This window comes from Melozone crissalis, unplaced genomic scaffold, assembly GCF_028551555.1.
Source record: "Melozone crissalis strain CALT ecotype California unplaced genomic scaffold, PUWL_Pcris_2 ptg000066l_1, whole genome shotgun sequence".
Lineage (NCBI taxonomy): Eukaryota > Metazoa > Chordata > Aves > Passeriformes > Passerellidae > Melozone > Melozone crissalis.
In genome coordinates this window covers 4,128,519-4,355,126 of record NW_026535844.1, presented here as the reverse complement: position 1 = coordinate 4,355,126, position 226,608 = coordinate 4,128,519, and the positions used below count along the sequence as shown (strand labels likewise).

The following is a 226,608-nucleotide window of genomic DNA, read 5'->3' as shown; positions in this document are numbered from 1 at the left end:
TCCCCCTCCCTGCTCACCTGTGGGATCTGGGGGATCGATGCTGCCAGGGCCAGGGGAGCTGCAGACTCAGTGGGCAGGCGGGAAAAACGTGGTTCTGCTGTGACTCCTCCTCTTCCTCCTCCTGTTCCTGTTCCTTCTTTTCCCCATCCTCCTCCTCCTCTCCCTCCTCTTCATATTTCTCCCCCTTCCAGATCCACTCCAGATCCCATCTCTCCCCCATGGCTGCAGCACCACCAGCATTTGGGAGGAGGGAACCCCCCCATGAACCCCCCAGGGATGGGCAGGGGGCTTGGGGACCCACTCAGTGCGGATCCATTCCCCCCAGAGCCCCAGGGAATCACTCCAGGAATCGAATGATGGGGACACAAAGGGATCCCCATGGAACCACTCTTTTTCTGTTCCATCCCCACCTTTCCCTTCCCATACCCGTCATTCCTCCAACACAAAGATCCCTCCCAACTCAGTTTGGGGGTGCCATCCCTCTCGTGCTCTGAATCCTTTTTTCCCTTGCTCTTCCACCTCCTCTCCATTGTGCCTCCAGCCTCACCCCTCACCCCTGTTCTTGGTTTTGGGGGATGCAGGCCCCTCCTGCTCAGTCTGGAAGGTCACATCTCCCCTTTCCCTCAATTCTGGCAGCTCCTGGCTGCTTTTTCCTGGGAGGAATCCCTCAGTTTTGGGACTTTTGGGGTTTAGCTTAGAAGTGTGACAGCTCTCTCTGGCTCTCCCCTCCCTGTTGTGGCCTCTCAACTGCCCCTTACACCCTGGGGGTGCTGGGATTTCCCTCCTGGGGACAAGGACGTTCATCCCCTTCCAGGGGATGTCTGGATGGGGCTCCAGGTCAGGGGGTCCTTGAGCAGCTGCCCCAGAACCTCCCCCAGGGTCTCCCAGCACAGCCAGAGCCACTCAGCCTGGGGTCCTCGAAGGCCTCAGCAAGCCCCAAGTCCCTCCCAGAAACCCTCAACTCTTCCCTCTATGGCCCAGCCATGGCCATGTCCCCACTTTTCACTGCCCATGTCCCACCATGTCCTCACCCATGGCTTTCTCCCCACCATGTTTCCATCCCTGTCATTATCCCTCACATCTCCATCCTTGCCCGTGTCCCCCCATGTCCCCACAGATGACCCCATCCCTAAATGAGCCTTGATTGGTCTTATCCTAGGCAAGCTGTGACAGCTCCAGAGCTCAGCTCCTAGGGGGACTGAGTGCCAGAGGCCAGCTTGCTCTCAGACCAAGGCCACGGGCCAGCCCCTAGCAAGCAGGAAATATTCAGCTCTTAGTGATTAGGCAGCTCTTGTGATTTCAGCATTGCTTGCTAGGTAGCTTTCTCCCTTGGCTTAAGGCTCCAGCAGATGGTAGAGAGAGGAGGAGAAGACGCCAGCTGTTCCACAAGTATGGCCTTATTGCAGGGGTTCCGTGAAGGGTCTCAGCTCTTCTTCTTCCGAGTTAGTAGGGGTACAGTATGCTACTTTTTTACCCTTGGCCAATGGCAAAGGTGTTAGAGTGACCATAAGTGACCAATAGTAGGGTTAACACGATATTGCCTTACATGGCTATAGGGCGGATGTCCCTGGAGTCAGAAAGCTTCTTTGCTGCCGTGTTAGCATTCAGATTCTCCAAGAGGCCCTGGCTAAAGTTGGTTGTTTCACTACAACTCCACTTTCTGTTTTTACAAAAAATGCAGTCACGATAGTTCTTTTGAAACAGTGAACAAGACACAAGAACATAGCTAACACAATAAGAATTACAAGGAGAATCAACAACAATCCCTTAACTAAAGATGCAGCCCATCCTGTTAGTCCCCATTGCCCGAAAATTTCATTGACCCAATCTGGGATTCTTTCTACTTTCAAGTCCTTCACGAGATCTTTCAGTTTCTGGATGTTCGCATGGATGGACTCCGAACGTGAAGAGAGGTTGAAGCAGCACATTCCTTCGAAGTCCTCACATCCACGTCCGTGGGCAAGCAGCAGGAAGTCGATTGCTGCTCGGTTTTGGAGTGAAGCTTGTCTTGTGGTTCCTTCTTCCTTTAAGAGATCACTTAAGGCTGCTGATGTGGCGTTAGCTTGTTTACTGAGCCAGCACCCAAGGTGATTGATTTCACCGAGGGCTTTAGCTGCAGCTACCCAGGGTAAAAACAGAGAGACAGCAATCTTTTTTGGTCTGTTTCAATCATATAATCTCGGATCACAATTTTCATCGAATTCAGTGTAGGACCTTTTTTGACGTTTTGATTCACTTTCTTTTTTCCAATTATGTAACAGGGTGATCTTTGGGGTGGAAAGTTTTCCAAGGGTACAGGGACCTCCCTGGAGTCGGGAGATCCCTGCCCATACTCTGTCACCACAGATGAGAAACATTCCCTTGGGTAATACTTTGGGATGGAGGGAGGACACAGAAATCACCCGAGCGGTCTAATTGCACCAATCATGAGGGTTATAGGCTTTGTTAAGTGGTGATACATCTTTTCGATATGTGTTTTTGTGTTGGTCAATTTCTGGCCAATCGTTTTTTGGACGCCTAAAGTAAAATTTGACACAATATGTGGCCTTGGAGGATCCCAATAGATCCAATTCTTGGGGTTCCTCTTGAGCATCTGGCAGAATTTTTGCCCACTCATCCCAAGTTTCAGCCCCATTGGGTCTCTTACCTGTGGTACGGAGAACCTCTGAGTTCTGGACAGGCCAATCGTCTGCTACAAAGGGAATTCCTACTAGACATGTAGAAAGTGGATTATCAATGCTTCCCATGGACAAGCACATGTTGTCTTGTTTTAGTGTTTTTGCTAAGGTTACCCAAACATTATGGCTAGGCAGTGGGCTAATCCAGCCGAAGGCACACGGTACGGTGTAGAGCATCCAAGCAGCGGTGAGGACAGCACCGACGGAGATATTTTTCATCTTTGGGCAGGATTAGGGCTTCTGATAGGGAATATAAGCACAATTTGTTATCTTTATGATGAGAGGGATTTCTGCCTTGTTCTTTTCTGTGTTCCCCTCCTCCCCCCCTTTTGCTTTTAATTTCTAAGCTACACTATGGGAGGAGGAGTGGGTAGAAGGTTAAAGGGTTTTAAGGTTAGGAAGAGGGAATAATAAGGTTTTTTACAATACAAAACACAGTGTAATAACACATAATTCAGAGAACACTTTTGTGTTAAGGCTATCTGTGCCCTGGTACAGCAGACTGTTGTTTAACTTTCTGTTTTGTCTGCTGCCTTGTATTGGGGCAGTCTGTTTTTATGTTTGTGGGTGTTCGGCGACACCTTCGTCTCCAGGCTGAGCTGGTTTGGTTTTGAGGTGGTCTTGTGTTTGCCTCGGGAGAGTTCTTGTCCTCGTCTGCAGTTGCGTTCGCTGTGCCTAAGTATGGTTTTACGTATTTTCCTGGGTACCACCTTGGACCTGATGGTAGTAGCACGCACGCATATCCTCTACCCCATGTAATCAACTGATGAGGCCCAGAAATTTGGTGTGTTTCAGGGTCCTTCACAAGCACGGGTGGTTTCTCTGTGAGCTTTGCTTGTGCGGTATTCACAAAGTGGCGAAGTATTGGTGGGTCAGGCTCTGCTGCTGTGCAGTTTAGGAAGTTGATGACATAGAGAGCCTTGCACAGTCTCTCCACTGGAGATGTGATTTTCGTGTCCCTGTTCTGTTGCTTGAGGACGCTTTTGAGGGTTTGATGTGTCCTTTCCACGATGGATTGTCCTGTGGGGTTTACAGGTATGCCCATCTGGTGTGCTATGCCCCATTCATTGAAGAACTCCTTCAACTTGTGGGAGTTATAGGCTGGCCCATTATCTGTTTTAATCTCCTTTGGTACACCCAGGGTGGCAAAAGCGAGGAGAAAGTGTTTTATTGTGTGCATGGTCTTTTCTCCTGCATGTGATGATGCAAATACCGCTCCTGAGAATGTGTCGACTGAAACATGTACGTACTTTGACCTTCCAAAAGGTGAAAAGTGAGTTACATCTGTCTGCCACAGCTGACAGCTATTCAGACCTCGGGGATTGACTCCCGTACCCATAGATGGTATCTGGTAATTTTGACAGTTCGGACAGGTAGCTACAATAGCTTTTGCCTGATCCTTTGAGAGCTTAAACATTCTTATAAGGGCAGGTATAATTTGATGAAAAAACGCGTGTGACAGCTTTGCCTGAGCAAAGATGTTAGGAACATTAGCAGTTTCTGCTGCCATGGCTAATGCATCTGCTTTCCTGTTGCCCTCTGCAACAAAACCTGGGAGGCCCGTGTGAGACCTCACATGCATTATGTGATAAGGTTGTTTTCTGTGAGATATCAATTGTATTAATTTAGAGAGCAGTTGGTATAACTTTGGGTTAGAGACCTCTTTGAGAAAAGCATGTTCTGCTCTCATAGCTATTCCAGCAACATAAGCTGAATCTGTGACCAGATTGAAAGGCTCGTTTTTAAATTTTTCAAAGGCTCTGACAACAGCTGCTAATACTGCAATCTGTGGCGATCCTTCTACTGTTTTGTACATCTGATTGCCATTCGTGTATTTGGGGGTCTCTCCAAGTAATCACTGACTTGTGGGATGACCCTGAGCCGTCTGTAAATAGAGTTAGAGCCTTGAGAGGTTTTCTACTTTGGATTCGTTTTGGAATCAAATGGAAAGTTTCATTCTGGTTGAAAAGCCTGTGTTGTAGGATGTCTGATGAAGTTTGACCTGTGTAACTGTCCAGAGCAAACTGTAGACTCGCATTGGTCTTGATCAAATCCTCAAAGTCTTTAAGTGTTATTGGCAAATATATGCATTCAAAATCGCAACCTGAAAGGGAACAAAGGCAAGTCCTAGCCTTTTTTATTAGATGTGCTATAATCTCCTGGTAGGTGGTAAGTGTCTTTGTAGGCTGGCTACTTGTAAAAACCCATTCCAGTATCAACAAAGGATCTCGCAGCTTAGGGTCCCATTGGAAGATCAGCCCATGGAATCGAGGAGCTTTTCCCAGGATGATGAACTGGAAAGGCAGACTGGGGTCATAGCGATGGGCTTTGCGTGAAGACAGGGCTTCCTGGACTTGACGATGGCACCTCTGGCTTCCTCTGTGAGAGTGCAGGGAGAGTCCAGTTCCTTGGGTCCACAAAGAAGATTGAACAAGGGAGCAAGGTCCTTATTGAAGTGAAGGGGAGAACGACCATCCTGGTAATGCATCGAACTCCAACTTTATTGATCAATCAATCACCTTAAATAACAGTGCTAACGAACGCCATGAATATTCTGTAATCCAATGTCATGATAGGCTAACAGAGAAACTTCTAACCACTCCCTTTGTTTTAGAATACCTACAATTGTTTATTCAAAACAGAAACCAAAACAGAAACCAGAAACTAAAACAGAAACCAGTGTTCCCAAAACTTCTGCATCTGTTCTCAGGATGGCAGGCCTTCCCAGAGACGATGTTCTACTTGTTATGAGAAGACAGCATGAGAACTCCATTGTTTATAGAATGATGCTTGAGAGAGTCTAATTGTTTATACAAATCAGAAGACTGAGAACTGTTAGAAACTGCTTTTACTTTTCCCTCTTACTTTTCTCTCAATTATATGTCTCATGGCCTTTTTCTTTAAGCCATTCTTGAACTAAACTCTCCACATTTCCCCCGCTTTTTTCTTTGAGAGAAAAGAAGTTAGTTTGCCATGTCTCCTCTATCATTCTACCAACCATCCTTTGAATACAGCTGCAGAAGCAAGGTAAGATAAGTAAAAACAATAAGAGTACACCTAATATCCCTATAGTATATATTACAAGGTTTCTTAACCAGGGACCCAATCCAAGCCCTTTAAGCCATTCATCAATTCCCAATCCTTCTTCTTCCTTAAGGCTGTTAAGCCCTAGTCGTAGCTCTTTTAACTTAGCATGAATAGAAGCAGAATGATCAGATAAGTCCATGCAACACATCCCTTCAAATTCCTCACACCCATGGCCTTGTGCTAGCAGTAAAAAATCTATAGCAGCTCTATTTTGTAAAACAGCGTGGTTAACACTTTGTACATCTGCAGTTAACATATCTAATATTTGTGAAGTCTTATTTAATTCACCCTTAGCCCAACACCCCATTTGTTTTGCTAAAGTCAACGCTTTGCTTGCAGCACCCCATGGTAGGAAAGCTGACATCATCACTTGTTTAAATTTACTCCAGAAGAATGGGTCCCCTATTTGACTACAGTCTAAGCTATGTAAGCTGCGCCTTTCCCTGCCAGTCTTGTGACTCAGTTGCATCAGCACAGATATATTAGGGTGGAATAATGATAACTTGCCCAAATAACAAGGTCCACCCTGCGGCTGGGCTGGTATTCCATTCCAGGCTCTATCTCCACAGATTAGAAATATTCCTGTGGGTAATTTCTTAGGTGTCATAATAGTAGAGCCTTTACATTGCTTATAGAGCTGTTTGGATACTATTTCTGGTTTTAAAGATGAATCTAGAGTGGCCCATGTCTGTTTATGCTGATTCACCTTTTGAAGATTAGAATAGTCAAAACTGAACCACCCACCGTTAGAAGTGCTAGTCATGCTAGCATTTGCACTTCCGAAAAGATCTAATTCCTCAGGTGGAGACTGCAAAGGAGTACTGAGTGATTGAATTAGCAGACATTGGCGGTAGCCATCACTCTGACTGGCAGTATACCCTTTTTGTGCTGGTAACTGGATATTCACCATGCTGCGCATGCATAAGGCACGATTATTAATAAAACTGCAAAATTCTTGAGGAGACCACACTGGAAGCCCTACCAAACATGTTCGAAATGGGTTAGTGACTCCTCCTAGGCTAAGACAAAGCGATGACTGATTAATCTGTCTAGCAAGTGTTATCCATACATTATTTCTAGGTTGATTAAAATGTGCTACCCTTAACTCTTCAGCTACTACTATACTAAACAAGGTAATAAAAATGAACCTCATTTTTCTGTTTTGATGTTAACCTTCTTTTTCTTTTCAGTTTTTAACCTTACTGTTCCTGACCCCTGAAGACCACACTTTTGTAATTTTCTGATACAATTATCTAATGCTTGATTGGGATCTCCTCTTATAGGACCTACAACAGAATGTGATGTTAAAGGTACCAGTTTCCTGCACCTTACTGAGGCTATATATGATGCACTTTGGGCCTTGACTTTTTTCAAAATACACTGTACCTCCCACCGATAATAAGCCAAGATTTTCTGCTCATGAGATTCATAAAGGTCTAAAGCTGAGGCAGTATTTAGCCCTGTCTCATTCCGTAGTGCCCGCTCCCAATTATGTTCCCAGATATGCCTATAATTACAGGTGTGGCACCATAAATGAAAAAGTAGCAACTGATCACAACTCCCACAAAACAGTGCAACCCAAGCAGCACAATTTAGGCTGTGACATTCAAGACAGTTCTCTTTTGCCGGTCCTCTTATATGGAAAGATGATAATGATTCAATAATGTCAATCAGTTCCCTCATCGTCCGGCAACGGCGAGTTACGGCCTTATCAGGCATTGCACGACAGGTGGTAATTGGACTAAGAAAAGAAAGCTGTTAACTGTTTTCATTCATGCAACCTGGAGAGAAGGTGAAAAAGTCTGAAAATGATTCTTTCTGTCCTTGAATTTATCACATCCACCTTTTTTCATGAGCTTCCCAGAAATGTTCAAAGTCAGTTTTCAGTTTGTAATCCTTTAGTCATTTGGCTCAAACGGCATCAACTGGGTGATTCTCAGTCCTTTGTTAATTTGGAGTGGTGAAAAGTAGTATGCATTTAAAGCGCTTAAAATATTTAACTTAACAGACTTATTTGCAACTCATGTAAAATCACTTAAATCTAATTCAAACTTAACAGAATCTAACTTAACTTACTTAATAATACTTAACAAAATTTAATTTTCTTTAAATCTCACACAACTCAAACCTATATATAATTTAAATTTAGAAGACCTCGAACCCAACCGAAAACAAGCTTAACAAATTTAACCTTAACATTTAATGGCACTTAATTGATAACTTAACTTAAACTACTTAATAACAGATAAAACTTACTATAGAAATAATATATGGCATTCACTATAACTCACCCACGGGCCCGATTCCAAAACACTCAACTAAAACAACTTTTCTCACGTTTTTTGCTGCAGCATTTATACCAAAAAACACACTCACAACATCTCACTCATACAATCAATCCAACACATCTCAACATTTTTAAGTTTTTCAAAACACAGCTTTAAAGTCTAATGTTCCACCGGCCCAGCCATCTGGGCTTCTGATGTTCAAAGTCTCTGGTAATACAGGTGTTTCCAAGACAGCATAACCAATGCCGAGCCATATCGGCCGAAACCCGACTCCTGCGTTCATTTACGCTGATCTGCTTTACAGTCTGTGCTGGGGAGAACAAAAGATCTCTCTAACTCAGGTGAAAAACATCCTGACAGCAATAGTCTTTGGTGTCGCTTGTTTAGTTTCACTAGTCTTTTAATTGCAATAGGAATCTTTTCTTTTGTTGACAAGAGTCACGGTTATTACGGCTGTTAGATCTCAAACTGTAGCTTTTGCCGGCTACGGGGCGGAGGGAGAAGCGCTCCCGCTCGAAAAGCACTCTGAAGTCGGAATCCGCTAAGGAGTGTGCAGGACGAAAACTATCAATGCACAGCATGATTGCTCCTCCATCACCTGCTCTCTGATGTCCGGTTACTGTTCCCAAGCAGCAACTGGCCGCCCGTGGACATCTGGCCCCCAGTTCACACATGAGGGCGATGCGGCTCCGGTCGCTCCCCCCGCGGCGCTCTTTGTTCACTTCCGGCGCGGCGCGGCTTGGTTTCTGCGGCGGCGGCTCCGTTCTCGGGGCGGCGCGGCCGCTCCCGCGCGGCGGCTCCTGCGGCGGCGGCTTTTGATCTTCCCACCGCTGCCTCCGGTGCGCCCGTGCCAAGTTCGGAGTAGCACAGCACCGCAATTCCACCATAAATCACCGAATTTACACATTTCCGTTAATCCGTAAACCATATGGAAAATCCCTTTACCGTAACTATAAGTCCAAAGTCCTGTTGAATCCTTCTGCTAATTCATCTCTGCTTTGCGCTGCGGGTCACTCCCTTCGCGGCGGTTCAGCTTCGCCCGCGGTGGCTCCCTGTTGCGGGGGATTAGAGGCAGGAAAAGGTACCGATGATGCAGCGATGACTTCTGTAGGTGCTTGGCATTCCCGGAGCAAGCGGCCCGTGCCTTCGCAGCATTTCGTGCGGCCCTCTTTATTTGATGTTGCAAACGCAGCTGACGCGTGAAGAGGTGCAAGAGCGGCTAACACTTGACTCTGAGAGGACTTTGCCTGTTCTTGCAAACCTATTCCTATCTGTTTAAATGCATCTACCACAAAAGCTTCAAATGTCTCATCTTTGCCTTGCTTAATTCCCATATACACTGGTATCTCTCCTGGCTCCTTTATCATGTCTATTGCGAGTCTGACTAACCGCATTGCCTCCCGGCACTTTTCCGGACCTATTAAAACTTGTGCATCAGTACGAAGAAAAGGTCCCAGACCCATAAGCTCATTTATAGTGATACCATGCAAAGGATCACCCGGCTGTCTCTGAACTACCACACACTCACTAACAAGTATCCGCCAATGATCATTAAACAGCAATTGTTGATGGTGGGTAAAGATTAATTTAACTATGCCAAGACAATCATTAACGAGGAGGATACTGGTGTTAAAAATATAATCAAGCATTTGCTTAGCTGGTCCGCTTCCAAGTCCAAACTGACTAACAGCAGCTTGCAATTGAGATAACAATTCCCAGTCAAGAGCACTAATTGTGGCTTGAATTCCTCCACCAGCCTGAGGGTTAAAGACAACCGGACAAGCCAGTTCTCGAGCCGAACTTATCAGCTCTTGATCTCCCTTGTCAATTGCATCTTTGGCCAGGGCAGCCCACACATCTCTTCTATCCCTGGCAATCGTCACCGCCAAATCGTTTTCCGACCTAGGGACCGACTGATTGCTTTTTGGGAACGGAGTATACGTTTGTGGCCCCGGCTGCTGTGAGATAGCAGATACGGGAGAGTCAGAGGCGCTCTGTGTAGCCTGCGGCAAAGCAGACAACAAGGCACCCCGCGGAGCTTGGCTGGTTAGGGGGGGCTGCGAAGCGGGTAATAAAGCAGTCTACGTAGCCTGGTTTGTAGGCTGGCTCGTAGCCGGGCTTGTAGCCTGGCCCGCTAAAGGAGGCGGCGAGGCTGGTAATAAAACCGTCCTCGATGCAGGGCCAAGAGGAGTGCCCGAATCCTTATCAAACTCCCTGTCTCGATCATAGTCCTTATTACGGTCATGAGCTGCAGAAGCCTGGTGCGCAGCCCTTTTCTCAGCTTGAAACTGTAAGAGCTCGGTGTTAACAACCCGCCATAATTTACCCAACTTCCTGGCAGTTTTATCATCATCTAAACTAGCCTGCCACAATAAATCACCAAATTTACGCCACTCAGACAATACGTGAACTACATGAGGATTAACAAAGATTCCCCTCTCTACACCATAAACTAAAAGACCCGGTACTTCTTTCTGTAAATCTATTCCCTTAATTTGCCGTTTTTGCAAAAGGGTAATAAAAAGTTCATATGCGGCTTGCCTTTCCATACCTATGTGCGCACGTTGCAGCTCTTCAAATCAAGGTTGCGGCCGCATGTCTCGGACGAGCCTATCTGTATAGTCGCTCGCAGCGCGGCGCGGGCCGGCGGGTTACCCTCCGCTTTGTCTACCGCGCTTCTCCGCCGTTCCGGCTGCAGTTTCGATCTTACGGAACCCGAACCTGGCTTCACTTCGCGTGGCGTTCGCTTCCCCGTGGTGTTCGCTATCACGGTCGGAGGTCACCATATATTGAAGTGAAGGGGAGAACGACCATCCTGGTAATGCATCGAACTCCAACTTTATTGATCAATCAATCACCTTAAATAACAGTGCTAACGAACGCCATGAATATTCTGTAATCCAATGTCATGATAGGCTAACAGAGAAACTTCTAACCACTCCCTTTGTTTTAGAATACCTACAATTGTTTATTCAAAACAGAAACCAAAACAGAAACCAGAAACTAAAACAGAAACCAGTGTTCCCAAAACTTCTGCATCTGTTCTCAGGATGGCAGGCCTTCCCAGAGACGATGTTCTACTTGTTATGAGAAGACAGCATGAGAACTCCATTGTTTATAGAATGATGCTTGAGAGAGTCTAATTGTTTATACAAATCAGAAGACTGAGAACTGTTAGAAACTGCTTTTACTTTTCCCTCTTACTTTTCTCTCAATTATATGTCTCATGGCCTTTTTCTTTAAGCCATTCTTGAACTAAACTCTCCACAGGTCCTCTGATGTAATTCCTAGCAGTGGACGTACCCAGTTGATGGATCCGCACAGGCTGTGTAAGCCCCTAAGGGTTTTTGGGTCGTCGTTGATGGCGATCTGCTGAGGCACGATGGTTCTTTCCCGGATCTGGACTCCAAGGTAAGTCCATGGCCCATTGTACTGGATTTTGTCCTCATGAATTTCCATTCTTGCCTTTTCAATGGCTTCAATAGTCTTTTTAACCATTTTGTCCAAGCAAGCTTTGTCTGAAGCACACACCAGAATGTCATCCATGTAGTGATAGATGATGGCATCTGCAAATGATTTCCGAATGGGAGACAGGATGTGAGACACATACCACTGGCAGATAGTAGGTGAGTTTTTTAATCCCTGAGGAAGAAAACACCAATGATATCCTTTGAGCGGAGCTTCCTTGTTAATAGAGGGAACGGAGAAAGCAAACCGTGGAGCATCCTCAGGGTGCAGTGGGATGCTGAAGAAACAGTCCTTAATGTCTATGATAGCAAGTGTCCACTCTCTAGGCAACATCGATGGGGAGGGCAGGCCAGGCTGAAGAGGGCCCATGTCCTCGATGACCTCGTTGATTCTGCGAAGGTCGTGGAGAAGCCTCCACTTGTTTGTCCCAGGCTTTGGTAGAACAAAGACTGGAGAGTTCCAAGGGCTGTCGGACTCCACTATGTGGCCTTTTTTGAGTTGTTTTTCCACTAGGGCGTTTAGGGCACACAGCTTGGCTTTCTTTAGGGGCCACTGCTCAGTCCAGATTGGCTTGTGGCTTTTCCAGGTGAGACGGGGTATTTCTGGCAGCACGCTCAACTCAGTGGCCCCAGTCAGAAATCCTGAATGGGAATACGTAGGGAAGCACCCCACTGGGATAAAACGTCTCTGCCCCAAAGGGTGATGGGGGCCCTTACCACAAATGGACGGATGGTTGCCAGCTTGCCTTCTGGCCCTTCTACCAGGATGTTGTTCTTGCTCCTCATGGATACTGTAGTTCCACCAATCCCGGAAATCATGCCTGCAACAGGTTGTAGATCCCAGTGTGCTGGCCAATCTGAACGGGCGATGATGGTCACATCTGCACCGGTGTCCAGCATCCCTGGCAGGTGGGTCTTCTCTCCTTTGTGGGAGAGGCCACACTCAATGGTAGGCTTGGATGGTCCCATGACTTGAGCCCACATAGCTGTAGGGTTGAGAGGAATCTGTTCCCTGTGATTCTTTGGGAGTAAGAATGCCTGAGCTATTGGAGTTCCCTTAAAAAGAAAAAATGGTAAGTCTATGCAGTATACCTGCATGAGGATCTCTTGTCCCAGCTGCACTGTCAGCATTTCCGGAACAACAAAAATTTCCTTCAGAGTATTAAGAGAATCACCTGTAATTAAAATGTCTGAAGGACTCCCTTTAGTTCTGGGAACACGGTGAACATTCTTATCATTAAAGTCAATGGACACAGCAGTTACCAGTTGCCGGCGGGTACCTCTGTGGGCTGTCCCGTGGGTTGGGGCTTCTCCTTTGGATCTGGAGCAGCCTGGGTTTGTGCGTGATTGGGTCTTGGTGGCCTTTGATTTGTATTCTGTGCCCGAAGGTCAAACAGGTGGCTCAAGGAGTTTAAAGGACGTGGCTGATAGCGTTGCTGATTTTGGGGTCTTTGATAATAATTCCGATGGTATCGGAGGGGTGAACTCTCCGGGCAGCCCTTTATATAATGTCCTAGCTCTCCACAGTGATAGCATTTAGCTTGTTCTTTAGAGATTATGACTGCATATGCACCCGAAACTCCTTCAGCAATACCCTTAGCAACTGCTTGGGCCACTGTATTTTCAGTGGACATGTGACGTGTACAGCATTCTAGCATTTGCTCTATAGTAGGGTCTGAATCCACGGGTAAAGACCTCAAAATGGCCTTACATTTCTCATTTGAGTTGCTGAAAGCAAGCTTACATAAGAGTTCCTTTCTTGCCTCTGTACTCTATATTTGTTTCTCCAAAGCATCTCTAAGTCTGTCCATAAATTTTATAAAGCTTTCTTCAATGCCTTGTTTTATAGTAGAAAAATGCATTGTTGGCATTGACTCATCCTGCATAAGAAGCAAGGAGATTTTGCTGCAATTGCTACATTATGCAGCGCTTCTTTATTCAAAGTTTCCATTTGTTCTGCTGGCTTTTGAAAGTCTCCTTTGCCGGCCAGCTGTTCTACTGCGAAGTTGGTCTTAGTAGCATCAGCAGTATATGAATCTGATAACGTTTTTAAGTGTTTCTTCCAATGCCTATCCCATAACAAATATTCTGCCGGTGACAGAAGGCATTGTGAAATATTTTTTACATCGTGAGGAAGCAAGACATGTGCAGAGAACATGGCTTCTAGGAAATTTCTAAAGATATGTGAACTACGTCCATGTTCCTTAGCTATATTTCTCAGGTTGCACTAGTTCCTTATTAGAAATTGGTTTCCATGTCTTGATATTAGATTCCCCACCATTCCTTCCTTGCTTATATTCGACTGGAAAGGCTGTGATTTTCTGTGCTAGTTCCCAGTTCCCAGACTTCGTAGCTTCTATCTTAATAAGAGCCCATGGGTCTATATTAATCATATCAAAATCAGATTCATCAGAGGAGCTCTCATTGTCTGAGGAACGCTGTGAGGAATTTACTACCCGTGAATTCCTTTTATTTCGCTTAGAAGCATTTTTCATGGTTTTCAATGACTGACCAGAAGTTGGCACTATTGGCTGAGGGGTTGCAGCACAGCAGGGACCGGATTGGGTTGAGGGGGTGACACCACAGGTGGTCTCTGATCCGTTCGGGTGGCAGGAGGGTTGGGTCAGGGCTTGGAGGGATGCGTGGGGGCAGGGGGGGTGGGCGGGCTGGGGATGCACGCCTGGGGGGTTTGGGGGTGCGCAAACAGTGCCGCTGGTTTGGGATACTACAGGTATAGAGTGAGCTGGTGTTACTGCGCATGTGTGCGGCTCGGCGCAGGGGGACAGGGTGTGGCCATGGCTCGGGAAAGTGGCGGGAGGGGCCGGGAGGGCCGGGGCGGTCTCGGGAGGGGCGGGAGCGGGGGCGGTGATGCCGGGGAGAGCGGTGGCGGGGGCGGTGACGCCGGGGAGGGCGGTCGCGGGGCGGGGGGGAGCAGCGCGGGATTGGGGGCGGCAGCGGCGATAACGGGACCGGGGAATGCGGCAGGCACGGCGGGGGAGTGGGGGACAGGGCGGGGACAGCAGCGGGAGCAGGGGAAACCGCGACAGAGCAAGCGGGGGCGGGGAACGGCGGCGCGGGGGTAGGGGGGACCGGGATCGCGGCGACGGGAAGGGGCAACGGCAGCACGGGCGCGGGGGGAGGGAGGAGGGGGCAGAGCGGCGCAGGGGAAGGGGTTGTCGCAGCGGAGGGTATGGTGGCAGGGACAGGGAATGGGGCCCCCGAGGCCGGAGGCGGGAAGGAAGCGGGGCCGGGGGGGTGGGGGGCTGCAGGAAACGGGGAGTTGGGCAGTGAGGGTCCTGCGAGGAGGGGGAATGTGGGGGGAGGGGGGGTGCTTGGGTCTGCCTCCGAGGTGGTTTCTGCAGGAAGCACTGCAAAGCCCAGCGGCTCTCTGGCCTGCAAGGCATATTCCTCTGTTATCTTATCAGCGCAATTAGCATATGAAGAGGAAAGATCTGTTAGTTTGGAACTTTTTTCAGAGTTCGATTTTTCAATCGTTTTTGTTATTATATGAAATAAAGGTAAGAAGTTAGTAACAGAAAAGTCCTGTTTTGTTTGAGACATATAAATGGTGATTCCAACTGTATCCTGAAATAAACAGGGCCAGGAGACTTCTTCTCCTTTTTAATGCCTTTATTAAAAGTGATCAGCTCAGGGTTGGGCGGCTCGGCAGGGCTGCAGCCTCCCGTCGTCTCTCCCAGGGTGACTCAGAGAAGGAGAATAAGCACAGCTCTGCCCACTAGGAGCAGAGCTGAGGAAATCACATCCCTGTGGGAGCCTTTAGGGCGTGGTGATTTCTTCCGTTGTTACCCCTCCTGGTCCAGTCGGCTTGGTCTCACCGCCGGGGACGACTCCCATGGTCAGGGCGAGAGGTACTCCGAAGGTGTTCCGCATCTCTGCAGGCTCAGCACTCGGCTCCTCACGTCCAGATATCACTCCAGTCTCTCAACTCTTAGGTGGCTCGTTGTTTTTGGGGTTCCTGCACGTTTGGAGTAGGGGTCCCACAGCATGCTGGTCCTTGGAGTCACTTTGCATAGCCCCCCTCACCCTCTCAGGTCTCTTCACTATTCTGGGAAAAAGTACACCTTAGCCTCGGGCAAGGCTCTGCTAATACAAAAGGAGCGATTAGCCACAGGGACCCGTGATTACAATAACAAAACACGCAGAACTTTGGCAGCGACAGTGATCTGGCTGCCTTTTTGTAACTTTTTCTCACAAAAAAAATTAACAGAATTTTTGTTCATAACATATCCCAGAAAGAATTTTCAGTAATTGTGGTCTTATCTGTTTCAGGAAAATGCAGTGCAATCCAAGATACAAATTTTTTAAGAGTCTTTTTTGACAGACTACCTTTAGAAAAAGTGAAGTTGTTAACAGATAAGGTTTCTACAATGGTTAAATATAACTCTCTCTCAAGTGAGGTTAGTCTTAGGGTGCTTAAACAAGTACCGATGATTTTAAAGCCCTTTCCACAGAAAAACGAAAACAAAAGAAAAAGTTTTTTTAGAGCACCCAAAGGTATGCGCGCAATCTTAAGCAATACTTACGTCCTTTGGGGTCAGGGGTCTGTGGAAGGGTGTCTGCTTCTCAATTCTCCTTGGACTTTATCTCGTCCAGATGTGTTGTTGAGGGTCGAACTGAGCCTTCCGCAGAGAGGATTTTCTAAAACGAAAAGTCCTTTCGCAGAAGGAGAGGCTTCCTGAACAGGCAATAACAGGAGGCCCTGAAAGGCTCCGATGCTCCGGTGACGCTTCGCTCCTGGGGGCCAGGGTCCGACAACACGTTGGGCGGCCACTTAAATGAGCCTTTCTTGGTCTTATCTAATGCAAGCTATTACAGCTCCAGAGCTCAGCTCCCAGGGGGACTGAGTGCCAGAGGCCAGCTCGCTCAGACCAAGGCCGTGGGTCAGCCCCTAGCAAGCAGGGAATATTCAGCTCTTAGTGATTAGGCAGCTCTTATGATTTCAAGCTCTTTGCTTGCTAGGCAGCTTTTTCCCTTGGCCTAAGGCTCCAGCAGACGGTAGAGAGAGGAGAAGCAGAAGATGCTGGCTGTTCCACATGTATGGCTTTATTACAGGGGTTCCGTGAAGGGTCTCAGCTCTTCTTCCGAGTTAGTAGGGGTACAGTATGCTACTTTTATACCCTTGGCCCAGATCCAATCCTGACCAATGGCCAGAGGTTAGAGTGACCATAAGTGACCAACAGCAGGGTTAACACAATATTGCCTTACATGGTATAGGGATAGGTTATAGGGCGGTGGTCCCTGGAGACAGGAAACTTCTTTGCTGCTGTGTCAGCATTCTATTTTCCAAGGGGCCCTGGCTAAACTTGAGGGGTTTACTACACTCATAGTCTAATGTATTTCTTTCCTAGTCCAAGCTACTTTCTCTGTGTCACCAAGCCTGAGCTTTCAGCATCACAAACCTCCTGTTTCTTGCCTGGCACTTTCTGGGATGGGGCATCAGGAATGCAATTACTTGAGTGTCAGTGGCACTGCAGAGATGCACTTGATGTAAGAATCCTCTGAAATAACACAGGCAGACCACACTGACTCTGGAAAATGGCCTGTAAAGCTGGTGTCCACATTTGGAGAAGCAAAATGGGCTATTTCTGATGGAGGTTCCTACTGACAGAGTCAGCCAATGAAACTGGCTCTCAAGGCGAGATCATTTGGATGTTGCAGTGGCTGTGGCAGCCCCAGGGTTTGGGTTTTTTGGTTGGCACAGCAAAATGAGCTCTGAGCAGCATCTGTGGCAGGGAGGAAAGTGCCCCTGGAGCTGGGGCTGAGGCCCCGGGGTGGATGTGAGCCCGTGTGGGTGTGAAGGGAGCTGGCAGAGCGCTGAGTTTACTTTCCCTGCAGGCTTGCACTCTGATGCGGCAGAACGGGACCCCGCAGCTGCAGGAGCCCTGGCGCCTGTCGGCTCTGCTGCGGGACTGCCTCGAGTGCAGCCTGGAGCCGGACGAGGAGCGGCGCTGGGCTGCCCAGGAGCTGCTGCAGCTGAGGGCCAGGGGCTGCAGGGGAAGCAGCAGCGCCAGGGAGGGGTTTTCTTGTGGGGCCCCCTCTGACAGTCTCCAGTCTGGCTGCGTTCCACACGCAGAGCAAGCAGAATCCTCGCCTGCTGTGGCTTGGCAGGCTCCTTTGGAGCTCATCTGGGCCTGGTGCCCCACAGCGAGCAGGGACATCTTCAAGCAGCTCAGGGGGCCCAGAGCCCTGCCTGACCTGAGCTTGGATGTTTCCAGGGAGGAGGCACCTCCCATATCTCTGGGTACCTTTTGTCAGTGTTTCCCCACACTCCTGGTTAAAAAATTCTTCCTTAGATCTAATCTGAGCCTGCTTCCCTCTCCTGAGTTTCAAACCATTTCCCTTTGTCCTGTTGCAACAGAGCCTGTGAGGAACTTGACTCTGGAAAGTAACAGTTCATTTCTTTCCTTTGTATCCTTTGGACAGCACCCATTTTTATCATCAGCCAAGCCTCTCTCCAGCCTGACCCCTCTGATCACTGGAGCAAAGGAACTGAGGGAGCAGCGGAGGAGATGAAACCCTTGAGGACAGCTTTCAGTTCTAGTAGTTAGGACAACTAGTTAGTTATGGTAGTTAGCACTACTAGTTGGTTAGGGTAGTTAGGATTGCCTGTTTGTTATGGTTCTTAGGACAGCCTGTTTGTTATGGCAGTTGTTTGAATAAAAACTCTCTTAACCCTCAACTGCCTTGCCGTGTCCCGTCCTTCTCCCGCTGTGCCTCAGCTGCCCGGAGCAATGTGAGGGGATAGCGGGCCCAGCCTGGCCCAGAGCTGAGCCCCAGCAGAGCCCTGGCAGAGCCCAGAGCAGCCTCAGCACCTGCAGAGTCAGCCTGGAAGGAGGCGCTTGGAGCCTTCTCGGCTGCACCCGGCTCTTGGTTACAAACTGGGTGTGCTGGAAAATGCCACCGGCTCTGCACGAGGGCAGAAGGGGCCCGGGGAAGGCCCAAGTGCTCCATGCAAGGGAAAAACCTGCTCTGGGTTTGTTATAAATAACTAGGTAGTGTTGGCTTTTGCTATTAGGTATTGACTTCTGTAAAATATCCTTAATCACAACCATTTTGATATAGTACAGTTTGTAATCAGTTCTAACTGCTTTTGATGTACTATAATTTGTGAGCTTTTTGTGGCCAATGCCATGGCCCTGTGTAGCTCGTATCCTCAGCACATCATTTATAGATGATATTTTAGTCTGTGGACAGTGTGAAAAACATACATTATAGTTTTGACTTTTGAAAAATATTAAAGTGAATGCCATGTGTTGTGCATTAGAATGTTAACGTTTGCAGAAGTAGCTGTAGTTGTGAAATAATAACTAATTCTTATATTTTTGTAAATAAATGACAATAATAACTCAATAGTAATGATAGAATAACAATAATAACAAAAATATAATAACAATAATAATAATAATAACACAGATATTTGTGAAATATCTAATGTTCATTTAAAGTACTTCTGGAAATAGCTAAAACCGTCTGCATGGTCAGATAACATTTAAGGAAGGGATGTGATGAGGAGCCCTGCCACTGACCCTTCCACTGTCAATAACTGTCACCTGCTGAAACCACAGAACAGGGGCCCTTGTGAGGGAGTGACACACAACCCTCAAAACAGCAATCCACGATTCCTGCACGTGCTCTAAAACGGCGAGTTGGGGGTTAAACCAACCTGAAGAATTCCTGGAGCATGTAAACGAGTTCAAAGAAATGTTTGAATGTGTATAACCATTATGAATATATATTTGAATAATACACTGGAGAAACTAGACAAGAAGAGTTGCTGTGGTTAACCAGTGTGCCTCTGGCCATCGCCAAGCACCCAGCGCTGTTACTGATTTATCCCTTATTTTTCCTTATTAAACTTTCAAAAATTCTAAAGAGTGAGGCTCCTTTCTCACAAAACCCAAGGCGCTCACCCCTTGTTCTTCCGCCAAAGCCAGGATTTGTCAATCCTAACCTTTGTCTGGACGGAGGAGAAGTAGACTGCGACGGAAAAGGAAGATGCACTGGTGTGGAGTGTTGCCTTCTGAAGCAAGGCAGGCGACCTGGTTCAGACGAACAGCACGGTGGCCCACTCACCAGGGCCACTCGGGCCAATGACACACGCAGACATCAATGTGATGGACGGTCAAAAGGCGTTTATTATCTCATCTCTTGGGTTTTTATAGTCTAAGGGGTCTCTACGTCAGCATGGGTCTGTCTTTACCATCTATGGTTAGTAAGAGGTGGACTGTTACTGGGTAGGGGATGGAAAGTTACTGGAATTTAGTTAAGGGAGGCTACCTTCCTATGTTAGTTTCTTATCTACGGGAAGCAGATGGTCTTATCTAAGGGGATCAGAGGGTCCTGACTTTGCGTGACATGGCGAGATCTTCCGCAGCGCTTTTCCCTGTCTACCACAGTGGAGGCCCATGGCAGTCTCAATCTCCCACCCGTGGGGGACTGGTCTCCAATAAGAAGAATAGATTTCAAGGTTATGGTGAGAAGCTTGCTTCTCCCATTGATCTCTGCAGGCACATGCTGATTTATGGAAAGTTATGTTACCCCATTGGCCTGTTGGCCTAATTACCCCAGTTCACCTCCTATTACCCATCCCTGGTTAGTCCCTAGAATGTTCTCCCTCTCTGTCCCTCCATTGGCCCTAATTTACTGCATTCCTCTGCCCCTGTTTCCCTATTAGCAGACCCGACCCTTAACCCCTCCTTTGCACCATTTCCCCCATATCCATTGGACCCTGACCCTCAGCTCCACCCTCACTACCCCATATAAAAACCCCCTGTGCCCTCAGCTTGCACCCTGTCTCTGTCCCTGGGCCCAGTTCAGCTCTGTGCCCTGTTCCTGTACCAATAAGCCCAGTTTGCTGCCGATCATACCCAGACCCATCCTGCCGACTTTGTCAGCTTTATAAAGCAGCCGTGAGCTTCGGGCTCCGGAGTGCCGGACGCTCCAAGGGCCTCGGCAGCGCCAGGACACTCCAGACTGGGACAGCCAGGCAGGGCAGGAGGAATCACTGCCCCTTTCCCCTCTCTGCTGCTCCATCTCCCAGCCCAGCATCGCTGCAGGACAGCCTCACTGCCAACGCCATCCTGCCAGGGATGGACTGGGGGGATCTCCTTCCCCTTCCCTCTGCCATGGAGGCAAATCCCATCTGCTTCTTGTCTGCCCTCCTTCCTCTCCTCATCCTGTCCTACATCCATCCATGTTTCTTTCCCATCTCCTTCCTCCCTTGTTCCTTCTTGTTCCTTCCTCTCCTCCTGCCTTTTCCTTTTCCCTTCTCCCTGTCTCTTCCTCTCCTTGTCCTTCCTCCCCCAGGCACTGAGCTTCGGACAGAGACCAGGAAGAACAAATCCCTGCCACAGAACCTCGTGGAAGAGGCCATTTGGAACGGCTCCATGGTACAGGAATCCAACGGGGAGGAAGAGCCCCAGAGACCCCTCACGAAGAGGCGCTGCAAACCCAGCCTGGGGAGCTGAGAGGAGGTAAAAGCCTCCTTGTGCTGGGAAGGGCTTGGGGAATGTGAGAAGAGCTTCAGGCAGAGCTCAGCCTATTCCTGGTGCCTCCAAAAACAGCGGTGCCAGATGCAGAGATCCCTGGGGACACAGAGATCACCCATCAGATCCACGGGGATGCAGAGATCTCCCTGCAGATCCATGGGGATACAGAGATGCCCCCGCAGATCCCTGGGGATGCAGAGATCCCCCTGCAGCCCCCGGAGCAGCCACGCTGCAGCACGGCGATGCCTGAGAGGTGGCTGTGACCCCGCGGCCAGAGGGCCCCGCTGGAGCAGCCTGTCCTGGCAGGACTGACCCCGGGGCACAGTGACCCACGCTGCAGCACTTGGAGGGGGCTGTACCCCGTGGGATGGACTCAGCTAGGAGAAGTTCCTGGAGAAGTCTCCGGTGGGAGAGAGCCCAGGGTGCAGCAGGGGAACGACTCCTGTCCCTGAGCAGAGGGAGAAGCCCCGGGGCATGAACTGAGCACGGCCCCATTCCCTGTCTGCGGCACTGCTGGGGCAGGAGGTGCAGCTGGAAGGAGGGAGGCGTGGGGGAATGCTGGATTTAAGGCTCTTCACTTACTTCTCATTATCCTGCTCTGAATTTTTGGAGTTTTCTGTCAGAAATCTCTCCCCTCCCCCACTCATCCACAGGACTTTGGGGCGGTTTTCTCTTTTTGAGGGAAATCAAAGCGATGCACTGATGCTCCTAACTAGGGGTAAGAGAAGTGAGGCTCCAGGGCTTCCCGCTGAGCCGGAGCCACCGGAGCCGCAGTGCCAGGAAAGCCGTGGCGGGAGGTGCGGAGAAGTTTGTTTGTGTTTTCAGCTCAATCCCCTCGGGCCCGGGCCCGTTCCAGGGCTGTTCCTCAGCTCCGGCTCTGCCCTCACGCAGCCCGGGGGGCCCGGAGAGCGCGGGGCGGGGCTGTGCCGTGTGCAGAGCCCGCCCCTGGCTACGATTGGGCGATGGTGCCGTCAGTCGTGGTTGTGGCGCGCTGATTGGTGGGAGCGGGGCGGAGCAGGGTCTCGGTGGCGGGCTGAGGGGGCCGTGGCTGGGCAGTGGCGCCATTGTTGGAGCGTGTGTGCGGTACCGTGAGCGGCGGCAGCGGCCGGAGCGCGGTGAGGCGGCGGCGGAGCTCGGAGGCGGCCGCAGCGCAGGTGGGAGCCGCGCTGGGTTGTGCGGGGGCTCGCGGCTGGCTGCGGGCCTCGCGGGCGGCAGGGGGCTCGGGCGGGTTCGTTGTGCCGTGTCCGGCGCGTGTTGCCGCTGGCGTGAGGGCGCTGCGGGAGCGGCTGCCCGCGGTCTCCTTGCGGCCGCTGCCTCGGCAGGAGCCGCTGGCGGAGCAGCGCTGGCTCGGCCCGGTTGCTGTGGCTGGGACAGAGGGGGCTGCCCCGTGCCCGGGGCTGTGCGGGGAAATTCCCGTGGCCGGAGGTTTGCGCAGAGGAGACAGAGGAGTCCTGTAAAAGTGACTTTATTGCTGAGCAGAGGGAGAGGCCGTGGGGCATTTGCCGTGCGCTGTCTGCCATTGTTGTATTTCGCAGCCTCCTTTTTATCCTCATTTTCCCGGCCTTATCTCCCTCTCCCTTTGTGCACTGGCTGAAGTGCTTGGAAGGTTCAGACCTGCCGATCCGCCAACTGGATGTCCTCGTTAATGTGCATCCCCACTTTTGTATAACAGCCGATATTCACGGCTCTGTTAAATCCTTGTTCTTCTGGAAGTTCAGGAATTTAGCGGGACTTTCTGTGAGCAGCAATCCATGTTAATTAGTAACATTTATTGAAGCTGGAGGTTTCGCCCGTTGCTTCCTTATCTGCAAGTCCCTGGCCCCTCGCTCAGCTGCTGAATGAGCTGCACTCTCAAGGTGTGGAGCATGGTAAAAAGATGAGAGTTGCTGCAGCACATCAGAGGAGAAACAGCATTCGTTTAACCCGTGATCTGCCACGGAGCCACAAAACCGTGTCCCATTCCCATCCTTTCCGCGTTTGAATCCGTACATGAGCTACTTTCTTCATTCCTTTGTTATCTGTTTCACCACTTTTCCTTTTTCATCTTTTTGCCAACAGCAGTTTGTGTCAATTCATTTTCCACAAACTCCTCCTTTTTCTGCTAACAGATGATCTGATCCCATCCCATGGTTAAGTGTTGTGTTCCTCATTTCAGTGGATTGCTCAGCAGGAAGGTCAGGAGCTGGAGCTGTCTGGTTGGTTATTATTCTGAGCACAGCTTGTAATCTAATGATGCCATTGAAATGAGAAATGGGTTCTGTGGCTCCTGATATGAATTGGTTCGGGTTCCCAGGGGCTGGTCCATGGTGTTATAGGATTTGTTCTGCTGGCCATTCATCTTTTCCCTATCTTTGGGCGCTCTCTCCAGCCAGGGCTGCATCAATTGACTGCTTTTCTCTAATTAAATCATCAAATCCTTCGATTCCCAACTGATTTCCCTGAATTTTTGGTAGCAAAAAACCTCCAGTGCCCAAAGTGGGGAGCTCAGAGAGGGGTGAGCGCCGCCATTGGCGGGAGCCTCAAGAGCCTGGAGAGGGGCAGGGGGGACTCCTTGGAGCCGCTGGAGCCCAGAGCAAAAACCCCCCAGTGCTCTAATGGAACCTACATAACACAGACAGTGACAGCACATGTTGGAGTGGGCAGCGGGATGATTCCCCCCCCATTTATTTATAGTGAAGTTTTCCCAACTTTCTCCATGTGCTGTTTCCGTTTGCAGCTTCACCCGTTTCTGTTGCAGGGTCAGATATCCTCCCCCTGGGTTCTGCCTTGAGCTGTGCAAATTCCATCAGTGCAAGCAGGCAGAGCTTGGGGTGATGGGCAGAGGGAATCAGCCCAATTCCTGCCCCAGGCAAGAGACCCAGGTGCATTGTCCACACTGCCCAGCAGTGTTCATTTGCATTTCTAAAGCTGCTCTGCAGGCTGCCTGGAATGAAGCTTCTCTTCCTGCTCCTGGGCAATGTTGATGTTTTGTTGCTGGTCGTTATCTCTGTTGGGGTTTTTTGTGCTGTTCCCAGTCTGTTCAGGTGCTAAACTCATCTTCATTGAGCAGTGTAACACCCCTTAAAAAAACCCTTTAAAATTCATTTCCCCAAGGCAAAGAAAACCAAGCCTGAGTAGAGAAATAAGGTTTAAAAGAACCAAACACGGTACATTTACAGCAGTGCAATGGCAGGCAGCCCAGAGTGTGGGTGTCAGGGAGCCCAGGGTGGAATTGTGCCGTGGTGTTCCCCAGCAGCTGTGGCAGTGCAGGCCCAGCCAGCGCTGAAGCTGCAGCAGTGGCAGCAAGGCTTGGCCCCAGTGGCTGGAGATGGCAGAGGAGGGTGGCCGGCATTGCAGAGGATTCCAGGTGAGGATCTGTGGGCAGGCGCAGGGGCTTGGCCCGCTGTGGAGCCCTGGCTGCTGCTGCGTTGCCTTCAGGGCAGGCTCAGGGGCAGCCTCCCATCGTCCTGCTGGGGACGGGAAGTGCAAATCTGCGGGGCTTCAGAGCCCTTGAGGCCAGGCTGAGGGGTCCCCCGTGTTGAGCTGTGCTGGCGGCTGTTTCTGGCCTCAGGGACACTTGGCATGGGCCCCTTGGCCACCAGTGGTGCTGCTTTGCACTCCTTAGGCAGGAGCCGATGTCCTGGCTGGGTGTTGGCAGCAGCAAAGTGCCAGGGCAGGCTCAGTGCCAGCCCAGCTTCCTGTGGGACAATGTGCCTTGATATCTGCTCCAGTGGTTGCTGAAGCAGTGAGAATTGCTTTTGCCCCCCTGTTTGGTGCCATGGTGTCAGCAGAAGATGTTGAAGCCTTCCTGCTCAGGGCATTTCAGTGCCAGGCTCTCACAAGCACCTACAGCTGGGCGGGTTGAGCTGAGCATGGGGCGGTGACCTGCGCTGTGTCTTATTCCCCTTCCTTCCCTCGCCTGGAACAGGGTGTTGCTTTTAGACACCACTTGTCCTGGTTGCTTCAGAGTGCTTTGGAGAGACTCCATATCTAATTTTCCCTATTTCCCTGGGCCTGCCCTCACTTCTGGATTCACTTGAGCATAGGCCTCGCCAGACATTTGACACAAAGGTACAACAGTACTGGCCTCTGTATCACCTTTTATAATATTAATTTGCATTCCAAGTTTAGCGATCAAATCCCTTCCCAGTAAATCATGATAACATTTCAGACCAAGTCAAAATTCATGCATTTCAAATCCCTCTCCCAGATGTACCAATAGTGGTTGAATAAAACCACGTATCTTTCCCACTTAACTCCTCACTAATAAAACATATTTTTAGCATTTTCCCCCCCATATGTTGAAGATTCATAGTGCATTGAGAGGCCCATGTGTCCATCAGGGAATGCCTCCTCTCAATGCAGATCCACCCTGAATGTTCTCAAGGGCTGCAGTGTGGAGGGTCCCTGGTGTGATGGGAGCTGTGACAGCCCTGGCAATCCATGTCCATCAAGGGGTGGACTTGCTGGTCCTGAGGGTGCTGCTGTCTGTGCTTGCAGTGTCCTTGTGCCGTGCAGCTGGAGCCCTGGTTCCTTGCCAGGGGCTGTTTGGGTGGGCTCTCCCCTGGTGAGGAGGGCAATGCCTCTGCCGGGTGCTTGTGGCCGAGCCCGTGCCCTGGGTGCTGGGGCCCCCTTGGGCCCTGGGGTTGATCCCTCAGGGGCTGTAGGAACTGTGCCCTGGCCTTTGTCTTCAGCTTGGCCTTTTGCTGCTCCCTTCTTGCATTCACCTGCTGTGCCTTTGTGCCCAAGTGCTGCAGGGCCTTCTTGTGCCACCCTGCAGCCCCCTCAGTGCCTGTGGGTGCTTGTCTTGCTTTAGAAGATGGGTGTCCACTTGGGAAGGCAGAAAAAGCCTCTCTTGGAATGGAGAATGCAAACCCCCTCCCTCTTAATTTTTAGACTAGTGAAATCAAGGGGCTCTCAGGCAAAGATATGGGAATAGGAATACCAGTTTTTTACTAGTGTGTATAATAAAGCAAACAAACACCAACAGCTGCGGCACTGACAGCAAACAGAGCCCGGACCCAGTCCCGGCCTTTGGGCTGTGGCGCTTTCCCCTTGGGTGCAGTTCCGGGCACGGCCGGCAGGGGCGCTGGTGGCTCCCTTGGGGCGGGGCAGCGCATCCCTCCCATGGGAACCTCTCTGAACGGAAATAGAGCAATCCCTTCATCTAACTCTTTCACTTTTTTACCTTCTATAGCCTTTCTCCCGTGTTTTGGGAAAGAATTTGAAGAGGGCTGCCTTTAACTGAGCTCCTAGTGTTTCAATAAGGTGCTTCCTGTGGAGAGAGTTTCCCTGAACAGCTGGAGCTGTGGTTACCAAGGGGACATAACTCAGAGCAGGACGGGGTCAGGGGAGGATATCCCGCTGAGGCTCGGTGGGAGTGTGGGCAGGGTCTGCTGCCGGAATCACCAGAGGGGGATCTTCCCGTGGAGCCCGAGGCGGAGCATGGGTAGCCCCCACATGGCTGATGGCGGCTGATCCGGCAGCTCCTGGCAGAGCAAAGGCAGGTGGGAGAGCCCGGCAGCAGCGGCGGTGCCCAGCGCAGGTGGCACGGGCAGGGCAGCCGGGGATGGGATGGCTGGGACCCCCCCTGGGTGTGGTGGGCGCGGAGACCTCGGAGCAGGCGGCAGGACAGAGCAACCCCCATCTTCTCCAGCATGGCCGGCAGAGCGGCCGCGGGCCAGGCAGTGGGAGCAGGGCACACAAATTGAGCGACAGCGCCGGGGCAGGTGGAGCTGCCCTGGGCAGTGAGGCCGCACCTGGGATGGAAACCGGGGCAGGCGGAGCTGAGGCAGGCAGCGAGCCGGGACCCGGGACAGGCGCCTGGGCCGCAAACGGAGGGGGCAAGACCTGCAGAGGATCCCACTCTCTTTCTGATTTTTCCTCCTGTTCCCCTCCCTTTTATTTCCCCTTTTTCTTTTCCTGTTTTGTTTCAGGTGTTTCTGATACTTCAAAGGTTTGTATTCTCCTAAAATCTCCTGTCTAACATATGGCATATTGTCTTTCTTCTAGAATAAAGAAGTTTGTAACAAATAAATCCAGAACCTAACAGATCTCAACTTCTGCTTGGATACTTTGAAATGGCCGATGAGCTAACTCACTATCTCCTAATGTTGTTTTTCTCATCACCTTTTAATTTATCCTTTGGCAAATTAAGCCTCTTTTACTTACTTGCTTGGCTGCTCCAAAAATCGCAGTGCACCCATAGTCCCTTAAAAAATGATCACACAAAGCTTGAGTACCCCAGTGGTCTTTCTGATGCATGTCTTCTAATGTTTTTCTAATAAGCACATTTTATTAAGTAATTGTCTTCCGTCAAGAAGTTTCCATTTCCCTGATTTATCTTGTTCACATCCTGTCTTGTTTAATTCTTTTTTCTTGGCTTCCCTAAACCTTGGAATTTCCAGTTTTTCCTCATTTGGAGTTAATGTTAACGTAACTCTTTCAGCTCCATTTTCTGCTGCATCCTTAGCTTTGTGATCTGCCAAATTATTTCCTCTTCTTTCTGGGGTCTTTCCCTTTTGGAGTTCCCTAATATGTACTATAGCTATCTCTTTTAGGTAATTGTAGTGCCTCTAAAATAAGTTCCTCATGTACTAATCCTTTTCTTCTTGAATTAAGTAATCTTTTTCCTTTCCAAATTTTTTAAAGGTATGTACTACTCTAAAGGCATACCTTGAATCAGTATATATAGTTCCTTTATTTTGTGTCAAATATTCTAGTGCTCTTTTTAAAGTATATAATTCACAAGTTTGAGCTTACTAGTTTAAGGTTAGTTTCCCTTTTTACATAGTTTGCACATTTTTCCCATCAACTTCTACATACCCTGTATTTTCTCCTTTTGCAAGGAGTTGTATCTCTGTTAGCTAACATAACTCCCAAAGGACTATTTTTTTCTTTTTTTTCCCCTGTATCCAACTTACTGGTTTTCTGTCTCATTTTTTCAAGATCTTATCTATTCATCTTCTGCCTCTGTTTTTCCCTTTCACTAAGAACATAAATACCACTTTTCTTTCAACTACACCCACAAAAATAACTCCCTCGAAGGAGATATAGTGAAGCTTAAAATGGACAATCCACATTACCTTTACTTTCATTCATATACATTCACTCACTTTTATTTCTCACTCACTTCCACACATTCTTTCCCACCCTCAGGACACAGAGTGGATCCCTGTTGACAGAGAATCGCGGGTCCCTGTGGCCCCCCCTCACCTTGGGGTGGCCTCTGGGTCTCAGTATCTCCGGGCCTCCTGGGAGGGCCCTGACTCTGCTGCCTCTGGTGCCGTTCACCTGTGAGGCTGATTTGTGTGTCCCTCACACTCTTTAGCCATGGCCCCCTCACACGCCCTGGGGACAGTGGCCCGTTTTCAGGTCACCTGTACCTTATGCCACAGCCCTCACACACCCAGGAGAACAATGGCTTATTTGTGGGTCACACACTCCTCTTTCCACAGCCCCCCTTCCCACCCGCCCGGGAAGCTGAGGCTGATTTTGTGTGTGACTCACTCTCACACACAGGAAGACAACAATAAGGTACCTTTTGTTATAAATGATGAAATCGAGAGCCAAACTTATAAGAAAATTTAGCAAAGTTTTAATAATTTGTCTGTGCAGCTGAAGTTCGGTCATCAAAACCACCACAGCCAAGGGTCAGCGACGAGCCCGGGTTTGGTGCTGGGTGAACACAGATCTGACCTCCGAATGTCAGTCTCCCCCTGTTCACAAATGCTGCCTGACGCAGCGAGTTCTTTTACAGTTTATTCTGCTCAAGGCAGAGATGACCGAATGTTCTTTGTGTCTCTTCCCATGCAGAACCGTGTCTTTACCTGTGCAGAGTTGGACAAATACTCAGTCCAGGTATCTCATGTCGTCAGTAGACTCTGGGGAAGTCAGCATTCACATGCATCAGGGTGGTGCTGTGGATCATCTTGGTAGCTGTATAATCATCGAGGCAATAATCAATCTTGGCTGGACCTGGTGACCCAGGGAAGCCAGTGATTATCGCTCTGGAAGCTTCTATTCTTTCATTAAAAACCCTGATGTTTATCTCAGCCAAGTCCAGGAATTAGATGTATATGAATAAGACACTGCTCCCTTCCAGGATGGTCAAGAGACATAGTGTGGATTTTACAATATTTTATACATTAATAGCATGAATTATCTCTACCATATACTACACTTTCACATCACCTATTACAAGTTTAGGTGTTTCTTGCCAGTCCCCGTGCTCTTGGATATCCCTCAACGCAGCTGTGCTGCCCAATCCCAGATGCTCTTGAGCATATCCTCAATCTGGCAGAATTTTGCCCAACCGTGGATGCTCTTGGAATGTTAATTCCTCAACCCAGCGGGTTTTAATTCTGGATGTTCTTGGGCACTCTTATCCCTCAATCCCGCAGAATTTCTAGGGTTCCCTTTTGTACCATTTCCTAGTGAATTGGGCTCGAAAACTCCTCTGCTCCCTTCCTCCGTGGGGTCCAGCCCCACTCTGGGACCCAGTCCCAGTTACCCCGGGGGATTCTCTCACTCCTCTTATCACTCGCTGTGTCTCTTTACTGGCTGCTTCCCTTGAGGAAAGTTGGAAACGCAGCGTGGGAGACTCCAGCACTCACTTGGCAGGTCTGGGACAACCAGCCCTTGTCTCATTCACAGCCCAAAGCAGAGAATGAGGGGAGAAGGGAGCCCGGGAGCCCAAAAAGCCCCTGGATCATTAAATGGGGAGAGGGAAGCAGGGGGAGCTTTTGGCATTGCTGGGACTGCCAGCAGCCTGGGCAGGGCGGGCACCGAGGAGAAGGGGGACCCGCAATCCAAGCGTGACCCCAGCAGTTAGGACAGGGGGGAACCCCCTAAACACCAGAGGGGAGGGACCAGGGACGGGGAACTCCTGGGAGGCTTTTTCAGGGCTGAATCTGGGTGTTTGGGAGGTATTTCTGGAGCCCAGGTGGCCAGTGACTTGTAGAGATGGACTTGGGCAGAGGGACCTTCAAACTCAATGTGTTTTGGGGAAGATGAAACAGGAAAGCCTTATAAATACAATTGTCTGGCAAAAGATTTTGTGAACATAAAAAGTGTAAGGAAGATTAAAATGAAAGCAAGCTCTGAGATCCCTCAGTTAGTGAACAACTGGAAAACAATGGTGTGGCCCAACTGAAGGTAATCCCCATTTTGATGAAACAATTGCCTCTGCTTGCAGACAGATCCAAGGGTCAGAGCAGACCCTACTGGCTCAGCAGAAGGGGTCCAAAGAGGAGTTTTTAGGGTTGAAAATGTAACACAGTATGGTGATGTAGTAATTTTTACAGGCTGTATGTAAATGCTGTAGGATTTGTATCTTGTACTAGAGCGGTTAGTGAGAAATAGAATATTCAACACATAAGAAGATTTATTGTATTGTAATGGGACCCTTACTCTCTTATGCTCTTCCCCTCTTACTCTCTTACCCTCTCATCCTCTCTATCCCTCTCTTCTCTCGAGCCTGCTCCGAGCTGTGCCTGGCAGCTCCAAGCAGGGCCCTGCACCCAGGCCCTTTGCATAAACCGCAAGTTCCACGACCTGGCTGCAGAGCTCTCTCGTCTCCGTCCGTCCCAACCCTCCTACCCCCTGACGCTCCTACAAACACTCTCATCCCTTGTTTTCCCCAAACCAGGATTTCCCATTGCCAACCCCAGGGAGGCTGCGAGGAAGAGGAAGATGCCCTGGGACACTGTGGCAGGTGAGGAGGAAGTCAGTGCCCCTTTCCCCTCTGTGCTGCTCCATCTCCCAGCCCAGCACGGCCCCGGCTGCAGCTCAGGCCTGGGGGGATCTCCTTGCCCTTGCCTGTGGCAGGGAGGCAAATCCCATCTTGTCCTTGTCGTTCCTCTCCCAGAGCAGGAGATGAGCATGGAGAACAGGGAGGACAAATGCCCGCGGCAGAACCTGGTGGCAGAGGCCGTTTTGAGCGGCTCCACGGCGCAGGAAGCCAACGGGGAGGAAAGGCCCCGGAGATGCCGCACGAGGAGGGGCTGCAAACGCAGCCGGCGGGGATCTGAGGGGGAAAGAGCCAGCCTGGGCCGGGAAGGCGGCCAGAGACGGAGCCAGAGCTCGGAGCTGGTGCTCCGTGAGCAGCTTCATGATGGGGAGAAGCCCCACAGGTGCATGGAGTGTGGGAAGAGCTTCAGGTTGAGCTCCGACCTGATTGTGCACCAGAGGATCCACACTGGAGAAAGGCCGTACAAGTGCTCCGAGTGTGGGATGTGCTTCAGACAGAACGGCAACCTGATCACGCACCAGAGGACCCACACTGGGGAGAGGCCCTACGAGTGTTCCAAGTGTGGGAAGGGGTTTCAGAACAGCTCCAATCTCCTCCGGCACTATCGGATTCACAGAGAGGAGAGGCCCTTCCAATGCCCCGACTGCGGGAAGGGATTCAGGCACAACTGCCACCTCATTACCCACCTTCGCATCCACACTGGGGAGAGGCCCTACGAGTGTGATAACTGCAGGAAGAGGTTTCCGACCAGCTCCCATCTCCTCCGGCACTATCGGATTCACACAGAGGAGAGGCCCTTCTGCTGTTCCGACTGTGGGAAGGGATTCAAGCAAAACTACAACCTCATCAGGCACCGGCGCATCCACACTGGGGAGAGGCCCTACGAGTGTCCCCAGTGTGGGAAGAGCTTCTCCAGGAGCTCTCACTTGACCCAACACCAACAGAGGCACCACTAAGGGAAGCCCTGCAAGTGCCCCGAGTGCAGGCAGAGCTTCGTGCGCTGCTCCAGCTCCATCCCCCACTGGAGGAGGCACTTTGGGCACAGCCCTGGTCACTCACATTCCCTGTGATCCATGTTGGGAACACACCTGGCTGCTTCTACTTTTAATTTCACCTTAATTTTTTTCTATTCTCCATCTCTTTGCACTGCAGAAGCCAAGAGGAATAGATCTGTCACCTCAAAACCACTCAAATCCCAGTGAAAACAGCTCAATCTTACCCAAAAAAGAGCTCAAACCCACCTCAAAAAGCTCAATCCCACGCCAAACTCACTCGATTCCGCAGCCATCAGGCTGAGATGAGTTTGGGAGGTGATTTAGAGTCGTGGGGTCTCAATTAGAGTGGTGGGATGGAGATTGTGTGGGGCTGGGTGTGTGGGATGTATTTGACAGCAAATAAAACTCTGAGACTTACTGATTTCTCTCCCGTTCATGTTCAGTCTGTTGCAGTTCTGTTTGCAGAGTGCCGCCTTCTCAGCTCATTGTCTTTGTGTCCCCTTTTCTCTCCTGCCTCTCTTTGCCTGCTCTGTTTCTCTCTCAGTGTCTCCCTGGACCCAGGCAGCACCAGAGACCCTCCCTATATTTAATTGCCCCAGTGACCACCAAAGACCCTCCCCTGATTTATTGCCCCAGTGACCACCAAAGACCCTCCCCTGATTAAATTGACCCCTCCCCTGATTTAATTGACCCCTGCCACCAAAGACCCTCCCCTGATTTAGTTGACCATTCCCTGATTTAATTGGCCCCTCCCCTGAATTGACCCCTCCCCTGATTTAATTTACCCTTTCCCTGTTTTAATTCCCCTTCCCCCGATTTAATTGACCCCTGCCCTAATTTAATTGACCCCTGCCCTGATTTAGATGACCCCTCTGTCCCCACAGACCCTCCCCTGATTATTTATTGTTTTATTTCCCAATTACTATTTCAATTCCCAGTCCCAGGAGCTTAAGTCCTGAAGGCTGGCAGGGAAATGTCTCTGTAGGATTTTGCTCCATTTCCCTTCAAGGGCGGGAACATCTTTTCCTGGATGGGAGCTGGAACTCCAGACTTTTGGAATGTGTGCAGGGCAACACGGACTGGGATCAAACATGGACTAGGATCAAATAGGGATTGGGATCAAATATGGACTAGGATCAAGCAGGGACTGGGATCAAATATGGACTGGGGTCAAATATGTACTGGGATCAATTATTGATTGGAATCCCACAGTGTGAGATAAACTGGACTGAGGTTATATAGACTGGGATCAAATATGGGCTGGGATCAAATATGAATTGGGATAAAAAATGGACTGGGATCAAATATGGACTAAAATAAACTATGGACTGGGATAAACTGGATAGGGATCAAATCAGTACAGGGATCAACTTTGGACTGGGATCAAATATGGCCTGGATCAAATATGACAGATTTTATGGACTGGGATCAAATATGGACTAGAATAAGCTATGGACAGGGATGAAATATGGACTGGGATCAAATATGGATTGGGATCAAATGGACTGGGTTCCTACAGACTGGGATAAACTGGACTGAGATTATATAGATATGGTGGTTTGAGAGGAAGTTAATTTTCTGGGATATGAAGTGGTCAGGCCAGTAGGTGCTCACATTTGAATACTGGCACCTGGTTTGGCCACTGGGGACATTGGATACCCCTCTGAGAACTCAGGGGTTAAAAAGCAGAGCACTCTGGGGGAAGCTCTCTTGGCTTCCAGCGAGGGAAGCAGGTCGGGCCTCCCGTGCCCAGCTCCTGGCTGGTTTGGGGCTGGGTGAGGTAGGCCTGGCCCGAGGATGGAAGGGTGGAAGAGCCCCGAGAGGCATCGGGCAGCCACACCTCCCCCCCAGGACACAGACAGAGACAGAGCACCTGTGCCACCGTGAAATTTGATATCCTGTGCTGGCAGCACAGCCCGGCTGGCGCAGAAGGGCGAGGGGGATGCAGCGAGAAGGGGTCCGGCCGCTTTGGATGGGCAGAGCCCAAGCTTTTAACCCTTTTTTGGACAAGGAAAACTTTGCAGAACATTAACCTTTCCTAGAAGAGAGATAAGAGATGAAATGGAGGAAGGAAATGTGCAAGTGTGAAGGTCTGGGCAAGTGAAAGATGTCGGGAGAGTAGAGAAGAATCTTAGGTGAGAAGAGATGATGGAGTGACCTTAGCTGGACTTTTCTTGTGTAGCCATGGACAGAACCATGTTTCCTGTGACACAGAGACTGCATCCAGGGGGAGGCAGTGGCTCAGAGCCAAGAGGGTTCAGTGTTGGTACCCCTGGGCCCCAGGGGGTGAAATTTGGGGGGCACAGGTGTCCCAAAGGTGAGACTGTGCCCTTTTTGGAACGGGACAAAGCATGCTTAAAAGGACAACCCTAGAAGCAGCTCTGGTCCATGTGCAGTGGTGAGAGCACTGGACATGGAAGGAAGAGGTCACAATGGCAGATGTTCTCCAGACAGTGCCACGAGTGACGTGGAAACACACAAGGTTTCAGCGGTGTTTCCTGAGGAAGCCTATGGCACAAGAAGGATTCCTCTCCCCTTGATGAACTGAGAATTCATTACCTAAAGGGTGGTGATGGACTGAGAGTTGGTGATTTGGGGCATAGATGTATTGGAAATTTGGTGGGAGGGGGAGGAAATGTTTTTGGAAAGTTTTCATTTTCCCTGTGTGTTTCTTGTTACTTAGAGTTGTAGTTTAGTTAATAAAGGTTTCATTTCTTTATTTCTAAGTGGGGGCCTGCTTTGCTTATTCCTGGTCACATCTCACAGCAGACACCAGGGAGCATATGGGGACATCATGGGGACACTGGCATTGTGCCAGCATCAAACCTTGACACCTACGCTACCAGTTGGCCTTTTTCCACCTCTCCAGCCATCCCCACAGAGCATTGGCTACCATCCATGAATCAGTGTAGAGGTAGAGCTTTGGCCATTTCTCTCCCTTAGCATTGTCCAGGCCCAGCTGAACGGCTTTGAGTTCTGTAAGTTGACTTGATCCACCTTCTCCTTCAGCAGCCTCTGCCACCTGTCGTGTGGGGATCCATACGGCTGCTTTCCACTTCTGGTCCATCCCTGCAATGCAACAGGAACCATCAGTGAAAAGAGCGTAGCGCGTTTCCTCTGGGGGCAGTTGGTTATAGGGAGGAGCCTCTCCAGCCCCTGTCACTGGTTCTTGTTGCTCTTCATCAGTAAGACCAAAGTTCTCACCTTCCAGCCAGTTTGTAATTATCTCCAAAATCCCAGGGCGATTCAGGTTTCCAATACGGGCGCACTGTGTGATAAGAGCAATCCGTTTGCTCCATGTAGTGTCAGTGGTGTGGTGGGGGGTGGGAACCTTTCCTTTGAACATCCACCCCAGCACTGGTAGTCGGGGTGCCAGGAGGAGTTGTGCTTCCGTGCCAATCACCTCTGAGGCAGCTTGGACTCCTTCATAAGCAGCCAAGATTTCCTTCTCTGTGGGAGTGTAGTTGGCTTCTCACCCTCTGTAGCTTCGACTCCAAAATCCCAGTGGTCGGCCTTGAGTCTCCCCAGGCACCTTCTGCCAGAGGCTCCAGGACAAGCCATGGTTCCCGGCTGCAGAGTAGAGCACGTTCTTCACCTCTGGTCCTGTCCTGACTGGGCCAAGGGCAACTGCATGAGCAATCTCCTGCTTGATCTGGGCAAAGGCTTGTTGCTGCTCAGGGCCCCACTGGAACTCCTTCTTCTTGCAGGTGACCAGGTAAAGAGGGCTCATGATCTGACTGTACTCAGGAATGTGCATTCTCCAAAAGCCTATGGCACCTAGGAAAGCTTGTGTTTCTTTCTTATTGGTGGGTGGAGACATTGCTGTGATCTTGTTGATTACGTCTGTAGGAATCTGATGCCGTCCATCAATAAGGCCTCCGATCAGCCTTATCATGAAGCAGAGCCTTGGTGCTCAGGATCTCAGTCCCTGAGGAGGGACCGGGTGCCCGAAGCCAGCTCAGGCCAATGCCGCAGGGCTACCTTTCTAGCAAGCCTGGTGATATTCAGCTCTATAGTGATTAGCAGCTCTTAGGACCTCAGCTCTTTGCTTGCTAGGTAGTGGAGCCCCGGGCTTGAGGCAGCAGCAGACGGAGAGAGGAGAAGGAGAAGGCAAAAGCTGTTCCACAGAGAAGGCTTTATCTGGGGGTCTGCGAAGGGTCTCAGCTCTTCTTCTTCTGAGCTAGTAGGGTACAGCATACTACTTTTATAGGCTTGGCAAGTATCCAGACTTGACCAACGGCAAGGGATTAGGGGGACCATAAAATGACCGATAGGTAAAGGCTACCATGGCATTGCCTCACATGGTTATAGAGACAGTTTATAGGGCAGATGTCCATGGAGTCAGGAAACTTCCTTGCTGCTGTGCCAGCATTCCTTTTGTTAGATTCTCCATGGTGCTTTTGCTAAATGTATGGGGTTTACTACAGTCCATCTTGCCACTTCACTGCCAGGAACTGAATCTCACAAGCTGGTCCCTTTACCTTGACTTTTTAATGGCAAAACCAGCTCCCAGGAGGATTTGGATGATTTCCTTCCCTTTGTCAAACACTTCCGCAGCTGTGTTTCCCCACACAATGATGTCATCAATATACTGCAAATGTTCTGGAGCCTCTCCCATTTCCAGTGCAGCCTGGATCAGTCCATGGCAGATGGTGGGACTGTGCTTCCACCCCTGGGGCAGTCGGTTCCAGGTGTACTGCACACCCCTCCTTGTGAAAGCAAACTGAGGCCTGCATTCTGCTGCCAGAGGAATGGAGAAAAATGCATTGGCAATGTCTATAGTGGCAAAGCACTTTGCTGCCTTGGACTCAATCTCGTACTGGAGCTCTAATTTGTCTGGCACGGCAGCGCTCTGTGGTAGAGTCACTTCATTCAATGCACGGTAGTCCACAGTCAATCTCCATTCTCCTTCAGATTTTCGCACAGGCCAAATGGGGCTGTTGAAGGGTGAGTGGGTCTTGCTGACCACCCCTTGGCTCTCCAGCTCTCGGATCATCTTAACGATGGGGATCACAGCATCTCGAGTGGTTCTATACTGTCGTCGATGTACTATGGAAGTGGCAGTTGGCACTCGTTGCTCTTCTTTCGTCAGGCATCCTACTGCAGATGGATTCTCAGACAACCCAGCAAGGTGTTCAATTGCTGGATGCCCTCTGTCTCTACAGCAGCTATTCCAAATGCCCATCTGAGTCCTTTTGAGTCTTTGAAGTACCCACTTCGAAGGTAGTCTGTGCCCAAAATGCATGGGGCCTCTGGGCCAGTCACAATAGGATGCTTCTTCCACTCATTTCCCGTTAGGCTCACATCAGCTTCCACCAAAGTGAAATCCTGGGATCCCCCTGTCACACCAGCAATAGAAACAGACTCTGTCCCCACATGCCTTGATGCGATTAATGTGCATTGTGCACCAGTATCGACCAAAGCTTTGTACTCTTGTGGTTCCGATGTGCCAGGCCAACGAATCCACACAGACCAAAAAACACGATTTTCCCTGGCCTCTACCCGGCTAGAGGCAGGGCCCCTCTAAGCCTGGTTATCCTTCTTTCCCTGGGCGTATGTTTTGGATGTTCCTTCAAGGGGATCAGACATGTCATCATCATCATACCTGGCCGGTCGGCTACGGGCAACTGGAGCTGCTTTCCTTCTGGTGGCTTCCTTCAGTTCTCTCACCCGTTGTGCCAGAACAGCGGTAGGTTTCCTATCCCACCTTCTCATGTTTTCCCCACAATCACGCAGGTAGAACCAAAGCTCAGCTCGTGGGGTGTACCTTCTCTCACCATCTGGGAAACGTCTGCCTTGTATACCAGAACCTCGGATCTGTACTGCTGAGATTTGGAGAAGGAGAAGGTCTTCTTTAATCTCCTCTGTAAGCTTCTTATGATTCTCCTCTATCTTATCCTCTAAGTTCTGCAGAAGTGTTTCTACCACTGCGATTCTGGCATGTGTCGGGCCATGTACAGCATCTGTATATGCTCGGAGCTTCCTTGCCATGTCAAGCACAGTCTCACCCCTCTCATCCCTCTTCATGATGGCTAAGGCAGAAGCATATTCATGTGGCCCAAGTTGTACGAGTTTTCGCCACATCACAGATGTGCATGGTACTAAGTCTGGGTTCCTAGTTGTTACATCATCTGAGAAGATAATCTCTGCCACTGCCATTTCTCTCAGGCATTGGATCCCTTGTTCTATGGTTTTCCACTGGGTTTGCTGCATATAGAGATCATCTGCGCACAGGTATCTTTCTGCTACACTCCTTAGGACCCAGAGGCTGTGAGAGTTAGCCCCCCTCATCATTCCTTGGTCTATGACAGGATCCTGTGACAGGGATCCCAAATGCCTGGCTTCAGTGCCGTCCAGAATTGTAACCTCGCCTGCAGCATCCCAGAGACAGACTAGCCAACTAATTATGGATTCATCAGACCTTCAACTGTAGTCCTTCCGTAGGCCACGAAGGTCCTTCAGGGAAAAGGACTCAATATTTGCATCTGATTTTGCACCTGCTGCTTTGACTCTTGATTTTATGTCAGGAGGCATTGAGGTTCCTTCTCCTTCATCATCATCATCATCCTCATCATCATCATCCACTTGTTGATTGGTCTTGTCCGTGCATTTCCCACTTCTAGTGCTGGTAGCAACAGCCATTGGTTGAGGCTTATTTTTTGGTTTAGCTGCTGGCTTAGGCTCACTATCTGGTTTATCTGCTGGCTTCGAGCCTGGAGTGTTGGCTGCAGCCTGAGTCACCGGGATAGTTGCTGATTTATCTCCCTGGCCCCCTGCCTCTGTCTGCTGCCCGACAGTATCTAGCAGTGAGCGATGAGCACAAGCCAGGGCCCAGCTCACTGCAATGACCTTCCTCTCCTAAGGCTCATCCTGGTACTTCTCTTTCAGATATTTCCCCACCTCAGCTGGGTTGTGAATTTGCTCATGGGGAAAATCCCAGACTATAGGGTCAGAGAATTCCTTCAGGATTTGGCCCATATCCTCCCATTTCCCACACCACTTAGGATTTTCCACACCTGGGTCAACTCCTGAGTCAGGGGTCTCATCAGCCCATCTAGAAATCTCAGCCCTCATCCTAGAGAAGCAGCAGGCTGTATAGAGGAAGGTTACCAGACTCAATACCAGAAAGATGGTTTCTTTAACGTTCAGGGGAAACTCAACATCCTTCAATAGTGATGCAACAGATTCATAGGAGAAGAAGGAAAGCAGAGGCTGAAAAGCCTCATCCCCTGCTGCTCCTCCTCTAACAAACTGGATGCATAACCATAGCCACGAACCATTCATACCTGCAGCAGACCCCAGCATGTTTATAAACTTTTCACACATCATTACCACCAAGCCCAGCAGGATAGCTATTCTGGTCACTGCCCCTCTGCTATAAAAACTACATATTAGGGACAATACTAGAGCTATTTCTGGGTAAGAAAATAAACCTAGGGACCATAGAGGTATTAAAATCTCAAAAAACCTTAGGGACCAGAAATGCATGCAAGCCTTCAGCCCAACAGACATTATGAATTCAAAAAGCATGGCTATTAACTGCTTTATACAAACACAGAGTAATGGCAACCAAAATGCACTCAAAACAGGGTTTTTCCACTCTCTCTCGAGCCCCACGTGTTGGGTGCCAAATTTTGTCCTGGTTTAGGGTAAATTTGGTAGAGAATCTCCAAAGGGGGCCCCTCCAGAAAGCAAACCCACACGGCCCCTCCCCCCAACCGGTTTGGGAAGGATTCTTCAGAGAGAAGTGAAAAGAACCTGTTTATTTAACAGGCACAGCACCCCCAGCACACAGAATGAACAATACCAGATGACACCGCTCTGAAAAAGGTGACAAATTCAGAAAGTCTCTCTCGGGGGTGGTTGCTCTGTTCTCAGTCCCTCCGGCACTGGGGCAGCTGCTGCAGCCACAAGGTGCAAACTCTCGGTGTTCCCAGGTCCCAGTCCGGAGCAGGTTCGAGATGGTCAAAAAAGAGGAGAGGACAAACAGTCCAGGAAGGAATTTGGACTGTTTAGCTAAACTAGTTAATGAGCAGGAGCAAAAGCAAGCAGAAGCGAGAGCAGAGAGAGAGCAAAGCAAAAAGCAAAAGCAGCAAAATCAAGACCCGCAGTCTCTCTGTGTCCCGCCAGGCTGATAAGAATACACAAACAAAACTTTCACTCTTCAGAGCCAGTCTTAAAGGCACAGAACATGATATCCAGCATTAACAGAACACATGAATGGGGACACAAGCATCATAACGTCACCCTAGGACACCTTCGAAATCTGGTCCAGGAGAGTTGGACCAGGGTCATCTGGAGACTTCTACCAGTCCCTGTAACACTCCTGTCTTCTGCATCAAGATAAAATACAGGAAATGGAAGATGTTACAAGGCCTCTGAAAGGTCAATGCCATGATGGAAAGCATGGGAACATTGCAGGCGGGCATGCCGTCGCCCACCATGCTTCCCACAAATTGGCCAGTCCTCATCGTGGATCTGAAGGATTGTTTTTTGCAATTTTTTTTCATCCTGATGATAGACCAAAATTTGCCTTCTTGGTGCCAGCAATTAACAATGCTGAGCCCACACAGTGATATCAGTGGAAAGTTTTGCGCCAAGGAATGCGAAATTCTCAGGCCATATGCCAATGGTATGTGGCCTGTGTCTTGTCTGGAGTTCACAAGGAGTTTTCTAATGCACGTCTGTATCATTATATGGGCGACATTTTAGTGGCTGCATCCAGGACGAGCTGCTGAGGATTAAGCCTCAGTTGCTCAATGCTTTGTATTCTCATGGGCTGCAGGTGGCTCCAGAAAAGGTTCAACAACAACCTCCTTGGAAGTATTTGGGGGTCAAAATTCTGGAATAGACAATCCGACACCAGGAGGTGCAATTTGTACATTTGGTGAAGACACTGAATGATGCCCAGAAATTGGTAGGTGTCATCACTTGGTTATGTCCGTACTTGGGACTGACCAACACACAACTGTCTCCTCTGTATGATCTGTGGAAAGGAGACAATGGTCCTGCTTATGCATCACAGAAGATGTGGCAGTTCCTGCAGTTGTGGGGTGTGTCACACAGGTTTGGTATCCCTCATGCTCCGACTGGTCAGGCTATTGTAGAAGATGCTTGTGGTACTCTGAAGCGGGTTCTTCAGAAACAAAAACGGGGAATGTAGGGTAAAACCCCACACAGTCAGTTGGCAAAAGCTTTGTACACCATCAATCATCTTACTGTGCCACAGAACTCATAAAATCCTGTCATTTTGAATCATCACCTTTCGTTGCAGGCTCTGGACGAGACACGTCAGCCTCAAGCGAAGGTTCAGATGCGGAATTTAGTCACCAAACAGTGGGAAGGTCTCTATGACCTTATCACTTTGGGGCGTGGGTATGCTTGTGTATCCACAGATACTGGGGTACCCTGGGTACCTTTGAAGTGTGTTCGTCCTGACCTGCGACTGCAGAGACAGAATCCAGCACATGAGCAAAATGGAAACCGTGACCAAACTGAAAGTCATCAAGTGGATGAATCGTTGAGTGATGACTCAGATACAGATGGTGTGAGTGATCACTCCGATGATTCCTCCATGAGTGGACACTGAACATTGTTCATTTTTCCTTTTAACATTGTTCATATTTCTTTCTTTTTTTTTTTGTTTAAACGGAAAAAGGGTGAGATGTCGCCCTGTTCTTTGAAGGTTCTTCTAAGCCTTCTGATGTTTACATTTTTGTAATGGAGTTTTTTACACACTTTCCATGTAAATAATGATTGTTTTGCAGTCCTTTCTGGAGGAGGAGAAAATTGATGGACTGTTGGTTTGACCAGTGTGTTTGGAGAGGGGGCAATTTCATCCTCCAATCCATGGATGCTTTTGGAATTTTTTAAATATCGAAGTCCGGAAAAAAATGTGCCTTTTTTGCCTTGGACATCTCAGGGTGTGAGTGTCGTTCATTTCGTGTCGTATTGCGACACCCTACCTCTCTAAGCAGCTGGATGCAGCAGCTAAGGGGTGGCCGGGATGCCCCAGAGCTGTTGTGGCAGTGGCAGTGAACATCCAGGAAGCACACAAGTTCACCCTGGGCCAGAAGATGACTGTGCTGGTGTCCCACACAGTGTCTGCAGTGCTGGAAGTAAAGGAGGGACATTGGCTCTCCCCACAGAGATTCCTGAAATACCAATCCATAATGGGGGAACAGGATGACGTAGAAATTGCAGTAACTAACATTGGGAACCCAGCTTCTTTGCTCAGTGCTTGTATGGGAGAAATATTGTGTGACAGTGGTCACAAGGGTTGCAGGATGAAGAGAGAGGCGAGAATGTTGACCTCATGTTCAGAAGGCTTGATTTATTATTTTATGATATATATTACATTATGACTATACTAAAAAGAATAGAAAGAGAGTTCTCAGAAGGCTAGCTAAGCTAAGAATACAAAAGGAATGAATAACAAAGGAGCTGTGTCCCAGCAGAAAGCAAGAACAGCTCTGCTGGGAGTGGTCAGTAAATCCAAACATCCACCAGAGACCAATCACGGATCCACCTGTTGCATTCCACAGCAGCAGATAACCATTGTTTACATTTGTTGCTGAAACTTCTCAGCTTCAGCAGGAAAAATCGTAACGAAAGGATTTTAATGAAAAGATGTCTGTGACATGTCAGCTTTTTAATTTAGTTTATTAAAAAGAAAAAGTGTTTGTAATTTTCTCTGCTGTGCAGAGAAAATTATTGTGGTTATCTGTTGCCAATCAAAACTTCACTCAAGTGCTGGTGTGGAATGAACAGGGAATTTCTTCACCTGTAGAACATACAATTCTATCAAATCACCAAAACGATTTTGCAATATAAGAAAATGCAAAAACAATGCAAAGAAAGTTCAAGCCCAAACAGCTGAGTTTCAGGAAAAAGTCCATGGACTGAAGATGTTCCTCTTTGCCATCTGTGAAAGTCCCTGTTGGTCCTGAAACAGGCTTGCTGCAGAAAAGTCCATCAATAGTTATCAAAAGCCATTGACAGTCATCAAACAATTTGAAAGAATTTGAGACAACTTCTGGAATGTCCTGCCACAGCCCTTTATTGAATAATTTTGGGCTGAAGCTAATTTTTGGTCCTTCAATGCTTCAGTGCTGCTGCCAGCTATTTCAACTTTTTTTTTTTTTTTTTTTTTTTTTTTTTTTTTTTTTTTTTTTTGGTGATTAAAAAGAGCAGCAGCAGCAGAGCAGCCAAAGAAAGTCCCTGGGGGGCCCTGGCCCATGTGGAGGGATCAGGAACCCCAGACCTGGCCCACAGAAAGGCGGGCCAGGACCGACAGGGAGAAGCAAAACCAAACCCATCAGGAGGCCGGGAGGTGGCCCTGGCCCAGGGACCCGAGCCCAACAGCCCAGGCCCAACATGGCAGGCGGGCTCTGCCTTCCCACAGCCTGGCCCCACACTGCCAATGGAATGGTGACCAAACGCTTCTTTTCCCCAAAATCACCAAGGCATGCCAGCAGCAGAGAAATAGCAGAAGCCCCAAGAACCCTCATCTCGTGTCTAGGAATGTTTTTAATCCACAGCAAACAAGCCATGATCGCTTCCCGCTGTGCCCTCTGCAATGGAAATGCAACAGGTGTGTCTCCCATCTGCCTCACGGCACCACCCCCTCTGGGCGGGGGACCAAAGGCAGAACTCTCGGCACCCACCTGCCCCTCGCCGCTGGGGCGCAAGAGGGGCAGCAGAGAGATTCGCACCCCCCAAGGGAAAGCAACTGACCAAACACCGCCCAACCCGCCAAGAATACTGATTTTGAACGCAGGCAGACGGGCTGCACCCACAGCCAGCTGTCGGGCCATGCCTCCTCCACAGAAAGGGAGGCCGGTGCCCTCTTCCCCTGTCCCAGCTTCCCCTGCAGGGGCAGCCCCGGGACAGCCCGAAAAACTCAGAGGGGAAGCCACACTGGGTGCAGGAGCAGCTGCGGGCTGCTCCAAGGGTCCTGTGGGTTCAGCACTGTCTTCAGCATCATCCTGAACAGGCACTGGCTCGGTTTGAGGCGACGGGGCCGGAGAGGGGGCTGGTGGACGCAGCAGGACAGCCGGGGGGGTGGTGCCCAGTCACTGTTGTCGCCAAGGGCGTCTCCTACCAACAGCGACGCAGCCGCAGGGAGCGGTGTTTCTGAGCTCTCAGGCGCAGGCGTGGAAGCCGATGAAGCCACGGGCAGGACCATCCCGGGAGGCGGCCGCGGGGCGGGTCCAGGAGGAGGCCCTGCAGGCCTGGCAGGCGGGACTCGGAGACCGGTGCTGCCCCCATCTCTGAGCGGGGCAGGGCCCAGGAGGCCGGCCAGGGCGGGGCCTGCAGGGCTGTAAGGGGCGGTGCAGCCCACTCCCATCCCCCCGGAGAGAGAGAAGGGGGGAAGGGATGGCTGCATCTGACCATGCTCCGAAGACGCAGTAAAAAAACTTTGGCTCCTGGCGAAACTTCCCCCCCACTGCCGGGATGCAGGGGGGCTGGGAAGCAACAGATCATCCCCCTCCAAAGGATCTTCTCCCGCTGGAGTCAGAGGAAATGGGACGAGCCCGTTGCAGTTGGCAATCCAGGGAAAAACAGCTGCTCTCCGGTTCAAAACTGGAAAGAACATCCTAAATGCTGGATAAATCTGGGGGTATCCAAACCCACGGTCCAAAACGAATTGGAAAATGGAGTCCATGCACTCCCATACGAAAGCATCAAGGGCACAGAGTACATTCGTAAAGAACCCAAAAATCTTTGCCCATCGAAAAAACTCACAGAAATCTGTCTCCAACAGGCAAAGTCCATCCTCTTCATCCCATTTTTGCCAGAGGGCAATAAGATTCTCCTCTGAAGGGGAGAACCGAACCTCCTCCTCTATGGGGGAAGCCCTCCACATCAGCAGCCACAAACTACGAAGGGCCGCATTTTCAGGAAGGGAAAAGCCAACAGTACCTTTTGAAAGAGTCCAGCGTGCTCTGGCCAGCTCCATTGCGCTACTGTGCTTTCTGAACATCTTCCTGGAGGCTTTTCAGAAGGTTCTCTTTGTGGTCAGCCTTGCTGTGAACTCCAAATCAGGATCTTCAGTTCTTCAGCTCTTGGCTAGAATCCACTTCTGTGGTCACTTGTGAAGCAACCATCAATGCCACACATTCAGGGTTTACCCAGTGCAGCAATTGTTTCTCTCCAAGTAATTTGCTCTTCAGACGAGGGATCACCAATTGATGGTTTTGTCCTCCTCACTCGGGGTTCACCAATTGTCACAGTGGTCACAAGGGTCTTCAGGGTGTAAAGAGAGACGAGAATGTTGACCTCATGTTCAGAAGGCTTGATTTATTATTTTATGATATATATTACATTATTACTCTACTACAAAGTATAGAAGGAAAAGTTCTCAGAAGGCTAGCTAAGCTAAGAATAGAAAATAATGAATAACAAAGGCCTGTGTCCCGGCAGAAAGCAAGAGCAGCTCTGCCAGGAATGGTCAGTAAATCCAAACATCGACAGGAGACCAATCACGGATGCACCTGTTGCATTCCACAGCGGCAGATAACCATTGTTTACACTTTGTTGCTGAGGCCACAGCTTCTCAGAAGGGAGAAAAATCCTAAAGAAAGGATTTTTATGAAAAGATGTCTGTGACACCCCACCTATCTCTCTAACCCTCAGATGCCTTGCCTGCCTTTTTGCCGTGGATCTTGTCCTCTGAGAGTTCTGTCATTGTCCTGGTGTGAGGGTTGCTGTCCTGTCCCACCGGGTGGGTTCTGCTCTGGTCTCGCTGTCAGGGTTGATGTGTTGTGCTGCTGTTGGGGGAAAAGGCTGTGCTGTTGTTAGGGGGGCTGCTTAGGCTGAGCTTGGGGCTGGGCTGAGGGCTGGTGCACCTGTACCCTAACTTGCCTCCTAAGCTGTTCCCTGTAGCCCTGATCTCCAGTGCACTGTGCAGCCCTCAAGCCTTCTCCCTTGACCCCTCAAGCCCTCCCTCAACCCCTCAGGCTCTGTCTGTCACCCTCAAGCGCCCCCGTGCCCCTCAAGGCCCCTCTCGGCTGCCCCTCAGCTCCTGTGTGTAACCCTTAATCCTCTCTTTGCCCCTCAGCCCCCAGCTTCTCAGTGTCACCCTCCAGCTGCCCCTGCCACCCTCAGCATCTCTGCGTGTCACCCACTGTCCCCTCTCCCTGCTCCTCCCTCAGCTCCCAGCCTCTGCCACCCTCCAGCCCCCATAGTACCCCTCAAGCTGCCCCTCAGCCTCTGTCATGCCCTGAAAGGACCCTAAAAAACCCTCTCAATTCCCTAAAAAAGGCATAGTTTTCAAAGTGTCCTAAACACCCCACAAAACCAAAAAATAGCCTCAGAATACACTAAAAACACCCTACTTTTAAAAAGCCCCTAAAACACCTCTAAAAATCCCCAAAGAACCTTTTGGGACTACTTAGAGATTTTTTAAAGTCCTCTGAGAATACCTCTAAAATCTTGAAAATGCCCTGTAAGACCCTAAAAAAGCCTATAAAATTCCCCCAAAAACCCTAGAAATAACCTAGTCGTAAAAAAAGTTCTCCATATACCCTCAATACTCTTCAAAAAGCCCTAAAACCTTTTAAGTAGTCCTTAAAAAGCCCCCAAAATATCTGAAAACACCCCTAGCAATTCCAATTAGTGGTAAGACAGCCCTTAAAACACCCTAAAATGTTTTTTTAAAAGCCCTGAAAAAGTCCTAAAGGTTCCTAAACATTCCCAGAGAATTCCTAAAAAACTCCTGCAAAAAAACCCCCTAAAATATCCTTCAAAATCCCTGAAAAAAAAAACCTAATAAAACCCCTAAAAGTCTGTTCAACTCCTACCTGTAACTCTGTGGCGTCCAAACCTCATCTCTACCTTCCAATCGGGGTAACTGCCTGCAGCTGCTGGGAGGGCTCTGGGGCTGTCCTACCATGAGGGTGGCACCTGTGCCCTAACCCTGCCTGGCACCCCGTGTCCTTTGCACCCCAACCCTCAGGGTCAGCTCTCCACCTGTCCAGCCCCCCCATCTTTGCCCCTCAGCAATGTCTGTGTGTCCCAGAGCTGTGTCCAGGATCCCACATGCTGCTGCAGGGAGTCACCGGTGGGCAGTGGGGGAAGTGAGGGACGGGGCAGGGGCGACCTGGATTTCAGAACCCCAGCAGATGGCCGGGCACTCAGCACCACAGGCACCCGAACACCAACGCCACCATTGTTCCTTTCACACAAAACTCATCAGGCCAAGTTCCTGATGGAAGATTGTAGGAGCCACTTGGCACTGTCAAACCAACCCTGCCAGCTTTAATCTGGGAGGCATCCTGCAGAATGTGGAATTTCAGCAGCCAGCTGGCCACTCCAGGACACAGGCCCCTGAACAGCAACGCCGGCCATCTTCCCTGGAAACAAAACTCACCTGGCCAGGTCCCTGATGGCAGATTGAAGGAGACACTTGGCACTGCTAAACCACCCTTCCTCCTTCAGGGGCCTTCACCTCCCTTCTCTGTCCAAGGCCCGGCTCCCCTCACCCGGCCGCATGGCTTCCCCTCCCGCACCCAGCCCGCAGCCGGGCAGGGCAGCTCTGAACCTTTCACCCACCGGAACCAAGAGAGCTTTCCCTGGGAGTTCTCCGCTTTTAACCGCCTGTGTTCTCAGAGGTGAATCCATGTCCTCAGGGGCCATACCAGGTGCCAATATTCAAATCTGAGCACAGATTGGTTTGACCACAGCAGCCCAAAAAACGCACTTCCTTTTCAAACCAGGACAGCGGGACCAAGGGTTCCGAACAGAAAATCCTGAACAAGCTCAGTAACCCAAAAAATGGGGTTAAATGTGAAATGAGCGGGTCTCATTGGCTGGTCCAGCACAGCCCGCGCGTCTCCATCCCCGCCCCCACCTGCCCAACGCCCCAAGGTTCCCCCTCCCCAAAAAACCCCCAGCCCGGGGCTGCAGCGTCCCGGAAAGGCCTCAGCCAATGGCAGCGAAGGCAGGAGGTTGCTTAGCCAATGAGTGCTCGGGGCGTTGGATTGCCTCATCAGTTGCCGGGCAGAGCCCGTGGCCGGTCGCTGCCCAGAAGCGACGGCAGCCAATGAGAGCGCGCGGCGCTGCCGAGCCCGCCCTGCTCCGGACTGGCGCTCCCAGCGCAGCGCGGCTGCTTTGGGGCTGCTGCTCCCTGCCCGGCCCCGGCCATGGGGCGAGGGGCGGCAGCTGGGGCCCTGCTGGTGGCATTGGTGGTGCTGGGAGACCCCCGGCTGCGGGCGCGGAGCCCTCGGGTGAGCGGGGGGCGGGAGGCGCTGGGACACGGGGGGTGAAGGGGGGAAAAGGGGGCGAAGGGGGGAGCCCAGAATGGAGGGGGAGGAGGAGGGGACCCCCCCAAAGGGAGAGCGGGAGGGGCTGAGGGGGGGGTGGAGGAGAGGGAGAAGAGGGAGAGGGTGGGGGAGGGGGGAAAAGGGGAGGGAGGACCCCAAACAGAGCTCGAGGGGGCTGAGGATTGGGGGATTTGTGGGAAAATGGGGAAATGGGACCCCAAAAGTGATTTGGGGAGCGGCCGGAGGTGGAAGGAGAGAGGATATGAAAGGGGAAATGGGGGAAGGGCGGCAAAGAGGAAGCGGCAGCGTGGGCAGGAGGGTCCCATGGCAGCCGTGGGGCACAGGGGGTGCGGAGTGGGGATCTGGGGTGGGCCCAGAGCTCTGGGGGTGCTGCTCGGGGGGCGCCCCCTGAACTGTGTCCTGCATACACAGGGGTGTTTCAGCTCATGTTTAAGTGCGCGTGTTACTTCATTAACGGCACCGAGAGGGTAAGGTTCGTGGAGAGGTACATCTACAACCGGGAGCAGTTTGTGATGTTCAACAGCGATGTGGGGCTGCACGTGGGGTTCACCCGCTATGGGGAGAGGTTTGCTAGGATTATGAACAGCGACCCGGCTAGACTGGAGTACGCACGGACTGCGCTGGACTGGTACTGCCGGTACAACTACGACTATTACACCCCGATCACTGTGGAGCGCTGAGGTGAGCGCGGGGCAGAGCGTGTCCCCTCGGGCCCTTCCCTGCCAATGACCCTGGAGCCCCTCAAAACCTCTCTGGGAGTCTCCCCAGAGCCCTCAGCCCTCCTTGTGCCCATCCCCGGGACCTCCTGTCCCTTTCCAGTCCCTCCCAGTCCACTCCAGTTCATTCCCAATCCCTCCCAGTTTATTCCCAGTCCCACCCAGCCCCTCCAAATCAATTCCCAATCTATTCCGAGTTCCTTCACAGTTCACTCTCAGACATCCTCCCTCTCTCCCAGTGCACCCCCATCCCCTCGCACCTCTCTCAGTGCCATCCAACTCCCTCCCAGTCCCTCCCACTCCTTCCCAACACATTCCCAATCCATCCGAGCCCATCCCCAGTCCCTCTCACCACATTTGCCAATCCGAGTCCAATCCAGTCCATTCCAGTCCATTCCCAGTCCCTCTCCAGCCCAGCCCAGCCCTCCCCTCTCTCTCCCAGTGCCTCGCAGCTGATCCCAGTGTGTCCCCGCTCTCTCTTTCTCTGTCTCTCCCAGTGCCCCCCAGCGTGTCCATCTCGCTGGTGCCCCCTCGAGCTCCCAACCCCGCCCCGGCCGCCTGCTCTGCTCCGTGATGGATTTCTACCCTGCTGCCATCCAGGTGAGGTGGTTCCAGGGCCAGCAGGAGCTCTCGGAGCACGTGGTGGCCACCGACGTGGTCCCCAACAGGGACTGGACCTACCAGCTGCTGGTGCTGCTGGAAACGCCCCCCCAGCGCAGGCTCAGCTACAGCTGCCAGGTGGAGCACGTCAGCCTGGAGCAGCCCCTGAGGCGGCACTGGGGTACGGGGGAGCCCCTGGGGGCGCTGGCAGAGCCGCTGGGCTGTGCTGGGAGCCACTGGGAGGGAGCTGGAGAGAGCCGGGCTGGAAGTGGGAGAGGGGCTGGGCAAGGGCTGGGAAGGGGTTTGGGGGATGCTGGGGAGGGTGGGATGGGCTTGGGGGGGTCCTGGTGGGCACTGGGAGGGAGTTTGGGGGTGCTGGGTGTGACTGGGAGGGATCGCAGTGAGCCCCGAGGGGCTGGAAGGAGATCGGTGATGGCAAAGCAGAGCTCGCCCTGAGCTCGGTTGTGCTGGGCACAGCCTGGGAGGGCTCTGGCTGAGTCCTGCTGGGGCTGCCAAGGGACTGCGAGAGGCTTTGGGGGTCCTGGGGCGCTGAGGGGTGACTGGGAGGGGGCTGTGGGACGCTGAGAGGGACGGGAGGGGCTTTGGTGGCTCCTGGCCAGGCCAAAAAGGGATGGGGGGAGATTTGAGGGGGTCCTGGCTGGGCCAGGGGCCACAGGGGCAGCGCTGGGAGGGGCTCGGGGTGTCGGTGAGAGGTTTTGGGGGTGCTGAGCCCTGCGGACCCCCCAGAGATGCCGCCAGACGCCGCCCGCAGCAAGATGCTGACGGGCATCGGGGGCTTCGTCTTGGGCTTCGTCTTCCTGGAGCTGGGGCTCAGCTTCTCCCTGCGCAAGAAGGTCAGGGCGGGTGCCGGGGGTGGCGTCCCCCCCGTGGCGGAGCGTGTGCGCTCCCGCCGGGGCCCCCAGCCCAGTGTCACCCCCTTTTCTGTGCCCACAGAGCTCCTGAGCCGGCGGCGGCCACAGCTCCTCCCCGTGGGCTCGGGCCCGGCCGGGACCCCCCACTCCGTCCCCGCTCCGCTGATTCTGGGGGGGTCCCGTGTCCCCCCCAGCCCCGCTGGCGCTCTGCCCCCGCCCAGTGCCTGCTCCCAGTGCTCCCAATAAAGCTTCCCAGTTGGCCCCGGGGCCGTTTATTGGGGGGCGATGGGGAGGGGTTTGGGGGGGGGGGGCAATGGGGAGGGATCTGGAAAGAGGGAGGAGGACAAAGGGTGGGGGCTGGGCCCAGGGGGAGCGGGAAGAGGAGGAGGAGGAGGAGGAGGAGGAGGAGGAGGAGGAGGAGGAGGAGGAGGAGGAAGAGGAAGAGGAAGAGGAAGAGGAAGGATCAGGAGAAAGGCCGGAGAGAGGAGGAGAAGGAGGCAGGATAAGAAATGAGGAGGAGGTGGGGGAAGGAGAAACTGGAAAGAAGAAGAAGAGGAGGAAGAAGAGCAGCAGCACCAGAAACTTGCCATTTTTCCACGCCCCCAGAGCTGCAGCCCCCCCGGCCCCGTCAGCATCGCCCCCTCCCCACATCCTGCACTGAGCAGGGAGGGAGAGCTCAACCCTTGTTAAGAATATCTAATTAATTTAAAATAACTAATACTTTTTAATTTTAATAAAATGTTATTTTAATAAATGAAAACACCATACAACTTAAATTTATATAATTTAAAAAATAATTTTATATTGGTGTAAGAGTCGGTTCCGAATTTTCCCTCGTCTGCCTCAGGATCGTCATTTGGGGACCACTAAGAAAAGACCACCCCTGTCTTAAATCTCTAGCTCCAAAGGAGAAAGTCACATGCCAACAATGCCCTAGATCTGTTGCCTTCTGGAGCAAGGCAGGCGACCTGGTTCTAAGGATCAGCACGGCGGCCCAACTCTCCTGGGCCACTCGGGCCAATGACACACGCAGACATCAATGTGATGGACGGTCAAAAGGCATTTATTATCTCATCTCTTGGGTTTTTATAGTCTAAGGGGTCTCTACGTCAACGTGGGTCTGTCTTTACCATCTATGGTTAGTAGCGGGTGGACAGTTACTGGGTAGGGGATGGAAAATTACCGGTATTTTTGTTAAGGGAGGCTACCTTCCTATGTTAGTTTCTTATCTATGGGAAGCAGATGGTCTTATCTAAGGGGAACAGAGGGTCCTGCCTTTCCGTGACATCGCGAGATCTTCCGCAGCGCCTGTCCCTATCTACCACATCTCCCCCCCCTTTTTCACAAATGAATGAGGTAGTCATATACATAGGTACTGAAGTGAGGTATAAGGTTGTAGTTCGACAAGGGAAAGGGATCTTGGGAAACCTGAGTAAGTTTTTGCCAGACAAGTTCGGAAATCTTGTGACTGGCAGTGTTCCCTGGTTGAATTCCCTGGCTGAATTCACAGCAATTGTCGTCGGCCTAGGTACAGGATGTTGGTCCGTTCCAGGCGGCTCTGAACGAACGAGACCAGCTTGTTCAGCAGGCATGGTCCGAAGGTGACTGTTAGAAACAGCATCGCCAATGGACCTATCAGGACAGAAATCAGAGTGGTTAGCCAAGGTGATTGATTGAACCAGGACTCGTACCAGCCCTGTTGGGCTTCCCTGTCTTTCTGTCTCTGAGCCAGTCGGTTCCGGAGTTCTGCCATGGAGTCTCTCACTACTCCCGTGTGGTCTGCATAGAAACAGCACTCCTCTTTCAAGGCGGCACACAGGCCCCGTTGCTGCATGAACAGGAGGTCCAGGCCTCGCCTGTTCTGCAAGACCACTTCTGAGAGTGAGGAGACTGACTTCTCTAGAAAAGAGATGGATTTCTCAATCCTTTGCAGGTCCTCGTCAATCGTTGCTTGCAGCTGTGACAGTCCTTGGTGCTGGGTCGCTAGGGCTGAGACACCCGTGGCCGTTCTGGCTGCTCCCAGGCCGAGCAGCATTGCGATGGTTATACCTGTCAATATTTCTCTTTTGTGGATCCGGCTGGGTCCCTCAAGAAGATGGTACATTTCTTCGTCTGAGTGGTACAGGACCCTAGGAACAATCAGAACTTGGACACAGAAGTCGTTAGAGTCATTGAATTTGGGAAGGAACACACAAGGACTCACTCCGGATCGCTGGCAAACCCACATCCCAGATGCGGCTGGGACTGCCCACTTATTGTTTCTCCTGTTAGGCTTAACCATTTTGGTGCAGATGTTACCTCCCTGCTTAGCTAGGGTTGCATTGCCAAAGCATCTGCCTCTGCCTGTGACTTGACTCAGGGTGATTCCTTTGCGAGGGGTATCCCATCTGCACTGGTGAGGGGCGTCGGCTGTGGAGTAACTGAAGGGAGTGTTTAAAGCGACTCCTTCGTAAAAGGGGGGTTTGACATCGTAACAAAGCCAGCAGGACTCGGTTAGGTTAGGGTTAGATTCGTTCAGGGATACAAAGGTAGCTTCTAACATACGAAGGATTGGGTCTGAGTCTGACTCGGTTAAGCGGCTCATCTGAAAGGTTTCCGCTTGACCGTTCGGGACATTGCTGACCCCTGTGGGTAAGGTTTTGGGGTAGGTTACGTTTCTCCCTTTCGGCACACTTTTAATCGCTTTGTTGGGTCCGACCGCTCGGGGTGCTGACGGTTGGAGCCTGATAATTTGCACGTTCACCCTCTCTTCTGACCCTTGGAGGACTACTGTCCACATTTTGCCTGTGGCCCAGCTAGGGTGATCTGGCTGCAAGACCGTCATGTTGTACTCAGTGCATGCCCGAAATCTAGGGACTTTATGTTGGTTTCGATGGAAGTTTCCGTGAAAGAAGAGGGGTATTTTGCAACCGATGGGTGCCCAGGTGAATTGCAAGAATTTGTCTGGCTCTTGTGGATCCCACCCAGGCCCCGATGGTCTGGCATCTGTAACTATGGTTTCGCAGCCCCAGTGCCCACAATATCCCCACCCTGGGTGATTGCAGTAGCTTTTCCCAGGGTTTGAAGCTGGGCACCAGTAGGATAGGTACGAGTGTGGGACGCGTGGGGAATAAGGGTTTACCCTTGGCTGTCCTGGAAACAGGTCGGTGATGCGGAGCACGAAGCATGGGGTGTTCGGTGTGGTGATTTCCCTGAGTGCTTTGCCCCTACTGAGGTGTCACATGACCCACCTGAAGGGCTGATGGGGGTAGTGGTCTGGGCTGGCTTGCCCTCCAACGACAAGCCTCAACAGCAAAATCACACAGAAACACCCTTGGCGCTTGGGTCTCCCCCGTGCGGGTCTCTCGGGTGCTGTCTGGCGGCTTGGTGGTCTGTCACTTTCGTCCGGAACCGGGAAGTACGCGTCACGAGGGCGTCCCACGAGCAGGTCCTGTAAACAAATACTCGCAATTCTCCTCAGTCTCATTCTGCTCGCTATGAAGGTCCGGTTTAATCGACTTAAGTGGACACCACCTGATTTTGCCGTCCTTTTTGACAGCTGCGTACCCTCGCCCCGTGAGCATCAGCCTCCAGCCCCGTTCCCACTCGCCTAGCTCGTTTCTGATTACCACCTGTGGGCCCTCTTCTAGCGTTCAAGTGGCCCAGTGTTTTTGGACGGGACTGTTTGTTTCATCTCCCCTAGGGAATTGATTCAGTGCCAGCAAAGCGGTTGCCAGCATACGTGCCTGATCTCCTGGGGGAATGGCATTGGCAAAGCCTTCTGCTTTTGCCAACACTTCTATCTTGGTTTTCAGGGTCTGGTTTGCTCTCTCTACTATGGCCTGTCCGGTACTGTTATGTGGGATGCCATGCACTAGCATGATACCCCATTTCGAGGCGAATTCCTATACTTGTTTGGATTTGAAGTTGGAGCCGTTGTCCGTTTTGATCTGCTTGGGGATACCTAGCCAGGCCATGGCTGTCAGCCAGTGCTGAATTGTGATTTTGGAGTTGGTTTTGGGGTGCTGTGTAGCTATGATCGCTCCGCTATAAGTGTCTACTGTCACTGCTAGCCATGCTCGGGGCCTCAGCAGTTCGCACCTGGTGAAGTCCAACTGCCAGATTTCTGAGGGCTTGAGACCTCTCGGGTTGACTCCGTACGTCCAAAGGGGTGACTTCTGGCAATGAGGGCAAGTGGCTACCACATGTTTTGCGTCCGCCGTCGAGATTCCGCATCTCTTCGCCAGTGCTTTGACTCCGATGTGGAGCGACTCGTGCAGTTGACGAGCTCTTTGCAAGGTCCAGACGCCTTTTGCTGTGGCATCCGCTTTGTCGTTGCCGATCTGGAAGTAACCTTTGACTGGGTCATGGCTGTTGATGTGGATGACTGACACGGTGCCCTGTCGTGAGGAGAGTGCTTCTTCCAGCATTAGGGCTGCTGCTGATGTTGACATTCCTGGTCCTGCCATGGCTAGGCAGAGCCTTGCCACGAATATAGAGTCCACTATGATGTTGAGGTGTTCGTCTTGGAAGAGTCTGCACGCCAGAACCACTGCTGTTGCCTCCAGCTGTTGCACTGACAGTGTGGGGTCACACGCTTTGACGCAATGCCATTGCTCTCCTGCCTGCCACACTGCTGCTGCGGTTGAAGTCGTGGAGGAAGCGTCTGTGAAGACCGTTGGTCCTGGCTGCGGTCTGTCCTTGACCTTCGGTGGCATGTCCATGTTGACTATGGTCAGCAGCTTAGTCCAGGTTGGCTTGGAGGAGTAGGTGATTTCTCCTCCGAAGCCGGAGAGAGCAAGGGCCAGGTACTCTGATATTGTGGCTGACCCCTTGGTCGGCTGCTTGCGAAACGGAAGGTGGATGCTTGTCGGCTCCGTCCCTAGGTGTCTCAGGGCGGGTCTCCTGCCTTTCATGATGAGGCTGGCGATGCACTCGATTCCTGGGGAAAATGCACGAGCGGGTCTTCCGAGGACCACCCATTGGATTGGTCGGGCCTTTTCTGCAAGTCCTTGGGCCAGTGCTCCCACTCCCCCCCTTGGTGTAAAGTGGACGTACAGGTCCAGTGGCATGGCTGGGTTCCACCTGGCAAGCGTGCCAGTGGCCATCTGGTTTTCGATGAAGTCGAGGGAGCTCGTTGCTTGCGGTGTCAGCTCTTTGGGATCCCAGGGGTTCTTTCCTTTCAGGAGGTCGTACAGAGGGTCCATGACCTCGGGAGGAATCAGGACGATGTTGCGAAGCCACTGCAGCGATCCCACCAGGCGTTGCACGTCATGGAGCGTCTCGATGTCTCGGTTGATCTTCATCTCGGGGGGTGTCACGTCGGAGCTTGTGATGCCCACTCCCAGGAAGGTCACGCAGGGTCCTCTCTTGATCTTTGCGCTCACGATCTCAAAGCCGTTGGCCTGAAGGGTTTCCGTGATTGTGGTCACCAGGTGATCTACTTGGCTTGTCGATGGTGCTGCGACCAGGATGTCGTCCATGTACTGGATGATGGTCGCGGTGGGGTAGGAGTGTCGGACTGGCATCAGTGCTTTGTCCACGGTGATTTGGCATATGGTCGGGCTGTCGACCAGGCCTTGTGGAAGCACTCTCCATTGGAAGCGAAGGTTGGGCCGCTTGCCGTTCCGAAATGCCACGGAAAAGGCGAATCGCTCTCTGTCCTCAGGGTGCAGGGGTATTGAAAGAAACAGTCCTTGATGTCCAGTACTGCACACGGCTGCCCTGCGGGGATGGCTGAATTCGCGGGAAGCAGTGTCTGGACTGGACCCATGGGTCTGATAGTCTTGTTCACTTCTCTCAGATCGTGGACGAGACGATAGCCTTGTCCGGACCTTTTGGGGACCACGAATACAGGGGTGTTCCATGGGCTGGTGGAGGGTTCTATGTGACCCTTTTGCAGTTCTCGATCGACCAGTTCCAGCAAGGCTGCCATTCGAGGCTCTGTCAGGGGCCACTGCTCAACCCATACAGGCTCTGATGATTTCCAAGTCAATTTGATTGCCAGCGGAGGGTGTACGGCAGTGGCCCTCATGATAAATTTGCGATCCGAAATCCTAGCAAGGAGAGAAGATCCCTTCCTAACAGGGGTGGAGAATTTTGCAAAATGTAGGGGTAGATTGCTACTGTCTGTTCTGGTCCCTGTTTTGTGTGAAGTGTTATACCCACCAGCTGGGTGCTTTTCCATGCCCGGGACTGCCCCCCCACTCCGTTCACTGGGGGGACTTCTTTGAACTGCCAATGTCCGGGCCAATGTGCCTGGGGAATAATCGTGCAGTCTGATCCCGTGTCCGCCCAAAACTGAAACCCTATGACGTGTGGATCCTGGCTGCCCTAAAGGCGGCATGTCCCCCACACCGTCAAGGGCTCCTTCCCTATTTGCATGACCAAGGCCACCCAGGGATCCCGCTCTGGGGCATCCCCTGCTGTTCCTGTGGCTCCGGCATGACTTGTGGCGGTGGGGGGAGCGAAGGTATTGAGGGTGCTGCACAACTCTGCCATTGAATTGCTGGGGGGGATGCAAAGTTGACTGCTCCCTGTGGGGGCATAGGGTATGAGGGTCCCCTGCCCCACTGGGGGTTGCTGTAGCTGGGCCGCTGCATATTCCAGGTGGGAGGGGGCTGGATGCAGCCCAGCTGCCCCCTCCCTCTCCCGTTTCCCTGGGGCCTGGATCTGCATTCCTTAGCTAAATGCCCCTTCCTTCCACACACCCAGCACGGCCCCCTACCTCCGCCTTGGCGTGGTGGAGCAGCTGCTGATAGGCGCCTTGGCTGGGGGCAGTTTACTGCCAAGTGGCCTGCCTGGCCACACTTAAGGCTTGCCATCACACTGGTTATTGCATTGTGAACTACTGCTTGGATGGGAGCTAGGTGTTCCTCCTTTGCAACGTGTCTAATCATGGCAGCTATATTAGACCCCTGTGGCAGTGACCTTAAAATGTCCTTGGTGGCTGAGTTGCATTGCTGGCGTAGGCAGTCTGCCAGCACGGGACCCTTCGCCTCTGAGGGTAACGTAGAGGAATCTATTGCGGCCTGGAGCTTGTCCACAAATTCAGTGAAACTCTCACTCTCACCCTGTTTTATGGACGACCATGGAGAGGGTTTGGCTACCACTTTAGAAGCGTCACGGATGGCTTCTCGGGCAGCACGGGTTGTTGTCATTACCTCATGGGCCCGCAAGCCCTCAGCCTGTAGCTGGGGGGTGATCATAGTGAGGTCTGTGTCCATTAGCCTCTGTATGCTGGAGCCGTGCAGTGGATGGTCTGCCCTTGTTACCAAGGCTAGCTGTTTCATGCAATTATCCTCCCATTCTTGTTTAAAAACGATCATCCCTGCACCATCGAATATCATTCTACACGTCTGCTTAATATCAAAGGGAAGCATATCGTCCCCACCAAAAAGGCCGTCGATTAGTGTGCAAACCATGGCAGAATTAATTCCCTTATCCGCAATCGCTTTAACAATTGCCTGCACATCTTTCGGATTGACTGGTGAATAAGTCCTTTGGTTTCCGCCTGCCCCCCCACACGGACCGGGAACACTAGAGTGGCAGACGGAGTCCAGTCCGCGCAAGCCATTTTTATTTTCCGCCAGTTTGTGAGTGGGGTTCGGTTTTTCTCTGGTAACCCCTTCACCCATGCGGGAGCGCTGTGGCTAGTGACCTTACGCGCCGCTTCTCTCTCTCTGTTAAAGCCGGAATCCAAATCGGAATCCTCCGATACTATCTCGGGCTCGGAGCTCGAGTCCGAGTCCAAGCCGGAAGTCGAATAAAGAGACGCTTCCGGGCTGCTCTGCCTTTTCCCTGGACTCCGACCCCGCCCCTTCCTGCGGGGGTCAGGCCGTTCCCTCCCCCTGGGGTCCCCCCGCCTCCTGCTGGGGGAGGTCCTTGCCCTATAAGGACTTAATTTGAACTGAGCACTCTGATTTGTCTTACGCGTCTCCGCGGGGACCGCCCCTTCTCCCCACTCGCCCACGCATGCGTTGTTAAGCGGGCTGACCGCGCTTCCGCCCCCCGCCTCCTCCTTTCCGCCCTGACCATGCGGTTCGGCGCCATTTTCAAACGCATATGGTGGGGGGGCGTTTTTATCGGTCCCTACGGGGTCCGCCGATTCGGCTGCGTTCCGCGCCTCCTCCGCGAGCCCCCGCCAGAACGCCCGCGGGTGTTCCTCCCCCTCCGATGGTGAATCCGCTCGCTGAGGGGGATCCGGCGTTCGCGCCTCCGCGCGCCCGCCCGGGTCAGGTATCTCCACGGTTTGTGTCGCCGCGCCCACCCTCAACTGCGGCACGGCTAATAAACAGGTTCGCACGGCTATCCAGGTTTCCTGCTCTTGTCGAGCCTTTTGCAGAGCCTGGACAAGCCTGCCCCACGATTTTAGGGCTTTCCCTGAGCCCGAGGACATGGTGTCCTCCGCCAGGGCTTTTGTACAATTATCCCACACGTCCGAATGTAGGACGTCCACGGGGCTTTCAATAGCCCCAAGCTTAATCAGTCTCAGTAATGCGAGAGTTAAATCCCTAAGTTTACATTCTATACCCCATTGTGCATGCATTTCTGTTACGACCTTCGCAATGGCTTCCATGGTCCACGCTGGTCCGGAGGCGTCCCTCCCACTGTGGTCAGGCCTGCTGCCACAGCCGCTGTCCTCTTTCAGGAGAATCCCCGTTCCCCGGGCGCAGATCGGCTCCCGGGTTTTGGGCACCAAATGTTGCCTTCTGGAGCAAGGCAGGCGACCTGGTTCTAAGGATCAGCACGGCGGCCCAACTCTCCTGGGCCACTCGGGCCAATGACACACGCAGACATCAATGTGATGGACGGTCAAAAGGCGTTTATTATCTCATCTCTTGGGTTTTTATAGTCTAAGGGGTCTCTACGTCAACATGGGTCTGTCTTTACCATCTATGGTTAGTAGCGGGTGGACAGTTACTGGGTAGGGGATGGAAAATTACCGGTATTTTTGTTAAGGGAGGCTACCTTCCTATGTTAGTTTCTTATCTAGGGGAAGCAGATGGTCTTATCTAAGGGGAACAGAGGGTCCTGCCTTTCCGTGACATCGCGAGATCTTCTGCAGCGCCTGTCCCTATCTACCACAAGATCTGAGAGCGTTGCTAAGCCGTTGTTCTCACAGGTGTTGTTTGCTGTGTGCTACACTGAGCCCAATAAGAAGAACGGGGCACCGTGCCCTTTTTGCAACAACAGCCTTGGGAGCTGTCCCACCTCTCGGCCTGGCTGGACTTCTCCTGAGTTTCAGGTGGTCCCCCCACAGAAGACCCTCACCTGTTTTACAACCACCGTGACAGACAGACTGAGATGTAAGGAGCCTCTCCATCAAGGACTGAGACCTGGAACCCCCATGTGAAAAGGCCCCTCTGCTCCTTCCAAGGACTGGGACTGAAACCCCCAGCCCGGGGCAGGTGTGTGGGGGAGGCAAGCTCACCAAAGCGAGATGTTTGCCTGCAGGTTGTGACCGCTGGACCAAGAAGACAATGGCTCTCGTTTACTGCTGAGAGCATGGACTACCTGTTACATCTATTCCTTATTGTATCTGTTTCCCCATCCTCGCAATTTCCAATGGAGTTTTCATAATAAAAACCTCTGAGTTAGCGAGAGACTTTGAGATCTCCCCGACGTAACAGGTGGATCCTCGACTGGACTGGACCAAAGGACTTTGTCTCTACGTTTGGCAGCCCTATTCCCTCTCTTCCTCTGTCTTTTTCTCTCCCTTAATCCCTCTATCGCATTTTGCTGTGCTCATTCAATAAAGGTGCATTTGTTTCCATTATCATTGCAAACCCCCTTGTACCGTGTCGGTTCTTTTTGCACCCTGACATCAAATCCATGAACCATCACAAAACCCGTCCATGAGGACGGATCGTGACACCCCCCGAGGACCCCTCCCCAAATCCCCCCCCAGCACCCCCAGACCCTGCTAAAACCCCCTCAAGATCCCCCCAGACCCTCCCCAAATCCCCCCCCAAACATCCTCAAGACCCCTCCCCAAATTCCCCTCACGACCCCTCCAGGACCCCTCACCTGTCCCTGTGCCTCCTCAACAGCTCCCGGAGCCCCCGTCCTCTCCCAGCGCCTCCCGCAGGACCCGCCCGAGCCCGGGGCGGCTCCCGGGGGTCCCTGAGGGGGTCCCGGGGGTGGTGGGGGGGGGAGAGGGCGCCCACTCCATGCCCGGCTTGTGGTCAGGGGGCGCTGCTTTGGACTCGGCTCCGATTGGTTCAGGAGGCGCGGGGAGGGCGGGAGTTGCTGAGGGGAGACGCCCAGTGAGTGGTTGGTTTGATAGAGGACGCGGTGATTGACAGGAGAGGGGCGAGGGAGGCGGGCTTTGCCGAGGGGAGGTGATTGGTTGGTTCAGCTCGAGAGAGGCGGGAGTAGCTGAGGGGAGACCTGCGGTGATTGGTTGATTTGGCGCACGAGAGGCGGGAGGTGGGGAGGCATGCGGTGATTGGGTGGATCCGCGCATGGGAATACCGGTGTTCCTGAGGGAATACCCGCGGTGATTGGTTGGTTTGGGGTGGGGTACGCCATGATTCGTTAGTTTGGGAGATGAAGAGTAGTGATAGGATGGTTTGGGGTGGGGCGCGCGGCTATTGGCTGGGAAAAGTCTGGGATTTTTTAAAGGACTTTCCCGGTTTTTTGGGGAAAAACTCTCAGATTTTTCACGAAAAATTCCCTTTTTTTTACAGGAGAAACATTTCCGGGGTTTTTGACCCCACATGACCCCAAATAACCTAAATAACCCCAAAACACTTGAAATAAACCCCAAAGAACACCCAAAAAACCGCAAAAAAATCCAAATAACACCCAAAAAACCCAAAAAAACCTAAATTAAACTCAAAGTCCCCCAAATGATTTCCAGTACACCTAAAAAAACCCCATGTACACCAACATAACTCCCAAGAACCCCAAATAATTCCAAATAAGCCCAAATAAACCCAAACAAACCAAAATACTTCCAAATAAACTCAAATAATTCCAAATAACACCAAATAAACAGAAATAAATCAAGTAAAACCCAAGAGAAACCCCAATTAGTCCATAAATAGCCCCAAATAAACCCCAAACAAACCCTAAATTAACCCATAGAAACCCCAAGAAACCCCAGTTCCTCTGGTCGCCACCCATAAACAGATCCTGACCAATCAGAACGCGTGGCACTGATGACGATCCACTTGCTGGGCACAAACTCAGAGCACTTGCTCCGCGCAGCGATTTTCAGCCAATCAGCGCCCGGCCCGACTCTGACTCATCACTTGCCAGGCACAGACTAAGGCCTCTCACTGTGGTAAATACTCAGAGACCGTGCGGGGTAATTTCCAGCCAATAAGAGCGTGTCTCGCTGATGACTCATCAGTTGCCAGGAGCGGAATTTGGGGAGGGGGGGAAGGTGATCCTGGGGATGGGCTGGGGACCCCACATTAATCCAAAACGGGGTCGGGAGCCCAAAATGGAGCAGGAAGGGCCTGGAGCCCCCAAAACCAAACACGAGGGAGGGGATTAGGGGAACGATTGGAAAGGGGAGGGAGAGCGGGGAAAAGACGGGTGTGGGACCCCAAAATTGAGGTGGGAGGGGGATGGGTCCCCCAAACAGGATGAAGCCAATTTTGTTCCTGGACTATGTAAAGTAGTTTATGGATACGCGAAAAGCCTATTAATATGCAACAGGCTGATGTAATGGGAGAAAAGGACCGTAAAGAAAAGGTTGTTATGGCCACAAAGACCCCCCAGTTATTTTCAGGGACACCCCTTAATTAATCTGGTTTAACTACATCAGCCTGTTGCATATTCATAGACCCTCATGCATATCCATAAACTAATCTACATATTTCAGGAACTATTTTACATGGCCCGTCCTTCGGGGTGTCTCCCCATTTCAGGAGCCTCCAGTGAAATGGAAAACGAAAACCCCCTCCCTTTGATGATGATGATGATTACATTAATTAATTTTGAAATTAAGGGGTTCTCAGGCAAAGATATGGGAGTAGAAATAACAGTTCTTTATTAGGAAAAATTAAAAATACAAATGCAGTAGAACAAAGAAAAAAAAACAGTGACACAGTCAGAATCCTCTGGGAATCCAGTGAAAAAGGCTGATCCTCCGGGAATCCAGTGGGCAAATATTTATCCTCAGGGAATCCAGTGGGAAAAGCTGAAATTTTTGGAATCTGGTCAGAAAAAGGCTAATCCTCTAAGAATCCAGTGGAGAAAGGGCTGATCCTCTGGGAATCCACTGGGAAAAGCTTTGTCCTCTAGGAATCCAGTGGAGAATGAGGCTGATCCTTTGGAATCCAGTAGGAATAGGGCTGATCCCTTGGGAATCCATTTCTTAACCCCCAAAGACAGGGCACAGGAAGGGCCATGGAGTTTTTATAGGGTATGCCAAGGGTGGAGTTGGGGTTGGGGTCAGGGGAGGAGTTCTTAGCAACACAAGAAGGGTGAGATCAAATTCCTGCCTCTTAGCAACAGCAGCACTCCACACAGAACGTGTCCCCAAATCCTACATTCCCTCTACAACAACTGAGAAATTATGCAACGTCAGATATATTCAATGAATTTCCTTCATTTAACCCAGTTTTGGGTGTTCTTAAAGGATGAAGGTGAAGCAGAGGCCAAACGAAAAGACGAAGCAGCCAGGTGTGTTCCCAACATGGATCACAGGGAATGTGAGTGACCAGGGCTGTGCCCAAAGTGCCTCCTCCAGTGGGGGATGGAGCTGGAGCAGCGCACGAAGCTCTGCCCGCACTTGGGGCACTCGCAGGGCTTCCCTTAGTGGTGCCTCCGTTGGTGTTTGGTCAAGTTAGAGCTGCTGGAGAAGCTCTTCCCACACTGAGGACACTCGTAGGGCCTCTCCCCAGTGTGGATGCGCCGGTGGGTGACGAGGGTGGAGTTGCACTTGAATCCCTTCCCACAGTCGGGGCAGCAGAGGGGCCTCTCCTCTCTGTGAATCCGATAGTGCCGGAGGAGAATGGAGCTGGTCTGAAACCTCTTCCTGCATTTATCACACTCGTAGGGCCTCTCCCCTGTGTGGATGCGCCAGTGGGTAATGAGGTGGCAGTTGTGCTTGAATCCCTTCCCACAGTCGGGGCATTGGAAGGGCCTCTCCTCTCTGTGACTCAGATAGTGCCGGAGGAGATCAGAGCGGGTCAGAAACCCCTTCCCACACTTGGAACACTCATGGGGCCTCTCCCCAGTGTGGGTCCTCTGGTGTGTGATCAGGCCGGAGCTCCGGCTGAAGCACATCCCACACTCGGAACATTTGTTCGGCCTTTCTCCAGTGTGGATCCTCTGGTGCCTGATAAGGTGGGAGCTCAGGTTGAAGCTCTTCCCACACTCCCCACACTCGTAGGGCTTCTCCCCAGTGTGGATCTTCTGGTGCACAATCACGTGGCAGTTCCACCTGAAGCTCTTCCCACACTCCTCGCACATGTGGGGCTTCTCCCCATCATGGAGCTGCTCATGGAGCGCCAGCTCCAAGCTCTGGCTCCATCTCTGGCCGCCTTCCCGGCCCAGGCTGGCTCTTTCCCCCTCAGATCCCTGCTGGCTGCGTTTGCAGCCCCTCCTCGTGCGGCATCTCCGGGGCTTTTCCTCCCCGTTGGCTTCCTGTGCCGTGGAACTGCTCAAAACGGCCTCTTCCACCAGGTTCTGCCGCGGGCATTTGTCCTCCCTGCTCTCCATGCTCAGCTCCTGCTCTGGGGGAGGAAGGACAAGGACAGGATGGGATTTGCCTCCGTGCCACAGGCAAGGGCTAGGAGATCCCCCCAGGGCTGAGCTGCAGCCGGGGCCGTGCTGGGCTGGGAGATGGAGCAGCACAGAGGGGAAAGGGGCACTCATCGCCAGCTCGGGGCTGTGCACAAATCACAAACAGGACTGGACTGCTGGGAATGTGTCCTGAGCTGTGTGATTTTCCAACCATCTGTCTCATTACTTGGTTATGACAATGGGAAGATGCCAGTAGCTCACTTTACAGGTAGCAGACAAAGGACTTCATGTTAAAACTTACTTTAAAAGGTTTTTGGCCAATCACACAAAGCAAAAGCATATTGAGTGTAGTTCCATCCAAGCACTATAAGCACATTGATGGTTAAAACAACGCTTGCTTATTTCAAGTACAATACCTGCTTGTAAGCCTTAAAAAACAATACACAGAGCTCCATTACTAAGCTTGAAACTTCCTAATATCTTGCTAGATATACTTTTCCGCAGGTTAGGGAGTTATTCTAGATAAGTGTTAATGCACAGACCATTGTTCTATTTCTCCTTACTTTCTACTTCTTATATAATTTTTCTGCTGATCAATCTACTGGCTGCTGCAAAGCTCAAATCAGTTCTAATGTCTCTGAGGCTTGTCTTTTGCAGCTTTCCCAAAACCATCTGATTTTAAGCATTCCAGAGACACTGACTTCCTCCTCACCTGCCTCATTGTCCTGGGGCATCTTCCTCTTCCTCGCAGCCTCCCAGGAGCTGGCAATGGGAAATCCTGGTTTGGGGAAAACAAGGGATGAGTGCGTTGAGTTTGAAGGTGCCTCTGCCCAAGTCCATCTCTACAAGTCACTGGCACTCTGGGCTCCAGAAAAACCTCCCAAACACCAAGATTCAGCCCTGAAAAAGCCTCCCACGGGCTCCCCATCCCTGGTCCCTCCCCTTAGTGTTCGGGTGTTCCCCCTGTCCCAGCTGCTGGGGGTCACACTTGGATTGGGGGTCCCCCTTCTCCTCGGTGCCCGGCCTGCCCAGGCTGCTGGCAGTCTCAGCAATCCCAAAAGCTCCCCTCGCTTCCCTCTCCCCATTTCGGGATCCAGGGGCTTTTTGGGGTCCCGGGCTCCCTTCTCCCCTCATTCTCTGCTCTGGGCTGCAGCGGCTGCAAGGAGTCCCCCCTGCCCCTCTCCAGGCTCTTTAGGCTCCCGCCAATGGCGGTGCTCACCCCTCTCTGAGCTCCCCACTTTGGGCACTGGAGGTTTTTGCTACCAAAAATTCAGGGAAATCAGTTGGGAATCGAAGGATTTGATGATTTAATTAGAGAAAAGCAGTCAATTGATGCAGCCCTGGCTGGAGAGAGCGCCCAAAGATAGGGAAAAGATGAATGGCCAGCAGAACAAATCCTATAACACCATGGACCAGCCCCTGGGAACCCGAACCAATTCATATCAGGAGCCACAGAACCCATTTCTCATTTCAATGGCATCATTAGATTACAAGCTGTGCTCAGAATAATAACCAACCAGACAGCTCCAGCTCCTGACCTTCCTGCTGAGCAATCCACTGAAATGAGGAACACAACACTTAACCATGGGATGGGATCAGATCATCTGTTAGCAGAAAAAGGAGGAGTTTGTGGAAAATGAATTGACACAAACTGCTGTTGGCAAAAAGATGAAAAAGGAAAAGTGGTGAAACAGATAACAAAGGAATGAAGAAAGTAGCTCATGTACGGATTCAAACGCGGAAAGGATGGGAATGGGACACGGTTTTGTGGCTCCATGGCAGATCATGGGTTAAATGAATGCTCTTTCTCCTCTCATGTGCTGCAGCAACTCTCATCTTTACCGTGCTCCACACCTTGAGAGTGCAGCTCATTCAGCAGCGGAGCGAGGGGCCAGGGACTTGCAGAAAAGGAAGCAACGGGCGAAACCTCCAGCTTCAATAAATGTTACTAATTAACATGGACTGCTGCTCACAGAAAGTCCCGCTAAATTCCTGAACTTCCAGAAGAACAAGGATTTAACAGAGCCGTGAATATCGGCTGTTATACAAAAGTGGGGATGCACATTAACGAGGACATCCAGTTGGCGGATCGGCAGGTCTGAACCTTCCAAGCACTTCAGCCAGTGCACAAAGGGAGAGGGAGATGAGGCCGGGAAAATGAGGATAAAAAGGAGGCTGCGAACTACAACAATGGCAGAGAGCGCACGTCAAATGCCCCATGGCCTCTCCCTCTGCTCAGCAATAAAGTCACTTTTACAGGACTCCTCTGTCTCCTCTGCGCACAGAAACCTCCGTCCGCGGCAATTTCCCCGCACAGCCCCGGGCACGGGGCAGCCCCCTCTGTCCCAGCCACAGCAACCGGGCCGAGCCAGCGCTGCTCCGCCAGCGGCTCCTGCCGAGGCAGTGGCCGCAAGGAGACCGCGGGCAGCCGCTCCCGCAGCGACCTCACGCCAGTGGCAACACGCGCCGGACACGGCAAAACGAACCCGCCCGAGCCCCCTGCTGCCCCCGAGGCCCGCAGTCAGCCCCGAGGCCCCGCACAACCCAGCGCGGCTCCCACCCGCGCTGCGGCCGCCTCCGAGCTCCGCCGCCGCCTCACCGCGCTCCGGCCGCTGCCGCCGCTCACGGGACCGCACACACGCTCCGACAATGGCGCCGCTGCCCAGCCACGGCCGCCCTCGGCCCGCAGCCGGGGCCCTGCTCCGCCCCGCTCCCACCAATCAGCGCACCACAACCATGACTGACGGCACCATCGCCCAATCCCAGCTAGGGGCGGGCTCTGCACACGGCACAGCCCCGCCCCGCGCTCTCCGGGCCCCCCGGGCTGCGTGAGGGCAGAGCCGGAGCTGAGGAACAGCCCTGGAATGGGCCCGGGCCCGAGGGGAATTGAGCTGAAAACACAAACAAACTTCTCCGCACCTCCCGCCACGGCTTTCCCGGCACTCCGGTGGCTCCGGCTCAGCGGGAAGCCCTGGAGCCTCACTTCTCCTACCCCTAATTAGGAGCATCAGTGCATCGCTTTGATTTCCCTCAAAAAGAGAAAACCGCCCCAAAGCCCTGTGGATGAGTGGGGGAGGGGAGAGATTTCTGACAGAAAACTCCTAAAACTCAGAGCAGGATAATGAGAAGTAAGTGAAGAGCCTTAAATCCAGCATTCCCCCACGCCTCCCTAATTCCAGCTGCACCTCCTGCCCCGGCAGTGCTGCAGACAGGGAATGGGGCCGGGCTCAGTTCATGCCCCGGGGCTTCTCCCTCTGCTCAGGGACAGGAGTCGTTCCCCTGCTGCACCCTGGGCTCTCTCCCACCGGAGACTTCTCCAGGAACTTCTCCGAGCTGAGTCCATCCCACGGGGCACAGCCCCCTCCAAGTGCTGCAGCGTGGGTCACTGTGCCCCGGGGTCAGTCCTGCCAGGACAGGCTGCTCCAGCGGGGCCCTCTGGCCACAGGGTCACAGCCTCCTCTCAGGCCTCGCTGTGCTCCAGCGTAGCTGCTCCGGGGGCTGCAGGGGGATCTATGCATCCAAATGGATCTGCAGGGGGATCTCTGCAACCCCATGCATCTGCAGGGAGATCTTTGCATCCCCGTGGATCTCCAGGGGGATCTCTGCATCCCCGTGGATCTGCAGGGGGATCTCCGCAGCCCCATCGATCTGCAGGGGGATCTGTGCATCCCCATGGATCTCCAGGGGGATCTCTGCATCCCCGTGGATCTGATGGGTGATCTCTGTGTCCCTATGGATCTCTGCATCTGGCACCGCCGTTTTTGGAGGCACCAGGAATAGGCTGAGCTCTGCCTGAAGCTCTTCTCACATTCCCCAAACCCTTCCCAGCACAGGGATGCTTTTACCTCCTCTCAGCTCCCCAGGCTGGGTTTGCAGCCTCTCCTCGTGAGGGATCTCTGGGGCTTTTCCTCCCCGTTGGATTCGTGAGCCGTGGAGCTGTTCCAAATGGCCTCTTCCACGAGTTTCTGTGGCAGGGATTTGTTCTCCCTGGTCTCTGTCCGCAACTCAGGACCTGGGGGAGGAAGGACAAGGAGAGGAAGAGACAGGGAGAAAGGAAAAGGAAAAGGCAGGAGGAGAGGAAGGAACAAGAAGGAACAAGGGAGGAAGGAGATGGGAAAGGAACATGGATGGATGTAGGACAGAATGAGGAGAAGAAGGAGGGTGGTCAAGGAGAAGATGGGATTTGCCTCCATGCCAGAGGGAAGGGGAAGGAGATCCCCCAGTCCATCCCTGGCAGGATGGCGTTGGCAGTGAGGCTGTCCTGCAGCGATGCTGGGCTGGGAGATGGAGCAGCAGAGAGGGGAAAGGGGCAGTGATTCCTCCTGCCCTGCCTGGCTGTCCCAGTCTGGAGCGTCCTGGCGCTGCCGAGGCCCTTGGAGCGTCCGGCACTCCGGAGCCCAAAGCTCATGGCTGCTTTATAAAGCTGACAAAGTCGGCAGGATGGGTCTGGGTATGATCTCAGCAAACTGGGTTTATTGGTACAGGAACAGGGCACAGAGCTGAACTGGGCCCAGGGACAGAGACAGGGTGCAAGCTGAGGGCACAGGGGGTTTTTATATGGGGTAGTGAGGGTGGAGCTGAGGGTCAGGGTCCAATGGATATGGGGGATAATGGGGCAAAGGAGGGGTTAAGGGTCGGGTCAGCTAATAGGGAAACAGGGGCAGAGGAATGCAGTAAATTAGAGCCAATGGAGGGACAGAGAGGGAGAACATTCTAGGGACTAACCAGGGATGGGTAACAGGGGGTGAACTGGGGTAATTAGGCCAACGGGCCAATGGGGTAACAACTTTCCATAAATCAGCATGTGCCTGCAAAGGTCTATGGGAGAAGCAAGCTTCTCACCATAACCTTGAAATCTATTCTTCTTATTGGAGACCAGTCCCCGACGGGTGGGAGACTGAGACTCCCATGGGCCTCCACACCAGTGCATCTTCCTTTTCCTCGCAGCCTCCTTCTCCTCCATCCAGACAAAGGTTAGGATTGACAAATCCTGGCTTTGGGGGAAGAACAAGGGGTGAGCACCTTGGGTTTTGTGAGAAAAGAGCCTCACTCTTTAGAATTTTTGAAAGTTTAATAAGGAATAATAAGGGACAAATCAGTAACAGCACTGGGTGCTTGGCGATGGCCAGAGGCACACTGGTTAACCATAGCAATTCTTCTTGTCTAGTTTTCCCATTGTATTGTTCAAATTCATATTCATAATGATTATACATATTCAAAAATTTCTTTGAAGTCGTTTACATGTTCCAGGAATTCGTCAGGTTGGTTTGACCCCCAACTTGCCTTTTTAGAGCACGTGCAGGAATCGTGGATTGCTGTTTTGAGGGTTGTGTGTCACTCCCTCACAAGGGCCCCTGTTCTGTGGTTTCAGCAGGTGACAGTTACTGACAGTGGAAGGGTCAGTGGCAGGGATCCTCATCACATCCCTTCCTTAAATGTTATCTGACCATGCAGATGGTTTTAGCTATTTCCACAAGTACTTTAAATGAACATTAGCTATTTCACAAATATTTCTGAAGTATTATTGTCAGTTATTTACAAAAATAAAAGCATTGATTATTATTTCACAACTACAGCTACTTCTGCAAAAGTTAACATTCTAATGTACAACACATGGCATCCACTGTAATATTTTTCGAAAGCCAAAACTATAATGTATGTTTTTCATACTCTCCACAAACTAAAATATCATCCATAAATGATGTTCTGAGGATATGAGCTACACAGGGGCCAGGGCATTGGCCACAAAAAGCTGGCAAATTATACTATAGCAAAAGCAGTTAAAAGTGATTACAAACTGCACTCTATCAAAATCAGTGTGATTAAGAATAGATTGCAGAAGTCAATACATAATAGCAAAAGCCAACACTACCTAGTTATTTATAACAAACCCAGGGCAGGTTTTTCCCTTGCATGGAGCACTTGGGCCTTCCCCGGGCCCCTTCTGCCCTCGTGCAGAGCCGGTGGCATTTTCCAGCACACCCAGTTTGTAACCAAGAGCCGGGTGCAGCCGAGAAGGCTCCAAGCGCCTCCTTCCAGGCTGACTCTGCAGGTGCCGAGGCTGCTCTGGGCTCTGCCAGGGCTCTGCTGGGGCTCAGCTCTGGGCCAGGCTGGGCCCGCTCTCCCCTCACATTGCTCCGGGCAGCTGAGGCACAGCGGGAGAAGGAAGGGACACGGCAAGGCAGTTGTGGGTTAAGAGAGTTTTTATTCAAAAAACTGCCATAACAAACAGGCTGTCATAACTACCATAAACTAACTACCAGTGCTAACTACCCTAACCAACTACCAGTGCAAACTACCATAACTAACTAGTTGTCCTAACTACTAGAACTGAAAGCTGTCCTCAAGGGTTTCATCTCCTCCGCTGCTCCCTCAGTTCCTTTGCTCCAGTGATCAGAGGGGTCAGGCTGGAGAGAGGCTTGGCTGATGATAAAAATGGGTGCTGTCCAAAGGATACAAAGGAAAGAAATGAACTGTTACTTTCCAGAGTCAAGTTCCTCACAGGCTCTGTTGCAACAGGACAAAGGGAAATGGTTTGAAACTCAGGAGAGGGAAGCAGGCTCAGATTAGATCTAAGGAAGAATTTTTTAACCAGCAGAGTGGGGAAACACTGACAGAAGGTGCCCAGAGATGTGGGAGGTGCCTCCTCCCTGGAAACATCCAAGCTCGGGACAGGCAGGGCTCTGGGCCCCCTGAGCTGCTTGAAGATGTCCCTGCTCGCTGTGGGGCACCAGGCCCAGATGAGCTCCAAAGGAGCCTGCCAAGCCACAGCAGGCGAGGATTCTGCTTGCTCTGCGTGTGGAACGCAGCCAGACTGGAGACTGTCAGAGGGGGCCCCACAAGAAAACCCCTCCCTGGCGCTGCTGCTTCCCCTGCAGCCCCTGGCCCTCAGCTGCAGCAGCTCCTGGGCAGCCCAGCGCTGCTCTTCGTCCGGCTCCAGGCTGCACTCAAGGCAGTCCCGCAGCCGAGCCGACAGGCGCCAGGGCTCCTGCAGCTGCGGGGTCCCGTTCTGTCGGATCAGAGCGCAAGCCTGCAGGGAAAGCAAACTCAGCGCTCTGCCAGCTCCCTTCACACCCACACGGGCTCACATCCACCCCGGGGCCTCAACCCCAGCTCCAGGGGCACTTTCCTCCCTGCCACAGATGCTGCTCAGAGCTCATTTTGCTATGCCATCCAAAAACCCCAAACCCTGGGGCTGCCACAGCCACTGCAACATCCAAATGATCTCGCCTTGAGAGCCAGTTTCATTGGCTGGCTTTGTTAGAAGGAACCTCCATCAGAAATAGCCCATTTTGCTTCTCCAAATGTGGACACCAGCTTTACAGGCCATTTTCCAGAGTCAGTGTGGTCTGCCTGTGTTATTTCAGAGGATTCTTACATCACGTGCATCTCTGCAGTGCCACTGACACTCAAGTAAATGCATTCCTGATGCCCCATCCCAGAAACTGCCAGGCAAGAAACAGGAGGTTTGTGATGCTGAAAGCTCAGGCTTGGTGACACGGAGAAAGTAGCTTTGATAGTGGAACCCTGGAAAAAGTTAAAGATAGAATCTAAAATGTTAGGTTTTTTGCTTTCCCAGATCAACTGCACCTGCGTAAGCAGTATGATAAATTATATAATTGTTAGATGTGATGATTGTTTAGTAATTAAATGTAATTATTATATCACCATAAGAAGAATAGTGAGAAACTATGTTGGAAATTCAGAGAGGGGCTAAATTTATGTATACAATAGAACAATATAAGTTTAATAATTAACATGAAAGTTATGTAACGATAGAGTATAAAACATGATCATTTCGAATGTATGGTCGGAATCAGATTTGGGTTGAATATACCCCGATTCTCAGAGCTCTTAATAAAAGGCACTGCATATAGTCCCAGTGATTATGTGTTTTTGAACGCTAACATTTTGGCGACCCAGTTGGAACCTTGTCAGTGCTGCTGACCGAATTCGCGACTCGATCACGCTCCAGCCGGCACCGAGGGATTCTCGGGGAGCCCATCGGCCGCGACCGCTTCCGCCGCTCAGAAACCTCCCCGGAAGAAAGGTAAGGTGCTTTTTACTTTGGTTTTGGGTGCCTGTCAATAAGACGCAGTGAAAGCTACGCTTGGTTGGGCTAAAGGAATTCCTGTTGGTACAAGCCTAAGCGCCGATCCGTAAGACAATCGCGAAAGCGTTGTGGGGTTGGCATTTGTGGTGTATTTGAAATGGAGAAACTTTAAAGGGATTTTGGGCAGTAACACCCCTATCCTGCAAAATTCTCCTTTGGGGTGTTTATTAGCACATTGGAAACAGGGTAACTTTGGGGAAGAATTACATAAAACTAAGTTGATTGATTACTGTAATTCATGGTGGCCAGAATATGCCTTGGAGAACGGCGAAAAATGGCCAAAATATGGTACTCTGCAATATAACACTATTTCGTGGTTAATGTCGTTTCGTAAACAAGAAGGAAAATGGGATGAAGTACCATATGTTGATCTGTTTTTCTATTTATGGGGAAAGCCAGAATGGCAGCATGAATGTGGATTATTAATGGTTAAAACATCTGCAAAGTGCGGGGTTTGTGAGGAATGTTGTTTAGAACACTTAGCATTAAAAGAAAGCTTGAGTAGGGAAAATTATACAGATATTGATTTACAAGTAGCTCCAATAGGAAGAAGAGAACCTAACCCTATCCCACCTGTTTCACCTGTCCCTATCCCACTACCTGCTCCTCACCCACCTAGTCCTGAACCTGTCTCGTCTAGTACACCTTTCCCTTTTTATCCTCCTCTCCCATCGTCACCTGATCCCTCTTCCTCGGAAGATGAGCAAAACTTAAATGTGATAGGAAGGGGAAAGAGGTATGCGAATAAAAAAGATAGCAATGGTAATGAATCAGTGATCCCAATAACCCATAGAACCCGGAGTCGGTCAAATCTTGCACCAGTTGTGCATAGAAAAGGCATAAGCAAACAAAAACGGACTGTGATTGCCCCCTTGCGACAAGGTGTCGGAGTGGAAGGGCCAGTATTTGCAAAAGTGCCTTTTTCCCCGGCAGACTTAGTTATTTGGAAACAGTCAGCCGGAACTTATAGAGAGAATCCTGATAAAGTGGCACGCGTAGTAAAATGGTTATAAAAACTCAAAATCCTGACTGGGATGACATACAAGTAATATTAGATACTCTGATGGATTCTGCTGAAAAGGAAATGGTACTTAAGGCAGCCAAAGAGAGGGCAAGAGAAGATATTAGAAATGGACTAGTAACAGGGAGTTTAGATGTGAATTTCCCAATTGAGGATCGAAATTGGGACCCTAATTTATTTTGCGATATGAGGAAATTACAGAAATATCAAGAGTGGATCCAAATAGGAGTTCAGAACGCTGTGACCAAAACTATAAATTGTTCCAAACTATATCAGGTTTGACAGGAAAAGAAGGAATCTCCAACTGAGTTTTTGGAGAGGCTTAAGGAGGTAGCAAGGAAATATACAGACCTCCAAATGGATACAGAGCAAGCAAAGGTCCACCTCGCTCTCATATTCTTGGGCCAATCACAGGACGACATTCGTAGAAAATTGCAAAAATGAGAAGGGGAAGAATTAAGGAATTTGGATAAGTTACTTGAGGTTGCTTGGAAGGTATATAACAATCGGGAAAAAGAAGCTAGTAAAAGGCAGCAGCAGAATCTTTTGGCAGTAATACAGGGGAAAGGGAACCCAAATTTCAGGGGACGTAGCAGGAGTGGTCGGGGTAGGAGACCAGTTACCCAGGGGTTAAGCCTGAATCAATGTGCGTATTGTAAGCGGGAGGGGCATTGGAAGCGAAATTGTCCAAGCTCGAATAACCAGTTTGACCAGGACAATCAGTTCCAGCAGGCTACCAAGGAGATGGTCCTGGGGGAGTATACCAGCTGACTAGACATAGAACCGGTAGAACAAGTTAAGGAACCTGCTGTAAATATCAGTTATGGCATAAAGAGGTCAGATTTCTAATAGATATGGGAGCTACTTTTTCTGTATTGAATGATTTGCAAGGACAAATTGGGGACAAGGAAGCGACAATAGTCAGCGCTACAGGGAAAGAGGAAAAACGGCCATTCCTGCAACCCCTAGATTTGTGTTTTGGAAACAAGGTTATAACACATGAATTTTTATACCATACCTGAGTATGCAATTCCGCTTTTAGGGAGAGATTTGCTAGCGAAACTTGATGTGGTAATAACCTTTGAAAATGGAGAGCTTATAATGAAAATACCTGAATCAAAGATGGGACAGATATTAATGATCAAAGAAAAACCTGTTCCCTCTATCCCAAGGGAGGTAGAAGATGCAGTGATTCCCTCTGTATGGGAGACGGATATACCAGGGAAATCTAAATTGGCACAACCAGTGCATGTAGAGTTAAAAGAAGGGGCAAGGGCTGTATAAGTCAAACAATATCCCATAAAACCAGAAGTATGGCAAGGAATAGTAAAGATTATTGAGAAATTCTTGAAATACCGAATTTTAGAAGAATGTGAATCAGAATTTAATACACCAATATTTCCAGTACAGAAGCCAAATGGTGAATATAGATTAGTGCAGGATTTGAGAGCAATAAATAAAATAACAAAGGACATTTATCCAGTGATATCAAATCCTTATACATTGTTAACATCCGTAAAGGAGATATATAAATGGTTTACCATAATTGATTTTAAAAGTGCCTTTTTCTGCATCCCCCTTGACAAAGAAAGTAGGAAACTGTTTGCCTTTGAGTGGGAAAACCCAGGGAACAGAAGAAAGACCCAGGTCACCTGGACACGATTACCACAAGGATACAAGAACAGTCCGACCCTATTCGGAAACCAACTGGCAAAGGAACTGGAGATTTGGACCGAAAATGGGCAAGTACCAAGAGACCAATACTTATTGTTGCAGTATGTTGATGATATACTAATAGCTACAGAAGAAAGAGCAACCTGTATAAAGATAACCATTGAGATTTTAAATTCACTGGGAATGGGAGGCTATAAAGTATCCAGAGGAAAGGCACAAATCGCACAACAGACTGTGATTTACCTGGGATGTGAAATTTCACAAGGGCAACGAAAACTAGGTACTAACCGTATCCAAGCTATTTGTGCTATTCCAGAGCCCCAGAATTTACATGAGCTGCGAGTCTTCCTCGGGATGGCAGGATGGTGTCGCTTGTGGATCATGGACTATGGACTGATCGCGAAACCCCTGTATGAAGCTCAGAAGATGCAGCCATTTACCTGGGGCAAACCACAGAAAGAAGCCTTCCTAAAATTAAAGGAAGCACTGACAACTGCTCCAGCACTAGGGTTACCTGATCTGTCTAAAGATTTTCAGCTGTTTGTACATGAAAGGCTGCGCCTAGCACTAGGAGTTCTGACCCAACGTCTGGGAAGCTGGAAAAGGCCGGTGGGCTACTTTTCCAAACAACTCGACAACATAAGTCCCAGGTGGCCCCCATGTCTGCGGGCAGTTGTAGCTACTGTGATCCTGATACAAGAAGCCAGGAAACTTACTATGGGAAGGCACATAGATGTCTATGTACCACACATGGTAACCACTGTCTTAGAACAAAAGGGGGGCCACTGGCTATCTCCCAGCAGGATGATGAAATTCCAGGTAGTCCTGACTGAGCAGGATGATGTCACATTAAAAACAACTAACCTTTTGAATCCTTCTTTGTTCCTAGGTACCACAAGGCCCATTAGAACATGACTGTGTAGAAGTAATAGAGTACACCTATTCAGCAAGAGAAGACCTGAAAGACATCCCACTAGAGCAGCCGGAGTGGGAGCTGTTTACAGATGGGAGCAGCTTCGTGGAAAACGGAACCAGATACGCTGGATATGAGGTAACAACAGTCAATACAGTAGTGGAGGCAAAGGCATTACCACCAAATACATCTGCCCAGAAGGCAGAACTGGTTGCTTTAACCAGGGCACTAGAATTAAGTGAAGGGAAAAAGGTAAATATCTGGACTGACTCAAAATATGCTTTTGGAGTGGTGCATGTACACAGAGCACTGTGGAAAGAAAGAGGACAGTTATCTTCTCAGGGTACGCACATTAAACATCAAGATGCAGTCCTGCAATTGATAAAGGCAGTACAAAAACCTGAACAAGTGGCAATCATACACTGCAAAGCAGACCAACCAGGAAACTCCAAAATCTGTGAGGGAAATCGAAAGGCAGACTGGGCAGTCCGACAGGTTGCTCGAGAGATACAAACAACAATGACATTGATACCTTTGAAGCTTAATGTATCCCAATTCAATTTGCCTCCAAAAGCAAAATATTCAGTAGAAGATAAGAGACTGGCACGTTTGCTAAATGCACAGAAGAATTCAGAGGGATGGTATGTGACCGCACAAGGACAAATAGTGGCACCCCCCCTGATAATGAGAGAAGTTCTACAAATTAAACATAACGAATGTCACTGGGGAGCAGAGGCATTGGTAAAATTGCTAAAGCAGAGTTTAATTTCAGTATGGATGTTAACAATGGCAAAATCAGTAATGTCAAAATGTGATATCTGCTTAAAAAACAACCCAGTGGCCAGGCGATAGGCACAGTTAGGAAGAATTCGGATAGAAATAGAGCCAGGAGACTATTGGCAGGTAGATTTTGTAGAACTACCAAGAACCCAAGGATACAAATACCTGTTAGTGGGGGTTGACACATTCTCTGGGTGGCCAGAAGCCCTTCCCTGTCACACAAACCAAGCAAAAGAAACAGTTAAGTGGTTACTACAGGAGATTATTCCCAGATTCGGAGTACCCCTAGGGGTATCATCAGATAGGGGACCCCATTTCATAGCTACAGTAGTAAGAGAGATAAGTAGATTGCTGGGGATAACTTAGGACCTCCACACACCATGGAGACCCCAGTCAAGTGGACAGGAAGAGAGGATGAATCAGACACTAAAAAGGCAAATCAATAAAATATGCCAAGAAGCCAAATTGCAGTGGCCGCAGGCTTTTCCAATAGCACTGTTGAGGATTCGGATAAAGCCTAGGAGTGGGATGTCAGTCAGTCCTTATGAGATATTGTATGGGAAACCATATGAATCTCCTGAGCCTAACCCTAATATACACGTCACAGGAAAGCAGGAAGTGTATAATTATGTTCTGTCTCTCGGGAAAACTTTAGCTCGGCTCCGGAGTATCCTCATGTGGAATAGACCACTGACTCTCGAGAATCCAGTTCATAACATACATCCAGGAGACGAGGTGTACATCAAGAACTGGAACAAGGAACCGCTGAAAGAAAGGTGGAGTGGACCCCATCAGGTACTACTGACCACCTTTACAGCAGTCAAAGTAGCCGGCGTGGAACCCTGGATCCACTATACCCGAGTGAAGAAAGTCCATCCTGGATCACAGACTGTATAAACTCTGGAATGAACAAAGGCTGCAGATAAGATGTGTTTAATTGCTTTCAGAATGCTATCAGTAATTGTGCTAACGTTATGGTCATTAATATCTCTGGGATGTGGAATGCAAAATGATCAACTAACCACTCTTCATTCTAGAATGAAGAGAGAGGTACAAACAGAAACACAGGTGATAAAGGTTTCTAATGCAGTTTGGGCTGAGAATGTAATGATTGGATTAGTCAAAGATTTTGCCAAAATGCAAAACACCAGTCGAATAACTGCCTGTCTGCCAATACCAAAGGCAGCAGGAGACCCAGTAAATTGGGGAATCATAACATCAAAACTACGTGAAATACAAAAGAACAAAACAATTACATGTAAACAGGTACCTGAATTGAGGTCCAGGACAATTTGTATGGGCAGCAAGTGATGGTACCTGGACAACACATCTGCCTGTAGACAGGAAAGTAAAGGAGATTACTCTAGGCCTCCCAACCTTATGTCCAATTTGGAAAAAGTCCCCATTTAATGGAAAACATGAATTTCTGCAGATAAGAGCAAGATGAGAAGTTCTAGACAATGAAAATCCAGATGACACTTGGCAAGAACCCTCTAGTGGAGTGAAATTTGGATGGGCCCTAGAGTCATTGCTTGGTCCTATAGCAAACTATCAGAGTAGAGAGATGCTGTACAAACTTAGAGGTCAGGTAGATAGACTGGCAAAAGTCACCCGGGAAGGATTTAAAGAATTAAATATACAATTACAAGCCACCACAAAAATGACTTTACAAAATCGATTAGCCCTAGATTTGTTATTCCTGAAAGAGCATGGAGTATGTGGATTTTTAAAGGGACAAGTTGATAATTGCTGCGTTCATATCCCAAACGTAACTGCAGATATAGAATATGACATCAATCAGTTGAAACAAATAGAGCATGAAGCACAAGAAGAGCAGAAGGATTTGGCTATGTCCAGGTTTAGAGCAACTTTGGAGAAGAATCCCCCAAAGGAGCTCCGGTGGGAAAAGCAGATCCAATCGGCCCCTCTCCCGAACTGGTCCGGGAGGGAAAAAATACCTCCTTGGAGAAAGGTGGAAAAAAACTGTTTATTAAACAATAAAACCAAAACAATATCAAAACAATGAGACCCCTTGCCACTCTAAAAGAGATGACAAACTGAGAAAACCCCGGGTTCAAGCAGCAGCTCCCTCAGTCTCTGATCAGTCCCTCAGGTGCTGGAATTGTCGCAGGCCAGGCCCGGCCCGGTGGGCCACAGGTGCAGCTGCCGGTGCTCCCCTGGGTGTTCAGTCCAGAGCAGTTTCAAGAGGTCCAAAGAAAAAGGAAAAAAAAACAGTCCAGGGAACCTCTTTGCCTCAGCTAGCTAAAAACTAACCAAAAAGCAAAAGAAGAGCTCTCTGCCACGCTGTCTGTCCACAGACAACACAGTCAGGAGCAGGAATGTGGAGGAGTGAGTGCAGTGTCTGAAAACAAACTGCGCGCTTCTTCTCTTCCCCCCTTCACTCTCTGGAACACTCTTAAAGGTACAAACTTATTATTATTCAACACAAACAGAATGAGACAACTGGGGATAAAAGCATTATATAGTCAACCCAGGACAGGCTACAAGCTGGTTAGGAAAAATCTTTAAAGGATTAGGGTGGAATGTGAGTTCATGGATTAAATCTATCATTGAGAGTGTGATAATCTTACTAATTGTATTCTTAGCAATTTGGTTAGTTTACAGCATCTTAAAGGGAGAGATACAGAAGAAAACGTCCTGGAACCGGAGGATAATAAAGGCACTAACACGAGATCCACGCCCACCATCTTCTGGTTCTCCAGTTCGTAACACCATCCACGACAACATTTACATCAACCCTGAATTTGAAGAACCAAGTACGAACTGAGGAATAAAGGACTGTATCAAGTGAAAACATTTACACCTATAGTGAAGTGAAAATGCTTTCAAAGTGGGGAGAATGATAGTGGAGCCCTGGAAAAAGTTAAAGATAGAATCTAAAATGTTAGGCTTTGTGCTTTCCCAGATCAACTGCACCTGCGTAAGCAGTATGATAAATTATATAATTGTTAGATGTGATGATTGTTTAGTAATTAAATATAATTATTATATAACCATAAGAAGAATAATGAGAAACTATGTTGGAAATTCAGAGACGGGCTAAATTTATGTATACAATAGAACAATATAAGTTTAATAATTAACATGAAAGTTATATAACGCTAGAGTATAAAAACATGATCATTTCGGATGTATGGTCGGAATCAGATTTGGGTAATACCCCGATTCCCAGAGCTCTTTAATAAAAAGCACCGCATATAATCCCCCATGATTATGTGTTTTTGAACGCTAACACCTTTATGGTAACACCAGGTGAGGATATTACACATAACATGTAAATTAATTGAACCTGAATAAATTGGCTGCCACATCCAGAGATTTGACCAAATTATAACAACCATTGCAGTCATCCTTATTGATATTGAGAACCAGTGGTTGCTATCAAACATTTTACCAAATTGGGAGAAAGTAAATGTAAATGATCACAAATTGGTAATTGATGCATTCGGTGATACACAAAACAACGTTTCTTTGGCTCTCAGCTGTATCCAGGCACAATTGTGGATGCAGTCAGTTGCTGCCTCAATTATAAGAGAAGGTGAAGAAGGCACTTTTCCCACTAAAATTCGGTAAATAATCTGGGATAGTGCCACTGACTCTGAAAGAGAATTCCAATCCTAGTGGAACTTAGTGAATTTTACCTATGACCCCATTTCAAATACAGCCAGTTTTTGTGTTAACCATACACAGTGCCTCAGAGCATTTGATTTTCCCTGTTATAGCATTAGAACTGAATTATGAAGGAGCTATTCTCTATCCCATAGAGAATGGGACCGTCAAATTGGTGAGAAATGGCAAACTGTTAATTTAGAATCTTGTATTGTCCGAGAACAACAAGGGCTCATCTGTGAAAGCAATGCAATCATAGCTCAAGACATTTGTTTAGACACAGAGCAAAATATCTGTCATTTTGAAATTTGTCCTAACAAGACTTCTGAAACAGTCCTTATATACATAGGCAATAGATGTGCATGCTTTAGAACCATTTGTGATTTTGTATTCGTAGAGAATGTTGTAGTAGACACTAAAAATCTTTCAAATTTCTCTGCTTGTAACTTTACCAAGATTACAGGATGTGATTTTTCTTATGAAGCTCCAGTTACCTCTCACTACCTGTTGCAATCTAACTACACACTGATTCGCAAACTGATGCCTACTCCTATTGGGATGAATCTCACTTTGGTAAGACAACTGCTGCTCCATCGAGACTTGGTGGAAATCCTTGAGAAGATTCAGAAAAACGGACAGAAAACCCTGGTGACTGTTCATCACAATGTGAGACAGATACACCATGCCATGGAAAGAGTGGAGGAAGATGCCGAGCACAGGTGGTGGGATACTCTTTTAGGTGGTTTCCTACTGCCACGGGTGTCCTGAACAGTGTGTGTCATCCCATTGTTATCTTTTTGATTCTAATTCTGTTTGGTTTTATTTTATCAGCAGTCCCATTTGTTATGAATTGGAACATAAAACAGCTGACAAGATTGATGTCTATAGTTAATGCACGAACTTGGCTGATGTCCTCTACACTGTGGACATCCCCAAGACTTTGACAAAAGGCAATTATGAATGAAGCATATGTTGTGGAGTAATTCCTGATTTCCATTTATGATTTTGTGGGAATTAATTTTGATTTTTAGTAAATTGTTTTAGAAAATATTTTTTAAAATTAATGCTTGTATTATGTTTTGTTTATTGCTTTTGCTTTGGATTATTTGTGACTGGTTTCAACCATTTGAAAATTTTTATAAAAGTAATATTGTTTTAATTAATCAACCATTTGTGAAAATTGTTATGATAATCAATATTAATTATACTTGTTTATTTTTTCCCTTTTCCCCCTCCTTTTCCTGTCCTTTCTTTTCCCTTTCTCTCTCTCTTTTTTCTCTCTTTCTGACATCCCTATTTTTCTGGGTTCTACTACCAATGTACGGTGAGTTCTGCAGACTCATCAATGATGCTCCGGAGTTCGGCTGATGAAGATCCCTCAAGACAATCGTGAGTCATGGGGTCGTATGAGAGTCTGCCCAAATTTTCCCTCATCTGCCTCACAATCGTCATTGGGGGACCACTGAAGAGAAGAGCCCACTGTCTTAAATCTCTGTCTCCAAAGGAGAAAGTCATGTGCCTGAGACCTGAGAGCATTGCAAAGCCATTGTTCTCACAGCTGTTGTTTGCTGTGTGCTACACTGAGCCCAATGAGAAGAAGAATGGGGCACCGTGCCCTTTTTGCAACAACAGCCTTGGGAGCCGACCCACCCCTCGGCCTGGCTGGACTTCTCCTGAGTTTCAGGTGGTCCCCCCACAGAAGACCCTCACCTGTTTTACAACCACCGTGACAGACAGACTGAGATGGAAGGAGCCTCTCCATCAAGGACTGAGACATGGAACCCCCATGTGAAAAGGCCCCTCTGCTCCTTCCAAGGACTGGGACTGAAACCCCCAGCCCAGGGCAGGTGTGTGGGGGAGGCAAGCTCACCAAAGCGAGATGTTTGCCTGCAGGTTGTGACCCCTGGACCAAGAAGACAATGGCTCTCACTTACTGCTGAGAGCATGGACTACCTGTTACATCTATTCCTTTTTGTATCTGTTTCCCCCATCCTCGCAATTTCCAATAGAGTTATCATAATAAAAACCTCTGAGTTAGCGAGAGACTTCGAGATCTCCCCGACGTAACAGGCGGATCCTCGACTGGACTGGACCAAAGGACTTCGTCTCTATGTTTGGTAGCTCTATCCCCCTCTTTCTCTCTCTCTCTCTCACTTTTGTCTCTCTCTTCCTCCATCTCTCCCTTAATCCCTCTATCGCATTTTGCTGTGCTCATTCAATAAAGGTGCATTTGTTTCGATTATCATTGCAAACCCCCTTGTACCATGTCGGTTCTTTGTGCACCCTGAGTTCAAATCCATGAACCATCACGAAACCCGTCCATGAGGATGGATCGTGACACTCCTCGAGGACTCCTCCCCAAATTCCCCCCCAAAGCCCCCCAGACCCTGCTAAAACCCCCTCAAGTTCCCACCAGACCCTCCCCAAATCCCCCCCAAACATCCTCAAGACCCCTCCCCAAATTCCCCTCACGACCCCTCCAGGACCCCTCACCTGTCCCTGTGCCTCCTCAGCAGCTCCCGGAGCCCTCCGTCCTCTCCCAGTGCCTCCCCCGCTCTCTCCAGCGCCTCCCGCAGGACCCGCCTGAGCCCGGGGCGGCTCCCGGGGGTCCCTGAGGGGGTCCCGGGGGGCAGGGGGGGGCAGGGGGCGCCCGCCCCATGCCCGGCCCCGGGGTCAAGGGGTGCCACTTCGGGCTCGGCTCTGATTGGCTGGAGCGGTACGGGGAGGGCGGGAGTTGCTGAGAGGAATTGGCCGGTGAATGGTTGCTTTCATAGAGGGCGCGGTGATTGCCAATAGATGGGCGGGGTAGGCAGGCTTTGCCGAGGGGAGGCGCGCGGTGATTGGTTGGATAGAGGCAAAGAAGGTGGGAGTTGCACAGGGGAGACACCCGCTGATTGGTTGGTTCAGCTCGAGAGAGGCGAGAGTAGCTGAGGGGAGGCTTGCGGTGATTGGTTGGTTTGGGACGGGTGCGCCATGATTCATTATTTTGGGAGATGAAGCGTGGTGATTGGATGGTTTGGAGCGGGGCACGTCACTATTGGCTGGGAAATGCCCAGCATTTTTTAGGGAACACACCCAGTTCTTTGGGTAAAAACTCTTGGATTTTTTAAGGAAAAATTCCTGTTTTTTGCAGCAGACACATTCCCGGATTTTTTGAACCCACATGACCCCAAATAACCTAAAAACCCCAAAATACTCGAAATAAACCCCAAAGAACCCCAAAACACCCCAAACAAATCAAGATAAACCTAAAAAAACAAAAAAAAGTCAACCTAAACCCAAATATCCCCAAATGATTTCAAACACAACTACAAAAACCCCATATACACAAACATTAACCACAAGAACTCCAAATAATTCCAAATAAACCCACATAAACCCAAATAACCCAAACAAACACAAATACTTCCCAATACACCCAAATAATTCCAAATAACCCCAAATAAACAGAAATAAACCAAGTAAAAACCAAGATAAACCCGAAATAGTCCATAAATAACCCCAAATAAACCCAAATAAAGCCCAGTTCCTACCGTCTTCACCCCAAAACAGATCCTGACCAATCAGAACGCACGGCACTGATGACGATCCACTTGCTGGGCAGAAACTCAAGAGCACCGGCCCCACTCAGCGATTTTCAGCCAATCAGCGCCCGGCCCGACTCTGACTTATCACTTGCCAGCCACACACCAAGGCCTCTCACTGCGGTAAATACTTAGAGACCGCGCGGGGTAATTTTCAGCCAATCAGAGCGTGTCTCGCTGACGACTCATCAGTTGCCAGGAGCGGAATTTGGGGAGGGGGGAAGGTGACCCTGGGGATGGGCTGGGGACCCCAAATTAATCCAAAACGGGGTCCGGACCCCAAAACGGAGAAGGAGGGGCCTGAAGCCCCTAAAACCAAACACAGGAGAGGTGATTGGTGGAACGATCAGAAAGGGGAGAGTGGGGAAAAGAGGGGGGTGGGAGACCAAAATTGAGCTGGGAGGGAGATGGGACCCCCAAATTGAGGTGGGAGGGGGATGGGACACCCAAATTGAGCTGGGAGGGGTGTGGGACCCCAAACAGGATGAAGCCAATTTTGTTCCTGGACTATGTAAAGTACTTTATGGATATGCAAAAAGTCTAGGAATATGCAACAGGCTGATGTAATGGGAGACAAGGACCATTGGGCAAAGGTTGTTATGGCCACCAAGACCTCCCAGTTATTTTCAGGGACACCCCTTAATTAATCTGGTTGAATTACATCAGCCTGTTGCATATTCATAGACCCTCATGCATATCCATAAACTAATCTATATATTTCAGGAACTATTTTACATGGCCCATCCTTGGAGGTGTCTCCCCATTTCAGGAGCCTCCAGTGAAATGGAAAATGAAAACCCTCTCCCTTTGATGATGATGATGATTATTATTATTATTATATTAATTAATTTTGAAATTAAGGGGCTCTCAGGCAAAGATACGGGAGTAGAAATAACAGTTCTTTATTAGGAAAAATTGAAAATACAAATGCAGTAGTACAAACAAAAAAAAACCAGTGACACAGTCAGAATCCTCTGGGAATCCAGTGAAAAAGGTTGATCCTCTAGGAATCCAGTGGAGAATGTGGCTGATGCTTTGCAATCCAGTGGGAAAAAGGGCTGATCCTTTGGGAATCCATTTCTTATCCCCCAAAGACAGGGCAAAGGCAGGGCCATGGAGTTTTTATACGGTATCCCATGGGTGGAGTTGGGGTTGGGGTCAGGGGAGGAGTTCCTAGTACACAAGAAGGGTGAGATAAAATTCCTGCCTCTTAGCAACAGCAGCACTCCACACAGAACGTGTCCCGAAATACTAAATTCCCTCTACAACAACTGAGAAATTATGCAACGTCAGATATATTCGAACTTTCATTTAACCCAGTTTTGGGTGTTTTTAAAGGATGAAGGTGAAGCAGAGGAAAATTAAGGCCAAACCAAAAGGTGAAGAAGCCAGGTGTGTTCCTAACATGGATCACAGGGAATGTGAGTGACCAGGGCTGTGCCCAAAGTGCCTCCTCCAGTGGGGGATGGAGCTGGAGCAGCGCACGAAGCTCTGCCCGCACTCGGGGCACTCCCAGGGCTTCCCTTAGTGGTGCCTCCATTGGTGTTTGGTCAAGTGAGAGCTGCTGGAGAAGCTCTTTGCACACTGGGGACACTCGTGGGGCCTCTCCCCAGTGTGGATGCGCTGGTGGGGGATGAGGTGGGAGTTCTGCTTGAATCCCTTCCCACAGTCGGGGCATTGGAAGGGCCTCTCCTCTCTGTGAATCCAATAGTGCTGGAGGAGACTGGAGCTGGTCTTAAACCTCTTCCCACACTTGGAACACTCATAGGGCCTCTCCTCAGTGTGGGTTCTCTGGTGCTGGATCAGGCTGGAGCACTGGCTGAAGCACTTCCCACACTTGGAACACTTGTACGGCCTTTCTCCAGTGTGGATCCTCTGGTGCTTCATGAGGCTGGAGCTCTGGCTGAAGCTCTTCCCACACTCCCCACACTCATAGGGCCGTTCCCCAGTGTGGATCCTCTGGTGCGTGATCAGGTGGGAGCTCCGGCTGAAGCACTTCCTACACTCGGAACACTCATAGGGCTTCTCCCCAGCGTGGATCCTCTGGTGCATGATCAGGTGGGAGCTCTGGCTGAAGCTCTTCCCACACTACCCACACTCATAGGGCTTCTCCCCAGTGTGGATCCTCTGGTGCTTGATCAGTTCGCACTTCTACCTGAAGCTCTTCCCACACTCCCCACACTCGTAGGGCCGTTCCCCAGTGTGGATCCTCTGGTGCACCATCAGGAGGCTGTTCCACCTGAAGCTCCTCCCACACTCCATGCACGTGTGGGGCTTCTCCCCATCATGGAGCTGCTCATGGAGCACCAGCTCCGAGCTCTGGCTCCATCTCTGGCCGCCTTCCCGGCCCAGGCTGGCTCTTTCCCCCTCAGATCCCCGCCGGCTGCGTTTGCAGCCCCTCCTCGTGCGGCATCTCCAGGGCTTTTCCTCCCCATTGGCTTCCTGCGCCGTGGAGCCGCTCAAAACGGCCTCTTCCACCAGGTTCTGCTGCGGGCATTTGTCCTCCCTGCTCTCCATGTTCAGCCCCTGCTCTGGGGAAGGAAGGACAAGGACAGGATGGGATTTGCCTCCGCGCCACAGGCAAGGGCAAGGAGATCCCCACAGGGCTGAGCTGCAGCTGGGGCCGTGCTGGGCTGGGAGATGGAGCAGCACAGAGGGGAAAGGGGCACTGACTTCCTCCTCACCTGCCTCAGTGTCCCGGGGCATCTTCCTCTTCCTCGCAGCCTCCCTGGGGTTGGCAATGGGAAATCCTGGTTTGGGGAAAACAAGGGATGAGCACATTTGTAGGAGTGTCGGGGAGTAGGACGGTCGGGACGGATGGAGACGAGAGAGCTCTGCAGCCAGGTCGTGGAACTTGCGGTTTATTGCAAAGGGCCTGGGTGCAGGGCCCTGCTGGGAGCTGCCAGACAGAGCTTGGAGCAGGCTCGAGAGAAGAGAGGGGTAGAGAGGATGAGAGGGTAAAAGAGTAAGACAGGCAAGAGCATAAGAGAGTAAGGTTCCTGTTACAACACAAAAAATTTTGTTCTGTGTTGAATATTCTATTTCTCACCAACCAAACTAGTAGAAGACAAAAATCCTGCAGCATTTACATACAGCCTGTAAGAATGATTACATCACCATACTGTGTTACATTTTACACCCTAAAAACTCCCTTTTGGACTCCTTCTGCTGAGCTAGTAGGGTCTGGATCTGCCTGCAAGCAGAGGCAATTGTTTCATCAAAAGGGGATTACCTTCAGTTGGGCCACACCATTGTTTTCCAGTTGTTCACTAACTGAGGTATCTCAGAGCTTGCTTTCACTTCAATCTTCCTTATACTTTCTATATTCTCAACATCTTTTGCAAGACAATCGTATTTATAAGGTTTTCCTCTTTCATCTTCCCCAACACACATTAAGTTTGAAGGTCGCTTTGCCCAAGTCCATCTCTACAATCACTGGCCACCTGGGCTCCAGAAAAACCTCCCAAACACCAAGATTCAGGCCTGAAAAAGCCTCCCAGGACTTCCCAGTCCCTGGTCCTTCCCCTTTGCTGTTCAGGGATTCCCCCCTGTCCCAGCTGCTGGGGGTCATGCTTGGATTGGGGGTCCCCCTTCTCCTCGGTGCCTGCCCTGCCCAGGCTGCTGGCAGTCCCAGCAATCCCAAAAGCTCCCCCCGATTTGCTCTCCCCATTTCGGGATGCCGGGGCTGTTTGGGCTCCCGGGCTCCCTTCTCCCCTCATTCTCTGCTCTGGGCTGCAGCGGCTCCAAGGAGTCCCCCCTGCCCCTCTCCAGGCTCTTGAGGCTCCCGCCAATGGCGGCGCTCCCCCCTCTCTGGGCTCCCCACTTTGGGCTCCTGGGGGACACAGGGCTCTGCTCCTCCAGGCTGCCTCGGCCGGCAGCCGCCACCGCCACCCCCCGATGTCCCCCCAAGGGGCCTTTTCCGCTCAGCCTTGGACTTCTTCATTCTCCAAACATCCTCCTGAAAAACCAACCCAGGGACCCCCAGGGATATCTGGGCCGAGCTCCCCCTCCCCGCTCACCAGCGCAATGGGGGGGGCGATGATCCCAGAGGTGGGGGCTGCGAAATCAGGCAGGGATCGACCACGTGGTTCCCTCAGCTCAGCCTCAATCTGCCTTTGTCCCTCCTCTTCCTCTTCCTCCCACTCCTCCCCTTCCTTCCCCCCTCCTCCTCCCCCTCTGTCTTATCCCCACCTCCTTCCATCCCAGCTCTCTCTCAGTCTTCATCGCTCCTCTTCCATCCCTACCCCTGCTCCTCCTCCCTTACCCCGCCTCCTCCTCTCCCTTCATCCCTGCCCTTCCCTCCCTCCTCCTCCTCCCCCAGCAGCAGCCACACCCTCGGTACCCCGTTCCCGCAGCCCTCGCAGCCCACGGCAGGAGTGGGGATGGAGCCGGGACAGGTCGGGATGGGCAGCGCGGGGCTCTCGGCTGCTCCAGCCGCTGCGGGCGGGGGAAACCCGGCCCGGGCCAAAGGAGAGGCAAAATGGGCAAACTGGGGGCAGAGCAAAAGCTAAGGATGCAGCAGAAAATGGAGATGAAAGAGTTATGTTAACATTAACTCCAAACGAGGAAAAACTGGAAATTCCAAAGTTTAGGGAAGCCGAGAAAAAAGATTTAAACACGACAGGAAGTGAACAAGATAAATCAGGGAAATGGAAACTTCTTGATGGAGGACAATTACTTAATAAAATATGCTTCTAAGAAAATATTAGAAGACAGGCATCAGAAAACCCACTGGGGTACTCAAGCTTTGTGTGATCATTTTTTAAGGAACTATGGGTGCACTGGAATTTTTGGAGTTGCAAAGCCAGTAACTGAAAGATGCTTAATTTGCCAAAGGATAAATAAAAGGTGATGTGAAAAATATTAGAAGGTCGTGAGTTAGCGCGTTGGCCATTTCAAAGTATCCAAGCAGAAGTTTATATTTGTTAGGCTCGGATTTATTTATAAAAACATCCCGTTTAACCTAGAACAGAATATGCCATATGTTAGTCAGGAGATTTTAGGAAAATAAAAATCTTTAAAGTATCAGAAAGCCCCGAGAAAAAAAACAAGACAAGAAAATGGGGAAATGAAAGGGAGAGGAACAAGAGGAAAAATCAGAAAGAGAGTGGGATCCTCTGCAGGTCTTGCCCCCTCCGTTCGTGGCCCAGGCACCTGTCCCGGGTCCCGGCTCGCTGCCCGCCTCAGCTCCGCCTGCCCCGGTTTCCATCCCAGGTGCGGCCTCACTGCCCAGGGCAGCTCCACCTGCCCCGGCGCTGTCGCTCAATTTGTGTGCCCTGCTCCCACTGCCTGGCCCGCAGCCGCTCTGCCGGGCATGCTGGGCAAGATGGGGGTTGCTCTGTCCTGCCGCCTGCTCCGAGGTCACCGTGCTCACCGCACCCAGGGGGGGTCCCAGCCATCCCATCCCCAGCTGCCCTGCCCGTGCCACCTGCGCTGGGCACCGCTGCTGCTGCCGGGCTCTCCCACCTGCCTTTGCTCTGCCGGCAGCTGCCGGATCAGCCGCCATCAGCCATGTGGGGGCCACCCACGCTCCGCCTCGGGCTCCACAGGAAGATCCCCCTCTGCCGATTCCAGCAGCAGACCCTGCCCACACTCCCACCGAGCCTCAGCGGGATGTCATCCCCTGACCCCGTCCTGCTCTGAGTTACGTCCCCACAGTAACCAGAGCTCCAGCTGTTCTGGGAAACTCTCTCTCTCTACAGGAAGCACCTTATCGAAACACTAGGAGCTCAGTTAAAAGACAGCCCTCTCCAAATTCTTTCCCAAAACACGGGACAAAGGCCATAGAAGGTAAAAAAGTGAAAGAGTGAGATGAAGGGATTGCTCTATTTCCGTTCAGAGAGGTTCCCATGGGAGGGATGCGTTGCCCCGCCCTGCGGGAGCCACCAGCGCCCCTGCCGGCCGTGCCCGGAACTGCACCCAAGGGGAATGCGCCGCAGCCCAAAGGCCGGGACTGGGTCCGGGCTCTGTTTGCTGTCAGTGACGCAGCTGTTGGTGTTTGTTTACTTTATTATACATACTAGTAAAAAACTGGTATTCCTATTCCCATATCTTTGCCTCAGAGCCCCTTCATTTCACTACTCTAAAAATTAAGAGGGAGGGGGTTTGTATTCTCCATTCCAAGAGAGGCTTTTTCTGCCTTCCCGAGCAGACACCTCTCTTGTAAAGCAAGACAAGCACCCACAGGCACTGAGGGGGCTGCAGGAGGGGCAGAAGAAGGCCCTGCAGCACTTGGGCACAAAGGCACAGCAGGTGAATGCAAGAAGGGAGCAGCAAAAGGCCAAGCTGAAGACAAAGGCCATGGCACAGTTCCTACAGCCCCTGAGGGATCAACCCCAGGGCCCAAGGGGGCCCCAGCACCCAGGAAACAGGCCCGGCCACAAGCACCTGGCAGAGGCATTGCCCTCCTCAGCAGGGGAAAGCCCACCCAAACAGCCCCTGGCAAGGAACCAGGGCTCCAGCTGCACGGCACAAGGACACTGCAAGCACAGACAGCAGCACCCTCAGGACCAGCAAGTCCACCCCTTGATGGACATGGATTGCCAGGGCTGTCACAGCTCCCATCACACCAGGGACCCTCCACACTGCAGCCCTTGAGAACATTCAGGGTGGGTCTGCATTGAGAGGAGGCATTTCCTGATGGACACAGGGGTCTCTAAATCCACTCTGAACCTTAGATCTAAGGTGGGAAAATGCTAAAAATATGTTTCATTAGTGAGGGGATAAGTGGGAAAGATACGTGGTTTTATTCAATCACTTTTAGTAGATCCAGGAGATGGGTTTGAAATGCGTGAATTTTTATTTGCTCCTAATTGTTATCATGATTTACTGGGAAGGGATTTGATCACTAAACTCGTAACGCAAATTAATATTATTAAAAGGGATACAGAGGCCGGTTCTGTTGTACCTCTGTGTCAAATGTCTAATGAGGCCTATCTGAAGTGAACCTAGAAGTGTGGGCAGCCCCAGGAAAATAGGGAAAATTAGATATGGAGCCTCTCCAAAGTACTCTGAAGCAACCAGGACAAGTGGTGTCTAAAAGCAACACCCTGTTCCGGGGGAGGGAAGGAAGGGGAATCAGACACAGTGCAGGTCACCGCCCCATGCTCAGCTCAACCCGCGCAGCTGTGGGTGCTTGTGAGAGCCTGGCACTGAAATGCCCTGAGCAGGAAGGCTTCAATATCTTCTGCTAACACCACGGCACCTAACAGGGGGGCAAAAGCAATTCTCACTGCTTCAGCAACCACTGGAGCAGATATCAAGGCACATTCTCCCACAGGAAGCTGGGCTGGCACACAGCCTGCCCTGGCACTTTGCTGCTGCCAACACCCAGCCAGGACATCGGCTCCTGCCTAAGGAGTTCCAAGCAGCACCACTGGTGGCCAAGGGGCCCATGCCAAGTGTCCCTGAGGCCAGAAACAGCCGCCAGCACAGCTCAACACGGGGGACCCCTCAGCCTGGCCTCAAGGGCTCTGAAGCCCCGCATATTTGCCCTTCCCGCCTGCAGCAGGAGGATGGGAGGCCGCCCCTGAGCCTGCTCTGAAGGCAACGCAGCAGCAGCCAGGGGTCCACAGCGGGCCAAGCCCCTGTGCCTGCCCACAGATCCTTGGCTGGAATCCTCTGCAATCCTGGCCACCCTCCTCTGCCATCTCCAGCCACTGGGGCCAAGCCTTGCTGCCACTGCTGCAGCTTCAGCGCTGGCTGGGCCTGCACTGCCACAGCTGCTGGGGAACACCACGGCACAATTCCACTCTGGGGCTCACTGACACCCACACTCTGGGCTGCCTGCCACTGCACTGCTGCAAAATGTACCGATTTTGTTCCTTTTCAATCTTATTTCTCTGCTCAGGCTTGGTTTGTCTTTGCCTTGGGGAAATGAATTTTAAAGGTTTTATTTAAAGGGTGTTATACCACTCAAGGGAGATGAGTTTAACATCCCAACAGACTGGGAATACCCAGCAGCAAACAACAACCAACAACTACCCCTGGCACTGCCCCCAGCAGAGCTGGAGATACCTGGGCTGGAAAAGGCTGAGAAGGAAATCCAGGAGTGTGGAGACCGAATTCACATCAGAGGGGAAGAAATCCGGGTCCAACAGGAAACCAAATACTAAAAACTTACACAACGTACAAGCAAGGAACATTAAAGCAGTGGATTTAGATTGGTTCAGACTACATAAAGTTTAGGAAAAATTTAGTAAAACTCACATGGCATGGAATGATTTTCCCTGCACAGCTGGGCTATTTGTGAAAGAAATTATTTCTGTTGCACATCCTGGACAGAACCAAGGAATGCTTTGACTCCCTAACACTAAAGAGATTCTTGGACAGTTTTTGTTTTCCCGGCGGTTTCAGTGACAAAATTACAACATGAGAAAAATTTTTCATAATATTCCCACTTTATATTGTCAGGTGGATTTGGGATAGAAGTGTGAGAATGAAGTTTTGGTGTGGATTTTTCCCACGTTCTCCTTTATGTTGCATTTTGCAAAATCGAAGAGATTTAACTGCAATACTTTGAACATAAATAGTTAATACTTTTTTTAAAAAAGCATATTCTTGGGGGGCCACATGTGACTCACCAGATGGCTGCCCTGGAAGAGAAGCTCCATTCCAGGCAGCATGCAGAGGAGCTTTAGAAATGCAAATAAACACTGCTGGGCAAAGTGTGGACAATGCACCTGGGTCCCTTGCCTGGGGCAGGAATTGGGCTGATTCCCTCTGCCCCTCACCCCAAGCTCTGCCTGCTGGCACTGATGGAATTTGCACAGCTCGAGGCAGAGCCCAGGGTGAGTGAAGCAAAGTGAAAATTTTCCAGTATAGAAATTCATTTTAATTTAAGTGAAATGTACATTTTTGAGTTGAGTCTGTAGTTAGAAACCATAGTTATTTAGCTAGACTGCAAGGTCTAAGCTCAGTGGAGTTACTTCAGCAAAGGACAGAGATAAAGGGGGGGAGACAGAAGATGAAAGAAGGAGACAGGGACTGCTGGAAGGGCAAGTCAACCTGACCTCGGAATTTTTTCTGATACAAAGGAACTAGTGGTAAATGTCACATGAAACCCATAAAAATGAATATGTATGAACCTATTGTGAAACTGTATGCATATGTATTTAAGAGAGAGATAAAAAGAGACCTGAAGTTCTCAGATACCCATGCCTTTTTTGAAGAGAGCAATCTCCGCATGCATCCAGCGCTGTAATAAACATACCAACTTTACAACTTTTACAAAGTTGTAGAGTTTTCTTCTTTTCTCCGCAAAACATTATGGCGAGCCAAGGCAGGAGTTCTCTGTCCCTGCAGGGGTGGGGGGATAGACAGACCTCCAAGGTGCTCCCTACGATTCTTTTCGTGATGGGGCTCTGCTCGTCTCGACTTGCGTCCTGCGAGGACAGACAAGGACCTGCTGGCCTGTGGAGGAAGATATGGTATGTACTGAGGGGCCCCTGGGGGAAAAGAGAGCTAGGGAGTAAATTACTCAGAGACGTCTAGGTGTAGCTGGTGGAGCAGCTGGATTAGAGACGGGAGTTCATTGTTCTGATAGAGCAGCCGCTAGTGACCCTGGGGGTGGGTCGAGTGGACCTCTATGTGTGTGTATGTGTGTAGTGTCCGGACACTGTATTGGGGGTTCATTGTCTAATAGAGCAGCCGCTAGCGACCCTGGGGGTGGGTCAAATGAATCTCTATATGCGTGTGTGTGTCAAACACTGTGTCACTGTATGGTTAATGCATTGTGTGGTCAGTGCACTGTGTTTCTAATCGTGCAAGTGTATAAGAGTATGGTGTATAAAAGAGAGTATATCTACAGTGCCCTACAGTGCAGGGGAGTGAGTACTACCCGTGTTTGAAGCAGCCGAGTGAGGCCTGAGGCACCGGCTGCAGCAGGCTGTGGGGGCAGGGAGAGAAGTGCTCCACAGAGAAGTGAGTGGAGAAACGTCGGTGACGGTATTTATTGTGTTTAAATGCAGTGATTTGTGTAGATTTGGTACATTTTAACCGTGAGTACGAGCTCAGAGAGTTCCTTTGCCCTGAATGTTTGGACTTGATCTCTGGACTGTGTGCTGTTATTTTGATTTGTGTCCAGGGAAAACTGATGTGAGTAAGTGCTGAATTATGGTATGCTGTGTTGTGTTGAGAAAAGTGGGCACTTTGAGAGATATGCCCTTTCCCAGTGATTTTGTGTGGTGATTTTCTTCCACTGCATTGTGGTAATTTGATTCTCGGATTGTATAGTGGCGTTTGTGGAGATTTTCAGATTTTGTTTGCAACAAGAGTAGCATTTTACACAGAAGAACTATAGTATGGTGATTTATGTTTAACTACAGTAAAGCAAATTAAAGGAATTCCAAGAATTCTCCCCTCACAGCAATTCAAGCCCTGGCTCTAGTGAATTTGAGATAAAGGGGGGGGTGCGTGTGTCTGTGTCTGTGGGCGTATCAGAGTTTCTGATATGACAAGCACAGCCTTTTTGCAAGGCAATAAAACGAGTGTAAGTAGACACAGTGCTGAATTAGAATGTGCAAGAAGAGAACTAGAAAGGACTGATATTTTGTAAAACGGAGTTTAGATAGAAGAGATGAATGAGTGTATGAGACTTGAGCTGGTACTATAGTAAGTCTGGACTGGGAACAGCCTGCTGTAGGGATTTAGAGTTCTCTGTAATAAACAGAATAGCCTGCCTCTGCGGGCAATTCCTTCGGTGCATCAAGAGGCTGGCATGGTGCATGGGTATTATTGCAGTGTGGTGTTTGTGAGACAGCTGGTATTGCTGTTCTAAAAAGCGTCAGGGCACATGCCCCGAGTGTAAATTAAAGATTTCTGATCAAGCTGATTCAGAACCTAAGATCTTAAAGCTCGTAAATTTCTCGATGAGAAATCACATCTGACACCTGCCACCTGGAGCTCTGTGTGTGTGTAGGAGGAAGACTGAGAAATTATTGTGAAGCTTTGTAAAGAGAAGATTGGGTGGAAGCGAGATAGGGCAAGGAGAAAGAGATAATGAGAACTGACCAGAGCAAAGAGGTTGCTCAACTAGCCCCTTTTAGGAGGGGCTCACTGGGAGAAGGCTGCCAGTAGGAGCAGCTCAGAAAATAAGAAGATTTATAATACTTCATTGCAGTTAATACTGTTTTAAAATAGGAAGGTAAATGGGATGGGGTTTTGTATGCTGATATGTCTTTTTGTTTTAAGAAATCACCCAGAATGGCAAAGAGACTGTGAGATCAGACCGCCCTCTGGTCTTGGCCCTTGAAAAAGAAAACAAGGCAAAGAGAAAGCAAATCAAATGTGTTGTTCAGCATGCAGCATAAGATAGCAACGTATGAAGTCAAACAAAGATTATCATGCTGAAATGCTAAGTGATTACAGTTTGCAAAATGACATATGATTTGTAAAGGCTCCTCCTAAAGTAAGGGAGGAAGGATAAAGATGACCTCCCCAAAAGGGAAGAAGGCTTAGGCTCCAAAATATACCCACTCGAACCCAGCCCCTCTCCTGGTAGTTCAATTTCATCCAGAACTAGGAAGTAACAGACCCCTCTGCAAGAGGCAGTAAGATCAGAAGAAAGAAAAGGGTAGAATTTTAGTCAACACAAGGGCCATATATTCAGTTTTAAATAAAGCTTTAGTACTTGTGGAGAATGTTTAGGTTGTAGTGCGGGGAACAACTGGCCAATCTGAGAAGGCATACTTTTGCAAACCTTTAAAGTAACATGTGCACTATGTGTACTTAGAAGCTTTTGTACAATTCGCTCAATTCGCTAAACATTCTCAAATGAGAAAGGTTACTCTGGAGGCAAATGATATAAAGATGCTAGGCTTAACATTAACAGCCATTGAAATTAGGAAAGACATTAGTAAAGAGATACTAGAATAAGTAAATAAGAGTTTTTGAGGGTATGGGCCTCTGCTGTACCAGGGCGGGTGAAAAATGCCCTCACATAGCAATCAAGCTTAAGGAAAGAACACAACCAGCAAGAATTGAGCAGTACCCTCAAAAGGAAGACAGGGAAGGAATCAGCCCAATAATTGATAGTACTGGATTGAGGGCTGTCAATAAGATAACACAGAATTTATACCCTGTGGTAGCAAATCCATATACTTTACTAACTTGTTTCACACCTGAGCTTACCTGGTTCACTGTTTCACGCCTAAGAGAGGCCTTCTTTTGCCTCCCTATCCACAAAGCCAGACAGAAAACTTTTGCATTCAAACACAGCTCCTATGGTCCATGTGCCTGAAGGCTTCAAAATTCCCCACTCCGATTGGAGAACAGCTTGCAAAGACCCAGAGTCCCGGGAAGCTCCACAAGAGAAAAGGAGGCTGTTGCAGTACGTGGATGATCTTCAGGAAGCCACTCGGATGAGGGAAGCGAGAGAAGCCTGGACGGTAAGCCTTTTGAATTTCCTAGGACTCCAAGGATGCAGAGTCTCAAAGAAAAAGGCACAGGTAGTGAAACAAGGTAATCTACCTGGGGTAAGAAGTGAGTGCTGAGCAGCAGACTTTAAGGCAGGGAAGCCATATGCCAAGCCCCAAAACCCCAGACAACGAACGAACTCCCAACCTTCTTAGGCATGGCAGGGTGGTGCCGGCTGTGGGTTTATAGTTATGCACTGCTCGTCAGACCCCTCTATGCTCTTATTGCAAATGGAAACAGAGATCTCTAGTGGACAAAAGGAGCCACGCAGGCCTTTCACCAGCTAGAGAGTGTCCTTATGTCAGCTCCAGCCTTGAGACTTCCAGATGTAAGTAAACCATTCTTTCTATTTTTCCATGCAAGGAATTGTCCTGGGAATACTGGCTCAGGACTTGGGTCCATACCAAAGGGCAGTTGCTTACTTCTCTAAGCAACTAGATGCAACAGCCAAAGGATGGCCCGGTTGCCTCAGAGGTGTAGCAGCAGTTGTGCTAAATATTCAAGAAGCACCCAAGTCTACCCTAGGACAAAAATGACTGTGCTAGTATCCCACACAGTGTCCGCAGTACTGGAAATAAAGGGTGGCCACTGGCTTTCACCACAGAAGTTTCTGAAATACCAGGCCATCATGGTAGAGCAAGATGATGTAGAGATAATGGTGACTAATATTGTCAACGAAGCTTCTATTCTCAGTGGAATCAAGGAGAAGCAGTACACCATGACTGCCTGGAGACCACTGAAGCTACCTACTCCAGCCGCCCAGACTTAAAGGACACTCCTTTGGATGATGCAGAGCCCTGGTTCACTGACGGGAGCAGCTACATTGCCAGTGGAAAGCGACATGCAAAGTACACAGTGACTACCTGCAGAGAGGTAATAGAGTCTGGACCCTTACCAACAGGTACCTCTGCACAGAAGGCTGAGATAAATGCATTGACCCATGCCTTAGAAACAGCAAAAGGCATTCAGAGTCGTGCATGCGCATGGAGCCATCTGGAAGGAGAGGGGACTGCTGACCTCACAAGGGAAAAAGAGACAAACCGGCTGCTGGAAGCAGTTCAGCTACCTGAAAAAGTATATTAAGGCACACCAGAGAGTGAGCTTAAAATTGGAGGAAAGAAATGAGCTGGTGGATGGAGAGGCAAAGAAAGCAGCAAAGGGTGAGGTAATTATGGACAGATTTTCCTCAAAGGTAAGCCATAATACAATAATACTAATCAAAACAGACATACAACTACAAGGGGTGTGTCACCCTGGTTTTTTAGGATTTTCTATGCCTTCTGATGTTGACATTCTTGTAGTGAACTTTCTCACACACTTTCTGTAAATAACTCATTGTTTTGCATTCCTTGATGGAGGAGGAGAGAGTTGATGGACTGTTGGTTTAACCAGTGTCATTGGAGAGGTGTCACTGTCACCCTCCAATCCGCTGTCACTTTTCTAAAACTATAAATATTGGAGTCAGAAAATAAGCTTCCCTTTTTTCCTTCACCTTGAGAACGGTGGTGTGCTTGTGTTCTTTCGTGTCCTACAGTGACATCTGACCGCCTAAGTGTTCCTCACCACCTTTACTGCGATCAAGATTAAGGAACAAAGCACCTAGATCCATCATTCCCGAGTGAAGAAGGCTCCTGAGGGACTTTAGAAAGTTACAATGGGTAACAACAAACTGAAATTAAAACTTTCTCGAGAAAATAAATAGAGTGTGAGTAAAATGATAAGCACAGTGTAATAATCCCCCAAAGAATAGAACTACTTGTAGTTGTAATAGATAATCAAGTAGGTGTAGCTTAGAGAGTTGTGGCATTTATGGTTATTGCTGTAACCACAGCTAATGCAGCACCACTTCCGTATCATGTGACTAGTATATAAGTGCCAAGGGAAAGCCTATGATTTTAACTCCCAAAGTCTCTGGGTCAAATGCTAAAAATTACAAATGCAATTGTGTAAGAAAGAAGAAATGGTTGGGGATGTAAATATGTGTTTGTCCAAGACAGATTCCATGAATCTCATCAAGAATTCTAAATACCGTGACAAATGCTAAATTAAGTGCACTGGGTTCAGACTTAGATACAGAGCAAAGTATTTCTCACTTTGAAATGCATCCCATTAACCAGACAACCTTGCCTGTGTATACAAGACAAGGTTGTATCTGCCTCAGAACAGCATGCCCCACTATAATAGTGGATGAGATCACAGTGAAGGAAACTCAATTTAACTTGTGCATTTGTAACTTTGTCAAAATCAAAGGATGTGCTTTTTCCTATCAGGCACCTGTCGTATCATACCAACATAGAAAGGCGAATTTGATCACTGTCCAAGAAATATTTCCTGTGCCCATAGGGATGAACTTAACTTTGGTTACCAAATTGTTAAAACATTATGAATTAAAGAAAATTCTTAAAAAAGTTAAAGATAAAAGGAAAAGAACTTTGATTACAATACACCATGACACAGAGACTACACGGAAAGTATTTAAAATACTGGAAAAAGGCCCATCCCATCATTAGTGGGATGTGCTTTGTGAGCAGTCTCCAATGGCAGCTGACTTGCTCAATACCTTCGTTCATCCAATTATTGTTTTACTTCTCTTGGTTAGTATAAGTTTGATTTTGTCAATTACAGTACTTATTTAGAATTAGAGACTGTTGCAGCAAGTAGCAGCTTTAACTTCAATATTGAGAACATATGGTACGGTTTTAAGAAACACTTACCACATAAGTTGGCTCAATAAAGAAGAATCGATATGTTAGTGAAAGAATTTACCAGCCTTGAAGAAGGAGTAGGGATTGAATTATGATTTAAAAAATTTAAGATTTTAACTGAGGGTTAGAACCAATTCATATTGAAGTCAGATACACCAACAACTGGTTAATGATTATTAGATGCTTAAGTTAAAGCTAATTGTTGCATTATGAGCTCATTAGTAGAAGGAAGAGGAGCAAGTGAACCAATATAGGAACATATTGAAACCAGCAGAACAATGCCCAGCACCTGGACTCTGTGTCAATCCATCACGAAGCAGGGGGCCTTGGATTGTGCCAGAGGGTCACAGGGACCTGACCAAGACCTTCCTGACTTCATCCCTGGGACCACTGACCCAATTTGGGACCACTGACCCAATTCAAGAGAAGAATTGCGCACACGTGAGGGACTAATAACCTCATTTTAACACAAAGCAGGGATGGGAGGTGCTGGGGTTATGCATATGTATTATTTTGGGAAATAAACAGAAGACAAAAATCCTTGTGTGGTGCAGTCACACATTTCAAGAATGACCCCTTCCAGGCCACCCAGCAGCATAATAAACATACCACTTTCTAACTTTAACTAGTTAAAGAGTCTTTGTCCCTGATTTTCAGTTTTAATGATTAAGTGGCAATGCTATAGACCCAAAACTGATTACATCTGGGACTGCACAAAAGATTATGTGCATACAAAATAATAAGAAAGACCACTTGGAAGAAGCAAAAATTATTTATGAAAAAAAAAAAAGCAAATAATGGAGGATAGAAAAAATGAAATACTGCTCAAGCCAAATTATTTGTAAAAAGGGAAGAGGAAAGATTATTACAGATGCTTATTATATTGTTATATTAAGAGGAATCTTATATGTACAATGTTAAAATAACTTTGCTTTTATTTCTGCTGTTAATAAAAACTTAGACCTAGTAGTAGTGGTAGCTGATCTAGTCAGGAGTGAACTGTCTGTTTGGTCGGGATAACATCCAGTGAACATGTCATGAGCACCCTGCTATTGATGTGCCAACTATCAGCATCTGCCGTCTGAAGAAAGTGTGGACCAAGGCCCAGAGTGGAAGTGATCAAGAGAGGGAACCAAAACCACAGCCAAGAAACACACATGCTCTAAAAAGGCAGAGCTGAGGAGGAGCCATGCTAAACAGTTCCTGAAATATGTAAACTAGATGATGGATATGCATAAGAGTCTATGAATATGCAACAGGCTGATGTAATAGAAATGGTATCAAAAGGGTGTTTCCCAAACTAGCAGGGGTGCTCTTGGCTTAGTACCAAGATGCACTGAGCAGTAATTTTTGTTTTACTGTCTCTGTCTCCTACTGTCCTTTATTGAAGTTTTAAATTTTAACAGGAAAGTGAACCGTGTTTTTCACAAGGAAAGATGGAACCTTAACGTGTATCGGTCCCTGGTTGCCACCTGCTGGTCGTAGTGGGGATTGTAAAACCGGTTCTTTTCTCATTTTTTAGCTTGTACGTTTCACTATGGGGCTACACTCTTTGATGGCTTTTCTCAACGATCTTCCCCCTCCTTCGCTTGCTCAAGGCTGCAATGAGTTCATCAATTTCACCTTCCCCGGAGCTGCTGGAGCAGGAGCTCTCTGGTTCGGCTGACCCTGTTGTACCATATAATCTATTTTGCCGACCCCCGATCCTAGGGAGCCCCACGCAGGATTTGCTGCGTCTTTTAACCCGGGCTGCGCGTCCGCCCCGCGCCGGTGACGTCATCCCCCGAAGCCGCTGTCTGGCGTTCAGGGTTGCCATGGAAACTGACGGGGCTGGGAGCGGAGAGACCCCGCCCCCATGGGAGGTTCCCTCTCCGCCCTCCCGGCACAAGGCTCCGCCCCCGGCTTCTCCTCCTCCTCTCGGGGAGGTGCCGTGGGCGGTGCCCGCCATCCATCCCCTCCCCTCTCCCGGCACAAGGCTCTGCCCCGGCTCCTCCTCCTGGCCCGGGGCCGGCGCCATCCCTGCCTGCCCGGGCTCGCCTTTCTCCTCCTTCCCTGGCTGGGCCCCGTCTGAGCTGCGCCTCCCTCACCCCCCGATCGTGTCGGCGCTGGCGGCGGCAGCGGGGGGGGCGGTGGCGGCGGGGGGGCCGCGCCTTGGCCCGGACCCGACCGACCCCACCCTCAAGGCGGGACCGACTCGATCTGAGCCTTCTTCCTCCCTTGTTTTACTTTTCTTTGCCAATATTGGCTCTTTTTCCCTTTTCCCCCCTTTTCCCTTCCAGACTAAGGTTTGCTCTTCCTTTTGCTTTGCTGCTGGGCTCCGCTGACATGCTGGCACCATAAAAAGCCTCGCATACTCCAGCTCACCTGAGCACCCTGAGGATTTATCCTCGCGTCTACGGCAAATCAAACTTGATAATCATCTCTTATCCCAACTACCAAACTCGGGCCTCGTCTGATTGTCCTCTAGCTCCTCTGTACAGTGGCCAGATCTTTTCTGAGTCCAATAAGTTTGCATTTGAAAAACAAGGCTCCCCCCGGTAAGGGCTCCCCAGTTTCTCAGTGCTAATCCTACAGGACTGTCTCTCGGGATATTATCACTACAGCACTCGCAGCAGAATATACACACGGAATTTTAACAGCTCTGAGTAGAAATTTAAAAAACCAACGAGAGAGAGAAAGAGCGAGATTCCGATCGCGGCGCTCCGGAGCGGTGCTGCGGGAACGATCCCTGCGCCAGCACTGCCGGCCCCAGGCCAAGCCCAGCCCCGCAATCCAACCGCGCTGCTCACAGCGCCCGCCCTCCCCGGCCCGGGGCACAGCGAGCCCCGCACCCGCTGCGCTCCCGAGCACAAAACGCCCCTTCCCACCGCGCTCACCCGATAAACACAGCGCCCCTGCAGCCGCTCACGCCTCTCTCGCTCCTCCCGAGCTTCTCGGCCTCCCGCACCCTCTGCCCCGCACCTGGGCCCCGCCAGTGCCGCGGGCTGGGGGCAGCAGCTGCACCTTCCTCTGCCTCTGCTCCAGCCCTGCCCAGGTGCCTCGGCTCCCTTCGTGCTCGCCACAAACTGAGGCCTTCACAAGGCTGACCTAGAACAGAGGCCAGACATGGTTACACAATAAAGCCGGCATTTGTTAGAAGGCCTCCGTGGATACACCTTGGGCAGAACAAGAGCCCAGCCAGGGCTACGCCCAAGATGGACCAAAATGGCCACAAAATGGACGGCCGGTCACGAGGTCTGTCACTTTTATAAGTTCTGCTCCATTTGCATATTGGAGTTAATTGTCCAATTATGTCTTTAGATTATTAAGCCCCATCCTTCTTGTTTTTCTGTCTTCAGTGCCCGTTGTTTATGCTCTTGGGCCTGAAGTTTGCGTTATTTGTCCTTGGGTTCCCAGCTAGTGCAGGAATTGTTTTGCCTCCCTGCTCTGTGAACAGAGCTCAGCATCCCTTAATAAGAAGCCCAGACCCACAGAGTAAAGCAGCACAGAATCTGAAAACCAGAAAAGCCAAAACCTGAGGCATCAAATCCATGAGAGCCCCCCACACACTCACCACGCCTCCCCCTCGGCACCCCCCAGGCCCTCCCCATTGATTGGAGCCCCCAAAAAGCTCCCAGGCCCGAGCCCCTTGGACCCCCTGAACCCCCGGCCCGTGTTCTAACCTGGGAAACTCCAAATCTTTGGGAATTCTCAACTGGGATTACCCAATTCCCTGGAAACCTCACCTGGGACCCCCAAAACCTCACCTGGGAACTCCAAAACTCACCTGAGACCTCCCAAAATGCTTCCGAGACCCCCAACCCCCCCCCAGAAGACCACAAACTCCGCCTGGGATCCCCCAAGACCCCCAAAACACTGGTGACAGTGGGAAAGAACTGGTGGCACGGGGTTGGTGACACTGGAATGGAACTGGTGGCACCGGGTTGGTACCACTGGAATGATGACACAGGGCTGGTGGCACTGGGACAGCCCTGGGGACACTGGGGTGGTGAAAGTGGGATGGAACTGGGGACACAGGTGGTGACACCAGGGCTACCCTGGTGGCACTGGGCAAGTGCTGCTGGGATGGATCTATGGACAGTGTGAGGGGACTGGTGGCACAGGGACAGGGGTACTGGGCTGAAACTGGGGACACTGGGAGGGGACACTAGGATGGGGACATTAGGAAGGGACTGGGGACACTGGGCTGGTTGCACTGGGGTGGAACTGGTGACACTGGGACACAATTGGTGACACAGGGGACAGAGGGGACAGGGGGGACATGAGGGTGACAGAGGGGACACGGGGGAATGGAGGAGACACAGAGGGTGGTGGGAGGGGACAGGGGGTCTCAAAGGGGACAGGAGGGTGTGGCAGGAAGGGGGAAAGTGACAGAGGGGTGGAGGGGACCGAGGGCGGCAGCGGGGCAGAAAGCGGGGGGTGGCAGATGGCACTAGGGGCTGACGAAGAGACAGAGGGGACAGCAGACGCCTCCAGGGAGGGGACAAAGGGGCCACCCCAGGAGGCCACAAGTGCCACCAGGTCCCTGACACCTCTCCTGTTCCCTTCCCAGTGCCTGGAGGCTGTGGTGGCCGTGGGCAAGGTGGCAGCCACTGTGACCAGGCCACAGAGGGGCATGTGGCAGCGCGTGTCCCCAAAGTCCCTGAGTGCAAACCTGAGGAGATTCACCTGGTACCTCCATAAGACCCTCAACTATCAAGCTGTCACCTTCCTGGGCCACTCCAGTGTCTCGTCCCTGGGTCAGGCCCTGGCACCACCCTGGGACCACCTGGGCCGATGTGAGAGCCACGGGCAGCGCCTGGTGGCCTGGTGGGACTCGTCGGAGGTCTCAACAACAGCTGGCCACCGAGCTCCGTGGCACCTGCAGGGACACGGCCCCACTGCTGCCATCGCTGCAGCCACCGTTGTGACCGTCACCACCAACCGTGCCTGGAACCTGCAGGACAAGGCCGTCCGCTGGGGGACGTCTCTGCACAACCTGGTGGCCACGGCCCAGCGGCCGTCGGTGGCCCTGGACAAGGAGGAGGTGGCCTCAGCAGTGGCCGCGCTTGAGGCCTGGCTGGCAGCGGTCACCAGTGAGGAGGAGGCAGCCACTAAGGCCATGAGAGAGGCCATGGTGGCCAGCAGCTGGTTGAGAGTGGCCGCCAGGAGGAGACAGCAGGCACAGGTGGCCCTGGGGCCACTGGAGAGCTTGGTGGCTGCATGTGACGAAGCCACCACATTCCCCTGGGAGCTGCAGCGCCAGCTCAGGGACATTGAGGCCACCCTGGAGGGGACAAATGAGGCATCCCCTGATGTCCCAGAGGCCTTGATGGCCAAAGTGGCAGAAGCCAAGTGGCTGTTGGAGGCCAGCACCCACCTGGCCACGCGTCACCTGCTGAGGACACTTGGGGACATCCACAAACTCCTCTTCAGTTGCTATGGTGGCCACGGTGGCCCGGGTAGCCCATGCGGCTAAGCAGCGCCAAAAATGCCATCGAGGACATCCTGACGGTGCTGCAGGGACAGTGATGTCACTGCTGTGATGTCATTGCTGTCAATGTCACTGGGGAGCCTTGTGGACACTCAGGTGCCACCAGGCACTGGGACACCTCCGTGCATTGACAGCACTCCCCCCATCATCGAGCTCCAGGACTAGGACTGAGCCCCCCTCTCCTGTACCAACCCCCACAAGCACCGGGCCTGGAACCCCCTCTGTGCCTCCCCACCCATCATGGGGGTTCTGCCCCCTCCCCTTTGACCCCCCAGAGCTGCGGAATCCCCTGGGAACAGCACTGGGACCAGGGCAGGCCCAGGAGTGAGACCAGGGGGGCTCTGAGCGCTGGGGAAGCACAGGGGGGGTCCCCAACACCGGGGGGGTCCCTTGGGGCTCGACCCTGTGACCCCCCCCCCCTGTTATCAGCCAGGACCCTCCGTTATCACCAGGGACCCCCCAATTTACTGGGCCCCCCCTTGCACCAGGAGACCCCCTTCACCAACCCCTAAAAGTGCTTGGACTCCCCTGGTCCATGAACCCTCCCCCAGTGCACCAGGATCCCGCACTCACTGCCCCTTCCCCATCCGTGGGATCCCCTCACACTCACCAGACACCCCCACTGATGAGGACCCCCCAGTCCATGGGACTCCCCCTACACTCACCATGTCCCCCCTCAGAACCCCCCAGGGCCCTCCATTGATAGGAATAGTCCCAAATGATCTCAAATCCTGGATCCCAAACAACCCCAAAGCACTCAATGATCTCAAATCCTACTGGACACTCAAAACCAATTCTCAATGCTCTCAAATCCCAAACCCTGGATCCCAAAAAATCCCAGATCCCAAATGCTACCAGATACCCCAAATCTGTTCCTAAAAGATCTCCAATCCTGGGTCCTCAAACAAATCCCAAATCCCAGACCCCAAATCCTGCTGGATCTTCATAAACAATCCCCAAAACCAATTCCAAATCCGGGTTCTGGCAGGGGAAATCAGAGCCCTGTGTGGGGTAAATGGGCCCTGAGGGGGTAAATGGGGTCCTGGAAGGATAAATGGGGTCCTGAGGGGGAAATGGTTTGTGAGGGATAAATGAATGCCCTGAGGAGTAAGTGGGGTCGTGAAAGGATGAATGGGGGTAAATCAGGGTCCTGTCCGGGGAAATCAGGGCCCTGAGGGGTCACTGGGGTCCTGGCAGGGAAATGGAGCCCTGATGGATGGATCCAGGCCCCGAGGGGTTAAAGCCAGCCCCGAAAGGTTCCCTGAGGTCCTGGCAGGCCCAGTTCTGCCCCTCGGGGGAGGATCAGGGCGTGGGGCCCTCCCTCCTCCAAGCCTTGACACCCTCTGCCCTCAGAGCTCCGGGCCGCAGCCTCCGGATGGGGACCGGGATGGAGCCCAAGGTGGGAACCCCAAAACCCTGGGGTCACCCCCAGTGGGCACCCGAGGGGATCTGGGGGAGGATTTGGTGAAGTTTGGGAATCCCCAGGGCCAGGGCTGCAGCTGGGAGGGCAAAGAGAACTGGAAAGTTCTGGAGTCTTGGGAGTTCAGAGGGGCCGGGGAGGGGGAAAAAGGGGGTGGGACTCCCGAAATTCCTGGGGGGATTCAGGTGGAACCCCCCAGAATCTCACCTGCATACCTGGGAACCCCAAAACCTCCCTGGAGCCTCACCTGGGACACCTGGGAAACCCAAAATTCTTGTGAATTCTCATCAGGGACACCCAGATCTCATCTGGGAGTCCCTTGAGATCCTCACCTGGACCCCTGGGACTCCCCCAAATCCTCACCTGGGCATCTGGGAAACCCCAAATCTTTGAGAATTCTCAACTGGGAATCCATAAATCCCTGGGAAACATCAGCTGGGAGCCCCAAAACCTTGACTGAGAGCCCCAAGACCTCACCTGGGACCCCCAAAACCTCACCTGGGACCCCTTCAGTCTCTTGCGAACCTCACCTGGGACTCCCTTGACCCCTCTGTCCACCCTGACTACCCTGTGCTGTGCCCCATGTTCACTTGGGACCCTCAAAACCTCACCTGGGACCCCCAGAACCCCACGTGGACTCCCCCCAAAACCCTTCCAGGACCCCCAAAAGCCCCCTCAGGATCCCCCAAAATTCATCTGGGGCCCCCCATGCCCCAAAAATGTCACCTGAGACACCCCAACCCCCCTGGGCCACCCCCTGAATACCCCTCTGGACCATCCAAAAGCTCCCCCAGAACCACCCAACCCCACCGGCAACCTCCCAAACTCCCCTCCCCGAACCTCCCGAACCCCTCCCCCCCTCCCCTAACCCCCCTTTCCTGTCCCCAGGTGTCCCCCTCTGCCCTCCCTTCCGAGGTGGCCCCAGTGGTGGCCAAACAGCACCGGGCCCTGGAGGCCTTGGTGGCCCTGGCCGAAGCCTTGGGGACACCGGACAGCATCCCCACGGCACTGGCTGAGGCCGAGGCTGCACTGAGACAGGCCCAGGTGGCCCGGGAGGGGCTGCAGGGGGCCCGGGAGGCCGCGGTGGCCCCGGCAGTGGCCCTGGGGACCCTGGGGGATGAGGACGAGCAGCGACTGTGGCAGAACGGGGCCAAGGCTGAGGCAGCAGCGGCGCTGGAACGCGAGGAGCGACGGGCACGGCAGTGCCAGCGCTGGCTGCGGGCTGGGCACGGGCTGACCATGGGGCTGATCGTGCTGTGCGGGGCTGTGCGTGAGTAAAAAAACCAGTATGGACCAGTATAAACCATTATAGGCCAGCATTGATCAGTATAGAGCAGTGTGGAGCAGTTTAGAGCAGTGGGAGGTAGCGTGGACAAGCATAGACCAGTAGAGACCATTATGAACCAGTTTAGGCCAGTATAAACCAGTTCGGATCAGTATACATCTTTTTAGAACAGTGGGAGGCAGTTCAGACAAGTTCAGATCAGGTCAGACCAGTGTGAAGTTCTACACACCAGGAGGAACTTTCTCCTGTCCTTACCAGTATAGACCAGTATAGACCAGTACAGAGCTGTGGGGACCGGTTCAGACCAGTATGAACCAGTATAAACCAGTTCAGACCAGAATGGAAAGTATGAATATCTACAGACCAAGAGAGACTTTCCCCTGCCCTGACCAGTATAGGCCAGTTCAGACCAATATAGACCAGTATGGACCAGTGTAGAGCATCATGGGGCAGCAGGGGATGCAGGGAACCAGTACAGACCAGTTCAGACCAGTTTGGAGCCCTACCGACCAATAGAGACCTTCCCCTGCCCCAGGATGGGGACACTGGGATGGAACTGGTTACACTGGGATGGGGACACCACTGGGACAGGACTGGTTACACTGGGATGGGGACATCGGTATGGGGACAATGGGGCGGTGGCACTGGGCTGTCAGTGGGAGCATGGGGATGGAACAGGGGACGCTGGGTTGGTGACACTGGAATGATGACACGGGTGTGGTGGCACTGGGATGGAACTGGGGACACTGGGTTGGTGACAATGGAATGTTGACATGGGGCTGGTGGCACTGAGGCAGCCCTGGGGACAATTGGGTGCTAACAGTGGGATAGAACTGGTGGCACTGGGATGGAACTGGTGACACTGGGACACGGCTGGGAATACTGGGACAGGGACATGAGACGGGGTAGGGGACACTGGGTCAGGACTGGGGAAACTGGGGTGGCACTGGTGACACTGGGATGGGGATACTGGGTCAGAATGGGGGACACTGGGGTGAAACTGGGGACACTAGGATTGAACTGGTGACACTGGGCTGGTGCCATGTGTGGCACTGGTGACACGGAGATGGCACCGGTGACACTGGGATGACTCCCTTGGTTGGTGGTACTGGAATGGAATTGAGGACACTGGGAGGGGACTGAGGACACAGAGACACAACTGGGGACACTGGGATGGAACTGGGGACATTGGGTTGGTGGCATTGGGATGGAACTGGGAACACTGGGAAGGGACACTGGGATGGGGACATCAGGAAGGGACTGGGAATACTGGGATGGGACTGGGGACACAACTGGGGACACTGGGATGGTGACATTGGTATGGGGACAATGGGGCGGTGGCACTGCACTGGAACTGAGAGCACTGGACTGGCACTGGGAGCACTGGGATGGTGGTGCTGGGCTGGTAGCACTGGGAGAGGACTGGTGACACTGGTTGGCGCACCGGGACAGCCCTGTCGGCACTGGGCTGGTGACACCAGGACTGGGACACTGGGCTGGAACTGGGGACAGTGGGAGGTGACTTGTGACACTGGGACAGGACTGGAGACACTGGGCTGGTGGCACAATGATGGAACTGGTGACACTGGGACACAACTGGGAGCACTGGGACACGGACACTGGGACAGGGTGGAGGACAGTGGGACAGGACTGGGGACACTGGGAGGGAACTGGGGACACTGGGATGGTGACATTTGGATGGATCTGGTGACACTGGGATGGTGACAATGGTATGGGGACAATGGGGTGGTGGCACTGGCCTGACACTTGAAGCACTGGGATGGAACTGGGGACACTGAGATGGTGGCACTGGGACAGGACTGAGGACACTAGTCCTGCAACTGTGTTGGTGACGCTGGGCTGGTGGCACTCAGGTGGTGACAGTGGGACAGAACTGGTGGCACTGGGATGGAGCTGGTGACACCGGGGTGGTCATGGTGCCACTAGACAGGTGGCACTGGACGTCCCTGGTGCCACATGTCCGGTGTCCCCATGTCCCTGCAGTGTCCCTGGACTCAGCCCGCACTGCCCTGGGGGTGACCGAGGACGGTCAACTGCTGCTGGCCCTGACCGTGGTGGCCGTGTCCTGCGAGGTGGCCTGGCGGGGCTTGGGGACATCACGGCGTCACCTGGCCACTGCTGCAGGCCACCAGCGGGACATGGCCCAGAGCCTGCATGACCGTGCCCGGCGGGTGGTGGCCGCCAGGGCCAGCGCTGAGGCTGCTGCGGCCACCAACGAGGTCACCGCGGATGTGCTGGGGCAGCTGGAGGAGGTGATGGAGGCGCTGGAGACATTGGTGGATGCTGTCACCCAGGACAGGGAGGTGATGCTGTGTGGGACACGGGGACAGGGCTTCCAGAGAGTGGCCGAGGCACTCAGGGAGATCATAGAGGGCTCGGCGAGATGGCGGGGGGGGTCACGAGGGGGTGACACGGAGGCTGGAGGTGGCGTATAGAGCACTGGTAGGGCAGGGGTAAGGACAGGCTGGGGACGTGGGGGTGGCACTGTCACCACTTGTGGGATCTCAGTCTCTCAGAACTGGGGTGCAGGGTGAACAAGACCCCCCCTGGGGGGCTCGGGAGTCCTGGAATGCTGCCAGAAATGTCTGGTGGCTGGACTTTGATCCCACATGGGAGATGACATCAGTATGAGGACGGGAGGATTTCACTGGGGTGAATGGTGAAGGGACAAGTTAATTGGAGTGTGAGATACAGGGTTTAAGATCCCTGTACAGGGGGGTCTAGAGAGGCAAGATGGAGGGATTGGGGCATGCCCTTCTCCTTCTTCTTCTTCCTCTAGGCCTCCATCTTCTGTGGTGATGTTGGCACTCTGGGATTGGACCTTACTAGGGGAACACTGGTTAATAAGGGAAGAGGGTATTGGAGAAAAATGATAAATATTGTATACGTAACTCCGGGTATAAAGATAGGTGACCGCCCCAGGGGCTTTCAGTGTGTGCCCATGGCTGACTGCTGAGCAGAACTCTGTCAGGCCAAGAGAAAATCTTTTAGATAAGCAATTAATAAACACCAAGACCAAGAACAAATCTGAAGCTTCCTCTCGTCCTTTCGAACCTGGGGGCCCAAGGCCATCTTTGGGCTTTTTCCCAGACCATCTAAACAGCACCAAAATCGGACAACTGGCGTCCGCTGTGCGGGCTATCTCCCACCAAACCTTTCGGGGGGGGGGGAAAAGCCCGGAAGAGCTGAAGAGCCAAGAGGACAGCACCGATAACTCCAGAGGAGAGAAGCCTGAAGAAAGAAAGAAGAAAAAGAAAAAACCGGCCGGGAGAAGCTGCAAAAATCAGCAGTCACTGAGAAATCCCATCTCTCAGCTTCTGCTGAAGACAGTTCGTAGCAGAGCGGCCTGGACTGGGACCAGAAAGGCGCCTCTGATCCATCCCTCGTGACCTGCTGGACGGAGACTGAGGGCTTCCAGACCACTCTGACGACAGATTCGGTAAGAAGGCCAAAATAAGATCATGGGGGCCTCACTCTCCCAAGAACAACGGGAAATCTTATCCACCTTACAAAGTGTAGCAGAATTATATACAGAAGGGATCCCAAAGAAAGAATTAAAACAGCTGTTACTATGGGCAAGGCTTAATTACCCACTTGCGGAGAAATATTTGCTGTTCGAAGTGGGGTTTTGGCAAGAAATTAATAGGCATTTATATATTTTAGCAACAAAAAAAGATGAGACAGCGTTAAAGCTACTCTCGCCGGCAAGAATCATGTTACAAGGTATTTCAGTGCAGTCTAAAAGACTGGAAAAGCAGCGAGAAGCTGCGGTACCCTCAGAGAAGGGGGCGGGGCTGAGCTCCGGGAAAAAATTAGCTCTGGCTTTAAAAGGCCAGGGGGAAAGGGCTCTCGAAAAAAGAGAGCAGGAAAAAATATTAAAACCCCCGATCAAAAAATGCAACAAACCCCAAGGGCGTCCTGAAACTCCAGAGAGTGTGGAGGAGTCAGGAGCAGAAGGGGGGGAGCAGGAAGATAAGGGATCGGGGGGGGGGCCTGTTCGCGGCGAAAGCGGCGACGCGGCGGCGGCGGGCGCGAGCAGCGCCGGTGAGGATGAGGAGACGCGCGCGGAGGGCGAAACTCGCAAAAACCGGGGTGAAGACTCACACGCGGGCGCGAAAGCGGCGAACGCGGAAGGCGGGCTGAGGGAAAATGTGCAGCCTCAGCGAGCCGCCGCGCCGAGACGCAGGAGGCGCGCGGTTGTGACGTCAGACCCGGTGCGACGGTCAGCTCGAATCGCGGGTAGAGCCGGGGTGCCGGCGGGAGAGGCGAACACAACGTCAGAGGAGGAGGGGTCGGACTCTGGGACAGACCGAGGGGCTGGGACCTCGGAGGTGAGACAGGGGGGAGACGATGACGTCAACTTAGGGGACACAGGAAGTAGCTCGGAGAGTACGCATGCGCAGAGAGTAAGACGCGGGCGGGCCCGAGCCCGGTCCCCTGTGACGTCGCGGGTGAGGAGGGGCCGTGTTAGGGATTCTACGTCCCAGGGCTCCACACCGTCTCCAGATCTGGCGCCTTTGGTTAAGAGCCTCGGAGTCCCAGTCTCTTCCCTTCATGGGAGACGCCGAGCAGGAAGAGGAAGTGGGGCAGTCGAGATTGCATCGTCATCCGAGCCAGGGAGGCCGGTGACAGCGCCACCTAGTGGCAGGAGGGCAGAAGTGCACGACATGCCGAGTCGGCTCGGCGGAGCCACAGCGCCATCTCGTGGCGAGACTGCAACAATGCAGCGATTTTTTCCAACAATATATAAAAAGAAAAGCATCTCGAAGAAGGCAACGTTAACACAACAAAGGGATTATCCATCCTCGGAACCTGATCCACCGATCGTGAGACATTTTCTAAACAACACACAGGCAAAGCTAAGGGAAAATCCTTTAGTTTTGGTCAGAAACCCAGAAACAGGTCAAATAGAGGGTCCTTTCAAATTAATCTCTTGGGGAAAGGGTTTTGCTTGTATCTCCACAGATCGAGGTCTGAAGTGGGTGTCGGCACGGCACGTGAAGCCATTCCGAACGCGAGAACACGAGAACGCTGATCCGAGAAACAAAGAGACGAGTACTCAGACAGAAGTCGAGACTCGGGCTGCGAAAAAAGACCCAGAAGAGAAATGAAAAGAAACTAAGGACTTTGGGGGGGTTTTCACATAAAAGCAAAAAAGGTCTTTTGGTGCAAACAGAAGGGGGAGATGTGGGATCTCAGTCTCTCAGAACTGGGGTGCAGGGTGAACAAGACCCCCCCTGGGGGGCTCGGGAGTCCTGGAATGCTGCCAGAAATGTCTGGTGGCTGGACTTTGATCCCACATGGGAGATGACATCAGTATGAGGACGGGAGGATTTCACTGGGGTGAATGGTGAAGGGATAAGTTAATTGGAGTGTGAGATACAGGGTTTAAGATCCCTGTACAGGGGGGTCTAGAGAGGCAAGATGGAGGGATTGGGGCGTGCCCTTCTCCTTCTTCTTCTTCCTCTAGGCCTCCATCTTCTGTGGTGATGTTGGCACTCTGGGATTGGACCTTACTAGGGGAACACTGGTTAATAAGGGAAGAGGGTATTGGAGAAAAATGATAAATATTGTATACGTAACTCCGGGTATAAAGATAGGTGACCGCCCCAGGGGCTTTCAGTGTGTGCCCATGGCTGACTGCTGAGCAGAACTCTGTCAGGCCAAGAGAAAATCTTTTAGATAAGCAATTAATAAACACCAAGACCAAGAACAAATCTGAAGCTTCCTCTCGTCCTTTCGAACCCGGGGGCCCAAGGCCATCTTTGGGCTTTTTCCCAGACCATCTAAACAGCACCAAAATCGGACAACCACTGGGGCACGGGGACACCCTGAGGGACATTGGGGCCCTTGGACACACCCCTGTGTCCTTCCCTTGGGGACCCCCAGGCCACCCTGACGTCCCCTGTCCTGTTTTGGGTCACCACAATGTCCCCTTGTGTCCCCAGCAGGACATCAGGCGACATTTGGGCCCTGTTGGGGACATGGGGGGACATCAAGGCCTCTTGGAGACATTCAGGGGACACTAGGGCTATGTGGGGACCCTGAGGGGACATGGAGGTGCATCAAGGGGACATCGGGCACCCTGCAGGTGGGGGGGCGTGGCCAGGGGTGTGACATCACCCCTTCCTGTTTACTGCCGCCGTGCAACGTTCCTGTGTGTCACCCAAGTGTCCCCCAGGCGTGTCCTGATCCTGTCCCCTGAGGCCATGGAGCCCCGTGAGGTACGGCAATCCAGGTGTGGTGGGAGGGAGAGGGGACAGGGGATTGCAAAGGGAACAGGGGTGTCGCAGGACGAGGATAAGGTGACAGAGGGGTGGAGGGGACGGAGGGTGGCAGGGGGGAACAGTGGAGGGTGGCAGGAGGTGGCAGAGGCAACGAGGGGCTGACAAAAGGAGAGAAGGGAGAGCAGAGCCCTCCAGGGAGGGGACAAAGGGAACCCAGGGAAGGTACAGGGGGCACCACAGGAGGCCACAAGTTCCCTAAAGTCCCTAACACCTCCCCTGTCCCCTCCACAGCTGTTGGAGGCACTGGTGGACGTGGTGGCCACGCTTGGTGAGCTGGCAGCCACTGTGGCAGGGCCGTACGGGGATGTGCTGCTGCATGTGTCCCCAAGATCCCTGCACAAGGCCCTGGAGACCTTCATCGGTCACCTCCAGGACACCCTGAAGCACCCTGGTGATGCCTCCCTGGCCGAGGCCCTGTCTGCCTTTGGCGCCACCCCGGGGGCCACCTGGGCCCATGTGTCAGCCGCAGCCAGTGCCTGGTGGGACGCGGTGGCTACACTTGAGGACAGCTGGGCCCGGCTGGCCCGAGAGGCCACCGAGCTCTGTGACGCCTGCAGGGATGCGGCCACTGCCGAGGCCACCACTGCGGGCACCAGCAGCACCCTGGCTGGAAACCTGCAGGACAAGGCCACCCACTGGGGGAGAGCTCTGGACAACCTGGTGGCCAAAGCCTGGCAGCTGCTGCTGCCCCTGGCCAAGGAGAAGATGGCCTCGGCGGAGGCTGCGCACGAGGCCCAGGTGGCAGCCGCCGCCAAGGAGACGGAGGCGACCAGCAAGGCCATGGAAGAGGCTGTGGTGGCCAGAAGCGAGGGGGAGGTGGCCACCAGGAGGGGACAGCGAGCAGAGGTGGCCCTGGGGCTGCTGGGGCGCTTGGTGGCTGCGTGTGACAAAGCCACTGCGTTCCCCCGGGAGCTGCAGCGCCGGCTCAGGGTCATCGAGGCCGCCCTGAAGGGGACAAATGAGGCATTCCCTGATGTCCCCGAGGCCTTGTCGGCCAAAGTGGCCGAAGCCGAGCAGCTGTGGAAGGCGAGCAGCCTCCTGGCCAAGCGTCACTTGCTGGGAACACTTAGGGACATCCGCAGGCTTCTCTCGAGTACCCCTGGTGGCCCTGGTGGCCTCAGTGGCCTTGCGGTGGCCATGCAGTGCCAAAAAGCCATCGAGGACATCCCGAGGCTGCTGCAGAAACAGTGATGCCACCACTGTGATGCCATCAAGGGCAGTGAAATCATTGGGGGCATCACTGGTGTCACCTGTCCACTCCCTCCTCCCTATGTGAGATTTGAGACAAGATTGGGGAATTTTCTGGGAACTTTCATTACATTTGCCCCAAATCCTGATGGGAATTCCTGGGGTCATGTCACTGGGGTTGCTCTTGGGACACTCTGGGGCCACTCAGGGCCACTGAGTGGCAGCTTGGGGGGATGAATGAAGCAGCTTTCCACCATAGGTACAGCAGATTGTTTATCAAGCCTCCTCAAAAACCTTCAGGTCCGTTTCCCTCCCTGGGCAGTTTCACCTCCAATGCCCAATTTCCCTGTGCTGGTGACAGATTGGGCCTCAGCTGTTCAATTGCCCTTTTCCCTTTTAGGGCCTCTGCCCCAGGGAGCTCTGTCCCATTATCCTCCCCCTGCTCCCGTTTGCCTTGCCCTGACAGGGTCTCACTTCCCTCTGGCGGTGGCTCCTTGCACGCTGGTTCCCCTCAGCAATAGTGGCTCCATTATCTTTGCTTTCCCCTTGGCTTTCTCATCATCCCTCCCTCCGTACATTGACCTTTTGGGCTTCCTTTAACAGGTCATTCAATCCCTTATCCTGCCATTCCCCCAGTTTTGCAGCTTTTCCTTATATCCAGCCAAGCATTCATGACAAGCATATGTGACAAAGGTTATCTTCAATAAAGCGTGTCCAGCTATTGTATCAGTCTGTACCTGAGTATTGTCTCGCATTTCTTTTAACCTCTCCAGCCATTCAGTTGGAGTCTCATCCTTCTTTTGTTGTTCAGCAAATGCCCTATGGTCGTTCTGAGTTGGTGGAGCAGCCTCCCTAATTCCCCTGATAATTAATGCTCTATAATCTTCCATGTTTTACCTTCCTCCAGGGTTATGGTGGTCCCAATTAGGGCATTGCAGGGGCATTTTCTGCTCCCCATGGGGTCTGTGTTGTGCAGGGTGCCTTTCCCAAATCCACATCCTCACTAGTTGGATCATTTGTCTTTCCTCAGGTGTAAACAAAAGGTTAATTCTAGATTGCACTCTGTCCCAGTTATAAACATTGGGTCCCAAAATTGGTCTACTTGTTCTGCTGATCCAATTGGATCTTCACGTAGAACTTTTAATTCCTTTTTAAATGCTCTCACTTTGGAGGAATTAAGTGGGGCAGTGACAAACCCGATTGCCTGTGTGCCCCACCCAATGGCACTTCCCAGAGGGGGTTTAGTGCCACTGCTTGGTTCTCATTTTTCCATTCCTCTCGTTGGACTGCTCTGTCCGTTATCCTGGCTGGGTCCATCAGGGGGTGCATCAAGTATTGGCAGATATGGAAGGGACAGATGCTCTAAGGGGTCCCAGGTTTTAATGTCTTTTAATTTAAATGTGTTTGCCTCCCCCAGGAAAACCTTGCCCTTCCAACTGGCAGCAGAATCTGTTTTTTCCTGACTGACTGGTTCTTTGGCATTCGCATGAATATTCAAAGTTTGGCACATCCACCCCTCAAAGGAACTCTATTTTGGCCAGATCAGATCAATGATAAATGATCAGATCTTATCTCCTGTTTAGTCTATTTTCTCATATAATAATGTTTCATTTTCATTCTATTTTCATTCTTTGTGTCAGGGTTATGTAGCCACCGTGACATTTTTATCTCTAGGAGGCTGTTTGGAGGTGTATCCATGGATGTTTCCCTGCTCCCCTTTCCCCTGGGGGTTTTCTCCTTGTTTGCTTTGTGTCCCATTTTCTCAGCTTATCCTGGCACTGTCCCCATGCCTTTGTTTTTTCCTTCTTTCTTAATTTCCAAGCAAATCTGACTGTATGCCTTTCACGTGTATTATCCCAGTCCTTCTCAGGTACTGTTCAGGCTCCTGGAAGCAAATGCTACTTTCCCACACACTATTTCCTACAGTAATTTAAAAAAAATTAATGCCCAATTCCTGGCTCTCTATTCTACTCTTTCCCACTCCTGGCCCCAGGCACTCTTTAGTGTTGCTGTGCAGTGCCACCTCTCATGACAGATTTTACACTCACACCATATCCAAGGATCACATCCCACTCCACAACAGAAACACAAAGTTACACTCATACGTGTTGTGATGGGAATCATTCATTGGAGGCACAGAAACAACTCGAATTCTCAAAGGTCCTTGTGACAAACTGCCTCATTTATTGTTCGGACCCTCTTTATATAGGGGGTTTGAATCTCCTGGCTTAAGACAGCTGATGGGATGGGTTCTCTCTCTGCCCTGCTCTCTGGCCACTGCTGTATCTGCATCTAAACCTGAACAGAGTTGGCTGAAGTCTTTGCTTGGGTTTGACTCCAACCTATCCCTGCCTTATCCGGGGACTTGTTTTCTTCTGGGCTGGTTGAGTTTAGGGGGCAGCATCAGACTAGCTGCAATGTGACAACTCACCCTCTTGGTTAGACTAAAAAATTAAATTATGAGCCTAGTTGAATAAGGCTTTTTCCACTCAACTCAGCAAGCCCAGTCTCCCACAGCTAGTGTTGTACCTCATGTATCACTGGGGTTGTGACATTCACATCCACCAGCTGTCAGGCAAAACCACAAGCATTACAATTCTTTAGGTTAGCATGTCACCGGCTTAATGTTTAGAAGTTACAAAGTTCCAACTTAACACTACAAACAGTAAACAATTCAACTCAAAACTATTTCAATTAAAACCACACACTCTACTACTCACGGGTTGTAAATATTTGAGTCTTGGAATAAGGTGATGGGCAGATTGTCTTACCATTGACAATCTTCTGCTTCCAACGTGCTGTTGGCTTTCCAGGTTATGTTGTGATTTTATTGGAAAACATCACATAAATATGAGAGTAGGAGCGTTTGAAATAAACATCAAAATTTTATAACATCCATAGTGGCTTTCAGAGCTTGTTGATCATACTTTTCTCCTCGTTGAAGTAAAAGTTCATACCTTAATGACTGGTTGTTCCTCTATGGAGGTTAATTTGCCTCTTTCTTTGGTGAGATTTTCCTTCTATTTTTCAGCTTTTTTCTTTCTCTGACTCCTACACCATTCAGTTTTTTAGCCTAACTGTCAGTTCTCAGCTCCATCACTGTCTGGGTTTCTTGCCTTACCAACTTTTCCCGGCTCCTACATGGTTCAGTCTTCCCTGCTCTGCACACAGAAAATGGCTGAGTCACATCACTTCGTGGATCACTGCGTATCACGGTGGGGGCCGTTCATCGGCGACATGCAAACAGCCCGACTCTCCAAGGTCCTTGTGACAAACAGCCCAGGTTTATTCTCGCAGCTCCTTTTATAGGAGCTTCAAATTTCCCTCGCTTGCACATGTGATTGGTTGGGGTCTTAGCACCATCCAGCTCCCTGGCCAATGGTAGGTCTGCATTTAGAGCTGAATGACATTGGCTGAGGGTTCCTGTGTAGAACTGAATCCAACCTAACCTTGTTCACTCAGGGACTTGTTTACTTCTAGGCTGGTTGAATTTGGGGGGCAGCTTCAGACTGGTTGCACTGCGACACCCCTGCCCTGAACAGTATCGACCAGAATAGACCAGTTCAGACCAGTATAAACCAGTACCGACCAGTATAAACCAGTATGAATATCTACAGACCAGTAGAGACTTCTCCCTATGCTGACCAGTACAGACCAGTACAGACCAGTTCAGACCAGTATTGACCAGTATGAGACTCTATAGAGCAGTAAGGATCAGTATGGGCCAGTATAGAGCAGTGGGGACCAGTTCAGACCCGTTTAGACCAGTATGAGCTTCTACAGAGCAGGAGGGACTTTCCCCTGCCCTGCCCAGTGTAGACCAGTATGATCCGGTATAGTGCAGTATGGACCTGTTCAGAGCAGTGGGGACCAGTTCAGATTGGTATGGGCCAGAACAATCAAGTTCAGACCAGTACGAACCAGTATGAATATCTACTGACCATCAGAGACTTTCCTCTGCCCTGATCAGTATGAACCAGTTCAGACCAATATAAAACAGTATGGACCAGTAAAGAGGAGCAGGGGCAGCAGGGGATGCAGAAAACCAGTTTGGACCAGTAGAGACCAGTAGAGATGAGTTCAGACCAGTATGGAGGTCTACAGACCAGTAGAGACCTTCCCATGGCCTGGGATAGGGACACTGGGATTGAACTGTCACAGTGGAGGGAACACTGGGATGGAACTGGGGACACTGGAATTATGACATTGGTATGGGGACAATGAGAGATGGTGGCACAGGGCCGGCAGTGGGAGCACTGGGATGGAAGTGGGGACACTGGGCTGGTGGCACTGGAATGGAACTGGTGCCACTGCACTGTCCCTGGTGCCACCTCTGTGGTGACCTGGATGTCCCCACAGTGTCCCCACATGAGCCCAGTGTGTCCCCCATTGTCCCCAAGAGGACATTTTGGGAACACTTGGGCACTGTTGGGGACACTCAGGGGACATTGGGATCTTTTTGGGAACATTGGGGACACATTTGGGACCCATGATGGCCCCTCAAGGGAGGGGCAGTGGGGGGGGCCAGGGGTGACGTCACCTCTCCCTGCCTGCCCCCCCAACCCTGCCTGTGTTCGGAGTGTCTCCTCGGAGTGTCACCTCCCTCTGCCAGCACTCCTGGAGTGTTCCCAGTGTCCCCAAGGTGTCCCCGCAGTGTCCCCAGCGGCCATGGAGCCCCAAGAGGTGCAACAATCCCGGCATAGGGAGGGGGCAGGAGACAGGGGATACACGGGGGTGGCAGGAGGGGACAGGGGTGACAGAGGGGAACAGGGTGGTGGAGGGGAAATAGGGGGCTCCAGTAGGGGACAGGGGCCTGGCAAAGGGAACCACAGCATGGTAGGAAGGGGGAGGTGACCCCGAGGGCGGCAAGGGGGAACAGTGGGGGATAGCAGGAGGTGGCAGAGGGGATGAGAGGGTGAGAAAGGGACAGAGGAGACATGAGAGCCCTCCAGGGAGGGGACAAAGGGGACCATAGGAGGGCAGAGGATCCGCCACAGGCGGCCACAAATGCCACAAGGTTTCTCACACCTCCCCTGTCCCCTCTCTTTGTATCGTCATCCCAGCTGCTGGAGGCACTGGTGGCCATGGTGGCCACCCTGGGTGAGCTGGTGGCTACCATGAGTGGGCCATACAGGGACGTGCTGTTTGCTGTGTCCCCAGGATCTCTGCATGCAGCCCTGGGGACCTTCATTCATCGCCTCTGGGACACCCTGAGCCACCCCAGTGTCACCTTCCTGGCCAGGGCCCTGGCTGGCCTTGGGGCCACCCCGGGGGCCACCTGGGCCCATGTGACAAGCGCTGTCAGTGCCTGGTGGGACTTGGTGGCCATGCTCTTGGATAGCTGGGCCCACCTAGCCCAGGAGGCCACCAATCTCTGCAATGTCTGCAAGTGATTTACTAAAATTATGGATATTGATCTAGTACTGATATTCCAACTGTGACGGACAAAGACTCTCTAACAGTTTAAAGTTAGAAAGTGGATGTTTATTGTGATGTGGGATAGCTCCGAAATAGACACCACAATTTACAGGTGATTGCAGAGTCCTTTTATCTATACCAGTAGTGAATACCCAAAATACAAATGCATATTAATAACTTTGGTACATCCCATTCCCCACTTCGTATGGTAATTAGTTCAAAAGCTATTAACCATGCGTTGTTTGTTCCTCGAAATGGGTCGGTGGTCCCTTTCATGGGGAGGGGTCCCAAAATGAGGGAGAAAATGAAGTCTTCCTCTTTCTGACCTTTCTAACTTTTCAATGCAAATATGACAAATGAACCCTTGGTAGAACTCCCATTCCCCATCTTCAATTGGTTTCAGAACAGAGGAAGCCACAATTGTCTTATGTTCCTAAAAGCTATTTATCAGTTTCTATATTCTTCATTAAAAACCCAGCTAACCAAACAGTGTGTTGACAAGCAATCAATTATAAATTAACTACTAACTCTTAAGTTCCTCAAGGCCTTCCCATTTTTTGATTAACTCTAATAAAGCTCATCTCTAACTGAAACCTCAGCTCCTTTAAAATCTCTAAATTTCTTAAAGTTTATGTCTCACAGGGACGTGGCCACTAATGAGGCCACCAATGCGGTTACTGCAGGGGATGCATCGGGTGCTGGTAGATATGGAGGGGGCAGATACTCTAAGGTCCCAATTTTCAGTTGCTTTTAATTTAAATGTGTTCACCTACCTCAGGGAAGCCTCACCCTTCCAACTGGCAGCAGAATCAGTTTTTTCTTGACTGACTGGTTCTTTGGCATTCACATGAATATTCAAAGTTTGGCATATCCACCCCTCAAAGGAACTCTATTTTGGCCAGATCAGATCAATGATAAATGATCAGATCTTGTCTCCTGATGAGTCTATTTCATCATATAGTAATCAATCATTTTGATTTTATTTGCATTCTTTGTTTCAGGATTATGTACTCACTGTGCCAATTTTATGCCTAGGAGGCTGTTTGAAGGTGTATCCATTAATGTTTCCTGGCTCCCCTTTCCCCTGGGGATTTTCTCCTTGCTTGCTTTGTGTCCCATTTTCTCAGCTTATCCCAGCACTGTCCCCACACCTTTTTTTTCCTTCTTTCTTAACTTCAAAACAAATCTGACTCTACGTCTTTCACGTGTATTTTCCCAGTCTTTCTCAGGTACTGTTCAGGCTCGTGGAACTAAATGCAGCTTTCCCACACACTATTTCCTACAGAAATTTTTAAAAATTTAATGCCCAATTCCTGGCTCAGAGTTCCACTTTTTCCCACTCCCGGCACAAGGCACTCTTCAGTGTGCCTGTGCAATGCCACCTCTCATGACAGATTTTACACTTACACCCTACCCAAAGATCACATCCCAGTCCACAACTGAAACACAGAATTACATTCTTACAGACAACACAAAATCTTTATTAAAATTTTTATTCATATGCAAAACAAACACTTTGCTTTTTCTGGCTGTCTCGGTCACCCGAAAAGAGGAAGCTCGGCTCGAAGCTCCTTGTTTGTTTTGTGCTGCAGTACATCTCATTCACTCAGGAGCTATACCTATCAGCCACACAAGACACAGGACATAAACATTCACTTCCCATTCTCCTCATTTCCCATTCACTCTTTCACACAATACTAAGGTGTAGCAATGGGGAATAAAGAGACACAGATGCCCTTGTGCATCTGAAGGAGATCACTTTATTGTAGAAATCACCCTCCGTTTATACCTTTATTCTGAACCTGACAAAACCAGAACTCAACAGAAAAAGGGCACCCATTGGCTGGCTCAGCTGCAGTCTGCTGTCCACAGGTCCTATCACCCAATCTGTTTCCCTTTCATGCATTCATCCATGCATTCCTCCTCATAACTGCCTCTCATCGTCCAACCAACTTCCAACCATCCAGCCTGCAGCTGTGCCTTCCCCACAGGGCCTTCTGTGGGCACGAGCCTTAACAACTTTAGGAAATATCGCCCCATATTCCACATAACGTCCTTCCTTTTTTTTAGGCAATGAAAACATACTAAGAAAAACCTAAACAACTCCTAAAACATAAATTACAGTGATAACAATAATAACTTTAACAACTTTTTAAAAATAGTAACATATACCTATAACATAGCAACTATATACACATGGGATCAGGACAGTGAGACAAAAGGCTGCACACTGTGATGGATCCCACTCCACATGGAGACACTGTGGAGACACAGGCCCAGCCCCTTCCCCATGTCAGTAAGTCCAGGACTCCTTTCCATTGTCCAGCCAGTAAGTCCTTCACCAGCGCTGGAGGTCTTAGATGAGCCTTTGTGCTGAAGGAATGCTCTCTGTCACATGCAGTCTGTCCCATCTTCATTTAAAAAACCGAAGACATATAGGGCTTTAGCTACTCTGTTGTGAGGGTACCCCAACTCCCCCTCTTTTTGTTTTTCAAGCATGGTTTTTAGGGTCCTATGGGCACACTTGACAACAGTTTACCCTGTGAGAGAGCAGGGAATGTCACTACTGTGAGGCACACCCCATGACTGCAAGAAGTTACAAACTCTCTCTGTGGAGAATATTGTTAATAAATGGTTAAGTGAGAAAGGCCATCCTGACATAATGCCGCTGGTTAAGCTCGAAAGGGAGGACAGCAGTCTCTGATTCAGTGACTGCTGACAGGCAAGAATGCCGGATGACCTTGCTGCAATATGAGGAAAGGGAGGTGAGATTAGTCCTGAATATCTGCAGAATGTAACAAAAGAATAAGCACAAGAATGTAGAAGTAGGTGTAGTTGCTGATATGTAACTAACCAATCCTGAGCTCAACTTTTGCAATATGTATGAAGCTTATTAAGAACTGTATTTAACCCGCCGTATTCGATCAATAAATTGGACTTGGATGAACCAATTGGTGTCTGGGTCTCCTTCCTCCGACAAATGGTGGAGAATGTGGGCAAACCCCTGAACGCTTGCTTTCTTGGATTACAAAGAAACTCGCCACGGTCGGGGAAGTTGGGTGAGAGTCCTTGCAGCCAGGACGGTGCTGGATTTTAAAAGCACCCTTGAGGATCACAACGGTGACGGAAGTCTCTACATGCCGCCGGAGCCTGGAGAGCTGCAACAGCACGCGCTGATATATAAGGTATGGATAGGCAAGCGGCATACAATCTCTTCTCCTCATATTTAGAAAGGCGAGGAGTAAAAGGGATAGATTTAAAAAAGGAATTACCAGGGTTATTAGCTTATGGTCATTCTAAAGGAATTTTTGCTAACCCACATACAGTTCATGAGATAGCAGAGTGGAAAAAGTTTGGGGATATCCTGTGGGATACAGTGTTAGATGATGATAAGTCAGCAAAGAAATTTGGCAAGTTATGGCGGGTGGTATATAACACGTTGCTTCAGCAGGTTTCTGAGAGAAAGGCAGCAGAAAGGGCAACAGAAGCTTATAAGAAGAATATAGGGTATGGTCGTGAGGATGATCCCCTGGCACCTTCTGTAACTCAGATACTTATGCCTAAGAGTCCCCAGCAGAGTGGTGTGCAGGATTTTCCTATAGATAGTGTGGAACCGTCTGCACCCTTACTGTTGGGGGAGGAGGGCAGGCTGGATGGTGGAGGAAAGAGCTCGCCTCCGCTGCCAGCTTCAGGCAGGTTGGATGGTGGGGGTGGGAGCAAGCCAGCTTCACCTCCGCCTCCAGCCTTGCCTCCGCCACTTCCCCAGAATGAGGCAGCTCCAGCGGGGGGGCCACTTCCCCCACAGGAAGCCTCAGTGTCTGTATCAAAGTGCCAGCAGCATAGCACCCTTAAAGGGCCAGATCCTATCCCGAGGGCACACAGTGACTTATGGGGGGAGATGGCTAAGCAGAGAAGGGAAGCTTGGGCTGCTGTGGCAAAAGAAGTAATGCAAATGGGGGATGGTGAGGCGATGGAAGTAGCTTCTAACCTTGCATGTCCGGTTACCTATACACCACTAGTATGATGCTCAGGGGAACCTTATGCATAATTTGGCAGCATATGAGCCTTTAGACTGAAAGTTGTTAGCTCAGTTACGTTCTACAGTTAGTCAGTTTGGAGTAAAAAGTGAACCTGTTAGGCAAATGCAACATTATCTTTTTAATACTCAGATTTTATGTCCAAATGATTTAAGAGGAATAGTTCGGTTGATATTTACTCAGCATCAGCAGTTATTGTTTAATGCACATTGGCAGGCGTTGGTCAATGAGTCAGTTGCTGTACAGCGAGCTCAAGGAGATCCATTACATGGAGTGACAATGGATGAGCTTATGGGCTTAGGAGCATATATGCGTACAGAGGCACAGATGATATCAGGAGCTGATAAGCTTAGAGAGTCTATGCGATTAGTGCGTGCTGCAATTGATATGGTTAAAGAACCAGGAGGGTTACCGGCTTATATGGGCATTAAACAAGGTAGAGAAGAATCATTTGGGAATTTTATAGATAGGGCAGCTGCTGCTATAGATAGGGCTGGTGTTGCAGACTACATGAAGGGGGCGCTATTGAAGCAGTGTACGTTACAAAATAGTAATCCAGCAACACAAAGAGTGTTAGCTACTTTAAGAGCAAATTGGACCATTGAGGAAGCGTTAGAACGAATGGCATTAATGCCAACAGCTTCACAGGCATTTGTAATAGATGCACTAAAGGAGTTAGGGTTAGGATTACAAAAGCAAGCAGAGTCTACTCATAGTCAAGTGTTAGCTGCTCTTGCTCCTCTCCGAAGTGGCTCACTGGCGGTTACGCAGGGCTCGAGACCATTCCTCAAGTGCTACAGATGCGGCAGTGAGGGACATACGCGACGAACATGTCGAGCAACCGGGATATGGTGTCACAACTGCCGATCCGGTTCCCATAACTCTGCAGCTTGTAAGCGCCGGTCGGGAAACTATCCCAGGAGCGCGCAGCAGGCGAGCCGTGCCCAGACACAAGTAGCCGCCGTGACATCGGAGACACCAGGTGCCGACGCAACATCACTGCCACCTCCTGTCTGCAACCAGCCACAGCAGGGAGCCTCAGCTTGGACTTATCAGCAGCAGTAGACGTCACATTAATGACGAATCGGCCCGAGAGGATACCAACTGGAGTAAAGGGTCCTCTCATTTTAAATGAACAAAAATGTGGAGCATTGTTATTAGGATGTTTTTCAATAACTATGCTTGGATTATTTGTATTACCTGGTGTTATCGATGCAGATTATACAGGGGAAATACAAACTATGGTTTACACCCTTTATCCTCCTATTAAAATAACAAAAGGGCAACTTATTGCACAATTAATACCATTATCACAAATGACATCTGGTATACCATCATTTACTGGACAAACGCGGGATGAAAAGGGTTTTGGCTCTACTGGTGTTACACTTTTGACTGTGGATTTACAAAATAGACCAAAACAAAAGGGGGAAATTACCCATGGACATCAAAGCATAACCCTTTATGGATTATTGGATACAGGAGCAGATACCAGCATTATTTCTCCAGAAGCATGGCCACAACATTGGCCTCTATTCCCATCATCAAATATGCTCACCGGAGTAGGAGGATTTACATTAGCAAGTAGATCACCACTTTTGTTAGTGTGTATTGATGATCAACAAGTATCTGCTGTGTTTTCAGTTGTTCAATTACCTCCTACAGTTTCTTGTTTAATTGGAAGGGACATTTTAACACAATTGGGAGTGGTGTTAACTAATCATCACCCTTTGGGGTAATTGCCATTGCTTGGACTTTCCCCATTCCTCTCACCTGGAAAACAGATACACCAGTGATGGTTAAGCAATGGCCATTAAAAGGGGAGAGTCTTATGCATGCCCATGAATTGGTACAGGAACAATATTCACAGGGACACTTACGACTTTCTACGAGCCCTTGGAATACACCTATTTTTGTTATCAAGAAGAAATCAGGGAAATATCGTTTGTTACATGATTTACGAGCTGTAAATGAACAAATGGAACCTATGGGAGCGTTACAGCCTGGTCTTCCAAATCCAGCTATGATCCCAGAACATTGGCCGCTTTTAATTATTGATCTAAAGGATTGTTTTTTCACTATTGGATTACACCCTGATGATATGAAAAGATTTGCTTTTACTTTACCAGCAATATATCGGGGAGAACCGGATAAAAGATTTGAATGGACGGTACTTCCGCAAGGGATGCGCAACTCGCCTACATTATGTCAGCTTTATGTTGATGCTGCATTACAGCCATTACGTTGCAAATGGCCAGCAACTATAATATATCATTACATGGATGATATTTTGTTTGCACAGCAACAACCATTTTCCTCTTTGCAGATTAACACCATTAGGGACACTCTTGCAGCATATTCACTTGTTATTGCTAAAGAAAAAATTCAAACTACAAAGCCATGGAAATACTTGGGGTGGACTTTAACAGATCAAAAAGTAATACCACAGAAATTGGAATTACAATTGGATATTAAGACTTCGCATGATGCACAGAAATTGTTGGGAGACTTACAGTGGTTAAAACCTATTGTGGGAATACCAAATCATTTGTTAGAAACCCTACGACCTTTGTTAAAGGGTATTGACCCTACTACTCCTGTACATCTGACAAAGGAGCACCATCATACCTTGCAGCAAATTAGTAACTGTGTACAACAAGGGTATGTCGACAACTCGACTGCCCTATTGACCTTAGTATCTGGAATAGTCCTTGCCATTTGCTTGGTGCTCTCTCTTAACAACAGGAGAAAATGGGGGAGATACGAGTTTTAGAATGGTTATCACCACCATTACAACATAAGAAAACAATATTCTCGAAAATTGAACAATTGGCTGTGTTAGTCAAAAAAAGGCGTCTCAGAATTATTGAAGTGGATGGTCGAGAACCTGCTACCATTAGATTACCTATGGAGAAAGAAACTTTGGACTGGTACTTGATTAATTCAAAGAATTTGCAGGAAGCATTATTAGCATCATCTGCTAAAGTAGAAACCAGTAAATTAGTGCCTAAAGTTTTGCAATGGATGACAGAATGGAACTGGATTACTCGACCATTGAGAGAAGAACACCCTATAGAAGGAGCTATTACAGCCTTTACAGATGCAGGAAAGAAATCAAGGCGTGCTGCTGTCACCTGGCAAGAAAAAGGACAATGGAAGCATCAACTCCTTACAGCAGATCCTGCAGATAGCTTACAAACCTTGGAATTGTTAGCAGTAGTATGGGCAGTGTCTAATTTACAGGAGCCTTTAAATGTGGTCACAGGCTCTATGTATGTTGCAGGAGTAGCCAGACGAATAGAGGAAGCAGCAATTAAGGAAGTGAATAATAAACGATTGTATGAGTTATTGATACAATTGAGGAAAGATTTACGAGAGAGAAATGCAGCGTATTCTGTGATTCATATTAGGAGTCATAAATGGTCTGAAGGTTTAGGAGAAGGAAATGAACGTGCAGACAAATTGGTTACCTTACCCATTGATAACTCTTGTCCTATTGATAAGCATACATTGGCCAGAGAAGTACATAGTAGATATCATCAAAATGCAAAAGGATTAGCAAAACACTTTGAGCTGAGTTTGTCAGAAGCTAGGGCCATTGTTAGGGCATGTCCAACATGTAGTTATCATAATGGGGGAATAGGTTTAGGCATGGGAGTTAATCCTCGAGGTTTAGAAATAAATGAGAAATGGCAAATGGATGTTACGCAGGTACCTAGATTTGGTAAAGTTAAGTACGTGCATGTCACTTTAGATACATATAGTCACTATATATGGGCTACGGCTCAGGCAGGACAGAAAGCTACACATGTTATCAGGCACCTGTTAAGTTGCTTTGCTGTTATGGGAGTTCCAAAGAGTATCAAAACGGATAATGGTCGAGCTTATGTATGTGCTAGGGTCCAGAAATTCTTAAATCGGTGGTCCATTAAGCATGTGACAGGTATTCCACACTCTTCTACTGGACAGGCAATAGTAGAAAGAGCAAACGGCACCCTTAAGCGGTATATTGAGGAGCATCAAGATTTAACAGACCCACAATCATGCTTGGCTAAGGTTCTGTATGTGATCAACCATTTATGTATTTTTGGGGAAGATGATACCCCTCCTGCGATTAAACGTCATCCAAGGTCAGGTCAGAAAAATACTGAGGAGACAGAGGTCTGGGTTAAGTATAAGAACCCGAGTACAGGATTATGGGAAAAACCTGCAAAAGTATTATATTGGGGTCAGGGGTATCTTTGTGTTTCCTCACCTACAGGACCTTTGTGGGTGCCTGCTAAGTGGACTAAACCTGTTTTTGATGCAGCCTCTGGTGGGCCGCCTCACGGAGGAGGACAAGGAGCGACTGAGGAAGAAACTGCCTCTAGTTCTACAACCGCTACTGCTACAGTTGAAGGGACACTCGGAAGTGTTGGACAGAGCACTGACACGTCACTATCGGACGGCCCAGGAGTTGATTGGTTTTATTGACTCATTATCAACTTTTCGTTTAACAAATACAGCAAAAGCACCTTGCCTTGACTGTTATGATCCACATTGTGCTGTCTGGATAGCCCTACGCTGCGGGGGTTGTGATAATACTTTTTGGATAGAACAATCATTATTATGGGATTTATGGTGTCACACTTGTGAACACGAGCACACGTGGGGTAAAAACTGGCAAGATGAATTAAGGAGGCAGACGGGGCAAAATGCATATGTAGCTTTGAATCTTTACGAGTCTCCTGAACAAAAAATTCTTGCTTATTATCGATGGGAAGTACAATGTGTTGTGAGTAGAATTAAGGTTCAAAGTAAATCACGTATAGTTTCTGTAAGGTGTAGAAAATTAGTACCTTTAACACAACATTCTATTGTAGGGCCCTTCAGGGGGAATCCTGAAAGAGCATTAGATCATTGCATTGAAAAATTGCAAAAATTGAGTTTGCAAGTGACAAGACCAGTGAAATTAGGAGCAGCAAAACTTAAAACTGATAAGAAAAAGAAGGCTAGAAAGGGAATGACCTCTTCTAAATAAAGCTAATTAGTTTCCATGAATAGAACACTTTTATATTTATGGAACCCTCAGGAGGGTATAGTTGATGAAGACAACGATACAAACAACGATTACAAAATAAAATACGCCTTGCGCTAAAGAAAGAGCTTGAACTATTAGCCTTATATAGTAAGAAAGGTGAAGAGGCTTTGCAAACACCACCATTAAACTGGTTGCTTTGGATCGAAGAGACAGACTTTTATACTGGTCCTTACTTACATTCACTTCCTTGTTATGTTTGCAAAAGGGATGCTGATAAGTGCTATGCATGGATAGCTTTGCATTGTGCGGGTTTTAATAATGTTTATTGGTACTCACAAAAGACAATAGCAATTTTATGGTGTAGACCTTGTTTTGGGAAGTGGATTCAAGATTTCGTCTGGGTTAGAGCTCTTGAGCAAAGTACTGGCCTGCCAGGAAGGGCAGGATTAGAGCTTTTTGAGAGTGCAGAACAAGTGGCTATAGCATATGTTAGATGGAAGTTGCAGCAAGTACTTAGAGAGTTTGAAATTACTAGTGCCTCATGCATCATAGCAGCTCGCTGTAAAGCTGATTTGCCTTTAAATCTACCACACGTTATACCTGTAAGCAAGGATGCTGATTTGGAATTAGACCAGTGTATTCAAAAACTAACTTAGGTCTACATTAACCGTTCTAACAAGCCAGATAATAGACAGAAAAGAAAGGGAGAAAAATGAAGCTTGTTCTTATTGTACTGCTCAATGCTGTAGCAAGTGAAGCAATAGGGATAACACGTTTCAGTCAGCCAAGAGAAAATCTATGGGTAACATTTGCTAATCAAATTAATCAATCATCACTTTGTCTTAGTCTTGGAGGAGTTACTAATCCATTTCGAACATGCCTGGTGGGACTTCCAGTGTGGTCTCCTGGAGAATTTTGCGGTTTGATAAATAATCAAACCTTATGTATGTCTAACATGTCAAACATCACATTGCCAGTGCAACAAGGGTATACTGCAGGTCAGAGTGATGGCTATCGCCAATGCTTACTAATCCAATCATTTAACACTTCTTTGCCTTCTCCTCCTGAAGAATTGGATCTTTTTGGAAGTGCAAATGCCAGTATGCCTAACACTACAGCTGGAGGATGGTTCAGTTTCAAACCCTTAGATGCTCAAAATTTAAATCAACCTAAAGACACATGGGCCACCTTAGATTCATCCCTGAATTGGAGTGAATTTTCTCCACAGCATTACAGTCAATGTAACGGCACAAACATCACGGCACCAATGAAATTACCCACAGGAATATTTTTGATCTGTGGAGATAGAGCATGGAATGGTGTACCAGCTAAACCACAAGGTGGACCCTCTTATTTGGGAAAATTATCATTGTTTCATCCTAATGTATCCTTGCTAATGCGGTTGAGTCAAAATTTAAACAGAAATAGGCGTAGCATACATGACTTAGACTGCAGCCAGATAGGAGATCCACAGTTCTGGGGTACATTCAGGCAAGTAGCAGTTTCCACTATATTGCCAGGAGGATCTGCCAATAAGGCTATGAATTTAGCAAAGCAATTAGGGTGCTGGGCAAGAAATGAGCTAAACAAGACATCCCAAATTCTGGACATGTTAACTGCAGATGTACAAAGTGTTAACCATGCAGTTTTGCAAAATAGAGCTGCTGTAGATTTTTTGCTCTCAGCACAAGGACATGGATGTGAAGAGTTTGAGGGAATGTGTTGCATGAATTTGTCTGATCATTCGGTGTCTATTCACACCAAGATAAAAGAATTACAACAAGGACTTCACAATCTCAAGGAAGAAGAAGGTTTAGGAATTGACGAGTGGCTTAAAAACTTAGGACTTGGGCCATGGCTGAGAAACCTTGTGATCTATGCTATAGGACTACTGGGTGTAGTTTTACTGTTTTTGCTTATTTTGCCTTGTATTTTTACTTGTATTCAAAACATGGTTGGCCGTATGATAGCAAAAACTTGACACACTGATCTCCTTGCTCAAGAAGAAAATGGAGGAAATGTGGAGAATATTGTTAATAAATGGTTAAGTGAGAAAGGCCATCCTGACATAATGCCGCTGGTTAAGCTCCAAAGGGAGGACAGCAGTCTCTGATTCAGTGACTGCTGACAGGCAAGAATGCCGGATGACCTTGCTGCAATATGAGGAAAGGGAGGTGAGATTAGTCCTGAATATCTGCAGAATGTAACAAAAGAATAAGCACAAGAATGTAGAAGTAGGTGTAGTTGCTGATATGTAACTAACCAATCCTGAGCTCAACTTTTGCAATATGTATGAAGCTTATTAAGAACTGTATTTAACCCGCCGTATTCGATCAATAAATTGGACTTGGATGAACCAATTGGTGTCTGAGTCTCCTTCCTCCGACATCTCTCTGAGGTGTAGGCAGGTCCATGGTCCAGTTTGACAGTGTCAGGAAGGCCCAGAGTGGCAAAAGAGGTGAGCATCACAGGCCTTCTCTCTGGTGTAAGAAGTTGCTTTTAGAAAATGAGAATAGGTGTCAATGGAAACGTGAACATATTTTAAGCAACAAAACTCTGGGATAGGGGTGACATCTATTTGCAAATGGAGTTAGGAGTTAAACCTCAGGGCTCAGTGCCTTCTGCTAAAGGAGCAGGATCAACCTCATGACAGGAGGGACAAGACAATAGGATATCATGGGCTTGTGAGGAAGTTATTTGAAATTGCTTGTGAAGAGAATAAGCATTCTGGTGTAAAAAATTTGTGACATAGCTTGGCCTGTGCAAAAGTATTTTGTGGGAATGTTCCCCCTATTGAAAGAGTGACCAAATTATCCTTTATGTCCTTAAAAAGGAAAAACCCAGAAGTTTCTCTCCTCAATTTGGTAAAAAGACACTTCACAGGACCTTTGGGACTTCATCTCAAACCTAAGGCTACACAATTGGACAGAAGCCAAAAAGTCCCGCCTAAGTAATTCACTAGAAAAAGAAGAGAACAAAAGAAATCATTGTTTTTGTGGGGTGTTTTTAGCAGGAGCAAGAACCTCTTGCCCCTGGCTCAGGTTTTATCTGCAAAGAGCTTTGTTATTTGCCCTTTATTAAAACTTTCCTGTTTCCAACACTACCTCAGAAGTCATCCTGCTAATTTTATGCCATTTGAAGTAGCTGGGCTATCTCAGCTGTGATAAGTTCTCTAAGAGCTCATGAGAGCTTATCAGTATTTGGTACCACACCTGTCATGACAATGACATCTGCATAGTTATTACCTTCTGCAATAGGGCCAGGTGAACCTGTGTGGGAGCGAACATGCAACACATGAAAATCATGCAGCTGGCTGTTAATTGAAGTCCACAATGTTCTTAACTCTGTAAACAAAAGATAGTTATTAACATGCATTAAATAGGAAAATTGTCAATGGAATCCAACATTGGCAGCATACGAGGAATCAGTTACGGTGTTAAGTGGTTCCTGTGACAATCACTGAAAGGCATAGCGGATAGCAGCCAATTCTAAAATGTGCACCGAGGCATCCTTTAACATTAACACCTTTTTATGCCACTGGAAAGAGTCACCTTCATGCCAAATCCCTGCACCTTTGTTGGTTTTGCTGGATGAATCTGTAAAAACAGTTGGTCTGTTGACAGGGGTCATGCTGCAATGATGCTTTGAGTGCAGGGGGAGGTTACCCATCTCTGTCCATAAACGATGTGAGGGATAATGGATAAATAATTGTCCAGAAAAACCTGCAAGCACAATTTGGAAGTTAGTTGCTGTCAAAGTCTTCTAAAAGCAACCATGCCAAATTGTCTTTACTTGCAAGTACGTTGATGGCATGATGATCCTGGCCATTGAGAGTTTGCAATCCATTTCTACCTTTCATAACTAAATAAGAGAACATATCATTAACAGTCCACACAGGTTTTGTTGCTATGTGAGGTAAGAATAACCATTCTAACACATGCAAACGATCTTTATCATTAGCAAACAATCAAAACAGAACAGCAAAATGTTGAAATTTTTTAGCAATTATGGCAAGGTACACAGATTTATCAGGATCCCCTCTCCAATTCTGCTGGTTTTCTATTGCTTGAGCACAGTGTGCAAGGGCACTTCTAGCTTCGGGGATAAGCTGTCAAAGCGAATGCAGGTAGGGGTTTCCTCTAAGCCAAACAAAGGATGTGAAAGTTTTGTGGATGTACCCAAAATAGGATGCAAAGAACTCAGCAGTTTCTGTAATTCATTTAAAGTGAGGGTGACTTTAACACAAAGTCTCAAAGGCTGAGGTTCTGCGTGCTTGGAGGTAGGCACAGAAAAGGCAAACAGAGGTGCATCATCAGGGTGTAAAGATGTGGTGAAATAACAATCTTTAGGTCTAACATTACTAAGGGCCATTGGATGGCATTGTTGTAGGTAATGGAAGAGCACCCATAGCTTCAATAAGTGCATTTACTGCCCAATAATAGCTCACCACTTGCCATTTCGCTTAGGTATAGAGAATATTGGTGTTCCAGGGGCTAGAAGATGGACAGATATGGCCTAAGGCCAATTGCTCTTCCAAGATGTTTTAAATTTAGTAGACATTCTTTTCATAAGGGCCATTGGTCAACCCATGCAGGGTCTTCCGTCCAACTTGGGAGTTGACATATGTCCAGTATTTGGTTTTGGAACGGCTGATCAATGGCCCCTATGAAAAAGGTTTTCTGGTGAGGTCAAGTCTATGGTGACAGAGGGACAGAACCAGGCACTGGGCTGGAACTGGTGGCAATGCTGTGTCCCTGGTGCCACCTGCCCAGTGTCCCCATGTCCCTGCAGTGTCGCTGGACTCAGCCAGCACCACCCTGGCCGTGTTCGACCCCTGGAGTGTCCCTAAAGTGTCCCCAAAGTGTCCCCAGCGTGTCCCCAGCGGCCATGGACCCCTGTAAGGTGCGACAATCCCGGCAAGGAGGTGGCAGAGTGGACACGAGGAGTGGGGGGAGGGGGCAGGGGGGACAGAGGGTCACAAAGGGCACAGGAGTGATGCCGAATTTTGCCCCAAAAGGCGATAATAAGCTGCCCAGAGACTAGATTTGAGGTCTATAGGCAGGAAGTATTTATTGACAACGCGTTGGAGAAATCACCAAGTGGATTTCTGAATCCGGTACAGCAAAAGCAGGTTTTTATACAATTTTGAACAAGAATTACATCATTTATTATATGCATATTAATAAGCAGGCAGGAGTATAGGCGGGGTTTTCCAGGAACTCTTGGTCTTCCTTAGTTAAATTTTAAGCTTCTCCTAATTTGGGCATCTTCCTGTCATCCTTGGCATGTTTTTCCATGACTTGGCAGAAATCACTGTTGCACTTGGCTTGATTCTGACGGCTTGGCAGGTCACCTTAACTTTTTGGCTTCTACTTTCGCTTCTTCAAATATTCTAACTCCAAAGTTTCTTTTGTGAGTGTATTTTAGATTATTTATTAACTTATCTAATCAAAGTTTTCCCAAACAATGTATTTTAGGTTATTTATTAACTTCTGTGTTTCCCTTGATAGAGTGTCTTTTAATTCTTTTATTCCTCAGGTCTTTTAATTCTTTTCTTTCTCAGAAACTACTGTTCATTGTAATGAATGGCTTCATTCCCCCCCTTTTCTTACAACTTACGAATTCTTTCGTCAAATTCTAATCCTATAGGGCGCTGGTACGCTCGCACCATAGCCCAAATCATTTGGGTCTTTTTCATTATGATTCTTTGTCTCCACCACATACAAATATTTGTGAGAGTTAATAGTAACAGAACTACAACTACTATTAGCATTGGGTGCACCAGGTAGTTAAAGACCTGTGTAGCTGTTGGGGAGTATCCTGTGAAGATATCCCACCAATGATGCTGGCCTACTTGTTCTACTTCGGTCAGGACATTATTTATTTTTTCTGAATTATGTTCTACCTGCCATACCATTCGTTTAGTTGTTTGATTCACCTTCCGCACCAATTTCTCTATTTTAGGATGTGCAAGCATTGCTTTAAGAACTTTGACGTCCATCCCTATTTGTAATTTCGGTATCTCTTGATATAGGTTGAAATCTGCGTTAATTAGCTGTTGAGTAGTTATTGGGACAGTATAATGAAAGTCACAACCTACTATCTTGGTGAAGTTGCATACACAGAAGTTAGTGTTATTAGTCTCTTCTTGGCAATTATCTATAGTGATGTTGTCACAAGCTGTCCTCACGCAAGCGCACCCATTCCCTATATAGTATACTTGTGATTGTGTTCTATTATGCGGAAGCATTTCAAAAGTACATATACTATTCTCGGCATCTAAGCATAAATCTTCTGCTTCTACTACAGCGTTTTCGCAGATATAGCCTAATTGTCCTCTAGGAATACATGCGTCTATACTAACCGATTGCCATCTATTTTTGGAATTATCATAACTGGCCCAGACATTATGGTCTATTGGCTTAACAATGATATCTTGATGTATTGTCCCTAGAGTGAGGATAGGAAAGATAGCTCTTTCCTCTGCTGCACTAATGGTGAGGACATAGGCTTCAATGTGTTCTTGTTGAGAGTCATAAGTGAAATTTACTAATTGCCACCAGGCTTGGTGGTCTCTTTCAAATTGTGTAGTATGATTGTCTTTTAATATTGTTTCTCTGATTTCTTGAGGTAATATACCTGCCGTTCCTTCTCTCATTATTCCTGCCGCTACTGATTGTACCCATTGTTGCGTCTGAGGGCATTGGATAGCTAGTGCGATTTCCTTGTTAAGTTCTCCTGTATAGTCAGCGAATTTCACAAAGTCCTCTGCAGTGTGGTTTGCTACCATGGTTAGCAATTTTACTACTAACGATTGTGTTTCTGCTAATGTAAGTATGGACGAACTGAGGGGCATTTTAAGCTTTCCTAAGTTTGACGTGACGGTACTTAATTTGTTCACTAAAACCTCTTGGTCTATTGTATTTAATTTACCAAATCCTGTACCAATCCACCCACTTAGATCTCGTTGTGCTCTTCTGTGATGAGACCTTGCTGCTAGCCATGCATTCCATCCCTTTAGGCTTTTCTGTATAAATGGTTGGCAGTCCTTCTGTAAATACGTAATATCGGTGTGAATGTTCATCTGCACCTTTTTCAGAGAATAAGTGGGGTCTAACAATAATTTTTGTTCATTAGATCTTCTAATCACCTGAGGCCCTATAAAGGTTAGGTTGTGTACTGCTTTACATTCCACCGGTGGAGTGATTTCTTGGGGCAGGTCTAGGTCTGGATACAATGGGATCATGTCTCCCGGTAATGCCACCTTATATTGGACAGCACGCCTAGGGAAGCCAAAACCCCACTCTAGCATTTTCAACTCCCTTTCGCATGTGAAGGTCACCGACTGGTCTAATCTAAAGGCCATCTCACACTGCGCTCTCCCTTCCTCAGGACCACTAGATACTACGATCTTTCCTGCAGGGGAGAGAAGAGGGTGGGGGTCGAGGGTTATGTTTCGAGGATGTAGTTCCCCAAGCGAATCTTCTGTATAGATTACCGAGTTTTGGGGTTGTGTTTGTGTTCCGGGTGGATCTTCCCTGAGATCACTCCACTGACATGAAATTGGGCCCTTTTGCTGGATCCAGACAGTGGGCTTGCCCATTTTCACTGGACTAAAGGTAATTAGGTTATTTTCAGAGGCTGCTATCGAGGGTTGAATTGTTAATACTAGCCGCCTTGTTTTTCCTTCTACTGGGTCAAGTTCTCGACACCCAATTTGGATTTGGTCTCCCTTGTATGCTACCATGGAAGGCTGATTCCATACTTCACTCGCGTATGGCTGTTGGTTACATAAGGCATATACCTCAAAATAGGGTCCCTTCGATTCCGTTTCCAATTCCGGGTGGATACACTGGTGTGCATTAGACCATGGATCTATTGAGGCGGAGTCTCGGGGAAGAATACTTATCAGTCCAATGATCAGGAGGGTCTGAGGTGAAGTCAGGATCATGGTGTCTGCTCCTCTTGTTTATTCCCCGGAGCTTTCTTGACCCGTGAGTAATGGATCCACGTAGGTCGCTCCTTGATCCGAACCGCGGTGAAGGTAGTCAGCAGCACTTGGAAAGGTCCCTCCCACTTTTCTTGTAGGGGTTTTCCTAAAAGATTCTTAACATACACCCAATCACCGGGATTAAACGGATGCAATTTGCAATCAGGTTGTTTAGGCTGGTGCTCCATCACCACAGTAGCATTCTTATCGAACTGTTTCCCCACCATAATTACATAATCATAAATGTACTGATTACCGATTTGGTCTATAGCGTCTCCATTTACCGCTTGCATAGCATAAGGTCTACCATACAAAATTTCAAATGGGCTTAACTTTTCTTTTGATCTTGGTTTGACTCTCAGCCTAAGCAGAGCAATAGGCAAAGCTTGATACCACTGCAAATTAGTCTCCTGGCATATTTTGGCAATTTGCTGTTTGATGAGATGATTCATCTTTTCCACTTGCCCACTGGCCTGTGGACGGTAAGGCGTGTGTAATTGCCATTTGATTTGTAATGCTTTGCTTATTGCTCTTACCACTTTTGCGCAGAAATGTGTACCCCTATCCGAAGAAATGCTTTTCGGTACCCCAAACCGTGGAATAATTTCATTCAACAGCACTTTAGTCACTTCTCTTTCCCTATTTGTCCTGCAAGGGAATGCTTCAGGCCACCCAGAAAATGTATCAGTTAATACCAACAAATACCGAAACCCCCCTTTTCTTGGGAGTTCAGAAAAATCAATTTGCCATACTTCACCTGGGAATTTACCTCGATTTATGGCTCCTTGGTGTACCTTGGTTCCCGTATTCGGGTTGTTTTTCAGACACCGCTCGCACTGGGATGTGACGTGCTTTATAGTGGTAAATAATTTCGGTCCTGCTATCCTGGCTTGCAAATATTGGTAAAGCGGATCTAGACCCCAATGGGCCTTTTCATGCTCCGTCTTTACAACCTGCCACATTAGGTTCCCTGGTATTACCAACTGTCCTGTCTCTAATTGTCCCCATCCACTGTCTAACAGTTTACCTTTATTCCTTTGAATCCATCTATGATCTGATTCCTGATAGTTTGGTTGGAGGTTTACATCCAGCTCCCCTGGTATCAGAGCTGTTATATTTACCTTTCCGGTCCTTGCAGCAGCTAATTTAGCTTCTGCATCTGCCTTTCTATTCCCAACTTCTGGAATAGTGTTACCTTTTAGAGGTCCTTTACAATGCATTATGGCCACTTGTGCTGGGAGTTGGACTGCTTCTAGCAATCGTAGAATCTCCTCTGCATGTTTGACTGTTTTCCCTTGAGTAGTCAACAGTCCTCTTTCTTTCCAGATGGCTCCATGAGCGTGAACAACGGAGAAGGCATACTTAGAGTCTGTCCAAATATTTATTCGCATGTTCTCTGCCAATTCCAGGGCTCGAGTCAGAGCTATCAATTCTGCCTTCTGGGCTGAGGTCCCTGCAGGCAAAGGGTTTGACTCGATTACCTTTTCTGTAGTAGTTACTGCATAACCAGCCATTCTTATTCCTTGTTTTACGAAGCTGCTACCATCCGAGAACCAATCGTCTGCATCTTCGAATGGCTCTTCTTTGAGATCCGGGCGGCTGGAGTAAACGGCTTCGATTGTTTCCAGGCAATCGTGCTCGATGGGTTCTGCTGAGGTCTTTCCCTCTAGGAATGAAGCTGGGTTCACAACGTTAGTTACCTGAATAGTAACATCATCTGACTCAGCCAAAATAGCTTGATACTTTAGGAATCTGGAAGGTGACAGCCAGTGATTCCCTTTCTGCTCTAACACAGCAGACACAGTGTGAGCCACTAACACAGTCATTTTCTGGCCCAGCGTGAGCTTTCTGGCCTCTTCAATGTTGATTATCACTGCGGCCACTGCTCTCAGGCAGCCAGGCCATCCTTTACTCACTTCATCCAACTGTTTGGAGAAGTAGGCCACAGCCCTTTTATGTGGTCCTAACTGTTGTGCTAGGACTCCTAGGGCCATTCCTTGTCGCTCATGAGAAAACAGCCAGAATGGTTTTGTCACGTCTGGAAGACCCAAGGCTGGTGCTCTCATGAGTTCCTGTTTCAGTCTCTTATAGGCTCCCTTTGCCTCGGGGGTCCAAACTAGAACACCCTTACTTTCCTTCAGTAAATCATAGAGTGGTTTGGCGAGTAATCCGTATTGATAGATCCATAGCCGACACCAACCGGTCATCCCCAGGAAAGCGCGCAAATCTCTCACCGTCTCTGGTCTAGGCATTTGGCAGATGGCTTCTTTCCTGGCTGCTCCCAGGGATCGCTGTCCTCTGGAAACTTCATATCCCAGATACACCACTTCTTCTTGCACCAGCTGTGCTTTCTGTTGAGAAACTCGATATCCACTTAAACCCAGAAAGTTTAACAGGGAAATAGTCCATTCAATACATTCTTCTTCTGTTTCTGTTGCTATTAGGAGATCGTCTACGTATTGCAAAAGAGTACCATCTCCCAGCGGCCTTTCCCACTGTTCTAATTCTTTGGCTAACTGGTTCCCAAAAATCGTGGGGGAATTTCTCCATCCTTAGGGCAATACCGTCCAGGTAAGTTGGGTTTTTCTTCCCCTATCTACAGATTCCCATTCAAACGCAAAGATCTTTTGGCTCTCCGGAGCTAAAGGAAGGCAGAAGAATGCGTCTTTTAAATCTAACACTGTAAACCATGTCAAATTATCTTTTAATTTAGTTAAGAGTGTGTAAGGGTTAGCAACTACCGGATGTAGCGTCTTGGTTATCTCATTTACTGCCCTCAGGTCTTGGACTAGTCTATAAGCTCCATTAGGTTTCTTTACTGGCAGAATTGGGGTATTAAAATCTGATTCACATTCTATCAATAACCCTAATTCTAAAAACCTTTTGATTATAGGCTCAATTCCCTTTCTATCTTCTAACCTCAGTGGGTATTGTTTCCTAACTACCGGCCTCGCTCCAGGTATAAGTTCAATAATGATAGGTGTTGCTTGTTTTGATCTCCCAGGTATATCGGTAGCCCATACTAATGGATATGTTTCACTCAGGATACGCTCAATATTGTGGCCTTCAGGCTTCGGTTCTATACAACTGATTGTTAGGCTTAAGGCTGTAATCAGTTGCTCTTCACTTACTTGAAATTCCAATTTGTCTTTGTTGAATTTTATTATGGCTCCCAAGTTCTCCAGTAAGTCTCTTCCTAGTAGAGGCTTTGGTGAATTTGGCAAATACAGAAACTGGTGAATTCCCATTTGTTTCCCAATTTTGTATTTAATGAGTTTCAAAAAGTAAGCTTTTTCTGGTTGGCCTGTTGCTCCCACAACTTGTACAAATTCATCACTCTTAGGTACCAATTCCTGATTTAAAACCGAAAATGTTGCTCCTGTATCAATCAAAAAATCCAATTCCTTTTTACCTTCCCCTAGCTCCATTTTAACCAGTGGGTCTGCTAGGGTACGGCCCACCGGTCCCCCTCATTCACTGCCCTGATGTGCGATAGTAGTAGTGTCCATTGATCTTTCTCTTAATTGAGGGCACTCATGTTTCCACTGTCCCGTTTGGAAGCAATAGGCACACTGGTTTGGCCCTATTCTAACTGGGTGGGGTTGGAACCTCCCTCCCCGTCTCACTGGGTAGCCTCTACCCCTACCCCTGGTGTTAGGCCTCAAATGGTTTGTATTTTGAGCTCCTACTGCTACAGCCACTATTCGAGCTAGCCTCTTCTTTTTTCTTTTCCTCTATTTCCCTATTATTATACACTTTCCATGCCTCATTCAGCAATGCCTCCAGGTTTTTATTTGCTGGATGCTCAAGCTTTTGTAATTTCTTCCTGATGTCTGGATTACTCTGCCCCATCATTAATCCTAACAGGTGTTGTTTCCCTTCTTCCGTTGCTGGGTCCAGGGGTGTATACTGTCTCATGGCTGCCCTAAGTCTATCCAAAAACTCTGATGGGGTCTCATCCTTTCCCTGCCTGATGTCATATAGCATCGACCAGTTGATAGCCTTAGGGATTGCATTACGCAAGCCCATCGCTATCAGTTTTCCATACTGCACCAGCCGCCGATAGTGCTCTTCGTTGCCCGGGTCCCATTCTGGTTTACTGCTGGGGAAATTATCTTCTAGTCTCCCTGATAATACTTGAGCATGTCGTTTTCCTGTTTCTAATACGAGTTCCCTTTCGGTATCTGTCAATTCTGAAAGCATCACCTCTATGTCTTCCCAATCAATATCTAAATTCTTCGCCATTAATTCAAACCTCTTCGCTACTCCCTCTGGATTCCTCCTGAAGTTCCTTGCCTCATCCCTCCAATTGTTCAAGTCAGTCGTGGAGAACGGCACCTTTACCCTAGTCCTTTCCCCTACCATTGGCATAATTTGTCGGAGAGGAGCTATCGTATGATTACCTTCCTCTCTTTGCTTTGCTTCCCTCCATGCCACAGATCTGGTATAATACGAGTGACTGATCCCCTCCCCGGGATCTTCTTCCTGCGCCTCAGTGTCTTCCCTATTCTTTCTCTTCTCTTTTCTCTTTCCCTTTCCCTGTTCTTCATCTTCACTTTCAATTTCTGTCAACTCTTTTCCTACTACTCCCCTAACATGGTTTACACAGTCCAACCGCCTCTCGCTCTGCATCTGTCGCCTTTCTTCCTGCATCTGCCGGCGCCTGTCCTGTTCCGGGCTACTGTCCTCCTCATCTTCCGTTCCCCTTCCGTCTCTCTTATCCTCTATCTGGATTACTATATTCAGCTTCTGTGAGTTGTTCTCTGCCTCTCTTTTGCATGCCTCATTGTCATTCTTCTCACTATACTTCAACTCAGAGACATCGCCTCCCAGTGAGCTACTTTTGTCTCTAGTCCTTGGTGTGCTAGTTTCCATTCTACAGGTACCTGATTTCCTTAAACTTCCATTCTTAGGTGTGCTACTAGCCCTACATGGACTTAGTTCGGGCAGGCTGCGTGTCTCCCCTCGGCTTTCAGCTCCATGTGGACTGGCTTCTTCCCTCTCAACTTCTAGTCTGGGTGGGCTGTCAGCATCCCTGTAGCTCCCCGACCCCTGTGGACTATCTGGTCCCTGCGGGCTGCTTTCCCTCTTTTCAACCCCCGATTTTGATGGGCTACCTTCTTGCCAACTGTTGTCTAGCTTCTGAGGGCTGCGCCCAAACTTAGATTTCCACCATCGTTCCAGTTCCTTTAATGGGCTAGGGTCCCCTTGTTCCTCTTTTGGCCTGGGTAGAGGCCCTTCCCGTCCTGGGGCGAATGGATGATATTCCTACAGGCTTATTTCGCTCTCCTTTCCACTATCCCTTCTCGTTAGCTTAAGACATTGTTCTCCAATGCTACATGCATCACAGCAACGTTCTTTAGGCTTTGAACCTTTCTTATCTTTTTCTAGAGCTAGTACTAGGGGGTCCTGAGGTGCTACATTTACCCCGCATTCTTTTTGCCACTCTGGTTTATTTCTTAGGGTAAAGAACATGTCAGCATACATCACTTCATCCCATTTATTAAGTCGACGGAGGAAAAGCATCAGTTGTAAAATAGTGTTATAATTAGTTGTTCCCTCCGGTGGCCATTTCTCATCGTCATCTAACTTATACAATGGCCACCACTGTGTGCAATATTTAAGGAGCGTCTTTTTACTTATGTTTCCCCCGGGAATCCCTCCCAAGTCCTTCCAGTGCTTTAGGATACATCCTAAGGGGGTTTTCATATTTACGTCCTTACTCTGTTGACCTCCCATTGCTATTTCCTGTGTCTGCGTTTTCTGTTTAACCGGAACAGTCTCTTTCTCGCAAATACTGTATGCCAATTGATTTTAACACTTCATACACACAATTTCCAATCGCTTTGTCCGTTTCCGACCTGGCTTCTCGCGAAGAACAGGAAATGCGGAGTGGGACTCCCTCTCGCTTCGCAGCGATGCTGCGTCTCATTCACTCTCACCCACACACCTTTATGAAATAGTTCCTACCTTATGGTCTATATCAGAAGGGATTGTTTGCCAGGTAGGGTCACGAGAGGTCGCCTACAAACCGTGAGATACCGGTTTGCCAGATTCATGCAATCGCAAAGCACCGTAACAATTGCAGGGGGTGACAAATTTCTTCCCGGGATTGAGACGTGCGTCTATTACATGAAGAGTGACAAGACGCCTCCTGTAAGATTTTGCAACAGACACATAGAGCAGACACAAAAATACCACGAACTGACCGACCTCTCTTCCGGTCTCAGAGGACAATTTCAGTTCTTGACCCTTAATTCACAGTATTATAACATTAAACACAATGTAAAAATGGTTTCCCACATAATAAGAACAAACTAAAGATACCAAGATAAACGAAAAACAAATATTCTTTCCAAAGAATACCAAGATAAACGAAAAACAAATACTCCTTTCAGCAGGACTCTAACCTGCGTTACGAAAAACAAATATTCCTCACAGCAGGACTCTAACCTGCGTTACTATTACCGTACCTCTAACACAACTGGGATTCTTTACCAGGGCGTCCCCCGGCTTCCCTTCGAGCGGTCACGTCTGACCCTCGTTTCCCAATAAAGCGCTTTACCATAAACCCCTTAAGCAAAGATAAATACCTCTTAATTTGGAGCAGGAGATGCAGAAAGTTCTTGTCCACTGTTGCGCGTTGGCTGGGGGATGGGGATCCCTTCTGACAGAATTCCGTCAAGGGCCCCGAAGAGATCCCGGTCCCCCCCGAGCCAAGGCTCGGGAGGACCCTTTCCGTCCTGCCGCGGTCGCCAAAAATGATGCCGAATTTTGCCCCAAAAGGCGATAATAAGCTGCCCAGAGGCTAGATTTGAGGTCTATAGGCAGGAGGTATTTATTGACAACGCGTTGGAGAAATCAACAAGTGGATTTCTGAATCCGGTACAGCAAAAGCAGGTTTTTATACAATTTTGAACAAGAATTACATCATTTATTATATGCATATTAATAAGCAGGCAGGAGTATAGGCGGGGTTTTCCAGGAACTCTTGGTCTTCCTTAGTTAAATTTTAAGCTTCTCCTAATTTGGGCATCTTCCTGTCATCCTTGGCATGTTTTTCCATGACTTGGCAGAAATCACTGTTGCACTTGGCTTGATTCTGACGGCTTGGCAGGTCACCTTAACTTTTTGGCTTCTACTTTCGCTTCTTTGTCGGAGGAAGGAGACCCAGACACCAATTGGTTCATCCAAGTCCAATTTATTGATCACATACGGCGGGTTAAATACAGTTCTTAATAAGCTTCATACATATTGCAAAAGTTGAGCTCAGGATTGGTTAGTTACATATCAGCAACTACACCTACTTCTACATCCTTGTGCTTATTCTTTTTGATACATTCTGCAGATATTCAGGACTAATCTCAACTCCCTCTCCTCATGTTGCAGCAAGGCCATCCGGCATTCTTGCCTGTCAGCAGTCACTGAATCAGAGCCTGCTGTCCTCCCTATCGAGCTTAACCAGCGGCATAATGTCAGGATGATTTTTCTCACTTAACCATTTATTAACAATATTCTCCACATTTCCCCCGCTTTCTTTTTGAGCAAGGAGATTAGTGTGCCAAGTTTTCGCTATCATACGACCAACCATGTTTTGAATACAAGTAAAAATACAAGGCAAAATAAGCAAAAACATTAAGATCACACCCAATAAGCCGATAGCATATATCACAAGGTTCCTTAGCCATGGTCCAAGTCCTAAACCTTTAAGCCATTCGTCAATTCCTAAACCTTCTTCTTCTTTAAGATTATGAAGCCCCTGTTGCAGTTCCTTTATCTTAGAATGAATGGACGCTGAATGATCAGACAAATTCATGCAACACATTCCCTCAAATTCTTCACATCCATGTCCTTGTGCTAAAAGCAAAAAATCTACAGCAGCTCTATTTTGCAAAACAGCATGATTAACACTTTGCACATCTGCAGTTAGCATGTCTAGAATTTGGGATGTTTTGTTTAGCTCATTTCTTGTCCAGCATCCTAATTGCTTTGCTAAATTCATAGCCTTATTGGCAGATCCTCCTGGCAATATAGTGGAAACTACTACTTGCCTGAATGTACCCCAGAACTGTGGATCTCCTATCTGACTGCAGTCCAAGTCATGTATACTGCGCTTTTTCCTGTTTGATGTCCGACTAAACTGCATTAGCAAGGACACATTAGGGTGAAACAAAGACAATTTTCCCAGATAACAGGGTCCACCCTGTGGCTTAGCTGGTACACCATTCCACGCCCTGTCTCCAGAAATTAGAAATATTCCTGTAGGTAATTTCATCGGTGCCGTGATGTTTGTACTGTTACATTGACTATAATGCTGTGGAGAAGATTCACTCAAATTCAGGGATGAATCTAAGGTGGCCCATGTGACTTTAGGTTGATTTAAATTCTGAGCATCTAAGGGTTTGAAACTAAACCATCCGCCAGCTGTAGTGTTAAGCATACTGGCATTTGCACTTCCAAAAAGATCCAATTCCTCAGGAGGAGAATGCAAAGAAGTGTTAAGTGATTGGATTAGTAAGCATTGGCGATAGCCATCACTCTGACCTGCAGTATATCCTTGCTGTGCTGGCAATGTAATGTTTGTCATGTTATGCATGCATAAGGTTCGATTATTTATTAAACTGCAAAATTCTCCAGGAGACCATACTGGAAGTCCTACCAGGCATGTTCGAAATGGATTAGTAACTCCTCCAAGACTAAGACAAAGCGATGATTGATTAATCTGTTTAGCAAGTGTTACCCATAAATTTTCTCTTGGCTGATTAAAACGCATTATCTCTACAGCTTCACTCGCTACAGCATGGAGCAGTACAACAAGAACAAATTTCATTTTTCTTTTATCTGACTTATTAGAACAGTTAATGTAGGCCTAAATTAACCTTTTGAATACACTGGTCTAATTCTAAATCAGCATCTTTGTTTACAGGTATAACGTGTGGTAGATTTGAAGGTAAATCAGCTTTACAGCGAGCTGCTATGATACGTGAGGCACTAGTAATTTCAAATTCTCTAAGTACTTGTTGTAATTTCCATCTAATATATGCTATAGCCACTTGTTCTGTACTCTCAAAAAGCTCTAATCCTGCCCTTCCTGGCAGGCCAGTACTTTGCTCAAGAGCTGTAACCCAGACTAAATCTTGAATCCATTTCCCAAAACAAGGTCTACACCATAAAATTGCTATTGTCTTTTGTGAGTACCAATAAACCTTATTAAAACCCGCACAATGCAAAGCTATCCATGCATAGCACTTATCAGCGTCCCTTTTGCAAACATAACAAGGAAGTGAATGTAAATAAGAACCAGTGTAAAAATTTGTCTCTTCAATCCAATGTAGCCAATTTAATGGTGGTGTGTGCAAAGCTTCTGCAGCTTTCTTACTATATAAGGCTAATAGTTCAAGCTCTTTCTTTAGTGCAAGGCGTATTTTATTTTGTAATCGTTGTTTATATTGTTGGTTGTTTTCATCAATTATACTCTCTTGAGGGTCCCACAAATATAAAAATGTTCTAAGCATAGAAACCAATTAGCCTTATTTAGAAGAAGTTGTTCCCTTTTTTAGGCTTCTTTTTCTTATCAGTTTTCAATTTTGCTGCTCCCAATTTCACTGGTCCTGTCACTTTTAAACTTAATTTTTGTAATTTTTCAATGCAATGATCTAATGCTCTTTCAGGGTCTCCCCTGAAGGGCCCTACAACAGAATGTTGTGTTAAAGGTACTGATTTTCTACACCTTACAGAAATTATACGTGATTTACTTTGAACCTTAATTCTACTCACAACACATTGTACTTCCCAACGATAATAAGCAAGAATTTTTTGTTCAGGAGACTCGTAAAGATTCAAAGCTATATACGCATATTGCCCCGTTTGTCTCCTTAATTCATCTTGCCAATCTTTACCTCACGTGCATTCATGCTCACAAGTATGACACCATAAATCCCATAACAATGATTGTTCTATCCAAAAGGTATTATCACAACCCCCGCAGCGTACAGCTATCCAAGCAGCACAATGTGGATCATAACAGTTAAGGCAAGGTGCCTTTGCTGGTCTGGCTAAATGAAAAGTTGATAATGAGTCAATAAAACCAATCAACTCCTGGGCCGTCCGATAGTGACGTGTCAGTGCTCTGTCCAATTCCTCCGAGTGTCCCTTCAATTGTAGCAGTAGCGGTTGTAGGACTAGAGGCAGTTTCTTCTTCAATCGCTCCTTGTCCTCCTCCGTGAGGCGATCCACCAGACGCTGCATCAAAAACAGGTTTAGTCCACTTAGCAGGCACCCACAAAGGCCCTGTAGGTGAGGAAACACAAAGATACCCCCGACCCCAATATAATACTTTTGCAGGTTTTTCCCATAAACCTGTACTTGGGTTCTTATACTTAACCCAGACTTCTGTCTCCTCAGTATTTTTCTGACCTGACCTCAGATGATGTTTAATCGCAGGAGGGGTATCATCTTCGCCAAAAATACATAAATGGTTGATCACATACAGGACCTTAGCTAAGCATGATTGTGGGTCTGTTAAATCTTGATGTTTTTCAATATACCATTTAAGGGTGCCATTTGCTCTTTCTACTATTGCCTGTCCAGTAGAAGAGTGTGGAATACCTGTCACATGCTTAATGGACCACCGATTTAAGAATTTCTGGACCCTAGCACACACATAAGCTCGACCATTATCTGTTTTGATACTCTTTGGAACTCCCATAACCGCAAAGCAACTTAACGGGTGCCTGATAACATGTGTAGCTTTCTGTCCTGCCTGAGCCGTAGCCCATATGTAATGACTATATGTATCTATAGTGACATGCACGTACTTAACTTTACCAAATCTTGGTACCTGTGTAACATCCATTTGCCATTTCTCATTTATCTCTAAACCTCGTGGATTAACTCCTATGCCTAAACCTACTCCCCCATTATGATAACTACATGTTGGACATGCTCTTACAATAGCTTTAGCTTCTGATAAGCTCAGCTCAAAGTGTTTTGCTAACCCTCTCGCATTTTGATGATATCTGCTATGTGCTTCTCTGGCCAATGTATGCTTGTCAATAGGACAAGAGTTATCAATGGGTAAAGTAACTAGTTTATCTGCACGTTCATTCCCTTCTCCTAAACCTTCAGACCATTTATGACTCCTAATATGAATCACAGAATATGCTGCATTTCTTTCTCGTAAAACTTTCCTCAAACGTAGCAATAATCCATACAATCGTTTATTATTCACTTCCTTAATTGCTGCATCCTCTATTCGTCTGACTACTCCTGCGACATACATAGAGTCTGTGACCACATTTAAAGGTCCCTGTAAATTAGACACTGCCCATACTACTGCTAACAATTCCAAGGTTTGTAAACTATCTGCAGGGTCTGCTGTAAGGAGTTGATGCTCCCATTGTCCTTTTTCTTGCCAGGTGACAGCAGCACGCCTTGATTTCTTTCCTGCATCTGTAAAAGCTTTAATAGCTCCTTCTATGGGGCGTTCTTCTCTCAATGGTCGAGCAATCCAGTTCCATTCTGTCATCCATTGCAAAACTTTAGGCACTAATTTAGTGGTTTCTACTTTAGCAGATGATGCTAATAATGCTTCTTGCAAGTTCTTTGAATTAATCAAGTACCAGTCCAAAGTCTCTTTTTCCATAGGCAATCTAATGGTAGCAGGTTCTCGACCATCCACTTCAATAATTCTAAGACGCCCTTTTTTGATTAAAGCAGCCAACTGTTCAATTTTTAAGAAATATCGTTCTTTTATGCTGTAGTGGTGGTGATAACCATTCCGAAACTCGTATCTCCCCCGTTTTCTTCTGTTGTTGAGAGAGAGCACCAAGCAAATGACAAGGACTATTCCAAATAGTAAGGTCAATAGGGCAATCAAGTCGTCGACGAGACACATATCCCTGTTGTACACAATTACTAATTTGTTGCAAGGTAAGATGGTGCTCCTTTGTTAGATATACAGGAGTAGTAGGATCAATACCCTTTAATAAGGGCCGTAGGTTTTCCAACAAATGATTTGGTATTCCCACAATCGGTTTTAACCATTGTAAGTCTCCCAACAATTTCTGTGCATCATGCAAAGTCTTAATATCCAATTGTAATTCCAATTTTTGTGGTATTACTTTTTGATCTGTTAAAGTCCACCCTAAATATTTCCATGGCTTTGTAGTTTGAATTTTTTCTGTAGCAATAACAAGTGAATATGCTGCAAGAGTGTTCCTAATGATGTTAATCTGCAAGGAGGAAAATGGTTGTTGTTGTGCAAACAAAATATCATCCATGTAATGATATATTATGGTTGTTGGCCATTTGCGACGTAATGGCTGTAATGCAGCATCAACATAAAGCTGACATAACGTGGGGGAGTTACGCATCCCTTGCGGAAGTACCGTCCATTCAAATCTTTTATCTGGTTCTCCCCGATTTATTGCTGGTAAAGTAAAAGCAAATCTTTTCATATCATCAGGGTGTAATCCAATAGTGAAAAAACAATCCTTTAAATCAATAATTAAAAGTGGCCAATGTTCTGGGATCAATGCTGGATTTGGAAGACCAGGTTGTAAAGCTCCCATAGGTTCCATCTGTTTGTTTACAGCTCGTAAATCATGTAACAAACGATATTTCCATGATTTCTTCTTGATAACAAAAATAGCTGTATTCCAAGGGCTCGTAGAAAGTCGTAAGTGTCCCTGTGAATATTGTTCCTGTACCAATTCATGGGCATGCATAAGACTCTCCCCTTTTAATGGCCATTGCTTAACCATCACCGGTGTATCTGTTTTCCAGGTGAGAGGAATGGGGAAAGTCCAAGCAATGGCAATCACCCCAAAGGGTGATAATTAGTTAATACCACTCCTAATTGTGTTAAAATGTCCCTTCCAATTAAACAAGAAACTGTAGGAGGTAATTGAACAACTGAAAACACAGCAGATACTTGTTGATCATCAATACACACTAACAAAAGTGGTGATTTACTTGCTAATGTAAATCCTCCTACTCCGGTGAGCATGTTTGATGATGAGAATAGAGGCCAATGTTGTGGCCATGCTTCTGGAGAAATAATACTAGTATCTGCTCCTGTATCCAATAATCCATAAAGGGTTATGCTTTGATGTTCATGGGTAATTTCCACTTTTTGTTTTGGTCTATTTTGTAAATCCACAGTTAAAAGTGTAACACCAGTAGAGCCAAAACCTTTTTCATCCCGCGTTTGTCCAGTAAATGATGGTATACCAGATGTCATTTGTGATAGTGGTATTAATTGTGCAATGCGTTGTCCTTTTGTTATTTTAATAGGAGGATAAAGGGTGTAAACCATAATTTGTATTTCCCCTGTATAATCCGCATCGATAACACCAGGCAATACAAATAATCCAAGCATAGTTATTGAAGAACGTCCTAATAACAATGCTCCACATTTCTGTTCATTTAAAATGAGAGGACCTTTTACTCCAGTTGGTATCCTCTCAGGCCGGTTTTTCATAAGTGTGACGTCTACTGCTGCTGATAAGTCCAAGCTGAGGCTTCCTGCTGTGGCTGGTTGCAGACAGGAGGTGGCTGCGATGTTACGTCGGCAGCTGATGTCTCCGATGTCACGGCGGCTACTTGTGTCTGGGCGCGGCTCGCCTGCTGCGCGCTCCTGGGATAGTTTCCCGACCGGCGTTTGCAAGCCACAGAGTTGTGGGAACCAGATCGGCAGTTGTGACACCATATCCCGGTTGCTCGACATGTTCGTCGCGTATGTCCCTCACTGCCGCATCTGTAGCACTTGAGGAATGGTCTCGAGCCCTGCGTAACCGCCAGTGAGCCACTTCGGAGAGGAGCAAGAGCAGCTAACACCTGACTTTGAGTAGACTCTGCTTGCTTTTGTAATCCTAACCCTAACTCCTTTAATGCATCTATTACAAATGCCTGTGAAGCTGTTGGCATTAATGCCATTCGCTCTAAAGCTTCCTCAATAGTCCAATTTGCTCTTAAAGTAGCTAACACTCTTTGTGTTGCTGGATTACTATTTTGTAACGTACACTGCTTCAATAGCGCCCCCTTCATGTAGTCTGCAACACCAGCCCTATCTATAGCAGCAGCTGCCCTATCTATAAAATTCCCAAATGATTCTTCTCTACCTTGTTTAATACCCATATAAGTCGGTAACCCTCCTGGTTCTTTAACCATATCTATTGCTGCACGCACTAATCGCATAGACTCTCTAAGCTTATCAGCTCCTGCTAACATCTGCGCCTCTGTACGCAAATATGCTCCTAAGCCCATAAGCTCATCCATTGTCACTCCATGTAATGGATCTCCTTGAGCTCGCTGTACAGCAACTGACTCATTGACCAACGCCTGCCAATGTGCATTAAACAATAACTGCTGATGCTGAGTAAATATCAACCGAACTATTCCTCTTAAATCATTTGGACATAAAATCTGAGTATTAAAAAGATAATCTAGCATTTGCCTAACAGGTTCACTTTTTACTCCAAACTGACTAACTGTAGAACGTAACTGAGCTAACAATTTCCAGTCCAAAGGCACATATGCTGCCAAATTATGCATAAGGTTCCCCTGAGCATCATATTGTGGTGTATAAGTAACTGGACATGCAAGGCTAGAAGCTACTTCCATTGCCTCACCATCCCCCATTTGCATTACTTCTTTTGCCACAGCAGCCCAAGCTTCCCTTCTCTGTTTAGCCATCTCCCCCCATAAGTCACTGTGTGCCCTCGGGATAGGATCTGGCCCTTTAAGGGTGCTATGCTGCTGGCACTTTGATACAGACACTGAGGCTTCTTGCGGGGGAAGTGGCCCCCCCGCTGGAGCTACCTCATTCTGGGGGAGTGGTGGAGACAAGGCTGGTGAAACCGGAGCTGATGAAATCCGAGCTGGCTCGTGCGAGGGAAGCGACCCCCCCACCGATGCCGACTCTCGTGGGGGAAGCGGTGGAGGCAAAGCTGGAGGCGGAGGTGAAGCTGGCTTGCTCCCACCCCCACCATCCAACCTGCCTGAAGCTGGCAGCGGAGGCGAGCTCTTTCCTCCACCATCCAGCCTGCCCTCCTCCCCCAACAGTGAGGGTGCAGACGGTTCCACACTATCTATAGGAAAATCCTGCACACCACTCTGCTGGGAACTCTTAGGCATAAGTATCTGAGTTACAGAAGGTGCCAGGGGATCATCCTCACGACCATACCCTATATTCTTCTTATAAGCTTCTGTTGCCCTTTCTGCTGCCTTTCTCTCAGAAACCTGCTGAAGCAACGTATTATGTACCACCCGCCATAACTTGCCAAATTTCTTTGCTGACTTATCATCATCTAACACTGTATCCCACAGGATATCCCCAAACTTTTTCCACTCTGCTACCTCATGAACTGTATGTGGATTAACAAAAATTCCTTTAGAATAACCATATGCGAATAACCCTGGTAATTCCTTTTTTAAATCTATCCCTTTTACTCCTCGCCTTTCTAAATATGAGGAGAAGAGATCGTATGCCGCTTGCCTATCCATACCTTATATATCAGCGCGCGCTGTGGCAGCCCTTCCAGGCTCCGGCGGCACGTAGAGACTTGAGTCACCTTTGTGATCCCCAAGGGTGCTTTTTAAAATCCGGCACCATCCCGGCTGCGAGGACTCTCACCCAATTTCCTCCACCGTGGTGAGTTTACAATCCAAAAGCGCGAACGTTCAGAATGCTGCCTTTGCCCGCTTTCTCCACCATTTGTCGGAGGAAGGAGACCCAGACACCAATTGGTTCATCCAAGTCCAATTTATTGATCACATACGGCGGGTTAAATACAGTTCTTAATAAGCTTCATACATATTGCAAAAGTTGAGCTCAGGATTGGTTAGTTACATATCAGCAACTACACCTACTTCTACATCCTTGTGCTTATTCTTTTTGATACATTCTGCAGATATTCAGGACTAATCTCAACTCCCTCTCCTCATGTTGCAGCAAGGCCATCCGGCATTCTTGCCTGTCAGCAGTCACTGAATCAGAGCCTGCTGTCCTCCCTATCGAGCTTAACCAGCGGCATAATGTCAGGATGATTTTTCTCACTTAACCATTTATTAACAATATTCTCCACACTTCTTCAAATATTCTTACTCCAAAGTTTCTTTTGTGAGTGTATTTTAGATTATTTATTAACTTATCTAATCAAAGTTTTCCCAAACAATGTATTTTAAGTTATTTATTAACTTCTGTGTTTCCCTTGATAGAGTGTCTTTTAATTCTTTTATTCCTCAGGTCTTTTAATTCTTTTCTTTCTCAGAAACTACTGTTCATTGTAATGAATGGCTTCAGGAGCGTGTGGCAGGATGGGGGCAGGTGGCAAAGGAGTGGAGGGGACCAAGGGTGGCAGGGAGGCAGCAGAAGGGACCGAGGGTGGCAGGGAGGTGGCAGAAGGGATCGAGGGTGGCAGGGAGGTGGCAGAGAGGTTGAGTAGCCTGGCAGGGGGGTTGGCAGAGGGGACGAGGAGGTGACAAAGGGATAGAAGAGACAGTAGAGCCCTCCAAGGAGGGGACAAAGGGGACCCTGGGAGGGCACAGGGGCCCACCACTGGTGGCCACAAGTGCCACGGGGTCCCTGACACCTCCTCTTTCCTCTCCCCAGCTGCTAGAGCCACTGGTGGCTGTGGTGGCTACCGTGGGCAAGGTGGTGGCCACAGTGACCAGGCCATACAAGTGCGTGTGGCGGCGTGTGTACCCAAAGTCCCTGCACGCAGCCCTGAGGAACTTCACCTGGCACCTCTGTTAGACCCCGGACCATGGCGATGTCAACTCCCTGGGCAGATTCAATGTCCTCACTCTGGCCTGGTCCCTGAGAGTCCTTAAGTTCTGCAACATCAACCACAGATCTTCTGGGCCGGTGTCTGGCGGGACTTGGTGGCCATGCTCATGGACAGCTGGGTCCAGCTGGCCAGGGAGGCCGCTGACCTCCGTGACACCTGCAGGGACATGGATACTGCTGAGGCCGGTGCTGCAGCCACCACCACTGCCCAGGCTGGGGACCCGTGGGACAAGGCCACCCGCCCGGGGATGTCAATGCACACTCTGATGGCCATGGCCCAGCAGCCTCCAGTGTTTCTGGCCATGAAGGACTTGGCCTTGGCAGTGGCTGCACACAAGGCCCATGTGGCAGTAGCCACCATGAGGTGGTGGCAGCCACCAAGGCCATGAGAGAGGCCATATTGGCCGCCAGCCAGGCAAGGGCAGCCACCAGGAGGGGACAGTGGGCAGGTGTGGCCCTGGGTCCACTGGAGCGCTTGGTGACCGCATGTGACAAAGCCACAGGGTACCCCTGGAAAATGCGGCACCTGCTCAGGGACATTGACGCTGCCCTGGAGGGGACAAAGGAGGCTTCCCACAATGTCCACGAGGCCTTGGAGGCCCCCGTGGCTGAGGCTGAGCAGCTGTGGGAGGCTAGCACTCGCCTGTTCATGCATCACCTGCTCGGGACACTTGGGGACATCTACAACCTCCTCTTCAGTCCCTATGGTGGCCCCAGCAGCAGCACGGTGGCCGAGCAATGCCAAAAAGCCATGGAGGACATCCCAAATCTGCTGCAGGGACAGTGATGTCACCGCTGTGATGTCATTGGGGGTGGTGACATCACTGGGGACATCGCTTATGCCATCTGTGCCCTCCCTCCTCTCTGCAAAGGATTTGGGACAAAACTGGGGAATTTTCTGCGGATTTTCATTGATATTCTTGGTGGGAATTCCTGGGGTGATGTCACTGGGGACACTCTGGCGGCACTCATGGACACGCAGGGACATAGTGGCAGGTCAGGGGGTGAATGAACCCCCTCAGTGCCTTGCAGCAGAGGCAGCTTTCCGCTGTGGCTGCAGCAGAACTGTGTTATAAATGGCAATATAATAATTGGCTTTTGCATTTCTGTATTGGCTTTTGCACATTGAAATTGATCACAATTATTTTGCTATGGTGCTTGATATTGATATCAATTATTGATAATTCCTTGTATCTACTTGTTAGTACAATATAATCTATCTAGGTTTTTTGTCCACTGTAGAGCCTTTTTAATGGTATCATAATGGTCACTTGGGGCTCGGTCCTGTTGCCCCCGCCCTGTTATCACCGGGACCTCCCATTGTGATGGTGTTCGCAGGGGTCTTCAGATGAGACAAGAGCAGAGGATGCTGACTCCGTGTTTCAGAAGGCTTGACTTATTATTTTATGCTATATATATTTTATTAAAACTATACTAAAAGAATAGAAGGAAGGATTTCATCAGAAGGTCAGCCAAGAATAGAAGCAGAATGAATAACAAAGGCTTGTGACTGACCAAGAACCAAGACAGTCCGGACAGCTGGGCTGTGATTGGCCATTAATTAGAAACAACCACATGACACCAATCACAGATGCGCCTGTTGCATTCCACAGCAGCAGGTAACCATTGTTTACATTTTGTTTCTGAGGCCTCTCAGCTTCTCAGGAGAAAAAATCTTAAGGAAAGGGTTTTTCAGAAAATATCATGGCTACACCCCATTATCACCAGGGACACCCCTGAATTTACCAGGGCCTCCCCTGTGGTGAAACGCACAGCTTTAGCCAGGGCCCCGTGGAGAATCTGAATAATAGAAATGCTGACACAGCAGCAAAGAAGCTTCTGACTCCAGGGACATCCGCCCTATAACCTATCCCTAAAACCATGTAAGGCAATATCTTGTTAACCCTACTATTGGTCACTTATGGTCCCTCTAACCTTTGCCATTGGTCAAGATTGGAACTGGGCCAAGGCTATAAAAGTAGCATACTGTACCCCTACTAACTTAGAAGAAGAAGTGCTGAGACCCTTCACGGACCCCTCCAATAAAGCCATACTCGTGGAACAGCCGGCGTCTTCTCCTTCTCCTCTCTCTACTGTCTGCTGGAGCCTCAAGCCAAGGGCAAGCTGCCTAGCAAGCAAAGCTGAAATCATAAGAGCTGGCTAATCACTATAAGAGCTGAATATTCCCTGCTTGCTAGGGGCTGACCCGCGGCCTTGGTCTGAGCGAGCTGGCCTCTGGCACTCACTCCCCTTGGGGGCTGAGCTCTGGAGCTGTAATAGCTTGCCAGGATAAGACCAATTAAGGCTCATTACTCCCCCATGCACTGGGACCCCTCCTTCACTGCCCCCCCATTCACTGTCCCCCCAAAGTGCTGGGACCACCCTGATCCATGAGCCCCACCCAGAGTGTCAGGACACCCCTTGGCCTCCCCCGAATCCCCAGCCTGCACTGGGCCCTGCCTGGGCCAGGCTGGCTCCAAAACCCTGCGTGGAGCCATTCAATAAATGCCAATCGGTCTTGTAGTCATGCCCACAGAGGGGGAGGACTGCTCGAGGCGGCCAGTGGGGAGCGATGGAGCAGGGAGGGGGCAGGGACTGAAAAGAGTTAGAAATGGGACTGTGGGAAATGGGTCGGGGCCCAGTGAGTGATGGCCGATGGGGAGATGAGAGGCCTGGGGGGCTGGAATAGGAGCGTGGGAAGGGGCAGGCAATGAATGGGATGTGGAAAAGGGGCGGTGCCTGGACAGAAACAAAAGTGGGCGGTGCACAGCAGGATGATTCTGGATGATTTTCTCTCCTTTCTCAAATACTTCCATCACCGTGTTCCCCCACACAATGATGTCATCAATGTACTGCAGCTGTTCTGGAGCTTCACCCTTTTCCAGTGCAGCCAGGATCAGTCCATGGCAGATGGTGGGGCTGTGCTTCCACCCCTGGGGCAGTTGGTCCCAGGTGTACTGCACACCCCTTTACGTGAAAGCAAACTGAGGCCTGCATTCTGCTGCCAGAGAAATGGAAAAAAATGCATTAGCAATGCCAATGGTGGCAAACCACTTTGCTGCAGATGGGGCTGTTGAAGGGTGAGTGGGTTTGGCTGACCACCCCTTGGCACTCCAGCTCATGGATCATTTTGTGGATGGGGATCACGGCATCCCAATTCATCCAATACTGCCAGCGGTGCACTGTCAAGGTGACAATTGGTATCTGTTGCTGTTCTACCCTCAGGAGTCCTACTGCAGATGGGTTTTCTGATAGTCCAGGCAAGGTGTTCAACTGCTTCATGTTCTCTGCCTCTACAGCGGCTATTCCAAAAGCCCACCTGAGTCCCTTTGGGTCTTTGTAAAGCCATTTCGGAGGAAGTTTATGCCCAGAATACACGGGGCCTCTGGGCCAGTCAAAACAGGATGTTTCTGGGAAGGAGCCACTCCTTCCCAGTCAGGCTCACCTCAGCTCCCAACAGGGTCAATTGCTGGGATCCCCCCGTCAATGGAAACAGGTTCTGCCCCCACATGCCCTGATGGTATCAGGGTACATTGCGCACCAGTATCAACTAAGACATTGTATTTTTGTGGTTCTGATGTGCCCGGCCATCGGATCCACACCATCAAAAAGATCTGGTTTTCCGTGCCTCTCCCTGGCTACAGGCAGGGCCCCCCTTTCCTGGGCATACATGCTAGAGGTACCTTCACTTTAGTGGAACTCCCTTGGTTAGTGTTTCCCTCCTTGATGCACCCGTGCTGCCAGGACAGAAGTGGGTTTCCCATTCAACCTTCCCATGTGTCATAGTTTGACCCTGGCACAATGCCAGTGCCCCCAATAGAATACCCTCTCCCTGGTGTCTGCTGTGAGATGTGACCAGGAATAAGCAAAGCAGGCTCCTGCTTAGAAATAAAGAAAACTTTATTAACTAAACTACAAGAAAAGAAAAAAAAAAAAAACCACAAGGAAAATGAAAACTTTACAAAAGCATTTTCCTCCTCCCACCCACCAAATTTCCCAATGCAATACATTCCCCCCAAATCACCAACTCTCAGTCTGGCACCACCCTTTAGAATACTCAATCTTCAATTCATCAAGAGGAAAGGAGTCCTTCTTGGACCATAGGCTTCCCCTGGAAACACGCTGAAACCTTGTGTGCTTCCAGGTCACTCAGCACCGCCCGGAAAGTCCTTTGCCATCCTGACACCTCCCTTCCATGCCCAGTGCTCTCACCACTGTGCATGGACCAGAGCTGCTTCTAGGGTTGTCTTTCAAGGATGCCTTGTCTCACTCCAAAAAGGCAGAGTCTCTCCTTTGGGACATTTGTCCCCCCCAAATTTTTTGCATCCCTGGGGCCGAGGGGTACCCACACTGAACCCTCCTGGTTCTGAGGCACTCCCAACCCCTAAATGCAGTCTCTGTGTCACAGGAAAAAAATGGTTCCATCTATGGCCACACAAGAAAAGTCCAGCCAAAAGGCCACTCCGTCATCTCTCCCCCGCACTCGAGTCTTCTGCACTTCCCTTGCAGCCCATCCCCTCTTATCTCATCTCTTATCTCTCTTCTCATTCAGCTCCAGGAGGACCAGCATTTGCAAGGTTTCTATCATGCAAGAAAAGGGTTAAAAATTTCAGTCTCATGCCTGTCTGGAGCTCCGGAACTCCCACGCTGCCCTGCCGGGCACCTTCTTGCAGCACCCCCTCCTTCTCCTCCTGGGCTGGCACCCGCTATCAAATTCAGATGCTGGCTCTCCCTCTCTCTCTACCCTGCGGGGGGGGGAAGGGGGGGGAGGTGGAGGGGGTGGCTGCCCGATGTCTCTTGGCGCTCTTCCACCCTTCCATCCTCCAGGGCTTCCTCACCTCCCATCTCTGTCCAGGCCCAGGCCTACCACATGGCTGCCCCTCCCCCGCCCAGCAGCAGCAGCTGGACGGGAGGGGGAGATATGACCTCTTTCCCTCAAAGTCCCAAGAGAGCTTCCCAGAGGAGCAGCTCTGGTTTTTAACCGCTGTGTGTTCTCAGAGGTGTCTCCGAACCTCAGTGGCTACATCAGGTGCCAATGTCAAAACCTGAGCATCTATTGGTAACCACAGCATATCCCAAAAAAAACCCCTACTTCCTGTCAGTGAAACCACGACAAAATTGTACTCTATCAAAATCAGTGTGATTAAGAAAAATTTGCAGAAGTCAATACATAATAGCAAAAGCCAACACTACCCAGTTATTTATAACAGACCCAGGGGAGGTTTTTCCCTTGCATGGAGCACTTGGGCCTTCCCCGGGCCCCTTCTGCCCTCGCGCAGAGCCGGTGGCATTTTCCAGCACACCCAGTTTGTAACCAAGAGCCGGGTGCAGCCGAGAAGGCTCCAAGCGCCTCCTTCCAGGCTGACTCTGCAGGTGCCGAGGCTGCTCTGGGCTCTGCCAGGGCTCTGCTGGGGCTCAGCTCTGGGCCAGGCTGGGCCCGCTCTCCCCTCACATTGCTCCGGGCAGCTGAGGCACAGCGGGAGAAGGAAGGGACACGGCAAGGCAGTTGAGGGTTAAGAGAGTTTTTATTCAAACAACTGCCATAACAAACAGGCTGTCCGAACTCCCATAAACTAACTACCAGTGCTAACTACCCTCACCAACTACCAGTGCTAACTACCATAACTAACTAGTTGTCCTGACTACTGTAACAGAAAGCTGTCCTCAAGGGCTTCATCTCCTCCGCTGCTCCCTCAGTTGCTTCGCTCCAGTAATCAGAGTTGTCAGGCTGGAGAGAGGCTTGGCTGATGATATAAATGGGTGCTGTCCAAAGGATACAAAGGAAAGAAATGAACTGTTACTTTCCAAAGTCAAGTTCCTCACAGGCTCTGTTGCAACAGGACAAAGGGAAATGGTTTGAAACTCAGGACGGGGAAGCAGGCTCAGATTAGATCTAAGGAAGAATTTTTTAATCAGGAGAGTGGGGAAACACTGACAGAAGGTGCCCAGAGATGTGGGAGGTGCCTCCTCCCTGGAAACATCCAAGCTCGGGACAGGCAGGGCTCTGGGCCCCCTGAGCTGCTTGAAGATGTCCCTGCTCGCTGTGGGGCACCAGGCCCAGATGAGCTCCAAAGGAGCTGCCAAGCCACAGCAGGCGAGGATTCTGCTTGCTCTGCGTGTGGAACGCAGCCAGACTGGAGACTGTCAGAGGGGGCCCCACAAGAAAACCCCTCCCTGGCGCTGCTGCTTCCCCTGCAGCCCTTGGCCCTCAGCTGCAGCAGCTCCTGGGCAGCCCAGCGCCGCTCCTCATCCGGCTCCAGGCTGCACTCGAGGCAATCCCGCAGCAGAGCCGACAGGCGCCAGGGCTCCTGCAGCTGCGGGGTCCCGTTCTGCCGGATCAGAGCGTGAGCCTGCAGGGAAAGCAAACTCAGCGCTCTGCCAGCTCCCTTCACACCCACACGGGCTCACATCCACCCCAGGCCTCAGCCCCAGCTCCAGGGACACTTTCCTCCCTGCCACAGATGCTGCTCAGAGCTCATTTTGCTATGCCAGCCAAAAAACCCAAACCCTGGGGCTGCCACAGCCACTGCAACATCCAAATGATCTCGCCTTGAGAGCCAGTTTTATTGGCTGACTCTGTCAGTAGGAACCTCCATCAGAAATAGCACATTTTGCTTCTCCAAATGTGGACACCAGCTTTACAGGCCATTTTCCAGAGTCAGTGTGGTCTGCCTGTGTTATTTCAGAGGATTCTTACATCAAGTGCATCTCTGCAGTGCCACTGACACTCAAGTAAATGCATTCCTGATGCCCCATCCCAGAAAGTGCCAGGCAAGAAACAGGAGGTTTGTGTTGCTGAAAGCTCAGGCTTGGTGACACGGAGAAAGTAGCTTGGACTAGGAAAGAAATACGTTAGACTATGGGGATGTTAAACAATCATCTTCATGTTCTCAACAAGTTTCCCAGTGAGAAGAATCAGGAGGAAGATCATCTTGCAAAATGTTTTTTAGAAGCTCCTGCAGAAACCTTGTTGTGTTTGGGGCTGGGATTTGGGGTTGGTTTGGGGTTTTCTTGCAAGGTAACATTAGAGCTGATGCACTTGCTTCACATTTCCAGGTCATCCTGACAGCCAGATGAGCTCCAACAACATAAATCCCAACGCAAATTGTTGCTGGAGACTGAAGAATATTCATCTGTGCTGAGGCTGGAGTCCTCTGGGAATTCCCTTCCCATGTGCAGAAACCTCCAGCTGCTGCTCCCAGTGCAGGGTCCCCCTGTGCTCACAGGCCTCTGCAGCCACTGCAGAATTTGCCTCTTACCATGGCCGCCGTTTCCCTGAAGTAAGGAGGTTCTCCTTCCACCATCTCGATGGTCACAGTGCCAAAGGCCCAGATGTCCACCTTGGGGCCATAAGGAGATCTGGTCACAACTTCTGGGGCCATCCAGTGAGTGGTGCCCACCATGGACACTGCGCTGGTCCTGCTCAGGGCTGAGCTGAGCGCAGAGGCCAAAATCAGCTGAGGACAGAAACAAACCCTGTCAAAGGCAGCTGGAATGAGGAAACCAAGCACCAAGATTCCCCACTCTCAGTCTGAGAGTGCAGTAGTGAAGTCAGCTGGAAAAGCCCTCAGGGCTGTAGCCAAGGAAAGATGGAACTGGACCCTTCAAGAAACCATTGAGGAAGGGGCAGGGGATGTGAGAGAGAAGAGGGGAAGGAGGCGGGAGGAGGAGCAGGGCGGGGGGGAGCGATTGAACCGGGGGAAGAGAAGGGGGAGATGAGGAGAGGAGCAGAAACAGGAAAAGTAGCGGGGATCCCCCGGCCTTCATCGAGGTGTCCACGGGGGGGCCAGGAAGATGTGGAACCCCCAGCCAGGTGTGTTCCCAACACGGGGGGCTCTGACCCTGGGGGTCACCCGGGATTATCCAGCGTGGATCCTCCCACGGGGAATGGAGATGGAGTGGGGCACGGAGCTCGTCCCGCACCGGGCACTGCAGGATCCGCGGGCAGCGACCCCTCCCCCCGGGCCCAGCCCCCACCCTTTGTCCCCCTCCCTTTGCCCAAATCCGTCCCATCGCCCTCCCAAACCCCTCCCCACCGCCCCCAATAAACGGCCCCGGGCCCAACTGGGAAGCTTTATTGGGAGCACTGGGAGCAGGCACTGGGCGGGGGCAGAGCGCCAGCGGGGCTGGGGGGACACGGGACCCCCCAAAATCAGCGGAGCGGGGACGGAGCAGGGGGTCCCGGCCGGGCCCGAGCCCATGGGGAGGGGCTGCGGCCGCCGCCGGCTCAGGAGCTCTGTGGGCAGAGAAAAGGCGGTGACACCGGGCTGGGGGCCCCGGCGGGAGCGCACACGCTCCGCCACGGCGGGGACGCCACCCCCGGCACCCGCCCTGACCTTCTTGAGCAGGGAGAAGCCGAGCCCCAGCGCCAGGAAGACCAAGCCCAAGACGAAGCCCCCGATGCCCGTCAGCATCTTGCTGCGGGCGGCGTCCGGCGGCATCTCTGGGGGGTCCGCAGGGCTCAGCACCCCAAAAACCTCTCACCGACACCCCAAGCCTCTCCCAGCGCCCCCTCCAGGCTCGTTCCAGTCCCTCCCAGTCGCATCCAGCATCTTCCAAACCCCCTGCCCTTTGCACCCAGCGCCCCCAAACTCCCTCCCAGTGCCCACCACGACCCCCCAAGCCCATCCCACCCTCCCCAGCATCCCCCAAACCCCTTCCCAGCCCTTGCCCAGCCCCCAGCCCCTCTCCCACTTCCAGCCCGGCTTTCTCCAGCTCCCTCCCAGTGGCTCCCAGCACAGCCCAGTGGCTATGCCAGCGCCCCCAGGGGCTCCCCCGTACCCCAGTGCTGCCTCAGGGGCTGCTCCAGGCTGACGTGCTCCACCTGGCAGCTGTAGCTGGGCCCGCGCCAGGGGGGGGTTTCCAGCAGCACCAGCAGCTGGTAGGTCCAGTCCCCGTTGGGGACCAGGTCGGTGGCCACCACGTGCTCCGAGAGCTCCTGCTGGCCCTGGAACCACCTCACCTGGATGGCAGCAGGGTAGAAATCCATCACGGAGCAGAGCAGGCGGCCGGGGCCGGGCTGGGAGCTCGAGGGGGGAACCAGCGAGATGGACACGCTGGGGGAAACTGGGAAAGAGAGAGAGAGAGAGAGCGGGGACACACTGGGATCAGCTGGGGGGCACTGGGAGAGAGAAGGGAGGGGTGGGCTGGGCTGGAGAGGGACTGGGAATGGACTGAAATGGACTCGGAGGGACAGGGAATGGATTGGGGAATGTGGTGGGAGGGACTGGGAATGGGCTCGGTTGGATTTGGAATCTGCTGGGAGGGAGTGGGAGAGACTGGGAGGGAGTTGGGTGACACAGAGAGATGGGAAGGAATGGGGGAACTGGGAGAGAGGGTGGAGGTCTATGAGTGAACTGTGAATGAACTGGGAATGGACTGGGAGAGACTGGGGAGGAACTGGGCATGGTCTTGGAGGGACTGTAATGGCACTGGGAGGGATCTTGGTGGCACTGGGAGGAACTGGGAATGAAGTGCGCGCCACTGGGAGGTCGAGTCCGGCGCGAGGCACTCGGCGCTGCGGGTCTGCCTGGCAACAGATGAGTCGTGAACAGGATGCGATCTCATTGGTTGCCAAGTGTCAACTTTACGGGTCGCTGAAATGGACGCGCGGGGGGGCACTGGGAGGGACTGGGAGGATCTGGAGACCCCGGGGATCGGCACAAGGAGGGCTGAGGGCTCTGGGCCGATGCCCATGGAGATTTTGAGGGGCTCCAGGGTCACTGGCAGGGCAGGCCCCGAGGGAACACGCTCTCCCTCGTGCTCACCTCGGCGCTCCGTGATGAACGGGGTAAAATTCTTGTACCAGCACCGGCAGAACCAGTCCACCGCAGTCCGTCTGTCCTCCATGAATACCGCGTTGCTGTTCCAGCGCTTGGCCAACTTCTCCCCATAGGAGGTGAACCCCACAAAGTGCCCCACGTCGCTGTCGAACATTATGAACTGATCCCGGTTGTAGATGGATCTCTGGACGTACCTCACCTTCTCCGTGCCGTTAATGAAGTAACACTCGGACTTTGTCATCCTTTGGATCACCCCTGTGTGTGCAGAACATAGATCGGGGGGTGCCTCTCCAACACTCTCCCCCAGCACCCCCAGAGCTCCGGGGCCACCCCGGATCCCCACTCCGCACCCCCTGTGCCCCTCGGCCGCCATGGGACCCGCCTGCCCGCGCTGCCGCTTCCTCTTTGCCGCCCTTCCCCCATTTCCCCTTCCACATCCTCTCCCCTCCCACCTCCGGCCGCTCCCCAAATCACTTTGGGGTGCCATTTCTCCATTTTCCCACAAATTCCCCAATCCCCAGTCCCCATTGCGATCAGTTTTGAGGTCCCCCCCTCCGCTTTTGCCCGCTTCCCCACCCTCTCTCACCCCTCCCCTCCCGCTCTCCCTTTGGGGGGTCCCCTCCTCCTCCCCCTCCATTCCGGGCTCCCCCCTTCGCCCCCTTTTCCCCCTTCTCCCCCCCGTCCCAGCGCCTCCCGCCCCCCGCTCACCCGAGAGCTCCGCGCCCGCAGCCGGGGGGGCTCCCAGCACCACCAGTGCCACCAGTAGGGCCCCAGCTGCCGCCCCTCGCCCCATGGCCGGGGCCGGGCAGGGAGCAGCAGCCCCAAAGCAGCCGCGCTGCGCTGGGAGCGCCAGTCCGGAGCAGGGCGGGCTCGGCAGCGCCGCGCGCTCTCATTGGCTGTCGCCGCTTGGGGGCAGCGATCGGCCACGGGCTCTGCCCGGCAACCGATGAGGCAATACAACGCCCCGACCTCTCATTGGCTAAGCTTCCTCCTGCCTGCGCTGCCATTGGCTGAGGCCTTTCCGGGACGCTGCAGCCCCGGGCTGGGGGTTTTTTGGGCAGGGAGAACCTTGGGGCGCTGGGCAGGTGGGAGCTCAGGTGAGCCCAGCAATGCGTGCCCAGGTGCGCGGCATCTCAGGGCTGCCCGTGGCGAGCGGTGACGCTGGCCCGATGCCAGGCACCCCCAGAGCCGCTCTGTCCCTGCCCCCCGCAGCCACACAGGGACAGAAAATGGAACCGAGGGTTCCTGCGTGGGGACAAGGACCGGGAGAGATCCCTCAGCAAATCCCACACGGGCACAACAGATCCAGCCTGGACACACAGAGGGAATTTATTACCAACCAAATCATAGCAGCACAAGGAGAAGGGAAAGAAATCTCTCCAACACCTTCCCCCTGCCCAACACTGATCAGCCAGAACAGGGGTCACCAGGGCTCTGCCCAACGGGGCTCACTGTGGATCATCCAGCGCGGATCCTCCCATGGGGGATGGAGCTGGAGCAGCGCACGAAGCTCTTCCCACACTCGGGACACTCGCAGGGCCTCTCCCTGGTGTGGAAGTGCTGGTGAGTGACGATCTCTGAATCCCACCTGAAGCTCTTCTGACATTCCAAGCACTCCTAGGGCCATTCCCCAGTGTGGATCTTGTGGTGCTTGCTGAGGTCGGAGGTCCCACTGAAGCTCTTCCCACATTCCCCACACTCCCAGGGCCTCTCCCCAGTGTGGGTGTTCAGGTGTTCCATCAGGGTGGAGCTGGAGCTGAAACCCTTCCCATATTCCAAGCACTTGTGGGGCTTCTCCCTGCCATGAGGCTTCTCCACCAGCTCTGAGCTCTGGCTGCATCTCCGGCCGCCTTCCTGGCTCAGGGCAGCTCTTTCCTCCCCACACCTCCCTGGGCTAAGTTTGCAGCCCCTCCTTGTGAGGGATCTCTGGGGCTTTTCCTCCTCCTCCATCTGGCCACAGCTTGGGAATGACAGACCCTGGTTTGGGGGAAACCAAGGTGGGAGCGCCTTGGAGTAGAGGCTCCTCCTGGCAAGGTCCATCTCTGGAACTCAGCAGGAGTCTTGTGTCCATGAAAATCTCCACACATCAATATTTAGCCCGAAAAAACTCTCCCAGGAGCTCCCTATTGCTGATCTCTCCACTTTTGGGGTTCCACAGGTTTCCTTTCCTTGGGATCACAGGGGTCCAATGGTTCCAGGGGTTCTCCATTCTCCGGTGTCCTGCTTAGGGATGATCCAGGGGCTTTTGGGGGTCCATGGGGTCCCTTCTACCCTGATGTTTTACTTTGAGATCCCAGGGATCCCAGGGGTCCCTCCTCTCCAGGCTCCCCCCCTTTCCAGTCTGCCGGGGTCCCCCTGCTCTGGGATTGCCCCTCTCTGCTCTCCCCACTCTGGGTGTCCCAGGGGTTCCCCTCCTCTGCTCTCCTGGGGGTCCCCAGGACCAATGTCCTCCCCCGTCCATACGGGGCAATGGCCTCGTGGGCCCCCAAAGATCCCCCAAGGGGCTCAGCTTTGGGGTCCTGCAAGATCCAAACCTATACACACAGAGAAAAAAACCTCCCAGAGACACCAGATGATATTTGGGGGCAATTCCACACTCTGTGAGCTCCAAACACACCCCAATAAAAAACCCTCTCAGGGACCCCCCTGATGGATTTGGGATGAGCTCCCCCTCCCTGCTCACCTGCAGGACGAGTTGGGGGTGATGGTCCCGCGGCTGCGGCCACAGGGGGCACTGGAACCTCCTGTTCCTCCAGTTCCTGCTCCTCTTCCTGCTCCTCCTCTTCCTGCTCCTCCTTTTCCTCTCTCCCTCCTCCTCCTCCTCCTCCTTCCTAATCCCACCTCCTCCCCAGTTCCTGCCTTCTGTGTATTTAGAGTGGGGAACCTTGCTCGTTTTTAGAACTAGAACAAAAATCCCAGACGGAACAAGGCTTGCTGCTTTTAGTCAGAAGTATCAGTGACTAAAGGTCACGTTTCCTTTGGTTTGGCGCCGTCCTTGTTCCTCCTCAGTGTTCAGGCTGGGCTATGGTGTGTCCTTGTTTGCTGCATTTTCCGAGTTCCTCTTGCACCCTTTGGGCCATAGGCTGTGCCCTGGGAGGGTTCTTTGTGCTCCTTTGTGACACAGGAGAACCTTCCAGGCGGTTTCTGCGTGAGCTGCTGCTGGGATGTCACAGGAACAGCGTCACGTGCCCGTGGTGTTCCCGTTGCTGTGGGACACAGAGGCCTCAGTGCCCAGAGTGGCTCTGGGCTCATTGCCGGAGGATTCTCCTGCCCGAGGCATTCTCAGCAGCCAGTCCAGAAGCTGTCCTTCTGTGCTTGCAGGTGTTATGTTTGCCCAATTATCCCATCATAAAAAAAACCCAAACAATATTTAAGATAGCAGCAATTTTAATTAAATAGTTGAGCAAATATATATATAAGGGATAATAGGGTTCAAATAATAGTGCATAAGATAAAACAACCGCGGGGTACGGAGGGCAGGGTTCAATGACCCTTGCCACTTCACGTACAATCTTGCCAAGTGAAAGTTGCCCCTTATATGCCATGTGTCTATGCCATCTCCTCCTGTTTTTGGTTCGTCACTTTTCTGTCTCCGCCCTCCTCACCACCTTTACCATGCATGCGCCACCACTCGGTTTGGTGGTCGCACAGGTCCTTGGGGGTAGTCACTGATGAAGGCCGTATAGTCTTCTTCATTGTCCTTTAATTCACCTTTGGGTTACACATGCACACCAAGCCAGTATAATGTAAGCCAAAACTAAGATATTACTACATTTTAGCATCAAAGCAATAAATCTCTTATAGCGGGCATTTTCCTGGGACCCAACAAGATGTTCACTTCTCTCAGTTAATTTTTAGTAACTGTTATCTCTTGCTTTTTCCTCCTATCCTTGAACATCTGCCAGGAGAGGGGGGTAGAGCCCCCCCTCTCCCTTTCTTCTTTGGCATTACAACTTTTAACTGTTTTATAATTTCCAAATATTAATTACTGTATCAATATTGATGACTGTTTCAATTTTATCAGCACGAATCATACCTATTTACCACATTGTTCTCTCTCAGTGTGTGCAGGGCCTGGATTTCCTCCATTCCAAGCGGGTGATCCACAGGGATCTGAAGAGCTCCAACATCCTCTTGGGCACTGACGCCTCTGTCAGGCTGGGTGGGTGTTCCTGGCCAGGCACGGCGCTCCCGGGCTGCGGGTGTGGGGCTGCTTCCCAGGGAGGGCCAGAGCCCCACAAGGGCTGCTGGGGGCACTGCCTGGCCCCTGCTGCCAGCTGAGAGTGGCTGCCCCTGCAGAGAGCTCAGCAGAGGAGCAGGGTGCCAGCAGTGCCTTTGCTTTGCCTATGGCTCTGCCAGAGGGGCAGCAGTGGGAATCTAAAGCTCCAAGGGAATCAGTAAAAGCCACTGCATGAAAGCTGAGGGTTTCTTGAAGGGTCCAGTTCCATCTTTCCTTGGCTACAGCCCTGAGGGCTTTTCCAGCTGACTTCACTACTGCACTCTCAGACTGGGAGTGGGGAGTCTTGGTGCTTGGTTTCCTCATTCCAGCTGCCTTTGACAGGGTTTGTTTCTGTCCTCAGCTGATTTTGGCCTCTGCGCTCAGCTCAACCCTGAGCAGGACCAGCGCAGTGTCCATGGTGGGCACTGCTCGCTGAATGGCCCCAGAAGTTGTGACCAGATCTCCTTATGGCCCCAAGGTGGACATCTGGGCCTTTGGCACTCTGACCATCGAGATGGTGGAAGGAGAACCTCCTTACTTCAGGGAAACGGCGGCCATGGTAAGAGGCAAATTCTGCAGTGGCTGCAGAGGCCTGTGAGCACAGGGGGACCCTGCACTGGGAGCAGCAGCTGGAGGTTTCTGCACATGGGAAGGGAATTCCCAGAGGACTCCAGCCTCAGCACAGATGAATATTCTTCAGTCTCCAGCAACAATTTGTGTTGGGATTTATGTTGTTGGAGCTCATCTGGCTGTGCGGATGACCTGGAAATGTGAAGCAAGTGCATCAGCTCTAATGTTACCTTGCAAGAAAACCCCAAACCAACCCCAAATCCCAGCCCCAAACACAACAAGGTTTCTGCAGGAGCTTCTAAAAAACATTTTGCAAGATGATCTTCCTCCTGATTCTTCTCACTGGGAAACTTGTTGAGAACATGAAGATGATTGTTTAACATCCCCATAGTCTAACGTATTTCTTTCCTAGTCCAAGCTACTTTCTCCGTGTCACCAAGCCTGAGCTTTCAGCAACACAAACCTCCTGTTTCTTGCCTGGCACTTTCTGGGATGGGGCATCAGGAATGCATTTACTTGAGTGTCAGTGGCACTGCAGAGATGCACTTGATGTAAGAATCCTCTGAAATAACACAGGCAGACCACACTGACTCTGGAAAATGGCCTGTAAAGCTGGTGTCCACATTTGGAGAAGCAAAATGTGCTATTTCTGATGGAGGTTCCTACTGACAGAGTCAGCCAATAAAACTGGCTCTCAAGGCGAGATCATTTGGATGTTGCAGTGGCTGTGGCAGCCCCAGGGTTTGGGTTTTTTGGCTGGCATAGCAAAATGAGCTCTGAGCAGCATCTGTGGCAGGGAGGAAAGTGCCCCTGGAGCTGGGGCTGAGGCCCCGGGCTGGATGTGAGCCCGTGTGGGTGTGAAGGGAGCTGGCAGAGCGCTGAGTTTGCTTTCCCTGCAGGCTCACGCTCTGATCCGGCAGAACGGGACCCCGCAGCTGCAGGAGCCCTGGCGCCTGTCGGCTCTGCTGCGGGACTGCCTCGAGTGCAGCCTGGAGCCGGATGAGGAGCGGCGCTGGGCTGCCCAGGAGCTGCTGCAGCTGAGGGCCAGGGGCTGCAGGGGAAGCAGCAGCGCCAGGGAGGGGTTTTCTTGTGGGGCCCCCTCCGACAGTCTCCAGTCTGGCTGCGTTCCACACGCAGAGCAAGCAGAATCCTCGCCTGCTGTGGCTTGGCAGGCTCCTTTGGAGCTCATCTGGGCCTGGTGCCCCACAGCGAGCAGGGACATCTTCAAGCAGCTCAGGGGGCCCAGAGCCCTGCCTGACCTGAGCTTGGATGTTTCCAGGGAGGAGGCACCTCCCACATCTCTGGGCACCTTCTGTCAGTGTTTCCCCACTCTGCTGGTTAAAAAATTCTTCCTTAGATCTAATCTGAGCCTGCTTCCCCGTCCTGAGTTTCAAACCATTTCCCTTTGTCCTGTTGCAACAGAGCCTGTGAGGAACTTGACTTTGGAAAGTAACAGTTCATTTCTTTCCTTTTTATCCTTTGGGCAGCAACCATTTTTATCATCAGCCAAGCCTCTCTCCAGCCCGACCCCTCTGATCACTGCAGTGAAGCAACTGAGGGAGCAGCGGAGGAGATGAAGCCCTTGAGGACAGCTTTCTGTTACAGTAGTCAGGACAACTAGTTAGTTATGGTAGTTAGCACTGGTAGTTAGTTATGGGAGTTAGGACAGCCTGTTTGTTATGGCAGTTGTTTGAATAAAAACTCTCTTAACCCTCAACTGCCTTGCCGTGTCCCTTCCTTCTCCCGCTGTGCCTCAGCTGCCCGGAGCAATGTGAGGGGAGAGCGGGCCCAGCCTGGCCCAGAGCTGAGCCCCAGCAGAGCCCTGGCAGAGCCCAGAGCAGCCTCGGCACCTGCAGAGTCAGCCTGGAAGGAGGCGCTTGGAGCCTTCTCGGCTGCACCCGGCTCTTGGTTACAAACTGGGTGTGCTGGAAAATGCCACCGGCTCTGCGCGAGGGCAGAAGGGGCCCGGGGAAGGCCCAAGTGCTCCATGCAAGGGAAAAACCTCCCCTGGGTCTGTTATAAATAACTGGGTAGTGTTGGCTTTTGCTATTATGTATTGACTTCTGCAAATTTTTCTTAATCACACTGATTTTGATAGAGTACAATTTTGTCGTGGTTTCACTGACAGGAAGTAGGGGTTTTTTTTGGGATATGCTGTGGTTACCAATAGATGCTCAGGTTTTGACATTGGCACCTGATGTAGCCACTGAGGTTCGGAGACACCTCTGAGAACACACAGCGGTTAAAAACCAGAGCTGCTCCTCTGGGAAGCTCTCTTGGGACTTTGAGGGAAGGAGGTCGGATCTCCCTCCCCCATCCAGCTGCTGCTGCTGGGCGGGGGAGGGGCAGCCATGTGGTAGGCCTGGGCCTGGACAGAGATGGGAGGTGAGGAAGCCCTGGAGGATGGAAGGGTGGAAGAGCGCCAAGAGACATCGGGCAGCCAACCCCCCCCTTCCCCCCCGCAGGGCAGAGTGAGAGGGAGAGCCAGCATCTGAATTTGATAGCGGGTGCCGGCCCAGGAGGAGAAGGGGGGGTGCAGCGAGAAGGTGCCTGGCAGGGCAGCGTGGGAGTTCCGGAGCTCCAGACAGGCATGAGACTGAAATTTTTAACCCTTTTCTTGCATGATAGAAACCTTGCAAATGCTGGTCCTCCTGGAGCTGAATGAGAAGAGAGATAAGAGATGAGATAAGAAGGGATGGGCCACGAGGGAAGTACAGAAGACTCTTGAGTGCGGGGGAGAGATGACGGGAGTGGCCTTTTGGCTGGACTTTTCTTGCGTGGCCATAGATGGAACCAGTTTTTTTCCTGTGACACAGAGACTGCATTTAGGGGTTGGGAGTGCCTCAGAACCAGGAGGGTTCAGTGTGTGTACCCCTCGGCCCCAGGGGGTGAAAAACTGGGGGAGACAAATGTCCCAAAGGAGAGACTGTGCCTTTTTGGAGTGAGACAAGGCATCCTTGAAAGACAACCCTGAAGCAGCTCTGGTCCATGCACAGTGGTGAGAGCACTGGGCATGGAAGGAAGGTGTCAGGATGGCAAAGGATTTTCCGGGCGGTGCTGAGTGACATGGAAACACACGAGGTTTCAGCGTCTTTCCAGGGGATGCCTATGGTCCAAGAAGGACTCCTTTCCTCTTGATGAACTGAAGATTGAGTATTCTAAAGGGTGGTGCCAGACTGAGAGTTGGTGATTTGGGGGGAATGTATTGCATTGGGAAATTTGGTGGGTGGGAGGAGGAAAATGCTTTTGTAAAGTTTTCATTTTCCTTGTGGTTTTTTTTTTTTTTTTCTTTTCTTGTAGTTTAGTTAATAAAGTTTTCTTTATTTCTAAGCAGGAGCCTGCTTTGCTTATTCCTGGTCACATCTCACAGCAGACACCAGGGAGAGGGTATTCTATTGGGGGCACTAGCATTGTGCCAGGGTCAAACCATGACACATGGGAAGGTTGAATGGGAATGGGAAACCCACTTCTGTCCTGGCAGCACGAGTGCATCAACTCAAGGAGGGAAACACTAACCAAGGGAGTTCCACTAAAGTGAAGGTATCTCTAGCATGTATGCCCAGGAAAGGGTGGCCCTGCCTGTAGCCAGGGAGAGGCACGGGAAAACCAGATCTTTTGGACGGTGTGGATCCAATGGCCGGGCACACCAGAACCACAAAAATACAACGCCTTAGTTGATACTGGTGCACAGTGTACCCTGATACCATCGGGGCATGTGGGGGTCGAACCTGTTTCCATTGACGGAGGGATCCCAGCAATTGACCCTGTTGGGAGCTGAGGTGAGCCTGACTGGGAAGGAGTGGATCCTTCCCAGAAACATCCTGTTGTGACTGGCCCAGAGGCCCCGTGTATTCTGGGCATAAACTTCCTCCGAAATGGCTTTACAAAGACCCAAAGGGACTCAGGTGGGCTTTTGGAATAGCCGCTGTAGAGGCAGAGAACATGAAGCAGTTGAACACCTTGCCTGGACTATCAGAAAACCCAACTGCAGTAGGACTCCTGAGGGTAGAACAGCAACAGATACCAATTGTCACCTTGACAGTGCACCGCTGGCAGTATTGGATGAATTGGGATGCCGTGATCCCCATCCACAAAATGATCCATGAGCTGGAGTGCCAAGGGGTGGTCAGCCAAACCCACTCACCCTTCAACAGCCCCATCTGCAGCAAAGTGGTTTGCCACCATTGGCATTGCTAATGCATTTTTTTCCATTTCTCTGGCAGCAGAATGCAGGCCTCAGTTTGCTTTCACGTAAAGGGGTGTGCAGTACACCTGGGACCAACTGCCCCAGGGGTGGAAGCACAGCCCCACCATCTGCCATGGACTGATCCAGGCTGCACTGGAAAAGGGTGAAGCTCCAGAACAGCTGCAGTACATTGATGACATCATTGTGTGGGGGAACACGGTGATGGACGTATTTGAGAAAGGAGAGAAAATAATCCAGAATCATCCCCATTCCACACCTGCTGTGCACCGCCCACTTTTGTTTCTGTCCAGGCACCGCCCCTTTTCCACATCCTATTCATTGCCTGCCCCTTCCCACGCTCCTATTCCAGCCCCCCAGGCCTCTCATCTCCCCATCGGCCATCACTCACTGGGCCCCGACCCATTTCCCACAGTCCCATTTCTAACTCTTTTCAGTCCCTGCCCCCTCCCTGCTCCATCGCTCCCCACTGGCCGCCTCGAGCAGCCCTCCCCCTCTGTGGGCATGACTACAAGACCGATTGGCATTTATTGAATGGCTCCACGCAGGGTTTTGGAGCCAGCCTGACCCTGGCAGGGCCCAGTGCAGGCTGGGAATTCGGGGGAGGCCAAGGGGTGTCCTGACACTCTGGGTGGGGCTCATGGATCAGGGTGGTCCCAGCACTTTGGGGGGACAGTGAATGGGGGGGCAGTGAAGGAGGGGTCCCAGTGCATGGGGGAGTAATGAGCCTTAATTGGTCTTATCCTGGCAAGCTATTACAGCTCCAGAGCTCAGCCCCCAAGGGGAGTGAGTGCCAGAGGCCAGCTCGCTCAGACCAAGGCCGCGGGTCAGCCCCTAGCAAGCAGGGAATATTCAGCTCTTATAGAGATTAGCCAGCTCTTATGATTTCAGCTTTGCTTGCTAGGCAGCTTGCCCTTGGCTTGAGGCTCCAGCAGACAGTAGAGAGAGGAGAAGGAGAAGACGCCGGCTGTTCCACGAGTATGGCTTTATTGGAGGGATCCGTGAAGGGTCTCAGCACTTCTTCTTCTAAGTTAGTAGGGGTACAGTATGCTACTTTTATAGCCTTGGCCCAGTTCCAATCTTGACCAATGGCAAAGGTTAGAGGGACCATAAGTGACCAATAGTAGGGTTAACAAGATATTGCCTTACATGGTTTTAGGGATAGGTTATAGGGTGGATGTCCCTGGAGTCAGGAAGCTTCTTTGCTGCTGTGTCAGCATTTCTATTATTCAGATTCTCCACGGGGCCCTGGCTAAAGCTGTGCGTTTCACCACAGGGGAGGCCCTGGTAAATTCAGGGGTGTCCCTGGTGATAATGGGGTGTAGCCATGATATTTTCTGAAAAACCCTTTCCTTAGGATTTTTTCTCCTGAGAAGCTGAGAGGCCTCAGAAACAAAATGTAAACAATGGTTACCTGCTGCTGTGGAATGCAACAGGTGCATCTGTGATTGATGTCATGTGGTTGTTTCTAATTAATGGCCAATCACAGCCCACCTGTCCGGACTGTCTTGGTTCTTGGTCAGTCACAAGCCTTTGTTATTCATTCTGCTTCTATTCTTGGCTGGCCTTCTGATGAAATCCTTCCTTCTATTCTTTTAGTATAGTTTTAATAAAATATATATAGCATAAAATAATAAGTCAAGCCTTCTGAAACACGGAGTCAGCATCCTCTGCTCTTGTCTCATCTGAAGACCACTGCGAACACCATCACAATGGGGGGTCCCGGTGATAACAGGGCGGGGGCGACAGGACCGAGCCCCAAGGGACCATTATAATACCATTAAAAAGGCTCTACAGTGGACAAAAAACCTAGATAGATTATATTGTACTAACAAGTAGATACAAGGAATTATCAATAATTGATATCAATATCAAGCACCATAGTAAAATAATTGTGATCAATTTCAATGTGCAAAAGCCAATACAGAAATGCAAAAGCCAATTATTATATTGCCATTTATAACACAGTTCTGCTGCAGCCACAGCGGAAAGCTGCCTCTGCTGCAAGGCACTGAGGGGGTTCATTCACCCCCTGACTTGCCACTATGTCCCTGCGTGTCCGTGAGTGCCGCCAGAGTGTCCCCAGTGACATCACCCCAGGAATTCCCACCAAGAATATCAATGAAAATCCGCAGAAAATTCCCCAGTTTTGTCCCAAATCCTTTGCAGAGAGGAGGGAGGGCACAGATGGCATAAGCGATGTCCCCAGTGATGTCACCACCCCCAATGACATCACAGCGGTGACATCACTGTCCCTGCAGCAGATTTGGGATGTCCTCCATGGCTTTTTGGCATTGCTCGGCCACCGTGCTGCTGCTGGGGCCACCACAGGGACTGAAGAGGAGGTTGTAGATGTCCCCAAGTGTCCCCAGCAGGTGATGCATGAACAAGCGAGAGCTGGCCTCCCACAGCTGCTCAGCCTCAGCCACGGGGGCCTCCAAGGCCTTGGAGACATTGTGGGACGCCTCCTTTGTCCCCTCCAGGGTAGCCTCGATGCCCCTGAGCAGGTGCCGCATTTTCCAGGGGTACCCTGTGGCTTTGTCATACGCGGTCACCAAGCATTCCAGTGGACCCAGGGCCACACCTGCCCACTGTCCCCTCCTGGTGGCTGCCCTTGCCTGGCTGGCGGCCAATATGGCCTCTCTCATGGCCTTGGTGGCTGCCACCACCTCATGGTGGCCACTGCCACATGGGCCTTGTGTGCAGCCACTGCCAAGGCCAAGTCCTTCATGGCCAGAAACACTGGCGGCCGCTGGGCCATGGCCATCAGAGTGTGTATTGACATCCCCGGGTGGGTGGCCTTGTCCCACGGGTCCCCAGCCTGGGCAGTGGTGGTGGCTGCAGCACCGGCCTCAGCAGTATCCATGTCCCTGCAGGTGTCACGGAGGTCAGCGGCCTCCCTGGCCAGCTGGACCCAGCTCTCCATGAGCATGGCCACCAAGTCCCGCCAGACACCAGCCCAGAAGATCTGTGGGTTGATGTTGGAGAACTTGAGGACTCTCAGGGACCAACCCAGAGTGAGGACATTGAATCTGTCCAGGGAGTTGACATCACCATGGTCCAGGGTCTAACAGAGTTGCCAGGTGAAGTTCCTCAGGGCTGCAAGCAGGGACTTTGGGTACACACGCCGCCACACACACTTGTATGGCCTGGTCACTGTGGCCACCACCTTGCCCAGGGTAGCCACCACAGCCACCAGTGGCTCTAGCAGCTAGGGAGAGGAAAGAGGAGGTGTCAGGGACCCCGTGGCGCTTGTGGCCACCTGTGGTGGGCCCCTGTGCCCTCCCAGGGTCCCCTTGTCCCCTCCTTGGAGGGCTCTACTGTCTCTTCTATCCCTTTGTCACCTCCTCGTCCCCTCTGCCAACCCCCCTGCCAGGCTACTCATCCTCTCTGCTGCCTCCCTGCCACCCTTGGTCCCCTCCACTCCTCTGTCACCTGCCCCCCCTGCCACACGCTCCTGTGCCCTTTGTGACCCTCTGCCCCCCCTGCCCCCTCCCCCCACCCCCTGTGTCCACTCTGCCACCTCCTTGCCAGAATTGTCACACCTTGCAGGAGTCCATGGCCGCAGGAGACACACTGGAGACACTCTAGGGACACTCCAGGGGTCAAACACGGCCAGGGTGGTGCTGGCTGAGTCCAGCGACACTGCAGGGACATGGGGACACTGGGCAGGTGGCACCAGGGACACAGCATTGCCACCAGTTCCAGCCCAGTGCCTGGTTCTGTCCCTCTGTCACCATAGACTTGACCTCACCAGAAAACCTTTTTCATGGGGGCCATTGACCAGCCATTCCAAAACCAAATACTGGACATATGTCAACTCCCAAGGTGGACTGAAGACCCTGCATGGGTCGACCAATGGCCCTTATGAAAAGAACATCTACTAAATTTAAAACAGCTTGTGGAACAGCAATTGCCCTTAGGCCATATCTGTCCATCTTCTAGCCCCCGGAACACCAATATTCTGTATACCTAAGCAAAATGGCAAGTGGTGAGCTATTAATGGGCAGTAAATGCAGTTATTGAAGCTATGGGTGCTCTTCCATCAGCTACAATGATGCCATTCAATTGGCCCTTAGTAATGTTAGACCTAAAGATTGTTATTTCACCATATCTTTACACCCTTATCATGTACCTCTGTTTGCCTTTTCTGTGCCTACCTCCAATCATGCAGAACCTCAGCCTTTGAGGCTTTGTGTTAAAGTCACCCTCACTTTAAATGAATTACAGAAACTGCTGGGTTCTTTGAATTGGCTGCATCCTGTTTTGGGTACATCCACAGAACTTTCACATCCTTTGTTTGGCTTACTCAGAGGAAACCCCCACCTGCATTTGCTTTGACAGCTTATCCTAGAAGCTAGAAGTGCCCTTGCACACTGTGCTCAAGCAATAGAAAACCAACAGAATTGGAGAGGGGATCCTGATAAATCTGTGTACCTTGCCATAATTGCTAAAAAATGTCGACATTTTGCTGTTCTGTTTTGATTGTTTGCTAATGATAAAGACCGTTTGCATGTGTTAGAATGGTTATTCTTACCTCACATAGCAACAAAACCTGTGTGGACTGTTAATGATATGTTCTCTTATTTAGTTAAGAAAGGTAGAAACAGATTGCAAACTCTCAATGGCCAGGTTCATCATGCCATCAACGTACTTGCAAGTAAAGAAGACTCTGACAGCAACTAACTTCCAAATTGTGCTTGCAGGTTTTTCTGGACAATTATGTATCCATTATCCCTCACATCGTTTATGGACAGAGATGGGTAACCTCCCCCTGCACTCAAAGCATCACTGCAGCACGACCCCTGCCAACAGACCAGGTGTTTTTACAGATGCATCCAGCAAAACCAACAAAGGTGCAGGGATTTGGCATGAAGGTGACTCTTTCCAGTGGCATAAAAGGGTGTGAATGTTAAAGGATGCCTCGGTGCACATTTTAGAATTGGCTGCTATCCGCTATGCCCTTCAGTGATTGTCACAGGAACCACTTAACACCGTAACTGATTCCTCGTATGCTGCCAATGTTGGATTCCATTGACAATTTTCCTATTTAATGCATGTTAATAACTATCTTTTGTTTACAGAGTTAAGAACATTGTGGACTTTAATTAACAGCCAGCTGCATGATTTTTATGTGTTGCATGTTCGCTCCCACACAGGTTCACCTGGCCCTATTGCAGAAGGTAATAACTATGCAGATGTCATTGTCATGACAGGTGTGGTACCAAATACTGATAAATTTTCTCCTCGAGCCAGGTCTCATGAGCTCTTAGAGGACTTATCACAGCTGAGATAGCCCAGCTACTTCAAATGGCATAAAATTAGCAGGATGACTTCTGAATTAGTGTTGGAAACAGGAAAGTTTTAATAAAAGGCAAATAACAAAGCTCTTTGTAGATAAAACCTGAGCCAGGGGCAAGAAGTTCTTGCTCCTGCTAAAAACACCCCACAAAAACAATGATTTCTTTTGTTCTCTTCTTTTTCTAGTGAATTACTTAGGCGGGACTTTTTGGCTTCTATCCAATTGGGTAGCCTTAGGTTTGAGATGAAGTCCCAAAGGTCCTGTGAAGTGTCTTTTTACCAAATTGAGGAGAGAAACTTCTGGGTTTTTTCCTTTTTAAGGACATAAAGGATAATTTGGTCACTGTTTCAATAGGGGGAACATTCCTACAAAATACTTTTGCACAGGCCAAGCTATGTCACAACTTTTTTACACCAGAATGCTTATTCTCTTCACAAGCAATTTCAAATAACTTCCTCACAAGCCCATGATATCCTGTTGTCTTGTCCCTCCTGTCATGAGGTTGATCCTGCTCCTTTAGCAGAAGGCACTGAGCCCTGGGGTTTAACTCCTAACTCCATTTGCAAATTGATGTCACCCCTATCCCAGAGTTTTGTTGCTTAAAATATGTTCACGTTTCCATTGACACCTATTCTCATTTTCTAAAAGCAACTTCTTACACCAGAGAGAAGGCCTGTGATGCTCACCTGTTTTGCCACTCTGGGCCTTCCTGACACCATCAAAATGGACCATGGACCTGCCTACACCTCAGAGAGAGTTTGTAACTTCTTGCAGACATGGGGTGTGCCTCACAGTACTGGCATTCCCCGCTCTCTCACAGGGTAAACTGTCGTCAAGTGTGCCCATAGGACCCTAAAACCATGCTTGAAAAACAAAAAGAGGGGGAGTTGGGGTACCCTCACAACAGAGTAGCTAAAGCCCTATATGTCTTCAGTTTTTTAAATCGGGACAAGATAGGACAGACTGCATGTGACAGAGAGCATTCCTTCAGCACAAAGGCTCATCTAAGACCTCCAGTTCTGGTGAAGGACTTACTGGCTGGACAATGGAAAGGAGCCCTGGACTTACTGACATGGGGAAGGGGCTGGGCCTGTGTCTCCACAGTGTCTCCATGTGGAGTGGGATCCATCACAGTGTGCAGCCTTTTGTCCCACTGTCCTGATCCCATGTGTATATAATTGCTATGTTATAGGTATATGTTACTATTTTTAAAAAGTTGTTAAAGTTATTGTTATCACTGTAATTAATGTTTTAGGAGTTGTTTAGGTTTTTCTTAGTATGTTTTCATTGCCTAAAAAAAAGGAAGGGCATTATGTGGAATATGGGGCGATATTTCCTAAAGTTGTTAAGGCTCGTGCCCACAGAAGGCCCTGTGGGGAAGGCACAGCTGCAGGCTGGATGGTTGGAGGTTGGCTGGACGATGAGAGGCAGTTATGAGGAGGAATGCATGGACAGCACATCAAAGGGAAACAGATTGGGTGATAGGACCTGTGGACAGCAGACTGCAGCTGAGCCAGCCAATGGGTGCCCTTTTTCTGTTGAGTTCTGGTTTTGTCAGGTTCAGAGTAAAGGTATAAACGGAGGGTGATTTCTACAATAAAGTGATCTCCTTCAGATGCACAAGGGCATCTGTGTCTCTTTATTCCCCATTGCTACACCTTAGTATTGTGTGAAAGTGTGAATGGGAAATGAGGAGAGTGGGAAGTGAATGTTTATGTCCTGTGTCTTGTGTGGCTGATAGGTATAGCTGCTGAGTGAATGAGATGTACTGCAGTACAAAACAAACAAGGAGCTTCGAGCCGAGTTTCCTCTTTTCGGGTGACCGAGACAGCCAGAAAAAGCAAAGTGTTTGTTTTGCATATGAATAAAAATTTTTAATAAAGATTTTGTGTTGTCTGTAAGAATGTAATTCTGTGTTTCAGTTGTGGACTGGGATGTGATCTTTGGGTAGGGTGTAAGTGTAAAATCTGTCATGAGAGGTGTCATTGCACAGGCACACTAAAGAGTGCCTGGGGCCGGGAGTGGGAAAAAGTGGAACTCTGAGCCAGGAATTGGGCATTAAATTTTTAAAAATTTCTGTAGGAAATAGTGTGTGGGAAAACTGCATTTAGTTCCATGAGCCTGAACAGTACCTGAGAAGGACTGGGAAAATATATGTGAAATATGTAGAGTCAGATTTGTTTTGAAGTTAAGAAAGAAGGAAAAAAAAAGGTGTGGGGACAGTGCCGGGATAAGCTGAGAAAATGGGACACAAAGCAAGCAAGGAGAAAATCCCCAGGGGAAAGGGGAGCCAGGAAACATTAATGGATACACCTCCAAACATCCTCCTAGGCATAAAATTGGCACAGCGGGAACATAACCCTGACAAAAAGAATGCAAATAAAATCAAAATGATTGATTACTATATGATGAAATAGACTCATCAGGAGACAAGATCTGATCATTTATCATTGATCTGATCTGGCCAAAATAGAGTTCCTTTGAAGGGTGGATATGCCAAACTTTGAACATTCATGTGAATGCCAAAGAACCAGTCAGTCAAGAAAAAACTGATTCTGCTGTCAGTTGGAAGGGTGAGGCTTCCCTGAGGTAGGTGAACACATTTAAATTAAAAGAAACTGAAAATTGGGACCTTAGAGTATCTGCCCCCTCCATATCTGCCAGCACCTGATGCACCCCCTGCAGCCCTTGATGGACCCAGCCAGAATTCCTGGGGCAGAGCAGTCCAGCAAGAGGAATGGAAAAATGAGAACCAAGCAGTGGCACTAAAGCCCCTCCTAGAAGTGCCACTGGGAGGGGCACACGGGGAATTGGGTTGAATAGGGAAGTCAGGGGCTCTGTCTCCTGGGGTCAAAATATCAACAAGAGCCCTTGATAAATTTCAAATTAGGCCCTCAGGAGGAAGAATTTGAATTTTTAGTAGACACAGGGGCTAAGAGGACATGTTTATAGAATTCCAAGAGGATGCAAAAAAAAGCCAAAATACAGTTCAAGTAGTAGGGGCAAAGGGAGAAGGATATGAAGCACCTGTTATAAAACATGTAATATTTGAAGGAACAAACAAATTAGGAATGAGGGATGTTTTATTCGTATGGGGGGAAGGATATAATCTGATGGGAAGGGATTTGCAAGTGCAGTTAGGTGTTGGGGTACTTCCAGAGGAAGAGAAAATGGCAGTCAAACTCTGGGGGGCCCCAGGGGGTAGAGCCAGCCAGGCCCCAGCAGGGCCCAATGTGGGCCAGGGGCTTGGGAGGACCGAGGGGGAAGTGGCTGGAGGCATTCTGGGGGATGTTGTGAAGCAGGCAGGCAGCAAAGGGGGGGATCCTGGTGTGTTACTCCAGGAATTACCCCAGGATTTGGGGCAATTTTAATGAAAATTCTCAGAAAACTCCCCAAATGTGTCTAAAATCCCACACAGGGAGGGGAGACAAGACAAGTGACACCAGCGATGTCCCTGATGATGTAACTGCCCTGATGATGTCACAGTGCTGTCATCACTGTTCCTGCAGCAGCTTTTGGATGTCCTCAGTGGCTTTTTGGCACCACTCAGCCACTGCACGGCCACCAAGGCCACCGGGACCACTGAGGGGACTCAGAAGGAGCCTGCAGATGTCCCCAGGTGTTCTCGGCAGGTGACGCGTGGCCAGGCGGCTGCTGGCCTCCCACAGCCACTTGGCCTTGGCCACTGCAGCAACCAAGGCCTCGGGGACATCGAGGGAAGTCTGATTTGTCCCCTTCAGGGCCAGCCTTGATGTCTCCGAGCCAGTGCCGCAGCTCCCGGGGAAACACGGTGGCTTCGTCACAGGCAGCCGCCAAGCGCTCCAGCAGCCCCAGGGCCGCCTCCGCCCTCTGTCCCTCCTGGTGGCCACCTTTGCCTGGCTGCTGGCCGCCATGGCCTCTCCCACGGCCTTGGTGGCTGCCTCTTTCTCCATGGCAGAGGCTGCGACCCAGGCCTCAAGCGCAGCCACCGCTGAGGTCACCTCCTCCTTGGCCAGGGCCACCAGCGGCTGCTGTGCCGTGGCCACCAGGTTGTGGATTGATGTTCCCTAGCAGGTGGCCTTGTCTTGCAGGTCCCCAGCCAGGGCAGTGGCGGTGGCCGCAGTGGTGGCCTCATTAGTGGCCACGTCCCTGTGAGACATAAACTTTAAGAAATTTAGAGATTTTAAAGGAGCTGAGGTTTCAGTTAGAGATAAGCTTTATTAGAGTTAATCAAAAAATGGGAAGGCCTTGAGGAACTTAAGAGTTAGTAGTTAATCAATGATTGAATGCTTGTCAACATACTGTTTGGTTAGCTGGGTTTTTAATGAAGAATATAGAAATTGATAAATAGCTTTTAGGAACATAAGACAATTGTGGCTTCCTCTGTTCTGAAACCAATTGAAGATGGAGAATGGGAGTTCTACCAAGGGTTCATTTGTCATATTTGCATTGAAAAGTTAGAAAGGTCAGAAAGAGGAAGACTTCATTTTCTCCCTCATTTTGGGACCCCTCCCCATGAAAGGGACCACCGACCCATTTCGAGGAACAAACAACGCATGGTTAATAGCTTTTGAACTAATTACCATACGAAGTGGGGAATGGGATGTACCAAAGTTATTAATATGCATTTGTATTTTGGGTATTCACTACTGGTATAGATAAAAGGACTCTGCAATCACCTGAGACAGAGTAAAGATCCATTCTGAATTAGGGAAAGTGTCTAGGAGAGGTGAAAAGTCTGTGGGGCCAAAGCTGAAGGAAAAGTCGGATGCCGGAGACAGCAAGACGGCAGAGAAAGGAAAACAGAAATGACCACAAGGTCAATTTGCCCCCCCCCACCTAGGAATTCCTTTGATAAAGGAGAACTGGCGATAAATGTCATGCGGAATGAATATGCATGAACCTATTGTGAAACTGTATGCATATGCATTTGGAAGGGGAATAAAAGGAGGCCTGAGGTCTTCAGGGGTACGCTTGCCTTTTGGGGAGGCTTTTGTCCGGTGCGCGTCATAATAAAAGCATACCGGGCTTTACAACTTTTATAAAGTTGTGAGGTTTCTTCTTTTCTCCGCAAAACACACCTGTAAATTGTGGTGTCTATTTGGGAGCTATCCCACATTGCAATAAACATCCACTTTCTAACTTTAAACTGTTAGAGAGTCTTTGTCCATCACAGTTGGAATATCAGTACTAGATCAATATCCATAATTTTAGTAAATCACTTGCAGACATTGCAGAGATTGGTGGCCTCCTGGGCTAGGTGGGCCCAGCTATCCAAGAGCGTGGCCACCAAGTCCCACCAGGCACTGACACACTGACAGCGCTTGTCACATGGGCCCAGGTGGCCCCCGGGGTGGCCCCAAGGGCAGCCAGGGCCCTGGCCAGGAAGGTGACACTGGGGTGGCTCAGGGTGTCCCAGAGGCGATGAATGAAAGTCCCCAGGGCTGCATGCAGAGATCCTGGGGACACGGCAAACAGCACGTCCCCGTATGGGCCACTCATGGTAGCCACCAGCTCACCCAGGGTGGCCACCATGGCCACCAGTGCCTCCAGCAGCTGGGAAGGGGATACAAAGAGAGGGGACAGGGGAGGTGTGAGAAACCTTGTGGCATTTGTGGCCTCCTGTGGCGGATCCTCTGCCCTCCTATGGTCCCCTTTGTCCCCTCCCTGGAGGGCTCTCGTGTCCCCTCTGTCCCTTTCTCACCCCCCTCATCCCCTCTGCCACCTCCTGCTACCCCCCACTGTTCCCCCCTGCCGCCCTTGGGGTCACCTCCCCCCTTCCTACCATGCTGCGCTCCCCTTTGCCATGCCCCTGTCCCCTACTGGAACCCCCTATTTCCCTCCACCACCCTGTTCCCCTCTGTCACCCCTGTCCCCTCCTGCCACCCCCATGTATCCCTGTCTCCTGCCCCCTCCCTATGCCGGGATTGTTGCACCTCTTGGGGCTCCATGGCCGCTGGGGACACTGCGGGGACGCCTTGGGGACACTGGGAACACTCCAGGAGTGCTGGCAGAGGGAGGTGACACTCCCAGGAGACACTCCGAACACAGGCAGGGTTGGGAGGGCAGGCAGGGAGAGGTAATGTCACCCCTGGCCCCCCCCCCCCCTTGAGGGGCCATCATGGGTCCCAAATGTGTCCCCAATGTTCCCAAAAAGATCCCAATGTCCCCTGAGTGTCCCCAACAGTGCCCAAGTGTTCCCAAAATGTCCTCTTGGGGACAATGGGGGACACACTGGGTTCATGTGGGCACACTGTGGGGACATGGGGGTCACCACAGAGGTGGAACCAGGGACAGAGCAGTGGCACCAGTTCCATTCCAGTGCCACCAGCCCAGTGTCCCCACTTCCATCCCAGTGCTCCCAGTGTCATCCCAGTGCTCCCACTGCCAGCCCTGTGCCACCATCTCTCATTGTCCCCATACCAATGTCTCCATTCCAGTGTCCCCAGTTCCATCCCAGTGTCCCCTCCACTGTGAGAGTTCAATCCCAGTGTCTGCATCCCGGGGCATGGGAAGGTCTCTACTGGTCTGTAGAGCTCCATACTGGTCGGAACTCGTCTCTACTGGTCTCTACTGGTCCAAACTGGTTTTCTGCATCCCCTGCTGCCCCTGCTCCTCTTTACTGGTCCATACTGTTTTATATTGGTCTGAACTGGTTTATACTGATCAGGGCAGAGGAAAGTCTCTGATGGTCAGTAGATATTCATACTGGTTCGTACTGATCTGAACTTGATTGTTCCAGCCCATACCAATCTGAACTGGTCCCCACTGCTCTGAACTGGTCCATACTGCACTATACTGGTTCATACTGGTCTATACTGGGCAGGACAGGGGAAGGTCCCACCTGCTCTGAAGAAACTCATACTGGTCTAAACAGGTCTGAACTGGTCCCCACTGCTCTATACTGGCCCATACTGACCCTTACTGCTCTATAGAGTCTCATACTGGTCAATACTGGTCTGAACTGGTCTGTACTGGTCTGTACTGGTCAGCATAGGGAGAAGTCTCTACTGGTCTGTAGATATTCATACTGGTTTATACTGGTCTGTATTGGTTTATACTGGTCTGAACTGGTCTATATTGGTCTAAACTGGTCAGGGCAGGGGTGTCGCAGTGCAACCAGTCTGAAGCTGCCCCCTAAATTCAACCAGCCTAGAAGTAAACAAGTCCCTGAGTGAACAAGGATAGGTTGGATTCAGTTCTACACAGGAACCCTCAGCCAATGTCATTCAGCTCTAAATGCAGACCTACCACTGGCCAGGGAGCTGGATGGTGCTAAGACCCAAACCAATCACATGCGCAAGCGAGGGAAATTTGAAGCTCCTATAAAAGAAACTGTGAGAATAAACCTGAGGCTGTTTGTCACAAGGACCTTGGAGAGTTGGGCTGTTTGCATGTCGCCGATGAACGGCCCCCACCGTGATACGCAGTGATCCACGAAGTGATGCGACTCAGCCATTTTCTGTGTGCAGAGCAGGAGAGACTGAACCGTGTAGGAGCCAGGAAAAGCCGGTAAGGCAAGAAACCCAGACAGTGAAGGAGCTGAGAATTAACAGTAAGGCTAAAAAACTGAATGGTGTAGGAGTCAGAGAAAGAAAAAAGCTGAAAAATAGAAGGAAAACCTCACCAAAGAAAGAGGCGGATTAACCTCTGTAGAGGAACAACCAGTCATTAATGAACTTCTATTTTACTTCAACGAGGAGAAAAGTATTATCAACAAGCTCTGAAAGCCACTATGGATGTTATAAAACTTTTGATTTTTATTTCAAACTCTCATGTTCTCAAATTTCTCTGATGATTTCCAATAAAATCACAACATAACCTGGCAAGCCAAAGGCTCGTTGGAGGCAGAAGCTTGTCAATGGTAAGACAATCTGCCCATCACCTTATTCCAAGACTCAAATATTTACAAAACGAATATTAGAAATGTGTGAGGTTTTAATTGAAATAGTTTTGACTTGAATTGTTTATTGTTTGTAGTGCTAAAATGGAACTTTGTAACTTCTAAACATTAAGCCAGTGGCATGCTAACCTAAAGAATTGTAATGCTGGTGGTTTTGCCTGACAGCTTGTGGATGTGAATGTCACAACTCCAGTGATACATGGGGTACAACACTAGCTGTGGGAGACTGGGCTTGCTGAGTTGGGTAGAAAAAGCCTTATTCAACTAGGCTCATAATTTAATTTTTTAGTCTAACCAAGAGGGTGAGTTGTCACATTGCAGCTGATCTGAAGCTGCCCCCTAAACTCAACCAGCCCAGAAGAAAACAAGTCCCCGGATAAGGCAGGGATAGGTTGGAGTCAAACCCAAGCAAAGACCTCAGCCAACCCTGTTCAGGTTTAGATGCTTTATATTTATTAAAAATAAATGAGGCAGTTTGTCACAAGGACTTTTGAGAGTTTGAGTTGTTTCTGTGCCTCCAATGAATGATTCCCATCACAACACGTATGAGTGTAACTTTGTGTTTCTGTTGTGGAGTGGGATGTGATCCTTGGATATGGTGTGAGTGTAAAATCTGTCATGAGAGGTGGCACTGCACAGCAACACTAAAGAGTGCCTGGGGCCAGGAGTGGGAAAGAGTGGAATAGAGAGCCAGGAATTGGGCATTAATTTTTTTTTAAATTATTGTAGGAAATAGTGTGTGGGAAAGTAGCATTTGCTTCCAGGAGCCTGAACAGTACCTGAGAAAGACTGGGATAATACACGTGAAAGGCATACAGTCAGATTTGCTTGGAAATTAAGAAAGAAGGAAAAAACAAAGGCGTGGGGACAGTGCCAGGATAAGCTGAGAAAATGGGACACAAAGCAAACAAGGAGAAAACCCCCAGGGGAAAGGGGAGCAGGGAAACATCCATGGATACACCTCCAAACAGCCTTCTAGAGATAAAAATGGCATGGTGGCTACATAACCCTGGCACAAAGAATGAAAACAGAATCAAAATGATACAATATTATATGAGAAAATAGACTAAACAGGAGATAAGATCTGATCATTTATCATTGATCTGATCTGGCCAAAATAGAGTTCCTTTGAGGGGTGGATGTGCCAAACTTTGAATATTCATGCGAATGCCAAAGAACCAGTCAGTCAGGAAAAAACAGATTCTGCTGCCAGTTGGAAGGGCAAGGTTTTCCTGGAGGAGGCAAACACATTTAACTTAAAAGACATTAAAACCTGGGACCCCTTAGAGTATCTGTCCCCTCCATACCCTCCATATCTGCCAACACTTGATGCACCCCCTGATGGACCCAGCCAGGATAACGGACTGAGCAGTCCAACGAGAGGAATGGAAAAATGAGAAACAAGCAGTGGCACTAAACCCCCTCTGGAAAGTGCCATTGGGTGGGGCACACAGGCAATCGGGTTTGTCACTGCCCCACTTAATTCCTCCAAAGTGAGAGCATTTAAAAAGGAATTAAAAGTTCTATGTGAATATCTGATTGGATTAGAAGAACAAGTAGACCAGTTTTGGGACCCAATGTTTATAACTGGGACAGAGTGCAATCTAGAATTAACCTTTTGTTTGCACCTGAGGAAAGACAAATGATCCGACTAGTGAGGATGTGGATTTGGGAAAGGCACCCTGCACACCACGGACCCCATGGGGAGCAGAAAATGTCCCTGCAATGCCCTAATTGGGACCACCATAACCCTGGAGGAAGGTAAAACATGGAAGATTATAGAGCATTAATTATCAGGGGAATTAGGGAGGCTGCTCCACCAACTCAGAACGACCATAGGGCATTTGCTGAACAACAAAAGAAGGATGAGACTCCAACTGAATGGCTGGAGAGGTTAAAAGAAATGCGAGACAATACTCAGGTATAGACTGATACAATAGCTGGACAAGCTTTATTGAAGATAACCTTTGTCATGCACGCTTGGCTGGATATAAGGAAAAGCTGCAAGACTGGGGGAATGGCAGGATGAGGGATTGAATGACCTGTTAAAGGAAGCCCAAAAGGTCAATGTACGGAGGGAGGGATGATGAGAAAGCCAAGGGGAAAGCAAAGATAATGGAGCCACTATTGCTGAGGGGAACCAGCGTGCAAGGAGTCACCCCCAGAGGGAAGTGAGACCCTGTCAGGGCAAGGCAAACGGGACCAGGAGGAGGAGAATGGGACCAGAGCTCCCTGGGGGAGAGGCCCTAAAAGGGAAAATGGCAATTGAACAGCTGAGGCTCAATCTGTCACCAGCACAGGGAAATTGGGCATTGGAGGTGAAACTGCCCAGGGAGGGAAAGGGACCTGAAGGTTTTTGAGGGGGCTTGATAAACAGTCTGCTCTACCTATGGTGGAAAGCTGCTTCATTCATCCCCCCAACCCACCGCTGAGTGGCCCTGAGTGGCCCCAGAGTGTCCCAAGAGCGACCCCAGTGACATGACCCCAGGAATTCCCGTCAGGATTTGGGGCAAATGTAATGAAAATTCCCAGAAAATTCCCCAAACTCGTCTCAAATCTCTGGCAAGGAGGAGGGAGTGGACAGGTGACACCAGTGATGTCCCCAGTGATTTCACCACCCTTGATGGCATCACAGTGGTGACATCACTGTCCCCGCAGCAGCGTTGGGATGTCCTTGATGGCTTTTTGGCACTGCTTGGCCACCGCACGGCCACTGAGGCCACCAGGGCCAGCAGCGGAACTCGAGAGAAGCCTGCGGATGTCCCCAAGTGTTCCCAGCAAGTGACATGTGGCCAGGCGGGCGCTGGCCTCCCACAGCCGCTCAACCTTGGCCACTACAGCCACCAAGGCCTCAGGGACATCAGGGGACGCCTAATTTGTCTCCTTCAGGGCGGCCTCGATGTCCCTGAGCCAACACTGCAGCTCATGGGGGAACGCGGTGGCTTTGTCACACGCAGCCACCAAGCGCTCGAGCAGCCCCAGGGCTGCTTCTGCCCGCTGTCCCCTCCTGGTGGCCGCCTCCCCCTTGCTTCTGGCCACCATGGCATCTTCCATGGCCTTGGAGGCTGCCTCCATCTCTTTGCTGGTGGCCGCCAGCCAGGCCTCGTGCGCAGCCTCCGCCGAAGCCATCTTCTCCTTGGCCAGGGCCAGCAGTGGCTGCCAGGCTTTGGCCCCCAGGCTGTCCTGAGCTCTCTCCCAGCGGGTTTCCTTTTTTTGCAGGTCTCCAGCCAGGGTGCTGCTGGTGGCCGCAGTGGTGGCCTCGGCAGTGGCCGCATCCCTGCAGGCATCACGGATCTTGGTGGCCTCTTGGGCCAGCCGGGCCCAGCTGTCCTCAAGTGTAGCCACCGGGTCCCTCCAGGCACTGGCTGCAGCTGTCACATGGGCCCAGGTGGCCCCCAGGTTGGCCCTAAAGGCATCCAGGGCCTGGCCCAGGGAGGCAACACCGGGGCGCTTCAGGGTGTTACCTCCCTGGTCCAGGGTGTCCCAGAGGTGATCGATGAAGGTCCCCAGGGCCGTGTACAGGGCTTCTGGGTGCACGCTCAGCAGCACATCCCTGTATGGTCCGGCCACGGTGGCTGCCAGCTCACCAAGGGTGGCCACCACATCCACCAGTGCCTCCAGCAGCTGTGGAGGGGACAGGGGAGGTGATGGAGACCTCATGGAATTCTTAGCCTCCTGGGATGGCCTCTGTCCCCTTCTGGGGTTCCCCCTTGTCCCCTCCCTGGAGGGCTCTGCTCTCCCCTTTGTCCTTTTGTCACCTCCTTGTCACCTCTGCCACCCCCGCCACCCTCCATTGTGCCCCCCTGCCACTCTCGGTCCCCTCCACCCCTCTGTCACCTACCCTAGTCCTGCCACACCCCTGTTCCCTTTGCAATCCCCTGTCCCCTCTCCCTCCCACCCATCACACCACACCTGGATTGCCGTACCTCACGGGGCTCCATGGCCTCAGGGGACAGGATCGGGACACGCCCGGGGGACACTTGAGTGACACACAGGAACGTTGCACGGCGGCAGTAAACAGGAAGAGGTGACGTCAAGCCCCTGGCTCCGCCCCCCCCACCTGCAGGGTGCCCGATGTCCCTCTGAAGGCCCCTACGGCACCCCAATGTCCCCTCAGGGTCCCCACATGGCCCTAGTGTCCCCTGAGTGTCTCCAACAGGACCCCAATGTCCCCTCAAGGTCCTCAACAGGGCCCTGTTGTCCCCCAACACACCCCCAGTATCCCCTAAGTGACCCAACAGGGACTCAATGTCTTCCCTGATGTCCCCAACAGGAGCCCAATGTCCCCTCAGGGCACCCAACAGAGCCCAGATATCCTCCCAGTGTCCCCAACGTGACCCTGATGTCCCCTGAGTGTCCCCAACAGGCCTTGATGTCCCCCCCATGTCCCCAGCAGGGCCCAAATGTAGCCCGGTGTCCTGCTGGGGACACTGGGATCCTGTTTTGGACACTGGGGAACATCAGGGACATTGTGGTGACCCAAAACAGGACAGGGGATGTCAGGGAGGCCTGGGGGTCCCCAAGGGAAGGACACAGGGGTGTGTCCAAGGTCCCCAATATCCCTCAGGGCGTCCCCGTGCCCCAGCGGTGACAGTGCCACCCCCACGTCCCCAGCCTGTCCTTCCCCCTGCCCCACCAGCACTCTATGGGCTGCCTCCAGCTTCCGCGTCACCTCCTCGTGACCCTCCCGCCATTTTGCCAAGCACTTTATGATGTCCTTGAGTGCCAGGGCAGTGCTTGGGAAGCCCTGTCCCCGTGTCCCCCAGGGTGTCACCTCCCTGTCCTGGGTGACTGCGTCCACCAATGTCCCCAATGCCTGCGTCACCTCCTCCAGCTGCCCCAGCACATCCACGGTGACCTCGTTGGTGTCTGCGGTGGCCTTGGCGCTGGCCCTGGCAGCTGCCACCTGCTGGGCACGGTCATGCAGGCGCTGGGCCATGTCCCGCTGGTGGCCTGCAGCAGTGGCCAGGTGATGCTGTGATGTCCCCAAATCCCGCCAGGCCACCTGGCAGGACACGGCCACCATGGCCAGGACCAGCAGCAGGTGACCGTCCTCGGTCACCCCCAGGGCGGTGCGGGCTGAGTCCAGGGACACTGCAGGGACATGGGGACACCGGACATATGGCACCAGGGATGCAGCAGTGCCACCTGTCTAGTGGCACCAGATTGGTGGCACCAGGGGCAGAGCAGTGGCACCAGTCCCACCCCAGTACTACCAGCCCAGTGTCCCCAGGACTACCCCGGTGTCACCACCCCAGTGCCACCAGTTCTGTCCCACTGTCACCACCTGAGTGCCACCAGCCCAGCATCACCAACACAGTTGCAGGACCAGTGTCCTCAGTCCTGTCCCAGTGCCACCATCTCAGTGTCCCCAGTTCCATCCCAGTGCTTCCAGTTCAATTCCAGCGCTTCAAGTGTCAGGCCAGTGCCACCACCCCATTGTCCCCATACCATCGTCACCATCCCAGTGTCACCAGATCCATCCAAATGTCACCATCCCAGTGTCCCCAGTGTCCCCAGTTCCCTCCCAGTTTCCCCAATCCTGTCCCACTGTCCCCCATCCTGTCCCAGTGTCCCTGTCCCAGTGTTCCCAGTTGTATCCCAGTGTCACCAGTTCCATCATTGTGCCACCAGCCCAGTGTCTCCAGTCCTGTCCCAGTGTCACCAGTCACCTCCCACTGTCCCCAGTTCCAGCCCAGTGTCCCAGTCCTGGTGTCACCAGCCCAGTGCCGACAGGGTTGATCCGGTGTCACCATCCCAGTGTCACTGGTTCCATCCCAGAGCCACCAGTTCCATCCCAGTGTCACCACCCCAGTGTCCCCAGGGCTGTCCCGGTGTGGCCAGCCCAGTGTCACCAGTCCTCTCCCAGTGCTACCAGCCCAGCACCACCATCCCAGTGCTCCCAGTTCCATCCCAGTGCTCCCAGTGCCAGTCCAGTGCTCCCGGTTCCAGCGCAGTGCCGCCACCCCATTGTCCCCATACCAATGTCACCATCCCAGTGTCCCCAGTCCCTTCCTGATGTCGCCATCCCAGTGTCCCTTCCCAGTGTTCCCAGTTCCATCCCAGTGCCACCAACCAAGGGAGTCATCCCAGTGTCACCAGTCCCAGCCCAGTGTCACCAGTTCAATCCTAGTGTCCCCAGTTTCACCCCAGTGTCCCCAATTCTGCCCCAGTGTCCCCATCCCAGTGTCACCAGTGTCACCCCAGCTTCCCCAGTCCTGACCCAGTGTCCCCTGTCCCATCTCATGTCCCTGTCCCAGTATTCCCAGCCATGTCCCAGTGTCACCAGTTCCATCCCAGTGCCACTAGTTCTATCCCACTGTCAGCACCCAATTGTCCCCAGGGCTGCCTCAGTGCCACCGGCCCCGTGTCATCATTCCAGTGTCACCAACCCAGTGTCTCCTGTTCCCATCCCAGTGCCACCACACCCGTGTCATCATTCCAGTGTCACCAACTCAGTGCCCCCTGTTCCCATTCCAGTGCCACCACACCCGTGTCATCATTCCAGTGTCACCAACTCAGTGCCCCCTGTTCCATCCCAGTGCTCCCACTGTCAGCCCAGTACCACTGCCCCATTGTCCCCATACCAATGTCACTATCCCAGTGCCACCGCCCCATTGTCTCCATACCGATGTCACCATCCCAGTGTCACCAGTCCTGTCCCAGTTTCCCCAGTCCTGTCCCAGTGTCCCCATCCCAGTGTAACCAGTTCCATCCCAGTGTCCCCATCCTGGGGCAGGGGAAGGTCTCTATTGGCTGGTAGGGCCCCAAACTGGTCTGAACTGGTCTTTACTGGTTCCCTGCATCCCCTGCTGGCCCATGATGCTCTACACTGGTCCAAACTTGTCTATACTGGTCTGAACTGGTCTATACTGGTCAGGGCAGGGGAAGGTCTCTCTTGGTCTGTAGATATTCATACTGTCCATTCTGGTCTGAACTGGTTTATACTGGTTCATACTGGTCTGAACCGGTCCCCACAGTTCTGTACTGGTCCATACTGGTCTATACTGGTAAGGACAGGAGAAAGTCCCTCCTGGTCTGTAGAAACTCACACTGGTCTGATCTGATCTGAACTGGTCTGAACTGCCTCCCACTGTTCTAAAAAGATGTATACTGATCTGAATTGGTTTATACTGGCCTAAACTGGTTCATAATGGTCTCTACTGGTCTATGCTTGTCCACGCTACCTCCCACTGCTCTAAACTGCTCCACACTGCTCTATACTGATCAATGCTGGCCTATAATGGTTTATACTGGTCCATACTGGTCCATACTGGTTTTTTACTCACACACGGTCCCACACAGCACCATCAGCCCCATGGTCAGCCCATGCCCAGCCTGCAGCCAGCGCTGGCACTGCCGTGCCCGTCGCTCCTCGCGTTCCAGTGTCGCCGCTGCCGCCTCAGCCTTGGCCCCTTCTGCCGCAGCCGCTGCTCGTCCTCATCCCCCAGGGTCCCCAGGGCCACTGCCGGGGCCACCGCGGCCTCCCGGGCCCCCTGCAGTCCCTTCCGGGCCACCCGGGCCTGTCTCAGTGCAGCCTCGGCCTCAGCCAGTGCCGTGGGGATGCTGTCCGGTGTCCCCAAGGCTTCGGCCAGGGCCACCAGGGCCTCCAGGGCCTGGCGCCGTGCGGCCTCTGCCCGGGCCACCTCGGGAGGGAGGGCAGGGGGGGACATCTGGGGACAGGAAAGGGGGGTTAGGGGAGGGGGGAGGGGTTTGGGAGGTTCGGGGAGGGGAGTTTGGGGGGTCGCCAGTGGAGTTTGGGCGTTCTGGGCGAGTTTTTGGATGGTCCAGAGGGGTATTCAGGGGTGGCCCGACAGCGTTGGGGTGTCTCAGGTGAGGTTTTTGGGGCGTGGGGGGTTCCAGATGAAGTTTGGGGGATCCTGAGGGGGCTTTTGCAGGCCCTTGAAGGGTTTTGAGGGGGGGTCCGTATGGGGTTTTGGGGGTCCCAGGTGAACAGGGGGCACAGCACAGGGTAGTCAGGGTGGACAGAGGGGTCAAGAGGGTGCCAGGTGAGGCTCCCAAGAGACTGAAAGGGTCCCAGGTGAGGTTTTGGAGGTCCCAGGTGAGGTTTCCCAGATATTTGTGGCTTCCCAGTTGAGAATTAAGATTTGGGGTTTCCCAGCTGCCTAGGCGAGGATTTGGGGGAGTCCCAGGGGACCAGGTGAGGATCTCAAGGGACTCTCAGATGAGATCTGGGTGTCCCTGATGAGAATTCACAAGAATTTTGGGTTTCCCAGGTATCCCAGGTGAGGCTCCAGGGAGGTTTTGGGGTTCCCAGGTACCCAGGTGAGATTCTGGAGGGTTCCACCTGAATCCCCCTAGGAATTTGGGGAGTCCCACCCCCCTTTTCCCCCTCTCCAGCCCCTCTGAACTCCCCAGACTCCAGAACTTTCCAGTTCTCTTTGCCCTCCCAGCTGCAGCCCTGGCCCTGGGGATTCCCAAACTTCACCAAATCCCCCTCCCCCCCCAAATCCTCCCAGATCCCCTCGGGTGCCCGCTGGGGGTGACCCCAGGGTTTTGGGGTTCCCACCTTGGGCTCCATCCCGGTCCCCATCCGGAGGCTGCGGCCCGGAGCTCTGAGGGCAGAGGGTGTCAAGGCTTGGAGGAGGGAGGGCCCCACGCCCTGATCCTCCCCCGAGGGGCAGAACTGGCCCTGCCAGGACCTCAGGGAACCTTTCGGGGCTGGCTTTAACCCCTCGGGGCCTGGATCCATCCATCAGGGCTCCATTTCCCTGCCAGGACCCCAGTGACCCCTCAGGGCCCTGATTTCCCCGGACAGGACCCTGATTTACCCCCATTCATCCTTTCACGACCCCACTTACCCCTCAGGGCATTCATTTATCCCTTCAGGAACCATTTCCCCCTCAGGACCCCATTTATCCTTCCAGGACCCCATTTACCCCCTCAGGGCCCATTTACCCCACACAGGGCTCTGATTTCCCCTGCCAGAACCCGGATTTGGAATTGGTTTTGGGGATTGTTTATGAAGATCCAGCAGGATTTGGGGTCTGGGATTTGGGATTATTTGAGGACCCAGGATTGGAGATCTTTTAGGATCGGATTTGGGGTATCTGTCAGCATTTGGGATCTGGAATTTTTTGGGATCCAGGATTTGGGATTTGAGAGCATTTAGAATTGGTTTTGAGTGTCCAGTAGGATTTGAGATCATTGAGTGCTTTGGGGTTGTTTGGGATCCAGGATTTGAGATCATTTGGAACTATTCCTATCAATGGAGGGCCCTGGGGGGTTCTGAGGGGGGACATGGTGAGTGTGGGGGGAGTCCCATGGACTGGGGGGTCCTGGTCAGTGGGAGTGTCTGGTGAGTGTGAGGGGATCCCACGGATGGGGAAGGGGCAGTGAGTGCGGGATCCTGGTGCACTGTGGGGGGTTCATGGACCAGGGGAGTCCAAGCACTTTTAGGGGTTGGTGAAGGGGGGCTCCTGGTGCAAGAGGGGGCCCAGTAGATTGGGGGGCTCCCTGGTGATAACGGGGGGTCCTGGCTGATAACAGGTGGGGGTCACAGAGTCGAGCCCTAAGGGACCCCACCCCCTGGTTCTGGGGACTCCCCTGTGCCCCCCCAGCACTCAGAGCCCCCCCGGTCTCACTCCTGGGCCTGCCCCGGTCCCGGTGCTGTTCCCAGGGGATTCCGCAGCTCTGGGGCGTCAAAGGGGAAGGGGCAGAACTCCCATCATGGGTGGGGGGGGGCACAGAGGGGGATCCGGGCCTGGTGCTTGGTGGGGGTTGGTACAGGAGAGGGGAGCTCAGTCCTAGTCCTGGTGCTTGGTGAGGGGGAGGGGTGTCAATGCACGGGGCTGTCCCAGTGCCTGGGGGCACCTGAGTGTCCACAAGGCTCCCCAGTGATGTCATTACCCCAATGACGTCATTACCCAATGATAATCACAGTGGTGACATCACTGTCCCTGCAGCAACCTCGGGATGTCCTCGATGGCATTTTTGGCACTGCTCAGCCGCATGGGCTACTGGGGCCATCGTAGCCACCATAGAGACTGAAGAGGAGTTTGTGGATGTCCCCAAGTGTCCTCAGCAGGTGACGCATGGCCAGGTGGGCGTTGGCCTCCAACAGCCACTCGGCTTCTGCCACTTCGGCCACCAAGGCCTCGGGAACATCAGATGACGCTTCATTTGTCCCCTCCAGGGCAGCCTCGATGTCCCTCAGCTGGCACCGCAACTCCCAGGGGAACGCGGTGGCTTCGTCACACGCAGCCACCAAGTGCTCCAGTGGCCGCAGGATCACCTGTGCCTGCTGTCCCCTCCTGGCGGCCACTCTCAACCAGCTAGTGGCCACCATGGCCTCTCTCATGGCCTTGGTGGCCGCCTCCTCCTCACTGGTGACCGCCGCCAGCCAGGCCTCAAGTGCGGCCACTGCCGAGGCCACCTCCTCCTTGTCCAGGGCCACCGATGGCCGCTGGGCCGTGGCCACCAGGTTGTGCAGAGACGTCCCCCAGCGGGCGGCCTTGTCCGGCAGGTTCCAGGCATGGGTGGTGGCAACAGTAGCAACGGTGGCTGCAGTGATGGCAGCAGTGCTGGCTGTGTCCCTGCAGGTGTCACAGAGCTCGGTGGCCTCCCTGGCCAGCCAGTCCCAGCTGTTCTCGAGCAGCTCCAACGACTCCCACCAGGCCACCAGGCGCTGCCCGTGGCTCTCACATCGGCCCAGGTGGTCCCAGGGTGGTGCCAGGGCCTGGCCCAGGGAGGGGACACTGGAGTGGTGAGGAAGTAAAGGGAGACGACCATCCGATTGATGCATTGAGCTCCGATTTATTGATCCAGCTTACACACTTTTATAGTAGTCTTAATTAAGTGCATACATATTGCAAAACCCGAGCTCATCATTGGCTACAAATTACTCATCAACCCCTCCTTTTGTTGTTAATACCTGTGGTTTCTTTGTTGAATTAATACTTGTTTTTCTCATCCTGTTATTGACTCTTTTATCATTCTCAAGGCCTCCATGTTTTCCACCATGCCTTTCTTTCTCACCACTTCCTCAAGGACGTGGTATTTACTGTTGTTAAAAAACAAGCCTGAGAACTTTGCTGCTTACAGGAACAAGCCTGAGAACTTGCTGCTTACAGCTGCCTTTTACTTTTCAATCAGCTGTATATTTTCATGGCCCCTCTATAAGCCATGTCTGAACAAAATTCTGCAACAGAGTGGCGCAGTGACGTGACAGCGCGGTAGTTCAGGACCTTATGGAGGTACCAGGTAAATCTCCTCAGTTTTGTGTGCAGGGACTTTGGGGACATGTGCCCCCGCATGTCCTTGTGGGGCCTGGTCACGGTGGCTGCCACCTTCCCCAGGGTGGCCACCATGGCCACCACAGCTTCCAGCCACTGGGAAGGGAACAGGAGAGGTCTCAGGGACCTGATGGCACTTGTGGCCTCCTGGGGTGGCCCCTTTGTCCCCTCCTTGGAGGCGTCTGCTGTCCCCTCTGTCCCTTCGTCAGCCCCTAATGCCATCTGCCACCCCCCTGCCACCCCCCGCTTTCTGCCCCTCTGCCACCCTCAGTCCCCTCCACCCCTCTGTCACTTCCCCCCTTCCTGCCACGCCCTCCTGCCCCCTTTGAGACCCCCTGTCCCCTCCCACCACCCTCTGTGTCCCCTCCCACCACCCTCTGTGTCCCCTCCATTCCTCTGTGTCCCCTCTGTCACCCTCATGTCCCCCCTGTCTCCCCCGTCCCCTCTGTCCCCAGTGTCACCAGTTGTGTCCCGGTGTCACCAGTTCCATCCCACTGCCACCAGCCCAGAGTCTCCAGTTCCTTCCTTGTGTCTCTATCCCAGTGTCCCCCATCCTGTGCCACCAATCCCCTTACAGTGCCCATAGTTCCATCCCAACGCCCCAGTTCTGTCCCACTGTCACGAGTGTTTTGGGGGGTTTGGGGGATCCCAGGTGGAGTTTGGGGGCTCCCGGGGGAGTTTGGGGGAATCCCAGATAAAGTTTGGAGGGTCCTGGGGGGGTTGGGGGGATCCTGGAAGGTTTGGAGTTCCCAGATGAGGTTTTGGGGGTCCCAGGTGAGGTTTCCAGGGAATTGGGTAATCCCAGTTGAGAATTCCCAAAGATTTGGGGTTTCCCAGGTGAGAACACAGGCCGGGGGTTCAGGGGGGCCGAGGGGCTCGGGCCTGGGAGCATTTTGGGGGCTTCAGTCAATGGGGAGGGCCTGGGGGGTGCCGAGGGGGAGGCGTGGTGAGTGTGTGGGGGGCTCTCATGGATTTGATGCCTTAGGTTTTGGCTTTTGTATTTTTCAGATTCTGTGCTGCTTTACTCTGTGGGTCTGGGCTTCATTTTAAGGGATGCTGAGCTCTGTTCACAGATCAGGGAGACAAAACAATTCCTTTCTAGCTGTGAACCCAAGGACAAATAATCCAAACTTCAGGCCCAAGAGCATAAACAACGGGCACTGAAGAGAGAAAAACAAGAAGGATGGGACTTCATCATCTAAAGACATAATTGGACAATTAACTCCAATATGCAAATGGAGCAGAACTTATAAAAGTGACAGACCTCGTGACCGGCCGTCCATTTTGTGGCCATTTTGGTCCATCTTGGGCATAGCCCTGGCTGGGCTCTTGTTCTGCCCAAGGTGTATCCACGGAGGCCTTTTAACAAATGCCTGCTTCATTGTGTAACCGTGTCTGGCCTCTGTTCTAGGTCAGCCTTGTGAAGGCCTCAGTTTGTGGCGAGCACGAAGGGAGCCGAGGCACCTGGGCAGGGCTGGAGCAGAGGCAGAGGAAGGTGCAGCTGCTGCCCCCAGCCCGCGGCACTGGCGGGGCCCAGGTGCGGGGCAGAGGGTGCGGGAGGCCGAGAAGCTCGGGAGGAGCGAGAGAGGCGTGAGCGGCTGCAGGGGCGCTGTGTTTATTGGGTGAGCGCGGTGGGAAGGGGCGTTTTGTGCTCGGGAGCGCAGCGGATGCGGGGCTCGCTGTGCCCTGGGCCGGGGAGGGCGGGCGCTGTGAGCAGCGGGGTTGGATTGCGGGGCTGGGCTTGGCCTGGGGCCGGCAGTGCTGGCGCAGGGATCGTTCCCGCACCGCCGCTCCGGAGCGCCGCGATCGGAATCTCGCTCTTTCTCTCTCTCGTTGGTTCCTTTAATTTCTGCTCAGAACTGTTAAAATTCCGTGTGTATATTCTGCTGCGAGTGCTGTAGTGATAATATCCCGAGAGACAGTCCCCTGATATTAGCACTGAGAAACTGGGGAGCCCTTACCGGGGGGAGCCTTGTTTTCCAAATGCAAACTCATTGAACTCGCAGCAAAGATATGGCCGCGGTATAGAGGAGCTAGAGGACAGTCAGACTCCCGAGTTTGGTAGTTGGGATAAGAGATTTATATCAAGTTTGATTTGCCGTAGACGCGAGGATAAATCCTCAGGGCGCTCAGGTGAGCTGGAGTATGCGAGGCTTTTTATGGTGTCAGCATGTCAGGGGAGCCCAGCAGCAAAGCAAAAGGAAGAGCATCCCTTAGTCTGAACGGGAAAAGGGGAGAAACAGGAAAAAAGAGCCAATATTGGTAAAGAAAAGTAAAACAAGGGAGGAAGAAGGCTCAGATCGAGTCGCTGCCGCCCTGAGGGTGGGGTCGGTCGGGTTCCGGCCAAGGCGCGCCCCCCCCGCCGCCAGCGCCGACACGATCGGGGGGCGGGGGAGGCGCAGCTGAGACGGGGCCCAGCCAGGGAAGGAGGAGAAAGGCGAGCCCGGGCAGGCAGGGATGGCGCCGGCCCCGGGCCAGGAGGAGGAGCTGGGGCAGAGCCTTGTGCCGGGAGAGGGGAGGGGATGGATGGCGGGCACCGCCCACGGCACCGCCCCGAGAGCAGGAGGAGGAGGAGCCGGGGGCGGAGTCTTGTGCCGGGAGGGCGGAGAGGGAACCTCCCATGGGGGCGGGGTCTCTCCGCTCCCAGCCCTGTCAGTTTCCATGGCAACCCTGAACGCCGGGGAGCGGCTTCGGGGGATGACGTCACCGGCGCGGGGGGGACGCGCAGCCCGGGTTAAAAGACGCAGCAAATCCCGCGTGGGGCTCCCTAGGATCGGGGGCAGGCAAAATAGATTATATGGTACAACAGGGTCAGCCGAACCAGAGAGCTTCTTCTCCAGCAGCTCCGGGGAAGGTGAAATTGATGAACTCATTGCAGCCTTGAGCAAGCGAAGGAGGGGAAAGATCGTGAGAAAAGCCATCAAAGAGTGTAGCCCCATAGTGAGTGAAACGTACAAGATAAAAAACGAGAAAACAAGCGGTTTTACAATCCCCACTACGACCAGCAGTTGGCAACCAGGGACCGATACATGTTAAGGTTCCACATTCCCTTTGAAAAACACGGTTCACTTTCCTGTTAAAATTTAAAACTTTAATAAAGGACAGTAGGAGACAGAGACAGTAAAACGAAAATTACGGCTCAGTGCATCTTGGTACTAAGCCAAGAGCACCCCTGCTAGTTTGGGAAACACCCTTTTGATACCATTTCTATTACATCAGCCTGTTGCATATTCATAGACTTTATGCATATCCATCATCTAGTTTACATATTCCAGGAACTGTTTAGCATGGCTCCTCCTCAGCTCTGCTTTTTAGAGCATGTGTGTTTCTTGGCTGTGGTTTTGGTTCCCTCTCTTGATCACTTCCACTCTGGGCCTTGGTCCACACTTTCTTCAGACGGCAGATGCTGATAGTTGGCACATCAATAGCAGGGTGCTCATGACGTGTTCACTGGATGTTATCCCGACCAAGCAGACAGTTCACTCCTGACTAGATCACCTACCACTACTACTAGGTCTAAGTTTTTATTAAGAGCAGAAATAAAAGCATAGTTATTTTAACATTGTGCATATAAGATTCCTCTTAATATAACAATATAATAAGCATCTATAATAACCTTTCCTCTTCCCTTTTTACAAATAATTTGGCTTGAGCAGTATTTCTTTTTTTCTATCCTCCATTATTTGCTTTTTTTTTTTTTCATAAATAATTTTTGCTTCTTCCAAGTGGTCTTTCTTATTATTTTGTATGCACATAATCTTTTGTGCAGTCCCAGATGTAGTCAGTTTTGGGTCTATAGCATTGCCACTTAATCATTAAAACTGAAAATCAGGGACAAAGACTCTCTAACTAGTTAAAGTTAGAAAGTGGTATGTTTATTACACTGGTGGGCGGCCTGGAAGGGGTCATTCTTGAAATGCATGACCGCACTACACAAGGATTTTTGCCTTCTATTTATTTCCCAAAATAATATATATGCATAACCCCAGCACCTCCCATCCCCACTTTGTATTAAAATGAGGTTAGTAGTCCTTCACGTGTGCACAATTCTTCTCTTGAATTGTGTCAGTGGTCTCAAACTGGGTCAGTGGTCCCAGGGATGAAGTCAGGAAAGTCTTGGTCAGGTCTCTGTGACCCTCTGGCACAATCCAAGGCCCCCTGCTTCGTGATGGATTGACACAGAGTCCAGGTGCTGGGCATTGTTTTGCTGGTTTCAATATGTTCCTATATTGGTTCACTTGCTCCTCTTCCTTCTACTAATGAGCTCATAATGTAACAATTAGCTTTAACTTAAGCATCTCATAATCATTAACCAGTTGTTGGTGTATCTGACTTCAATATGAATTAGTTCTAACCCTCAGTTAAAATCTTAAATTTTTTAAATCATTATTCAATCCCTACTCCTTCTTCAAGGTTGGTAAATTCTTTTACTAACATATAGATTCTTCTTTATTGAGCCAACTTATGTGGTAAGTGTTTCTTAAAACCGTACCATATGTTCTCAATATTGAAGTTAAATCCGCTACTTGCTGCAACAGTCTCTAATTCTAAATAAGTACTGTAATTGACAAAATCAAACTTATACTAACCAAGAGAAGTAAAACAATAATTGGATGAACGAAGGTATTGAGCAAGTCAGCTGCCATTGGAGACTGCTCACAAAGCACATCCCACTAATGATGGGATGGGCCTTTTTCCAGTATTTTAAATACTTTCCGTGTAGTCTCTGTGTCATGGTGTATTGTAATCAAAGTTCTTTTCCTTTTATCTTTAACTTTTTTAAGAATTTTCTTTAATTCATAATGTTTTAACAATTTGGTAACCAAAGTTAAGTTCATCCCTATGGGCACAGGCAATATTTCTTGGACAGTGATCAAATTCGCCTTTCTATGTTGGTATGATACGACAGGTGCCTGATAGGAAAAAGCACATCCTTTGATTTTGACAAAGTTACAAATGCACAAGTTAAATTGAGTTTCCTTCACTGTGATCTCATCTGCTATTATAGTGGGGCATGCTGTTCTGAGGCAGATACAACCTTGTCTTGTGTACACAGGCAAGGTTGTCTGGTTAACGGGATGCATTTCAAAGTGAGAAATACTTCACTCTGTATCTAAGTCTAAACTCAGAGCAGTTAGTTAAGCATTTGTCACAGTGTTTAGAATTCTTGATGAGATTCATGGAATCTGTCTTGGACAAACACATATTTACATCCCCAACCATTTCTTCTTCCTTACACAATTGCATTTGTAATTTTTAGCATTTGACCCAGAGACTTTTGGGAGTTAAAATCATAGGCTTTCCCTTGGCACTTATATACTAGTCACATGATATGGAAGTGGTGCTGCATTAGCTGTGGTTACAGCAATAATCATAACTGCCGCAACTCTCTAAGCTGCACCTACTTGATTATCTATTACAACTACAAGTAGTTCTATTCTTTGGGGGATTATTACACTGTGCTTATCATTTTACTCACACTCTATTTATTTTCTCGAGAAAGTTTTAATTTCAGTTTGTTGTTACCCATTGTAACTTTCTAAAGTCCCTCAGGAGCCTTCTTCACTCGGGAATGATGGATCTAGGTGCTTTGTTCCTTAATCTTGATTGCAGTAAAGGTGGTGAGGAGCACTTGGGCGGTCACCAGATGTCGCTGTAGGACACGAAAGAACACAAGCACACCACCGTTCTCAAGGTGAAGGAAAAAAGGGAAGCTTATTTTCTGACTCCAATATTTATAGTTTTAGAAAAGTGACAGCGGATTGGAGGATGACAGTGACACCTCTCCAATGACACTGGTTAAACCAACAGTCCATCAACTCTCTCCTCCTCCATCAAGGAATGCAAAACAATGACTTATTTACAGAAAGTGTGTGAGAAAGTTCACTACAAGAATGTCAACATCAGAAGGCATAGAAAATCCTAAAAAGCCAGGGTGACACACCCCTTGTAGTTGTATGTCTGTTTTGATTAGTATTATTGTATTATGGCTTACCTTTGAGGAAAATCTGTCCATAATTACCTCACCCTTTGCTGCTTTCTTTGCCTCTCCATCCACCAGCTCATTTCTTTCCTCCAATTTTAAGCTCACTCTCTGGTGTGCCTTAATATACTTTTTCAGGTAGCTGAACTGCTTCCAGCAGCCGGTTTGTCTCTTTTTCCCTTGTGAGGTCAGCAGTCCCCTCTCCTTCCAGATGGCTCCATGCGCATGCACGACTCTGAATGCCTTTTGCTGTTTCTAAGGCATGGGTCAATGCATTTATCTCAGCCTTCTGTGCAGAGGTACCTGTTGGTAAGGGTCCAGACTCTATCACCTCTCTGCAGGTAGTCACAGTGTACTTTGCATGTCGCTTTCCACTGGCAATGTAGCTGCTCCCGTCAGTGAGCCAGGCCTCTGTATTGTCCAAAGGAGTGTCCTTTAGGTCTGGGCAGCCAGAGTAGGTAGTTCAATGGTCTCTAGGCAATCATGGTGTACTGCTTCTCCTTTATTCCCCTGAGAATAGAAGCTTCGTTGACAATATTAGTCACCACTATCTCTACATCATCTTGCTCTACCATGATGGCCTGGTATTTCAGAAACCTCTCTGGTGAAAGCCACTGGCCACCCTTTACTTCCAGTACTGCAGACACTGTGTGGGATACTAGCACAGTCATTTTTGTCCTAGGGTAGACTTGGGTGCTTCTTGAATATTCAGCACAACTGCTGCTACACCTCTGAGGCAACCTGGCCATCCTTTGGCTGCTGCATCTAGTTGCTTAGAGAAGTAAGCAACTGCCCTTCGGTATGGACCCAAGTCCTGAGCCAGTATTCCCAGGGCAATTCCTTGCATGGAAAAATAGAAAGAATGGTTTACTTACATCTGGAAGTCTCAAGGCTGGAGCTGACATAAGGAAACTCTCTAGCTGGTGAAAGGCCCGTGTGGCTCCTTTTGTCCACTGAAGATCTCTGTTTCCATCGGCAATAAGAGCATAGAGGGGTCTAACGAGCAGTGCCTAACTATAAACCCACAGCCAGCACCACCCTGCCATGCCTAAGAGGGTTCGGAGTTCCTTTGTTGTCTGGGGTTTCGGGGTTTGGCATATGGCTACCCTGCCTTAAAGTCTGCTGCTCAGCACTCACTTCTTACCCCAGGTAGATTACCTTCTGTTTCACTACCTGTGCCTTTTTCTTTGAGACTCTGCATCCTTGGAGTCCTAGGAAATTCAAAAGGCTTACCGTGCAGGCTTCACCCGTCCGAGTGGCTACTAGAAGATCATCCACGTACTGCAACAGCCTCCTTTCCTCTTGTGGAGCTTCCAGGGACTCTGGGTCTTTGCAAGCTGTTTTCCAGTAGGAGTGGGGAATTTTGAAGCCTTCAGGCACATGGACCATGTGAGCTGTGTTTGAATGCAAAAATTTTCTGTCTGGCTTTGTGGATAGGGAGGCAAAAGAAGGCATCTCTTAGGCCTAAAACAGTGAACCAGGTTAGCTCAGGTGTTAAACAAGTTAGTAAAGTATATGGATTTGCTACCACAGGGTATAAATTCTGTGTTATCTTATTGACAGCCCTCAATCCAGTACTATCAATTATTGGGCTGATTCCTTCCCTATCTTCCTTTTGAGGGTACTGCTCAATTCTCACTGGTTGTGTTCTTTCCTTAAGCTTGATTACTATGTGGGGGCATTTTTCACCCTCCCTGGTACAGCAGAGGCCCATACCCTCAAAAACACTTATTTATTTTTTCTAGTATCTCTTTACTAATGTCTTTCTTAATTTCAATGGCTGTTAATGTTAAGCCTGACATCTTTATATCATTTGCCTCCAGAGTAACCTTTCTCATTTGGGAATGTTTAGCGAATTGAGCGAATTGTACAAAAGCTTCTAAGTACACATAGTACACATGTTACTTTAAAGGTTTGCAAAAGTATGCCCTCTCAGACTGGCCAGTTGTTCCCCGCACTACAACCTAAACATTCTCCACAAGTTCTAAAGCTTTATTTAAAACTGAATATATGGCCCTTGTGTTGACTAAAATTCTACCCTTTTCTTTCTTCTGATCTCACTGCCTCTTGCAGAGGGGTCTGTTACATCCTAGTTCTGGATGAAATTGAACTACCAGGAGGGGGATGGGTTCGAGTGGGTATACTTTTGGAGCCTAAGCCTTCTTCCCTTTTGGGGAGGTCATCTTTATCCTTCCTCCCTTACCTTAGTAGGAGCCTTTACAAATCATATGTACTCATTTTGTGAACTGTAATCACTTTGCATTTCAGCATGATAATCTTTGTTCGACTTCATATGTTGCTATCTTATGCTGCATGCTGAACAACACATTTGATTTGCTTTCTCTTTGCCTTGTTTTCCTTTTCAAGGGCCAAGACCAGAGGGCGGTCTGATCTCACAGTCTCTTTGCCATTCTGGGTGATTTCTTAAAACAAAAAGACATATCAGCATACAAAACCCCATCCCATTTACCTTCCTATTTTAAAACAGTATTAACTGCAATGAAGTATTATAAATCTTCTTATTTTCTGAGCTGCTCCTACTGGCAGCCTTCTCCCAGTGAGCCCCTACTAAAAGGGGCTAATTTAGCACTCTCTTTGCTCAGGTCAGTTCTCATTATCTCTTTCTCCTTGCCCTATCTTGCTTCCACCCAAACTTCTCCTTACAAAGCTTTACAGTAGTTTCTCAGTCTTCCTCCTACACACACACACACAGCTCCAGGTGGCAGGTATCAGATGTGATTTCCCACACACGAGCTTTAAGATCTTAGGTTCTGAATCAGCTTGATCAGAAATCTTTAATTTACACTCGGGGCATGTGCCCTGACGCTTCTTAGAACAGCAATACCAGCGTTTCTCACAAACACCGCACTGAAATAATACTAACGCAGCGTGCCAGCCTCTTGATGCACCGAAGCAATTGCCCTCAGAGGCAGGCTATTCTGTTTATTACAGAGAACTCTAAATCCCTACAGCAGGCTGTTCCCAGTCCAGACTTACTATAGTACCAGCTGAAGTCTCATAAACTCATTCATCTCTTCTATCTAAACTCCGTTTTACAAAATATCAGTCTTTTCTAGTTCTCTTCTTGCACAATCTAATTAAGCACTGTGTCTACTTACACTCGTTTTACTGCCTTGCAGAAAGGCTGTGCTTGTCACAGCAGAAACTCTGATGCGCCCACAGACACAGACACACGCACCACCCCCTTTATCTCAAATTCACTAGAGCCAGGGCTTGAATTGCTGTGAGGGGAGAATTCTTGGAATTCCTTTAATTTGCTTTACTATAGTTAAACATAAATCACCATACTATAGTTCTTCTGTGTAAAATGCTACTCTTGTTGCAAACAAAATCTGAAAATCTCCACAAATGCCACTATACAATCCGAGAATCAAATTACCACAATGCAGTGGAAGAAAATCACCACACAAAATCACTGGGAAAGGGCATATCTCTCAAAGTGCCCACTTTTCTCAACACAACAAAGCATACAATAATTCAGCATTTACTCACATCAGTTTTCCCTGGACACAAATCAAAATAACAGCACAAAGTCCAGAGATCAAGTCCAAACATTCAGGGCAAAGGAACTCTCTGAGTTCGTACTCACGGTTAAAATGTACCAAATCTACACAAATCACTGCATTTAAACACAATAAATACCGTCACTGATGTTTCTCCACCCGCTTCTCTGCGGGGCACTTCTCTTCCTGCCCCCACAGCCTGCTGCAGCCGGTGCCTCAGGCCTCACTCGGCTGCTTCAAACACGGGTAGTACTCACTCCCCCCGCACTGTAGGGCACTGTAGATCTACTCTGTTTTATACACCATACACTTATACACTTGCACGATTAGAAACACAGTACACTGACCACACAATGCATTAACCATACAGTGACACAGTGTTTGACACACACACACATACAGAGATTCATTCGACCCACCCCCAGGGTCGCTAGTGACTGCTCTATCAGACAATGAACCCCCAATACAGTGTCCAGACACTACACACATACACACACATAGAGGTCCAGTCAACCCACCCCCAGGGTCGCTAGTGGCTGCTCTATCAGAACAATGAACCCCCGTCTCTAATCCAGCTGCTCCACCAGCTACACCCAGACGTCTCTGAGTGATTTACTCCCTAGCTCTCTTTTCCCCCGGGGGCCCCTCAGTACATACCATATCTTCCTCCGCAGCCAGCAGGTCCTTGTCTGTCCTCACAGGAGGCAAGTCGAGACGAGCAGAGGCCCACCAGGAAAAAAATTGTAGGGAGCACCTTGGAGGTCTGTCCATCCCCCCGCCCCTGCAGGGACAGAGAGCTCCTGCCTTGGCTCACCATAATGTTTTGCGGAAAAAAGAAGAAAACTCTACAACTTTGTAAAAGTTGTAAAGTTGGTATGTTTATTACAGCGCTGGATGCATGCGGAGATTGCTCTCTTCAAAAAAGGCATGGGTATCTGAGAACTTCAGGTCTCTTTTTATCTCTCTCTTAAATACATATGCATACAGTTTCACAATAGGTTCATACATATTCATTTTTATGGGTTTCCTGTGACATTTACTGCTAGTTCCTTTGTATCAGAAAAAATTCCGAGGTCAGGTTGACTTGCCCGTACAGCAGCCTCTGTCTCCTTCTATCATCTTCTGTCTCCCGCCTTTATCTCTGTCCTTCGCTGAAGTAACTCCACTGAGCTTAGACCTTGCAGTCTAGGTAAATAACTATGGTTTCTAACTACAGACTCAACTCAAAAATGTACATTTCACTTAAATTAAAATGAATTTCTATCCTGGAAAATTTTCACTTTGCTTCACTCACCCTGGGCTCTGCCTCGAGCTGTGCAAATTCCATCAGTGCAAGCAGGCAGAGCTTGGGGTGAGGGGCAGAGGGAATCAGCCCAATTCCTGCCCCAGGCAAGGGACCCAGGTGCATTGTCCACACTTTGCCCAGCAGTGTTCATTTGCATTTCTAAAGCTCCTCTGCAGGCTGCCTGGAATGAAGCTTCTCTTCTAGGGCAGCCATCTGGTGAGTCACACGTGGCCCCCCCAGAATCTGCTTTTTAAAAAAAAAGTATTAACTATTTATGTTCAAAGTATTACAGTTAAATCTCTTCGATTTTGCAAAATGCAACATAAAGGCGAACGTGGGAAAACCCAGACCAAAAATTGATTCTCACACTTCTGTCCCAAACCTACCTGACAATATAAAGGGGGAATATTATGAAAAATTTTTGTCATGTTGACATTTTCTCACTGAAACTTCAGGGAAAACAAAAACTCTCCAGGAATCTCTTTAGTGTTAGAGAGTCAAAGCATTCCTTGGTTCTGTCCAGGATGTGCAACCGAAATAATTTCTTTCACAAGTAGCCCGGCTGTGCAGGGAAAATCATTCCATGCCATGTGAGTTTTACTAGATTTTTCCTAAACTTTATGTGGTCTGGACCAATCTAAATCCACTGCTTTAATGTACATTGCTTCCAAGTTGTGTAAGTTTTTAGTATTTGGTTTCCTGTTGGACCCGGATTTCTTCCCCTCTGATGTGTGAATTCGGTCCACACTCCTGGATTTCCTTCTCAGCCTTTTCCAGCCCAGGTGTCTCCAGTTCTGCCGGGGGCAGTGCCTGGGGTAGTTGTTGGTTGTTTGCTGCTGGGTATTCCCAGTCTATTTGGATGTTAAACTCATCTCCATTGAGTGGTATAACACCCTTTAAATAAAAGCTTTAAAATTCTTTTCCAAAAGGCAAAGAAAACCAAGCCTGAGTACAGAAATAAGATTTGAAAGAACCAAAATCGGTACATTTTGCGGCAGTGCAATGGCAGGCAGCCCAGAGTGTGGGTGTCAGTGAGCCCCAGAGTGGAATTGTGCCGTGGTGTTCCCCAGCAGCTGTGGCAGTGCAGGCCCAGCCAGCGCTGAAGCTGCAGCAGTGGCAGGAAGGCTTGGCCCCAGTGGCTGGAGATGGCAGAGGAGGGTGGCCAGGATTGCAGAGGATTCCAGCCGAGGATCTGTGGGCAGGCGCAGGGGCTTGGCCCGCTGTGGAGCCCTGGCTGCTGCTGCGTTGCCTTCAGGGCAGGCTCAGGGGCGGCCTCCCATCCTCCTGCTGCAGGCAGGAAGTGCAAATCTGCGGGGCTTCAGAGCCCTTGAGGCCAGGCTGAGGGGTCCCCCCGTGTTGAGCTGTGCTGGCGGTGGTTTGTGGCCTCAGGGACACTTGGCATGGGCCCTTTGGCCACCAGTGGTGCTGCTTGGCACTCCTTAGGCAGGAGCCGATGTCCTGGCTGGGTGTTGGCAGCAGCAAAGTGCCAGGGCAGGCTCAGTGCCAGCCCAGCTTCCTGTGGGAGAATATCCCTTTATATTTGCTCCAGTGGTTGCTGAAGCAGTGAGAATTGCTTTTGCCCCTCTGTTAGGTGCCATGGTGTCAGCAGAAGATATTGAAGCCTTCCTGCTCGGGGTATTTCAGTGCCAGGCTCTTAGAAGCAGCCACAGCTCTGCGGGTTGAGCTGAGCATGGGGCGGTGACCTGCGCTGTGTCTGATTCCCTTTCCTTCCCTGCCCTGGAACTGGGTGTTGCTTTTAGACACCACTTGTCCTGGTTGCTTCAGAGTGCTTTGGAGAGACTTCATATCTAATTATCCATATTTCTCTGGGGCTGCCCACACTTCACCGTTCACCTCAGCATAGGCCTGGACAGACATTTGTCACGGAGCTACAACAGAATTGGCCTCTGTATCACCTTTAATAATATTAATTTGTGTTCCGAGTTTAGTGATCAAATCCCTTCCCAGTAAATCATTATAGCAATTAGGAGTAAATAAAAATTAATGCATTTCATTCATCTCCCAGATCTACTAATAGTGGTTGAGTAAAACCATACGTCTTTCCCACTTTTCCCACTTATCCCCTCTGTAATCACAAATATTTTTAGCATTTTTACCCCTTCGGTCTAAGATTCAGAGTGGATTGAGAGGCCCCTGTGTCCATCAGGAAATGCCTCCTCTCAATGCAGACCCACCCTGAATGTTCTCATGGGCTGCAGTGTGGAGGGTCCCTGATGTGATGGGAGCTGTGACAGCCCTGCCAATCCATGTCCATCAAGGGGTGGACTTGCTGGTCCTGAGGGTGCTGCTGTCTGTGCTTGCAGTGTCCTTGTGCCCTGCAGCTGGAGCCCTGGTTCCTTACCAGGGGCTGTTTGGGTGGGCTCTCCCCTGCCGAGGAGGGCAATGCCTCTGCCAGGTGCTTGTGGCCGAGCCGTGCCCTGGGTGCTGGGGCCCCCTTGGGCCCTGGGGTTGATCCCTCAGGGGCTGTAGGAACTGTGCCCTGGCCTTTGCCTTCAGCTTGGCCTTTTGCTGCTCCCTTCTTGCATTCACCTGCTGTGCCTTTGTGCCCAAGTGCTGCAGGGCCTTCTTGTGCCCCTCCTGCACCCCCCTCAGTGCCTGTGGGTGCTCATCCTCTGAAAGCTGCTGAGCTTTCTGCAAAATCATTTGTATCTCCAGTAACCCTTATAAAATCCTTAAAACATAATCTCCTTGCTAAAATGTACGATCGACATTTCCCAGGTGTTCCTTGCTCCTCCTCCCTGTGCTCAGGGTGCCCTCCCCAGCCCGTATCCCAGAGCCACTCCCTGTCCTGCCGCAGTGTCCAAAGGCGCCCCCGGCGGGCAGGGCCGGCAGCTCCACGGGGCCGGGCAGCGGCCGGGGCGTCCCGCAGCCTCCTGGGGGCCGGGGGCCGCTGCCGGCCCTGCCCGGGGCTGGTGGGGTCAGGCAGCGCCCGGCGCTGAGCCCCGGCTGCCCCACAGCCCTGGCCCGGGCCCGCAGCTCCCCACAGGCCCCCAGCCCGTGCTCCCGGTGCCGCAGCTCTGCGCCCGGTGCTGCCGCTGCCCCCCACAGAGAAACCCCCTGAAACCCTGACCTCCTTGTTTTCCTCTCCTGGAAACTGGGGATACAAAAGATCTGGATCAGCTGAAAAGTTTTGTGGCTACGACCCTGCTGATAAACATCCCAATCCTCAGTATTTTTCTCTTCCTCCTCTTTTCCATCATCCTTTTCCTTCCCACATAGATTCCTCCTGCAGCTTCTTGCCTTAACCATATTGCTGCACACTCCCCTTCACGCAATCCCTTTGCAGCACACCAACACCATCCATGCCCTGTTGTCTAAATGTGAGGGGAATTTGGGGAGGTGGGAGTGGGGCAGCGCCAAGGTCGAGGCCCCCCCGCGCTGTCCTGGCGGGAGCGGCTGCAGTGGGGACCGAGTGCGGGCGGGAGCGGCCGAGAGCCCAGCGCTGCCCCAGCCCGACCTGCCCCAGTTCCATCCCTGCCCCCGCCGTGGGATGCTGTGGGTTTGGGGGGAAGAGAGAGCCAGCAGTGGGTGCTGGGCCTGGGGCAGGAGGAGAAGGGAAGGAGAAGCAGAATTTAGGAACAAAAGGGTCAAACGATGCATGAGGGAGGAGAAGGTGGGATTGTGCAGGAGAAGGAGGAAGAGGAGTGGGAGAAAGAGCAAGGACGCTGGATGTGGAGGAGGAGCAGAAACAGGAGGCACCACAAGGTTCCACTTCTCCCTGTATCTGCAGCTTCCCTGCCAGCCCCAGTAGCATTCCCCCCCTACCATGCAGCAGGTGACTGGGGATTGGGATCCACGATTTTCCTGGGGGTGAATCTTGGTGTTTCTGAGCTTTGTTGGGCTAATTGTTGGTGCTTTGTTTTTTTGTGGGGGCTGAATCTTTATATTTGGAAGGTGCTTTTGTTGAATCTTGATGTTTGGGAAGTTTTTGATCTGTGTGTTGATGTTTGGAGGACTTTTGTGCTGAATCTTGGTGTTTTGGAGGTTCTTAGAGACACAAGATGCCCAATGACTTAATGAGATGAACTTGGGAAAGGAGGAGCTCCCAGTCCAAGGCACTCTCATTTTGTTCTTTTCCCCAAACCAGGATTTTTCATTCCTAGGGCGTGTGTGAATGGAGCAGGAGGAAAAGCCCTGGAGATTCCGCACGAGGAGGGGCAGCAAGCCCAGCCCAGGGAGCTGTGGGGAGGAAAGAGCCCCCCTGAGCCAGGAAGGCGGCCGGAGATGCAGCCAGAGCTCAGAGCTGGTAGAGGAGCCCCATGGCAGAGAGAAGCCCCACAAGTGCTTGGAATGTGGGAAGGGTTTTAGTCGGAGCTTAGACCTGATCCAGCACCAGGTGATCCACACTGGGGAACGGCCCTACGAGTGTGAGGAGTGTGGGAAGAGCTTCAGCTGGAGCTCCAGCCTGACGCGGCACCAGAGGATCCACACTGGGGAGAGGCGCTTTGAGTGTGAGGAGTGTGGGAAGAGCTTCAGCCAGAGCTCCATCCTTATGCAACACCAGAGGATCCACACTGGGGAAAAGCCCTTTGAATGTGGGGAATGTGGGAAGAGCTTCAGGCAGAGGGGCCACCTGATGCAACACCAGATGATCCACAGCGGGGACCGGCTTATGAGTGTGGGGAATGTGGGATGAGCTTCAGCCAGAAGGGCCACCTGATACAACACCACAGGATCCACACAGGAGGAAAGCCCTATGAGTGTGTGGAATGTGGGAAGAGCTTCAGCCAGAGCTCTGGCCTGAGGAGACATGAGAGGATCCACACTGGGGAAAAGCCCTATGAGTGTGGGGAGTGTGGAAGAGCTTCAGCATGAAATGCCAGCTGACGGAACACCAGAAGATCCACACTGGGGAAAAGCCCCACAAGTGTGGGGAATGTGGGAGGAGCTTCAGAGGAAGCTCGGCCCTGATTTGGCACCGGGTGATCCACACGGGGGAACGGCCCTACACCTGCTTGGAATGTGGGAAGAGCTATGGGTGGCACACTGACCTGAGAAAACACCACCAGCGTGTTCACTCTGGGGAGAAGCCCTACAAGTGTCCCCAGTGTGGGAAGAGGTTTCACAGGAGCTCCGATCTCCTCATACATGAGCGGAGTCACACTGATGAGAGGCCCTTCCGCTGCCCCGACTGCGGGAAGGGCTTCAAGCTAAACTCCCACCTCACCCTGCACCGGCGCATCCACACGGGGGAGAGGCCCTACGAGTGTGGGGAGTGTGGGATGAGATTCTCATCGAGCTCAGTCTTGACCAAACATCAACGGAGGCGCCACTAAGGGAAGCCCTGTGAGTGCCCCGAGTGTGGGAAGAGCTTCGTGTGCTGCTCCAGCTCCATCCCCCATGGGAGGATCCACGTTGGATGATCCCCAGTGACCCCTGTTGGGCAGAGCCCTGGTGATCTGTGGTCCTGGTGATCCAAGTTGGAAGGCATCTGGGTTGGGGGCTCCACATCTTCCTGGTTCCCTGAGGCTACCTAGATAAGCCCAGTGGCAGGAACATCCATCAGGACGCAGACCTATAATGGGAATTCCATGGGGAGAGCAGATTTGTCGACTTTCAACCCCATAAAATCTTTTGCATTCAATTCTATCTTCCTGTGACATCAAGGAGTATTGAATGGTCTTGGAGGTATATTCTGGGTTGACTATTTGGTGGTTGTATCCCCAGTCTGTTCTGTTAATGCTGAAAAAGAAGTTTTGCACCTTCAAGACTTGCCCTGAGAGTGAAGGGGGAGAGAAGAAGCACAGAGTTTGTTTTCAGAAACCGCACTCACTCCTCCACATTCCTGCTCCTGCACTGTGTTGTCTGCGGATGGACAGACAGCGGGACAGAGCTCTCCTTTCCTTTTAGTTAGTTTTAGCTAGCTGAACCAAACAAGTTCTCTGGACTGTGGGGTTTTTCCCCTTTCTTTGGACCTGTTCAAGCCTGCTCTGGCCTGAACACCAGAAGAGCACGGGCAGCTCACACCTGTGGCCCACTGGGCTGGGCCTGGCCTGCGACATTTCCAGCATCGGAGGGATTGATAAGAGACTGAGTGAGCTGAGCCTACAGACCATGGAGGGAATTTGTGAGTTTGTCTCTCTTTTAGAGAGGCAAGAGGTTTTATTGTTTCATATTATTTAGGTTTTATTGTTTAATAAACAGTTTTTTCCACTTTTCTCCAAGGAGGTATTTTATTTTTCCTGAACCAGTTGGGGGAAGGGCTGATTGAATCTGCTGTCTTTAAGGAACCCCTTTGGGGGTTCTCTCCCAAATTTGCCCTGAACCAGGACAAGGTCTTTTCCAACTTCAGAGATTCCACGATTTTGATTTCCTATTGCCCAAGGGTGTCTTCTGTAGCCAAATGGTGAAAAACTGGGGAAAAGACCAAGATTTTAGAGACAGTGGGATAGAAACTCCACCAGAAAAGGTTCTTCCCTTCTACCCAAGCACATGGATCCTCAGCTGGTATGGACAAGGAAATCCTTTTATTTTGGCCATGATTTTGTTTTAATTTCTCTTTATCCCTTTAAAATATCCCATATTGAGGTAAAAATAGACATTGAACTAGGAGTTGGGTGTGGTCAGGGTAGAACACATGGACACATGGAGAGAGACTTGGGGACACATGGATGTTAACAGGGATGGGGCCATTTGTGGGGACATGGGGGGACACGGGCATGGATGGAGATGTGGGGGACAATGACAGGGATGGAAACATGGTGGGGAGACAGCCATGGGTGAGGACATGGTGGGACATGGGCAGTGACATGTGGGGACATGGCCATGGCTGGTGCCATGGGGGGAACTTGCAGGGGATGTGGGGGATGCTGGGTTTGAGGGGGCTGAGGGTTCCTGGGAGGGACTTGGGTCGTGCTGAGGCCTCTGGGGACCCCAGGCTGAGCAGCTCCAGCTGTGCAGGGAGACCCTGGGGGAGGTTCTGGGGCAGCTGCTCAAGGACCCCCTGACCTGGAGCCCCAGCCAGGCATTGGGCTCCTGGAAGGGGATGAACGTCCTTGTCCCCAGGAGGGAAATCCCAGCACCCCCAGGGTGTCAGGGGCAGCTGAGGGGCCACAACAGGGAGGGAAAAAGCCAGAGAGAGCTGTCACACTTATAAGCTACACCCCAAAAGTCCCAAAACTGAGGGATTCCTCCCAGGAAAAAAGCACCAGGAGCTGCCAGAATTGAGGGAAAGGGGAGATGTGACCTTCCAGACTGAGCAGGAGGGGCCTGCATCCCCCAAAACCAAGAACAGTGGTGAGGGCTGGGGCTGGGGGCACTATGGGGAAGGGGTGGAAGAGCAGGGGAAAAGAGGATTCAGAGTGCGAGAGGATGGCACCCCCAAACTGACTTGGGAGGGGTCTTTGGGTTGGAGGAATGATGAGTGAGGGAAGGGAACGGTGGGGATGGAAAAGAAAAAGAGCAGTTCCATGGGGATCCCTTTGTGTCCCCATCATTCGATTCCTGGAGTGATTCCCTGGGGCTCTGGGGGGGAATGGATCCGCACTGGGTGGGTCCCCAAGCCCCCTGCCCATCCCTGGGGGGCTCATGGGGGGGTCCCCTCCACCCAAATGCTGGTGATGCTGCAGCCATGGGGGAGAGGTGGGATCTGGAGTGGATCTGGAAGGGGGAGCAATAGGAAGAGGAGGGAGAGGAGGAGGAGGATGGGGAAAAGGAGGAGCAGGAACAGGAGGAGGAAGAGGAGGAGCCCCAGCAGAACCACACTTTTCCCGCCTGCCTGCTGTCTGCAGCTCCCCTGGCCCTGGCAGCATCGATCCCCCAGATCCCACAGGTGAGCGGGGAGGGGGAACTGACCCCAAATCCACTGGGGGAGCCTCTGGGAGGATTCGTTTGCAGAGTAGGGGATGTTTGGATCTTGCAGGTCCCCAAGGGTGAGACGCAGATTCCCCTTTGGAGACTTGTGGAGGGTTCCTGTGGCAAACTGTCTGTACTGGCTGGGGAGGTGGTACCAGTTTGGGGGGAGACATTGGCATCAGAATGGGGAGAGCAGCAAAGGCCAATTCTGGCAGCCTGGAGGGGTGGGGAAGGCTGGAGATGAGCAGGGTCTGGGCCCATCCGACTGTGAACAGGGCTGTTACTTCTGGAGCTGTACTTGGGCAGCAGGACCAAGGGCTCACCCATTGTTTTTCCCCCAAGCCAGGATTTGTCAATCCCAAACTTTGTCTGGATGGAGCTGGAGGAGGCTGCAAGGAAAAGTAAAATGACCTGGGACACTGAGGCAGGTGAGGAGGAAGTCACTGCCCCTTTCCCCCCCTCCTCTGCTCTGTGTCTCAGCCCAGCATTGCCCCTGGCTGCAGGACAGCCCCACTGCTGACACCATCCTGCCAGGGATGAATTGGTAGGATCCCTTCCCCTTCCCTCTAGCACCGAGGCAAATCCCATCTTCTCCTTGTCCACAGCTCCTTCCTCTTCTCTTTCTGTCCTTCCTTCCTCATTCCTTCCTCTCCTTTTCTTTCCTTACCCCAGGCACTGAGCTGCAGATGGAGACCAGGGAGGACAAATCCCTGTGGTATTCACATTTCTTTGAATAGAGACATAATTCTCTCTCACAGGATTTTTCCTGGGAAGCTGTGGAAAGGCTGAGAAAGCTCAGAAAGGAAGAAAACAATTCTTATCTCACTTGCTGCACCTGTTGTTTGGCACATGTGGAATGTGTTATTGGGACTGTTTACTGAGAGTGATTTGTTAATTGGACTGTGGTGATGGTTGTTAGGACTGATTGACAAATTAGGTCAAAGCTGCGTCGTGACTGTCTGGAAAGGGTCAGAGGTTTTTTTTTAGTATGTAATTTAGCATAGATTTAGTATAGCAATAGTGTAATGTAGTATAATATAGTATAGAATAAAGCATCTGTTCAGCCTTTAAAATCATGGAGTCAGAGCACATATTTCCTTGGATGGGTGAGACAAAGTAGAAATTTAACAGGATAGAAATGCATTTTTGGATTGAGGTGAAAAGTGCTGTTCTGAGCCTGTAACTTGTTTATCTGTGCTTAAGATTCCTTGTTCTCACAAGAGAGGAAAAAAATCAAAGAAAAAATCTTGTGCTCGCAGAATGGCCTCGACCAAGAGAAGGAATTCAAACTCCCAAGATAAGCGGAGGCCCCTTTGTCAGGGCCAAAGGCTGAGGCTGAGGCTGACCAGAGAGCTCTCTGCGCAAAGGGCAAGGACTGATGAAAACTAATTGCAGCTTGTAATGTGAAATCTGTAAAATGAATATGAATGAGACAATATGCATATGTATAAGCAAGGGGGAATTCTCAGGGGTGCGCGTTTCCTTTAGGGAGAACAACAATTTCCACATGCGTCCAGTGCTAAACATACCGGCTTTACAACTTTTTACAAAGTTGTGGAGTTTCCCCTTTTTTTTCCACTAATCATTTTGGCGAGCCAGCCAGAAGATTGTCTGTCCCTGCGGGGGCGGAAGGGAGGACGGACTCCTGGGCGCTCCCTGGGATTTTCCTGGAGGAGCTCTGCTCCATCTGGGCTTGCCTTCTGCAGATACAGACAATGACCTCCTGCTGTGCGGATACACGGTATGTCTGTCAAGGGGCCCCGGGGAGATAGGGCTGCTGATAAGTCACTCAGAGACGTCTGAGTGCACAGTCTCGTCCCTGTGCTTGCAGGCAGCCATCGACCAGGAGCACGGTCGGCGGCAGAGGTTCCCGGTTGATAGCGCGACTGGGAACGGGTTCATTGTTCAATGGAGCGGCCGCTAGCGACTCTGGGGTGAGCCGAGTGAACCCGAAATTTGTGTGCTTGTGGTGTCCAGACATTGTATGGCTAATGCGTTGTGTGGTTAATGTTAGCGTGTTTGTAATCGTGTGAGTGCATGGTGTATAAAACAGACCGAGTGAGTGAATCAGTGTACCCACGGCGTGCGGGGGCAGTTCTACCCATGTCTGAAGCAGCCAGGTGAGGCCTGGAGCGCTGGCTGGGGCAGGCTGTGAGGGCAGGAACACCCCGTGGAGTAGTGGAACAAGTGGAGAAATGTGGGTGAGGACATTTAGTCATTTATTGTGTTTAAAGGTGGTGATGTGTGATTTGTGTAGATCGTGCACATTTTATCCATGGCTAGATGAACTCAGGGGATTCTTCTGCCCCCGCAGTTTGGACATGGTCCCTGGAATTTTACTGTGTCCTGTTATTTTGATTGTGTCCAGAGTGTGTGAGGACCAGAAGAGGCTGATAAGCTGATGTGGGTAGATGCTGAAGTGTTGTATGTTGGGTTGTGTCAAGGAAAGTGGGCATTTTTAAGAGATACCCCTTTCCCAGTGAGTTTGTGTGGTTCCTCCCCCACATTGTGGTAACTTGATTCTCGGTATTGTAGGCTTGTGTTTGTGGAGATTTTAGGATTTTGTTTGCAACAAGTGTAGCATTTTATGTGGAAAAACTGCAGTATGGTGATTTATGTTTAACTGTGATAAAACAAATTAAAGGAATTCCAGGAATTCCCCTCTCACAGCAACCTAAGCCCTGACTCTCGTGAATTTGAGATGCAGGGTGTGTGTGTCTGTGTCTGTGTCTGTGTTTGTGGGCATATCAGAGTTTTTGCTGTAAGAGGCACAGCTTTTTGCAAGGCAGCAAAGTGAGTGTCAGTAGAAACAATGCTTGAATTAGATTGTGCGGGAAGAGAACTAGAAAATAATGCGATTTTGTAAAGCAGAGTTTAGGTGGAAGAGACCAAGACAGGCACTTTATAGATTACGTTATTCTAAGGAAACCAAGGCTACTCAGAGAGCTCTAAGGAATTTAGTAGCAACCGGTCATGAGAAGCAAAGAAGTAACAGGATGTTTGAATTATTAGAAAAGAGAGTTTCAAGTAATTTAAGAAACCCAGCAGAAGTCATTAAAGCTGAGTGAGTTCAGCCTATCTTATACCCCAAGACTTTGAATTAAGGCAAAGTGTTGGGATGGGGTAGAAAGATGGGAGTTAAGAAAATGGAATTTTTAGTAGACACGGGGGCAGCAAACTTAGTGTTAAATAAAGCCTCAATGCCTGTAACAGATGATTATGTTATGGTAAGGGGGCAACTGACCAATCTGAAAAATCATATTTTGCAAACCATCAAAATAGTCATAGTTTTTTGTATATGCCCAACTCTCCAAAGGCCCTGTTGAGTAGGGACTTGTTGGAGCAGCTGGAAGCAAAGATCACATTTAAAGATGGAGAGATTATTTTAGACGTAAAGGATCAAGAATATGGAGATATATTGAGCTTAATTTTAACAATTAGTGAAACTGAAATTGAAAATAAGGATGAAATTAACAAGAAAAGAATGGATCCAATGTTTCCTGGGGTATGGGCCTCTAACAGGGAGGGAGGGCAGAGAATGCACCTTTCCTTAACCAAGTTAAGGAAAACAACGGGCTAGGGTCAGGCAGTACAACTTGTGGCAAACCCATACACCCTACTAACATGTTTGGCACCTGAGCTACCCTAGTTTACTGTTTTAGATCTGAAAGAGGCCTTCTTTTGCCTCCCTATTCATGAAGCCAACCAGAAAATTTTTGCATTCAAATGAGAAAACCCTAAAAGCAGGCGCAACACCCAGCTCACATAGATTGTGAAGGTCTCAAGGCCTTCAAGGCTTCAAAATTCCCCTGCTCTGTTTGGAGAACAACTTGCAAAAGACCTAGAGTCCCAGGAAGCTCCACAAGAAGAAGGAAGGCTATTACAGTACGTGGATAATCTCTTGATATCCACTCAGACAAGGGAAGCATGTGTGGCCTGGACCGTGAGCCTTTTGAATTTCCTAGGGCTCCAAGGATACAGAGTATCAATGAAAAAAAAAGGCAGAGGCAGTGAAACAGAAAATAATCTACCTGGGGTATGAGGTCAGTGCTGGGCAACAGACTCTGTAGTCACTAACCTTGTGAACCCAGCTTCTTTTCTCAGTGGGATCAAGGAGAAGCAGCACACCACGATTGCCTGGAGACCATTGAAGCTACTTACTCCAGATGCCCGGACTTGAAGGACACTCCTTTGGATGGTGCAGAGACCTGGTTCACTGATGGGAGTAGCCATGTTGCCAATGGAAAGCGACGTGCTGGATATGCAGTCACTACCTGCAGAGAGGTAATAGAATCTGGACCCTTACCAACAGGCACCTCTGCACAAAAGACCAAAATAATTGCACTGATTCTTTTTCCTTTTGGCTTGGAAATGACAAAAGGAAAGAAAATAAACATCTATACAGACTCGAGGTATGTATTTGGAGTTGTGCATGCACATGGAGCCACCTGGAGAGGGGGGACTGCTGACCTCACAGAACATCAAACATGCACAAGAGATGATTGGGATAGTTGGGCTGCTGGAAGCAGTTCAGCTGCCTGAAAAGGCAGCAATTATGCATATTAGGGCACACCAGAGAGTGAACTCAGAATTGGAAGAAGGAAATGAGCTGGCGGATAGAGAGGCAAAGGAAGCAGCAAAAGGTGAGGTAACTACTGAAGGAGCTCTGATTCCAGGTGGACAAACTTCCCTTGAAGGTAAGCCAGAATACAATAAGAAAGATAGAAAACTAATCAGAGATCAAAAAGGGACATACAACCAACAAGGGTGGGCTACCATTGAAGGGAAGCTGGTAATCCCTTCCCATTTCTTGTAGTCACTAGTAAGGGAGGAGCACCAGAAAACACACCGGGGAATGGATACCCTGAACACCTACTTGATTGAAAGAATCGTTGCCAGGAATTTATATGCCACTATTATTCAAGTGGCAGTGTGATCTTTGCCTCCAGACTAACCCCAAAAATACTCCCAGACCAAAACTTGGTCAGACTGGGAGGGGCAATGGGCCTGGACAGCAGTGGCAAATTGACTTTTCCATCAGAAGGCAGAAGCTGTTGTCCCTTCCTGGAATGATTTTTGCTTGGAAGTGACTATCTGCAGCACAAACCCACCATCCACTATTGACTTTCACAGGACAATGACATTCTTACAGAGATACTCTCAAGTTGCCTTGTGTGCTTTTGGCTGTTTTTCTTTCTCTCTGGATGAAAACATCAGCCCAGCGTCTGATGCTGGCCAATGCTGCGGGTGCTGCCCGTCTGGCTGTGGCCAGCAGCTCGTGCCCAAACACAAGCGGGTGCCTTCTGGGCAAGGGAATGGACTGGCACGAGCAGCCATTTTCCCTGGTGAACCTGGGAGGCACCTGGGCAAGTGCAGAAGATTGGGATGACCCTGGCATTAGAGAACGTGTGGTGTGTCTCTGATGATGCTGCCAGCACTGCGAAGGAGCAGCCAAGACAAGCACTGGAAGCAGACACATCCTGCCATTTTCTGCTTGCGAGAGTCTGTCCGAATTTTCTGTCATCTGCCTCATGATCGTCATTGGGGGACCACTGAAGAGAAGACCCCCTTGTCTTAAATCTATGGCTCCAAGGGAGAAAGTCATGTGCCTGAGACCTGAGAACGTTGCTAAGGCATTGTTTTCACAGCTGTTGTTTGCTGTGTGCTACACTGAGCCCAATGAGAAGAAGGGAGCACTGTGCCCTTTTTGCAACAACAGCCTTGGGAGCTGTCCCACCTCTTGGCCTGGCTGGACTTCTCCTGAGTTTCAGGTGGTCTCCCCACAGAAGACCCTCACCTGTTTCACAACCACCGTGACAGACAGACTGAGATGGAAGGAGCCTCTCCATCAAGGACTGAGACATGGAACCCCCATGTGAAAAGGCCCCTCTGCTCCTTCCAAGGACTGCGACTGAAACCCCCAGCCCGGGGCAGGTGTGTGGGGGAGGCAAGCTGACCAAAGCGAGATGTTTGCCTGCAGGTTGTGACCGCTGGACCAAGAAGACAATGGCTCTCAGTTACTGCCGAGAGCATGGGCTACCTGTTACATCTATTCCTTATTGTATCTGTTTCCCCCCCTCACAATTTCCAATAGAGTTATCATAATAAAAACCTCTGAGTTAGCGAGAGACTTTGAGATCTCCCCGACGTAACAGGCGGATCCTCGACTGGACTGGACCAAAGGACTTCGTCTCTACGTTTGGTAGCTCTATCCCCTCTCTCTTTCTCTCTCTCTCTCTTTTGTCTCTCTCTTCCCCCATCTTTTTCTCTCCCTTAATCCCTCTAGCGCATTTTGCTGTGCTCATTCAATAAAGGTGCATTTGTTTCGATTATCATTGCAAACCCCCTTGTACCGTGTCGGTTCTTTTTGCACCCTGAGATCAAATCCACGAACCATCACGAAACCCGTCCGTGATGACGGATCGTAACACTCCCCGAGGACCCCTCCCCAAATTCCCCCCATAGCCCCCCCAGCACCCCCAGACCCCGCTAAAATACCCTCAAGATCCCCCCAGACCCTCAAGACCCCTCCCCAAATTCCCCTCATGACCCCTCCAGGACCCCTCACCTGTCCCTGAGCCTCCTCAGCAGCTCCCGGAGCGCCCCCGTCCTCTCCCAGCGCCTCCCCCGCTCTCTCCAGCGCCTCCCGCAGGACCCGCCCGAGCCCGGGGCGGCTCCCGGGGGTTCCCTGAGGGGGTCCCGGGGGGCGGGGGGGGGGAGGGAGCGCCCGCTCCATGCCTGGCCCCGGGGTGAGGGGGCGCTGCTTCAGGGTCGGCTCTGATTGGCTGGAGCGGCGCAGGGAGGGTGGGAGTTGCTGATGGGGAGACGCCCGGTGATTGGTTGGTTTCGTGGAGGGCACGGTGATTGACATGGGGGCGGGAGCAGTGCGCGGTGATTGTCTGCATAGGGGCAAACAAGGCGGGAGTTGCCGAGGGGAGACGAGCGGTGATTGGTTGGTTCAGTTCAAGAGAGGCGGGAGTAGCTGAGGGGTGGCGCACGGTGAATGGTTGGTTCGCCGCGTGAGAGGCGGGCGGTGGGGAGGCGTGCGGTGATTGGCTGGATCGGGCGCACAGGGAGGCCGGTGTTCCTGAGGGGAGGCCCGCGGTGATTGGATGGTTTGGGGCGGGGCGCGCTGTTATTGGCTGGGAAAAGTCCGGGATTTTTAAGGGACATTCCCGGTTCTTTGGAGAAAAACTCAGATTTTTAAGGAAAAATTTCCGATTTTTGAAGGAGAAACATTCCCGGATTTTTTGACCCCACATGACCCCAAATAACGTAAATAACACCCAAATACTCGAAATAAACCCCAAAGAATGCCCAAAAAAATCCCAAATACCTGAAATTCCCCAAATAACCCCAAACAAATCCAAATAACCCCAAAAAAACGAAGAAAACCAAATTGAACCCACAAACCCCCAAATGATTTCAAGTACACCGAAAAAAATCCCATATACACCAACATAACTCCCAAGAACCCCAAATAATTCCAAATAAGCCCAAATGAACCCAAACAAACCCAAATACTTCCAAATAAACAAAATAACTCCAAATAACACCAAATAAACAGAAATAAACCAAATAAAATCCAAGAAAAACCCCAAGGAGTCCATAAATAACCCCAAACAAACCCTAAATAAACCCAAATAAACCACAAGAAACCCCAGTTCCTCCCGTCCCCACCCTAAAACAGATCCCGACCAATCAGAACGCGCGGCACTGATGACGATCCACTTGCTGGGCACAAACTCAGAGCACTGGCCCCTCTCAGCGATTTTCAGCCAATCAGCGCCCGGCCCGACTCTGACTCATCACTTGCCAGCCACACACCAAGGCCTCTCACTGGGGGAAATACTCAGAGACCGCGCGGGGTAATTTCCAGCCAATCAAAGCGTGTCTCGCTGATGACTCATCAGTTGCCAGCAGCAGAATTTGGGGAGGGGGGGAAGGTGACCCTGGGGATGGGCTGGGGACCCCAAATTAATCCAAAATGGGGTCGGGACCCCAAAAAGGAGCATGAGGGGCCTGGAGCCCCCAAAACCAAACACAGAGGAGGGGACTGGGGGAACGATCGGACAGGAGAGAGCGGGGAAAAGAGACTCGGGACCCCAAAATGGAGCTGGGAGGGGAATGGGACCCCCAAATTGAGGTGGGAGGGGAATGGGACCCCCAAACCGGATGAAGCCAATTTTGTTCCTGGAATATGTAAAGTAGTTTATGGATATGCAAAAAGTCGATAAATAGGCAACAGGCTGATGTAAGGGGAGAGAGGACCTTCGAGCAAAGGTTGTTATGGCCACCAAGATCCCCAGTTATTTTTGGGGACACCCCTTAATTAATCTGGTTTTAATTACATCAGCCTGTTGCATATTCATAGACCCTCATGCATATCCATAAACTAATCTAGATATTTCTGGAACTATTTCACATGGCCCAGCCTTGGGGGTGTCTCCCCATTTCAGGAGCCTCCACTGAAATGGAAAATGAAAAACCCCTCTCTTTGATAAAATGATGATGATTATGACTATTATTATATTAATTAATTTTGAAATTAAGGGTTCTCAGGCAAAGATGCGGGAGCAGAAATAACAGTTCTTTATTACGAAAAATTAAAAATACAAATGCAGTAGTACAAACAAAAAAAAACAGTGACACAGTCAGAATCCTCTAGGAATCCAGTGAAAAAGGTTGATCCTCTGGGAATCCAGTGGGCAAATATTTATCCTCAGGGAATCCAGCGGGAAAAGATGGACAATCTGGGAATCCAGTGGAAAAAAGGTTGATCCTTTGGGAATCGAGCGGGAAAAGCTTGATCCTCTAGAAATCCAGTGAAGAATGAGGGTGACCCTTTGGAATCCAGTGGGAAAAGGGCTGATCCTTTGGGAATCCGTTTCTTATGCCCCAAAGACAGGGCAAAGGCAGAGCCGTGGAGTATTTATATGGTATCCCAAGGGTGGAATTGGGGTTGGGGTCAGGGGAGGAGTTCTTAGCAACACAAGAAGAGTGAGATCAAATTCCTGCCTCTTAGCAACAGCAGCACTCCACACAGAACGTGTCCCCAAAACCTAAATTCCCTCTAAAACAACTGAGAAATTATGCAACGTCAGATATATTCGATCAATTTCCTTCATTTAATCCAGTTTTGGGTGTTTTTAAAGGATGAAGGTGAAGCAGAGGAAAATTAAGGCCAAACCAAAAGGCGAAGCAGCCAGGTGTGTTCTCAACATGGATCACAGGGAATGTGAGTGACCAGGGCTGTGCCCAAAGTGCCTCCTCCAGCAGGGGATGGAGCTGGAGCAGCACACGAAGCTCTGCCCGCACTCGGGGCACTCGCACGGCTTCCCTTAGTGGTGCCTCCGTTGGTGTTGGGTCAAGTTAGAGCTCCTGGAGAAGCTCTTCCCACACTGGGGACACTCGTAGGGCCTCTCCCCAGTGTGGATGCGCCGGTGGGTGACAAGGGTGGAGTTGCGCTTGAATCCCTTCCCGCAGTCGGGACAGCGGAAGGGCCTCTCCTGTGTGTGTGAATCCGATAGTGCCGGAGGAGATGGGAGCTGTTCTGAAACCTCTTCCTGCATTTATCACACTCGTAGGGCCTCTCCCCAGTGTGGATGCACCGGTGGGTGATGAGGTGGGAGTTTTGCCTGAATCCCTTCCCGCAGTTGGGGCATTGGAAGGGCCTCTCCTCTCTGTGACTCAGATAGTGCCGGAGGAGATGGGAGCTGGTCTGAAACCTCTTCCCACACTTGGAAAACTCGTAGGGCCTCTCCCCAGTGTGGGTCCTCTGGTGCGTGACCAGGCTGGAGCTCCGGCTGAAGCTCTTCCCACACTCAGAACACTTGTACGGCCTTTCTCCAGTGTGGATCCTCTGGTGTTTCATCAGGCAGGAGCTCTCTCTGAAGCTCTTCCCACACTCTCCACACTCGTAGGGCTTCTCCCCAGCATGGATCCTCTGGTGCACAATCAGGTGGGAGCTCTGGCTGAAGCTCTTCCCACACTCCCCACACTCGTAGGGCCGTTCCCCAGTGTGGATGCTCTGGTGCACAATCAGGTCAGAGCTCCGCCTGAAGCTCTTCCCACACTCCACGCATGTGTGGGGCTTCTCCCCATCATGGAGCTGCTCATGGAGCACCAGCTCCGAGCTCTGGCTCCGTCTCCGGCCGCCTTCCCGGCCCAGGCTGGCTCTTTCCCCCTCAGATTCCCGCCAGCTGCGTTTGCAGCTCCTCCTCATGCAGCATCTCCGGGGCTTTTCCTCCCCATTGGCTTCCTGCACCGTGGAGCCGCTCAAAACGGCCTCTTCCACCAGGTTCTGCCGCGGGCATTTGTCCTCCCTGCTCGTCATGCTCAGCTCCTGCTCTGGGGGAGGAAGGACAAGGACAGGATGGGATTTGCCTCCGTGCCACAGGCAAGGGCAAGGAGATCCCCCAGGGCTGAGCTGCAGCCGGGGCCGTGCTGGGCTGGGAGATGGAGCAGCACAGAGGGGAAAGGGGCACTGACTTCCTCCTCACCTGCCTCAGTGTCCCGGGGCATCTTCCTCTTCCTCGCAGCCTCCCTGGGGTTGGCAATGGGAAATCCTGGTTTGGGGAAAACAAGGGATGAGCGCATTTGTAGGAGCATTGCGGGGTAGGACGGTCGGGACAGACGGAGACGAGAGATCTCTGCAGCCAGGTCGTGGAACTTGCAGTTTATTGCAAAGGGCCTGGGTGCAGGGCCCTGCTTGGAGCTGCCAGGCACAGCTCGGAGCAGGCCCGAGAGAAGAGAGGGATAGAGAGGATGAGAGGGTAAGAGAGTAAGAGGAGAAGAGCGTAAGAGAGTAAGGTTCCTGTTACAATACAATAAATTTTCTTCTGCATTGAATATTCTATTTCTCACTAACCAATCTAGTACCAGATGCAAATCCTACAGCATTTACATAGAGCCTGTAAAAATCATTACATCACCATACTGTGTTACATTTTGCACCCTAAAAACTCCTCTTTGGACCCTTTCTATTGAGCTAGTGGGGTCTGCTCTGACCCTTGGATCTGTCTGCAAGCAGAGGGAATTGTTTCATCAAAAGGGGATTACCTTCAGTTGGGCCACACCATTGTTTTCCAGTTGTTCACTAACTGAGGTAT

General features: G+C 50.3%; 1 protein-coding gene and 3 pseudogenes across 1 annotated transcript; 2 read left to right on the top strand and 2 right to left on the bottom strand.

The window, feature by feature from the left end:
* Nucleotides 1–47,899: 47,899 nt before the first annotated feature.
* LOC128945515 (class II histocompatibility antigen, B-L beta chain-like) lies at nucleotides 47,900–50,204 on the top strand (annotated as a pseudogene).
* A 12,726-nt stretch (nucleotides 50,205–62,930) lies between these two features.
* On the bottom strand, nucleotides 62,931–225,170 carry LOC128945487 (zinc finger protein 850-like; annotated as a pseudogene).
* On the bottom strand, nucleotides 162,019–164,251 carry LOC128945517 (class II histocompatibility antigen, B-L beta chain-like; the record flags this gene model as incomplete). The annotated part of the gene is made up of 4 exons (XM_054289280.1): nucleotides 164,167–164,251; nucleotides 163,444–163,713; nucleotides 162,458–162,742; nucleotides 162,019–162,119 (listed from the first exon to the last, which is right to left on the bottom strand). Coding segments are annotated over exons 1-4 (741 nt in total), but the record flags the coding sequence as incomplete, so codon positions are not given.
* Nucleotides 211,526–213,375, top strand: LOC128945497 (zinc finger protein 135-like; annotated as a pseudogene).
* Nucleotides 225,171–226,608: the final 1,438 nt, after the last annotated feature.